The sequence below is a fragment of the Phyllostomus discolor genome, chromosome 4 (assembly GCF_004126475.2).
Source record: "Phyllostomus discolor isolate MPI-MPIP mPhyDis1 chromosome 4, mPhyDis1.pri.v3, whole genome shotgun sequence".
Lineage (NCBI taxonomy): Eukaryota > Metazoa > Chordata > Mammalia > Chiroptera > Phyllostomidae > Phyllostomus > Phyllostomus discolor.
In genome coordinates this window covers 26388175-26631967 of record NC_040906.2, presented here as the reverse complement: position 1 = coordinate 26631967, position 243793 = coordinate 26388175, and the positions used below count along the sequence as shown (strand labels likewise).

The window sequence follows — 243793 nt, the reverse complement described above, 5'->3', positions numbered from 1 at the left end:
GAGGATGGATGAGGTCAAAGATGAAGAGAAAAATGAAAAGCAATGCGGGACTTAAAGCTGCATGGAAGTTTCGTGGGCTGACAAGTCCCTCAGGCCAATGACCACAGCAAGGCCTCGGACCCCAGGCTGAGCAACTCGCGGCGGGGGCGTTGCGGAGGGCGGCGGCGGGGGCATCTCCGAGGGCGCCGGCGGGAAGACTCCAGGGCCCAGTGGAGCGTTCACTCCGGACTAACAAAGGCCACCGGGGGGATTTCCCACAACGCGCAGCCGGCGGGGGCCCAAGGGTTAACAGCGGGCCCGACTACCGCGCGCATCCCGGCCCCCACTCGGGTCGTCGCTAGGAGACGCCGGAAGTGGGGGAGGGGTGAGCGCGGGGCGGAGGGTGGGAATCTTTTTCAGCGCTCTGGGAGGAGGGAGGGAGAGGAGCGCGCGTGCGCGCGCCTGGCCAGCTGTCGCCGCGGTGACTGTCCTCGGAGTCCATCGGCTCGCGCCCCGCCCCCGTCCCTGCTGACCCCTCCCCTGTCGCGCGCGGGGGTGTTTCTCGCTCCTCCCGAGTTGCGGCCGCCGTGGCCGCTGCTCCTCCTCTCCCAAGCTTGGGTTTCCCTAGCGCTGCGGCCGCCGCTGCCTCTGCGGTCTGTATGAGGAGGAGGAGGAGGAGGATGTGAAGATGGCGGAGCTGCAGATGCTGCTCGAGGAGGAAATCCCGGGGGGGCGCCGGGCTCTCTTCGACAGCTACACGAATCTGGAACGGGTGGCGGATTACTGCGAGAACAATTACATCCAGGTGAGACGCGTCTTCTGGCCCGGGCGCGCGGGGCTTCAGGGTTGTGAGCGGCGCGTGGGACCCCCCACCGCGGGCTGGGGGGCGCGGGGTGCACGGGCTGAGGCCCGGGCGGGGACCGGCCCTGCGGCGCCCGCGATTGGGGGTGGGGCGGGGTGGGAGTTGGGGCTGGTGAGTGGATGAGAATTCTCCGGGTGGAGGAAATCGGAGGTTTAAAACATTTTTAAAAGCCGTGAATTAGGCGGTGTGTGGTGTCCCCGCCTCTTCTCCTGCCCTTGGTCGCCCCCGCTCCCGGTGCCAGTCAATGTTCTGGATGGCGGGGGAGGCGGAGAGTGGCGTTTTGTATTTGACAGAATCATGCTCCCCCGATGTGGCAGGGGTGTTGGGGAAGCATGGGTCATCCCCTTCCCCCAAGCTCTGGAGGATTTTTTTAGGTGTTGCTGCAAAGTGAAGTGTCTCAGTTTCTATTCATGTGAATGCCTCGGGAGACTGTTGTTTGAGTGTGTGGGTGTTTTTGTTTTTTTGGCTTGTGTTTTAGATTCTAACTGGGGATACATACAATAGAAGAGCAGTTGTCTCAGTTGTCTCTTTTTGGAAGTTACTGCTGTTTTCCTCTGTATGGAGAACGAAAAGCTGCATGATAATAAGCTTTCCCGTCTCCCAACCCGTTAGAATAAATGATTTATTTTCCTGTGGGAAAAACAATTGTGACTATTTTTCAGAGAACATTAGGAAATGATCCTCATGGTTTAATTTTTCCCGTGATGGTTGGTTTGGCACAGGGACTCAAAGTGGTAGTGCTGTGTATGTGTGTATGGAGGCGGGGGATATTGGATGAGGTGAGATTCAGCTGCGCCTAGGTGAAGCGAAAGATTCTGTGGGTTAAAAAATTCTTCTTTAGAAAATTACTTGAAAGAATATGTTAAAACGTACAGTTTGCAAATTCAGCGTCTTTTGTTTTCTTATGGCTGTTTCCGAATCACAGGTCCTACCTCCATTTTTTCCCTTCCCATTTGAATTCTCTTGGGATAAAGGTGGACATGGAAGTATGTTAAATTGTTCCTACACTATGGTCTTTTTTTCTCCTGCTCCCATATCCATCTCTTCAGGCACCCTTCTTAACACCAGGTATTGGGGATCGTTCTCCAGTCTTAGTTTAAACTTAAAAAAAGGAGGTGTTAAAATGTATCGGTTCATAAATTTTGTAAGGAGCAGATGGTTAATCGAGGATGGTATTGTGATATTTTACTTGGTTAGCTATACACTGAACTCTTTATTATCTTGTAGGGAATATTTGTAATGGAGAATGAACCAGATATAATCCCAGGCTTTTCTCTCCAAAGAGGCAGTTGAAAGTATTTGGCTAGTAGGAAAAGAAAGACTGTGTCTTGGGTCAAAGATTTTGTGCAAAAATATAGCTGTCCGTATTTATAGGGTGCTTTTCTCTTTCTAAAAATTTATTTATTTATCAATTGATTGATTTTAGAGAGAGGGGAAGGGAGGGAGCAAAGGAGAGAGAGAAAAGAAGGGAAGGAGGGAGGAAAGAGAAATATCGATTTGTTGTCCCACTTATTTATGTATTCATTGGTTGATTCTTGTATTTGCTGTGACGGATCCTGCAACCTTGGAGTAGGGGACGTGGCTCCAGCCAACTGAGCACCCGGTCAGGGCTGTAGGGTGCTTTTCTGATAATGAGTGGGATAGGAGAGATTGAAAGGTACACTTGCTCAATTTTCCATTAAATATATTCAAAAGTCTTTATGGCCTATGGCCTCATACTGTGTCAAGGTTTGATGATATCCATCTAGTGTCCAGAATTTCACAGTGCAGTTACTAGAAGCTGCTCTGTGAGCAAATGATAACATATACTGTGCCAATTTATGCTGTGTAATGGACTTCAGGTGGGAGGGCTGGAAGAAGCTGTGCTATCTCAGGGAGTTCACCTTCTCTAGGTGCTAAAGGACTGAAGTAGTAATTTTATTTTAAAGGCAACTAAAGGACAAAAGTAGTAATTTTATTGCCTTGTGCAGCGTATTACTAGTGAAAAGAGTTAAAGGTCAGAAGAGAAATTGAGGGTGAACAAATGATTGTGTTGCACTTACTACCAGTGAGTGAAGAAAACAGATTTGTCTCTCTTTGGAATTTTTATTGTAATTTCAAGGTATAGTACTCCTTAGATTGTAATTGTTACATAAAGGTGAAAGTACAGGTTGAGAGGTTAAAGGGATCAGTGATTGTCTTTTTATGTTTACACACTGTCTTAGCAGTGGGACTCAATTTAGTGGTGGCATTTTGAAATTCAAAGAATAAATATTGATTAATAGAAATGGATTTGGATTTTGAAATATTTCTTCAGTTTAGCATCTAAAACAGATTATATATATTTTTTACCTTAGATTATCATCAGTTTGAGGATCCACTGGGTGTATTTTTGGTGGTCTCTTCCCAGATGACAGCCCTTACATGATTTGTCTGTAGTAAAGTTGATAATTAGACCGTGGTGATAGTGATTTGTGCTGACCTAGCTGCACAGTCGGCAGGCTGTCTTTGCAATCCAAAGAATTGACCAGCAGGGGTTTTGATACTGCCTCTGGCCCTGCAATAGAGGAAAGTTAATTGGTGGGATCAGTGACCAAAAGGTCAATTTAGCCTTATTATAGCACCATGCCCTAAACACTAGCTCAAGCTAACTAACCTGATACTCAATTTTGTTGTGTGGAAATGTAATTTTTGCTTGTCAAGCAGAAAAAGGACAGATCTGTTGATCATATGTAATAAAAGGTAAGGTATTTTTTCCCCTCAGTGTTTTTTTTTTAAGAATTTATTTATTTTCAGAGAGGGGAAGGGAGGGAGGGAGAAAGAGGGAAAGGAACATCAATGTGTGGTTGCCTCTCACGCGCCCCCTACTGGGGACCTGGACCACAACCCAGGCATGTGCCCTGACTGGGAATCCAACCCATGACCCTTTGGTTTGCAGGCTGGTACTCAATCCACTGAGCCACACCAGCCAGGGCCTCAGTGTTCTTAAATAGCTGATTTTATGCATAGGAATATCCAAAAATTTAAGATAAATAGGAATATTCTAAATGTGAATTCTAATGTGAAATTGACAAAGAATGGAAAATGATTGTGCTGTCCTGAAAACATTTGCACTCTTTAAATTGCTTCTGTGTTATAAAAATATCCTTCAGATATATTATCAGCATTAGAAGTGATCAGATATTGTCTGTATGAACACCAACAAGATCTACAGGTAGAGCAGAGCAGGGTTATAAGTAGTAGTTTTCTATGTTACTAATGCAGTGAAACAGAAATTTAAAAATAATCTGTAGTAAAAGTTTAGATGATTTTTATTTTACTACTTTAACCTCTAGAAAACTTTTCTGAAATGTGATGATAGAAAGTTATAATTGCAGTTTGCTGATATTTACCATTGTTCATTATTTAGAATTGGAACAAAATTATTCAATAAAATGAATTTGCTCAGAAGAACAGAAATTATGAATTTATCTTAATATTTTATTTGAATTACTTTTCTTGCTTTTTAATAACAGGAGAGCTATTGTTAAAAGCTCTCCTTTTTTCTTTTTATCAACAAGGATACTCCACAGTTAATTAAAAATTTCATGAAATATTTATAAAGAGATAATAGAATTATGTCTTTTTCCCAGATAATTTCATAAAAAAGTAAGTACTAAAAGATACAGATATTTAAAATTCTTATTTAATAAAAGCTATAGAATACATACTTATTGAAAAATTATTAGAAAGTACAAATTGTCTAATCATTTTGAACATATATCTAGTATTTATACTTTTAAATCTTTTTGATATAAGTAACATACAGTATATCATATTTTCTTAAAAATAGGTTCATATTCTGTAGTACTTCTATACCATTCTTTAAAAAGAAACTTTTAATGGTACTAGGCTTGCCTTTGTCTTTTATGGGTGTCATAGAGTATATAGAAAGGAGGTTTGTGTTGATGTGTTTGAGTTCTGTCTGTTCTCACAAGTAGAAGAATCTTATAAGTACCTAGAATGACAAAGGAGAGAAATAATGCCCATCATTTGAGAGTAGAACCTTAAGGTCCTTCCCTGTGATTTTTGTCTTTTACTTCCACAGACAGGAGTAAACCACGTATGTGGACTGAATTAGGGAAACTTGATTTCGGTAGATTGAGGTGATTTAATTTACCAGGATTTGATCAAGGTTTATCATCCCTGACAAAACTAGTCCTGACTTCCCAGCAGAGACATTTGGTGTTTGGATTTTCAGTGAAAAAGACAAACTAGCCAATATCAAGAAATTTGACAGGGTTGGAAAATATATTAAATTACATTCTGAGCCTATTCTTTTTATAATTAAAAATCTTAAATTTAATTTTAAAAATAATTTTTGTCCCTGGCTGGTGTGGCTCAGTGGATTGAGTGCCAGCCTGTGAACCAGAGGGTTGCCAGTTCGATCCAGTCTAGGGCACATGCTTGCGTTGCAGGCCAGGACCCCAGTAGGGGGCATGTGAGAGGCAACCACACACTGATGTTTCTCTCCCTCTCTTTCTCCTTCCCTTCCCCTGTCTAAAAATAATTAAGTCAATAAATAAAGTCTTTAAAATATAAAAATAATTTCTGTAGTTTTGTCATTGTGCACTTTCTACACCTTCTCCAAGGTGCTTAATTGACCTCTTAATTCCCTTTATTGATCCAGGGACTTCAGCTGCACTTCATTTTTTGCCCTACTTTGAAACACTTGTTTAGAAATTGCCTTTTAGTCAAACAGGTCATAAACTCGTTCTTTTCTTTGTCTTCTTACTTTGGTATGATTAATGTATGAATGTGCGATAGGTTTCCTTTATTCAGGGTGGCCTATTTTCTCCCAAAGAATGGTTTATAACCAAATTGGTTTTCTCATGTGTAGGATATATATTTCAGACATTTTAAAGAATGAGATTCTTTGGTGTTATTTTCCTTTTAGAACTCAAGGAATTTTAATAGCATTTGGTGGAAGTATAAATATAATCTTTTGGTGGATGAATGGAAGTATCCTGAAAGTTATATTATACTATCCATAGACTTTTGATAGCTTATGATTGAATTTTTATGGGACTTAATAGATTGGCTTTTTGAAGTAGCATGTGGGCCAACACCTGCTACTTTGAATTTTTCATTTACTTGGTATTCCTTCTCCACATACAAAACTGGTAGAAGATAGAGTCGTATCTTAAGATTTTTGATATCCATTAGGGATATGATGTACATATAGTAGACACTACTTAAATAGTTGCTGAATGTCAGAAATACATTCTCGACTGTATTTGAGACTGTGCACTGAATTATTCTATAGACCGAGTGTAATTACCTCTAAATTTCCTTTGCAAGCTTTTCCTTTCTTATGATATAGTAAGCAACATTCATATTGCAGTCATTACTTTGCCAGGAACAGAATTTTACTCTTTATTTTTTTTATTTTTAATCCTCACCTGAAGATTTGTTTATTGATTTAAGAGAGAGAGAGAAGCATTAATTTTGCCTCCTCTATGTGCCTTGATTGGGGATCGAACCTGTATCCTTTTGGTGTATGGGATGATGTTCCAAACAACTGAGTCACCTCACCAGGGTACATTTCATCTTATCTTATCTTATCATCTTACTTTTAATGTAAGTAATAGACTTTGATATAGAAACTTTGACCACAAAATAGTTTGTTACAACACAGATTTTTTTTCTCATTTGATTTTTGTAGTCATGTTTATTGAGGTATAATACACATATAATACAGGTCACCCTTTTTAGGTTTATGAATTTTGACAAATTTATTCTGTTGTTTAACCAACAGAATAGAGAGCTTACAACAGAGAGCTTATAACCAACAGAGAGCTTACTTTAGCTCTCTAAATAGTAGACTTCCTGTTAGGGCTTGAGCAAAGGTGTTAGGTCTTGCCTTACCCCTTATCTTTGCATTGACAGTAAATATTTAACAATAGAATCATTGGGCTTACATGGGTTATAGGAAGTGCTGAACTTTTTTCCCGAAATGATGATACTATTTTATGTTCCCACCAGCAAAGTTCCAGTTGCTCTTTATCCTTGTCAGCACTTGGTTTTGTCTGGTTTTAAACTTTTAGCAATTTTGATTGATATTAGTGATCTCTCACTGGTTTTGTTTTGCATTTTCTTAATGACTAATGAATTAGAGCATCTTTTTCCATGTGTTTATTTGCCATCTCCGTATCCTCTTTGGTGAAGCTTGTTTGACCTCTTGTGCATTATTTTAAAAGATTTTATTTATTTATTTTAGACAGAGGAAGGGAGGGAGAAAGAAATGGAGAGAATTATCACTGTGTGGTTGCCACTCCCACACCCTATACTGGGGACCTCACCTGGCTGGCAACCCAGGCATGTGCCCTGACTGGGAATCAAACCGACTACACTTCGGTTTGCAAGCCAGTGCCCAATCCACTGAGCCACACCTGCCAGGGCTCCTTTGTGCATTTTTAAAAATTGTTTGCTTATTGTTGAGTTTTTAGAGTTCTTTATATATTCTAGATACAAATACTTTTTAGATATATATTTCATGAATATTTTCTCCCAGTATGTGATTTGTCTTTTCATTTTAAGATGTCTTTCACAGAACAGAAGTTTTAAATTTTGACAGAGTCTAATATATCATTTTTTTCTTTTTTTGTTCATATTTTTGGTGTTATAGCTAAGAAATATTTATCTAACCTAAAGTCACAAAGATGTTCTGTTTGTCCTTTAGACATTTTTATAGTTTTAGGCTTACAGTTAAGCCTATGATCCATTTAGAAATAATTTTTCTACATGGTGTGAGGTATGGGTGAAGGTTGTTTTTTGTTTTGTTTTGCAAGTGACTCTTTGATTGTTAAAGAACCATTTGTAGGAAAGACTCCTTCCTCGTTGAATTCCCTTGGCTGACAATCAATTGACCAATGTGTTTGGGTCTGTTTTCGTCTTTTGTTCCTTTGATGTGTATGTGTGTACTCTTGGCCCTTACCATGCTGTAGTGTTACAGTAAGTCTTGAAGTCAAAGTAGTGTGAATCTTTTACCTTGCTCTTTGTCAGAATTGTTTTGGCTATTCTAGGTCCTTTGCTTTTTTGGTATGTTTTGGTATTGGCTTGTTAATTTCTGCAGACTTGCTGGGAAATGGCATTAAATTTGTAGATCATTTGGGGACAAATTGAGATTTTCAAAATACAGAGTGTTCTAATCTATGGCTTTGATACTTCTTTCTGTTTACTTAGGTTATCTTTGATGTCTCTTGTCATCGTAGTCCTTAGAATACACACAAACTTTGCATATTTTATATTTATCCCTAATTATTTAATAATTTTTGGCACTACAGCAGTTTCCATTTGTTCATTACTAGGGTACCAAAAGGATTAACTTTTACATATTCACCCTTTAACCTGTGACCTTGCTAAATTTATGCATCAAACATAATAGTGTTTTTTGAAGATTTTTTGGGATTTTAAAAATGTAAACAATCATGTCATCAGCAAATAAACATGGTTTTATTTCATCTTTTCTAGTATTTTTTCCTTTTATTTCCCTTTGTTGCCTTATGACACCGACTAGGACCTCCAACATGATGTTGGGTAGGAGTGGTGAGAGCCTGTGTCCTTCATTTGTTCTCAGTTTTAGGAAAACAGGTAGTCTTTCACCATTGAGTATGAATTTACTGTAGGTTTTTTGTGAATGCCTTTTACTAGGTTGGGGAAGTTTTCTTTTATTCTTAGATTACTGAGAAGTTGTTTTTTTTTTTTTTTTTTAAAGATTATTTATTTATTTATTTATTTTATAGAGGGAAGGGAGGGAAAGAGACAGACAGACAGACATCAATGTGCGGTTGCTGGGGGTTATGGCCTGCAACCCAGGAATGTACCCTGGCTGGGAATCGAACCTGGGACACTTTGGTTCCCAGCCCGCGCTCAATCCACTGAGCTACGCCAGCCAGGGCTGAGAAGTTTTTTTTAAAACTATAAATGACATATTGTCATGTGTTTTTTTCCTACATCTATTGAGATGTTCATTTTATTTTTGGTGTGTTGATAAAGGTGAATGACACTGATTGCGAGATAGATTTCTAAAAAATTTGTACTTAGGAGGAAATTTGGTCAGTCAAGTAATAAGCATTTGGAGATAATAGAATTTTTTTTAAGAAATGGACTAATACTGATGTCTAGAAATTTGCTATAATAAGCATGCTTTGTCAGACAGGTGTATGCATATTGTATATTGACTGCTGTTTATGAACTTTGCTATGTGCTGTATTTGTATATGCTAAAGGACTCTTTATTAAGGTTTACCTGGCAGGAGTGTCCAGCCTGCAGCCTGCGGGCTGCATGTGGTCCAGGATGGCTATGAATGTGGCCCAACACAAAGCCGTAAATTTACTTAAAACCTTTTTTTGCTCATCTGTTTTTGTTAGGGTTTGTATGTTTAGTGTGTGGCCCAAGACAACTCTTCTTCCAGTGTGGCCCAGAAATGCCTAAAGGTTGGACATCCCTGGAGAGCATTACTATTTAAAAAAAAACCTTAAATTTCTTTTCATATTGAGATCATTAAAAAGGTTACAAAAAACCTGAAAATATGTGGGTTTTATTAAATAGTGATTTTGGTAATTAAATACTGGAATGCATTGTAAAGGTAACTAATGTTAATGGCTGTGCCTGGGAAGCTGTTTGACCTCCCTGTCTCAGTTTTCTTATCTGTAGGATGTAAATTATAATAGTTCATAGGGTAGTTTTGAAGATAAATGAGTTAATACATTTACATACAGCTAAAAGGGTACATGTTTAATCAAATCTAAGACTATTAGTTTTTTGAGATATGCCATTATTTTATGTGTCACTAAGTTAACACTATCACTTAAACACTTAAATACTGGAATTTCAGTTATGTTAAAGTATGAACTGTTCATCTCACAGTCAGTGAACCATGCTAAGTAAATGTTTGCAGTTACTGCAGTCATTATTAATGTATATGGAAAACTTAAGTGTTATTTTGTCATTTTTTACACTATTGAGATATCTTTACTTGGTCACTTTCTAATTATTTTTTGAATTTTTATTGATTTTAGAGAGAAACAGAAACATCAGTTTGTTTCACTTATTTATGCATTCATTGGTAGACTCTTTAAGAAATATTTTTTAAGTTGATTTTTGAGAGAAGAGGAGAGAGGGAGAGAAATTGTTTCACTTATTTATGCATTCATTGATTGCCTGTTGTATGTGCCCTGACCTGGGATGGAACCTGCAACCTTGGTTTATGGGCCTGACGCTGGAACCAGCTGAGCTGCCTGGCCAGGGGCTTCCTTTTTCATTTTGTTAGGATGAAATCTGGCTGTATTTGGGGTTCAAAGATGCTTGCATCTGTGGGGCTGGGATTTCTTGCATCCTAATTTCACATGTCCTATTGCACTACAAGTGTATTATGGTAGGATTTTTCTAGTTAAACAGGTTTTCATAGCTTTTATAACTAAAGTGTATTAGGTAAAACTGTAGCACAGACACACAGAATTGTATTTTAATTTTCTACAAATAGTCACATACTAATTATGGATATCCTGGGTTCAGGTTGGGCTTTATCCTAAAACTTCAGAGTGATATTTATACTTCATGCCCTCTTATGATAAATGTAAAAACCAATTTACCCAGTGTTGTTATATCCATTTTATGGTTCTGTGTTGACTTAGACCATAGGCACTATAACTTTCAGCCTTTCCAACAGTTTGCCAAGATGGAAGGACTTACATGAGGTAGGCCTTCTAGAGTTTGTATCTATCAGGGTGACAAAGTCTGCCGAGTCCAGAGGTTCAGAGATAAGTCTTCAGATCACGTGTGACCAAATATTATCATTAAGCTTATGACTACTTTAGCTCCCATTTTGAACTATACGTATAAGGAAATTATTTAAAATGCTAAGACATACCATATGATCTCACCTTTAACAGACACCTAAACAACAAAACAAACAAACAAACAAGCAAAATATAACCAAAGACACTGAGATAGAGAACAGGCTGACAGTGACCAGAGGGGAGGGAATTTCAGGGGAAAATGGCAAGGGTTTACAGGAACGAGTATAAAGGACACATGGACAAAAACTAGGCGAGGGTGGTGGAAATGGGAGGGAGGAGGGGAACACTGAGGGGGGTGGGCGGCTGGGATGGGACAGAAAACTACTGGAACAACAATTAAAATTAAAAAATAAAAAATAAGAAAATGCTAAGACATTTGTTTAAACTGACACAATATCTTTTGCATATGCAACCTTATAGTCCTGGTGTTATTTTCAAATCCAGAAGGAGATTTTGTAATAATACAAAACTCTGATGTATTTATTTCTTAATTTCTAAATATTCAAACTTATTTTCAATATTATTTTTCCATTGCTGTTGTAAAATTTAGCATCTTAAGTCAACATGACCTTATATCATTTTATTGTTCTGAAGGTTCGAAGACAAAAATGAGCCACACAACTGTGTTCTCTCTGGAACCTCTAAGGGAGAATCAGTTTCTTTGCCTCTTCCAGCTTCTACAGGCCACTCAACATTCTTTAGCTCATGATCCTCCTTCAGCTTCTAAGCCAGCAGTGGCATCGCTCTGGTCTCTTCTGTTTTCACATCTCTTTCTGTCCCTCTGCTTCTGTCATCACATTCTGTTGTCTCCTGCTTCAGTTGTCACATTGCCTTCTCTGACTCGGACTCTCTGTCTCTTACAAAGGCCCTCAGGATTATATTGGGCCCACTCAGATAATCTCCCCACCTCAGGATCTTTGTCACATCTGCAGTTTCTTTTGCCATGTAAGGTAACATATGCACAGTTTGCAGGGATTAGGATGTAATCATTTTTGAGGGTGGGGGTGGTGCTCCCTTAAGCCTACCTTTGTACCTGGGCATAGCTTTTCCTGCAGTCATTCCTGCATCAGTAAGTGTCAGCTCCAACCTCCTTGATACTTAAGCCAAAACTCTTGGAGTCATCATTAACTCCATTGGATAATAAAAGGCTTGATCTTCACATGTCTGGATCTGAGTAGTCATCACAACCCCTGCTGCCAACCTGGTCCAAGCCACCACCATCCCTCACTTAGATTATGGCAGTAACCTTTTAGCTAGTCTTAGAACAGCAACCCGAGTAATCTTTTAAAAATCTAGGTAAGTCAGATCATGTCACTCCTCTGTTCATAATATTCAGAGATTTCCCATCTCACTCAGTGTAAGAACTAGTCTTTAAAATTGCCTACAGGCTGCAAATGTTTGAGCTTCTAGTCTTGAATCATCTCCTGTTACCCTCCTTTTCTCCCCAGTGCTCACTCTACTGCAGCCACTTTTCTTGAACATACCAGGCATACTTCTGCCTTGGAAACTGGTTACTTTGCATTTACTATGCCTTCTGCCAGGAGTACTCATCCCTCAGATAGAAGTAGTTGTATGACTGAATTTTTTACCTCCTTCAGGCTTTTGCTCAAACGTCATCTTCTTGATAACTCCTTTTTGATATGTGTAAAATTATAACATGCTCCTGCCTTTTGTTCACTCTCTGTTTGTACTTTTCTTTCCAGGCTTTATTTTTCTTAACATTACTTGTAACATGACTTATTTATTTCTATGCCTGTCTGCCTCCCCTGTTATGTGAGCACCATGAGGGCAGGGAGTTTTGTCTCTTTCATTGCCAGCATCTGGAACAGTGCCTGGGACAAAATAGGCATTCAGTAAATATTTGTTAAATGAAGAAAGTAGGTCTTTCCTAGTAAGCAGTAGAAAATATCTGTTTGAGAGCTGTGAAATAGCTTTCCAAGGTTGAAGAGTGTGTAGATTTATGTATAGGTAAATGAAGTTGTTCAATACTTTCCATTAGTTCAGCATATTCGATGTAGGTGTGATGAACAATCAGCAGTGCTATTTCAGGCATGGCATGTGCTTCAGAGTAAATTCAGCAGTTCAGTTACTTTCACGTAGTACAGAGTTTATGTCTGAACTGATCTACAGCTTCTTGGGAAATAAGCAAGGGAGATATTCCTATATTTAAAAAATGAGGTAAGTAAACTCAAACTTAACCTTTGACTCTAATAAACTAAAACTCAGTTAACACAGCAATAGTGGTCTTTTCTCCCTGTGTCCTCTGTGTTTTGTTGAGTAAAACGATTGCACTTAGGACTCATGCCATTTAAAATTTTTTGGTATATATTTTTCCTTATTTATTCAAAAATTATTTATTGAGTTTTGTCAAATCAGTGGTAAGTAATTCATGGATCTGACAGTCTAGTTCTGTTAACCATTTTAACTCCTATGGTGAGCCTCTTTTGTAAATTCTGAATTAATTGGGTTTGAACTGAATATAACGTGGGACGATTTTTCTTTTGTTGTTTTTGCTGACCATTGTTTGGCTTTGTCTCTTTGTCTGTTGACAGCTTTGGATAGAGGTGAGTAGATACATTGTTAGGAACTTCCAGAAACTACAGAACAAGATTAAATAGGGAAGCCAACAAGGGAAGCCAGACTTTTCCAATATTTAGTCCCCCAAGTCTTCAGCCAGAAGATAGATCTTGAATAATGATACTTTTTCTTCTCCCTTGAAAGTTTTTATTCCAGGTATAGAAGAGCAGACCATGTTCACAGAAAGAATTTGAATTACTTATCTTTGTTTTGTTTCTGATGTTAGGGGGAAAGCTTTCAGTATTTTTACTGTTAAATACAGGCACATCTCCTTTTACTATGCTTCGCTTTCTTGTGTTTCACACATCATGTTTTTTACAAACCCTGAAGGCCAGACGCTCCGCCAGCAAGAAGTTTATGACTTGCTGTTTTGAGATACTTGCTTTGTTATGGTGGTCTGGAACCAAACCTGCAGTTATCTCCAAAGTATGCCTGAATGATGTTAGCTGTGGGTTTTGTCATAGGTGTCCTTTATCAGGTTGAGCATATTCCCTTCTGTTCTTAATTTGTGTCTTTATCATGAAAGGGTGTTGAATTTGTCAAATCACTTCTCTGTATCTGTTGAGCTGGTCATGTGTTTTTCCCCTTTATTCCATTAATATGATATATTAATAGATTGATACATTGATTTTCCTATGTTGAACCACTCGTACATTCCTGGGATAAATCCCACTTGTCATGGGTTATAATCCTTTTAATGTGATACTAGATTTGGCTTGCTAGTATTTCACTGAGGATTTTGTGGTAAGGGATATTGGTTTGTAGTTTTCTTATGTCTTTGGTTTTGGTGTTAGAGAAATGTTGGAAAGAATAGAATAGGGTGACTTGGGAAGCATTTCTTTTCAAGTTTTGTAGAAGAGTTTATGTAGAACTGGTATTATTTCTTGATTGCTGAATTTACCAGTGTTGCTATCTGAACTTAATTATTCTTTGTGAGATTGTTTTAAACAAAATTTTTAATTTCTTTAATAGACATGGCTATTCAGAATTTGTCTAAGTTATCTCATTTATTTTCAGTTTTCCTACAGTTCCATAAATGCCTCTTATTTATTTATTTACTGTTCATATTTTTTATCTTCTTTTTCTGAGATAAATCTCTTTAATATTTCATATAATAAGGGCTTGGTGATGATGAACTCTTTTAACGTGACCTTATCTGAGAAGCACTTTATCTGCCCTTTCATTCTAAATTAAAGCTTTGCTGGATAGAGCAATCTTGGATGTAGATCCTTGCCTTTCATGACTTGGAATCCTTCTTTTCATCCCCTTCTTGCCTGTAAGGTCTCTTCTGAGAAATCAGCTGACAGTCTTACGGGAACTCCTTTGAAGGTAACTGTCTCCTTTTCTCTTACTGCTCCTAAGATTCTCTCCTTATCTTTAATCTTCGCTAATGTAATGATGATGTGCCTTGGTGTGTTCTTCCTTGGGTCCAGCTTCTTTGGGACTCTCTGAGCTTCCTGGACTTCCTGGAAGTCTATTTCCCTTGCCAGATTGGGGAAGTTCTCCTTCATTATTTGTTCAAATAAGTTTTCAATTTGTTGCTCTTCCTCTTCTTCTGGCACCCCTCTGATTCGGATGTTGGAATGTTTAAAGTTGTCCTGGAGGTTCCTAAGCCTTTCCTCATTTTTTTGAATTTTTGTTTCTTCATTTTGTTCTGGTTGAATGTTTATTTCTTCATTCTGGTGCACACTGTTGATTCGAGTCCCAGTTTTCTTCCAGTTACTGTTGCTTCCCTGTATATTTTCCTTTATTTCACTTTTCATAGCCTTCACTTCTTCCTCTATTTTGTGACCATACTCAACTAATTCTGTGAGCATCCTGATTACCAGTGTTTTGAATGTGCATCTGATAGGTTGGCTATCTTTTCATCACTTAGTCCCCCTACTTGGGACCTGGCCCGCAACCCAGGCATGTGCCCAGACTGGGAATGGAACCAGCAACCTTTTGGTTCGCAGGCTGGCATTCAGTCCACTGAGCCACACCAGCCAGGGCCACAGCTTTTCACTTTTTACAACCTCTTTTTTCTCTGCGCTTCATTTTGGAGAAAGAAAGTATGTTCTTTTGTCTTCTTGTTTTTTTTTTAATTTTTTTTTATTAATTCCATTTGCTGTATTCTTTATCTCTGACATTATAGATTTCATCTCTAGGAGTTATATATGGGTCTTTTTATGTCATCTGGGACTATACTTAACTTTTTAAATACATAGAAATACTGTTATAATAACTATTTTAATGCCATTGCTAATTTTAACATTTGTATCAATTCTTCTGGGCTTCAATGAATTTTTCTCTTCATTATTGGTCATATTTTCTTCTTCCTGTATATGACTGGTAATCTTTGAATGCATACTTGTCACTGTGATTATTACTTTATTGGGTGCTGGACTTTTTTTAATATTCCTATTAATATTCTGAGGTTTGTTCTTGAATGTAATTAAGTTATTTGGAAACTGTTGGAGTCTTTTAAGGTTTGTTTGGTGGGCCAGTGGAGTGTTATTCTCCACTGATCAGAAGGTAAGACCTTTCTGTGTAATCTAACCAGTGCCCCATGAAGTGGGGAGGTTTTCCATTTCTCTGGTACAAACATGCACCATTCTCTGTCCTGTATGAGCACCAGGCACTCTTCCTTATAATCCTCTTGGGAGACTCTACATCCTTGGGTAGTTTTCTCATATGCATGCACTGATCAATACTCTGCTCAATACTAAAGGGAGACACTGCAAATCTCCGGATTTCTGTCTCTCTGCAGATTTCTGATGCTTTGGGAACTGTAATGGGCTTGGTCTTCTCAGACTTTTACCTCTGACTCCTGAACTCTAATTTCTGCCAACTGTATCATGATAATACTCTTTTTAGCAGAATTTTTTCTCCTTCCAGTCCAGGATTATTGCACTATTTGTCATGCCACTTTTAGAACAATTCCTTAGCTTTAAAAAATTTTTCATTATACTGACATTTTAAAGAGTTTATGTGTTTTATCTTTTCCTTTAAAATATTTCTTAATTTGAGTTTCTGATAGTTTCCTTATGATTATATTTAGTTTATGCAATTTTGCATATTTGGCAGGAAGTAAGTGATACATTCTTGGTGCAGTGCATCATATTAGCAGTGTGTCCCATTATTGGTGATGCGAAGTTTGACTGCTTGTTTCGAATAGTGTTTGTCATATTTCTGGTATATAAAGAACATTTCTTTTTTATGTAATGATTAATTTTCTCACATTGATTTTTATATGTGTTTATGATTTTTGCCTGAAACAGGCAAATATTGCTGTAGTGGTTGTAAAGTGATAATTTTTCTATCTCATTTCTTGATGTGCTTATTTGTTATTTGGAGGGGAAAATGAGTGGGAGATTGCATTTCTGCTCTAGCCGTGGTTTATGCTGGCCAGAATAGTGTGGAAACATTGAGTTTTCCTGTGGTAATGTAGCATTGTACAGTTACTAGCTTTGTGAGTATCGAGTGCTGAGATGTGGCACATACATTTTTTAGATGATGTACATTTACTTGGCGTGGTAGGTTCTAGGATTAGTAGTAATTATGTGGCAATTTCCTGATTACAGCATAATACAGTAGTACATTTCTCATATTAAGAGTTACAGTGGTTGCCTTATGAGTCTTCCCCACTGCTCTGATTCTGTTACTGGTGGACCAATTCTGTGATTTTGTTATGGACATGGCATTTGGAGGCGAATCTTAGAGCTTAATCCTCTAGTGTTTCCTTGGTAAATATTCAGTGCCTTGTATAAATTTTCAAAGTGAGTGTGGCACTAGTTTATTTTTTCCCAGCTTTACTGAGAGATAGATAATTGATATGTAACATTGTGTAAGTTTAAGGTTTATAACTTGACAATTTGATACATGTATGTATTGTGAAATTATTACAATAGCATTAGGTAACACCTCTATTATTTCACAAAAGATTTATTTTTTGGAGGGGGCACTGAGAACATTTAAGACACTGAGAACACAGATTTACTCTCTTAGCAACTTTCAAGTATGTACTACAGTATTTTAACTTTAGTCAACATGGTGTACCTAGATTACCAGCACTTACTTATAACTGGAAGTTTGTACTCTTTGACCAACATCTTTCCATTTCCTCCAGCCCCCTCCCCTAACCCCTGACCACCACCGTTCTGTGTTTTACAAGTTTGGCTTTTTTAGATTCCACATATAAGGGTTATCACACAGTATTTATTTTCCTGTGTCTATCTTATTTCACTTAGCATAATGCACTCCATGTTGTTGCAAATGGGAGGATTTCCTTCCTTCTCATGGCTGAGTAACAGTCTTTTGGTGTGTGTATGTGTGTACATACATGTCATATACCATTATTTTTCAGTCATCTATAGGCGGACACTGAGGTTGTTTCCATATCTTGGCTATTGTAAATAATGCAGCAGTGATTTCTTTGAAATAGGATTTTGTTTCCTTTGGATATTTATCCAGAAGTGGGATTGCTGGATTATATGGTAGTTCTGTTTTTAACTTTTTGAGGAACCTCTGTCCTGTTTTCCTCAGTGGCTATACGAATTTACATTCCCACCAACAGTGCACAAGATTTCCCTTTCTCCACAACTGCACCAACACTTGTGATTTCCTTTCTTTTTGATGATAGCCTTCTAACAGGTGATATCTCATTACAGTTTTGATTTGCACTTTCCTGATGCTTAATGATGTTGAGTACCTTTTCATGTACCTGTTGGCCATTTGTGTATCTTTGGAAAAATGTATATTTAATTCCTCTGCCCATTTTTTAATCTAGTTATTTTTATTTTGCCCTTGAGTTAGACAAGTCCCTTAAATATGGTTTACATATATTTTCTCCTATTCTGTAGGTTGTCTTTTCATTTTGTTGATGGTTTCTTTTGCTGTGTAGGTTTTTAATTTGATGTAGTCTCACTTGTTTGTTTTTGCTTTTATAGCTTGTGCTTTTGGTGTCCTGTCTAAATAGTTGTCTAGACCTACATCAAGGACTTTTTCTCCTGTGTTTTTTCCTGGGAATTTTATGGTTTCAGGTCTTATGTTTAAGTCTCTAATCTAATCCATTTTGAGTTAATTTTTGTGACTGGTATAAGATAGGGGTCCAATTTTATTCTTCTGTATGTGATTATCCAGTTTTCTCAGCATCATTATTGAAGAGACTATCTTCTCCTTATTGAGTATTCTTGGCTCCCATGTCAAATATTAGTTGAATATATGTGAAGATTTATTTATGCACTGGCTGTAATTCTATTCCATTGTGTGCCTTTTAAAATTCCATACTGTTTTAATTACGATGGCTTTGTAATGTAGCTTAAAATCATGAGGTGTGACACTGTCATCTTTGTTCTTTCTTGGATTTGCTTTTTGGGGTCTTTTATGGTTTCATGTAAATTACAGATTTTTTTTTATTTCTGTAAAAAAATGTGGCATTGTTTTTTTTTAAGATTTTATTTATTTATTTTTAGAGAGGGAATGGAGAGAGAAAGAGAGAGAGAAACATCAATGTGAGGGTGCTGGGGGTCATGGCCTGCAAGCCAGGCATGTACCCTGACTGGGAATCAAACCTGCGACACTTTGGTTTGCAGCCCACGCTCAATCCACTGAACTACGCCAGCCAGGGGCATTGTTTTTTATTATTGAATTTTAACTAGTACACCCTGGTCCACAAAGGGATTATTAGCATAGTACGTACCATTTGGCTGACTCTGTCGTGTTTTTGTCCTTGACTTTGCACATGTTATAATACTTATGTTACTGTTAAGATATTTGGGTATAGAGAGAAGCTGTGATCCTTTATGTACTACTGCTTATTTTTTTATTGATGTATAATCGACACAGTATTATGTTATTTCAGGTGTACAACATAATAACTTGATACTTATATATATTGCAAAATTATCACCACAATAAATTAATGTGTGTCACCACACATAGTTATAGAATTTTTCTTATGAGAAGAGCTTTTTAAAATTTTTATTATTTTTAAAAAATGTTATTGGTTATTGAGAAGGGGGGGGGACAGACAGACAGACATTGATTTGCTGCTCCACTCATTCACACATTCATTGGTGGATTCTCGTACATTCCCTGACCAGGGATGCAACCCACAATCTTGGTGTATCAGGACAACACTCAAACCATCTTAGATACCTGGCGAGGACCTCTTGAGATAAGAACTTTTAAGACCTACTGTTTTAGCAACTTTCATATAGGTGGTACAGTATTATTAACTGTAGTTGCCATACTGTGTATTTTTGTACATCTTCATGAGTTATATGTGCTACTGCTTACTGAAACTCCAGTATCTCATGCCTTTGAATTATACTGTCACTTGGTTTCTTTCCTCTGTAAGGCAGAGGTGTAGGAACGTAGTCAGAGGCCTCTGATGTCTTACCTAGCCCACTGGGATTTCTAACTTGAATTTTTATTTACATGTATGATCATCTGTGCTTTAACATTTTCTCATTATGCTTACTTTATTTCTATATAGAAAAATATAAATATGAAAAGGGATGTCAATCTATAAGTAGTCGTTCCAGTGTTTATAAGCGTAGTTAAAATTATTTCAGAACTGTGGAGAAAACATATAGATTCTCAAATGGCCTTATTTTGTTAGATTTCAGAGTTTAATATTTTCAGATTTTTTTCTGCTCTTAACTTTTATTAGCTTCTACTTGATGCTAAGTTTTCTTCTGGGCCCTAAATTTTTGTTTTTTCAGTTTCTTATGGGATATCTTTTCCTTCTCTGCAACCTCCATTCCCAGGTTAGGAACAATCTGCTCTTTCTGAGGAGGGTCATCTCAGGGTGGCAGGGAGAGTGCATGTATGGGTCAATTGTTCATGGCTCTGTAAGTTCCGAGATGCATCTTGGGAGCTTGTTCACTTGGATGTACTCAATGACCACAGAACGTACATCTAAACTGTTATGCTCAGTATTACTCTCTGCATTTTTAAGCATGTGCAGCAAAAATTCAGCACTCTTTTTGGGCCACTGACTCTGTGTACAGTCCCACTGTTTGGCCTGGGCTCACCTACCAAACCCCACCATTGTAATGACGGAATGGCACACGTTGCTTTTGTAAAGTGACAACCCTCAGGTACTTGGCAGCTGTTTGGATTTGCATACCCTGATGGCTCAGGCAGTTTCACAAGTGTTCTTAAAGTGAACACAAAGATTTGAACCTCTTGATTTGCATGGTTTTGTGGGAATTTTGTTTTCTGGGTTGGGACCATATTCAGAGGTCTCCTCAGGCAGCTATGGGAAGAGCAGATTTTTGTCAATCTACAAATAAAGTCAAGAATTTAGAGGTATTTTTAATTTCCTGTGTTTTGAAATGCCAAATGTTACTGTTGATTCATACTTTTCCAGATGTGCTTAAGGTTTGTTTAGAATGAATCTTACCTAGGAGCATAAAGTTAATCATCTTGTATTCCCAAGTAAAGACTGCTGTTAATATTAGTATTCAGAGAAAGGGAACTTGATCTTTAGTGATAATTAAAACAACCAGCTGTGCCAGTAACTGCTTTTACATAGTAAAACTGTATTCCAGTGAAAACAAAAGAACAATATAAGTTTTTATAATTTTCTGTTTTAATGAGAGGGGATTGCTTGTGGTAAGTTTGCTTGAAATGTAAATCTATGGACTTTTTCAAATAAAATTTCAGAATAAGTTCTTTCCCAACTGCTTAAGTCTTTGAGAAATTTAGTGTTGCTGGCTTGATCAAATCAGAGGAGTCTGCCAAATGCTATTTTTGTATTTGGCATCTTTTCCAGGTTTGTGCTAATAAAAAAAGAATACTTTGTTGTATCTTTCAGGAAAATATTTCAGTTTGTGGAAATAAGAAACTAGTAAGCATGTCTTAGACCAGTGTGTATGATACCATATTACTGGCTGAATGGAAAATATCAGCTATAAGAAGCAAAACAAAGAATTTGGAAACAGTAATCTCCTATATTTCAGGTTTACACATTATTGGAGCTGTTTAATCATAATCACAGCATATTTTTTATTTTCTTAATTCCTAAAGTCTTTGATTCCTGTCTCCTTTTTATTGTCTTAGTTTAAGTTAAATTCTTTCTTTAAAATACATTTTATTGATCTCCAAAATATATAAAGAACTTCTAAGACTCCACTCCAGGAAGACAAAAAACCCATTTCAAAAATGGGCAAAAGACTTGAACAGACACTTCTCCAAGCAGGACATACAGAGGGCCCAGAGACATATGAAAAGATTCTCAGCATCACTAGCCATCAGAGAGATGCAAATTATAACCACAATGAGACAGCACTTCACACTGGTCAGAATGGCCATCATAAACAAATCAACAAACAAGTGTCGGAGAGGATATGGAGAAAAGGCAAACCTAGTGCACTGTTGGTGGGAATGAAGACTGATATAGCCATTGTGGAAAACAGTGTGGAATTTCCTCAGAAAACTAAAAATGGAACTGCCTTTTGACCCAGCAGTTTCACTGCTGGGATTATCTCCTGAAACACCAATCTAAAAGAACCTATGCACCCCAGTGTTCATAGCAGCACAATTTACAATAGCCAAGTGCTGGAAGTAACCTAACTGCCCATCAGTAAATGAACAGATCAAAAAACCATGGTATATTTACACAATGGAATACTGTGCAGTAGAAAGAAAGAAGGAACTCCTACCATTTATGAAAGCATGGATAGAACTGGAGAACATTATGCTAAGTGAAATAAGCCAGGTGGTGAGGGACAAATACCATATGATCTCACCTTTAACTGGAACATAGTCAGCAGAAGAAAAAAGCAAGCAAAACCTAACCAGAGACATTGAAATTAAGAACAATCTGACAGTAAGCAGAGGGGAGGGGGGAGGGTATAATGGGAAGAAGGGTTTTCAGGAACAACTATAAAGGACACATGGACAAAACCAAGGGGGAGGGTGGATGCAAGGGAGGGAGGTAGGTTTGGAGGGAGTGGGGGGGCTTTGTGGGAGGAAAATGCAGACAACTGTAATTGAACAATGATAAAATAATAAAAAATAAATGTTTTATTGATTATGCTATTACAATTGTCCCATTTCCCCTCCCTTTATTCTCCTCATCTCTGCACCTCCCCTCCCATCCGCATTCCCCCTCCTTAGTTCATGTCCGTGGGTGGCACATATAAGTTCTTTGGCTTGTTTACTTCCTATACTATTCTTAACCTCCCCCTGTCTATTTTGTACTGACTATTTATACTTCTTATTCTCTGTACCTTTTCCCCCAGTCTCTCCCCTCCTCTTCCATGCTGATAATCCTGCATGTGATCTCAACATTTGTGATCCTGTTCCTGTTCTAGTTGTTTGCTTAGTTTGTTTTTGTTGTTTTTTAGGTTCAGTTGTTGATAGTTGTGAGCTTGTTGTCATTTTACTGTTCATATTTTTGATCATCTTCTTTTTCTTAGGTAAGTCCCTTTAACATTTCATATAATAAGGCCTTGGTGATGATGAAACCCTTTTACTTTATTTGGAAAGCACTTTATCTGCCCTTCCATTCTAAATGGTAACTTTGCTGGATAGAGTAATTTTGGATGTAGGTCCTTGCTTTTCATGACTTGGAATACTTCTTTCCAGCCCCTTCTTGCCTGTAAGGTTTTGTGTTTTTTTTTTTTTTTTTTTTAGAAATCAGCTGATGATAGTCTTATGGGAACTCCTTTGTAGGTAAATGTCTCCTTTTCTCTTGCTGCTTTTAAGATTCTCTCATCTTTAATCTTGGGTAATTCAATTATGATGTGTCTTGGTGTGTTCCTCCTTGGGTCCAATTTCTTTGGGACTCTCTGAGCTTCCTGGACTTCCTGGAAGTCTCTTTCCTTCGCCAGATTGGGGAAGTTTTTCATTATTTGTTCAAATAAGTTTTCAGTTTCTTGTTCTACTTCTCCTTCTGGCACCCCTATGATTTGGATGTTGGAATCTTTAAACTTGTCTCTGAGGTTACTAAGCCTCTCCTCATTTTAAAAAAATTTTTATTCTTATGTTCTGGTCAAATGTTTATTTTTTCCTTCTCCTCCAAATCGTTGATTTGAATCCCGGTTTCCTTCCCTTAACTGTTGGTTCCCTGTATATTTCCCTTTATTTCACTTTGTATAGACTTCACTTTTCCTTTATTTTGTGGCTGTTCTCAGTCATTTCTGTGAGCATCCTGATTACCAGTGTTTTGAACTCTGCATCTGAGAGGTTGTCACTTAATTCTTTTTCTGGAGTTTTGATCTGTTCTTTTATTTGGGTCATATTTCTTTCTCTTGGTGCACCTGTTAACATTGCAAGGGGCAGAGCCTTAGGCATTCAGCAGCATGGGGTAACACACGTTGCTGGGTTGTGGTGCTGTTTGTGGAGGAAGGCTCAGAGAAGAAACAGCATTGCTTCTTCAGCTCCCTCCCTCCCCTACTTTCAGTCGCTTCTGCCAAGCAAATTGGGCCCTTCTGGAGCTGTTTCCTGGGTGGGTGGGTTTGTGGTCGTTCTAGGACCCTGTGGGCCTCTTCAGTGAGCTCTCCTGTGAGGCTGGGAGTTTCTTCCACTGCCACAATCCCCACAGGTTTTTACAGCCAGGGGTTTTGAGGCTTTAGTTTCCCATGCTGGAACCCTGGGTTGTGCAGTCTCTCTCACTCCCCAGTTGGTCTTCATGGGACCACCCATCTGCCAGCCATGCCTCGCCCACCTAGTCCATGGCCTTGATGTGCATGCTCTTTGCCCAGGCTGCCCATCAGTTGGGATGAATGTTTCCTCTTTAACTTCTTGGTTGTTGGACTTCCATACAGTTTGATTTTCTGGTAGTTCTGGTGCTTTTTTGTTTTTAAATTTGTTGTCGTTTTGGTTATGTGAGGAGGCAAAAGTGTATCTGCCTACTCTTCCATCTTGGCTGGAAATCCTATTCCATAGATTCCTATGTCTGTTCTTATGTCAGTAGTGCAAAGTTTTGGTTACTGCACTTACATAGTTTTAAAATTTATATATCTTTCATCATTGTTGTTTCTCAAGATTATTTTGTCTACTCTACATTCCTGGAACTTCTGTATGAATTTTAAGATCACTTGTTAATTTCTGCCCCAAAAGCTGCTAGAATTTTGATAGGGATTGTGCTGACTCTGTATATAAACTTGGGATCCATCTGATACTAAGTTTTCTGATCCTTGAACATGGTGTGTCTTTCCGTTTAATCAGATCATCTTTAATTTCTGGTAATGATTTGTAATTTTCAGTGTAGAAGTCCTACAATTCTATTCTAAAAATGAGTCTTAAGTATTTTATTTTTGATTATATTGTGAATAGAGTTGATTTTTTAATTTAGGTTTTGGATTTTTATTACTATTTTATAAAAATACAGTTGATTTTAGCCCTGGCTGGCGTAGCTCAGTGGATTGAGGGCGGGCTGAGAACCAAAGTGTCGCAGGTTCAATTCCCAGTCAAGGATACATGCCTGGGTTGCAGGCCATGCCCCCCGGCAACCACACATTGATGTTTCTCTCTCTCTCTCTTTCTCCCTCCCTTCTCTCTCTAAAGGTAAATAAATAAAATCTAAATATATATATATATATATATATATATATATATATATATATAGTTGATTTTGTAGATTGATCCTATATGGTTACCTAAATTTATTTTTTAATTAACTAATTAATTTTTTAGAGAGAAAGGAAGGAAGGGAGAGGAACATTGATGCGAGAGAGAAACATCTATCAGAATTAATATTTCTCTGATTGATGACCTTTTGGTTTTTGGCATAATGCCCAATCAGCTGAGCCAGAACATCTGGGGCTGTTTACATAAATTTAAATTAATTGAAATTAAATTTAAAATTCAATGTAATATTTCTTCTAGCTACCTTTCACATGCTCCCTAGCTAACTGTGCTTAGTGACTGTCATGTTGAATGCCACAGATTTGACTTTTTCTAATATTGCAGTTCTATTGGATGTCCAATTAAAAAAAAAAGCCTTCCTCAAGAGTACCCCATTACTTATGTCCGGAAGCACTTTCAACTTGTATCTCTTCCTTGTGATGTTTATCTCCATATGTTCATGCTCATGTCCAAATTTTTTGGACATTTCTACTATGACAAATGGTGACTTTGTTTTCTTACACTTCTCATCTTCTCAACATAACTTTTACCAATTTTGGATTTCTTAAGTGTGTTCATTATATGTATTTAAATATTCACAAATGAAGCACCCAGTGGACTGTGATTGTACTTCTTAATCAAAGTTTTTTTCTCCTAAGAGCTAATAATTACTTCAGTATTGGCTGGTTTAATTATGTGTGTATCTGTAATAAATCTCTAAACTTTCTCTTGGATGTATAAATCTTATGTCAACATACTAAAACATATCAATAATCTATCAGTTGTCAGGAACTGTAAAGAGTCTGAGATTGAACCCTGTCTGGGACTAACAGGTTAACCCCAGTTTTATGGCTGATGTGGCAGAAGACACGAGACACCTGGCTCAGAGGTATAGGACTTTCTCACTGGAATTGTATTAGCCAGAATACCAGCATTTTCTTGCACTTTGAGTGTCCCCCAAATCCCAATTTTCAGTGTGATGTGAAAGGGTGCCAGGTGGTACTTGCATATGTATTGGGATTGGGAGGAAACCTGAATTTAGGGGACCTGTATCTTTTATTTTGGCTAGTAAGCATGCCTTCCCTTTGCTCCAGAGAGACATGGACTTTCCGTCTTCTAAGGCTGTTTTCCATGCAGATGCCCTTGAACAGATAGTCTAGCACAAGGCCACCAGTGCCTCTGCTTCCACATGTACAGAAATGCAAAACACCCACGGAGAATTGTCTCAGTATTAGTTTCTTTTCTACCTCCAGAAGAAATATTTCTTGGAGCCCTTTGCCATCTTCTCCAATCTGGATTACTAACATTTCAGTCCCACAGCACAGCTGTTAATTCAAAAATTTCCTTTGCTTTCAGTTTTCCCCTTCCCTTTGGCTCTTTGATGTAGATCCTTTCTTTCTGTTTCCCATGCTTCCTTCTTCCTTAGCTTTCTATTTTGAGGATGCACATCCTCCAGTACTTCCTGAGGAAAAAAATACATTGACAGTTTTTAAAAGTTGACCTTTTGTGTGCTGAAAATTTTATTCAACTTTTACCAGATGAATAGTTTGACTAGATATAGAGTTATAGGTTGGAAATAATTCTCTCATATTGTGAAGGTGTTCTTCAAATTTCCTCAATTTCAACTAGCTTTTGGTGTTGCTTTTGAAAAGTCAAGTGCCATTTTGATTCCAGATTCTTGGTGTGCTATTTTTTCCTCCTTTTCTTGTCTGGAAGCCTTGTAGAATCATTTACTCCTTATGATATTCTTTGCTTATGGGTCTTTTTTTCATTAATTGTACTAGTAATCATTTGATCAGTACATTTAGTGGACATTTATATTCTTTAGCTCTAGAAGATTAACTTGTATGCTTTTGTTGGTTGTTTCTGTTCTGTTTTCTCTTTCTTGTATTTTTATTAGTCAGATTTGGATCTTTTTGGATTGAGCCTCTAGAAGTTTGTTTTTTGTGTGTGTGTGCTTTTGTTTCCTTTTGAAGTGTCTATTGTTATTTTAATGGGACTGGAGGGGGTTAACCTAAGCACAGATGTGATTAATCTATGTTTTATAACATATTTTAAAATGCAGTTATTTAAAAAATTCTAATCTTTTTTTGTCAGGTAGTAGGATAGCACTACTTTGTGTTAGTAAGCACTACTGCTTACATTCTGCCTGTCTTTTGGTGGAGGAGCAGGCATCTGGAATGTTTTTAAAAGGCAAATGAGTAAAGGTGAGCTTGTCTGTTTTTAAAAAGCAAGTTTCATGCCAGATAGACTAAATTTTTTCCTAATCTAAAATCAGTACTATTGTAAAACTTGTGATTTGTCACTTTTTAGATAAGCATGTATGTAGTTCAGTCTAAAATGACCTACTTCCAAATCTGTTCCAAAAGAGAATCATGGTATTTTATAGCTGAAACTGACATCATAATCTAGTCTTTTCAAAGTAACAAGTAGTAACTGAGTCCTTGAGAGTATCTGATTTATTGACAGCCAGATAAGAGCAGAGCTTGAAGAACTCAAATGCCCTATCTTTTCTATTCTCATTATTTTCTAGAAACTCTACTTTATCTTTAGTTGTATGTTCTCCCAAAGTAGTCAGCCACAGTCTCAGCAAATAATTTTATTTTCTGAATCTCAAACAGATTAGTCTGTGATTGTTTGTCTTATACCTAAAGTAACCCTTTTTCCCCCTCTCTGGCTTTCCTCTGATGCTTTAGTTGTGGAGGCTACTATTAAGTTTATTTGCCTCAGTTGTCTGCAGTTAGCCTATACATAGCTCGTCTAGGCAGATGACATAGCACCTTGACTATTTTAAAGGTGCCATGTTATTGAGAACTGAAGCCAGTATACATTAAACTATTAGCAGGAACACTTTTAAGTGTTTTAGGATTCTTTGACTTCAAGTGACAAAAACTCAATTTGAATAAACTTAAATAACAAAAATGTGAATTTACTAGTTACTAATTAAACCATGTAAGAAAGCAGGAATGACGGGAATTGAGGACTGTCATTTCTGCTTCTTTCCGCATGCTGGCTTCATCCTTCCATATAGGCATACTCCATGCGCTGTGAGACATCCTTGAATGTGTTTCAAACCTCATATATCTGGGATAAGAGAAAAAGAAAGTTCTCTCTTCTGGAATTAGTTTGAAAAATCCAGGGAGGTTTCTGTGTCGTGGTCCTATTTCTTGAACAAACTCACTGTGGCCTAGAGTGGGCAAAAGTGTTGGAAGTGGCCTAGTTTGTAGGCCAGGTGCTGGGTATGTGGTGGGAAGAGGTGTTTATTTTCCCTTTTTAATTGAGATCAAGGAATGCTTCTCAGACAAATATGTGATCCAGTATGTCAGGTAAAATAAGGATTTTTGTAAAGATCACCATCAGTCTTTTTATATATGCCTTTATATTTCCCTCAGTTCCACATAAATTTATAATGTCTTCAGATTCTCAAGTTGATAGATGAATTTTCTTTTATTGGGGGGCATAGACAGGCCCCCCTTCCTAACCTGGGTCTTTATCCTCTATCCACTGAAAAATTTTAGAATATTGTGCCTGCAGTTTCTCTCATTTGTAGAATCTTCAAAGGTCCTAAATTATACTTTGCTTCATCTGAAAGCATTAATATTTTTCATCCATGTAGTTAAAACAACATACAACTTACATTCTAAAATATGTGTGTGTATACATCCATATATATTTTGGCAGTATCTTTTATGTACATATAAAGGTAGGTATTTAGAAATTGAAGCAATTTTATACTTAAGGCACTTGTAAGTTTGCTCTGCACTCTTTATCTTGTGTTAGGATTTAAGAAAACTTTTAAATGATTTGTATTACTGTGTAAGGTCATGAATGACAAAGGTTTTAGGTTCACAACAAAATTGAAATGAAAGTACAGAGGTTTCAACACCCCCATCAGAGTGCTACATTTATTACAACTGATGAACTACCTTGACACATCATTATCATCCAAAGTCTGTTGTTTACTTTAGGGTCCACTTTTGGCATTGTACACTCCATGGGTTTTGACAAATGTATAATGACATGTATTCATCACTAGGATATCACACAGAGTTATTTTCACTGACCTAAAAATCCTCTGTATTCCGTCTATTTATCCACGTCCGGACCAGTTTTCCACTGTCTCCATGGTCTTGCTTTTTCCAGAATGTCATGTTGTTGCGCTTACATGGTATGTAGTTTTTTTCAGATTGGCTTATTTCACTTAGTAATATTCATTTAAGGTTCCTCCATGTTTTTTCATGGCTTGATAACTCATTTCTTTTTAGTGTTGAATTGTATTCCATTGTATGATGTACAGTGTCATCTATTGAGTACATCTTGATTGTTTCCAAGTTTTGGCAATTACGAATTAAGCTACCATAAACAGTCGTGTGGATATAAATTCATAATGTTTCTGTGTCTTACTTTAATGCAGAAGCATAATGCCCCAAACACCTGCTTCATGGTGACCTGCATCAATGTTTGAAGTCTTTATACATTTTACCTGGTAGGAAAAATAAATATACATGAAGTCCACCTACTATCAGGGTCTCTCTCATATCTTTGATGCAGCAACAACCAGCCACAAGATTTCACATATACATTAGGAATAAAGGCATAATATGAAGGGATTAATATTAATATTTGCTTTTCAGACAATCTCAAGTGCTGTCAATATAAAAAAGGATACATTGAAAATAATTCTATCTGTCCCGATATTCATCCCCTTGATCCCTTGAGGCATACTAGTAAACTGTTTTAATTTTGGATTATTCTCTATAATAAATGCTCTGATTTAGAATAATGTGTACAAAGTTTTAATGAATTGCCATTTTCTACTGTGAATTTAAGAAAAGTTGTTGAGTTTTTCCAGTGGGTTCAGCTTTTTACCTGTGATGATGGAGTGCCAACTTCCCAGCTCCCTATATACACCACCAGAGACTGGAAGTCTGTAGTGTTTTTTGAAAGTATTTATCTTCAGCCAAATTTGGTTTCAACTCTGTTGTTAATTTAAGCGTTGATAAAACTGAAGTTACTGAGGATTAGAATAGAAAAGATAAGAAGCTAATATAGTGATTCTTAACTCTTTTCAAATTAAAGTGATATTATTTGATCATTTTGTTAACTGCTGCTTCTTCAGTTTTTCTCCCCCTGGAAAAACTTATTATCTAGGGTTGTTGATTCTGACTCCTGAATGTGTGGGAGAGGAAACTGGGATGTGGTGGACTTTGAATAGTTAATAACTATTCAAAGAGATGATGACAGTTGTTATAGATATGATCTGTAGTTTTAGAAAGTGGGTTTATATTCATTATCTTAGAGTTTCACAGCTACTTAGAATGATTGATACAGAGGTTTGTTTGCTCTTGAGAAATTGAGGAACTGTCTTGTCCGCTTTGACATTTTTTTATTTTTAGTTTTTTAAAGACTTTATTATTTATTCTTAGAGAAGGGAAGGGAGGGAGACTGGTAGGGAGAGAAACGTGTGTGGTTGCCCCTTGTGTCCCCCCTACTAGGGATCTGGCCTGCAACCCCAGGCATGTGCCCTGACTGGGAATCAAACCAGCAACCCCTTGTTTTGCAGGCTGTACTCAATCCACTGAGCCACACAAGCCAGGGCCAAGTTGACATGTTTTAGTAAATAGTAGAGCTGCTATTAAGAAAAAAGGTTCAGAGGCTTGTGTATGTTCTGCTGAATCATAGCTTTCTACAGAACTAGGGCAAGAAGCTGGTGTTAGCATAGCATATGTATCTTTACCATTGCTTTGAATTGTGACTTTGGAAATAATCACTTTTTACTGTGTACTCTCGGGTTTTCAAGTAGATTTTAAAGACTTGGCAATTTATGTCCCATAGTGTCATAACACTTCAAATGCTTTGAAAGAATGGGTCCTTTCATTATTTTTATTTTAATTTTTATTATGGTTTTGCCATTTTAATGTACTTTATCATTTTTTATTTATCATCGTTATCTTATTACTATTTTTTAAAGATTTTATGTATTTCTTTGGGGGGGGGAGGAAAGGGAGAAAGAGAGAGAGAGAAACTGTTGTGCAAGACAGACATCAGTTGGTTGCCTCTCTCACACCCTTAGCTAGGGACCTGGCCTGTCACCCAGGCATGTGCCCTGACTGAGAATCAAACTGGTGACCTTTTGGTTCACAGGTCTGCACTCAATCTACTGAGCCACACCAGCCAGGGCTTTATCATTGTTATTTATTTTTATTTATTTTTATTATTTTATTATTATTTTTTATTTATTTATTTTTAGAGAGGGAAGGGAGGGAGAAAGAGAGAGAGAGGGGAACATCAATGTGCGGTTGCTGGGGGCCGTGGCCTGCAACCCAAGCATGTACCCTGACTGGGAATTGAACCTGCGACACTTTGGTTCGCAGCCCGCGCTCAATCCACTGAGCTATGCCAGCCAGGGTATCATTGTTATTTAAATCAGACATTACATGAAAGCCACATTTCACATGTTAGAATGGAAGGAAAGAAGGAATTCAGGAAAATAAAAAAAGTAGGCCGGAATTGACACATTCAAATCAATGCTACCTTTCTAAACAGTGACCTTGGGAAGCTATGTAAACTAGCTGTCATTGCTCAAAAATATCCATTGGATCTTGTATTTTAAATAATGGCTTCATGATTTTATTTGCACCTGTACAGATAGATGTATTATGGAAGATGTATTTATTCAACATGAAAACATTAGTGAACTGAGTCAACAGTTTAGTTGTTGGATTTACATCATACTGATAATTAGTCTTCAGAACATTTTTAGCTGGTGTGTGTAGGTTCAATAGCAGAATTGTTTTTATGAGTATGATTATTGATTAGTTTGATAGAATGGGTTATCTTTGAATTAATGATTGTTTTTTTTCTCCTAGTCAGCAGATAAGCAGCGAGCCCTAGAAGAAACCAAAGCCTATACCACCCAGTCCTTAGCAAGTGTTGCCTATCTGATAAATACCTTGGCCAACAATGTACTGCAGATGCTGGATATCCAGGCATCCCAGCTACGAAGGATGGAATCATCAATCAATCATATTTCACAAGTGAGACAACACTATTTTCCTACATTGTTTTGAGGAAACACTTAATAAACACAGGCAATCTGTGATGCTGGCAGTCTTTATTATGTGAGTTAACTTGTGTATGAGTTGGAAAGTACAAACTCAATATTACAAAATCAGTGTTTTTTTTAATTCTGTCTTTTTGTGGGGTGATTATCTTCTTTGATTTTGATAGGGAAGTAAATTTTAATGGTTTCTATTACAACTCAGTTGTCATGTTAAAATAATCAGCTTTGAGGTTCTAGCTGGGTGGTTCACTTGTTTGGAGTGTTGTCCTATACACCAAAAGGTTGCAGGTTGGATTCCTGGTCAGGGCACATACCTAGGTTGCATGTTCCATCCCCGGTCAGGGTGCATATGGGAGGCAATCAATTGATGTTTCTCTCCCCTTCTCTAAAAATCACTAAACATATCCTTAAGTGGGGGGTTAAAAAAAATCAGCCTTGGGTTGAAAATTTTTCTTATTTCTTCTGACTTTTAGCCAATCACACTTTTTATTATCTTTTTAAAAATATAAATGAGATAGCTGTTGGTAGGATTTTTGTTTACCAGCATGGTACCATATCCTAAAATAATCAGTGACCTTATAAAATTATCTTTATATAGAACTTTAAAAAAATCAGTATTCTACTTTTTTTTTTTTTATTTTAATCATTGTTCAAGTACAGTTTTCTCCCCCCTACTCCCATTCCAGCCCACCCACCCAACCCTCCCCCCTTCCCCCCATTACCCCCCCCCCCCAGTTTTTGTCCATGTGTCCTCCAAATTTGTTCCTGTAATCCCTACCCATTCCCCCCTGAAGTTCCCTCTTCTCTCGCCTCTGGCCACTCTACTTTTTTATTGTAAAAGTCATGCTCATGAGTATAGAAAGAAAAAGAGAAATAGATGGGAAAAAACATTTCCTTACTGCTCAAGTTTTTCACTATAACTGTTTTGATAGATTTTTTCCCAATACTTTTTCTTTTAAATAGTTTTTAAAGTGTAGTTGTGATTATGTTATGTATAGAATTTTGGATTCTGGTCTTTTACAACAGACATCTTTCCGTGATTTCGTATAAGCTCTTCATAAACATTTTCAGTTGCTGCATACTGTTACACGTATATATCATAGCTTTGCTAACCATTTCTGTATTTTGGGGCCATTTAAAATAATTCTGCAATGAAAAACGAATTTATAATTGCAAAATGCACTTTTCATAACATTCAGAAAATAAAGATTTTGATCTGTCTGCTTCTCTTTCATAGGATCTTTTCAGGTTTTCTATTTTAGCACTCGTCATTTGAATAATGTGGGTAGTATTCAACACCCTTTATAATCCTCACCCAAGGATGTGTTTTTAGTGATTTTTTTTTAGAGAGAAAAGGGGTGGAGTAGGGGAAAGAAAGAGAGAGACAGACAGACGTCAATCAATTGCCTCCGGTAGGTATGTGCCCTGACCAAGAATTGAACCTGCCACCTTTTGTTGTACAGGATGGTGTTCCAAGCAACCCAGCCATCTGGCAAGGGCCAGCATCCTTTTTAGACCCAGATAATTGTAACTCTTCTGGAATAAAAAGAGTTTTAAAGTGGGCATATTATCTTTTTAAATATCTTTTAAAATACATATTTAGAGTTTAGGATGCTTCTGACATTGACTAATCCAATAAGTTTTCAAATTCTAAAGTTTAATTTCTGGAATTAAATCAACTGGAAGCCAGATAATTGGCCCTGGCTGGTGTGGTCAGTGGATTGAGTGCTGGCCTGCAAACCAAAATGTTTCCAATTCGATTCCCTGTCAGGGCACACGCCTGGGTTGCTGGCCAGGTCCCCAGTAGGGGGCACTCTAGAGCAACCACACATTGATATTTCTCTCCCTTTCATTCTCCCTCCCTTCCCCTCTCTCTAAAAATAAATAAGTAAAATCTTAAAGAAAAAAAGAGAAGCCAGATCATTGAATCTGTTACAGATTTCAGTACATTTCTGTTATTAGAAAATTCATCAGATTGATTTTAGAGGAGTTTCTTATTTAATGTTATTTAATCTTTTTTTTTTAAGATTTTATTTATTTATTTATTTTTAGAGAGGGAAGGGAGGGAGAGAGAGACAGAGGGAGAGAGAGAGAGAGAAACATCAATGTGTGGTTGCTGGGGGTTATGGCCTGCAACCCAGGCATGTACCCTGGCTGGGAATCGAACCTGGGACACTTTGGTTCCCAGCCCGCGCCCAATCCACTAAGCTATGCCAGCCAGGGCCAATGTTATTTAATCTTAAATCTGAATTTGCCACTATAGGGTTTCTTCTATCCCATATAAACTTCTATAGACATTGAGTAATTTATTGCATGTTGTATTGCTGTCACTTAAACAAAACAATATAAAACAAAACCCAAAAAAGCAGAAAACAACAACAAAGAATTGGTGAGATTTTGTTTTGTTTTTTTTAATTTGTGAATTTTAATGAGAGTCTTTTCATTTTGAAAATACCTCCTAGTGGAAATAATAAGTAGAATTTTAAATGATTAAGAATATTATTAAATGGTTTTCTGTAGGAGAGATGTTGATTGATAATTTGATATAGAATTTCAAAGTTATACTTCAGAGACTTAAGGTTTCTGCATGTTTAAAGTCAAAGGACCCCAAAAGATAGAAGGAACTGCAAATGTAGAAGATAAATAGTATATAATAGTTTCTAAAATGGAGGGACAACTTTTTATAGTTCGTAGGAGTAGGAGAGATTGTGAGGGTGGATGATGACAACAAGCAAATGACCATGAAAGATAGTCGTGTATTTTCTGATTAGAATTCTGTAGTTCTTTAGTAGAGAAATGTAGCAGCATTAAGGAGGAGGGCGAATAAGTCTACTTCAGGTTGTAATTTTGTATATCATTAAATGAGAATTTTTGTTTTGAGTATCATAAATTTATACTTAATTTATATGGTCTAATTAATACTAGCTTTTAAAGCTGTTATAAGGGAATAAATAAAGCACAATAGAGATGAATGGATAGGGATTGGTAGGTCGGAAATAACAGGGGCCTCAGAGCTGTCAGGCGTGCATGTATGTTGAAGAGTCTTCCTCTGCAGTTGAGTGTTGGGAAGGCAATATCTGAAGAAGTGAGAGATCTGTAATTGTACAACAGCTGTTAGGTTTATGCAAAACAGTATGTTGGGTGAGGGGTTGAATAGGGAAAACAAGCAGACGGAGGCTAAATTTATGAAATAAAGAGTAAATTTTTTTAAAATTATGTATTTTTAGCATTTATCCTAAGGATTGGAATTTTTCAATTATATTTAATGCACAGATAGTTGTTTTATTTTGTTTTTATTTATTTTTAAAGATTTTAAAAACGATTTTATTTATTTATTTTTAGAAAGGAAAGGGAGGGAGATAGAGAGAGAGAGAGAAACATTAATGTGTGGTTGCTGGGGGTCATGGCCTACAACCCAGGCATGTACCCTGACTGGGAATTGAACCTGTGACACTTTGGTTCGCAGCCCGTGCTCAATCCACTGAGCTATGCCAGCCAGGTATTTTTAAAGATTTTTAAAAATTTTATTTTTTATGGAGAGGGGAAGGGAGGGAGAAGGAGAGAGAAACATCAGCATGTGAGAAAAACATCGATCCGCTGCCTCTTGCACACACCCAACTGGGGAGCTGGCCTGCAACCCAGGCATATGCCCTGAATGGGAATTGAACTGGTGATGGGGACTCCCTGGTTTACAGGATGATGCCCAATCCACAAAGCCACACTAGCCAGGGCAAGTTCTTTGTTTTAAAAGTCAATTGAACATCAAAACTATTCAGTGCTTTTTAGACTGAAAGATTATTCTGTAGTTTAAGAGAAAATGTTTTCTGTTTATAAAGCAAATACTCAGTAAATACTCTAAAGCAAGGATTGGAAAACTTTTTCTGTAAAGGGACAGATAAGCCCTTCCTGGTATGGCTCAGTGGATTGGGTGTTGTCCTGCAAACCGAAAGGTCACTGGTTTTATTTCCAGTCAGGGCATGTGCCAAGGTTGTAGGCCAGGTCCCTGGCGGGGGCATGTGAGAGGCAGCTGATCCATGTTTCCAGCATTGATGTTTCTTTCCCTTTCTTTCTCCCTCTCTTCCCCTCTCTAAAATAAATAAGTTAAGATCTTAAAAAAAAAATAAAGGGACAGGTAATATTTTAGGCTTTCTGGGCCACATATGGTCTCAGTCTCATATTGTTCTTTGTATGTATATGTTTTTAAACAACTGTTTAAAAATATAAAAAACCATTCTTAGCTTGTGGTCCATATAAAAGCAGCCTTGAGCCAGATTTGGCATGTAGGCTGTAGTTTGCAGGTTCTTGCTCTAAAATACTGTTTTGTTCCCAAATGCTTGGTATTAAAATTTTATTATTATTATACTTTACTAAAAATATTATTATGTACTTAGTGGGAACCAGAAGGTTCTTAAGATACCTTGAGAGTAGTTTTTTTTTTTTTCAATTTGGGCAAAAATACTAAGTTTGGAGAGTTTGGGGAGTAGATTGAATTGAAGAAACAAAGAAGTGGAGGTTCAGTCAGGTCAAAGATAAGATAACATGCTTTTTGGAATGGTAGTAGGTATCAAGAGTTATCATAATATTTGTCTGGAAGACTGGTTCAGGACCAGTCAATATTATATATCTGAGCTATTTGATTCCTTTTCTCATCAGTATCCTTTTCCTATCTCCTGGGTTAAGAACCTTATCACATTTCAGCCTCCTAGTGCTCTAGCTCTTTGCTCCATTGTAGGGGAAGTGAACACTGAGTAGGACTGGGAGGGAGGGAGGTGGGTGATCTAGGTTTCACCTTGGTTCTTCAGCTGACTTGGGTGCCATTTGGCTTCTTTGAACTTCACTTATCTGTAAAATGATAGGACTGATGAGATGATTTCTGAGCTATCTTTATCTTGAATCTTTATTCTTCTGAGATTGCCAAAAATAATACTTGATTTGAATTTACTTTTTTTCTTTCTGTTCTGTTGGCTCCGCTCTTCACTTCAGTCTGTGCCCCCCTGACCTCAGCCGTCTGTCACTATGCTGTAACTGAACTGGTTCCCTGAGTTTGAATCTAAGGATGGGAATTTCATGACTTTATCAGCTAGGTATTAGGAAGAAATACTTCAAAAAAAACCCCAAAACAAAGTAATAGCCCATTCTCCAAATGTCAGAATTTTGAAATACAAGACAGTTGATTATGAATATTTAGTATGACATTTTTTCCCGAAAGAACAATATAGTATAAAATAGTGTACTAATTTATACCACTCTTACCATATCCATACAGAAGTACAGGTATACCTTATTTTATTGCACTTCACTTTTATTACTTAAAAAAAAAAACAAAAACAGATTGAAGGTCTGTGGCAAACTTGTATCACCCAAGTCTGTTGGTGTTATTTTTCCAGTAGGCTAAGACGATTATTAGTATTTTTTAAGTAATACAGTGTTTTTTTAACTAAGGTATGTGTATTGTTTATAGACATAATGCTGTTGCACATTTAATAGACTGCAGTATAGTATAAACATAACTTTATGCACTGGGAAACCAAAAAATTTGTGTTACTCACTTTATTGTGATACTAGCTTTTTGCAGTGTTCTGGAACTCAACCTGCAAAGTCTCTGAGGTATGCCTGTATCAGGATAGGTTCTTGATGTGGTTTCCCTTAGGTATTTTAAGGATCATAATTTTAAAGACATTCTATCTCTAGCTTTCTTGCTGTTATTTCAGTTCTTTGGAAGCATATTTTAAAAAATTAACTGAAATTTTAATCTTCAACTGAGATTAGAAGTTAAATTAACACTAAATATTTTCAAGAAAATGGAGTTATCAGAGCACACATTTAATTTTACTGAATACTTTTACAAGTATACATAACTACTTTTAGTCAGTATATCATTATGTGTAAGAATGAATGCTATTTACTGTGTCCATAAGTTTGTGTCCCTTTATGGTAAGTTTAAAAAAAGGCTTATAAAACATTCTTCAAACTAAAATTCTTAATAAACTTGTAAAATAAAAATTCTTAAAGCCAGTCCTGTCTCTTTTCTCAACTACTGAAAACAGTCAGTACTGCCTGTTCAGTTTATCATGACGCAGAAGAAGATCATGAGAGGTCAGAAGGCAGTGTGAAGAAAGGGTGGTGTTTCTCTCATGCTCCTAGATGCTGACTAGATTGGTCCAGGTGTTCAAGTAGTTAGCAGGTAGCAAACAAAGGAGATCAGAAAGAATGATTATAAAATAATAGAAGAATGGAAGTAATTCTTCTGAAGAGTTAGGTACTAAAAGTGGAAAACCTAAATCCTGAGAAACTTAACATATAAGATAATTTTTTTGTTTAAAAAAAGACTTTTTGAGATACAGATATATGTGTATATATGGATATGGAGATATATATGTATGTATACATATCCTTGTTTAAAATTTCCCAAATTAAGGAAATCCCACTAAAGGTTATCAGTTTGTAATTATGCATAGAAAGGAGGACTTATATAGTTCCTACTTAGTTTCATATGTATAGTTTATATCATTTCATAAAAAATGAATAACTGAAAATTACCCAGTTCAGTTTGTTACTGATTTGTTTTATGAAAGGAGAGTAATTTAAAGCATGCTGTAATTTGAATAATTAAATGCTCATTTGAAACATTAACTTACTAATGAAAACATTGAGCTATATTTAAAAGCAGCCAGCTCAGTTGAGTTAATCAGCTGTAACCGTTTGATTGCACATGTTTTCCCACACTGATGGGCAGCTAACTGAGGTAGTGCTATCCAGTACAGTCAGCTCTCAATTGTCTGGTAATGGGAAACAACAATGCATGGGTAAACCTAAAACAAAAGACTGTCTAGTACCTTCTTGTCATCTGCTGTGGCCTGAGCACATGCTTGGATCCAGGATGGAGGTGTACGGGTGGGTCTTAGGCTTGCAAGGGAGCTGGGAGTCAGATTATCTCAAGGTAATAAAATATATCCTGGAGGAACCTGGGTTTGGCTCTGTGTGGCTGATGTGTCATGGAGGGAGCCTGCAGCAGAGCATGCAAGACCAGCTTGGCAATAGCAGTGAGAAGGATGGAGAAGCAAATTAAGTGTGTTTGAGTAATAATGGATGTTTAAGTCCTACACAGTTGCTTAACAAGCAGCAAACAATAATAGTATTAATAGCAGTATACTTGCATTAGTTTTGATCTTCTTTGCTAACGAAACATGTTTACTTGCCATAGGTGGGTGCTATAATTGGGTCTCTTTTAAATAAAAGTAAGTTTATTATCATATAACTACAGTCATACCTTGGCAATATTGTGGTTTTGGTTCCAGACCACTGCAGTAAAGTTGGTTATATAATCTTTTCGCTGGTGCTGGAGCGTCTTGCCTTCAATATGTATAAAAAAATGCCAACACCTGTGAAACACAATAAAGCTAAGTGTAATAAACCAAATTATGCCTGTAGTAACTTTAGAAAACCAGGCTGAAAAGAAAAAAAAAAAGAAAACCAGGATGAAATTGAAATACTTTTTTTCTTATTAAAATTCTCCCGAAGTATCAATGCTGAATTTAACCTAATGCATTTTAGAATTGTAACATCAAATATTATGAAGGCAAAAACAGTGATTTCCGATAGCTATGAGTTTGATTTTGGAAAAACATAGTAACCACATTTTTGTTAAATAAACATTGTAGGAGCTCTACAAAGGTCTCTTAAAGCCGATAACTGCCCTGAGTTCATGAATGTTAAAGCTGGATTTTAGGTAAACGTTGGGGTGTTCATTATGCTACTCTGTTTAATTTGAATATGATTATTGCATTTGCCAAAAAGTCTGTATATTTTTTCCCATAAAATAAAAGACACATTTTTTATTTTCACCAATAACTTTATTGATTTGGATATTTTGAGTATGTCGGTTAGCTCCCATGTGGTATAACATCGATTGTTCTCAATTAAAGTCTCAGTTTGATCACTATCAAATTCAGCTGATCTACCCAACTGTGGAGCACAGCAAGGAATCTCCAGCATGAAAGTTTGCAAACCACTTTTGACACATTTGATCAGTCACAGAACTGCACAAATTTTTTTTCCTTGCATTTCAGTTGGTTTTTCACATTTCTTGAAATAAAAGTTAATATGCCGAAAATGTGTATTCTGTCTTCAGTATAAAATGACTACGAAAATACACCAATTTTGATAAGTTGTTTTTAAATACATGCTGATATGACAGCTGTCATAATACAGCTGAAGAAAACTATTTCAAATGAAGTTAAAGACGATTAAACACTATTGGAGCCATCTTATGGTAAAAACCAAATGAAATTTTTGGCTAACCCAGTATTTTCCACAAGAGAAGCTTTGAAAAATTTGACACAAGTGATTGCTAAAAACTTCAGAAACTTCTAGACCACACTTTCATCTTATTTATGGAATATATTTATTCTCCATTAAGTTATTATTTGGACTCCAGATAAAACCATAGCTATTTTCTAAAGATATATTTGATTCTATCCAAGAAAATCCTATAGTTTAATCCAGTGTAGTAGTGGGGTGGCAAGAATACAAATTATATTCTTTGATTTTCTTAATCATACAGTATTTTTATTACTGTATTCATTAACTTTTAAAAAGTTAATGACACCAAATATCTATACTTAGGCATTCACTAGAGGCATTAATCTTTAGTCAATGCTTGTTTAAAGTTTGGAAACAATTAGAGTAAAAAATGATAACGTAGGGGTACAGCAAATTAGTCTGTCTTCTACTTTATTGGCTCTCAGCCAGGGCAGTTTTACCTCCAGAGGAACATTTGGCAGTGTCAGCCGTTTTCCTTGTCACAGCCTGAGGCACGCGTGTGCTGCAGGTATTTACTGGGATGCTGCTTCATTCCCACCCTGCGGTGCTCAGGACAGCCCCCCGCAACGAAGAATTTATGTCCCAAAATGTCAGTAATGTCTATGTTGAGAAATCTTGCTCTAATTTTTCTAAGATGTAGTCATTCTTCTAAAGTAGACAACTAGAAACATTGTATAGCCAAACTAACATATTTTGACTTTCTATAGACATGTGTTGAGAACTATTTTAAAATATGCCTTTATTTTTTACTGAAAATTAATATAAGAAGCAACAAAGAACATTTTTCTCCTTGTAGTTCCTTCATCCATTTCCTTTTAGAGTTTAATGCTGAAAAATTTTTCAGTTTCTTGATAAAGGGGTATATTTCCTTGCAACTCATATTTCTACTTTGCCTTCTCTCCCAGGAAGCTAAGAGGCCAATTTTATGCTATTATAGTAACTATCCCTTACTTAAGATTATAGGTTTGAGATCTTTTCCTTTGCTATGTTGGTCCTCCTTTTATTCTTACTGTAAAGGTCTGTATTGTTTTGGGCTACTTGTATATTAGTGTAAACAATAAGTGGAAAGTTGCTCCCTCCTTTTAATTTTCCAGAAATTTATTAATGTTTCCAGCATGAAAATTTGAAATTAAAGTTCCAATTTGCTATAATCTTAAGAATTTTATTATAGTTGTTTGGGTTTGCATTCTTATGGTTTTATTTCTAAATAAGATAATTACATTTCTAAAAACCAAGTATAGTAGAAACAGTGTTTCAAGGACTGCATTCTGATAATCTTTTATTAATATGACAAAGACCAGTTTCATAAAAATAAGTGCATATTTTATTTGGTTTTTATTTTGAAACATACTTAAGTGTGAAATCCTCCCAGTCTATATTTTTAATGACTCAGGATGACTCATTACAAATTAATTCAGGATGAGATTTGTTTCCATTTCTCTGAAGTTAAAATAAGTAAATTCCAGTATCATTACTAATGTGCAAACTTCTTTTCTCTGTTATAGCTCCCCCAAGTCGTTGACAAAGAAAGCAGATTTCATAATTTACCCAACATGCACAGAAAAAGCTCAGGTTATTTTGTCTTAAAAAGAAATACTTAAAGTGATAAGGTTATACTACCTCAGCTAGTCTTTGATTTGATGCTTTATTTAGATATTTATTAGTTCTGAAGCTTATAGATTATATTGCTTTTAAGATCTCTTGGTTGAAATAGGCTTTGAATTTGTTTCAAGTTTCCTTCATATTTTAGGTAGTTTAGAAAGATAAGTCATCGGCTTTCAGATTTTTAAAAGTGGTATTCAATAATGTCATGATGGTTATCATCATTTCTTTCCACTTCTATGTTATTACCTGGTTCTTCTTTTAGAAGGGGAAGATTGAAGTAGGGCTGGGAAGGAATTAGCAAGTGTCTATTACTTGCTGCTTAAGGCAGGAATGGTGGGAAGAGATATGAATAGTTTTAGTAAAGTGTATTCCAAACCTTTGGATTGCAACCCACGCTAAAAATAACATTTTACATTGTACCCAGTACACAACTCTGTACATTTTTATATATGTAACAAATAAATGTTTCAAGAAACAATACTTATTACTATGTGTATTTACAGTGTGATATTTCTATTTTATTTCATTTAAGATAACTGCTGCTCACATCCTGCTAAATTGCAACCTGCAGTTTGAGAAATGCTGTTTTATTGTATTAATTGTATAAGTTTGTAGAGAAATTCATCCTCTATTAGCAAATAGAAAACTGTGAGTAAAGGCACATGTAATCTATGTGAATATTTAATATATAAAATAATGAAATATTTTAGAATCTTTGTGTCATGATAAAATACAAGCCATTTTATCTAAGTAAATTATATTTTAACCTCCCTTTTTTAAAGCGTTTACTTTCATAGATTAAAAATTAGAAATTATATCATAGGTTATTTTTCAGTGTAACCAGATTAACCCCTAGGGCTTTCTTAATCATTACATTTGGCCAACTCTTAATTATGGGGAGAAAACACAGCATGCTTTAACCCATTGGATGGCACACTTTTTCTGTAACCGCCCAGCTGATAAGTACCTGAGGCTTCGCAGGCTGTCAGGTGTCTGTTAGAACTACTCATCTGTGCCATTGTAGTGTGGGGATACATAAGCAGGTAGAATGGCGGGGTTCCAATAGCATTTTATTTGTGGAAACTGAAATTTGAATTCCATGTAATTTTTACACATAACAGCATTATTTTTCTTTCTACTTTTTCAACCATTAAAAATATAAACACAACCTTTAGCTTTTGGGTTGTGAAGAACAGGCGGTGGGCCATACTTCATCTGCCAGCCACGGTATTCCAACCCTTGTTTTAGTCTAAAACTGGAGAAAGTCGGTAATGGTCCAAAAAGGAGAAAACTGAACAGTTGTGGTTAAGAATATGAATTATGATATTAAATCTATTGAACATTTATGTCTTGACTTTTCTGGATATTAGAGCTACACATTTTTGTGTTACGTTTATATTTTTCAGACCGTTGATATTCATAAAGAGAAAGTTGCAAGAAGAGAAATTGGTATTTTGACTACCAATAAAAACACTTCAAGGACACATAAGATTATTGCTCCAGCCAACCTTGAACGACCAGTTCGTTATATTAGAAAACCTATTGACTATACAATTCTAGATGATATTGGACATGGAGTAAAGGTAAGTATAATTTTTGTCAAGTTTTTAAAAAACAATAGCCCAAATTGGAACTAACTTCTTGGAAAATTAAGCTATTATCTTTCCTTCCCTAGAGAGCCAAGTCTTGGCCCAGTTATGGTTCTGAAGATTCCCTACTGCTATAAACTAGTTTTATCTTTAGTTGCTGCTGCTTAGTGCTGTGTTCTCCAGTTTTAAATAGTTATCTTTGAATGAATTGCATTTGCTTAATTATTTATGATAACACCTCACATATATGATAAGTGTGGTATAATCTTTCTAATTCTTTAATATAACTGATTTAAAATCATTCAGTGTGTTATTAAAGTATTTATCTTAAAAATTTATCAGCCAACTTTTGGCATTAGAAAGAACATAATTAAACAAAAAGGTACTTTGATTTTTCTAAAATAATTTTAACATTTTGAGTAAGAATAGTATAGATAAAAGTAGTATGTGAATTAATATTCCTGCTGCTTTTGCATATATAGCCATTATATTTTTTTGGCTATCTTCTAAGATGCATTTGAGTGCCTGCTGTGTATACAAAATACCATGATCAAAATTTGACGGGCATATAAATTTTATTTAAATTGGTATTAGTACTTAAGAAAGTATTTGGTGTTTCAGCTGAGTATAAAGTTACTTAAATGTTTGCATTTCATCAGTGATTTTAAAGACAATGAAATGACTTATCAAATGTGACTTTGAATAAACATGCTTATAAGTGAAACTAGTTTATGCAGTTGATTTATGACTCTGTAAGCAAATTTAAATTAGAAAAAGTCCTACACTAATATGGCTAGAAATCAGTTAAATCTAACTTTAATTTAGATTTAGGTGAATGAAACTGTACAGTGTAAAGTTTTTTAAAAAAATATTTTTTCCTCAGAATTTTGATAATCACTATTATTTGGAATTTGATATTTAATTTTTTAATGAATACCTACATGCATTTTAGATTACTGTATTAAAGCATGTTGAAATAAGATGTGTAATTAGATGGATAATTAACAACTGAAATTTATTCTAACTTGGGAAACCTTTTGAAATTTATTCAAGGCTAGCAACTGCTAATAGAAAATTTTAGTGCACTGCCAGAATCTAATGACTAAAAGGCACTTAGAATGCATAAGAGGGTGTGCACACATCATCTTTGTGCTTGCCCTCTTATATAATTAAAAAAGGTGATTTTTCCACTCCAATTCTTATCTAATTCTCAAGCAAAGTGTTATTGTTTTGGGACTCTGTAGTCTTTTTCATTGTTTGAACTTTTAGTGTTTAGAGGTCACTAATTTGAAGAAATCTTTAATAAAGTTAAGTTTTTGAATAAAACAGTGTCATATAATTTCATCAAAAAACTCTTGTTCATGACACATTCTGCTTTAACCACTCTTTCTATGATCTACTGAAACATTATTTTTTAATGCTAAATGCTTAACTTGATTTTTCTTTGTTTTTTCCTTTCTCTTCACATCCTGAAGTTCCAACTAACCTTTCAATGCTTTTTTTCCTTACCTCTTTTATTTGCTCCATTTATGCATTAAGTGGTTGCTTAGATTTAAGGTAAGAGATTCCAGGGCTGGATTTCCATTCTTTGTTCTTATGTAGAATATTACATATGGGGAGTGTAGAGATATTTGGCAGTTGGCCTTTTAAAACCAAAGGATAATTCCTCTTTCTACTTATTTTTTATTTTTGTCGTGCAGCTTTGTGGTGTGTTTATGTTCCGTGAGGACAGTTATTTTGTCCGTTCACTGCCCCATCGTGTGTGCCTCGAACAGTGCCTGACTGTTCATTAGGTGCTTAGTAAATATTTATTTAATAAGTGGTTATTTTGCAATGTTGATATATTTTTCAAAGCTGAAATGTGTGTTATCCTATCATAAAATGTCATTATGAAATAAAGTTAGCTGGATTGTAAATAGAGACATTTTGTTATGGATTGGAGAGCCAACGAATGTGCTTTATTTAACCCTCCCCCTGTGTAATAGCTTTTTTATTCTATAAATGGTGTGCTTCATTATATATCTTGTGGCCATTATATCATTATCTCTTGACTCTTAATGTAAAGAAATTGAGAAGCGGAAAATATTGTTACAGGATTTTTTTTTAAGTTGCAGTATCATGTATTTTAAAATAACAAAATTAGTCTTTTTTCTTAAATTGCTATGTGAAATATGTGTTTCAGTATAAAATCACTTTAAGAGTTTTCAAACTATTATATGCAAAACATAAAAAGTGCATGATAATGTTTCACAAAATACAAGTTAAGAATTAGAGAAATATTTCCTTTTGTTATTTGTTTAAGTAACACTTTATTGTAGTATTTTGGAGGTTTAACAGTAAAAGACATTCTAGTATATTCAAGAAATCTGTCAAATAGTATGTTACTAAAATTTTCACCAAACTGACCCTGCATTTCCTTTATTTTTTCCCGCCCTTAGGTGAATTTTATAACTTCTTTTCAAATACTCAGTTGTTTGCCATGTCTTCAGTGTAGAAAGTGATAAGAAGACCGGATAACTGAGATCTGAGTTATAACTAGCTAGTAACCATGGGGTTACAGAAATTTCTGTGGTAGGGAGACATGACTAGAGAAGCCCAGGCAAATGCCCTTGTTGTGTGATTGATTCCCCCACGGGTGTCCAACCCATGGTCTGCAGGCCATATGCAGCCCAGGGTGGTTATGAATTTGACCCAACACAAAATCATACATTTACTTAAAACATTGTGAGGTTTTTTTGTGTGTGATTACATGTCGCAGTATATTTAATGTGTGGCTCAAGACAACTCTTCTTCCAGTGTGGCCCAGAGACACCAAGAGGTTGGACACCCCCAGAAGAGTGTTGGCTCAATGCCCTTGTTTTGGTGAATGAAGCATGTAGAATAGTGAGGATGTTCCTTTTGCATTAAATAGGTAGAACTAGACCCAAAACCGTGTGGCTACCTTGGCTCTTTTCCTTTAAAGCCTGTATTCAAATTATGACTATTGATGTGTTAGCCTCCAAAGTGAATGAAGTACACAGAGATTAACTGAAGGAAAAGCACAAAAATGGATCAATTCTTTTCCCTGAAAGTTTAGACCAGCTTGCCTAAGCTACTACTATTCTATGCTCATTTCCTCCAATTCCTGCTATGATTTCTTCTTGATCATCCTGGATTCAGGATCTCCATGTAGGAGATAGGCCAAAATGAGTGGGAAATGAGAGGGTCCTTGAAAGGAAGATTTTGGATAAGACTCCTTAACATCTTTGCTCTTTATACCAAATAGCTCCACTCTTGAGTACAGTGGCTCGGTACAGTGTAGGTGTTTTTACTGTACCTGAGCGGAGTGGACAGGGTGGGGAGGGTACCCTGAGTTTATCCTAGAAGCTAGACTGTGCCAATGCTCTGTCTTCCTTTCTTCCTGTTCCTATTTGTGAATATGTCCGTCTCTCTATAAACTTGAGGCACATTAATAATTTGGGGTAAACCAAAACAGAGTGAAAAAACTAGTCTGCATATAGCAAATCATTTCTCCTTTTATGCTCGAAAAAAAAAAGACTAGTGGTTTTGCAAGGGTGATTGATGGAATAATGGAATATATCAAGGTATAAAATAGAATTAAAGAAAAAAAAGTTAAAGTAGTCAGGGACTACAAGTAACAAACTAGTCCAGTAGTTTTTCAGCTGAGCTTCTTGGTGACCTGTGGATTACATCAGGTGCCCTAGAAGCCACCTGATGTTCGGTAGGACTGTTGCTACTTTGATTTCCTTCCCAGCTCTTCTTGAGCTTTGCTTTTGCTCTCATTGCTGTCAGATTTGATGCCTTTGGGACGGACACTAAACAAAGTTTGTACTTTAGGGTCAGACATGTGCGAATTGACTCAGAAGAGACCTCCATGCTTAAAAGTTGAATTTCTAACATTTTATACCTCATGTTGTGGTGTTTAATAGTTCTTTTCATCTGACATTTGGGTTGTTTTTTCTTCAGTTGATTGAGGAAAACATTGTAGAGTGTAATTGATAACACCTTTGAACACAATGTGGTGATATTTTTACAACAAGAGGCCTAAAAAGCCAAAGGATAGAATGCAATATTGGAAATGTTTTAATAGGTACCAGAGGCCATGTTAAAATGGAATGTACCTTGAAGTGGGGTTCTGTTCCCTACTTTTTATTTTTATTTTTTATTTTTTCAATATTTTATTTATTTTTAGAGAGGTGAAGGGAGGGAGAAAGGGAGAGAAACATCAATCATTTGTCTCTCAAACACCCCCAAATGGGGACCTGGCCCTCAACCCAGGCATATGCCCTGACTGGGAATTGAACCAGCGACTTTTCAGTTCACAGACCAGCACTCAGGCCATTGAGCCACACTAGGCAGGGCTACCCTTTATTTTTATAGTAAAAAGAGCTTTAAGACTCTGTTACTGATATATTTGAAATGGATTTTTCTGCTTTTGAAAGCAGTAAAGTTGTCAATGAAGCTAAACTTAAGTACTTTTTAAGTAAGTGTATTAGTTTCATCAAAAATAGTAAAGACTTATCTGTTAGTGTAGTATTTCAGTTGAACATTGCATAAGCTGATTCTACATAATTAACAAGGAGGTGGTTATGGGTTTATTTTATAATAACATGTTAAAAATATAACCCTTGAAAATTTTTCTTGGCATATTGAAGGTCTGTAACTTAACTCTATGTAAACTATGGGTTAAGTTTTTCACTTGAGTGCAGATACAACATTCATTTAGTACAACGTTTAGAAAAAAAACTCTGTATTAACAGCAACCCCTGGTAGACCTATCTGGTTTTGCCGGTTCCAGTCGTGAGCCACCAGTTCTATTTGGCAAAAGTCAGCTGTCAGAAACGATTTTTAAAGTCAGGCAGGAGTTTGTCCATCTTTACTCCTGACCTCTTACTCTCATATCTCTATCTTGGGTTATTTCTGGAGTCTTGGCACCTTAGGCTTTTTGTCTTTCTAACTTGGTTAGTACAAATTTTACCTCTCTCCTGAATTCATACTCGAATTCCTGATTTCAGCTTTACTTTCCTGTAGAGGGTCTCCTGGTCCTTTTCCTGCTAGCCATGAGCCTTGAAGTAGGAACATACATTCTCTGAGGAGAGGGACAGAGATTTCTAGGAAGCCAAAGAATTATGTCCTGGGTGGGACTAAAGGGAAACAGCACTGGACAGCGATGAAGGCCCAGAGTGCTTGACCACAGCTTCCTCCTGCCCATCTTCACCACTCCACATCCAGACACGCTCCTCTGGAGATGACTCCTCTTTAAATCCTGCTCTTTTTAATTTAGTAGTCCTGCTCAGATTTTTGCCTATGAAACCTTCTGTAGCTATTTCTCCTCACGTTGATAATTTCTTTGCGGGGGGGGATTTCTATATAATTTGTAGACAGTCCTTTTTGTTTGAAACATATGAGTTATAAATTCCAAAATATTATAAATTCTTTAGAAGCAATCATTTTATAAACCTTTGTGTTACCTCTGGTGTCCCACTTATTTTTTATAATCACTTACCCTTGTACCTAGTAGTCGGGTAGGTGGTACGTGGTGGAGAAATGAGGGATGTATCACAGGTATTATTAAAAATGTGTGTGCCACTGTTATATCACAGCAGGTCACCTGTCAGAGAGTAGGTTTGTTTTTGTTTTTGTTTTTTGTCATTGTTGTGTTTTGTTTTTGTTTTTGGTAGCAGAGGCAATGTCCTTATTGAACCTGGCTGGCCAGCTTTATAAGAAATACTGAAGTTCGCAGGGCACTTGAAAGCACTGAGATTTGTAATGAGCATTGTATTACATGTCAGGGTTCAAGGAGGTATTGAACGTACCCAAAAAGGTGAGAGCAGGGAAGGGAGGGGCACTGTAGAAAAAATAGTAAGGCATTAGAATTGGCCTGATGGTTAGTGCTAGTTGTAGAGATTTCTTTCCAAAGCCTGGGAGACGGGACCATTCTGTGATCATAAAGGAATTGCCGCTACCTCTTGTATTATATGTATTCCTTAGGCACAGGCTAGTGGGAAAGTATTTGAGCTGTGGCCGTGCATTAACCTTTATTACCTAAATGAATATTTTTTCTGTTTTGAGGGTTTCTCTCTAGTAGGGGAAAAAACCCTGGGACCTTTCTTACCATTCCTCCTTCCTTGTGCCTAATACCTCCTTTACTTAGCTCTTAGTGATGACTTTCCCCTTTATGGAACCAAAAAATACCCACATAATTAAATTATTGTAACCAGCCACCAAAGTTTCATTCTTCCAATTCCCAAATAAAACTGTGAAAATTGTAATGGGCACTCGCACTCGTGACTCAGGACCATTAACTACACATTTAAGTGCCAGATAGATAGTTCTGCTTATGTTTGCAATTTTTTAAGTTTCATGTGGAATTGCTATTATGAACTCGGTGCAGAATTATTTTGTTTTCTTTCTTCTGTGTTTGTGGTACATGTGTTCTCAGTCTTCTCCCTCCCCCACAACTCTCTGTTTCCCTTCCCTCTGTCTTCCCTCCTCCTTTCTCCCTCTCCATTCCTCTCTGTTCCTCTTTACCACGTACATAGCTTAGTTGTGTGTGTTTTGTTGCTTGTCAGGAAATAATTATTTTCCTTTATAAACTTTCTTCAAAATAGTTTTTAGTACCATGATGACTATCCAGAAAATATTTTTATAAGAATATTTTAGACTTAAAATATAGTTTCTGAACTTTGATTTTAATACAAATCCCACCTCTGATTAAAAAAAAAATAAATTTTGTTTGGAAATTATTCTTGTTCTCTTCCCTTTTCCTCAAACTAGATGGCAGGTTATAGTCTGTGTAGTATATTTATTATTTTACTTAGCATAGAAGCAGTTTACAAAAACTCTTTTTGCTTAATAGAAAGGTAGCACAGTATTAGTGAAGTTATAATTATAAATTTTTTTCAACATTCTATAGGGACTCTGGTTTCTTCAGTGATTTAAGTTACTAATCCAAACCTCATTAACCAAACAAATACAGTCATATGATGATTCTACAGATATGAAATGCAGTAAATTTTATTTATAGAAATGTCTACCATATTTTAATTTATAAATTGTGTACTTTATATTTTGAGGGCTAGATTAAAAGACTTAAAGAAGATACTGCAATTTAAACAAAAACACCTTACATACCAAAACCTTAAATCAGAGTTGGAAAGCTGTTTTCAAGTATTTTAGCTATTCCATGTATAGAATAAAATTCTCTTCTACTTTTTTTCTATTCCTGATCCTCTTTCTTCCTTTATAGCAAATGGATGTAGTTTAGTGTTTGGTTCACCTACTTTTCCTTCATCACTTGAAGTAACCTTCGGATTTATGTTGTTTAAGGTTGAGCTTAAAGGACTTTGGTTACTAATTTAAAAAATCTTCTGGTGTCATAAATTAAAATTTATTGTTTTAAAAGCATTTGGTTGTCATATTACTCCTAAAATTTTCCCCAAATGTGGATTGATTTTTTAAAAAATCTTCTGACATTTTCATTTTAAGATATGATTAGTATACCCCTCTGCTTACTAATGAGGGGGAGAGTAAGGATAAGTTAATCTTTTTTCTTACTTGATAACTAGTTTGTTTTATATTTGTTGTTAAAAAGCAACAACAAAAGGGTTACCATAAATGCTTCTCTTTAAAAATACTGACATTTCAAAGGTATGACAAAGGTAATGACATTTGTCATTAAAGATTGGTTTATCATCACACACAACTTGCTCACTGGGCTGTTCATTTGAAGAATTTGTTTCTTAATATCATTTCTTACCTATTCAGATGACGAATATTTTAGGATTTTAAAAAATTCTATATAGTTTTGATAGCCTCAGTATTCTGTATACAATTATAATTTGTTTTCTTAAAATTTTATTTTTGAAATTACATATAGAAATGTATTCTGATTTCATTGGTGTAATGTCTTGGAATTTCATTTTACAAGCATAATTTGAATACTGTAGACATTCTTATTAATCCTTTTTTTGAAGTGTTTGACACTCCAAAATATGAGGGGCTGAAAATATGATCAGGCATAAACCTACATGGTGAACATTAACTCAAACCCATTGGTAACCTCAAACAGTTTGAGATTGCATTTGAATTATATTTGTGAATGACTTCTCATAGCTCCTTAAAATATCCAGATTTTTAGGGCTTTCCGCATAAGTGCTGACATACTTCTTTTGTGGCATCCACTGTTTCCTTATCTCCCCGCTTTTCTACATTTGCACTTTCAGTTGGGGTTAGAGTAGTGAGGAGTAAGGCCCAGCTCTGATTTGGGACGGTGTCGCTTCCATCTTTCCTGTGATTGAATTAATCTTCATTTTGGGCCAGAATGGGTTTAATTCCCACTGGAACTAGGACATTGCCTGTGGTCCCTGTACTGTTCACAGGTGAATGGGATAGCTCAGCCCTAACATTCCAGTGCAGATGTTTAGGAACATGCCTTAATTTCTGGCAGTTTACAGGTAGGTGATTCCTTCATATGAGAACATTGAAGAAATCTGAATTATAAGGCTGATCTGCTGTTTAAAAAACTAAAATTTTATAGATATATCATGCAATTTAACTTCATATTCACTAGTTACAATGGAGCAACACCATAATTGCTTATTTTATTTGAGAAACATGTATTTTGTTTTGTATGATATACTTCCTCTCTAGAAAGACAAGGACTTGCTTAAGGGCATCATTGAGTCTGACTAAGTTTATTATTTAAGGTTTTTATAGTTATCCTATTTAATTTCAAATTGAATGTATTATCAAATAGTCCAACCAGTGATCTGTTGGTGTGATGGCCTAATGGCAAATAAAGTCTTTGCATACAAGTTTATAATTATTTGAAAATTCCATGTTAGGAAGAGTCCTTTGAGTACAACTGTAGAATAATATAGAGTAGATACTGCATATGAAATGCATGGCCTCTAATTTTTTTCCTATTTAAACCTTCCCCTTCTTTGTTAAATAGCATAATGTTATTTCCCCAAAGTGGCACTTTGTTTTGCTGCATACAAGTTGAGTTTTTCTTAAAAATTTTTTAGGTGAGTACCCAGAATATGAAGATGGGTGGGCTGCCGCGTACAACACCTCCAACTCAGAAACCCCCCAGCCCCCCTATGTCAGGGAAAGGGACCCTTGGGTGAGTATATAACTATGTAATAACTGGAAACTATTTCATGTAGTGTTGTTGAAAACTAAACGCTACTTATACTTAAATTATTTTTTTAATATTTGAAAAGAGAACGTTTTGTTCCTAGGATTATCTTTTTGTGTGTAATTTTCCCTTTTCCTGGGAAACATTTTTATACTTTAAAAAGATTTTGTTTAGAAATTATTTTTCTAATGAATTTTGCATTTAAGATAAAATACTAGTTCAAGTTCATGGTTTACTATAAATTGCACTCATAATTCTTATTTTCATAAAAGTTTTAGTCTTTTGTATTATAGTTGGCTATTATTTAGACTTCCTCTGAAGAGCATTGTATAGATTACAAAATTTGGTAATCTCACTTTAGAGAATATGAGCTTCAATTTGGATCTGTAGAGGTGGGTTCTGGATTTGACTTTTGGCAGAAATGGTCAATTAATAGAAAAGGTTGCCTTTTCTTCTGTAGCATCATAGTACAAAAAGTGGGTTGATCGTGGAGATTTGTGATCAGATGGGCATAATGTACCCCAGAAGCCAGATGGCCAAATTGTGGTCCAGCTCTGTTCCTGCTCTATGGTCTTACATAGTCAGCTTCTTAGCAATTCAGCTTTTTCATCTGTAAAAGGGGGTAATATCTGTCATCTATCAACTTTTCAGAGTCACTATCATCAATTGGATTTTTTAAAAAGTGTGTAAAACAAAGACAAAATGCTGTAACAACCATTGGCTTTATGATTTATGCTTAGAAATTTCTGATTGACAAACTTGTTTTTGGCCCCCTCACCAAAAAAAAAAAAAAATCTGACATAAATGAAAAGCACAAAAAAACCTAATCAAGTGCTGTGGATCAGAACAAGACAAAGATGAGTAGGGGTAAAAAGGAGGATAATGTTGGAAGAGGATAGAGTAAAGACATTGGGAAACAAAAGAATAAAAATGAATTCTAGCCAGGAATAGGATTTTATTTGGGGTGGACAAAAATATTTCTGCTTAGAGAAGAATAATTCTGGTAAATCAAATAAAATTTAAACTTCAGGGTAGAATGTAGATGACATGGTAGGGTATGATTTTGCAGTGGTAAGAGTAGACAGTCAGATTAAGAGGAAGACTTTGCCTTATTTTCCTGTAAATGTCTATTATTTGATCATGTATCGTATCTAAGAGATTCTTGGGTTTTAAATCAGGGTTGTTAGTAAGCTAACCCACTGTAGTCTCTAATAAAATAAAACTTTCTCTTACTCTCAAATTTTGAAGATTTCCTCATATGCCAGTATTTGTTTTCCTTGTGTAGTAGCAAGAGTTTTGCAGCGTCCTCAGAGTCTCTGAGCACCACATGCTGGTTGATGGTCACAGCCTGGCCTTTTTTGCAGTCTCTGCCTAGCCACCATATTTTGTTACTGTGCCCCTTGTGTTTTATCTTATATTTATCATTTCCCTCACTGTATAGTTCTCAGCCAGCAAAGGGTTTTTTTCTTGGCTCGAAACAGAACATTGAAACACAGAACATTTTTGTTGTCTGGGAGAAATTGTCTGGAAAGCAGATGTTTAGAAATTAATCAGTTTCTATTTTATGTTTTTTTTAGTATTTACAACATAATTTCAGAGATGCCAAAACTTCTTTTTAGTATTTTAAATGCAGGGTCCTGACATTCCTTCTTCCTTTGCCCAGTATCTCATCTAATGCCCCTTATTTATTCATTCATTCATTTAGTTAGTTATTTTTAAAGATTTTATTTATTTACTCTTAGAGAAAGAAAGGAAGAAAAGGAGAGAAAGATCAGTGTGCAAAAGATAACATGATCAGTTGCCTCTTGTAGACCCACTACTGGGGACCCAGCCCGCAACCTAGGCCTGTGCCTTGACTGAGAATGGAACCAGTGACCCTTCGTTAGTAGGCCAGTGCTCAGTCCACTGAGCCACACCTGCCAGGGCTATTTGTAATTATTAATGTATATATGTATTTATGCAAGGAGATTTTGAGGGTAGTAGAGTGGATGGGTCAATGCGAAGTGAGCTCACCCAAAATTGGTGAACCATAATTTGAATAACCCAGCAGAGCAGTATTTAAAGAAACCTTGGAAGCTGTGAGGGAGTGGATTATTGAGAAATTTGAAGTTAATTGAGCAACGTCATTTCAGGAGAAGAAAGCTTTTTAATTTTCACATTTTGAGATCCCAATTTTTATTCTTTTAAAAACCAGAATCTCATGTGCAAAATGTCAGTTGAGTATTTATTACTGTCATAAAGAATTTGGAAACCATGTGTTGTACACATGAAACTAATACAAAATAACATGGAATGTAAACTAATTGAAAAAATAAAAAAAAAATTTAAATTATCTAAATGTTAACACACAAAAAAAGAATTGGGAAACAATATTTCCTTTCTTACTCTTCTTGTTCTCTTCCTTTAGAAGGAAATTTTAAGGAAAAAAGAAAAATATGTTAATAAAACCTCGTTTAGAAACAGGTAGTCTTTGTCTTATTTTCCTTTTAAATGTTGAACTCTGAGGGAGAGTAAAAGGCAAGAGATCAAGGTGAAAGTAAAAGGAGGAAGTGAGGTGAGCATGGAAGATGAGATTAAGTTATTTTGTTATTTTCATGTGTAGATATAGTTTAATTTCTGTGTATTTAGTATATAGAAAAGGAATTTCAGGATTATAATTGTTATGATCATCAGTTCGGGGGTTGTGGAGCCTGTCTTTGAGTATCTTTGGTTAGGGAGAGAGGGGTGAGGAAGATAATTAGTGCATTCATGGAATGCAGTTGGGAGACTTTGATATGGTACTAAAGTAACTTGAACTCAACCAAAAAAAAAAAAAGAGTCTGGGAAACATTGGCTTACATGGTCTTAAAATCTTTATGCTCAATGAGAATGAATGAACAAAATTGCATTAGCACAGGGAAATGAGGTTGGAGACTAAAAAAAAATAACTCATCAAAACCCTAATGACAGAGAAGTGATACTTAAGGAAAGACTGAAATTGGTAGCTGGGTTATGTAAAAACACATCTTTCTATCTCTGAGTACAAATCGCATTTCACTACTGGCAACTCTTTGAATTGATTGTGCCGAAACTTGCTAATCACACGATACATACGCTCTTCTTTTTGTAGGCGGCACTCCCCCTATCGCACACTGGAGCCAGTGCGTCCTCCAGTGGTACCAAATGATTACGTACCTAGCCCAACCCGTAATATGGCTCCCTCGCAGCAGAGCCCTGTGAGGACAGCTTCTGTGAATCAAAGAAATCGAACTTACAGGTATTTTCTCTACCTCAGCGCAAAGTGTGATGGTCATAGTACCATAATTTGTTCAGATAACTTCAGTTAAATCTCTCTCATTTTCCAAGCACTAAGTTCTTTTCCTCACTCTACTCTCCCAAACCTCATCTGATTCCACCTCTCTCTCCTCCTGTTCTGATGCAACCTTGAGCAGTCAGGAAGTTGGGGGAAAAAGACATGTTCAAGTGCAAACTTCTCTGCAAAATTAATAGTTATAATTGACCTTAAAAAATTATGGGCCAGATATGGGAAATTTCAAGTTGCTTTTTGGTGGAACTTTACAGATGAAAAACTATGTGCAAGAAAACATTCATATGGGATAGTATATCAGGATAGTACAAATAAAATTAAATAATCTGTCCAGGAAAACTATGTTTTATTATAAAAGGAGTTTCTTCAGACAGGTATTAAACTAAAGTAAAAGGAAGTATTATTTTTATGTGAGCCCATCATTTATCATTTATGTTCATCAATTTTTTTCTTCTTTCTTAATTTCTTTAATAGAGGCTTATTCAAGGGTGGTCAAAACAAGTTTCTTGAAGTCAGCTTTTCCCCCTACTAATAAATTCATATTTGAAGTGGACAGCTTGAATTATTTTTATTGTAGCTATATTCATTTTGCAAAATGTTGGGAAATGCTGGAGATCTTACTGTATATAATACTCATGTTTTGGTGGTTCCTATTTCTTTAGCAGCAGTGGGAGTAGTGGAGGAAGCCACCCAAGTAGTCGGAGCAGCAGTCGTGAGAACAGTGGAAGTGGGAGTGTAGGAGTTCCCATTGCCGTTCCTACTCCCTCTCCTCCCAGTGTCTTTCCAGGTAAAACATGAATGGTGCTTCGCCTTCACTTGTCCTTTCTGAATCTGAATTCAGTTTCTGATTTAATTACAGTGGGCTTTCTTCATAATCAGGATTTATTTTCCTTTAGGACTCCATATATGTTGGGAAATCTTTATTATGCATTTGTGATTTTTAACCAACTGATTTGTAAGTTTATGCTCACACACTTCCCTGTAATTTGGTTTATGTTTTCGGTGCTGTAGCTCATATGATGCTTTGAGGTTTCAGGTACCACACTGTTATGCTATATGTTTCATTCCAGCTAGCGGCATGACAGTGCATGCCTTGGGACAGAGAGAGGACTCGGTGTGAAAATCATATGTGTAACAAAGGGTTGGACAAACGTGTTAAATGCTTAAATGTGTTAAAAGACAGTGTTAGAGTAGTTCTGACTGTTCACTTTAGTGGACTGTCAGAGCTTAATAGTCTCAGAAATGCTACCCTCTTTTCTCTGACACAGAAAAATGTACTTATTTAGTCTGAGGATACCAGAGTTAAAATTTAGTTTTAAAAGCAGGACACAAAAGACAAAGGGATAGAATATTACATATTTAATTTACTTATTCTAATAAATAGATAATACCTCTTCAAAAATCATTGAAAAGAGAAGATTTGTGTTTCGCTGAGTGGTTTTTTCTGCCTGGTAAGATATTTATGGCTGGAACATATATGCTTATTTTCTATTTGTGTAATGCAGGATGGAATGATGTTGTTTCCCACTGTTTGTTTAGTTTTGTAATTAATTAGAGAGAAACATCAATTTGTTGTTCCACTTATTTAAGCATTCATTGGTTGATTCTTGTATGACCGGGAATTGAAACCACAATCTTGGCAAATCAGGACACTCTAACAAACTGAGTACCCAGCCAAAGCCTACTTTTGTATATTATTTTAAAAATGTTATGCTAAAGATTATAATAAAAAGGGAGAACTTTTCTTACAGAATAGTGGCTTTCAGATAAAAAAAAATGCTTGTTTTTAGTGAATCAGAAAATCTCTAATTACCCTGGCATCTTGAATTACTTGCTGCACACCTAATAATCCCTTAACATAAGCTTTATTCTTTTTTTGCTTTTTACCACTCTCCTCTATTCTTTGGTTAGTGTTGAGCACTGCATATCTAACATTAACTTCTCTAATGCCTTTTCTAGTCCTGCCTACTGGGATTGCCTCGTTAATGCCGCTTCTCACTCCTCTTTCCCCTCAGCCCCTGCTGGCTCTGCTGGTACTCCTCCCCTTCCTGCTACTTCTGCATCTGCCCCTGCCCCTCTAGTTCCTGCTACTGTCCCTTCCTCCACTGCCCCTGAAGCAGCTGCTGGGGGTGCCCAGACCCTTGCTGATGGCTTCACTTCTCCAACTCCCCCTGTTGTTTCTTCCACTCCCCCTACAGGTGAGTATTGGCTTATTCCTTGGCAGGCAAAATCCAGTCATCTGGCTCTTCTATTACCTGGAACTCAGGCTTTATGATTTTTGTTCATTTGTTTGTGCTTTGTGTGTGTGTGTGTGTGTGTGTGTGTGTATGTATATATAAATATGAAGAATAATTTACTAATTGGAAAATGGCGTGTGACCAAAATAAAATATTCTGAGGAAATCAGGGTAAAGTTTCTCATACATTTTTCCAATAGAGCAACACAAATATACATCTTTTTATTGCTTGAATTTCATTTACTAGAGGTTTGTGAATTTAATGTGGCACTGTCTTTTATATGGTTTTGAAAAATTGTCATTAGAAATGTTTGTTACAGGGTAAGTTATTAATGAAAAGTCTATGACTAATTCTAAGGTATATTTTATGGGAAATATTTGATATAGCTGTTTAAAAGTATAAGTTTATTATAACAGAACCTGTTGTTTGCAATAGCAGCATTGGAAACACATGCACAATGGATTTTTAAAGCATTTCAGATTTACTTCTTATTTATGGTTGACTGAAATTATAGCCTAAAATCTTTTTTTTTTATGGGAAAGGAGAAAAGGGCTTAATTCCCACAATATATACTTGCAACGGTAATAGTGATGCTGGTTAGTAAATAAGTTATCTATTACAGAAATGTATATGTTTGGACACACATCACCTCAGCTTCACAAATATTTCACCGAATTTATATTCAGCACTGCTGCTATAACCAGATGTCTAAATGTATTAAAAGACACTTTTACTTAATAGGATTTTGGGTGGTGTTTTATGGGATAGCTTCTATAAAAGCACTTTTTAAGAAAAGCTTTCTACAGTGGGTAAATGTAAACATGGGTTGTTCTTTGATCTCCACGCAGCTCTGTTTGGCCAGACTAGTTAAATAAAGGGGTTTTGCTATGCTCCTGCGTCAGTAAAGAATACATCTTGAAGTCATTGTAAGTCCACAAAGGAAAAATCACCCCCACGTGTGAATCAGCATTTTTATAATTTAATAACAAGTGCTGGTTCATAAACACTAAATAAACATTTATTGCATGAGTGGATAATTATAGTTAGTTTTTTTAAACAAAAAGCAAGTCAGTGAATGCCTCAGTAACAATTTACGTGGACATGATCTTTTTTATACAGTCTTTGAATCACCATGTATTTTTCCTTTTTATTAAGGTATAATTTATGTACACTAACATTTACCCTTTTTAATGTGTGTTTCTTGGAGTTTTGAATTTTATGCAGTGATGTCAGGACAACTACAGTCAAGATGTGTAACAGTCTTAACATCCCCAAGCTGCCTTTGTAGGCACTCCTTCCTTTCACTCCTGGCCCCTGGAAACCCCTTAGTCTGGTTTTAGTCTTTCAAGTTTTGCCTTTGTGAGACTGTCATGCAAATGGAAGAATATGATATATAGCCTTTTGGGTCTGGCTTTTTGGCATGATGCATTGGACATTTATCTGTGTTGTTGCATGTTTCATTATTTTGTTCCTTTTTAGTATCACTGAGTAGTGTTCTGTATGGATGTACACAATTTGTTTATCACTTTCCAAGGGGAGGGACATTTGGATTATTTCCTGTATGGGGTGGTTATGACTAAACTACCATAAATATCTGCACGCAGACTTTCATGTAAGCTTAGGTTTCCATTTCAAAATTTAGATAGTTCATTGATTTTCTTTTTTGGCTTGTACTTTTGGTGTCATATTTACAAGCTCTTTGCCTTGCATATGGTCATAAAGATTTTGTCCTGTTTTCTTCTAGAAGTTATTTATTTTAGGTTTTACATTAGATCTGTGATAGTGAAATGAGTTTTGTTTTGGTTTCAACCAAATGCAAAGTAAATGCCTTATTAATGATAAGAATAGTCTCTTTGTCTCTTTTATGTAGTGTTTCTGAATCACTGAGAACTTACATGTGAGATTTTAGACTGGATCTAACTATGTAAAATGCACAATGCTGTTAGTTATTAGATGTTTTTAACTTGATCCTTGGTTTGTTTTAATTTGTTACAGAGTAATTACTAAAATGCCAATAATTTATTTGTATTTGGTGATTTACCTTTTTTTAAATCCTCACCTGAGGACACGTTTATTGACTTTAGAGAGTGGGGGAGGGAGGGAGAGAAAGAGGGAGAGCAACATAGATGTGAGAACCATCCATTGGTTGCCTCCTGCACGTGCCCTGGCCAGGCACCAACCTGAAACCCAGGCATGTGCCCTGACCAGGAATAGAAGCTGTGACCACTTGGTCTATGGGATGATGCTTCAATCAACTGAGGCACACCAGCTAGGGCTGGATCTGGTGATTTAAATGACAAGATATACCTTTTAAATGATAGTTTATGTGTTTTTATATTTTTAAGTATATTTTATTCATTTTACTATTTCAGTTGTCCCATTTTTTCCTCCCCTTTATCACCCTCTACCTTTTCCTCCATTCTCTCTCTTCCCTCTCCCCGCTGATAACCCACCACGTGGCCTCCACTTCTGTGATTCCCTTCCTATTCTAGTTGTTTGCGTAGTTTTTTGTTGTTTTTTTTGGGGGGGGTCAGCATTGATAGTTGTGAGTTTGTTGTCATTTTACTGTTCATAGTTTTTATCTTTTTCTTAGATAAATCCTTTTAACATTTCATATAATAAGGGTGTGGTGATTACGAATTCCTTTAATGTGACCTTATTAGTGAAGCACTTCACTGCCCTTCCATTCTAAATGATAGCTTTGCTGGATAGAGTAATCTTGGATGTAGGCCTTGCCTTTCATGACTTTGAATAGTCTTTCCAGCCCCTTCTTGTCTGCAAGGTTTTTTTTGAGAAATCAGCTGACAGTCTTATGGGAACTCTCTTCTTTTCTTTTTTATAATGTGCCTTGACGTGTTCCTCTGTGGGTCCAATTTCTTTTGGACTCTCTGTGCTTCTAGGACTTATATGTCTATTTCCTTTGCTAGATTGGAGAAGTTTTTCTTCATTATTTTTTCAAATAAGTTTTCAATTTCTTGCTCTTCCTCTTCTCCTTCTGGAACCCCTATGATTTGGATGTTGGAATATTTAAAGTTGTCCCTGAGATTCCTAAACCTTTCCTCATTTTTTTTTGAATTTTTGTTTCTTCTTTCTGTTCTGGTTGAATGTTTATTTCTTCCTTCTGCTCCAAATTGTTGATTTGAGTCCTGGTTTCCTTCCCTTCACTGTTGATTCCCTGTATATTTTCTTTTATTGCACTTTATATAGCCTTTATTTCTTCCTTCGTTTGGTGACCGAATTCAGTCATTTTTGTATTTTGATTACCAGTGTTTTGAACTGTGCATCTGATAGGTTGGCTATTTCCTTGTCATGTAATTCTTTTTCTGGGGTTTTGCTCTGTTCTTTTATTTTGGTCCTGTTTCTTTCTCTTGGCACGCCTGTTACATAGTAAGGGGTGGAGCCTAGGTATTCTCCAGGGTGGGGCACCTGCTTTGCTGGGTTGTGGTACTGCATGTGGGGAGGGTTCAGAGAAGGAACAATGTTGCCTGCTTGGCTCTTGCCCCTCTTTCAGTCACTTTCCCTGCTTCCCACAACTGAATTGTGCCCTTCCAGGTGCTGCCCTGTTGCTGATCCCTGGGTGGGTGGGTTTGTGTATGTTCTTGGACATGATGGGCCCCTCCAATGGACTTTTCCTGTGAGACTGGGAGTTTTTTCCACCACCCTAACCCCCACAGATTTTCATAGCCTGAGGTTTTGAGGTTTTATTCCTGGTGCTGGAACCCTGGATTGGGAGGTCTATCTTACTCCCCAGTTGTTCCTCTTGGTTTATTTGCACGTGAATGTGAGACTGCCTGGTCTGCCAGCTTTCACCTTGCCCACCCGGTCCTCTAGCCACTGCCTTGCTGTGTGTCCTCTCCGCCCCAGCTGCTTGTTTCCTCTCCTACCAGTTTGGATGAATGTTTCTTCTTTAACTCCTTGGTTGTTGGACTTCCATACAGTTCAATTTTCTGGCAGTTCAAGTTGTTTTTTGTTTTTAAATTGGTGGTTATGCTTCTTTTGGTTGTGTGAGGAAGTGAAGGGTATCATCTATCTATGCCTCTATCTTGGCCGGAGCTGTTTTTATATTTTCAACCATGATTACAGTGTCTTGACAGTGGATTATGTATAAGCTTTAATACTCCAGATTTCTATATAACAGAATTGATTTTTAGGTTTTGATATTGTCATATGTAAGAAGATAAAATAGTATGGTGGTTCTTGAGTGCCTTTATAATCTTTATATGAGTCAAGGTTTGATAAGTTTATGGAGTTCCTGAAGACCAATCTTAGTCATGTAAACCCATGACTAAAATCATGGTTTTACAATCATGAATAACATGAAGAATGTTAAAAGTTCTTTTCTTTTTTTTCCTCCTTTCACTTTCCTTCCTTTCTCTCTTGCCCTTTCTCATTTCCTTTTCCTTACTTCTTTTCACCTTATCCTACCTCCTTCCCCCCTATTTTCTTCCCCTGATACTTTTCTTTACTCCTTCTCTCCCTCTGTCTTCTTCCTCTCCTTTCCCTTCCCTCTCTTCCTCTCTCTCCTGCCTGCTGGAGTGCTTTCTTGGATGCTCTTGCAGGGGTGTCAAACCTGTAGCCCACAGACTGCATGCAGCCCAGGATGGCTGTGAATGTGGCCCAACGCGAAATCATAAATGTACTTAAAACATTATGACATTTTTTTTTGTGACTCTATGTTGCAATGTATTTAACATGTGACCCAAGACAGCTCTTCTTCCAGTGTGGCCCCGAGACACCAAGAGGTTGGACACCCCTGCCTAGTGCTTTGTCTGTCTGATTGTAACAGTAGACCCCCTGCTGAATGATTTTGAGTGGGAGTGGAATTAAGATAAAATTTAAGAATTGAATAGTTAAGAAATAGTGTCTTCAGTTGGCATTAGTTATTGAGGTACTCCCAGAGATCAAAACACAGTGATCTCTGTGTTTTGTGTATAAATGTGTACAGAATCAGGAATGATATTAAAAATAAGATATATTTTGCTTCACTTTTTGTGTCTTAGCTTTTTTTCATAATTGTAAATTTCTTGAACTCTTATTTTAAGACGAAATAACCTGGTTTTAGAGATGGATATCTTTGATCCAATAAAGATATGTTTGACTTATCTCACTTGACCTTTTGCTGGAAATATTTTTTAAATTGCTTTGCTACCTTAAGTTTATTATTATTAGCATTAATTTGGAATAAGATTGTGTATCAAACATTTTTTCTTTTACTTTCCCAAATGTCATTCTTATTTGTTTAGTTTAATTTTAGTGTTTAGTGGATTTGGAGAGCGGAGTCGGGAAGTGAGTCATAAATTTTAATTAATTGTGATGATTTGGAAAGCCTATCAAATTATTAACTTGCTAAAATTATAATATTAATTAGCAGTCTATTTAGATGTAGCTTTTTTTTTAAAGATTTTATTTATTTATTTTTAGAGAGGGAAGAGAGGGAGATAGAGAGAGAGAAACATCAATGTGCGGTTGGTGGGGGTTATAGCCTGCAACCCAGGCATATACCCTGGCTGGGAATCGAAACTGCAACACTTTGGTTCACAGCCTGTGCTCAATCCACTGAGCTATGCCAGCCAGGGCTTATATGTAGCTTTTCCAGACCTAATCATGAACCTATTTTCCTGCTTTTGTACTTCAATATAATGTCTGCTGAGCGACAATTGTCACCTTGCATCATGTTTTGCCAGATAACTAATTTGGTTAGCTAACTAAATTGTTATTTTTTATGATCTTATTAAGATTCAGGCTTGTACCTAAAGTATTTCATTGTCTGTTCTTTTCCTTTTTCAGGTCATCCTGTTCAGTTCTACAGCATGAATAGACCTGCCTCTCGCCACACTCCCCCAACAGTAGGGGGCTCATTGCCCTATAGACGCCCTCCTTCCATAACTTCACAAACAAGCCTTCAGAATCAGATGAATGGAGGACCTTTTTATAGCCAGAATCCAGGTTAGATATTTATTTGTATTCTGTGGGTGTACCTGGTTAATAACCTTTAGTGACAAAGAAAAAAAAACCTTTAATTACAAATGATTAACACATAATAGGTGGTCAGTACTATATTTTTTAATAAGTGGAGGAATGAATACAAGGTTACTAATACTGTATTTTCCAGTTCTTTTTCTTTTTTAAAAATATCAATACATTGTTTTCATATAAAGTTGTAGAATTTAATTTTCTTGAACAGAATCTTTTTGAATATGCTAGTGATTATTTGCTTTTAAAAATAGTGTATTGTGGTAAACAATATTTCCTTCCTATTTAATCAGATATACTTACTCTATGAATAGCAAATAATGACAGTTGAGTATATATGGCCAGAGTTTATAAATAGCAAAGTAAAAGGGACATTTTTGAAGTTGCTTTGTACTAGGGAGTTATACTATCTTAGTTAATTCAAATACCAAATCTATGATGGGAATACTGGGACTTGGACAGATAGATTCAGATATAACATCATCTTTCAGTTACATCATGCATACACAAAATTTAATCTGGCACATATTTAATATTATATAGTAATTTTTGATTTTCCAGAAAGGGTAAGAGAAAAGTCTTAGAATTTATGTAGATATGGTATTATTGTAGATATGGTATGCCAACTTACTATGTTGTTTTGGATTTCTGTCAAGAGGCCAGTAAGTAAGTTCCTATGTGACTGCCTCTAATATTAGGAGATAGCCCATTTTATCTTTGATATACCCTTAATTTTATGGAGTTCGAATCTGTATACTGTAGCTACTACCTTTTGGTGAAACCTCGTTTTATTCTTTAGAGTTGTTTAGAAGAAATTTGAACTCTTTTCTATCTTTTTAAGATTTTATTTATTTAGAAACAGGGAGAGGAGGGAGAAAGAGAAGGAGAGAAACATTGATGTACGAGAGATATATTGATGGGTTGCCTCTCACATGCTCCCAACTGGGGACCTGGCCTGCAACCCAGGCATGTGCCCTGACTGGGAATTGAACTGGCGACCCTTTGGTTCGCAGGCCAGCACTCAATCCACTGGACCACATCAGCCAGGGCTGAACCCTTTTCTTAAATGCAGTTTAAAGAATAGTTTTATATTTATTATCTTATTTGATTCTTATAATTATGTGATCATTTTCATCTGTATTTTACAGGTGAGGAAACTGAGGCTGAGGTGGTGGTCAAATTAGGATTTGAACTTAAGATATCTGACTCCATATTCTTTCTATTGTACTATGCTACCTACCTTCAGATTTAAAAAATATGTATTCTTCATACTCCTCATGTGTTTGTTTTGTTGGAAGGAGAATGTGTACATTGTAATGTAAAGTGCATGAGACTTTGCCATTCTTTTACACAGTTATAATTTGGGAATTGTGCTTAGTAACTATTTGTTGAATATAGAATGAGTCCTTTTTTCCTTTATTCAGATCCCTTCACTGTTTTGAGTCTCTCTTCAAATTAAATGCCGTATTTATATTCAATTCAGTGTACCCTGTCATGCCTTACTTGAAATATATTTCTTCCTGCTATCTTTGATTACACTTAGTGATGTTGGCTATGCCATTCTTTTTAACCCATTTTTAGCATAATTTTGACAAATGTGCCTGTCTTTTCATCCATTAAATCATGTTTTCTTTCTATTCAGTCATGTGTTCCAAACCCATATTTGAATAGGAGTTATTTTGTACCTAAGTGCATTTTTATTTTTAAACTTCTGTTTGTTAGATATGGATCATTTCATAGTTCTCTCTCTCTGGCCTTCTTAGAAATAGGCAGTTATTGCTTAGGACTCTTATGCCCTTATCTTTGGCAGAATTTTGGAAGAATGATGTCAGCCCAAAATGGGGTGGTTCTGGAGTGGTTCTAGGGTGGAGATGCTTCACTGTTACAGTTTGGGACCAGCTGTACATAATATATAGAACATACTGGGTTGGCCACAAAGTTCATTTAGTTTTTTCTGTAAAAAACATGTTTTCATTTTCACCAATGATTTTACTGATTAGAATATTTTGAGAGTATGCCGGCTATCTCCCACTATTGGCTTCTAGTGGGTAGAGGCCAGGGGTGCTGCTAAACATCTTCCAATGCGTAAGACAGCCCCACAGCAAAGAATTATTTGGCCAGAATGTCAGTAGTACCAAGAAACTTCACAAACCACTTTTCACGTGTTCGATCAATCACAGCACCTTTTCCATATACTGCACAAGTCTTTTTTTTGCATTTCAGTTGCATTTTTACCTTTTTTGAAATAATAAAGCAAAATACACTGGAAATGTTGCCTGTTGTCTTCCATCTTCAATATTAAAATGGCTACACCAAAAATTCACCAATTTTGATAAGTTTTCTAAACTGCATGCTGATATGACAGCTGTCACAATACAGTCTAACAAAATTGTTTCGAATGAAGTTAAAGACAACTAAGCACTCCTAGAGCCATCATACAGAAAAAACTAAGTGAACTCTTTGACTAACTCATTGTATTCAGCGATATTTCATGCTGTGTACCTGTACAAAGTATTGGTCTTATGAGAACCCTGTTAGTGGAAATTATTTGAAGGCTGTTTAAGCACATATTTAAATGTTCTAATACTTATTTCAATACTTCTTTCTTTATACATCTAATTTTAACATACTTGAAAGTATTATTGAAGTAGAAAAATATCTTACTCTTTGGAATCATTTTAATGAAAGTATGTTTCATGCTCATGAAAGTACAGTGAATTGAAATTGTGAGCCTTCAGTGTAATATGTGAAGCAATTTAGTTAGGGTTTTTTTGTTTTGTTTTGTTTTTGGATACCTCTCTGTTAAGTTCTGCTTTTCTACTCCAGGGGTTTGCTAACTGCTTGCTTACAGAATGTAACTGCAGCCCTGTTAGTTGATTAATCAGAGTGCTTGGTCTAAACTAAAAATGTTTTTTACTAAAATATGTTCTTTGAAATTTTTTTCTTCTTTTGCAAGACTTAATGCCTTGCAAATCAGTATATTAAGGCTATTAAATGTACCTTTTTAAATTTGCTTTACAGTATCATATAAGCCTCATGTATTACTCCACTGGTCTTAACTGTGGTCCCTGTTTTTTCATAAAGTGAGAAAATTTGTGCTTTTTCAAGTAGCTAATAACCTGATTTAACAAAATGACCCCAGGTGTGCTTTATGAGCATATTTTCGGCAGTTGGAGGCTTGACACGGATGTGTCCATCTGAGGAAGTGAGCTGACAGGCTGGGATTCATCTGAATGTAATTCACTGGGGTTTCCTTTAAGATGTAAATCTAACCTCACTGTTACTAGATCAGGCTTGAGTTTGAAAGGGAATTATAACATAGGAAGTAAAATGCAGAACACAGGTGTCTGGAGCCAAGGCCTAGGAGCACAGTAATGAAAGGAACACTTTGATCGGGGCATAACCGAAACCCTTTGGTTCTTATTATTTCTTAACCTAATCCAGCCAAAGAAATTGCAACATCAGTTTATCATTCATCTTGTCAACACTAAGAGGAGGGTCATCAAAATGTAGGGCTAGTCACAAGTTTTAACAGTGTTTAAATATAAATACGAAGCACCTTGGTGATAAAAAAAAGAATACACACACACAAATATACATATATAAACCTAGTTTGGTAAGTGTCTCAGTTGGGCTTCTATAACAAAGTTCCACAGACTAGATGCCTATAAACAACAGAAACATCTCACAGTTCTGGAGGCCGGAAGTCGGAGATCAGTGTGCCAACGTGGTCTGAGTTCTGGTGAGAACCCATTTCTGGGCTGCAGACTACCGTCTTCATGTTGTGGCCTCACTGGGTAGAAGAGAGAGCGAGCTCTGTAGAGTTCTTTTACAAGGGCATGGATCCCGTTCATGAGGGCCCCACCCTCATGGCCTAATCCTCTCCCCAAGGCTTTGCCTCCTATACCAGCACATTGGGAATTTCAAACATAGGAATTTTGGAAAGACACAAACATTCAGTCTATAATTGTAAAGAATCAGTTATGTGATATTTAAATACTAAGGCTTTGGTAAAAGATATCCTATACTTTATTGCTCATATTTTCTAACAACAAAAACTTAAAAAAAACCCTCTAATTCATAAAGTAGAATGTTGGTCCCAAGAACTGTGACTGTATACAGTTATATGAGATAAAGAAATTTCTGAATGTTATTTTGCACAGGGATAATGTCATGCTCTAACCTCTGAATATTATTGAAAGCAACTAAAAATAAAAAACCAGTGAAAAACAGTATTGGGTTGGTAAAATTGCAAAAGAAAAGCCATACCACATTAAAATGGTAGTTAAGTTACAGAATTACCAAAAATATCAGGAAGAATACAGATGTGGAAGGGCTTAAGCCCAGTGTGAGTAAGGAGCTGTAGTAAGAAGCTATTTTTAAATCCTCATTTTGGGCAGTCTTTGGGGTTTGTTAGAAAACGGTTGAAAACAAAAAAGCAAGATAGCAGCTGAAAGATGTAAGTACATTTTCAAATGATCAAGTAAACCAAATAGACCCTTTACACTGATTATTAAACACAAGCTATGTTGTTAAACTGTGTCTTAATTTGCTACTTTTCTTGGCATAACACGTATATGGTGATTTTTTTTTTTTTTACTTGACAAGGAGTAACAAAAATGCTCGAATTCTTTTAGCCTTTCTGAGACTATAGGACTGATAATACTGGGTAATCATATTCTTTTTTACCAAAAAAGTCCCCTTTACTGAGTATGATTAACTAATTTCACTTTTAGATACTCTTTGTTCTAAGTTGCTGTTCACATTTAAAAAATATGTCACTTTTAAAATAAATTGCTTAAATTATTTCCTTCACTGGAGTATAAAATATAAGCAACTAAATTTGAATGGGCTATCGAATATATATGGCCTCTAACAGTAATATTCTAACAATGATTAATAGTTTGAGAAGTAATATTTAGAATGTTTATTTTGTTTAATTTTCTCAGTATTTATAAAGCTGTAAAAATAAAACACAAAAGCCTCTTTTCAAAACTCTGAACTGGACATTTTAAAACACTTAAGCCTCAAAGATTATGCTACACAGGATTTTATAAATAACCAGGAAGGTCATGCTTGGAAAGACTGTGTTTTATCAGCATGAATGCATCTTCTAAGTTTGGTTTGCTTGCAGAGCCTTTTACTGTTTCTGTACCTACACGCTTCTACGTGCAGGTAAGCTGTAGTTCTAACAGCCGGTCTACTTAAGGTCTCTGTGTGAACTGCAGTCACTTGGTGAGCTTGTGTCTTCACATTAACTTTATAATTGTGTATTGTGAACATAATATTACTGAATTTAAGTCTGGAGATCTTTTAGTGGTCATAGGGAAAGGATCTTTTAATATGAGGAATCATCTTAGCTAAATGAAGTGAGAATTTATAGTTACTTCCTGTTCTTGCCTGTTCATGAGATGCCTAGGACTAAAACAATATAGCAAACAAATCTTTCATCAAAATCCTGCTTAAACACTGCTTGAATAGTTCATTCTCAACTCAACTCTGAAGAAGATAAAGCTGTTCTAAAGTAGGATGTTTTGGTTCACAGGAGTCCTGGTCAGGTGAATTCTTACTTAGATGGTCCAGAGAGAAAATGCTGTATTATCTGAATTGATGTGAACTGTCATAGAGAAGGTTTGGTGCTGGGCAGAAAAGCAGAATTTCAGGCAATCTTTGTAAACTCCATTTGGAATTTAATTTTAAACATGCCCTGGGGCTGGCTCTGAAGAAAAAAGAAAACTCATAACTTGTTTTGTTATAAAATAATTCTGTTTAAGGAAGATCTGGGGTTGCTGTAACCACGCACCATGGTGTTCAGCCGCTAGTCGCCTTGATACATGACTCGAAGATTTATATTGAAGGGAACTGGTTTTTATTAACAAGGTTCGAATTTGCGGGGGGAGGACAGAGAGCACTCCTGCTCTGAGCCCTTCTCTCCCACAAGACCCAGAACGTTTCTTGCTTCCCAAAAAGGTACAAGTCAAAACCATACCCAGAAGTTCCCCATTTCCTCATCTCTCCTTTCTAGAGCTTAAGCTGGCCGTGCAAACAGATCTTCATCCCCTCTGGAATGTGCACTCATGGGTTTCAGAGTCGCAGTCTTCCTGCAGCAGCTCTCCTTCAGGACTGCTCTGTCTCCATGTAGCAGTCCAGGACCTGTGTGCCATGCTGCACTGCATCATAGTGACCCAGAGGCTGGAGCCCACTGAGGCGTGCAGCCCAGAGTGGGACTCTGCCTCTAGGAGTGAGTGGGCTTCCAGTCATGTGGGGCCTAAGCCCCTGGTGGGCCCAGCATCCGCCCTCCCATCCTACAACTGCTCTGTCCTTGTAGGAGGCAAGGGCCAGAGACCCACAGCACCCAAGCACACGTGCAACCAAAAGTCCCAAGCCAAAGAGCCAAGAGAGAGCCCAGAGAGCAAGCTAGCTTCTCCCGATGTCCTTTTTGAAAGGTCCTCTCTCCAGGAATCCCATATGATGCAGAAGCCAATGGGAGTGTCCAGCTTTCCAACACATGAGGGCTAATGTCGGCCGTATTTGCCTTTGACCCCACTCCTGCAAGACTACTAGCAGGGAGTCTCCTCTGGCAGCCCCTTCCTGCTGGGAAGGCTTGGCTGGTTGTAGCACGTTCATTAGCAGTGTGTCTGAAGCCCTGGGCCTTCTCTGTTGACCCCTCTCTGCCTTGAAGAAGGCATGGTGCTGTTAATCTGCAGCCTTGGCAGCTCTCCCTGTGCCCCTGCCTTTCCTGGCACGGTAAGGAGAACCTCTGTGTTGGGTTTGGGACCCCTGCCCGAATGGGGCCCCTGGCTTTCCAGCGATCTCTGCCTTCTTAAAATTACCATGATTTCATATTTTCACTTTGAGAACTAGAAAAGAAATAAAACTTACTCATCTTTTTAAATAAGTAATAAACAGCCTACCTACAAAAAGACTTTATGGGGGGGGAAGTTGTCATTCAATATTATTTTTATATTAGTTTCAGGTCTACAGCATGGTGATTAGACATTTATATAATTTACAAAGTGTTCCCCCTGATAATTCAAGTGCCCACCTGGCACCATACATACTTATTACAATTATTTCAAAGAGACTTTTTTAAGTTAAGGCACCTAATCATTCATTTATTGGAGTATCAGAAGTCTTTTTTTTAAAAATTTGGATGAGAAATAATAACTGAAGTGGGAAATGTCCTACTTTTCTGTTACGGGGGAGGTTCGACCACTGCTAACAGAAGAGGAACTTTCCATCTTATTTGATAGTGAGCATTCGTGGAATTGCCACTTTTCTATTGCCATTTGCTGTCTGCTGCTGTTTCTCAGTTTGATCTACTCTGTCTGTGCTACCTTCTCTGTTCATTGAATCTTCTTAGCCCGGTTTGGGAAACAGGGCATAGTGAACATATCAACAATTATTTCAAGCTTCAGGGAGTGGGAGACAGACAACCTAAGGATTTATTACCAAGACGTATGACTTTTGGGAAAAACATAACCCAATGTATCTTTTGAAGGAAGACATCAATTTCTAGGCTTATTCTTCTGTCCATTAAATCTAGATACTCTTCAGGACTATGTACTTAACTCTTACCTGCTCATTATAGATCTCCCTGCTTTACTCACAGCACAACTGTTGCCTGTCTACTGATCACTGCTGGCTGTGTGCCTTTCAGGTTTCCTCTGCAGACTTAACTCAAACTTTCCCGTTGCCTCCCAGGTTTATGCCTAAGTCACTTTCCTGCATCCTAGTTATTGTGTCATTCTTTCCCCCTGACCTGCCATTCCCCAACCTGTTTCCTGCATTACCTGCCAAGGTTAAAGGTTGTGGTTAGTGGCACCTCCACTTTCATAGTTATGAAAACTAAAAATCTAAGAGTTATCTGTAGCTGTTGCTCTCCTTCATATATTGGCCAAATACTTAGTTACCAAGTAGTACTCTTCTCAGTTACTAAATTCTTTTCTTGCTGTTTCTACTGCCTTCATTTTTTTTGTGCTAGCCCCTGACTTAGGCTTTTTGCATACATTGTGGGGGTTTTGTCCTTTTTAATTTGTAACAACTCTGTAAAGTAGGTTGCATTATCTCTTTTTTTATATCACATTTATGGAGTAGGCACAAAGAAGTTAATTAACTTGTTCCAATGTCAAACAAAATGATGAATCAGGTTCTTTGATGGTGGCTGACTAAAAAGTCCAATCTCTTTCCACTAAGTACTCTTGCACCTAGATGTCAGATCCTTCCCTATTTACCCACCCACTCACTCACTTACTCTCTGGGTTCCGTACTTTCTCTCTCTGGGGTACCTTACGCTAGACATAGGAAACATTTCCAGTCCTGTGAGCTGGTCACCTCTGAGCCTCTCTCCTCACTCGATTCTCAGCTTGTCTTTCTCAACTCTTGCCTGTGTCGGTCAGACTCCATTTCAAGTCACGTCTGTGTGGTCTTCCTCACTGTTCCCACTCCCAGTAACACTGCCACCCGACCCCACCCCACCCCACCCCACCTCTGGGGCATTGCCACAGATCCTGCTGGGCTAATGTTACTATTTTGTTTACTATTTCCAGCTAGAATGTGACCACTTTGAGGGTAAAGACTCTTATTTATTGTTTTAGTTCTATTAGTCTTAAATATAGTTGGGAGCTAATGAAGGTGTTCTGTCTGTATAAGAAGATGCATGCCATACTTTATACCCATCCTGAAGGAAACTATAACTGTAGAGTTAATCTTTGGACATTGTTTGGCACATATCTGGCTTATTTGTATACCCACATATATTAAACGATTGTCGAAGGCTTACTAGCATGAGACACTGTAGCAGGTGTTAGAAATAGACGGAAAGACACTGTCTCTTGACACTTGAGGAGGAGAGGAGGATGATTGGAACGAGGCCAACATTTTTGTGTAGGGTCGTGGAGAACATGAACCTGCTTGAGCCCGTGCTGTGAATTGGGATTATGAAAAATTGTAGTAACACAGACTCGACTGTCAGAGAATGGTTTTGATATTGGTCTCCTAGCAGAGTGCTTGCCACTTAGTAGGAAGCCAGTAAATATTTAATTAATTAATTATTGAAGAACCAGCTAATTTGCCTGTTAATGTAATGGAAAGTCTAAATTTAGGATGTTGGGATGTAGTGTTTTTTTTCTCTTGTACTGACAAATATTTAAACTTGTAACCATCAGGGTAAAATCCAAAAACCCAAATTATTTATGATAGTCTGAAGAAATTCTTTTAGAAGATATGGTTATTGGTATGAAAAATCAATTTGACATTTTATATTAGAGAAGACCTGTTATATGATGAATGCTTCCTGTCGTAATTTTTAAAAGCTTTATTGGAACTCCTCTAATACGTTGTTTTGTGTGTAATTAATTATCCCTCAAAAGAGGATCCTTACTACATCTGGTAAATGTTTGTGCCTAGTAGTTTCCCTCCTTATATGTTTTATTGTATTATCCTTTTCTTTTAATGTAACTCGCCCTTACCCCTTATCCTCCACACCCTTTTTGTTTTTACAGTATCTCTTGCTCCTCCTCCTCCCTCCATCCTACAGGTAACTCCTCAGTTACCTTTAATGGGATTTGTGGCCAGAGTCCAAGAAAATAGTAAGTTTATGTCTTCTTTATGCTGTAGATCAGATTGTAGGTGTAAAATGTCATTAGAGGTGATTGGCTAAATAGTTGTTCTTTCACTGATACTTCAAGCATTGAACATTATGAACAAGTCTGTGTATGAACAGCTGGTAGGGATAAGATACTAAAGATGAAATTGTCTACTTTCAGATAACTTAAAATCTGGTAGTGAAGAAGAGACAAAATAACATGAGGCACATGTAAGAAAAAAAAGATCACATCTGAGGATACTTTAGTCACCAGCTGTCCCATCTCTGGGATGCTCAGACAAGTATAGTCCAGTTTCCTGTCGCTGGAATTTTGTGGCTGGGCTGAGAATCTTCCTCTGGTCCTGTGATTCCAGGTATAAAAATGTCAGGGTAGGCCGCAGGGCACCAAATTGCCACTCTGTTTCCCAAGAGGCCTCATAGGTTGGCAATGAATTCAAGTTGACCTGTGGTCTGGTGTTGAGCCGTGCAGGATCACATGACTAATTTTATTGACAAATTGAGTCTTCTCCTACAGACGTATTAAAGAAGCTCAGGAGACTGATGTCTGCATAGCAGCAGGCCTGTATCAACATTCACTGACGAATGGCTGTCACAGAGACCAGTGAGCAGTCTCTACTGTAGATGAATTCTCTTGTGAGCAGTCTACACGAGGAACTGTATCATCATCATAAAGTTGCTTGATGGGCATGGAATCTGAGCAAGGGAATTACTTTGATGAAAGGTTTAATGTTACCAGGCTGAAGTAGCCCAGTGTACACATAATAAAGATGGCCTCACCAACGGGATACAGATGTTTGCACTCTGTTGCTTAGGACTCGAGCTCCTTCGGAGATGGGCATTGCCAATATGAGAAAGTAAGCTCTGGGAAGGCAGGGATTTTTGCCTGTTTTGTTCACAGGCTGTTTCCCCAGCACTTAGGAAAGCATCCGACACATAGCAGAAACTTTTAGTCCCTCCTTTTTTGTGCTTCCCTAGCTGACTATATGCCCTCTTTTTATTGACACATTTCTTTCATGTATATTAACTGATTATAATCCAGTCTTACTGGACTGAGGGCTCAGTCCCTCTTTCAGGGGCCTTTGTATCTCTATTTGCTCATTTCTGTGTCACTTCAGTCTATATTGGAGGGTACCCCATGAGCAACTCTAATGTTTACCACAGTTTGATTGCCTTTTGGGTTATATTTTCTCATTTCTTTCCATAGTCATAAACATTTCTCACCTACAAAATGTATAAAATAAGAAACTGTATGAGGTGTGCTGTGGCTAATTTTAAAGACATAGTAGGACTTAATACATTCAAATGAATGTTGTCCTATTCAAAACATTCACCTTGGAAAGATATAACATGGGATTATCTTCATAGCTTTCAAATACATTATTTTGAAGGTACCTGTGGTAGCAGATAATCACTCTGCACTAAGATTGATGTTCTGAAGAAGTCTGGAATTATTTGGAACCAATTATACTGTGCTAAGTAGTGTAGCTATGGTCCTATAAGTCTTCTTAAAACCCTCCTCTGGCTCCCCATTGCTCCTGGGATTGAGTTCAGACTGTTGCAAGGCCCTTCCTGCTTAGTCCTTTTCAGCTCCTCATGCCTCTTTCTGCTGAATTTCAGTTAGCTCTTTGAAGGAGTCCTGCTTTCTTGCTTTGCCTTTGTTTTTTTCTTTACATCTGATATGGACTATCCACCTCCACTCCATCCCACCCCCTGGCCATTAATTTCTACTCATCTTTCAGGTTTCAGAAGCCCATGTAAGAGGTTTGGTCTACTTCTGTATTTTCCTTAATGGCTTAAAGCACCTACTGCACTTAATCAAAGGGAAAGTTTGGTTGTCCACGTCTCCAGGATTTTGCCCACTGCCCATTCCCAGTGCTGAGCATAGTGCCTAGCCAGGGTAGGCTTTCAGTCGATGTTTATTGAGTGAATAATAATGAAACATTACTTTAAAGGATGAAACATTACTTTAAAGGTAGAGTAGATAATGAACATTGGTTTTCCAGTTTCTGGTCTTCCACTTACTGTAGGCTGCTTTAATCTTGGGAAGCCAGCTTCCATATCCATAAAAATGAAGATTAAAAACACCACTTCCTACGGTAAAGATTAAATGAAATAATGTATTCTAAAGTGCTAGCTGAATAATTGGAATATTTTAAGTAAAAAATGGTAGCCTTTTGTTAGTCTTATTAAACTGGCTCTCAGGCAGCTATTAGAAAATATAAGAATGAGCAGTGGCAGCATCTTTGAATAATTTTATTACATAATTTGTCAAGGTGATTGTTTTGAAAGACAGAGTTCCTTTGGATGTATTTTTGTGGAATTGTTTAAAGGCAATCTCCTTACCTTATAAATGTAAATAGGATATATTGTTGATGCTTACTCCAACCATATGTAATTTGTCATAAAGTATATGCCAAAGTCGCATACATTTTGTTTATTAAAAACGCATCAGGACTCCAAGAACTGTTTGTTGATGGGTAAAGTTTCGATCAAGCAGACGCATTGCTGAGTGCAGAGTGGCATGGCCGCCGGGAAGAGTGCTGGGATGGGGGGAGCGCGCAGCTGGTGTGGCTGGTCCTCACCAGACAAAGCAGTCTTCTGAAATCTGTTCTATTCCATCAGTGGGGTTAGATAAAAAAATGGAAAAATAAACAAATGGCTTAGAGAATTTCATGGAAACAATACTGGTATCTGATAAATAGGAATTTGTGGACTGAGCGCTGGCCTGTGAACCAAAATATCACAGGTTTGATTCCTGATCAGGGCACATGCCTGGGTTGCAGGCTGGGTCCCTATTTGGGAGCATACGAGAGGCAACCAGTGATGTATCTCTCGCTCATCGATGTTTCTCTTCCTTTCTTTCTACCTCCCTCACCATCTCTCTTAAAAAAATAAATAAATAAATAAATAAGTAAATAAGTAAATAAATAAGTAAATTCTTAAAAAAAAGAATTTGTGCTGCCCATTAAAATTGGACAACTGATAAATACAGCATTTTTAATTCTTAAAAATAAATTTATTGGTTTTCCAGAGAGAGAAGTGGGGTGGAGAGAGAAACAGCCATTTAGTTGTTCTACTTATTTATGCATTCATTGGTTGATTCTTGTATGTGCCCTGACCAGGGATTGAACCCTCATTCTTAGCAACTCAGGATGATGCTCCAACCAACTGAGCTACCCACTTAGGGTTCATCTTTCTTTATTCAGTTTATTTTGTTGAACTGTGCTCAAGTATATACCAAGCATTTAAAAAGCTTTGAGTTCCTGAGTTTGTAGATAATATTTTAGACATTAACTTTGTTGATACTTGAGCTGTGGAAGCAGATCTCATTAAAAAGACATTTTAAATATTTTAAATAATCCTTGTATATTTACCTTAGAGAAATTCTGCATCATAAAATAGTCTGAATTAGTTGAAATTCTGTATATAAAAAAAAAAAAAAACAAAATGGAGTATCCAGATTTGTTTGTGATTTCTGCCCTGTTAATTTGGTAATATGCTAATTTTAAAAATTCATTAAGAGGAGGTAGATTTTAAAATTTGGCCATTCACTGGACTCATTCTAACTTTTTATACATCAACTATAAATATAAATATACAAATTATTAATATTTCGATAACCACTCATTGTTGGATACCATCTAAAACCAAACTATATTGATCTCTGAGGATTATAGTTTGAAGAGGATTATGTATTAGCCTAAACAGGTTTCAGAGTCTCAGTTAATAATTGTTTTGGTTAAACTTTATTCAGCATCCATAAATACTAGCCCACTGGGAAAAGAAAGTCATGGTTGGAGACTGGGAACATTATAGTTGGTAGGGGAATTCTCTTGCCCACTCATTTTTTGGAGAGATTGTTATTTTCAAGTCCAGGTTTATGGTCCATGAACATAAAAGATTAGATAGGAAATATTGAACTGTGCATTAGGTGTAGTTGTATCAGCTTGTACATTCTTAGTTTCAGATACACCACCACCACCACCACCTGTGGAAGAACCAGTCTTTGATGAATCCCCCCCTCCACCCCCTCCCCCAGAAGATTATGAAGAGGAGGAGGCTGCCGTGGTTGAGTATAGTGATCCTTATGCTGAAGAGGACCCGCCGTGGGCTCCAAGGTCTTATTTGGAGAAGGGTAAGTTTCAGAGGGATATCTGGAGGGATGGGAAGGAATCTGTACATAGAGGTGAAATTTACTGGTATTGAAGAGAATTTTGTTCACTTATTGTTTTACTGATAAGTAAAATTTTGATTTTAGTACCTGTTGTTATTTGGTTTGCAAGTTTTATGGTTTTGAAAGCCATGCTAGTAAAATTCTGTGACTTTTATTTTTTATTGATGTTTGTGTATTTTTTCTATTGAACATGGTTTTTATGAATGGTTTCTGTAAGACAAAAATAAAAGGAGGGTTTTTCTGGGATGCCTTCGGAAAAGGATGATTTTTCCAAATTATTAGTTATTCCTACCCCGATGGTTTATAAAGCATTCTTTGGTGACATCTTATATTAGAATCTTATATTAGATGTTTTAGTTTAAATATCTCCATATCAAACTTTCTTCCAAAGAATAATGGTTTCTTAGTTTCCCTACAAAGTTGTTTTGGGTGTTTCTTTAATTGAAAAATTTCTCTGAATACATTAGCTAACCACAACATGGCACTTTTGTGACACAAGCTTCCAAATCTTATCAGTGCTAATCAGCCCAGGAAAAAAGTATGTTGTCTTCCAGGAAGCTTTCTGTTAAGGAAATTAAAACTACTCATTATGTTTCAAAACCGACTCCACATTTTGAATCATCTGGGGAACTTAGGTTAAGAAATTGTGGACTGCCACTTTTGGTCAAAATAGAGCAACAATAATCAAATTTATCCTCTTTCCTAAAACAGGAATCCAGAAAGAAATACAAAAAAATAATGGTTTTGAGACATTGGACATCAGGCAGTGGTAGATGGTGGTAAAACAGGAATCCAGAAAGAAATACAAAAAAATAATGGTTTTGAGACATTGGACATCAGGCAGTGGTAGATGATGACCCCAGAGAGAAGAAACTCTGAGCCTTTGATTGTCCTGGCTTGCTACCTAGATGCAGTTTCCAGGCTGTAGTGTGAGGAAGTGGAAACCAATGGGAGAAACAGAGCCTGGGGGTTTCACTGCATAGAGGAGATAGAGGTCAGAGTTTCTGGAGGCCGCAGAGAGACGGTGGCTACACTAAGACAGAGGACAGAGCTCTGGAGATCTGTAGAAGGGTACCCTTGAGTCTTCGACTGAGATTTGTGTGTATGTGTGAATAAACTGATAGTGGAGAAAGAAAACCAGAAAGCAATAGGCAGAAAAATTACTGGAGATGACAGAGGCCTGGAATGAGTTCATGCTCCCAAACCAGTTAGAGCAGAAAAACTTGTAATGTACAAGGCATTGAGAGGAAGCCTCAAAGTTTAGTACTGGGCCACATTAGCCCTAGACTAAAGTTTGCCTGCTGCCCTAACAAATGCTTAAATGCAAAGCTCGAAAGCATCCAACTGATGCAAGTAACCTAACTGAGCTCCAGGACAAATTTAGCACTGTTCAACAAAATCCACTGCACCAAAAAGTCAGAATCACAGTGTCCAGCAGCCAGTCAAAAATTACAAGGCATGTAAAAAAGCAGGAAAATATAACTCATAAGTAAAAGAAAAGTCAGTCAATAGAAACAGATCCAGAAATGACTAAGATGGTGGAATTACCAGACAGGGGTGTTACGTAGTTGCTATAAATGCCACATTGCTTCAAGCAGGTAAAGGAAAACATGAACACCAGAGAGAATTGGAATATATATATATATATATTTAAAAGTCCACATTGAATTTCTGGAGATGAAAAATATAGTATCTCAAGTGGTACTTGGAAAGAAAAGATCAGCAACCTTGACAATATAACAGTAGAAATTGCAAATGAAGCATGGAGAAAAAACAAAAACTAAAAACAGAACAACAGATATGTGGGATAGTATCAAATAGTCTTTTTTTGTAGAAGATGTGATAGCATATAGAAAATCTTAAGGAATCTATGAAAAGCTGGTAGAACTAAAAACTGAACCTAGCAAGATTGCAGCCACAAGGTCAATGTATGAAATTAATTGCATTTTTATATACTAATGACAAGTAGTTGGAGATAGAAACTTCTAAAACAAAAACTTTTATAATAACATAAAATATGAAATTCCTAGGGATAACTTTAATGGAATATATGAATGAACTGCATGATGAAAACTAAAACATTAAGAGAAATTAATAAAGGCCTTAAATTGAGAAAGAAATTATGCTGTTCAATCATTATTAAGAGATCTGTTTTTCCCAAATACATTTATAAACTAAATGCAATCCCAATAAAAATTACAGAAGTCAATCTTAGAGAAATTGACAAGAAGTTTCTAGAAGTTATATGGAAATACAAAAGACTTATATAGTCAAAACAATTTTGAAAAGAAGTCTAATGTTGGAGGATTTCACCTGCTTGATTTCAGAGTTCTAGTGGGAAGCTGCAGTATTCAAGACAGTGTGGTGCTGATGTAAGGATAGGAATATAAATCAGTGAAATAGGATATAGAATCCAGAAGTATGACACACACAAATTGTTTGATAAAGTTGCCAAGGTAATTCGATGAGGAATAACAATGTTTTCAACAAATAGTGATGGACTGATTGGATATCCATATGCAATTTCTTATGTTCTGGGTTGGGGAAAAATATCTTGTAGAGAGCACAGAAAAAACATGAAGCTTAAAAGAAAAAAATCGATAAATTGTATTAAACTTTTCTTCAGATATTTGCAAAGTAATACATTAAGGTGAAAAATAATTTATAAGGTGAAAAATCTTTTCAGCCTACATTTTACCAAACAGATACATGAATTGCAAAAAAGCACATGAAAGATGCTCAGTATCATTAGTCATTAGGGAAATGTAAATTAAAGACACTGTGCACCGAACTCAGTACCACTACACTACACACCCTCTAGAATGGCTACAATTGAAGACACTGATAATATCAAGTGTTGGAGAAAGTGCGGTAAAACTGTAGCTCCTCTTAACACATTTCTAATAAGATTGCAACATGTTTCAGCCGCGTTGGAAAACACTTGGCAGTTTCTTATGAAGTTACACATATACCAACCTCCTGATTTGGCAGATCCTTCCTACGGTGTTTACTTAAGAGGAAAGAGGACGTGTGTTCACGCAGACCTGAATGCCCATCTGCTGTATTCATAATAGCCAAAACCTGGAAACAGCATGAGTTTTTTCACCTGGGGAATAAACTAATTCTGGGATATCCATCTATTCAGTGAAATACTATTCAGCAGTGAAAAGGAACCAAATTACTGTTATGAGCAACAATATGGAACCTGACACAAAAGTCACACTTTATGACTCCATCTCAGTGAGTCTAGATCAGTGGTTTTCAGGAACCAGTACTGGTGGGTAAGGGAGGTTACATAGGGGCATGAGGAAATTTGGGGGTGATAGCATGTTGTATGTGATCACTGGTAGTCATTATACATTTATCATGTAGACAGGTGCATATATTTGTCAAAACTCATTGAACTCAACACTTGCTTGTGTTTTGTGTCTAAATTATACCTCACTACAGTTGTATTTAAGGGGAAAGAGGAGCCCAACAAGGTAGTATACTAGGATGTGGCCTTGGGCATTGCCATGTTTTACAAACTACTTAGCTGATTTTAATGCTGTCCTAGACAAAGTGCTAACAGTTTTCAGCTGTGCAAAATTAGCCCAGTTATTACTTAAGTGAAAAGCACAGTAAGTTTTGCTTTCTAAAAATTGATTCTTCAGTGAACGTGTTATAAAAATATGGAGAGATTTGTAAGAGGAAAATAAGTTTGTTTTTAGTCCAGGTAACTTTAAAGTTTAAAAGAATATGCCTAGCCCTGGCTGGCTTAGCTCCGTGGATGGAGCCTGGGCTGCGAACCAGGCATCACAGGTTCGATTCCCAGTCAGGGCACATGCCTGGGTTGCAGGCCATAACCCCTAGCAACCTCACATTGATGTCTCTCTCCCTCCCTCTCTCTCTCTTTGCCCCCCTTCCCACTCTAAAAAAAAAAAAATAAAGAATATGCCTAAAGTGTTCCCTAAGATGTTTTTCAAGGTGTAGTTTATTTCCTTGAAGTTCAGGTCTTTCAAAACATGAAAACCAAATGAGCTCTTCCTTAATCTATCTGGCAAAACAGAAACATAACCAACTGTGTTCAGCTTGTGATTGTGTTTTTGTTTGCGTGTGTGTAAATGTTAAGGCTGTTGCCTAATGACTCATTTTGCTATCTTAGACCTTAGGACTTGGTTCTTTCTTAAAAAAGAATATTTACTTATTTTTAGAGGGGGGGAGGGGAGGGAGAAAGAGAGGGAGAGAAACATGGATGTGCAAGAGATACATCAATCTATTGCCTCTTGCATGTCCCCAGCTGGGGACCTGGCCCACAACCCAGGCATGTGCCCTGACTGGGAACTGAACTGGTGACCCTTTGGTTCACAGGCCGGCACTCAATCCACTGAGCTACACTGGCCAGGGCAGACCTTAGGACTTGGTTCTTAATCCTGCCTGCATATCAGAGTTACCTAGAGAGTGTTTATGTCTGCACCTCCAGACCTGTTAAATCAGAATCTGGATGGGGGATTGTGTCAGAATTTGTAAAAGTTCCTCAGATAGTTCCAAGATTGAAAACTACCAAAAGAGAAGGTTCATCTTAACCATTGACTACTGCCCATTCTAGTCAAGAGGAGATAATGTATATTGATTTAACTTGGGTAGAAAACATATTTTCATGTATTTATTTTGTGCCTGGCATAATATAATGTAAGACTTATTACAATATAAGACTTACCACATATGTAAGACAGTTTTCCCATCTTGCAAACTAGGAAAGCAGGTTCAAAATAATTAGTTACAGAATGTAACAGAGTATGTTAGTGTTACAGAATAGGCAGTATGTTGTAATAGGTACAAATAATAATAAAAGAAGCTAACATTTATACGGACTGTTTACCCTCTACTGTGTATTGTCTGTATATTGTCTCATTTAATAGAACAGTGCTTTGAAGTGTTGGCACTATTCTAGTTTCCACTATACCGTTGAGTAAAAAGAAATTATGTTTTGCGAACTAATAACTGGTAGAGCTGGGATTTGAATTAGGTGGTGTAACCCCAGAGCCCGAATTATTAGCCATCGCCCGAAGCTGGAGCTCTGGCCGACGTGGGGGTGACGGAGTCTCGGCTCTGCGGTTTACTAGCATTCAGTTCTGTCAAGCCACCTGTTCCTGTGTTCTTTCAGCTTGTGATGTAACTTCCTGGTAGAAATATCAACAATGTATGGTAGTTTATCAGACAACATTTCTGTCCTCACAAGATGACAGCAGCCTGTCTTGATCTCTAAAGATCAGCATGGATGCTCCACTAATAATTGTCAAAAAAATGAATAGTTGCATTAATTCTGTCTAGGGATTCCAGAAAGCGTTGCAGAGGACGTGGCATTTGTGACGTCCCCTGAATGCTGTGTGGGATTTCTCAGGCAGAGAAGAGAGCTGGGAAGGGCCATCCCGGTGTGGTAGGGGGTGGTCCTCTGAGTGAAGGGGTCTCTTGGGGCCTGGGGAGGGGTGCCATCTGCAAGGAGGGGGATTCCTGGAGGGAGAGTGGCTGGGGCGTGAATGTTGGAAGTTGTAATCAGTGATGGACAGCCTTGAAATACCATGCTGAGATGTTTGGGTCTTTTTCCTTTTTAAAAAATCTGATGGTAGGAGGAAATGGCAGATTTTAAAGCAGGTCAATGATAAGTTTCCATGTACATGCATTGTAACTTTTTAAAAGCTACCTGATAATAGTGTGGAGTACATTAAGAAGGACAATAGGAGTTGGGAAGACCAGGTTGGACACCTTTCTAAGGAAGAGGTGGGCCCCCACTGAGGCCGTGGGGCCGCAAACCTTGTTCACGGGAGTAAGCAGATGCGGCTGGGAGTGCTTGTCACAGGGCACCGTCACCCAGTGCTCTCGGCTCCTTCAGAGTTGTTTGCCAAAAGTCAAATAATGTTCTGTCTTTAAAAACGTTTTATGATATCTCCACTAAAGCCTTAATTTTTGTTAAAAGCAACGGAGTGGAGCCACTTAACTTGTAAAATACCACACCAATATTTTGAATTGTTTCTTTGGCACCCAGAGGTGGTTTGTATTTAAGACAGTGCTCCAGTGTACTTTTGTTAAGTAGGAGACTGATAAACAGGAAATGAGAACGTTTATGACCGATGCCTGACTGAAGCTATCATCTCAAACACATCAGTTTTTGGAAGCAGTATTTATAAAATTTGAGACTGTAGAAGGAGTCTCCTCCAACTCATCTGTCACTCATACTACGTGGGAAATCCTCAGGTCCCCCCAGTGGTGTCTATATTCCAGCTGAAAGACTGCTGCTCTGGCCTGGGAAGGGATCCTGATGATGACGATGATGACGACGGAGAAGCACTGGATTGGAGAGCTCTTGGGGGTGGAATAACAGTACTCAGGGTTTTTCTCTTGTGAATTGCTTTTCAATGGGTTTGCGTTTCTGTAAGCATCAAGAATGTTCTTAACTAAGAAAGATGCTAAAAAATATTAGGTTGAATAGAAATAGTAAATATCTTGTTTTACATTTATTGTTGAACTTGTTTGTCATCGAATTATGTATTTATGTATAGGGGTTTGGTTGTATTTTGAGAAATACACACTAAACTCTTCCTAGGCTTCTCTGAAGTATGTACAGGCCGCTATAGCAGCAAATATTCAGAGTTTAAGAAAGCCATTTAGTTTTACTAAAGCAGACCAGGAACAGATGCTAACCGGGGCAAGTTGCACTACATTAAAAATTCCTACTGTAATTTGTTTCTTACTTGTTGATAGGAGAATTAAAGTTGCATGAGAAATTAAGAGTCAGTATATGCTTCTCAGAATGATGGATAGTTGGAGATTGTTTTGGAGTGAAATCCGAAGTGATAAAAAATACATAAGATCTTTTTGTGAAGAAATGTAAATCTTCAAGAGGATTTGAGCAAGCTATAGGCTATGCCAAGTTAACTAAACTGTTAAGGTAGATGTAATCCCTAGGAACCAGAGATTGTCCCAGATATCTCTGAAAGGCCCCAGTTACCAAATTATTTAAGCAGTGAAAATCTCAGGAGACCTTATGGGCATCTTGGTTTTCATAACACTTTTGGTTTATTATGGGGATATGTTAAATTGGTAGCATAATACAGCATGTGTTTTGAAAGACTATGTTTAGTGGACTCCCATCATTTGCACATAAAACTTGTGGGAATTCAGCCCTGACTGGTGTGGCTCAGGGGGTTGAGTGCTGCCCTGCGAACCAGAGGGTCACCAGTTTGACTCCTGGTCAAGGCACATACCTGGGTTATAGGCTGAGTCCCCAGGTGGGGGCAGCGTTTCCCTTCCCCTCTCTCTAAAAAGTAAATAAACCCTGTGGGAATTCAACCATGACCCTACTCAGTGACTGGACATGGGCTCCAGAAAGCGAGGAGACGTAAATCTGCTCGCTGTTCCTTTGGTCCATCTCACTCTCTCACTTGCTTCTCATGGTGCATCTCAGCACACTAGTGTAATTCTAATGCTTACAGATACGTGTTTTTACACAGTGCAGCGCTTCAACACAAGCTCAGCTGAACAGTTGTCTTTCCCAGTTCTGGGATTGTGTCTCTCTTCAATGAGGTGTTTTCCCACAGGCTGTTGAAGGGTAATTTGACTGTAATTTTTCTTTGCCATTTACACGGTTTGGAACCTGACCTCCCCAAGAAGATGGAGTCCCATTGTGCAAGACTGGGTACTAGGAAAAAAGTTTTTTTAGTCTGTGCTTAGAAAGTCACTGTATTTGAATTGCTACAGAATTTCGGAAAGGATGGATATTCCTTTGGTTCTGTCTTTGTAGGAATGTTACTCTTTTCACATCCTATTTTTTTTCCCCTCTAGTTGTGGCCATTTATGATTATACAAAAGACAAGGAAGATGAGCTGTCTTTTCAGGAAGGAGCCATTATTTATGTCATCAAGAAGAACGACGATGGTTGGTATGAGGGAGTTATGAATGGAGTGACTGGGCTCTTTCCCGGGAACTATGTCGAGTCTATCATGCATTATTCCGAATAAAGCTCAGCAGGGCTGTTTCCCTCACAGAAATAGTCAGGACTTCCCAGATTATCACAAGGCCCTGGGATTCCCCTCCAGTGAAGCGAATGAAGGATACAAATGATAAAAACTACTTATGTTTTTTTTTTTACTCCGTTTATCCCCCAGTATTAAAACAAAAAAGCAAGCTGAGTGTGAACAAATGGATTTTTCTGTCATCATTTGTACTATGCTGAGCTGTCTGGATTGAAATAAAGTGACCATTTCTGAATATGTGGGAGGTATAACAGCAAAACTATGTAAAACAAATCAGGTTAAGACTGATTCAGAACAAAAATCTGGGATCTTTCTCAGGAATACTGTACACCTGTGGGATTTCTCCTCCTGCAGAATCCAGCATTGCATTGGATGTTCTTCAGTGCCTGTGCTAAAAGGGTTAGCCAGCCCTGTGGCTACTGCATCCCCTGCACTTTCTTCCACTTGTATGAGGAGGGAACCAGTATTTGAATACCATACTTAACCATTTTTAGTTGTTTCAGATGGCTCATTTCCTCTTTAACACTGTAAATCCTGCATTCTCTCGGCACTCAGGTGCACCAGAGTTAATGCTGAACTGATTTGCATCCCTTCGTGTTTCTCAGTTTGTAGATTATGATGAGCTGAGTCTCCAAACATTCTGAGGGTGGTTGAATTGCCAGTTTGAATTTAATGTGCTGCTGTTGCATGAGACTGCATTGCCGCTAATGGCCAGTGCACGCAAATGAGTGACACTCGGAAGCCTGGTTCATGTGCTGAGGTGGGCGTGCGAAGCTAGACATGAAGGTTCTTAACGTTCTGGAAGAGGTTGAACTGTAAAAATGTGCTGCCCAATAGGCATCCTAAATCCTTGCCTCAGGTGCTGGTTTGAGAAGTAGCATTTTGAAAGTCAGACCAACTATCTCTTTACTTTCACTATTTAGAAAAACATTCTTTTTGGGAAAAGTTATTTTCGTTTCTTGATAGTCACTGGGTATGAAAGGCTTGCTACTGTAATCTTGGAATGTTATTAATGGCCAGTGTTAGCTGCTGCTGAGTTGTTTACTCACTTAACTCTAGAAAAGGTAAATACTCGCCTGATTTTGTGGTTGGCTTTTGAAGTAGCTTCCCTTAGTAAGAATTTGAACCTGGTTTCTCAGACTAAGAATAGTGGGATAAGGCCAAATACTTATCCAGTTACATAGATTAAAAACTGATAGAACTTTGAAAGAAACAGTATTTTTTAATCTGCCCCATTATAGCTTCAAGTTCAGTGCAGCTGGTAGGTTGATGGCTTTAATCATTTCTGTAATCAGTGTAAGAAATACTGAAAAGAATCCAGGAGGGCTTTGCTGCTCAGCAGGTGAACACCTGGTGATGAACTAGCTCATGGTCAGGCCCAGCACTGTCCCAGCGACTTAGCCTGGAGAGAGCTCTGTCAGGTGACTTCCCTGTGCTGGGTCAAAGGGGAAAGGCAATAGCTGCCTATATAGTTGACCCTTGAACAACAGGGGTTTGAACTGCACAGGTCCACTAACACGTGGATTTTGAAATCAATCAATATACAGTCCCTCCATACCTCTGGGTTTTGCATCTGCAGATTCAACCAGTTACAATTAAAAACAGTATTTTCAATCTGCGGTTGGGAACCCAAAGATGTGGAGGACCAATTGTGTGCATTGTTTTATGCCATTTTGTATAAGGGACTGGAGCATCCAGGGATTTTGGTGTATGTGGGGATGGGGTGGGGGTAATGGGTCTGGACCAATCCCCCATGGATACAGAGGACTGACTGTAGTTGAGTTTGGAGGTCCAGTTACAGGTGGATTTTCAGTTGCACAGGTCTCAGTGCCCCTAATTCCTATGTTGTTCAAGGATCAACTGTAATTCACATGCAGGCCTTGAAGGTGAGATAGTGCAGGTAGAGGAACTTGACGAAAAATGAATGTGTGCAGTAGTGTGTGAGGGAATTCAGATGGTGAAGGCAGAAGTTAATATTCCGCTTGTGAATCTGAGCACAAAACTTCATCACCATTTATTTAACTGAAACCCAGGTACAGAGTTCCCTTATCGAGACTTTGTTGTGAAGTTGCAGTCCGCCCTCCCCTCCCCAACCCAACACACACACACACACACACACACACACACACACACACATCAGTGATTTTGCCTTTACCTTTGCCTCTGTGCTTTTGTGTCACCTCAACATCCATTATTCTGTTCTTCTTTAAAGTAAAGGCCCTGAGTGTCCTCTGAACTTTCAGCTTCATATGGACCCAACCTAGCCTATGCGTGTATAGATTAAACTCTTATTGTTGGAGTTAACTAGGAAAATTTTTAAAATTAGATGTTGCAATTATTTATTTAAATACCTTTTGCTGAGAAAGCTTACTGGATTTAACAAGGCAGAGGGATTTTGGAATCCAGCAAATAGTTCCGCAGCTCACACCGACAGCAGACGACGGTGCAGCAGGCGGCGGTGGCGGCGGCTGCCTGTTGGGCCCGTTGGACTGGGGAGTGCAGAAGACACTGCGGAAGTGCTTCGTCCTGGAAACCTGCAGCGGGGGATCCATGGGTCAGCCGATTTTTTTCTATATTATTTAGTACTAATGTGTGAACTTTTTGTTTTTAAGATACATGTTGGATTTTCCACATACTTTACATATTTGTACAGTTTTGAATTCTATATAGTCTTGGAAGGATACTATGTAATGATGGGCCAGGCCTACAGTAATTGGGGACTTTTAATGTATGTAATATTTCATAGATTGCATGCTACTAATAGTCTGTGAGGGTAGTATTTCTTGTTTTAGCGTAAGTTTCCCCCTTTATCTTTTTATAAACCAGATGAAACGGTGGGCAGTAGGAATTCCAAATGAATGTAGAAATCTTACATGCTACATAATATTGTGGCGAAGGTCATCTAAGTTTAAAATGTGCTGACCACCAAGCAACTATATTATCAGGATGAAGAGAATCTAATTGGAGAGGGATTTTTTTCCCTTCTGAAGTGTCTTTTTGACTTGCTGTTCACTCCCTATTTCCTTTAAAAAAATAAAATGTAAAAAGGAGTGACTCAAGAGTTGTTCCTTTTTTTTTGTATTACTGTTAGAAAGGCCATGATGGTATGAATGAAAATACATTTGTTGTCATTGACCTTATGGCCAAGGCAGTAAACCTGAAAGTGTCGATTTGTCAAAATCTAGACCTGAGAGATCCAGCCCACTGTGTTGGAAATACGAATATTTTCTGGCTCAATATTTTCCACCTTTTGGCTATTGGCTTTCTATCTCCCTCAGGGGCCCCTTAGGGCTGGCAGCAGTCTGCTACTTTTGCAGTGTTCCTAGAACTCACTGGGTGAGATGTTTTCTCTCTGCGTTCCCCCTCCTGCTTCTGTTTATTACCCAACTAAAATTTTGCTCCTCAGTGATTTCTGTAAAGTAGCTGCTCCTTGGCAGTCTTAGGTTGATTAAAGATGATTTACCTGAGTTTTCCAGGAGGCATCAAAGTAATGGTAGTTTGCTTTTATCCTTTTGTGTTCATTTTCTTTTAGTAGGTGACCCTTCTGCATTAGGAACTCTTTCATTTTTCTTATCATTTCTACTCAGTGGAGAGCAAGGCCACCTTTCCAGTTGAAAAGCATTTGATGGAGGAAATGACAGGTCTTTGAAAGAATGGGGATCTGAATTACTTCCCAGCTACTTTGGCCAGGAACTCTCGAGTGATGTCAAGGTGACGATTTCCCTCACGTGATTTACTTAGAGTCATAGAACTTTAGTGCTAGATGAGATTTTAGTTCAATCTCACTTTACTGATGAGGTTAGATGTTTAATTTCAGATAACAGCTAATAAATAATGGTCAAGTTTATGACTCAGTGCCACTTGGTACTCTTTCTACAACTGTCTTAATTAAATGTGCCGTATGTTTCTTTAAAATTTGTTAATACTTGATGTCCTCAGGAAGATACTTGAAAAGATATGCTATGTTTCAATAAATACCACCCGAGTATTCAAATTTGTTTAAAGGAGTATACTAAGTGCAACCTTAATTAGGAAAATCTTCATTTTAACCCTTCCAAAACTACACACAATACGAATGTTCTTTTGCATTAGGTGTATGTAACAGAAACATCATTTCAGCACTGGCAGGAGCACAGCGAACAGCCTTATTTGTGAGCCTTATAAAGCATTTCTTTTGTTACACAGGGGCATCTCATTACCTTATTGTCGCACTCATTACCTTAAGTTTCTTTTATGCTGCTCTTTGTTCCTGTTTCTCATTGAGAGTCGCACAGTTCTTTTTAAAAAACTGACAAATGAAATGACAGGGCCTAGCTTGTGTATAATAATCCTTGCTAAGTATCTTGAGGTTTTTGTTTTGTTTTTTTACAAAAACAAAACAACCCCCCCAAAAGTAAAAAACCAAAAAGCTTATTTTCACATTAAAATAAAAACATCTTTTGCAACTTCAGAATTCTATGATAAAGCAGTTTTTATCGTATTTTGTGTCCATGAATCTTTCTCCTTAACAACAAAGTGGTTTACAAAGAGAACGTAAACAATTTGTCATCTGGCCAGTTGTACTTTTTAGCTCCCAGGAGTGAGGGTTGGTGGTGTAAGCAGAAACCATGCAAGAAAACCTGAGGGAGCAGTCTGTTGCCAGTAATGTTTCTTGTGTGTGCCATTAAACCACCCCCATGAGTGGGGGAGCATTCACTTTTTAATTTTGAAATTGTATTTGGAATTGTTGCTGTGTACTAAGACCTTGACCTAAATAAAATCCCATGAAGTGTAAGTGTCTTGTGAATATATTTATGTGAGTAACCTCTTTTCTTTCTAAGGTGGTAAGTTTAAGTGTGGAAGTGAATCCTTCCCTGTTGCTCTAAATGAGGTAGCTCCTATTTATTACTTAAGTCTTAAAAATTTCAAATATTTTAAATGTTGCCTTAAGGCAGTTTTCATCTCTGTAACATTTCAAGACAGCTGTTCTAAATAGTTAGGTTTACTTGCAAAAATAGGGATAGAAGTTCTCATCACTTCCTCCAAATACATGTAATTCTTTTAATACAAAAAGGAGAGCTTACCTGTTGCTGGGTACCCCAACATTAATAGCAAAACCAGGTTCTTAATGGTGCCGGTCCACAAACAGTCAAGTAAAACCCCCATATTTAAATGAAATCTGTTCTTTTTTATTAAGGATTGGGTAAGCTGACATAGTGAAAACATATAATTGAGAAACAAATTTACACTGACTGTATGACTACTGTCCTAAGTCATTACAATAGTTCACTGACAGTAACTGGCAAGAGTAACTTGTAAAATAACTTAATCCAGCAGTAAAACAAAAAACATCGTCAGTAGTACTGAATAGATCTCTCTCATATATCTCTATCTCTCTCTATATATAGGTTTGCACAATCAGGGAGCAAGGCACATAATGAAATGAGAGCATACATTTAAGCAGAAGAAAATAATGGTGAAAGAAAAATTGTAACTTCATCTTTACCGAGCTGTGCACAATCGTTTGAATAGTGTCCTCTATTGGGTACTTTATAATGCAGTTCCTTTTGCTTTCTTTTTCATGCTTTAAAAAAGTATATTCCTACATTGTATCTATTCACGTATTTATAGCAAAGCTCTCACAGCCTACATGTCAGTGTGAGCATTGACTCAATTTTTTTGAAGAAATGGGAAGAGGGGGAGCAATCCCAGTAAAATATAATGTGCAATTTTCCTTTAAAATAGTAAACAATGTTTTTACACCATTTAACACAAGCTAATGATATTTTCTTTTACATGTACATTTCTATAAAAGTTCACTAGTGGCTGATAATAAAATTAAGCAAAATCATTTGAAACATTCCAGTTAATGCATATTTTCTAGGAGAGATTATTTACAAGTAGAGAAAAAAATATAGGAGACGGCAATCATGGAAAATGGCAGTTTTTGGTATTCGGTTACAATACATTTAAACAATGGACATTCCCAAAATGCAAAGATTTTTTCCCTTTAAGTGCTGCAAGCATATTCTGCCTAGGAGGAGGTTGAGGCTTCAACACTTAGAGCTTGGAATTAACAGCCGCCTACAATCAGCACACTCACTTCTGAACTTCGCCATCCTTTAAAAACTGTGTAGTGTTCACGTCACCCTGACTCAACTTGCTTCTCTCAGTGTCTTTGGTAGAAAGCAGCCAGTCCCCGTTTAGGTAGATGAAGCCATCTCTTGTGAGACAGCCACTTTTTCTATTTTTGCGTAAACTAGAAATACTCAACTTCCTTCTCTTTCCTTAGCACCTCAAAGTTTGCTTGTTAGATTTTTTTTTATGCTCTTCCTCCAAAAGAGTTCAAGGCACTGGGGATTGTAGCAGATCCTGTTTTCTCCTCAAAATGGTCTATTATTCAACAAGCAAAGAGCAAACCAATTGGAGATTTTGTCCTTCAGTTGTTTATCAAGTATATTGTTGGATTATTTTTATTTAGCAAGTTTATTTTACAACTAAATGCCAGGTTTCTTTTCCACATAATATAGACCTTCCACGTGTATAACAATAACAGAGCACTTGTTTAGTTTGCGGGACAGACTGGGAAGGTGTAGAAATGTTGTTCTCTTGATTTTTAAAGGAAAATAAATCTTAAAAGATAGTGGGGTATTTTATTGTTCTACTTGCATCTCTCTGTGGATCAAATCTCAACTTTATGAGTGTCAGATATTCCTGCAGGATTAGAGATACCCTGTTTTATACAAATGATGTCAAGTGTATAAAACAAAACTCAAAGTGCCAAAAGGTACTTGCAACCTACAGTGATTTTTACTAAAAAGACAGAATGCTCTTATCAAGTGTATAAACCCAAATTATTATTCCTATTTCATTTAAAGCAAGTCAGGGTCATTTAGGTTTAATTGGTCTATACTTGAATAAAATATGCGAGATTACATTAGTTATAATTTGTTAGCTCTGCAGGCATATTAAAACATTTGGTAATGTCTAAAACTAAAAAATGGTTTTGTTTAAAATTACCTTGTGTTTGTAATAACATAAAATTGCTTTTAGCAGAGGGGGAAAAGGTGACACAAGGTTCCATTGGTGACCTGATAGTCAAATCAAACCAATCCACATCATTACCTGAAAATTTTTCTCATGCTAATTTACTTTACATTCTCGACACAAGCTTATTAACTATATTTTCCCAGAATAGCAGCTTCTGAAACTTAATTGGATGCACAGCTCCTATTAACCTTGATCTGAGTTGTCACTCTACTAGAATTATTCATGATCCCCTAACTTTGTTTAAACTTTCTGGATAAACTCAGCATTATTTTCAGTGGCAATTAAACTTACAGGGAGAAGGGATTTCTAAGAGAGTTCACAGCCCTTAGCAGAAGATGCCATCAGTGGCCAGGAGCACCTTGATTTTAGAGGACTGGAAAACACCATGTCTACCTTACTTTGGAATCTTCTGATGAAAATGGTGTCCTGTAACTTTCAGGAGTCAACAATCTTTCTCATTTTAAAAAGTCTCAAATTTAAAAAATTTAAGGTAAAAACCTTAAGAATATTTACTTTTCCTAAGTGAGAATTACAGTAACTAAGGGGAAGAAAAATGCATGTATTTATTCAAGTAGTAAAAGCAAAGCTGATAAAATTTCAATAGAGAATAGCCTGACATTTATATATAATATATACCTATAAACCTGATGTAGTTGTCGCTGACCTCCCCGGTTGGTGCCAAACTTTCTTTAGGCACAGGGTGACCCAATTTAGAACTCATCTGTGGTTGAGTTAAGGGTGTCACTAGCTCTGCCAGGCACCCGTCTGCACTGCCCTGGACAGCAGGATGTGTTCCTCCACGCTGTTCATTTTTCAGTAGAGCCAGGTCAGCTGTCCAGACTGTCTTCAACTTGAAGATGCTCGGCTGAGCCAGAGCTGCTGAGCGAAGAAGGCAGTGGAAAAGGCACAGAGCTAGTGTCGTCTGGCAGTCGGCGCTTACCATGAACACACCAGGGAAAAGGAACAGTTACAAAAATAACGAGTAATCTCAAAAAAAAAAAAAACCCAAATACAAAAAAAAAAAACTCTCCCCCAAACCCCACAAAGCTACATGCCAACAAAAACCCACTAAGGAGTTAAACACTGGAGATATAATCTAAAGTATCATTCTTTTAAAAAAAATTTAGTTGTTTCACACATAAAATAAAAGTTAACAGCCTTTTCCAGAAACAGCTGTTGTCAGACAAGCCAATGGATTGGGTTAAAATGTGAGTTCCTCCTCGAACCCAGCTCACTTGGTGGTGTCCCTAGTATCACTGTGAAGGATGTCGGCTCCTTCGGGAAGCGCCAGTCCAGGGTGGCTGTCCTCAGGACTGACACAGCCAGAAGTCCCAGGAAAGCCCCCACTGAAAAAGGCTGTATCTTAGGGTTCAAATCATGGGTGAAGAAAGGTTGAGGGTGGGTGATTTAAAGCTGAAGTGAAAAAAGACCGCCATCGCAACAAAAAACCCTAGTGACAAGTGTGTCACAGGATTCATATTCTCAACTCTTCACCTCACAAATAAGGGTGATTCTTGGAATATAAAACTGTAGGCAGAGACTATGGGATTATTACTTCACTCATAATTCACACTGGAGCTTGGCAACCTGTACCCATGTGACACACATTGCTGTGCATGCTTAAATTAACAATGCAGATGTGTTAAAGGCCACCTCATAAGCATAACAATGCACACAAACCTTGTGAACAGTTGAAAAGATCCCCAAAGTATCGTTTTAAAGAAGCAGGGCTTTACAAAAATGCACAGTGGCGTATGTGTTCCTATTGCTCTGTAACCGCATGACCACACTGAACAACGTCCCTCTTCTCTACGTGACGCAACACTGTTGGAGTGGGTTACATGGGTATCCTGTGTGCACCTCACATCTCCCCCTCGGGACGGCGTCGGAGAGTTCTGAGGTCAGCGCTGGCACTCCTCCGTCACCACAGGCAGGGACTTTCATTTATCATTCTTGGGATGGCTCCTTTTCTTTTGTTTAAGAGCAGCTCTGAGACTGCATTTTATTCCTAATGGTTAATTTATCATCACATTTTTCTCAGTAATAAAGGAAAATTCAGAGAAAAAGGCATATGAATTGCAGTGTGGAGCACACTGTGCCAACACAGTGACAATTTCATGCGATGCCCAACTGCCCGTGCACAGCATGTGACGCCACTCACTGTACTTGGACTGCACCACTCCCACGGCACCCCAGGTAGCCCGGGCAGGTCCCCGCACGCAGGCTGCAACGAGCAAGGACCCCAGTGTGCTGCTGTGCCAGAACCTCATTTGTTCTCCCCCCTCCCTCTAGGACAGTCCTGCACTGAAAGGAAGTGTCTGTCTTACATGTTACAGTCCATATGCAACCTAATGACACCTGCACAGGAGCCATTCTGTTCATTTTTGTAATCACCCCGACCTTCTAGAGATGAAGACATGAAGACATTTCAGAAGGGGATTTTGCTTTTCATAATGATGCACCATATTAGACACAGGATGGGTAGGTTTGATATAGCAACTGTCTACAGATACCTAAGATCAACATCTACCTAAAGCACACACTTAAAAGAAGGTAACTGGTGACCCAAAAACAGACTGGGACTAAACATTCCAGGATATTGTGTTGGATATTCTCTTAGAGTAAGTCAAAGCAAGGACTGTGAAGCCAAGGCTGATGCAGCTCCACTAAGCCCACGGAAAGATTCCAGCAGTACTAAAAGAACTACCCAAGGTTGTAGTACTAAATTGTCCACGTGTTGTAGGCAGAGAGCTGACCTGTGGCAATGCACCCTAAATGCAGGTGCGTCACTGCAGCGGCACTCCAACTGGCACGGTTCAGTTACACTGTGTATCTACTTCAAACGCAAAACTGCGTGCAGACAGTGCCTGACATTTCCCCCACCGCACTGTTCACCCATTCCGCGAGGCTGAGAGACTTTCCTGATTAAAGTGCTCCTTTATGTATAGTAATGACATGTCAGACAGCTCTAACTTCAGCCAACTGGGGATCGAGCAAACATGAGAGCCCTACAGATACACCCAGCATTCTGGTTGACCTCTCGGACTGAGACACAGCACGTTAGACATCTACCCCTTAATATACAGCACGCAACATGCACAGAGAGGCTGCATGTGGAGACTTACAAAATACCTTCTAAATACTCGTCAGAAGTTCTGTCCAACCCACATGGCAGGTAACAGGTATCATGAGGGACGGGACACACCCCCCCTTCCGTGCCTCTTCTGCCCGAAATACACAGAATCCATGTTCAGATTAGGAGAGAAAAGGAATAAACAATCACTCCCAGCTATATATATACATACACACATACATGTATACATATATACATATACACACACAATATAACTGTACACACACACACAGCTGGACACTACCTGAATAACATACCAGAAGGCTCTGAACACCTGAATTCAGGGATGATCAGGTGAGCTGATTGAAGAACTCATTACAGATAGCACGAAAATAAAGTCCTATGGTAGCTACCAGTCTCTCGAGAGCTTGGTGTTCTGGTCTCTCTTGGGGGGAGCGGGGGGAGGTCCTCTCCGCAGTGTCACGTAGCCTGATATATGACTGCCTCCATAACCAGCTTTCTGTTGATCAGAAAGCAGTTCGGGGGGCGGTGGGGGCAACGCCATGTCATCCATGGTGGCTGTGGGTTCTGCTCTGGACATGCGGGAGGAGGAGAGCGAGCCGTGCCGGGTGATGGACTTCCGTTGCAGGGTCCTGTTGAGGTCTGCCAGGAACCCAGGCTGGACACTAAGGCTGGACTTGGGAGAGGTGGGCACTTGTGGCACAACTGTGGACGCTGCTGGCTGCTCAGAGGCCTCCGCTTGAGTGAGGCGCGTGCTGTCATTCCGTTTGGGCCGTGTGGGCGGGGGGGCCTTCTTCATGGCTGTTTTGGACCACTGCTGGGGTTGAGGACTAACAACTGCCACTTTCGGAGAAACGTTTCCCAAGAACGCTGCTGGGATCTCTATGGGGGGCGGAGGAAGCTCTATTTCAGGTGGAGGGGGTGGAAAGTCCGAGTCCGATGGAGGAGAAGGAAATTCTACCACGGAGTCCTTTCCACGGCCACTCAGGACAGACGCTTTTGCTGCCACGCCCCCCTGTTGGAGAACTCCAGGAAGGTTAACTCCAGAAAGATTGAGTTTTCCAGGTTTGGGGGGCGCTGCAGGAGGTGGTGGGGTCTCCTTGTTTGGAGACCCAGAGGGTTCGGCTGGCGGCGCGAACTTGCTGACTAGGCTGTCCACGGAGGGTCTCTTGGGCTCCGGGGGCTCTGCACAGCTGCTGGACTTGATGCTGGAGTTTCGCTGTGGGGTCGGGGGAGGTTTCTTTCCCCCAGGGCTGGATGTCTTACTTGTCTTTTTGCCTGGAGATCCACTTTTGTCAGGGGCAGGAGAAGCTGTGGGAGTAGCTGGCAGCGGTGGCGGGGCTGGGACAGGTGGTGGCGGTGGTGGTGGAGGAGGAGGAGGAGGAGGGGGAGGAGGAAACACTAGGCTGCTCTCAGGAGGAGGAGGAGGGAAATCTGGAGAAGGGACAGGGATGGAGCTGGGCTGCCACTTGGGTTTTGCTTTCACAGCAGGAGGGGACTGTGGGGCTATATTTGCTGTGACTGGCTTTAAGGGCTGTGACTCCACAGGAGGAGGGGTTGGAGGTGGGGGGAACTGGCTGGCTATCTGCTTCACCACAGAGGGCACTGGGGACAGGGGAGAGGGAGGCGGCTTTACGCTGAAACTCTGATGCTTGGGTAACGTGGGTGGGGGGACTGGACCAGGGGGAGCAGCGGGAGAGGGTGGAATGTGAGGAAAAGCCGGCTGCTTTTTTGCTGGGGGGACTGGAGGAACAGGTGTAGGTGGCACAGCCTGTGTCCCAACGGCAGGCACAGTTTTGGTGCCGGTTGGTGGCATGGTCACAAGAGGTTTGGGAGGGGCCTGGGGAGGGACGGGAGGAGGCGGTGGGGGCGTTGGAGGAGCTGCTTGAATGACATGTGGAACATGATGAATCTTCAGTGGGGGAGGAGGGGGGCTGAACTGTGGAAGGGACTGGGTGCAAGGTGCAGGTTTTAGCTGGGCCATAGCTGAGCCAGGGGTGGGGGCGGGCGGTGGGGGCGGGGGCGGGGGCACCACTCCATTGGGGGGCACAGGGACCTGAGGCTTTGCTGGCTGTGAGGTCGTGGACAGAGGCTGCTGCATCACTGAGGACGGCGGAGGCTTAAATAGGGGTCCTGAATGCTGAGAAGCGTTCTGCAGCCTGGTGATTGTGCTGTACTTGACAAACATTGTGGCTGCAGAGCCCCCAGAAGGTGCAGACTGGCTGGGCAGGGGAGGGGGAGGTGGGGGCGGAGGAGGGGGTGGAGGAGGAGGGGGTGGGGGCGGGGGCGGTAGGGGCGGCGACGGCTGGGAGGCAGTGTAGGGGTTGACTAGTTTAGGTTGTGGGGATAAAGGGGGCATAAGGGAGGTGTAGGGTCGATTCAGTGAGTCCATTCTGGCCTAGAAGGAGGATAAAAGGTAGGGGGGTGGTGGAGAGAGAACACAATAAAAACAGTTACAGAGGTAAGCTATGAGTGGCTGAAAGTCAAAAGCAAGGACTCAGGGACATGCACAGAAAGATGCAGGAGCTGGCGATCACAGTGGAGGGAAAGCTAAATGGGGACTCTGGACAGCACCGGCACAGGGGAGATTCGTTTATCTGATGCTATTTTCCAGTAGCTAGACCGCCTGATAACCTAGAAACAATACCCTGTAGCAAGAGCTGTCTGAAGGGTGATGGCCGCCCCACATGGGAGCCCTCTGTGGGAGGCCTCTGAGCCCTGGACCCCACCCACACTCTGGCAAGGGGAGATGTGGTGGCTCTTGATGCATCTGCCTCCTGCAGATGCTGTAACCGGGTGTAGGGGTGCTGGTGGGGGGCCTCCTGAGGGACCAGGAAGGCTTTTTGATGCTAGTAAGCTGCCACGTGAGAGCATGAGAGTGTTCAGCAGGCGTGCACAGTCACACAGGAATGAACGAGCTTGACACACACTCGTGTCCCTGTGAGACACTTGCATCCAACATGCACAGAAGTCCAGCAATGCAGGTAAAGGGGGGACATTCTTTACATTTGTTTTACTGGAAAATACAAAAAGAAATGCTTCATAAACATGAAAGCAAAAGGTCACAACAATATCCTACAGAAAAAGCCAAAAGAAAGCGAGAGGAAACTTTAGAAGGCTAGGGTAAAGGAAACGTATCAAGAAAGGGGAGCTAGAGTTTGCCAGCAACCTGCTGAGCACCCCCGGGTGCCGCCCGAGTCACCACATCTGGTCATGCATTGCATGGAACTACTCATGCATGAACGTGGTTCGAGTGCTTCTGAAAAGAGTAAAGGAAGAACCCTTGGCTTAATAACTTAGGGTACATCTTTCAGACCTTTTGAACATCCTATAAGGATCCAAGATAAAACCATTTGTTTCCAGTTATGAATGACATCTAATTAGCATGGAGAACTTAGGTTAGTGAACTAGAAGGCTCATTACAGGGCTGAATTCTAATGCTCATTAGGACACTAGAATGTTTCTTTAAAAACACATCAAAGTAAAAGCATTAGTCTGCAAGACTTGGTTACAGGAGTCACCCAGGTTAATGTGCTTCCATAGAACGGCCCCTGACCTTAACTTGACCCTGTCTTGGATGCTGCAGGGGTGCAGACTTTAGCTGTGCTGGCCTTCTCACTTGGCACCTGAGACTGAGGTAACAGAAGAAACACACGGGGATCAGGACTCAGACACAGTCGCTGCTGCACGGCAGGGCTCCCGCTCTCTCCGAGACTGCGACGGGACTGCTCTGTCTAACCAGAGCACCCGAACCTTGGCCTCTCATTTAAAATGCATGTAGAAAACACCATTCAAAATTTAGTAAGGTGAAGGCTTTTCTTCACCTGTCTGCATTGTGCCAACCCGATTCTCTACCACATACATTGAGTTATTAGTACCAGATGAGGGGGTTGCTCCCCCAGAAAAGGAGAGAATTATTTCCTAAAGCTTCAGCCTCTGCTAAGGGAGTTAAGCAAACGATCAGTATTTTGAGAATTTAGGTCATTAAAACCAATTTTCAAGTACTTACTCCTCAGAGACCCCCACGTTGGGTTACTCACACTCCCTCCACCCTCCTGAGGGCCAGTTAACTAGATATGCAAATCAAGTAATAAAGTAAGGAAAAATACCCACTTAATTCTCATGGATGAATGTACTTGCATAAGTGATTAAGACTAAAGTAAGAAAAAATAAAATAAAAATCACTGTTGAGTAAAAACAAAAGGGTCGGGCCAGAGGTGCCACGGGGCCCTCAGCGCTAGGCGAGCTCTCGCCTCCCCGGGGGGTGAGCGCAGCTAGGATGCACCCTCGCCCACAGGACTCCACAGGCAGTCTGGTACGGCGTTCTCCGGCCGTCTAAAGAACCTCTCCACGTTTCTGAACAGTCTGGCAATAATTACACTCGTCCTCAGTGTCACTGAAGAAGCTACTAAGCAAGGCCCAGGGATCCAAAACTTTTGGAATGTAACCTTCCACATGTGCCTTAATTTGAAAAAATTCATCAATGCTCAGAGAAATACCAAAAAGCATAGAAGAAGAGAAGATAAAGGAATGAGTCTGAATATATCAATAACAAGTAAAGAAACAGCCACCAGCAGCTTTTCTGGGGCAGAATTCGGGCACTGGCACTAAGTGGTGGTGCTCCATCCAAACTGATTAAGGAGGAAGGGAGAAAACTGTTACTTCTTAAAAATCGGAGCCACCAAAAAAGAGTTAAACTGCCGGGTTTTTTGTTTGCGCGCTTTTTGAGATCTTAGGTCACTACCGCACATTCACAAGTACTCGTGTCTGAGGAGAAGTCACAGAAAGAATAAAGAAATACAGCCAGGAAAGATCCCTGATAGAGGAACAGAAGAGCCACAAGCTCACCCCCCGGAACGCCACAGACTTTCCCTAGCAGGGCTCACAGGCGCTCACCTTGCTGGACTCTTCCAGCTGAGTGCCTCGCTTCCAGGCTTCGGAGAAGATGGAGCTCACGATGCTCTGGGAGCGGGCGTGCCCTGCCGGCTGGGTGTCAGACACTCCGCTGTCAGACTGATTCGAGTGGTTTGACTGAGACTCTGTTCAAAGTAAATGTTCAAAAACAGGATCAGGTCAGTGTTCTGACGGTATGACTATGTTCAGGCAGATCTTTTACAAAAGACCAAGTGCTACATAGAACAGCAACAAGTTACCTGGATTCACTGCACGTAAAGCACAGCCCGTTTATTCCACTAGAAAACTTCCCTTGCCTTAGGAACTACTAGTAAATCTTGATCCTTCTAAAACAGTTCACCATGAGAGACTGATAATTACAATAAAAGGTTCACATATATTATTGGTATCCTGACAATCTGTCTTGGAAGAACCCATAGCAAGTAAAAAAATTAATGAACCATCAATAAAGGAGTGAATTTTTTTCAGGTGTGTCTTTATTACATTGAGATTTGATCTTTTCATAGATCACTGCTCCGGGCCATCCCACAGAGCTCTCACGAATTCAGATACACACATGATGACGATGTCCTTCCCCGGCAATGGGCAGTCCTCAGCGTCTGACCCCCAAGTGAGAGGTGTGTTTCCTAGAGACTCAGGCACAGGCATCACAAGGCTGCTCTGTTGAGCCTGGCCGCCTGGGTAAAGGCATGAGGACAAGCCTTCAAGAGAGCAGGGAATGGCTGAGGATACAGTGTAATCTGACCCCCAGGGTGAGGGAACCAGGAAGATGACTTCACTGGACGCAGAGTCAGGTAGGACAGTCATGCAGAAGCACCTAGTTTAATGCCTGACATTTGGGGGAGGCTCAAGTGTTAAAGCTAGTCCTATCCAATCACTCTGTGAGAGATGGGTATTATTAGATTGCCCAAGATACTGTGCCCTCTAGCAAAAAAAAAAAAAAAAAAAGCTCATATACCTATTGAATATAATTTAGAAATTAGGTATGGCTCTGATTTTTAAGACATGCTGAAGTAACCAGGTGTACTAGCTAGCAGCTTATAGAGACATTCATCATATTGCCAGTAAACAGTGCTTTGTGCATTTCAGACTACCTGGGATGCTGGAAGAACTGGATCCGGACTTAATGCTGGAGCTGGATAAGGAAGTCCAATCATAAGCAGACTCTGTCCTCTTCAAGGCTTCTTGATAGTTCACGTAGAGCTGCTTCCCGTACTAAACAGAGGGCAGTAGATGATGACATCTGAGCCTCACAGGGCATGACACCAATGCGTGAGGTAGGAAAGGGTGACACATTTCTGTTTACTGATTCACAGTTTGTATTAAAATTAACACCTACAATCCTTCAAAAGTTATTGTAACACCAGTAAATTATAATCTACCCTTATTTTTCCTCATTTTTACAAAGGCAGCAGGAAGTGAACCCTTGATTGGGTTCGTTATCAATACAAAGATTTTTTTCCAGTTATTCCTCGAGCCCCTTTGATTTTATAGCTATAATGAAATTTTACTTCCAGTTCTTGGCACAAATACTTCTTCAAGTATTTTGTACAATCATCTTTAAGATGTCCTTTAAAATATATTTTTTAGGACTTGCTTTTTTTTTAGGTTCACAGCAAAATCAGGAGGAAGGGCCAGAGCCCCCGGATACACTACCAGCTTGCACACGTGCACGGCTTCCTCCGTCACCAACGCCCCCACCAGAGCGGGGCGTGTGTTGTTACAGCCAGTGAGACTGTAACATCAACACACCACCATTACTCAAAGTTCACAGTTTGTCTTAGGGTCACTCTTGGTGCTATATATTCTATGGATATGGACGAATGAATAATAACATATATCCACCATTACAGTACACAGATTATGAATATTTTCACCGCCCTAAAAATCCTGTACTCTGCTTATTCATCCTTCCCCTACCTCAAGGCCAACTTAATTTTCAAACTCTGCTATATGAGAATGATATAATATGCACTCCAAAGCCAAAAGAATCACTTTGATGTTACACAAGCTGTTGCCACCAGTATTATTCCATAAATACCAACTGTTAAAAAATGTATGCATATGACAAAAAAAAAAGACATTTAAAATTAAAATATAAGGCCTGAGAAAACTAGACACTGGCAAAATCATGAACATGAAACAACCAGAACAACTGTCATGACAATCAAAACCTTATCATTAACTACCTCATTATTCTGCTATCAAACCCAATGAAAACGTACCTTGGCGATGCGTATACCATTGACCCACTGGTGCAGGGTCCTCACGTCATCGCAACAAAGATACTTAATGTACTGAGATTTCTTCTGGATCTGTGGGTGCTGCAAGATTAAAGACGAAGTCCAATTAGGTCTGCTGGAGAACTGAAGAAAAATAAACTCTACCAAAGCCCGAACATACCCTGACAAATTACAGGCCATCAGAGTAATGGCCCAGTAATTTATCTCTCTCATATGGCCACAGGCCAAATAAAATGGCCCATAAATATATTTATAAAATAAATGAGAAAAAATATGCTGAATTTTAGTCAAGATATCCAAATTTAAAAAATACCTTCACCTATGGAAAATTCCCAAACACCCCTTCTACATTTCAAAGAAACAATGTCCACCAACAAAGTCATCAGAATTCTTAATTTATAAGACTATGAAACAAGAAAATAATGTTTGATTTCACTTTGAACCCACAGAAGAGCACTCCGAAGACTCCAAACGAGTCTTTGGGAAAGCTTCCAGCGCTCCTCTGGAGGTGACCAACTGGGTGGGGTGGACCGAGCACCAGGCACGGCACCTGGGACATGATGGGGTGCTCCCACCACTGCAGGGGCGCTCTATGTGGACTGAGCCCTGCTCCACAGGCTCCTGTACCCCCACGAGGCACAGGCCTTCCGGGGAATGAGCAGCTTATCAACTGCCTCATCTAATTTAGTTTTCACAACCCAATGTGCTTCTCAGTTGAGAGAGGGATGGGAGATGACTGACTTGACCTTGAGTAAAAAATGCAAGTGCTAGCACAGACTTAAGGTATTTATTTAAATCCTCACCTGAGGGTTTGTTTATTTATTGATTTTAGAAAGAGAGGGAGGGAGGGGAGAGGGGAAGAGAGAGACAGAAACACCAATCTGTTGCCTCCAATGCATACCCTGACCAGGACTGAACCTGCAACCTAGGTAGGTGCCCTGACCAGAAATCAACCCTGCATCCTCTCGGTGTGCAGGAAGATAAGATGCTCCAACCAACGGAAAGACCCAGCCAGGGCTAGACGTAAGGTATTTTACCTCTACTGGGCCACCACCACTAGTGCCCTCGGATGAAAAACTAAATCACAGTTGTTTTGGGTATAATGATTGTTAATTACTACTTCTCTCTTTAGTTATTCTGAAAACAATTTTTTAAAATTGCTATTACTTTACCTGAAGTGTTTAAATTTATATCCAATTGTAAGAGGCGTAAAACTTTTTTAACCATATTCGTTTGCTGTGGAAACCCATGAAATCAATAAAATAAACAATTTAAATAAGTTCTCAATGTAGCAGGAATAGGTGGCCACTATTATAAATTATGTATCTGCATTGTTAAAGATTCATTTCTCTGGGTCACAATGAGAGAAATATAAATTCATTTATTTATTCTATTCTATACATTGTTTTATAGAGCTCAGCTCCTATGATAAAACATTTAATGCAAAACCAATTTTGTTGTTGAGAGCTATAATCGGTTTTAACCATAACCCAATAATAAGGGTTAGCAAAATAATTCCGAATGATTTCTCCTGATAATATAGGCTCCACAGCCTCCTCTTGGAATATATGCCCTTGCCCTCATTAGACCACAGAATAAACCACCATAGCAGTCTTGAAAGAGCAGAGGAGGATGGACAGAGGAGTATGTATTTTTCTGTAAGAGAAAGAGGGATTTTATTGCATTCATTCATTTATTCAACAAATCCTTGTTGAGTAAGAACTATCTGCCAGATGCTTCAAGCAGTCGCTGGGATACAGTGTTAACAAAATGGAAGAGGCCACACCCAGGCTGTGCAGGAGATGAAACGGGTGACTGAGAAAGAGCCTTCTTCAGCGCTGCCCGTTTCGGCTGGAGAGCTCTTCTCCGTCTCCTGCTTCTGAGACACTGGCCACTGGACAGACTTCAGACAAACGAACAAGGGGCCACAGGACGGCTCTCAGCTCTTATCACCACGGCCCCCTTTACAGTGATTTACAAACTATTTCTGGCTGATTCCTTCCATTTTAAGGGTTACCAGGATAGGTGTTCAACTGTAGCAGTGACCCTGCCTGAGAGGGTGGGGTGGGGGGGAGATCTCTACACAAGGGAGTATTTTTAAAATTAATACAGCATCAAAGAGAAATTAACTTTTAACCTTCTATCCTCATCTCTCTAACCTGAGATTCCAAATAACACGCTGAAGAGTACTATGATACCACTATTTGAGTATTTGCAGATTCCTTGCTAGTTTAAAATTTTCATTTTAGGACCCCCAGGATTCTTTTTTCAACCTCCCACACCATAAAGACATTCATTACACAGCCTTCATTACGGTCATTCAGGCTCCGTGCCAATACCTCAGGAGAATGCCTGTTCTGCGGACACACTGTTATTTTATTAAAAGTGGCATTTATTGAGCACTCAGTATGTTCACATGTATTAACTCATTCCATCAGACCCCATGAGCTACATATTACTATTCCCACGATCTGAGGAGAAATGGAGGCACAGAGAAGTTCAGACCATTTTCGAAGCTACTGGTCAACAAGTGAAAGAACCAGGACTTGGTATGATGTGACCTCATTTCAGGGCCCGCGTTGTCAAACACTGTGTCATATTATTGCCTTGTAAGTGTGAAATCTTCTTTCAAATTTGCTGCCTCTCTTCTCTGTTTGCCAAATATTATTCCACCACTTTTAAGATCACACACGAGGCAGAACTTTTGGCCAAGATGGAGGCGTAGGTAGACACACTGTGCCTCTTCACACAACCAAAAGGACAACAATTTAGAAACAAAAAACAACCAGAACCAACAGAAAATTGAACTGTATGATGTCCGACAACCAAGGAGTTAAAGAAGAAATGTTCATCCAGACCGGTAGGAGGGGTGGAGACCGGCAGCTGGGTGGAGAGGACCCACGGCAAGGCAGCAGCTGGTGGACCTGGTGAGGTGTTGGCTGGCAGAGTGGGTGGTCCCACATTCACGCACAGATAAACTGGGAGGAACAGATGGGGAGCAGGATGGACTGCACAACCCAGAGCTCCAGTGTGGGGAAATAAAACCTCAAACCTCTGATTGAAAACACCTGTGGGGGTTGGGGCAGCAGCGGGAGAGACTCCCAGCCTCACAGGAGAGTTCGCTGGACAGAACGACAGGGTCCCAGGATGTACACAGACCCACCCACCAGGGAATCAGCACCAAAAAGGCCCACTTTGCTTGTGGGAAGCAGGGGAAGTGACTGAAATCTGACAGATGGCAGAGCAAGTGCCATTGTTCCCTCTCAGACCTGTTCCCCCCACATCCAGCATCACAACCCAGTGATGGGGGTTACCTGGCCCTGGTGAACACCTAAGGCCCCGCCCCTTACTACATAGCAGGCGTGACAAACCCCCCCAAAAAAGAAAGGCCCAAACGAAAGAACAGATCAAAGCTCCAGAAAAAAATACAACTAAAAGACGAAGAGATAGCCAACCTAGTAGATACACAGTAAAAAACACTGGTGATCAGGATGCTCATAGGATTGGTTGAATTTGGTCACATATTAGATGAAAAAATGGAGGCTACGCTAAGTGAAATAAAGGAAAATGTACAGGAAACCAATAGTGATGAAACCAGGACTCAAATCAATGGAGTGGACCAGAAGGAAGAAAGAAACATTCAACCAGAAAAGAAGGAAGGAACAAGAATTCAAAAAAATGAGGAGAGGCTTAGGAACCTCCAGGACATCTTTAAACATTCCAACATCCGAATCATAGGGGTACCAGAAGGAGAAGAGGAGGAGCAACAAGTGGAAAAGCTATTTGAACAAATAATGAAGGAGAAGTTCCCCAATCTGGTAGAGGAAACAGACTTCCAGGAAGTCCAGGAAGCTCAGAGAGTCCCAAAGAAGTTGGACCCAAGGAAGCACACACCAAGGCACATCATAATTACATTACCCAAGATTGAAAATAAGGAGAGAATCTTAGAAGCAGCAACAGAAAAGGAGACAGTAACCTACAAAGGAGTTCCCATAAGACCATCAGCTGATTTCTCAAAAGAGACCTTAACAGGCAAGAAGGGGCTGGAAAGAAGTATTCCAAGTCATGAAAGGCAAGAACCTACATCCAAGATTGCCCTATCCAGCAAAACTTTCATTTAGAATGGAAGGGCAGATAAAGTGCTTCCCAGATAAGGTCAAGTTAAAGAAGTTCATCATCACCAAGCCCTTATTTTATGAAATGTTAAAGGGAATTACCTAAGAAAAAGAAGATCAAAACTATGAACAGTAAAATGACAACAAACTCACAATCATTAACAACCACACCTAAAACAAAAATAAAAACAAACTAAGTAAACAACTAGAACAGGAAGAGAACCACAGAAATGCAGATCACATGGAGGGTTATCAACAGAAGAGTGGGAGGAGGAGAGGGGGGAAAAAGCACAGAGAATATGTAGCATAAATGGTAGGTAGAAAATAGACAGGGGGAGGGTAAGAATAGTATAGGAAATGTAGAAGCTGGGGAACTTGTATGTATGACCAATGGACATGAATTAAGGTGGCGGGATGTGGGTGGGAGGGGGTGTGCGGGGCAGAGGGGAGTGAAGGGAGGAAAATGGGACAACTGCAATAGTATAATCAACAAAATATATTAAAAAATAAATAAAATCACACACAAGATAATAACAAGTATGGAGATGTTCTTGCTAAAAATTAGAAGCTTTGCATTAAATTCTTAAACACTCCAAAAAGAATATATAATGAAATTGCCCTCCAAAACAAATGAATAGCTATACAGAAAGGTTATTATTTCATTTTTAAAATGATGTTTATTTGGAAGGCAAAAATTTTGAGAATAAAAGCATTTAAGAATATGAAGTTCTTGATGACCATTTTTAAGTATATTTTATTGATTATGCTATTACAAGGGGAGGAAAGTTGTCCCAAATTTTTCTCACCCTTGTCCCCCTCTACCCTGCACCCTCCCACCCTCCAGCATTCCTCCCAAGGCCTTAAAGGTTCATGTCCATGGGTTGTACTTGTAAGTTCTTTGGCTTTTCTATTTCTTATACTATTTTTAGCCTTCCCCCTGTCTATTTTGTGCCTACCTATTGTGCTTCTTATTCCCTGTACCTTTTCCCCCATTCTTCCCCTCCCCACTGATAACCCTCCAGGTGATCTCCATTTCTGTGATTCTGTTCCTGTTCTAGTTATTTGCTTAGTTTGTTTTTGTTTTTAGGTTCAGTTGTTGGTAGTTGTGAGTTTGTTGTCATTTTACTGTTCATAGTTTTTATCTTCTTTTTCTTAGATAAGTCCCTTTAACATTTCATATAATAAGGACGTGGTAATAATGAACTCCTTTAATTTGACCTTAACTGGGAAGTACTTTATCTGCCCTTCCATTCTAAATGAGAGCTTTGCTGGATAGAGTAATCTTGGGTTCAGGTCCTTGTCTTTCATGACCGGGAATGTCTTTCCAGCCCTTCTTGCCTGTAAGGTTTCTTTTGAGAAATCAGCTGATAGTCCTTTGTAAGTAGCTCTCCTTTCCTCTTGGTGCTTTTAAAATTCTCTCATCTTTAATCTTGGGTAACTTAGTATGATGTGTCTTGGTGTGTTTCTTCTTGGATCCAACTTCTTCGGGACTGTCTGGGCTTCCTGGACTTGCATATCTAGTTCCTTCACCAGATTGGGGAAGTTTTCCTTCATCATCTTTTCAAATAAGTTTTCAATTTCTTGGTCTTCCTCTTCTCCTGCTGGCACCCCTATAATTTGGATGTTGGAACGTTTAAAGTTGTCCCAGACAACTTGCCCTAAACCTCCCCTCATTTTTTCTTGCTTCTTGTTTCTTTGTTCTATTTCGGTTGGATATTTACTTCTTCCTTTTGTTCCAAATCTTGATTTGAGTCCCAGTTTCCTTCCCTTCACTGTTGGTTCCCTGTATATTTCCCTTTATTTTAGTTTGTATAGCTTTCATTTCTTCCCCCATTTTGCGATTGAACTCAGTCGTTTCAGTGAGCATCCTGATTTACCAGTGTTTTGAACTCTGCATGTGATAGGTTGGCTATCTCCTTGTTACTTAGTTCTTTTTCTGGAGTTTTGATCTGTTCTTTCATTTGGGCCACATTTCTTTGTCTTGGTGCATTTGTTATGTTGCAAGGGGCAGAGCCTTAGGTATTCTTCAGAGAGGGGCAACCCATTTTGCTGGGTTGTGGTGCTGTATGTTGGGGAGGGGTCAGAGAGGGAACAGTGCCACTTGCTAGCTTCTCTGTTCTCTCCCCACTTTCCATCACTTCGGACAAGCGGATTATGCCCTTTCAGGTGCTGATCCTAGGTGGGTGGGCTTGTGTATGTTCTAGGATGCTGTGAGTCTCTCCAACAGACTCTCCTGTGAGACTGGGAGCTTCTCCCACTGCCACAATCCCCAGAGGTTTTTACAGTCATGGGTTTTGAGGCTTTATTTCCCTGTGCTGGAACCCTGGGTTACCCAGTTTGTCTTGCTCCCCAGTTCTTCCTCCCATTTACCCACATGCAAATGTGGGAGATCCTGTCCATGAGCTGCTGCCTTGCCTTGCATCCTCTCCATCCCAGCTGCCCATCTCTGCCCCTCCTACCAGTCTGAATGAATGTTTCTTCTTTAACTTCTTGGTGGCTGGACTTCCATGGAGTTTAATTTTCTGGGAGTTCTGGTTGTTTTTTGTTTTTAAATTGGTTGTTGTCCTTTTGGTTGTGTGAGGAAATGAAGTGTTTCTACCTATATCTCCATCTTTGGCCAGACCATGAAATTCTGGATTAGTATTGTGCTATTAGATGACTTTTTTCTGTTTATGTCAAAAATTAGATTGAGACTGATACTTTCTAAAACTCTATGACTAAAAGCGATGCTCTAAAATCACAGTCCAAGTGCTAATGGAAAACCACTGTGTATATACTAACCATTTATTACTTTGCAAACACATACATGCTTTTAAATTAGTTCCCTCAACTAATTTGTAAGAAGTTAAAAAATAAAAATATGTAACACCACACCCATTCCAAAACTTTTGATCCTTCTAAACCTCAAAAAAAGCCCTCAGAAGAAAAATATTTTTAACCTAGGAGTTTTATGTATGCTGCAAAAGGGATTAAAGTAATACTGCAAGAAATAACAAGAGTTGGTGATGATGTGGAAAAAAGGAATCCTTATACACTGTTGGCTGGATTGTATACTGGTGTAGCCATTATGGAAAACAGTATAAGGGTTCCTTAAAAGTTTAAGGATAGAACTATCTTATGATCCAGCAATCCCTCTCATGGGTATTTCTAGAAGAGCATGAAAACACTAATTTTAAAAGATGTATGCACCCCTATGTTCACTGTAGCATTTTTTACAGTAGCCAAGATATGGAACAACCTTAGTGTTCATCGACAGATGAACGGATTTTCTAGGTCAGCACGTGATGCCCGGAACGGCAGTGGCCATCTGTGGCAGTGAAGCGAGCCAGCCTGAGAAGAAGGTGATACGCAGAAGATGGAACAGGGAATCATGGAAAGAATCTGGGTTCTCACTGACAATCTTGAGCCATTAAAAATAAACAACTCTTACTGTCCTCATGTTACGAGATCCCCAAATAACTTTCATTTATATGGGTTATGTTTACTGATAATTCACCTTGTAAGAAATTAAAACTTAGAAAAAATTAAAACACAAGAATATACAAATATACATTCCACTACCTGACAGCAAAGATATCATCACATGTCATGTAACCTCTCTGAAAACTCCATCTCACATTTGTGGAGAAGGAGAGTCTAAAAGGCAAATAGCATCTTACCACTATCTGAAGAGTGATTTTGACGTCATGGACCCCTTGAGAGGTCCCCAAAGACTCCCCAAGGATGTTGGACCTCAGTTTGAAACTGCTGAATTAAGCTAATTTCTACTGACTTTTAAAAAATTATTTGTTGCTGTAATTTAAATGATAAGATGGTATTCTCTAAGAAAGGATTACCTAATAAAGGGTTATCATTATAATACACCTAATTTTATCAAAGCAATAAAAATTCTATCCAAAAATCCTAAACAAACACTGCTGCCCCAAACCCAACTGATAATTCCCAGGAGAGCAGAAGCAGACAATGACATGAACAAGTAGGCCTAAGTAGCTACCAAGGGGTTACTATGAGGGAGGCCAGTGAGAAAGGCATAATCATCTCCGTAATTATCCTGGATTTTTTTTTAAAAGGATTTTATTTATTTTGAGAGAGAAGGGAAGGGATGGAGAAAGGGAGAGAAACACAGTGTGTGACTGGTTACCTCTCACACACCCCAACCGGGAACCTGGCCCGCAACCCAGGCCTGTGCCCTGACCAGGAATCGAACCAGCGACCTTTCAGTCTGTAGGCTGGTGCTCAATCCACTGAGCTGCACCAGCTAGGGCTAAAAGTTGTTTTTATCAGTGTCCCAACGATCACTGAAAGTTCACTAAAAACGTCAGTTCTCAAAGTACAGGTATAACTAGTGTGAGCAGCTCACATATTTGGATCAAGAAGGAACCCCCCCCCCCTAAAATCAGTTCAGACATATGCAAGTTATCAGGGTAGTATTTGGGGGTTGGGAGACAAAAACGATTTATTACTAGACCAGATGAGACCAGTCCACTTTGACCTTGGGCACAATACCCTCTGATAGTTCTGCTGAGTGACAGTACAGGAGAAAAACTAAACCACACAAAATTTCTGTGTCTCACATTTGGCTCTGATCTAAGATTTCCTAAGATAAGCCTGTTATTCAATGAAAGTCTCAATTTTATAATCCAATCTATTTTATATATTATGACTCAAAGTTTACAACCTAGCATCCACTTCTTAGCAGCATCAATCTAATAATAAAGGCTACTTAGGTAAGGGCCAGCTGTGGTATATAACACACTATTCTTTTCATTATCCTTCATCATTCCTTTAAAAATCTACAGGGGAAAAAAGCAAGAACAATATACTCACTGAAGATCCAAACTATTCTAAAATGTGTCCAATAACCCGCTCTATGTCTAACATCATATTAAAATTACTGAAAAGAGACACATGCTTACCTTTAGCACCAGACAGTAGTCTGTAGGGGCTTTGTACTTGTTCCGATAGTCCTGTCCGTAATAAACGTTCACATGGTCCAGCTGGAGAAAGCAGACCAGGTCCCGAGAGACCTACGATAAAAAACACCCAGACGGAGATTTAATGATAATGTGTAAGCAAGCAAATATCATAACTGGTAACAGTTTCCAGTAGAAAAATCAAAACTTTACCAAGTAAAAAATTACTGCTCTTTTGCAGAAGACAGTGAGATTTCCTAAAAATGTTTCTTTTTCAATCTATATCGCAACAAAAAAGGCCATCTTACTTAACTGTCTTGCCATTTACAATGAACACTGACTTGCTTGGAAAAAAGACTTGCATTTTAAAGAAACTTTAAATACAATGGGGAACCCCAAAAAAGAACAGAATTTATTTGTAAAAAAATGGTGTATTTATTCTTACATGTTTAAACTTCAGTCACTTTCAAAGTACTCTCCATTTGATGCAATATATTTACTGAGATGTTTTTCCACTGCTCAAAATAGTTTTTGAATTTGTCAGTTTTGATGCCTTTCAGTGCTTCTGCCATTTCTTTGTTTTACCTCTTCCAGGTTGGTAAAACGTTTTCCTTTTAGTTGAGGACTTTCCAAAAAGTTGAGGACTTTTTTCATCCAGGGAAACAAAAAAGCCACTTGGGGTGAGACTGCATGAATAGGGAGGGTGGGGCACAGAGGCAGTGCAGTTTTTGGTTAAAAACTGCTGTACACTCAGTGCAGTGTGGGGTGGTGTGCTTGTAAATCACCCATCAAGAAATGGGCAAACTCACTGAAAGTCTCTTCTAAAATAAAACCCACTGAAGCCAGATGCAGCTTCTCACAACAATACCAGCTGGCACACTGATACAGATGTGTTCCTAGATCACTCACCTAGTCGGGGAGGCCTGTACTACAAGTCCCCCTGAAGATAATTCCAGTTTTGGGAGGTGCCCCTTCATATGGTGTAACAGGGGTCCCAAACTCCAGGCCATGGACCAATACCAGTCTGTGGCTGTTAGGAACTATGTTGCACAGCAGGAGGTGAGCTTGAATGTAATGCAGTAGAATCCACCCTGAAACCCTCCCCCCAGTCCCTCCATCCCTGGAAAAACTGTCTTCCACAAAACCAGTCCGTGGTACCAAAAAGGCTAGGCACCGCTGGATAGTACATTATATACAATACAGTATAATAGAGCTCTTTGGAAAGAGCAAGAAAACATAGTTCAGTGTCTGTACACACATATATCAAGTATAGCATTTCTCAAATCAGGGTTTCCTCACCAGTTAAACAGGGTCAGCCTCTCAGGATGGCAATACAGACCGGAAGCAGTGATGCTGTAAGGAGCTTAAAACAGTGCTGGCCCTCAGTAAGCACAGAAGTGACAGGAACCAAGGGGGCCCTCGGAAGAAGCATATCACCCAAGCAAGGCTGAAACAGCTATAATCCCAGACAGCTATTTTCCCCAAACAACAACAAGCAAAAAACCACTCTTTTAGAAGTTCCAAAAATAATAAATAAAAGTATGGTTCAAATTTGGCAAGAGAACTGAGATGGGCCAAACTACTGACCAGAGAGAGAACATTTTCAGGTTTCTTCTTCTTTATAACATATCAGTAAGCAAAGCAATGTTCTGCGTGTCCTACAGAAGTTGAAACAAATCAAAGTCTAGATTCGCCTTGGCAACACACTCACTACAAATTAAAAGCCAGCAGAAGGGGACACACCTTTGCTTTTCCTTTAGGGACGTAGTAAATACCAGATGCTCGCAGGAGAAAATAACGCTTTTTCCAGGACTTCTTGCCATCATCTTTCAACCAAAGGACTCCTTCAATTTCTGGTACAGTTACAGAACTTCCACAAAAACATTCCTAAAATAAGAAAATACATAGGAAAGACTTATATGATCCTTGCATTCTCATAACAAAGTTGTGTTTACACCTGTGAAATGCATGACAATGTAATTAAACCAAAATGACTTTGTAAAAATAACATGCTGCTAATTTTACCTCAGTTAGAATTCTCTGTTCTAAACATAATATGGATTTATTGTGGAGCTACTATGGCAATCCCTATGAACTTTTACCTAAAAACTTTTTTGAAGAAACTAAGATGAAATGTTAATGAGTTGCATATAATAGCACTTAAATGAATTTGTAAACAGCATACTTATAATACATTTAATGAAAGTGTCAGAGCTAACATAAACACTGAACTTTGTTTTTTGTTAAATTATTAACACATTTAGATTAGTTGTCAAGCTGAGTAGGAATATACTTTAAAAGAAAGCAACATGCTAAGTGAATGATTAAACTTTCGCAATTTAAAAATTCTATCAATTTATGTGACTCTAAAACAAAGAGGGCATTTAGTTTTAAAACATTTAATATTAAACGAGCCTTAGCTGGTGTGGCTCAGTCGATTGAGTGCCGGCCTGCAAACCAGAGTTGCCAGTTCTATTCCCAATCAGGGCACATGCCTGGGTTGCAGGCCAGGTCCTCAGTAGGGGGCTGAGAGAGGCAATCACACATGGATGTTTCTCTCCCTGTCTTCCTCCCTCTTTTCCCATCTCTCTAAAAATAAATAAATAAAATCTCAAAAAAATATAAAGTGAAATAAATGTAAACAAACTAAAAATTTTGAATTCTACCTATACTTAGAAACAATTTTAACTTTAAAATAAAAAGCAATCATGTATTTGGTAAAAGAGTTTTAGAAATGTTCACTAAATATTAATATATTTTGAGCCTAAATTGTCTCTCCCCAATGTACTGAAGAATTACAAATTACAGAGGATTGTTCTTACTAATAGTGAGTTTCATATGAAAAGCTGAGTGCTGATCTTCATTGTCCTAACTGCCTTGTTGCTAAGAAAGTGATTTATTCAGATTTTCGAACATTCCCTTGTATCCGCAAAAGCTAAAAAGCCAAAAATTCAATTATATTTGAATTTGTGTTATTCCTCTTCAAAATAAGGAAACGTATGTATTTTTAGAAATGATTATGTTTTTAAAAATACAGTTATGTAAGACTAAGGCTTGAACTATTTTGTGAACAGCTAATTACATGTCCAGCACCATAAAACAGCACCGTCACAGGCTCCGCTGCCCAGCCTTTCCTCTCACCCATCAGCCCCAAACAGCTCCTGCTCCTTTCAGCACGCCAGCACACTGCACGGCAAAGGAAGTCTTTAAAAGCTTCTTCAGTGGCCTAACATTCACACAGTTGAACTCTCTCCATCAGACTACAGAAGAACATAGTGTTCTCTAGCTACAACTGCAAAAATACATATACTGCACTGACATACTTCAAAAAAATGTGCTTAATTTTTTAATATGATCAAGTGCAAGGAAAAAGAATGATGGGGGAGTGGAGAATCAAATCATACCTCCAACAGCACCTCTTTGTTCCTGTCAGCCATCTCAGCGGTTTCCTTTCTCCCCAGAAGATAGTTCTGGAAGAATGAATGAAGGAAAGTTAAAGGACACATGTGTTCTATTATTCCCTTGGCACAAGTGCACATGTGATTGCTTCTAGAGACACAGCAACTCCGCGGAGACTTCCGCCTGTGCAGAGTGAGAAGGGACACTCTATGAAAAGCCACCTGTGTGTGGGCATCACCACTGAATGGTTAGCTCTGGCCCCCCTCTCACCTCTGCCCACGTCTCTGGTAGAACCACTCTATAAACTCGTCTCCCTCAAACCCTGAGGTGACACTACGTGCAACACCTGGCTAATGTGTTTCCACGTATCTAATGAAAGCTGCACCTACAGGACGTGACAGGTTCTCAAATTATTAAGTATACAAAGAAGGCAAATTTCCTTAAAATATGCTGAGCTTAACAGATCCAAATGCAGAAAATTTAATCTATGTTCTGGCTTTTATAGAAGAAATCCAAAATTCTCTGAGACTGTCATAATCTCATTTGGGTGACTCAACTAATCTATAAAGTCTAATTATAAACCTTATGAAAAAATTTTCACAATCATCCATAAAAAAGATCCGTCGGTATTCCCAGATGGGTAATCTTCACTAAAATATCCAGTGAGGATGTTGCATGATTAAGCCACCTGAAAGATAACTATTGTGTACCTTTAACACTGTTACTATTTTTCCTCATTACTACTTTTTATACTGGGGTTGTTCTCTCACCTGATTTTTATAAAATATCTGGGCAATAGGAAGTATTAACTCAAATATTATTCTAGAATAAGCAAAGATACCAAATAAATTGAGGTAACATATACTAGAACGTGGAATGAGTTATAATCAAGGTTACTGTGATCAAAAAAATAACTTAAAAAAGAAATCAAAGAAAGTGTAAACTGGATAATGGCTGAAGTAGAAAAACTTAAACATGCAAGTACTTTTCTTTGAGGGATAAGAAACAAACCAAACAAACAGCTACTGAACACAGCTCTGTTTTAGAGAGAGCAGAAACCTGGTAACTCTTTGGAGTTACTCCTATTTCTCCACAGGCTCACCCCATCTGGCTCTGCGGGCTGGTAGCTCCTTTGAGCCTTGACACCTGGGCCCAGCAGTCCTTCCACCTCAGTAGTAGTGAGTGCTCCCAGGGGGGTTTACAACCACAGTGTTCCAGTCAGGCGGATTCCAGTCTTTTAACGCTATTAACTTAGCAGTAATAGAATAATACAAGAATAGTACTAAGAAGTACTATAACAATAAGAGGTTAAAAATCCTAACCTCACCCTGGCCGGGTGGCTCAGTTGGTTGGAGTACTGTCCTGTGGACCAAAGGGTTGCAGGTTCGATCCCTGGTCAGGGCACAATAACTAGGTTGTGGGTTTGATCCCCAGTCAGGGCACATACAGGTGGCAACCAATCAGTGTTTCTCTCTCATGTTGATGTTTCTCTTTCTCTCTTCCTCTCTCTCTAAAACCAATCAACATATCCTCAGGTGAGGATTAAAAAAAAAAATCCCAACCTCTACAAGTTATTGAGTCTTACCTGTGGGTTTTTGAAAAGTGCATATTTTTCTATACGCTCCATAAATATAAGCTTGTTTTGGCTATCTCTTGTCCAATTAAGAAGATTTTCAACCAAGTTTTCATGATCTTCAAAGATTCTCTCTGTCCCAAAATAAAATATCAATATTTTGTTAGTATTCACCAGAATGGCATCAGAGACATGAAACCTTGGAAAATAATTCACAGCAGAAATGCAAAATCTTTACTGACACCACAACCCTGGGCACTTAGAAGTTATTGGTTTTCTACCTATTTTCAAATAAGGGAACATGTCTTAACAGAGGTAAGTGACTTCAGCAAGGTCACACAGCTGCTACGCAGGAGAATCAGGACTAGAACTAGGTCTTCTGACTTCTAGGTTTCCTTCAGCTTTCAGCCTTTTCCCATTCCATCGTTTTTTGAAATTTCTTGAGAGTTGCTTATGGTTTCATACTTAATTTTTGGAATATTCCCTTTCTGCTTGAACAGAATGTATATTTTTCTGTTATTAGGTAGTATACTGAACATTCCTAGATCAAAAAAAATTACTTTTAAAATCTCCTATATCCTTTTCTGTCTGCTTGGTTGTACTTATCACTGAAAAGGTTCTACTGTGAAGGCTGACTTATGGATTTCTCCTGTAGTCATCAATTTTTGCTTTATACATTTTAATACTGTTGGCTAAAACCTAGAAGGTGGTCTCTTCTTGACGAATATGTGTGTTCTCATCTCTAGTAATGCATTTTGCTTGAAGTCTGTTTTATCTGATATTAATATAGTTAATTATCTTTCTTTTGGTTAGTGTCTTTTCACATTTTTATTTTCAACCTTTATATGTCTTTAGGTACTAGGTCTTGTCTGAATAGCAAACAACTACATTTTGTTTATTCATCCTTTCTAATAATCTTTGTTGTTTAGCTGGGTAGTTTACATGTATAATTTGTTTCCACCATCTTATTTTGGGCTCCTAGTAGTCCCTTGTTTTCTTTTATTCATTCAGCAAATTCTGAATAATCACATAGTATACTTTTTTTTAAATTTTATTTTCCAATTTAGTTTACATTTACTATTATTTTTTATTAGTTTCGGGTACACAGCATAGTGGATACACAACCAAATACTTCACAACGTGGTTCCCCTGATAATTCAAGTGCACGCCTGGCTCCGTACAGACTTATTACCGTATTAACTGACTACGTCCCCTGTGCTGTACTTCACACCCCCGTGACTCCGTATTTTGCGACTACCAATTTGTAGTTCTTAACCCCTTCGCCCTGTTTACCCCTCCCCTCTGGCAACCAATCAGTTTTATCTCTGTATCTGTGAGTTGACCTCATGCTGTACTTGAAGCACTGTGCCACATATGATTAAATAAGACACCATGGTCAATTATATATAAAAGGTAATACAGAAATATAAGTTTCAAGCTATGGCCATGGAAATACACACATTTTCTGTGTACCATGATACTACTACATTTGTGAACTAAACAAATTTTCTAATTCATTAAGAACAAATATAGATGAATATTGAAAACTTATTTTTATACATATTAATGAAGTTCTAATAACTTATGATTTAGTTTTGGGAATTGTGTACATATGTTCTGAGAGTGGGTTAATAATTAAATTTTTATTTCTCTGGAAATTGCTTTGAATATTTAAAGATAGTAAGTAACGGGAGAAATACAAACAAATATTTTAAATAAAATAGCAAGTTAAAATTGATAACGGATTCAATAAAGTCTAATAAAATAATTATTGCAAGGTTTCTGTAATCATACCACTAACACTTTTTAAGAGTCATTGATGATATAAAAAATTAGAACGTTTATAATTAGAAAACACCTTAACAAACTACATATCTTAAGAAACTAAGACTTAGTATACCTAGCTAAAAATAAGAAACCTGTGCTGTTTGTTTCCCCTGAGAGTCCTACGCTGGTATAATGACTTCAGTACAAATGGGAATGATAAACTGCGCTTTAGTTAAGTGTGCTGGTGTATGCAGTTCTTATTTGAAAGGAAATACTACTGTGTTACCTTAAAACTTTGTTCTAGCAAGATTTTATCAGAGATAAAAAAGAAAAGAAAAAGAATAAACTCATATTTTTACTCATATATCAGTGTGTTTCCTTGAGTTACATGTGATTTTTTGTTGATATTAAATATTGATGCAATATTCCATAAACTGTTCAATCATAGAACTTTCTTAGTAATCCCTAAATGTCTTCCTGTTTGGTAAAAAAGTTCATGGACTTGGGATATAATACAAAAATCTTTTATCTTACTCCTCTTTTTTTCTGTGTTTGAAATATTTGCCTCTGTTAAAAATGTCAAATATTTCACGTAAAGAAAATCTGGAGTGAACTAGAAATCTCATATTCAAAGGGGTCTCAAAATACTTGAAAAAAAGATCATGTAAAAAGCCATAGTTATAGGAGAAAAATATATATAAAATATGTCTCAAGGTGCTTTGGTCAACACAAAAACGGGAATTACACAGAAATCAAAAAGTAACTGAAGCACTGGGATTACTAACCCATCTGTAACTCAGAGATGGTTTCCACCAGCGACCAGTCTGAACTGTACCCGCAGTGGGACTTGTCCATCAGGTTGTCCAGCACTTGTCGCACGGTCTGCCTCTCGTCCACCATCATTGTTTTAGAGCTATCATCAGACATGTGGACTCTGATCACCAGCTACGACAGGCAAAAAGGAAATTAAATGCAAATAAAAAATTAGACATTTTAGAAAATTCTCCAAATATTGGGCAATGTTCTCAGTAATATTCTTAGTTAAATATAAATTAAACAACTTTATTACATAAAAAATACTTTAAAATTAGGTATCAAATAACATATCGTAATAAATTTAAGGTCTTCTTTTTTAAAAGTATAATAGCAGATAAGATTATAATAACAGTATTTTGTTTTACTCTTTTAGGATAATGTAAAACTAGAAAGTTGTATCTTTTATAATGCATTTTATCCATAAAAAAGTACATGTGAAACTATATTAGGAAGAAATACCCCTCTCCCTTTCCATATCTTAGAGATACATTATATAAACAAGGCAATTCTTTATAAATCTGTAAAACTGATAAAAAATCCCAGACCCGGAAAAAGCCCAAATACCACCTTCTTCACTTGTGCCTCTTTAATCTTCTCCAGGGCAACTCTGATCTTCTCAGCTTTCAGTTTTGCTGCTTGTTCCTCCTGTGAACAAAAGCACTTCAGATAAACTCATGCTAAAATTATGGGAATATTCCAGGAGTCTTTTTATCCTTGAGGATATTGCTAGCATTGAGTTTCAGTAAGGATATAACTGCATACATATATAGAGCGAATTTAAAAAATAATCCTATTCACAAAGAGCTCACATATTATAAAAAACACTTTTTTTTTTTACAGATGCAGACTTAAGATCTCTTTATAAGACCAGATACCATATTCTAGAGAAAAAGAAATTGGTGATTTAGTAAATTATGAGTTTGATTCTGTCAATCTGGAGCAGATGAACTTCGGGTTCTAGGGTCGGGGAAACATGAGTGTATATTTGCTTATCTGTGGGCCTGCCAATTTATTATATCTGTACAATCCCTAACTCTGAATTTACACCCCCCTTCCAAAGTATGGGCAATCTTTTGCATACTGATGTTTTGTTATGGTACACTGAAAATGTATTATCACCAAAAAAATAGTAAAAACCAAACCAAACAAACAACCCCAGCATCAGTTTGTTTACAACCACATAAAACTCCTCAATAACAAATATAGGTACAATTTCACTAATATACCAATACAAATAGAGAAGGCTGTGTTATATTCTAAGTTTTTACTCTGCTTTGGAAAACTACATAGTGTAATTAATGTCTCATGTCAATAAATTCAAATTTATTTCCATTAATCCACTGATAAATTTTTAAAAAGCCAAATATAATTTTCCAAATATTTAATTTCTAGAAACTTCTATTTTTTAACATTTGCAGAAGTAGTAATAAAATTATCAAGAACTATACTTAAATCATTTATCTATTTTCCCTAAGACATGCAGTACTATGATACCAGTACTTACTTGCACTTTCCAGCAATAGGCCATAGTACACTGCAGCATTAATCTCCGGTTGGAAAAATCATGTAAGTAAACCTTTGCCTATAAAGGATTACTTTCTAACTCTAAACTTTGATTTCTTTGGAAAATAACTAAGAAAATAGAAATTGTCATCTTGTAGATTTCTTTATTTAATATAAAACTTAAAAAAAAAAAAAGAAGACAAAAGAAAAACCTAATTATATCAGCCACTTACTTATCTGCTCTGGATTCTGATTAAACACCACAATTCATTAAAAACCTAATGCTCTCAGGGCAAATACACCAAAAACTCAATTCACTAATAACGTTATTTACTATTTTCTAAATTTGGTTGGCTCTCCTGTTTCTGAACCGCTTCTCTTGCCATTTCACATTCTCGACTGTCTCCCTTCATTTCAAGCTCAGTATTTACTACTCCGTGGAACAGAGAAGCAAACAGTGGTTAGGGAAGACAGCAGACTTGTTTGTCAGAAATCTGATCCTTTTCAATGAAAGGAGCCAGGGAATTAACATAATAACCAAGGTCTGGAAATACTATCTGTAAACCCAATTAGACAGAGAACAAAGAATTTTATTTTAACAATGGAAGGGAGTAAGATAAGACTTGATTTTTAGACTATTATAGATATATTCATTTGATTAAAAGATCACATCATCCTATTCCCCCTTTATGCAAGTACACAGTAACAGAATTATAAAATATGTTGACTGTGTATTTTAAAATAATTATTTTCCATTTATGGCAGGCTATAAAATGAGAAAACTAAACTGTCAATTTAAATCTCAGAATCTGATGAGGAAAAACTGATATATAGAATTAATGCTTTGTGTACTTGGAATATGAACATGAACTTCTAAAAGGCCAAATTCATATTTTAATTAACATGGAGAAGTAAACAAATAAAAAGATGTCCTCAAAGCCATAAAACATTTTCAGGAAAAAAATACATTCAAGAGAATGAGATGACAGGCAAGCCACAGACTAGAAAAAAATGTTTGCAAAATATTTATCAGACATTTGATAAAAGACTTACCTGAACTATATACAAAGAATTCTTAAAACCAACAAGAAAATGTACAAACCAATTTAAAAACAAGCACTAGACCTTAACAAACAATTCACCAAAGAAGATACACAGATGGCAAATAAAACTATGAAAAAAATGCTCAGAGATCATATATCATTAGGGAACTGCAATTTAAAACAATGAGATACCACTACACACCTATTAGGAGGGCCAGAATCCAAGACACTGAAAACACCAAAAACACCAAATGCTGGTGAGGTTGTAGAGCAACAGGAACTTGCATTCATTGCCGGCGGGAATGCAAAATGGTCCAGCCACTTTGGAAGACACTGGTGGTTTCTTATAAAACTAAACATGCTCTTATGATACGACCCAGCATTCACGCTCCTTAATATTTACCTAAATAAGCTGAAAACTTACCTTCTCCCCAAAACCTGCACACAGATATTTATAGCAGCCTTATTTATAAAATACCAAAACATCCATCAGTAGATGAATGGATAAACTGCACTGCATCCAGACAATGAAATATTATTCAGTGAATATTATTCATTGTAAAAAGAAATGAGCTATCAAGCTATGAAAAGACATGCAGGAAACTTAAAAGCACATTACTATGTGAAAGAAGCCGATCTGAAAAGGCTACATACTGTGATTGCAACTAAATGACATTCTTAAAAGGGCAAAACCATGACTACGGTAAAAAGATTACTGGTTGTCAGGGGCTGGGCGAGGGAGAGATGAACAGGTGGAGCCCGGAGAATTTCTGTGGGAGTGAAACTATTCTGTATGATACTGTATGGTAGATATATGTTGTTATACATTTGTCCAAAGTTGCAGAATGTACAACCAAGGGTGACCCCTAATGTCAACCAAGACACCAATGTGACACCAAGAGTGAACCCTAATGTCAACTGTGGACTCTGGGTGATAATGATGTGTTAACACAGACAAATCGATTGTAATGAATGGGCCATTCTGGGGGGATGGTGATAACAGAAGCCAGGCGTGTGTGGGGGTAGGTGGCACATGGGACATCTCTTCAGCTTCCTTTTACTGTGAACCTAAAACTGCTATAAAATATAAAGTCTATTCAAAAAAGTAGAAGAATTTAAATATTACATCTGATACTGGTTATAAATTTTATTATGACAATTTATTTTCATAACTCTTACTTTAGTATATTATTGAAAACATAATCAATGCTATCTTTGGAAGAACTGACATAAAAAAGTCGTTCAATTAGAAGATTAGCTTAACGCCCATCAGTTTCTGCCCTCAGGCTAATAGGAAAAAAGCTGACACAGTGGAAGAAAGGTTTAAAGAAACAAGAGACCCTAATAATTTTAGTTAAAAAAACAAAAAGAAACAGAAGATACATGCAACCAATGAACATACATTAAACCGATTAGGTCTCCTGCCATCCATAAGAAACCATTTTTAGGTGAAACAGTGAGGTGGGATATTTTAACATCCAAAGCCAGCAATTCTCCCATCTGCTTAAAATACTACTCTTTATATAAGTTGGTCTGCTTAAAACTGTATCAAATTCAAATTTAAGAGCTATGTGCTCTATTTCAACCTTGGCAATTTTTAGTTTATTATTCTCCAATTTATTAACAAGGATATTCTTGCTAGGAGCTTTTTAAAGAAACAATTGATAAAGATACCTCTGTTAGGGTCTGAGTGTCATCGCTAGAGCAAAGTGGAAATAAAACATTTATACCAAACTGCAAAATTCATAGTATTTTGTTCTTCTGGCGGAGAATACAAGCTCTTCCTCAGAAAGTTTGATTTTCATCTACTATATATAAGCCATAATCGTATCTTTTAACTATAACAATCTAAGAAAGGAAGAAACAGTTGTGAGCTTATAGAGTATTATGCAACATAGAAAAGAGCAATAAATCTTTGCTGATATATTTAGTTTGTACACTTAGAAGATATCTCATAGTTTATTTATAAAGGAAATGCAATTCTATGTTTAATGTCTGCAGCCCAAGTTTAATACAAAGAACAAAGCTTTATTCATCTCACGTTCTCTTCTTTCAGTTAAAGCTGACAAGCTCAGGTCTTAAATCTTCCGCCCCTCATCTTTTGACTGTCCCTTTCTTCAGGCTGTTTGTCCCACAACTATCCTACATATAAGTAAAAGATACCCCACACATATAACAACTTAACTTTCTCTCCTACCCCGCCTCTTAAAAGAGCAAGAGACAACCCATTTTCTACCTGAAAAACTCCTGTGTGGCTATCAATAATCATCAAATGCCAGGCCTCCTCAAATTTACATAAAAGACAAAAACTTGGTGAAGATCTTATGATTAAATGAAAGCCAATGCTGTGGCTACAAAATGTTAGAACATTGTCTTCAGTGTGAAAATCAGAATACTTAGAGAAAGAGTTACAGTTGCTAAGAGATGGCTAGGGAATTCCTTCAACCAGAAATTATTAAGGCTTTGTGGGTTCAGAACAAATCCAACTGAAATTAAGGGGCTAAAGAGTAATTAGTTTCTTTGGGATCTAGTTTATTTCACAGATTACAACAATAAAAAAGTTAGGTAAATTAAAAGAATTCAAAGAAAACTTGTAATTATAAGTAATTTAATATCCATGAAATGGTCTATTCAGTACAACTGCTTAGAGCCAAAATGATAGCAGTAACAACTAGTTTACTTCCCTTACAGTAATCGTGAAACTGATAGACTCTCACTGAGAAGAGAACTAACATTAACTGAACACCCAAAAACTTGTCACACACCAATTGGCATGCTACACACAGGACCTCATTTAATTTTCAATAATGTAAGGCTATGATGATTATTTCCATTGTACTGATTAACTAAGGCCCAGAAAGACTAATCTTTCTAAGACTATACAGGCTCCAAGTGACTACTTGCTCTTTCCACTACAACGTGACAGTCCCTTCTGTCCTAAGGGTTATGACACAAACTTTTGGGACAGCAGTTAATAAAAACTGCCTGTCAAACATGAAACAAGGATGACGGTGGTCAACATTACAGCAGTTCCTGGAACCCCGATGGTCACTAAACAACTGTTCTTTCATTGGACAGATGTCTGCTGAGACTGAGCAGGCTTGGGTTTGAGCGCTGGGGATACAGAGTTCCAGCTCGTACGCGTACGTTTAATAAGAGAGACAAAACAAACAAACAAGAAATACACATGTGATAAGTTAGTTAGTGATAAGGCCTATGCGGGAAAAATAAAATAAAGCAGGGTAAGAGTGACAAACGTGCACTACCAGATCAGGAGGTCAGGAAGGCCTTTAGAATGGTATCCAGAGAGTTAAGGCCACTGCATCAGCAATGTCCCTTGCCCACTGCTCTAACTGATGGCAAAACAGTCCCGTGCTGATACTAATGCCACCCCTAGAAGAAACTGGTTAGCACTATGTTTTGCAGAGTCTCCCAGCTCAGAACTCTGTGTGAAATAGTTATTTCATTAACAGTGGTCTAGTTACAACTGGATTGGTAGGAGAAACACACACACTCTCTCCCTCCCTCTTCCTCTCCCGCCCCCCCCACCCCGCTCCCCTCTCTGTTGCGCTGGCCTAAACAGAGCGCTACTGTGTTCATCCTGCTGTGTACTAACTACTGGGTGTTACACTGTTTGGAATGAAAGAGCGCTGGTCAGAGGTGTGTCAGTAACCTGGGCACAAGCTCTTTGGACAGAGAGAACCAGACTGCCAAACAGGAGATATCTGAGAGGTATAAGCTCATTTTAGCTTCAAAACAGCCAAATGCTCTGGAACAGAGGACACTGACATTGAGAGGTCCTTGTGGCTCAGGTTATCTTGGAAGTTCTGCCACTTCATCCCTGATTCCATTTCCTTCCTCGCCCTAAATGTTCAGGCTCTATGCACATTCCTGCTCAAATTTCTTATTGTATGTAAGCAGGATGTTATATAGGCAGGTGTTGATTATAAACACCAGTAACACCATCACTAGGGCAACAGAAGAAGATATGATCTGAGTAGGGAATGGCTCTGATGCTGCAGTAGGTATCACCATCTCTTGGGCAGAGGACGACGAGAAGTTACTGACTGCATTTATGCAAAACTTGCAAAGAACTACCCTCCCTGTGGTAGCAACTATTTTGTTCACTAGCATATTGGATTGTAAATGCTGTGCAGCACATAGTAGGTACTCAGTAAATATTTGTTGAATGGATAGAGTCACTATTGTCTTCAACAGTTTCCCACTGTATCTGGGGAAGAGGGGACTCCTTAGCATGCCTTGATTGATTTGGTTCCTACATACCTCTCCAAATCCAAATCAAGACACTCATATCTTCTTTCAACAATTGCGGCTCCAGCAATAGATCTTTTCTCAGCTTCTCAAACCAGGCTCTGCTCTCTCTGGTCCTATCACACAGACCGCTCCCCTCCACCCTCGAGATGGAGTCTTTTCATCCTTCAAGCTTTAGATTAAGTGTCACCCCCCTTTAGAAGGGTCTTTTCTGATTTTACCATCTAAAGGAAATACAGTCTTCCGTCATAGCATGTAACATGATTAGAATCTGTCTACATGCTTGCTGGTGTTTTCTAAATTTATCTTCATAAATAGACTGTGACCTCCTGGGGGGGCGGTGCAGGGGGCCATATGGCCATTTTACACAGTGTTATATCCCAGTAGCTAGCACAGTACATGAGTCAACAAATACTTGTTGAATGAATACATAAGCAATGGAAATGCAAAAATTACACTTAATCTGTGAGCAGTGTACAAAATGGACTGCAGGAGGGACAGGCAAAGGAAAAGAGACGAGTGTATTGGCTCTGGTGAGAGATCAGAGCCTGTTTTAGGGTGGTGGCAATGGGGATGAAACGGGAGGGTGAAAATAAATCCTGCAGACTACCACGAGAGTCACCAGAGCTTTGAGATCTTAAGTGAAAAGGCACCAAGAATAATAAAGGGCTCAGACCTGGGCAATTGGGAGAATGGCAGCTTTCCGAACAGAAACAGAAATGTCAAAAGAAAAAGATTAATATAAATTGTGAGGCCCAAAGGTAAGGAAGCTAAAGACCCGTGGGATTCAAAGTGCTGGTCATCTCCCGGGAAATGCCTGTTGGCTATCTGGAAATTTGTTGCTCTCAGGTTCAGAGTATGATCTAGAACAGAGATGTTAGTTGAAGCTGTAAGCGTGAACTCCAGCTAGCGAGAGAGTAAATAGAGCAGAGCTGAGGAAAAGGAAAGAACTTTCCTATGGTTATAAAGTACATGCCTATCATCTGCTTAGAATTCTCCATTCCCCTGACCTTTAAGCTACTTCTAACCCACTCCCAGAACTACTTTTAAGGAGCAAGAGAAAGGGTTTCACTGCTGACTCTTGGGTCTTCTTTTTGAGCTGCTTCTCATGGAGATTTTAATTTTAGATTTATCATTTTCTTTTACAAGTTTATAAGGCTAAGAAATGAAAAAAAATGTAAAAACCTTCTGATACAATAAAACTTAGCGACATTACCTATAATTAATACGCATAGTTAGAAACCAAGTCTGACACTCTGGAATTTAACATTATTTAAACAATGAAACAAAAAAGTGACTTAAAAAGAGGTAGAAAGCTATCCCCTCAGCTTCCTCATTCTGTTACCCTTAGTTAATGATGACAATGGCTAAAAGATTTAAAATTGATGTAAAATACCAGCCCAGTGAAAATCTGGCTGGTCTGATTCAAATCATTCTGAAAGCGAAGAACTGAGAAATTAAAACTCAACATTTTCTTTCAATCTGATGACGCTAATGTAAAGTAAGATTCTGTTTATATAAATGAGGTGCTGGTAATTTACACAAGAATTAGAAAACAAAGTCTGCTAAAAGCAACTCACAGCATGAATAACCACTAGTAGTAAAAGTTAAAACAATGATTTTTAGACTTCAAAGTGAAAGACAATGTTAAACTAGAAAAAGTGAAACATACTTGGGAAGACTGTTAGGTATTTATGAAAGTTAAAAGCGAGTGAAAATTTACCGAAAATATTTTCTTATCTCAATATATTCTGATAGTCATTAGAGTCAATCAATAATTACCTTCAGTAAGGGAAAAAAATACCTCTATTCAGTACAAAGGTGCTGATACAAAAAAGTACAACCTTAAAAATCTGAGAGCACATCAAAACCAGAAATTATATTCTACCTACAAGGCAATAAATATTTACATACAGGTGGAAAGAAGATGTATCACCTTGGTCAGCAAATGAGAAGGTTTTCCTGCAATGTTTCTCAGAAGAAGGGAGGTTTCCCTGTCCAGATAGGAGTGCTTGTGCAGAAAGAGAGAAAAACAAACAAACAAAAAAGGCAATAGAAGTCAATAGAGGGTTTTTCTGTGTTTAAAATACAAAGCAAGAATGATTTTTCTATTATTAATCTTGTATCTTTTCCCTAAACTCACTGAAATGTGTCCAAAAGAAAAAAAAATTAAAAAGAAAAAAAAAAAAAAGAAAGAAAGAAAAGGAGGGGGGAGTATAGACACCACTGAAGCCAACAGGCACCTCCTGGCCGGCTGCGGCTGCCCCTCACTGGGGACAATGGAGCGGACACTGCAGAGACCCCAGAGCCAGTCCGCCCTCCAGGGCAGTGTTCCCTCCAGGGCAGTGTTCCCTCCAGGGCAGTGTTCGTGAAGGCTGTGCGCACAGCACACGTACACAGGCGTTGAAGACCAACGACATATTCCTTCCTCTTGTAAAGTCTACATAAAGACCCACACGGCTTTAAATAGTGTATTTTTATGAAAACAAAATAAGACTACATCATTTCTAAAACTTCTGCAAGTATTTCTGACCAAACTTCAATGATAGCCACACTAATAGGGAACATGTCCATAAATATTTTGCCTAATGAATGTCATCTATTTTTAGTAAAATTTTATTAATTCCTTATAGTAGGATACTAACAGACTATGTTACACAGTAAAGGACTTGCATAGCAAATAGATATGAATAAAATATTAAAAGTGCTATTCCCTTAAATTGGTTAAATTAATTCAAACAATTAAGATATTTTCATTAAAATGACTGTGAATAACATAGTCCCTAACTATCCTTTTCTCCATTAATAACTTTTTAGTAACATGTTGTAAGTTTATGCAATACATTTAAACTCATGTACTATAAATTACAGCTGTTTTGATATACATGTAATTCAGACTTGCCTGGCCTAAATAATTCCAATTTTAATGCTATGCACTTACTATCATTTAAAACAATACATGGCACAGCTAAGTAGAGTTATAGAAAGTACTCTATAATGTTATATTTTATAAACCTGTGTATCAACTGTTATTCTTGAGAAATTCTTTTAACTTATGTAAACACTACAGCAGCATCCGCTATCACTAAGTACTTCGTCACAGATAATAAAACACACTACTTCAAGATTAGAAATAGTTACAAAATATAATATTAACTTAGTATTTACTCATATCTCATTATGTTGAATTAGGTTTTTCATATAGATTTCACTGCCTGTCATTTTTTAGTTTTGCTCTAATTCAGGATGAACCTTACAAGAACAACTGCCCTCACTCCTGAAAAAAAAAAAAAAAAAAGGAAGAAACCTAAGGTTAAAAAATAATGGATATAGGTGTGGTTCAGTGCATTGAGCTCAAGCCTGTGCAGCAAGAGGTTGCCAGCTCAATTCCCCATCAGGCACGTGCCTGGGTTAAGGGGCAGGTCGTGTGAGAGACGACCAATCAGTGTTTCTCTTGCACACTGATGTTTCTCTCCCTTTCTTTCTCCCTCCCTTGCCCTCTCTCTAAAAATAAAAAATGAATAAAATCTTTAAAAATATTGGATATATTCATCAAGACTAGCACTAACAAGGTCAGACAATTATCCCTAGGTCATCATTTACCTATATGGTATGATTCTCCTGAGATACAGACACTAGGTCAGCAGAAATTTCCAAAAATTTAATTTAATTTGAGGTTAAAAATCAGGACCAAGGAGAAAACTATGGGAAATGGAGAAGTCAAAGAATTTAAATGTATGACTCATGGACATGAGCTAAGGTGGGGGAATGATAGTGGGGCAGGGAGTTACAGGGCAGAGGGGAATAAAAGGGAGGAAAAAATGCGACAACAGTAATAGCATAGTCAATAAAATGTATTTTAAAAAAAGAGCAACTATAACTTTCATTGTTCTTACTCCCATTCATTTTTTTGCTATTCACATGTAACTGGGGAAAAAAGAAATCCTTATACAACTATGTAAAACACACAAAAAATAATTTACTGAAAAACTCCTATTTATCTTACTCTTTCTCAGGAAAAGATTCCCCAAATGAGTAAACATCAATATTTAGAAAATTCCATTTTAAATTTAAAATATTAATCTGCTTCAGCCTATCAGGACAAACTATTACTTGGTAAATATAATTCCAGACCTTAAATTCAAGTTTAAACTTGAATATTTGAAGACTCTAAAGTAGAAGTTATCCATTAAAAAATTTTAGAAGGTTTATATAGCTTAAAATAAAAAGGGAATATAGTCATTATTTGGAGTTGGTGACTCCAAAATATGCCACATCTAAAAAATGAGACCACTGTCCTGGATGGTGTGGCTCAGTGGACTGAATGCCAACCTATGAACCAAAAGGTCGCCAGTTCAATTCCCAGTCAGGGCACATGCCTGGGTTGCAGGCCAGGTCCCCTGTTGGGGGTGTGTGAGAGGCAACCTATTTGATGTACCTCTTGCCTATTGATGTTTCCCCCCCTCTTTTTTGCCTTCCCTTCCCCTCTCTCTGAAAATAAGTAAAATCTTAAAAAATTTTTTCAAATGAGACTACAAAAGACAGGTGGGGCCGATCATAAATTACTTTATGTTTGAGACAGTCAAATATAGCTCTTCACTAGCAGGGAAGGAGGCCAGTTCTCCATGTTCCTTCCATCTAAGCTACAAGTATTGTAGCAGAATCTATTTGAAATTCCTTTTAATAGCACTAATAAAAATTATTAGTATATTAATAAAAAGATAAAATGCAGGAATTTCATTGGGCTTCATTAATAAAGATTGTTTAAAATATTTCATATTACTGTCTTATTTAAAATATAGCACAATGAGAAATCTATATTATAAAAAATCAAATATTGAAATCTTACTATCATTACCTCATTCCAACGTCATAAGGCAGGCAATGATTTTGTCATTATACAATTATAAGCAAGGCTCAGATCACTTGCAAGAATTTGGTACTTCCCCATTTTCTTTTCTCTGAGAGTCTATAAACTATCTCAGCACAGTATCACTATACTGTAGTCAAGGTTATCTACTGCTTCCTATTACCATATGCAGGCTTGTATGCCTGCTACTACCTATCATAACACGTCTTAACTCTGGTCCACCCTACACTTCAGCTTTCTTTCTCCTGTAAAAAATTTTCTGTAAAAAAAATTTTTAAACTAAAATATATATATTATTGTACTATAAGTCAATTTTTTGTTATTTTGCCTTCATACTAGGTATAAGGACATCAAATTCATTAAAAATAGGTAAGTTACATTATCAATTTCATTTGGGGTAGTAAATATAGTGTTATGAATTATTAGTTATAAAATGGGACTGAAAGCATTGAAAACTGCTGCTTCAGCGGAAGAAACAAGTAGATGACGAAGCAAACAAATACTGCAGTAAGTGTGGGTGAGTGTAGGGTAGGGGCTGGAGGGGAGGTTGGAGAAGTGTTTTTGCCTATGCAGTGCTGATCAATGTAAATATAATATGAGCTACAAATGTAGTTAAAATGTTCTAGTAACCACATTTTTTAACAAGTAAAAAGAAAATGGTGAATTAAGTTAATACCAGTATTTTTTATTTAACTGAAAATATTTACAATATTGTAATTTCACTAAATAATCAATACAAAAAATATTAGAGATATTTTACATTCTTTTTTTAATATCAAGTCTTTGAAATCCAGTGTATATTTTATCTCTATAGCACATCTCAATTTGGATTAACCACATTTCAAGTGCTTAATAGCCACTTGTGGCTACCATACAGAACAGTGCAGCTCTGAAGCATACACTGACCAGGTATCTACTGACCAAAGGATACATTTTTTATAAAGGAAATTAGGTTTTCAGGTAAGCATCAGTGCAAGAGAATCATTCTACTTGATATCCCCATTCTGAAAAAACAGCTAAATTTGTTAACATCTTAAGAAATTTACAAAAGACTTTAGCTTCAGGATAAAAAATAAGGCATATGGTTTCAGGTACCAATACAGAGCTTCTCTGTATTACATATGCTATAACCTATATAGTTTCACCATGAATATTAATATTCAATAGTGCCATCACAGAGTTGCTCATTTGCTTTTGTTAATTTATTTTTAAGTTTGGTTTAACTTCTAATTGAGAAATTGAGGTATATGAGAGGGTTTCATCATCAAAAGTCCTAAAGAATACATTCCTCTTCATTGATATTTAAGCAGTCCTATAGACATGTTTATAGAACTTACAGGTGTGAGCTCAGCCTGTTCTTCTGTGAAGTCAATATGATGCTTGGCCTGCTTGCTGGGACATCTCAGAGAAATAGCATGCTGTGAAAAATGCAGGAAGAAGAAAATGATAGGTAAAGGAGGTGGAAAAGGGCAGTTCTCATTATCATGCAGGAAGAGAAAAGATCACTGAGATGAACAGTTGAAATAAAATGGTAATGAAAAGTTGCATGTACCTTCCATTATATTATGCAAAAATAAAAAAGGTAAGAACCAGATGATCCTGGCCTTTAATAACTTAAGGACAACCTCACTGTATTTCTGGACAGTAGAGCTCTGGGAGTGAACTATGCAGAAACCCTGTCCATTAACAGCTCATGCTCTGAACCTCAGCTGGGCCTCCACTGCTGTTCGACAGCACTCTGTACTTCCTCTTCACTCACCCTGAGCTTGTTTCAAGTAGTTTCCAAGTTCCTCAAGCTTCTAATTTCACCCTTCCACCTCTTCACATGGTCTCACTTCCCTCCATTACTAAGCAAGTCGCATCCATTTATTTTGAGGATCTTCATCACTAGTATGTCTCCAAAGGTAAGCATGTCCTAGCTCCCACTCATTTCCCCTCTCCTATCTCAGTCTCTGACACTCAGCTAGTCCAGCTTATTGGTGGCAGGGAGGACAGAAAAAAACCAAGTCTTCTGGGTACCCTCCTCTTCTTAAACTGCTATTTTCTCATTTTCACTGCCAAATTTCTTAAATTCAGCTATAGTGTACCTCCTCCATTCCCCACAATCTAGCATACACCTATTTTTCCAAAGTCTTTATCCTTGTAGTTGGGATGTATTCTGTAATTCATTTTTGAAGTCACCAATGACCTGTTAACTGAGAAGGTTTTCTGTCTTTCCCATCAGTGCCCACACCATGCTGTCCTGAAATTGCCTGTTTGCTTATCTGCATTAACACCCGCTCCTCATACAATAAATTACAACCTCATAAGGACAGTGTGTATTACCGTTAGAGCTAAGTGCTGTGCCTGGGAATATATGAATAGCTATTTTTTGGTCTTAATGCCACTGCTTGGCCAGATGAAGACTGTTTTGCTTTCCTGCCTCTACGCTGCCTCATTAAACATATTCTAGAGCACTGTGTCAATCACTATGTCACTGGGAGGACTATCAAATCTATCTATATTGCCAATATCCTCATTATTAGGAAACAAAGACTGACGTATTAATGGCTAAAGTTGCATGATACATGCATTAACTCCAAATAGTTCAGGAAAAAAATGTATGTGTAAAAAGAATAATAAAGTAAATATGGCAAAACATTAGAGATTGGTGAATCTGAGTAATGAGTTTCATGAGTTCTCTGTACTATTCTTTCATGTTTTTGTAAGTTTGACATTAGTTCAAAATAAAGTTTTTAAAAGTCTATTCTCTCTAGACTGTCACACAAGCTCACGTATTTACTGGTTAATTAAAAAAAATCTAAATCTGAAGTGTTCAAAAAGAAATGACTGCTTGTGTACCATGTTGAACAGTATGATTGAATATTGCAGCTATTAAAATTCAATACATCCTTACCCATAATAAATATATGTATGCAAAGTGACAAAAACAATAGAAAATAGTACATATGCAAACAAAGATTAAATGCTGTTACATTAAAATGAAAAGGGATTATGGAATGATAACAATTTATTTAATGTTAATTAGAGTCCATTTCCACAAAACATTTACTTTCCTACAAAAAAATTGTCTCCCCCAATCTAATTTTATCTGTTCTTCATCACTACTTTATATCTGAAAACTATGCTCAAAACACATAATAAAAATGAAATTTGTGAGTCAATTCTCCACATAAATTTTGCTCTAAACATTCTCAGTTCCAAATCTTCCATTTGTTATAAAACTATCAAGTTTTCCATCAATCTGTTAAAAAACCTCTCCACAAATCTCTGCAAAGTAACGGATCACTACTTTTTTCAACTGAATCTGAAACATGTTAAAATGAAGTATGATTTATGAGCCAGAATCTTAGGCGGGATGGGGTGGGAGGGGGAATATATGAAAAAAGCATTGATCTGAACATAGGAGCCAAACCATAAATCAAGAAAGAACTTTGTACCAAAGTCGTGGTTACAAATTAAGCACTTCCTTTTGATAGCTAATGCCTTAGATAACAACTGGAAGTACAGGTTTGTGAACACACATTGGTGTTTCAATAAAGCATATCTATGTTTCTCTTTTATTGACATGTGTATGAGCCTTCCACAAATATTAAAAAAAGAAAAAAAGGAAGCATAGCATGGCAGTTGAGGATGTTGACCCTGGGGCTGGAGTGCTAGGGTTTAAGCCCCAGCTTGGCTATTTCCTCGCAATGTGACTCTGCGCTTATTATTTAACCTGTTTCCTCAAATGTAAAAGGGGGTTATAATAGCATTTATCTCCAAAGGTTGCCAGAAATAGAATTCTGTTAGAATTAGATTTCAGCCCTCATCTGAATTTTATAAGCTTCAATTCATTCAGATGAGAGGATAGCTTAGAGATGTTAAATTTTAACTATATTCAGGGATATACTCAATACCACCACAAGATGGAGATGTTACTGTATAAATCTTTTTGCCTTTTTTCCCCTCCCGCCCATTTCCATTCTGTCTCTAAGGCCTGGATCTGAGAGTGCTGGCCAGTCTAGCTTTGTCTCGATTCTCCTTCAGTTCTGTGATGAAGCAGCATGGTATCGCAGCATGAGCTCTACAATCAGAATGTCTGGGTTCAAATCCTGGGTAAAGTTTAGTCACTCCCTGCCTTAGTTCCTCCCCTGTAGAACAGGAGCAATGTTTTTACCTTACTATTTCTCAAGGTCCCAGGCCGACTGTGTTAAGACATGCACAGCACAGTGCTCGCCACAGAATAAACACTCAACAGAGTAGCTGCTGTTGTCTCCCCCCGTCTCTTCACTGCTCTCCTTTTACTGGCCATTTCATAGCCAGTGCTTATTTGAGGGTTTTTAAAACTATTTCTTTTATATTTTACAGCCCCTATTAATTTTAAAAACAGATATACTTCTATTCTTGTTTTAAGAAAAAGTCTTTTACTAGTCCTTCACAACATAACATATAAAACAAAAAAGAAAAAAAAAACAGCCCTAAAACTAAATAAAGATGCCTTTTTACCTCTTCAGAGAAGAAAAACCGCAGATTTCTAAGAAATACACACAGAAAGAAATTCAGAGCATTTATGCCAGAGTTGATTGGGATAATCAATGGGTTTGAAACAGGTTACTGAGTGGGAACTAGACATTTCCCTTGGCTTTTGCCAAATCTATGGCTGTTCTTCCCCTCGGCACCCATTCTTTACACTGTTAACCTCACCAGGTTACTCCAGCAAAGTCTAGAATTAAAACACCAAGTTGGAACGAGTAAATACATTTCTGTGAGATGTAGCAACTTAGCCATTAGAATTTTAAGAGAAATGTAGCTGCAACAAGTGAAAAATCAATCAATAGTCCCCATCTTTTAGATATGTAGGTCTCAAAGTTTTAGGAAGCCCCGTGCTCCCCCCTACCCAGTTAATACTCCAGATGTTCAACAGATTGTTTGCTAAGGATAACTCAATGGACTTCAATGCCAGTGGGGGTTTCCCCACTGCTACAAATACGACTGCTCTTTTCTTCCCAATACCTCAAAATTTCCAAGCACATTAAATCTTAAAATAGTTCTGAAAAGTGAAGGAAGTGAGGGAATTACTTTGAAGCTATGATGCTTTGTGTTGCATATTATGAATTATAATAGTATATCCATGAAAGATTTCACTTAATAATAGTGCCTATACATGTGAAGAGAACAATAACATTCAAAAGTTTGAGGAGTTCAGATTTTTCCATTATTATATATATAATACAATCATCAAATATTCTTAAGATTAGGCAAAAACATTCTAAATCTGCCATAAACTACAGTGGCAGCTTTTAAAATCACTGTCATTTAAACATACCTTTTCATGTATAAAATTCCAAATTCAGAGGAATTATTAAATTTAAATCCTACCAGAACATAAATATAAAGGTATATTTAAGCATTAACTTTTACCAGTAGACACTATCTTATATAAAATTTATAACACGCAATTGCTATTTAAATTTGCAAACTGCTATCTTACTCTTAAATAAGACAGCAGTTTGTTTCAATTGTTTTAATCAGTTAATGTGAAAATACCACAAAGATGACAGAAAATTATCTGCAACATTTATTGCACAATGGCTAAGATTTAAAGAGCCCTTATTAGAATTTATTTCAAGCACAACAAATTTTAATTGAAAAAATTAGTAAATAAACATCACTGATGGGGAGCGTAAGAATACTGACTGAAATTACTCTGTAACTCATTTTCATGTTTATCCATGTAAAATACTTTCATGCTAAAACATTCTTTAACATTCTGGAAATAAAGGTTTTAACAATCAGCTTCAATTTATTTGTAAGATATTGATAAAAACTGAAAGGCAAATGTTTAGTTTTGAAATTCAAATAGGGATTTCTCAGTTATTCAACCTGCTTAATCTCTTCTTTGGAATAAAGCCCCTACACCAAAGGGATGATGGGAGGCTTACGTGAGATGACATGTGAAGTGCCTGTGAACACAGTATTTCAGTAAGAGTCGGGAAACAGAAACTTGGAGCAAAGAAACATGCTCTCCCTTGTGAGAGCCTGTACGGTGCCTATCTACCCCTGCTGGCTCTGAGAGACCAAGGAGGCAGAAAGAAAAGCCACAGTATTATTCACTTTTAGACGGGCAGTATCCGTGTCTCCGTGTTTCCAATATGAAAGATAAAACCAATCTCAAACTGATTTTTCTAACTGCTTTTTGTGTCACTAAACCTCAGCTGCAAGTAACTTCTGTCTTGGGTTTTCTTAAAACAGTTGGGTGTAGTTACGACTCTGAAGAACCCAGTTGTGAAAAACAAGATTCACTTTTCAGGGTTTTCATATGGAACTTCTTTTGTGGTACTCCATCTCCCATCTTCCAAGAAAGTAACTGCTGATAATTTAAGACTGCAGACTTCCAGACACGATGGATTTAATACATGCATATTTGTTCATTCAAATATCTGAGTGCTTCTTATAAACCAAGTAATGTTCTAGGTGCTAAGGATATATCAGTAATCAAAATTTTAAAAAAAATCCCTCTCCTCATGGAGCTTATATTTAAGTGAAAGGAGACAGATGAGGAGAATAAAAAAAGTAAAATATATAGTATGTTAAATGCTGATAAAATAAAGAGAATATAAAAGAGAAAAGAGAGATAAAAAGTAATCACAAGGCAGAAGAAGAGGAGTTCAACTAGGGTGATGAAGGAAAGTGATATTTGAGCAAATCCTTGAAAGGTTTCTCAAAGGGGAGGGTGTTCCAGCAGAGGACAAGTGAAAAGCCTCTGAGGTGGTCTGACTTCCGGCAAAGAACCACCAGGAGGCAGTAGGGTTGGCAGAGTCAAGAGGTAGGGAAGAAAGGAAATAGGGGCAGAGGGAACAGGAAAGCAGATCCGGTAAGGCCCTGTAGGCCACTGTAGGGATTTTAGCTTTATATTGACAGATTTGAAAAGAGGAGGAGCAAGAGATGAGTTAGTTGTTTTTTTTTTAAAGATTTTATTTATTTACTTTTAGAGAGGGAAGGGAGGGAGAAAGAGAGAGAGAGAGAGAAACATCAATGTGCGGTTGCTGGGGGCCGTGGTCTGCAACCCAGGCATGTGCCCTGACTGGGAGTCGAACCCGCGACACTTTGGTTCGCAGCCTGCGCTCAATCCACTGAGCTATGCCAGCCAGGGCGATGAGTTAGCTTTTAATAGGATGATTCTGACTGTTGTGTGGACAACAGACTGTTGGGGGAAGGTGAAGACAGGAGGCCAATGAGAGGCTTTTGCAAAAATCTATGTCAAAATAATGCTGGCTTGGCCCTGGCTGGTGTGGCTCAGTTAGTTGGGCATCACACCACAAAGTGAAGGTCACCGTTTTGGTTTCTGGTCAGGGCACAAAGATTGCAGGTTCGGTCCCTGGACAGGGCGTGTACAGGAGGCAATTGAGTAATGCTTCTCTCCCTCTCTCTACCATCCCCTCTTAAAAAATAAATACATAAAATCTTTTTTAAAAAAGATAATGCTGGCTTGGTAGAATGGATGGAGTTATAAACAATCAAATTCTGGTCATATTTTGAAGGTAAAGGCAACAGAATTTGCTGCTGGATTGAAAGGTGGGGAGGTAAAAAGAAAAACAGAAGTAGATAAAAATGTGAAAGATTTTGCCTGATGAACTAGAAGGATGAAAGAGCCATTAACTGAGATGGAGAAGATTGTGGAAGAAGTTTGAGAGAAAAGCTCAGAACTTCAGTTATACACTAGTTAAATTTGAGCTACGTATTAAAAACCCAAACAGAGGTAAGTATCAATACTGTGTATGGGCCTGAAGTTCAGGGGACACACTGGATAAAGATCCTGTATTTCACTGAATCTAAGATGATTTAATGTTGTGCTTGCTTGACCTTTGTCAGAAACTGTCAACAGAAGGCTTCATAAAACAAAGGACAACTGCCACTTTGCTGACAGTGAGTGTGATAGAAGCCACCTGATTTTAGAACACGGTTTCTCAACCTTGGCACTATTTTGGGTCAGATAATTCTTTGTTGTGGGGGCTCTCATGTGCATTGTAGGATTTCAGCAGTAGGCCTGGCCTCTACGCACTATATCCCAGTAGCCCCCTTGTATCACTGACAATGAAAAATGTCTCCAGACATTGCTGAATGTCCCCTGGGGGGCAAAATAGCTCCCAGTTGAGAACCATTATTTTAGAGAGGTGATAATGTAAGGGGCAAAGTGTGTCTTAAATAAACATAGGATATTAAGACTTGGGAGTTGTCACTGCATAAGACCACAAAAGGAGTGGCTACAGACAGAAAGGCAATCTGAGAACTGCACCTTGAGCACTTCAGGTGAAGAAACTGTAGACATGAGAAGGAAACTGTGAGTGGACAATGAGGTAGCTCCACAACCTCCCCAAATCCTACTAAAAAAGATGAAAATAAAGGGTTTTTTTTTTTGGTGTGGTTTGTTTGCTTGTTTTTAAGACAAACTTGCAAGAAGACATGACAAAAGTTTGGAAGCTAGAATTCCAAATGGCTGAGTGCTAACCAACTCAGCAGGCCTAAGAAAAGCTGAATACTAAGCTAGCGCTGGAGAAAAGCAGAGGAGCACCCCAGTTTATATTATGCAACCTCAAAAGTCTCCAGGAGCAGCAGAAGTGAAGGTGGGACTAAAAGTAGGAGGATTGGTTGAAGGCATATTTAAGGTTCTCTCCTTTATTTGCCAACCAGCAGCAGCCTCAGGTTTAGACTGATATTCACTGACAAGACCCCGTAGACCACAGCCTGGCACCGGGTTCCCTTAGTTCCACTGAAAGTCAAAGACGGCACATCAGCATGACACATGCTATCTTCAGAAGATTATCTATACAGCCTAACTGGTCTTTTGTGGACCAACCATTGTTGAGAGAAAGAGATCACGTGGGTAAATACAGAAATTACCTGCCTTAGAAAAACTTCCTGCTCCACAGGAACCAGTAAGTACATTATCACAGCTAATGAGTGTAGGTTCCAGGGCCCCTCAAGAGATGTGTTTGTGCTAACTTAACAGAGTCACATACTATGCACCAGGAAGTCAAGGTCTGTGTCTTTGCATCGGCTTCTAAAGTCCACTCACCATCTTCCTGATCCATATGCACTCACCAATCAGGGGTTAATTTACCACACACAATATTACCAGAAAACATTCCACATTTATGAGCTAAGTTTCTAGTAAATAAATTCCAGGAGAAAGAAAATCTAAGGTCATTTCTCATGATAAAAGGGCTCAGACCTGCTATTAACTCTGTCTCTAAAGCAGTAATTCTCAAGTGGGGGCAAACTGGCCTTTCAGGGGACATGTTGTGTCTGCAGGCGTGTCTGGTTGTCGCACTGGATGGGGGGTGTGCACTACTGGCACCAAGTGGACAGATGACAGGGATGCTGCTACACATCCTACCATGTTTAGCTCCTCACAACAAACAATTGTTGAGTCCTTGTCAATAAACTCGTGGTTGAGAAGCCCTAATCTAGAACAATTAAATAGAAGATCACACGCTGAACACTGAGGACCACCCCACATCACAAGCCGCCTTTCCCAAACGGGCTGCTGAAGTGCCAGGAGCCAGGCATCCGCCCTGCACACAGGGGGACTGGAAGAACCTGCTTTGGAGAAGTTTACCCATCTGAGAGGAAAAAAACTAACCATTATCCTAAAGACTCCAAAAGACAAAAAAGAAAAATTAAGATGAAATTAATAGAGATTTAATCAAGTGGGGGGAAGTCTGGAGTTGAAATAGTGATAAACACAAAAAAAAGAGATACATATTACAATCTAAAGAAAATCATTAATTCCAGGAAAAGCAAAATATAATGTCCCATAAAGGAAACGTAATAAAAATATAGAGAGTTTAGTAGTAAACTGCAAGTATATGGTCATGATAATATAAACACTGAACAGCAGTAACTGAACAAAATATACTGGGAGGATGGGGTGAAAAAGAGAGCAGAAATGGAGGGAGTGGTCTAAAGAGATTTTCTCCTAATCTTCCAGAGTGAGACGTCAGTAGATAATACATGGTGATACATCTACACATAGTGATATAAGTATGTATTTAATGATCTGGCACATAAATACCCTAAGAACCAGTTAAAAGAGCAGAAAGTACTTACCTCTGGGAACAGAAAATGTGTGTGTGTGTGTGTAGGTAGTAGCATTTTTTGTAACAAGTCTTATAAACCATTAGAGTCTTTAAGCTCCATGCATGCAAAACTAGTATGTTTTTAAAAATTGTATATGAGTATAGGGACAATTTGATATATGGGTTTGGGACCCAGCATGCCTCTCTCAGTTTTTGTGATTTAAATCAGAATAAGCTACATCCAGAAAAAGGTATATTGAAGCAAGTTCCAGGTGAACCACTTTTCTACTCATCTGGGCAAAGCAAAAGAACAGGCTAAATAGAGAAAACCTTAACTCCTCTCCTTGCTTTATTCCTGGTTTACTCACCAAACCTTGTATTAAAGCCTTGTGTTACACATAATACCACTAAACATTGATATGTTGCCTCTCACAGACTTCCTGACCCAGGCTCAAACCCACAACCTCTAGGCATGTCCCCTGACCACAGTCAAACCCACTAACTTTTGGTGCACAGGACAATGCTCCAACCAACTGAGCCACACTGGCCAGGGCATTTTTCTTGTTCTTTTACTGTTTGAACTTTTATAACAGAGATATGTTACAGATGGAAACACATACACAGATCCTGAATGAGTAATCTGTCCCCATGCATCTTGACCCAATTAAAAGTAATCTAATTGGAAGGACGGTATACATACAAAAACCAGAGAAACTAAGAAAGCATATCCCTAATAAAATAATGCTCATATCCCTACAGATAAATCTAAAAGACATAAATGACGCATGCTATTCAATAGCTGGTGCTAAATGTAATCCCCAGGTAGAGTAAGATAGAAATCAGTTGTCAAATTCTCTACAGAATATATACCACTTAGATAAGTTTCATTTTGAATAAATGAAAATTTATTGTTAGATTGATAGTCTGGTTTCTCTAGAAGCAATAAGATTCAAGTTTCTCTCCAAACCACCACGATTCATGCTTTCTTTGTATTCCACGTTATCTAATATAGAACAAGCTAGGCAAATGGAATTTACATACAATTACTGAGTGATAAAAAGTAATCTAATAAATTAAATCAATAATGTCAATAGGTATAAATTTTAAATTTCTGTGCAATTCCTTAAATAATGTTTTATAAGATTTTTCCTTTTGGTTTTTCATAAATAAATCATTTTACCCTATAGTAGAGGGTACTGTAAATACAAATTGAATGGAAAACTGGCTTTATTTTGTTCCTACTGATTTTCTTCTTTCCTGTTGGTACTCTCTAACAAGATTATCTTATCCGTCATGAAAAAAGTCAATAAAGAATTCACCTTCCAGAGGTGGAGAGGGTATAGAAGGGATAAATGGTGATGAAAGACTTGACTTGGGGTGGTAAAAACACAATACATTGTCCAGATGATGTGCTGTGGAATTGTGCCCCTGAAACTGATATAATTTTGTTAACTAGTGTCACCCCAATAAATTCAATAAAAAAATAAGTAAAAAAGAATTCACCTTCACTAAGTCAACTTTTTCTAAATTTATTTGATCACAAAGCCATTTCTTACCCTTCTCCCATCACATTCAGAAAAACTTCTTCTTTAAAAATCTCTTCAGCCCTGGCAGGCATAGCTCAGTGGATTGAGCATGGGTTATGAACAAAAGGGTCACTGGTTTGATTCCCAGTCAGGGCACATGCCTGGGTTGCAGGCCAGGTCCCCAACAGGGGATGTGCAAGAGGCAACCACACATTGATATTTCTCTCCCTCTCTTTCTCCTTCCCTTCCCCTGCTCTAAAAATAAATGAAACCTTAAAAAAAATAAAGCTGACATCCCATCTTAAAAAAACAAACAGTTCATACGTATCACTGCTGACTCTCTGAACCACTGTATAATGAAGGTAGACCATGTACTATTAGCTCCCTCTTATTTATGAGAAACTGATGTTCACAGAGGCTGAATAAACTCACTTAGATCCTATGGGTAGTGAGTGGCAAAGACAACACTCGGAATGAAATTTTCTGATTCCAAGCCCAGTGGCTCTTTCCACTACACCACACTGATTCTTTGATAATAAAGTAAACCCCCAAAACTAGAATCTTAGAAGACTACAATGGGAATGAATCTTTAAGTTGTTATTTTATAATAAACATATACTAAACAATTATTATCAGCTTACTAGTCATACTATGCAAAATGTCAAATAAACCATATTTGAATTTCTGATTAATGTGAAGCAACTAACATTAACTCAAAGTAGTCACAGGAATAAATGTGAAGACACTAAATCTTTTTTTTACTTTATTTTTATTGCTTAACATTACTGCAGATGTTCCCATAGTCCCCCTCCTTACCCACAACCTCCCTAAACTCCCCCTTCCCTCTGGCCATCACCACACTATTGTCTGTGCTTATGAGTTATGTATATGAGGTCCATCTGGAAAAGGTCCAGCCATTGTTAATATAATGAGAACAGTTCGCACAATAGCGATGTAAGCTGGCAGGCAAGGAGAGTGGACTGGAATGTGCATTCATTAACAAGGACAACTTCACTGTACTTAGTGGGGGCAGTTTCACGCTATTGAGCGAAAATGTGTACTGTGTGGCCATTGCATTCAAAATGACTGAGTGGGTAGAGCAAGGAATCTGCATCAAATTTTGCGTTAATATTCCTCCATGGAAAATATTTGGATGATTCTGAAGGCCAAAGCTATGCACAACTGGCGAATGGTACTTTATCCTGACAACACGCCCACTCACGTGTCCCAACTCCTGCAGAGTTTTTTGGTGAAACATCAAATTACCTGGGTGACTCAGCCCTGCATCTAGCCTAGATTTGGTGTCCTATGACTTCCAGTTTTTCCCAAAACTAAAATCACCTTTGAAAGGGAAGAGATTACAGACCATTGATGAAATCAGAAAAATACAATGGGGCAGCTGATGGTGACTGGGAGAACTGTGTGAGGTTCCAAGGTGCCTACTTTGAAGGAGACTGAGGAGTCATTGTCTTGTGTACATTGTCTCTTCTATCTTCAACAAGTATCTTTTATTTTTCATGTTACATGGCTGGATACCTTCTGGATAGACCTTGTATTTGTTCTTTGGCTAATCCCCTCACCTTCTTTCATTCAGCCTCCTCGTACCCCTCCCCTGACAGCTTTGTGTGTTTCCTGTATCCATGCCTCTGTTTCTATTTTACTCCTCATTTTATTTTGTTCATTAGATTCCACATATAAATGAGATCATTTGGTATTTGTCTTTCACTGACTGGCTTATCTCACTTAGCATAATAATCTCCAGGTCCATCCATACTGTTGCAAATGGTAAGGTCCTTTTTATGGCTATGTAGTATTCCATTGTGTCAATGTACCACAGCTTTTTTATCCACTCATTGTTTGATGGACACTTGGGCTGCTTCCATATCTTGGAGATTGTAAATAATGCTGTAGTGACCATAGGGGTGGCTTATGTTCTTTCAAATTAGTGTTTTGGGTTTCTTTGGATAAATTTCCAGAAGTAGGATCACTGGGTCAAAAGGCAGATCTATTTTTAATTTTTTGAGGTATTTCCATACTGTGTTCTATAGTGGTTGTACCAATCTACATTCCCGCCAATAGTGCAAAGGGTCTCCCTTTCTCCACATCCTCCACAGCACTTGTTTGTTGATTTATTGATGATAGCCATTCTGACAGGTGTGAGGTGGTATCTCATTGTGGTTTTAATATGCATTGCTCTGATGATTAGGGATGTTGAGCATCTTTTCATATGACTATTGTTGTATGTCCTCTTTGGAGAAGTATCTATTTTGGTCCTTTCTCCATTTTATAATTGAATTGTGTACTTGGTGTTAAGTTGTGTATGTTCCTTATACATTTTGGAAATTAACCCCTCATCAGATGTATAATTGGCAAAAATGTTCTCCCATTCAATGGGTTCCCTTGTCATTTTGCTGATGGTTTCTTTTGCTTTGTAGAAACCTTTTATTTTGATGCAGTCCCATTTGTTTAATTTTTTGCTTTGTTTCCCTTGCCCTAAGAGTTATATGGGCAAAAATACTGCTACAAAAGATGTCTGATATTTTACTGTCTATGTTTTCTTCTAGGATTTTTATTGTTTCACAACTTACATTTAGTCTTTTACCCATTTTGAATTTATTCTTGTGTATGATGTAACTCAGTGGTCTAGTTTCATTTTTTTGCAAGTACCTTCCAATTTTCCCAACATCATTTATTGAAGAGACTGTCTTTACTCTATTGTATGCTCGTGCCTCCTTTGTCAAATATTAATTGACCATTAAAGGCAGAGGTTTGTTTGAGTGTTCTCTGTTCTATATGCCTGTTCCTATGCCAGTACCTGGTTGTTTAGATTACAATGGCCTTGCAGTATAGTATGTTATCAGGTATTGTGAGACCTCCAACTGTGTTTGTTCTTCTTTCTCAAGATTGCCGAAACTATTTAGACTCATTTTTTGGTTCCACATAAAATTTTGGAATATTTGCTCTAGATCTGTGAAATACGATACCAGTATTTTAGTAGGCATTGCTTTGGGTAGTATGGACATATTAATGATGTTAGTTCTTCCTATCCATGAACATAGTATATGTTTCCACTTATTTGTAGCTTCCTCAATTTCCTTCTTCAATGTCCTTTACTTTTCCAGGTCCAAGTCTTTCACATCCTTGGTTAAATTTATTCCTAGGTATATTTTTTGTTGTTGCAATAGTAAATGGAATAATTTCTTAGTTTTTCCTTCTGATAACTAATTATTGGTATATACAAATATTATTAATTTATGAGTATTAATTTGTATCCTGCTAATTTGCTGAATTCATTTATTAAACTAACAGTTTTTTGGTGGAGTCTTTAGGGTTTTCTACGTATAATATCATGTCATCTGCAAACAATTAGTTTTACTTCCTCCTTTCCAATTTGGATGCCTTTTATTCCTTCCTCTTGTCTGGCTGCTATGGCTAGGACTTTCAGTACTGTGTTGAATAAAAGTAGTGAAAGCAGACATCCTTGTCTTGTTCCTGATCTTAAGGGAAACACTTGTTTTTGCCCAGTGAGAATGAAGCTGGCTATAGGTTTTTCATATACAGCCTGCATCATGTTGAATACCTCTATTCCCACTTTGCAGGGTTTTTTTAAAATCATAAATGGGTGCTATATTTTATTGAATGCTTTTTCTGCATCTGTCAATATGAACATGTGATTTTTAGCTTTCATTCTGTTTATGTAATATATCACATTTATTAATTTGCAAATATTGCAACAACCTTGTATCCCCAGGATAAATCCCACTTGATCATGATTTATGATCTTATTAATATACTGCAGAATCTGGTTTGCTAATATTTTGTTGAGGATTTAAGCATCTATGTTTATCAGGCATATTGGCCTATAATTTTCTTTCTCTGTAGTGTCTTTTATGCTTTTGGAATTAGGATAATGCTGGCCTTTTAAAAGAGAATGGAAGTCTTCCCTTGTATTTTCTGGAATAACTTGAGAAGGGTAAGCACAGTTCTTATGTGAATATATGGTAAAATTCTTCTGTGAAGTCATCTGATCTAAGAGTTTTGTTTGCTGAAAGAGTTTTGATTACTGCTTCAATTTTATTAGCTGTAATCAGTCTATTCAGGTCTGATTCTTCCTGATAGTTTTGGAAGTTTGTATGTTTCTAGAAATGTATCTGTTTTGCCCAGGTTGTCCAATTTGTTGGCACATAGTTGTTTATATTATTTTCTTATAATTCTTTGCTTTGTATTTCTGTGATATCAGTTGTTACTATTCCTCATTTATTTCTGATTTTGTTTATTTGGGTCCTTTCTCTCTTTTTTACTTGATGAGTCTGGTTAAAGGTTCATCAATCTTGTTTATCTTTCCAAAGAACCAGCTCTTTGTTTCATTGATTTTTTGGTATTGTGTTTTTAGTCTCTATGTCATTTATTTCCATCCTTCTACCTACTCTGGGCTTTATTTGTTGTTCTTTGTTCTTTAGGTGTAGCGTTAGATTGTCTGTTTGATATTTTTCTGCTTCTTGAGGTACACCTGTGTGTTTGTTTTCATGTTTCCAGGTACTTTTTCATCTCTTCCTTGATCTCACTGATAATCCATTATTGTTTGATTACATGTTATTTAGCCTTTATCTGTTTGATCGTTTTTGAGTTTTTATTATTGTTGATTTCTAGTTTCATGCTATCATGATCCAAGAAGATGCTGGATATGATTTTAATCTTGAATTTGTTAAGACTTCTTTGTATCCTAACATGTGGTCTATCTTTGAAAAGTTCCATGTGCAGTTGAGAAGAATGCATATTCTACTGTTTTGAGATGAAATGTTCTATAAATATTAATTAAATCCATCTGATTTAATTAGCTCTACTGGCTGGCTGGTATTAGTTGCAGCATCATCCTCTTCACCAAGAGGCTGAGGGTTTGATTCCCATTCAAAGAATATGCCTAGGTTGTGGGTTCAATCTCGGTAAGGAGTGTGTATGGGAAGTGGCTGATCAATGTTTCTCTCTCTCTTCTTTCCTATTCCTATACAAATCAATGAATCTACTTTTTTTACAAACCCATCTGCTCTATTGTGTTGTTTAAGTTCACTGTGTCCTTGTTGATTTTTTTGTCTGGAAAATCTATCCATTGATGATAGTGGGGTGTTAAAATCCCCTACTATGATTGCATTGCTATCAATCTCTCCCTTAAAGTCCACCAAGATTTTATGTATTTATGTGCTCCTACATAGGGTGCATGTATGTTGAAAAGGATTATATCTTCTTGTTGGATTGATCCCTTTAATATATGTAGTGACCCTCGTCTCTTGTTACAGCCGTTGTTTTAAAGACTATTTTGTCAAATATAAGTATTGCCATGCCAGCTTGTTTTCTGGTTTCCATTTGCATGGAATATTTTTTCCATTCCTTCACTTTCAGCCTGTGTGAATCTTATGTTCTGAGGTGGGTCTCTTGTAGACAGCATATAAATGTGGGTCATGTTTTCTTATCCATTCAGCTATCCTGTATCTTTTGATTGGAACATTAATCCATTTACATTTAAGGTTATTACTGATACTTATTTATTGCCATTTTTTTCTGGGTTGGTGACAATAAAGTCCTTTAGCTGTTTGTTGTTTTTGTTGTTGTTGTTGTTGTTTTTGGTGGGGTTGGGGTCTCGGAAGCTATTTCACCTTCAGTTTTAAATGACAGCCTTGCTGGATAGAGTAGTCTTGGTTGCAGTTCTTCGGTTTTTCATCTCTTTGAATACTTCATGCCGACCTCTTCTGGCCTGAAGTGTTTCTGTTGAGAAATCAGCGGACTTCCTTATGAGAACTCTCTTAGGTAACTGTCTCCTCTGCTGCTTTTAAAACTGTCTTTAACCTTTGCCATTTGATTGTGATGTTTCTTGCTGTGGATTTCTTTGGGTTCATACTTAATTGGGACTCTCTGTGCTTCCTGAACTTTGTAACTTTATCCTTCACCAGGTTAGGGAAGTTTCCAGTCATTATTTCCTCAAACAGATTCTCTATCCCTTGCTCACTGCCTTCTCTTTCTGGTACCCCAATGATGCAGATGTTATGTTTGACGCTGTCCCAGAAATCCTCAGACTTTCCTCACTTCTCTTGATCCTCTTTTCTTTTTGATGCTCTATTTGGTTACTTACTGTTACTTTGTCCTCTAATTCACTGATTTGACTCTTAGCTTCACATAACCTGCCATAAATTCCTTTCAGTGTATTCTTCATTTCAGGTATTGTATTCTTGATTTCTGACTGGTTCTTTTTTATGGTTTTTATGGCCTTTCTTTTTTAAATCCTCACCCAAGGATGTTTTTATTTATTTTTGAGAGAGGAAGGGGGCAGAAGAGAGAAACACTGATGTGAGGAAATAATATCAATCAGTTGCCTCCTGTACACACCCCAACTGGGGATCAAACCTGCAATGTTTTGGTGTAAGCACGACACTCCAACAAACTGAGCCACCCAGACAGGGTGAGTTCTATGTCCTTTTAATGCTATCTCTTTGTTTAAGTTCTCACTGAGATCATCCATTCTTCCCCTAAGATCCTTGAGGAGCTTTACAACCATTAACTTTAAACTCTGCATCTAGTGTTTGGGTTGTTTCCACTTCATCCATTTCTTTTAATTCTTTTTCTGAGGATATCTCTTGGGTTTTTTTGTTTATTTGTTTGGGACATTTTTCATTGCCTCCCCATTTCTGTGTTAGGTAGATGTACTGTGTCTCCCAAACTTGTTTTCACAATTTTATGCTGAAGGTGTCTTTTTGGGCTCAGAGGCACAGTCTTCCAGATCACCTGAGCTCCATGCTGCAGGAGTACTTCTTGTGGGTTATGTGCACCCCTGTTGTAGTTGAGTCTTGAATGCTGTTGGCTCTTTTGTAGATCGATTTAACCCTTCAGGCTGGGAAACTGTAATGTTAAATCTTGACTACCATGTGTGAGAGGCTGCACAAGGGCTGCCCCTTGAGGCAGTGTTGTTCCTGGCTGGGTCTGGTGCCTGCAGGAGTCCTCCTTTGGGTGGGCCAGTAGTGTGGCTAGTTGCATCGAGCTCTGGTGTGGTCTGAAGCCCCACCACTGGTTTTGTTGGTTTGGGTCCAGCTGGGTCGAGTTCAGATACATGTTGTTGTCATATGTTGTGTGTAACTGGCCTTGGGCTACCTATGTGTAGCTACCACATGGTTCACTATTTGTGTCTGTGTCTCCAGGACATGGATGTGCATGTGAGGGGCCAATCTATGTAAAAGAGTCAGCTCCTCCCTGTTTATAGCTGGGGGAAGCTCCGTAAAAGGACCAAGGTGCCCTGAGGCCTTGCCTTCACCTTTCATCTACTCTGCCTTCTTCTGAGGCTGTCTGGTCTTCCTCCAGAGCCTCCCTAAGAGAGACTGTAGGATGAGCCCAGAATAGCCAAGATTGGGCTTGTGGGGCCCCCTACTTTGGGATCCAGCAGTCAGGCACTCAATTAAGGGAAGGTAGCCCCTGCTTCAAAGCCAAACCCCTTAGTCTCCCCAGAGTCTCCAACTCTAGTTCCCCCTAAAAGTTCCCCCATCTAGTACCCCTAGGGGGCCTGCTGCAGATTCAGGGTCAGTACAGCCAGCTATCCCCTATGCAAGAGCAAGCTCAGCCCCCAATGGGATAGATCAAAAGAGTCTCCCATTGGGGATGATGCCAACCCAACCCACAGGACGCTAAGCACTTTGTCCCAGTCCCAAACAATAGCCTCTGAGAGTCTCACACTCTGAATGTCCCTGCTCTGAGCTGCTCTCCCTTCTTACCCTTGGAATTGTACCCAGCAGGGGTATCTGGGACTTGGCAAGGCTGATCAAAACAATCTCCCACTGGGGTGGTACCCATGAGTCTGTAGGAGGAAATGGGCACTTCTTTTCCTTCACAGGGTAGTGCGGACTGAACTCGCAGGGGAGTTTGGATTTGCATCCCCACAGTGTAGCCACACAGCACAGCACTTGTTCATCTGGCTGGCAGACCGAAGCCTCCCTGGGGACACAGTCCAAAAATCCTAGCCCTGGGCAGCTGGGCAGGGCCAAAAGTCTCAGCTCCACACATACGCTCCAAACCCAGCAGGATGGGCTGAAAGTCCCAGCCCTGCACAGCTCTTCTGCGCCACTGGGGCAGCCTGAATCTTTTCTTAATCATCCCTGTGACACTGCCATAGCTGGTAATATATTATTTTTGTGGTGATTTTCAAACTTTGCTCAGAGGTATCCTTGATAAATTTTAAATGCAGAAAAAAATAAAGTTATTTAAAACTACATTTAAAAAATATCATTTCCTATTTTAATACTAAAATACCAGGAAAAAAAAAATCAATGTACTTACCTCAGTAATTGGCTGCCCCTGATGTGTCAAATCCAGTTCTTGAGGGCGTGTTACTTTATCAATATCCAAAGAGTCCATGCTGGAAGCTGCAGAAGTGACGCTGGAGCGAGAGGAGTTACTAATAGAGTGTACTTCAGCATCACTCACTGTGCCTGCCGATGCTGTTCTTCTGTGCTGATTAGTTACTGAGGGCTTAGTATCTTCTAGTACAGACTGCTGAGCAGCCTCATCCATGCTCAAGGAGGCCTGCTCTAACTGGGCAGTAATGTCATCCAGGGAGTAGTTGGCGTGTGATGGTTTTGTTATCCTATTAGACGAAGACAGTCCTTTCAAGGTGCCATGTTTTGATATATGTCGGCTAGGAGGTACTTTCTGAGTGGCTTTTGTTTCTGTGATTTGACGCTTACTATTTCCTGCACCGATACTGCTGAGCTCCTGCTCTATAGAGCAAAGATCGGCCATTAGAGCATCCAGATCCACAGTTTCTCCCTGATTCAGAGCTTCTGCAATGAACAACATAGATGATGTTTCCATGACAACTGAACCAGAATGTATACCTTCTATTATAAATCAGTTAATGAATTCAGGGGAAGAAACAAAAACAGTCATCCTATTGGGCCTAAAGCTTCTCAAGAATAATATTTCTAAGTTTTTGTTTGTTTTATATTCCAAGAGAAATCTTAGAAGCAAACACTCCCATCTTTTAAGATTTATAGTAATCAGAAGAGAAAAATACTAGAAAAATTATACACTGTCCCTACTTTTAACCACATCCCCAATGCAATTTTTTACCAGAGGGTAATTCAAAGCCAAACCCCTTAGTCTCCGCCAGAGGGTCTAAGTTGTTAATATGATCAGTGCCCTGGTAGAGATGTTACCTAGAGTTGAGGGCATAAAGAGAAATGTAAAGCCTAAAAAAATTACAGATTGGAATATCAGTTTCAAATACTATAAAGTTAACTAGGTAGAGGACATTGATAAAGGCCAGATGGGCCGATTATAAAATTACTAACAAGTAACTGTCGCTGGACTTTATTACTTTTTGTGGGGTTCCACCTGAGTCTATACTTTGTCAATTACTAATAACTCAACTAGAACACTATTTTGGCTATGTTCTAGTTTGTTTTTTTCTGTGATCATTTGTACTAATAAAAAACACATAAATAAATATAAGAACTCAGTTATGTATATCATTTTTATATTGAAATATTTGGAATTGTAGCTGCATTATTCTACATTATATAACTTAGTATACAATTTTACATTTTACTTCCAATTACATCTTACCATTCAAGTTGTATATGGAGAAGCGGTAAGAAAAATTGGCCATGTTTGTTTCCTGGCGAAGAGGAGATCTTTTTACTGGTTCCACGGGCTTGTCAGAATCCAAACTCTTTAAAGAAGAAAGTTTTGTAAGTCATTATTCATTCATGCCTCAATTATATAAAAAGTTAGTTTGTTTTATGATTAATTGTTATAGAATAGCCAATAAAACCTTAGTTTTTCTAGGTAACAGACTTAAGTATAATTGGTTTTCACATTATTTTGGTGATAGTATATATTTTTATTTTTTACATAATAATCTTACTAAGGCACTTGAGACTGTCAATAGTTCACAGTAAATATCTTTCCAAGTACATCAAATATAGGCACAATTCATTTTACATCAATTTACTAGGTATATAAATAAACTAGGTATATAAATATGAGCGTGGTAAGATAAATAGGAAGAAAGGTGCAAATAATTCTGTTATCCCATCCAGCACAGCATCATTCTTGGCATGAAGTACCCTGAAATAAGGTACAATTCTGGACTCAAAAGTAGTGAGACCCAAGATCTTGATGGAATGGCTACAATTTTAAACAATAATGGAATATCAATGTTCTTTTCAAGTTCTATGAGGGCACACTGTAACTCAGCTACACTGTTTGTGCTAAGTGTGGAATTACATTGCACTTCAGGGTAGGGTATCTAGTAAGTTATCCCACCATGTTTTAAAATGACACTTTTTCTAAAATAAGGACGGTAAGATGTTTACAACAGAGAAATTCGGGGTAAGGACCACTAGTTATTTAGTTTTTATTTAAATAATTTTCAAATATTGAAATTAGTCTTTCAAAACTTTAATTTTTATCTATAATTATCAAATAGAGTTCAAATAAAAAAGAATATTAGGTAGTAGAATCACGGAATTAGATTAGAATGTTATCATCTTTATTTATTTATCTCAAGATAAAATAAATCCATTCAGCAAGTGTCCATCCAGTTTTTAAAACTATATCATATAAAGGAGATTTATGACCATTTTAGTGCCTTAGTTCAAAATTTCACATGGCAGTCAGGAAATTCTCCTTTAACCTCAAACCTAAGTCTTTTGCTGCAATTTAATAGCCTCCTTTTCTCAGTGGAAATAAAGACTAATAGGTAGATAATGTTTTCTGTAAAGTTACTTGAATATAATTGAGGACATATTAAAAGTCAGTCTACTTACCAGATACTTACAATTATTTGCTATGTTCATGGTGCTGGGGCAACAAGGGAAAGAACAAGAAACACTCCTTGATACAAAGAAACTGGTAACCTAGTAGGATGGTTCTTAATTTTTTGGAGGGTGGGGATTAGGATTTCACTGAGAATTTGAAAAAAGCTATGCACCTTCCAGAAAAAAATGCAAATACACACTCAATTTTACACATAATTTTAGGAGAGTCACCAACCACTTAAAACTTAAACCTGATTTAATATAAAAGTGAAAATTTATTAACATTCCATGTGTGATATAGGTGCACAGATGACACTTTTTAGTGAACTAAAGTAATAAACAAAAAACTTGGGGTTTTAAATCACTAACTTAGTAAAATTTCTGAAAATTCCCCAAGTGTTAAAAAGCAATTTGTCAGCAGTGAGCCACATTCACAGTTTTTAAAAACCCTCTCTCTAAAGACAGATTTGTATAACAAAAAGAACAGTTGTAGCATTAGTTTAGGAGCTAACTTTTTCGGTGAGTCACTCTTCATATTTAGATGTCAGGGGATTTAAAATATGAAGAAGAAAAAAAGGTACTGGGCCAGCAGAAACGCCATCTGCAGTGGAGCAGCATGGAGTACCACACCTAGAGCGGCTAGAGTGATACCTACCTGTCCTTTCTCTTCTTGGCCCCCTTCCCAGGTATGACCATTTAAACCATGCAGCCGAGGAAACCCCACACATGCCAGCTGACCCTCACATACATTCCTTCATGCGTTATTTTCTATTTCCTCTATTTTACTTCCTCTTTCCTTTTTCTCCTCAGCACAGAATTGCATATCCTAGTCATCATCTCTAGGCCAAAATAATCTTTTGTAAAAAATTAAGAATTAAACTGATATGGTTTCACAATTATAAATATAAGACCTTTCTCTCAATTAAGTAATGTTATTTCTCCTGATTAGAGATGAAAGGAATGATTCTTATGAGATTTTAGTGGGATTGAAAGCATTCTCCTCAAAATTCAGCAATAACAGATTATGGCCAGAAACATGTCTGCTTTTCAAAATGATCTAAGAATTATGTGAAGAGTGCATCAGCTAATTACAGACAATTATAGGAAGAAACAAACCAGTACTTTAAGTTTATACCTTACCATCTTTTCTACTAATTAAGGAATGGCATATTTAAGAAATTTTACACCAAAGTTGTTCCCAGAGATATTAATGAATGAAAATAACTTTTGTTCTACCATTCTCATTGCCATAAAGTTAAAGTTGTTTTAATAAATATAACCATTTTCATGTATTAAACATAATGTATTAACTGGGATAGTAACAATGTACCCTTTATTCTAAAAGTGACCCAGTTTAGAGGTAAGATTGCTCTTTAAAAACAAACAAACAAGCCCCAAGATACAATAAAACCAAATGAGAAAGCTTTGCCACTGCTTTAAAATGCAGCTGGGAATCGAATTTTGTCAGCATACTAGAATCATGTAATAGAACATATTTGCAGGTAAAGATATTATTTATGTTGTGAAATGTTTTCAAATTAAGTTGTGCAATAGGATTTGCTAAAATGTAGACTTTAAAATTTTAGGCTTTAAAACATTTTAGCCAGCAATCTCAATTTATGAAACAGGTTTTAATTAATCCCTATAGATGAACAGAACCTCTGTCACAAGTATTTTTTTTTAACTCCTTCAAATAACCAGAGAATATCTTGTCTTATAGCACTATTCATTTACTTTTTAATGCTTTGGACATTTTTCCCTTTACTGAAGTATTTAAAAATGTAACCTATATCCATATCCTCCTGAATACACCATAAACTTCTAGCACATGGTGATAACTTAGAATTCTCAACCAGTTTTTCAAGCACCATTTCTAACCTGAGTGAGTTTGTCTAGCTCCCCCAGCCAGGCTCCAAACATTTTGTCCAGGTCTTGGTCTTCTTTGTCACTGTCCTCTTCGGCACCATGGTCGATCTCTTCATCTGATAGCTGCTCCATCTGAAACATATTTGTGTAGAATAGACAGTTACAGGTTAATCTTGAGAAAGTATGCAGTGTATGTTCTGATACATAATGCAACTCTCTGGAGTCAAATCTTCAAAACTACAGAGTTTATATTATAAAAGAAAATTAGAAGTCATTCTGGAGTCAGGGTTAACGAGTGAGAAGAAATGAACAATTAAATGTCAGATTTTTAGAAAACTGTGAAAGAGTGAACTGTATTAGGTTATGACCAGAATCACAAGTAGAAATAATATAAAAATTGCAGATTACTCCCATTAATTAGAGGATATGAGGGAACAGTTCTCTCCACTAATAGATTGTAAAACACCCCAAATGCCACAGAGAAACAGTTCCAGAAGACTTTAGTGCAGCAAGTTACTTTTTTTGTAAAAATCTGTTTAAATACAAGTATTTATCTTGCAAAAACTTAGTCCAACAAGCATTTCAGAGGAAAGACAAAACAAAAATTTTAATCTAATTTAGTTTGTTGAATTAGTTCCTCCTATCCTAGTCTCACTTTCTACCCCATCTATCTTTTACCTTATTTCCCCAATTGTTTCTGCAAAATCCAAGGGACTAGAATTGAAATAGAAAACTAGAATTAAGTTAGCATGCAAAATTTCCCACATGTAGTGACTTCTTAAGTATACAGTCTCTTGAACAAAAAGGTATTTTGCTTATTCCCATTGATAAAACAATGTGACAGCCCTGGCTGGTGTTGCTCAGTGGGTTGAGTGCTTGGCCTGCGAACCTAAAGGTTGCCAGTTCATTTCTGAGTCAGGGTTTGGGTTGTGGGCCAGGTTCCCTGGTTGAGGGGCATGCAAGAGGCAGCTGATTGATGTTTCCCTCCCTTCGTTTCTCCCTCCCTCCCCCTTTCTAAGAAAGAAATAAAATCGCTAAAAAAATAAAATGATGTGGTATCTGACATGGAACTTGCATATTATTTTGTGAAGGGACAAAAAGTTTACACAAAACAAAATAAAATCAATGACTGACCAGACACATAAAATCCTTAAAGTAAAACTGATCTAATTAAAAAATATTTCAATATTAAAGCTCAGAAAACTCTTCAATAAAGCTTAGTTTTGTTTAAAACAACATACTCTATATATTCAAAATTCATCTGATGACAAATCTTTTTCCTTCAACTTGGAGTAATACATATAAACTTTCCTAGGGACACAATGAATATCATCATTTTACATTCTGTATTCTTGACTCACATTTCTGAAACACATATTTTGCTCTACTGGATCTAGGAAATATTTGGGATACAACCTGTCAAATGGTTTTAAAAATTCTTCAGAAATTAAAAATATTCTTAATCTAAGAATTTGTACTATCTTACACCTCCCAAAGAAGCAATCAACAAAATTACCTCTGTGATCCTTAAATGTGGTTATGAATATGGAAAGCTAATTAGCTAAAGAGATGTCATGAAGTTAAAATTTAATCTTTATTTTGCTATATAAAAATTTGCAGAAAGGGTCAAATAATGTTGAAAAAGTCAAACTGAAATTAGTTCTAACCACGTTAAAAATCAGACCATATCTCATTTAAATCACTGAAGGGAAATTATTATGCTTAATAACTACAAAGCATAACAGCTTATCAATATCTGTAATAGAAACCAATTGTTCTAATTTCTTAATGTTACTACTCTAAGCATTTATAAATCAAGGCATTCTACCTTGACAAATGAAAATGAATCCACTGATCTTCCAATTCATAAATGTGGCTCTTAAAGATATTTGGTTTTGAAATTCACTTGTGTTAATACTATTTCTAAGATTTTTATTCACTACTGAATTATTCACAGATTGATCTCAATTTGTATCATTCTTCATTAAATTACTCATCAAAGACATAAAACATTAGTGCAAAGTAAAACCTCATGTGATCAGGTGACTTATTCATATAACAAATGCTAGTTTGAGAACATCTAGGAGTAGTAACGCTGTTTTCGTAATGAGGGCCAACAAGCAACAGAACTAGGAAGAATAATGGTCAACTTCCTCTTCCTCCTTAATTTTCAAAACCAAACACATTGGAATAACCCAGAAACTAAAATATTAGGAGGAATTCGGCTTTGGGATGATACTTATGTCTGCACTTCCCTTCTGAACACACGCTGTAACTGCCCGTAAGGAAGATGCTATTTAAAAAAAAAAAAAAAAAAAGGAAACAATAGGAATATAATTTCACAGAGCAAACACAACACAGTTCAAAATGAACTTCAGTATTTTAACTTACCACAGAACCAAATAGAACTACACATTCCACATCAAAGTCTGGTGTGTTTCTTATCATAACTCACACCTAATAATTACTTACATTTAAAAATCTTTTTATTTTCATTAATAGTTTCGTTTATCTAGACTACTACAGACTCAAGTAGAATTATGGAACAGGTAAATTCTGAGGCAACTATCCAACTTTTACCATTTACATAACTTGTCAATTTCAGTATTTCTTGAATTCCTATTACCACTTGGGTTACTTTTATAAAAATTAACTTCAGACATTTATTCAGAGACTTTTCCAATGAAAATTTAGGTTCTGCAACATTTAAGGATTTATACTCTGAAACAGCCCTCTCCATTCCGTAGAAGCTGGCATTGATCTTTATTCTCTTACCTCCACTATGGCATCATTTCTGTTTATTACACACACTAAATGCAGAACCCCCAGAAGGCTTTTTTATGGTTTCTGCACTGTCTCAAGTCAGCAACTCTAGTGAGGAAATTCATTCTTTGTTCTATATTAAGGCCTGTCTCCAATTAAATCACAATTCTAAACCTGAATTTCCCAACATAATGCCCTTAATGGAAATGATGGCAGCATAAAATGCAAATGAAATAATACAACAGTCAGTCAGCTGTCACTCCAAACAAAGGGGAGAATAAGTAAAAGAAAATAGAGCTTATAAATTTTGTTTTTAAAATAATTTGGATTTAAATGAATAGCTTCTAATATGATGCTTTTCCTTAATGGTATACAAATAGGTCTGAGGAAACTATAATTGTATTAGAATAAATATTATTGTTCTGTGATTATTAGATTAGGTACTTTGGGAGAATATATTAAAATTTTACTTAAATTCTGTGTTCCATTACACCTATTTCCTGAAAGAATAAATGTAACCTAGCATAAATGAAAAGGTTTATGCTCCCCAAGGTGCAGACATATTGAATACAGATTAAAGTCCAAAATTGCTGGCAGGTCAGCAAGGCCCTGTGCAATCCTGGCCTCAGGGACCTCTCTGACCTCTCCTCCTACCACTCTCCACTACAGCCACACTGGGTGTGGATTCTGTTCTGAAGATGTCTGGCAAACATCCAACTGGAAAAAAATGAGGAAGAGTTAAGCTAATGAGGAGGGTTTAGTTAGCCTAAATATTATTTCAAAACCATGTTTTTTAATAGAAATTCATAGATTATAGTAATAATGACTTAACTAATAATGTAAACTAATTTACATTTATTTTACTCATGAAGTAAAAATAGAAATAATGGGAAATACAACTGTTGCTTATATGTTGGTTGGTTTCATTTCACAAATAGTGAATAATCATGCTTCATTTACTATTAGTTAAAGCTAATAATATTAGTAAGCTCCACTACACAAAATGAAACCATCCATTTAGTATGCCTTAGTATGAAACAATAATATTCCCACTAAATTCTCCATGAAGTTAATTATTCAAGCATATTTTCCTTACTAACCTTCCTCTTGGAAGATATTTTTGTTTACCATTCAATTTCCCTACTGTGAGATGGAATAAAATAATGATCTTCATCAAGAATGCTGGGCTTAGATTAGGGTTTAAAAATTTGAATAAGAGCATTGCAAACAAGAGTGAGATTTAAAAGTCAAGGACTAAGGGGGGACCTAGTTATATGGAACCATGAAAACTAAGCCCCACCTCCAGCCCCAATACAATTGGATTCTTAAACAGAAATGAAAAGGGCTACTTTACTCAAAGGACATGGTGCCTGTATAAGAGTTACTAGAGAAGACTACTGTATATATTAGGTAGAGATATTATGGATGGGGAAACTGAAGTCCTGGGAGGAAATAAGCTTACATAGATCAAATACTTGGGGAGTGGCAAGAACATGGTGTTATAGCTGGGGGTGTATAGCTAGGGTACCTCTTTTTGTCCCTTTAATAAGTCAAAAATGACTGTTTTGTAAAAATAAGTACTCTATACCTAAAACCATGTGAAAACTCCCAGAATACAGGAAGAGTGCTACTACAGCAAATCTCTAAGTCTAGCATGCTCAATGTTCCCAAGAGGCAAGAAAAGATTTAATTGTGTATTTACTATATATCTACTATGTGCCAGACACTGGAAGAACAGAAATGAACATGACAGCCTGTGTCCTGAAGGAATATAATCTAGTAAGGAAAACAATGATGAAACACTGTGTTAAGTGCTATGATACAGGTATGTTACATAAGTGTAGTGTAACTCAACTTGAGAAGGAAAGAGGAAAGGTGTGATGTTTCAGGTAAGATCTGAAGAATGTGCAAAGCAAGTAAGAGGAAGGGTGTTTTAGGCAGAGGGCCCAGCATGTGCAAGGATATAAAAGTGTGAGAAAGTAAGACAAATGAGAACACTTAAGTTGCTTAACATTTCTGAAGCACAGGTTGTATGGTGATATTATTACATGCCATCAAATGGGTTCTGACTCCTGGCAATCCTGTGAAGGAGTGAGCTGTCTCACTGTAGGATTTTTAGGTAAGAAAGGTAAGATTGAGGGAAAAAAGCAGCAGTGATTTACCACTGCCTTCTGCTGCAGGGTGTGGGTCCAACCCACATGTGCCGGGGTCCATGGTGTCTTAAGTCACCAAAAGCCTGTAAAGTGTAAGCACCTCTGCAAGGTTGTGTGGTGTAGACTTGTGGAAAATGCGGCTGGAGAGAAGGTAGGGGCAAAATCATAAGCCATAGCAAGGAATTTGGCCATGATACTGCCAGCAATGATTTTCTAATTGTGGTCTGCTAATGACTTGCATCAAAATTACCTGGGGTGCTTCTTTAAATGGTCTACCAAAGACCTACTCAATACTAATTTCCAGGGAGTGGGACATTTTTACCAAGTTCCCACAGGTATTTCCTATATGCTCTCTAACTCTGAAGACTGCTGTAGCGTGTTCTGTTCCAATTGCTGGGAGGACTTGCCAGACAAAAGTAATGGAGTTTCGCATAACCACAATTTGGTTAAAGGCAGAACCTAGAAGGAGTACTGCCTAAGACCATAAAGAAATTAGGCAGCATCAGGATTCCCTAATTACCACACCACAATTACTCCTCCTCCATTACCATAATTCCATGCCTCTGTGAGTTAATCATTTAGAAATGTTGTAGTTCCTTACATCCAGTTATGTTTCAGTAGCTCTGTCACACACGTACAAAAAACGTTTTTTTTAAACACTTCCTATGCTGCTCTAATTCCATAAATAATCCCAAAGAAAAACAGGCACTAGAGAAGGGGGGCTGTGAAGACTCCCAGGTTCAAGGAGCACCTCCGACTGTGCAAGATAAAACTCTTGCAAAATAAAAGCAAGAGGAAGGAAACCTAAATCAGAAGGTGGGAGGGGGGAAGAGTATGGGGGGAAAAAAACTCTGTTAAATTTAGTAAGGCTCAAAAGAGGAAGAGGACCCATCAAAAGGAAGAGGGAGGAAGTCAGGGCCCAGAAGGAAAAGGAGAGAAATGGACACAACATAATGTAAAACGAAGTGACCGCTGTAGGGGATGAAGGGCCATTACCTGCTCATCTGAATAAGGCACCAGAAGTGTGTTTCTCTGTTAACCTACAACACAGGACCTTTAGTTCTCCTGTGAACTAAATGGTATCATTTGTAAACTGACTAAATGGGAACTGGGGATTTAATAAACCAATTGAACTTAGACGAGCTCTTTACAGACTCAGATATTAATATCAACTACATGGCACAAGTGGCAACATTTCCCTTAGGTTTTACCTTTTATTTTGCGGAATAATCTTTTTTTAAAGACACTGCTAAATGTTTTATTTTTTTGAAAGTCATCAGCGGTACAAATTCTTTTCCTTTTGAATTCTTATACTATTTAGTTCAGTAAATTCTTCTCCATCCAGCAATCAATATTTATGTGAATTTTTAGATTATTCATTCTTTTATGTAATTAAGTACTCTACTTAAGTAGCTTAGTTTGACACATAATGTTGAGTGTGAGAACCTAAACTGAATTTTCCCCAAATTTAAAATATTACATCTTTGGTACATTTCTTTTATTTATAGATCTGTTCTATGCATACATCAGGGTTTTTTTTTTTTTTTTTTTTTTTGAGGATCCTCTTCTAGTGCGTGCCTATTCTTTAAAAAACAAAATAAAACAAAAAACATCACTTTATGGCTTCTACCATTAATTCATAAAGCAGATGAGTTAAAGTAAAAAATGTCAAAATTGGCTTTTTATACATACATCACTAAAGTTTTCTCTCCAGGTTTGTGGCCCTCACAAGAAAAGGCCCAAGTTCTACTTAGGGTTTAATACTTCAAAATACTTTGCCTACGAACAGCATTACACTAAGTAATATGAAGGATACAAAGGAAGCAAAAAATACCTTCCATGATTTCAAAGGATATTAACCCTAACTGTGTAAACACAGTAAATACAGAAGTATCTTGATTAACAAATTCTGTAAGAACAAAGTTCCTTCCTTTCGTAGGCCTGAACAAGAAGCAAATTTAAAGGAAGCCATGACCTCCTAAGGATTGAAAGGGACTAGGAAGGAGGCAATGTACTGTGTTATTCAAAGGCTTCACAGTAGCAAGCACAGTAAATTTGGCTATAAGGGAATTTGCATGAACTAAATTTCTTTCTTTTTTACTTATCAATGAATGCTTTTTTAAAAAATTTAAAAAAACTTTAAAAAATAATTTTTAAAAAATATTTTATTTATTTATTTTTTAGAGAGGGAAGGGAGGGAGATAGAGAGAGAGAGAAACATCAATGTGCGGTTGCTGGGGGTTATGGCCTGCAACCCAGGAATGTACCCTGGCTGGGAATCGAACCTGGGACACTTTGGTTCCCAGTCTGCACTCAATCCACTGAGCTACGCCAGCCAGGGCGTAAAAAAAAAATAATTTTATTGTGTTTTCCCCCCATTACCATTTAGTCCCCCTTATACCTCCTTCCCACTGCAATCACCATACTGGTGTCCATGTCCATGAGTCCTTTTTCCTTTTTGCTCAATCACGCCACTCCCTAACCTCCCCCGCCCCTTAGCTGTCATGTTGCTGCTGTCATGGTGCTCTTGTAAAGTTTCCACATGGAACTGTACCTCCCTAATAAAAGGCTCCTTACCCACAGGACATAGAAATACTAATGGAGGTGATTCACACCCTTATGCCTTCTCCTGTATGAATGTTTTTGACAACGCAGGATATAACTAACATATCCTCATGTATATTAACTGCGAGGTAACTAAAGATCAAATAAGGATGTATAAAAACTGTTTTAACAGTTGAAAGATTGTTAGGTATTATGATGCCTAAGCGCTATAAATCAAATTAAAGGTAATTCTGTTAATATAATGTTTTATTTATCAAGTACTTAAATGCACCCCCTAGTAAAGGAATTCCTTTTACAGAATGATGAATCATATTTATTCCTTTATTTACACCTGATTTCTATAACATCGAATATTCTTAATCTACTAAACCTCAAACAGGAACTCCTTAACTAAAGTGCAAAAAAAGCCAATCTTAGTTCAATGCTCTAAAGAAACTTTTAACGCTCCTATAAATAAGGTCTAATAATCAATTTTATCATTAGTAATTACACAGTACACCATAAACCATAATCTGAAATCACTGAGCAACTAAAAAATAAACAAAAAATAATTGTAAAATTCCTTTGTTTTTACTCTAGCCTTCCAAGTTCATTTCAAAAACTAGGAGAGTAAATTTTTTTTAAGCCATCCAGGTGTGTGGTGGTTTGTTACAGCAGTTCTAGGAAATTAATATGGTCACTGTATCTGCAGAAACGGAGCTTCCATGACTGCTTCCAGAGATGCTCATCTTGCTCATTCTGCTCTACACTTGGGACCTTTCCTGCTGTACTTACCTAAGTATGCAGTTAACATCTTTGGAAGCAGTGGATATTGTACATGCTCTGACTTGACTCTCTTAGGTACGAGAACTTGTCTTGAAATTCTTGAAAGCCTCATTAGGCAGACAAGTGACTACTGTTTTTCTTCACTTTTGCCCTATTCCCCTACAAGACAGCCAAGTGCATGGCAGGAAATACAGCCCCTCATGGCAGCTCATGCTTTGGGGAGGGTGGGGGCAGTAGGGGAGTGCCAGACAACTGCAGCCTGTGCCGTAGAAGCTATTTGAAGTACATTTTTAATCATCAGTATGAACTCAAGGTTTCAAACAGAGGTAAAGCGAAGGGTAGAAATAAAGATAAATGAGTATGTGTGTGTGTGTTTGTAGGTTATGGCCACTGAAAGGGCCTCATAGCAATGACACCCTAATAGCAATTAGCAAGGCTAGTGCCCAGTTTTTGCTTTCTGGTGACATATTCTACCTAAAAAGTAACAATGATCATCAGAGTAATAATTTCAAGGCTGTGGTAGGTGAAAAAAACAAACAAACAAGATAAACCCCTACAACATCATCTTGTGCCAGAAAGCACTCACTAAAGACTGTCATAAGGACATAGGAGCTATGCTTGAAGGGGGGTCCCAGGAACCTAAACTGGGACAATTTGAGCATCAAAATAACTTATGATATAAGCACACTCTAACCCACTGAATAAAATAAGAGCCCACTAATTCATACTGATATAAATAAATACATGAGGAAGAAAGCTCTTCCTTACAGTTCTTCCTTAAGCTCTTCCTTAAGCTCTTCCTTATCAACAAATTAATATAGAAGGAATGACAGATGATCACCATTTTGCAACCACTGCAGTAGCAACTGGTTCAGATAAGAATCATCAATAAATGCTAAAATTAGTGAGTGAAAATTTGATGAGACTATTTATGTATTCTTAAAATATCTCCCCATAAAGTATTGAGGGACACTGCCTTAACCACTTGATCAAAGTTAGTATTATCAATACTGGGACAAACCAACATCATACGCTCTCTGTAATGATACGCTGAGAAGACATTATCATTTTGTGGTATTCCTGACAAAGAATGCCTGACCTGTATCAAATCACAAGAAACATTTTGTAAAACAATTGGCCTATAAAATTAAAAAATGTAAAGGTCAAGAATACAAAGGTGGGCTGAAGATACATTCTAGATTAGAAGACACCTAAGAGACATGACAAATAAATGCAATGGTTGGTCCTGAACAGGAGAAAATATGTAAGTATATAAAGGACCATATTGGAACAACTGACAAAAGTTGAGTATGGATTGTGGATTAGTTCATAATATTATATCAATATTACACCTTCTGATTTTGATAATAGTACTGCAGGTATGTAACAGAACTTCTTTGCTATTAGGAAACAAACATTAAATAACTTAGCCATAAAGGGCACAATGCCTGCAACTATTTTCAAATGGCTCAGAAAAAAAAGATGTGTGTATACATGTACGAAGGAGGAACCACAAAACCCCTGCAATTTATTAAAAACTGTGTATTATTCTTACATGTTTGAACTTCAGTCACCTTCAAAGTACTCTCCATTTGATGCAATATACCTAGCAAGACATTTTTTTCCACTGCTCAAAACAGTTTTTGAACTCATTGATTTTGATGCCTTTTAGTGCTTCTGCCTTTTTTTTTTGTTTGTTTCTACTCTTCCACATCAGCAAAACATTTCCCTTTGAGGATTTTTTTTTTTCTTAACCCAGGGAAACAAACAAACAAACAGTCACTTGGGGTGAGATTGGTGAACAAAGAGGGTAGGACACAGTGGTCATGCTGTTTGGTCAAAAACTGCTGAACACTCAAGTGTGCTGTGAACAGGTGCACTCATAAATCACCAATCACTAAATGGGCAAACACACTGAAAGAGTCTTCCAAAAAAAAAAATCCACTGAAGCCGAACACAGCCTCTCACAACGATGCCAGCTGGTACACTGATACAGATGGGTTTCTAGAACACTGATCTATCAGGGGAAGCCTGTACTATCAGGCGCCTGCCCTCCAGAAGATAATTCCAGTTTTTTTGCAGTTCCCCTCATATATTAGTGTGTGCATATATGTAGACAGGGAGGGAGGAATGATATTTAGGCAAGATGTAAACAATAGGTGATTCTAGGTAAAGGGAATATGGGAGTTCATTGTACATTTCTTACAACTTTTCAGAATTCTTGAAATTATAACAGAAGAAATTAAGGAAAAGAGAAGGAAAGGAATAAAGGGAAGAAAAAGAAAAAAAAAAACAGTCTCTGCCTTCAGGAAGTTGTACTGTAGTTAGGGACACAGAGTATGACAACTAATAGAGCATTTAAAATTCAGAAATAAACTTAAGGAAAAAATCATATAGGTTGAAAAACATTTTTAATAAATTAAATAATGCACTTTACCTTAAGGACCCTGAAACATATGGTATATTTCTCCATTACATGATTCTTATTATGAATGCATGTGTTACCTTTCCTAAATTGCATTTACCTGGCTTATAGTTAACTTTTTCAGCCATCATAAAATTAGTTTTACTTAATGCAAATAAAAGCTGAACATCTTAAAAAAGTAATTACTTATCAGATAATTCTTTCACAGAGGCAAAAGACAATCATTCCTAACCTTAGGGTGAAAAAAAAAAAAACAACTAATTTAAAATTAAGTAGGTTAATCTCACAAGTACGTTGGGAAGAAATCAAAATGCAGTTCTAAACAAAGATTAGTATTTAATCAAATAATAAGGCTTTGGGGTTTCTAAGGATGCTTTGATTTTTAAAAATTTGTTACCAAATGTGAGAACAAAGGGAATTAAATAGTAAAACACTTGTACTCCACATTATTCATAACATATTCCCTGATTTCTTGCCAACCATCTATAGATTTGGAAAGGAAGTGTCCTAGCTGACCAAACATCCCCGTCCAACAAAGCTGAGATGTCTGCTTTCTGTTTCATCTATCTTGTAAATGTAAAATCCTAGGAAAGGCATTTACAACACATTACTGACAGATGATACATTCAGTACAGTGCCATATACAATCAACCAATCCACATGGCTAAACTGTAATTATCATAGAGCAATTTATCAGTTTCAGTACCAGGAAGCTCAACTGTTTTTCTGACCCCTTATTTTGTTTTTCAATTTGATGACTACTATCTTGGTCCAGACCCATACTGTATCATCATACTCAAGATTATTCTAGCAACCTCCTGACACTCTTCTTGAATCTATCACAGTCAGCCTAATCTTCCTTAAAAGCGCTTCATGTCATGATTCTGCTTAAACACCCAAAAGGGTTCCTTATGAATTAAGTATAAACTCTTTATCAAATGATTTCAGAACCTCTCTGACATGGCCTCAACCTAAATTTTCAACCCTATTTTCTACTCTTCACTCAACAAAACTAATTATTATACTCAGAAAGAAGCCATGTTTTTTTAAAAAATTTATTTATTGATGAGAGAGAGAGAGAGAGAAACAGATGTGTTGCTCCACTTACTTAGGCATTCACTGGTTGCTCTTTTTATGTGCCCTGACTGAAGACTGAACCTGCAACGTTGGCATATTGGAACAATGCTCTAACCAACTGAGCTACCTGGCCAGGACCAAGCCATGCTTTCTTTTTCTTTCTTCTTCTTCTTTTTTTAAGTATACTTTATTGGTTATGCTATTACAGTGTTCCCAATTTTCCCCCTTTATCCCCACTCTGCCCTGCACCCTCCAACCCTCCAGCATTCCCCCCTTAGTTAATGTCCATGGGTTGTACATATAAGTTCTTTGAATTCTGTTTCCTATACCATCCTTGACCTCTCCCGTCTATTTTATGCCTACCAATTATGCTTTTTATTCCCTGTACCTTTTCACCCCATCCTCCCTTCCCTCTCCCCACTGAAAACTCTCCATGGGATATCCATTTCTCTGATTCTGTTTCTGTTCTAGTCGTTTGCTTAGTTTTTGTTTTCTTTTTAGGTTCAGTTGTTGATAGTTTTGAGTTTGTTGTCATTTTACTGTTTGTAATTTTGCTCTTCTTCTTTTTCCTAGATAAATCCCTTTAACATTTCATATAAAAGGGCTTGGTGATGATGAACTCCTTTAACTTGACCTTGTCTGGGAAGTACTTTATCTGCCCTTCCATTCTAAATGGTAGCTTTGCTGGACAGAGTAATCTTGGATGTAGGTCCTTGCCTTTCATGATTTTAAATACTTCTTTCTGACCTCTTCTTGCCTGTAAGATTTCTTTTGAGAAATCAGCTAATAGTATTGGGAACTCCTTTGTAGGTAACTCTCTACTTTCCTCTTGATGCTCTTAAGATTCTCTCTTTATCTTTAATTTTGGATAACTTAATGATGATGTGTCTTGGTGGGTTCCTTTTTGGGTCCAACTTGTTTGGGATTCTCTGGGCTTCTTGGACTTCCTAGAAGTCTATTTCCTTTGCCAGATTGGGGAAGTTTTCCTTCATTATTTGTTCAAATAAGTTTTCAATTTCTTGCTCTTGTTCTTCTCCTTCTGGCACCCCTATGATTCGGATATTAGAATGTTTATAGCTGTCCCTGAGGTTCCTAAGCCTCTCATTTTTTTTTTTTGAATTCTTGTTTCTTCATTCTGTTCCGATTGGATGTTTATTTCTTCCTTCTGTTCCAAATCATTGCTTTGAATCCTGGTTTCCTTCCTGTCACTGTTGGTTCCCTGAATATTTTGCTTTATTTCACTTTGGATATACTTCATTTGTTCTTTCATTTTTCAACCAAGTTCAGTCAGTTCTGTGAGCATTTTGATTACCAGGGCTTTGAACTCTCCATCAGATAGGTTGGCTATCTCCTTACTGCTTAGCTCTCTTTCTGGAGTTTTGTTCTGTTCTTTCATCTGGGCCATACTTCTTTGCCTTGGTGCACCTGTTAAGTTGTAAGGGGGCAGGGCCTTAGGTATTTTCCAGGGCAGGGCAACCCTTTTTGCTGCATTGTGGCACTGTCTGTGGGGCAGGGGTCAGAAAGGGAACAATGCAGCTTGGTTGGCTCAGCTCTAGCCCACTTTCCAACGAACTCTCGTGTGAGACTGGAAGTTTCTCCTATTGAGGCAACCCGCACTGTAGTCCACAGTCAACTCTGAGTCTGTTTCCCATTCAGCCAGCCCTGCCATGCAGTCTCGCCGCCTTGCCGTGGGTTCTCTCAGCCAGCCCCACCTTGCTGTGCAGTCTGGTCCACTTCCTGGCCATGGGTTCCCTCAGCCAGCCCCGTCAGCGGTCTAGTCTGCTGCCTCATCTCCAGTTCTCTCCATTCACCCGTCTTACCAGTCTAGTTGTTCTGTTTCTTTAATTCCTTGGTTGTTGGAGTTCCATGAAGCTTGATTTTCTGGCACTTCTGGTTGTTTATTGATTTTAGACTGGTTGTTATCCTCCTTCTGGCTGTGGAAGGAAGTGAAGGGTTCGTACCTACGCCTCCATCTTGCCCGGAATCCCCATGCTTTCTTAACTAGGCCTTTGTTCATGTTTTCAACCTAAGCGCAACATCTTAGCCTGTTAAAAATGTGACAGATTACATTTCTCTCCTTTGCTAACACCCCACTGCAATGACAGTAAACAATTACAAAAGGTAATAAACTCATAAAGGCAGCGAGAGTGAAGATAGCAAAGGGATCAAAACACCAGAGATTTTGGTAAATTTCTGGAAGAAAAAGGTAGAATTATATAACTAGATGAACCAGAGAAGGACCTATAGCTCAATGCAAGCATTTTTCATTCCGCATTTATTCAACAAATATGTAGTAAGCACATACTACATGCCAAACAAGAGAGAAAAACATTAAATAAAACCAAAACAAATCAGACCCAAGACAAGTGCAGTGATAATTAAATGAGGATTGTGTGGAAAGTGACAAAGTAGCTGCTTTATACTTGATGAACAGAGACGGTCTGAGTAGTAATATTTATTTATTTATTTACTTATTTCTATTTTATTTATTTTTAGAGAGGGGGAAAGGGAGAAAGAGAGGAAGAGAAACATCGATGTGTGAGATACATCAATTGGCTGCTTCTTGCACACCCACAACTGGGGACCCAGCCCACAACCCAGGCATGTGACCTGACTGGGAATCGAACTGTCGCCTTTCAGTTTTCAGACTGGCACTTAATCCATTAGGCTACACTAGCCAGGCCATGAGTAGTAATATTTAAAGGGAGATATGAATGATGAGAAAAAATCAGACATGCAAAGATCAGAGAGAACACTCCAGGTAGAGGATACAAGTGTGGTATGTTGTGGAATAGAAAGATTAGTCTGATGAGAAGTGAGAGCAAGATCATGCAAAGATTTGTAAAGCAAGAAAAGGAGCCTGGATTTTATTCTAAGGAAGCCTTCTGAGGGCAATGGGAAGTTATCCCTCACAAAAGGGTGTAGGGAAGGTGGGAACCATTCTGCAAGGAGACAGACAGTAGTCCGAAAAGGAACAGAGGTGGGAAAGAGGAGGTTCAGCAGGACAGCAACCAGCATCACCCACAGGCGCATGCAGAAAGTATTTTTGGCATTTGCTTCCAAGGTTAAGGAAAGTTTAAAAAATAAAAATAAAAAAACAACTCTGTTAAGCCTGTTAAGCTTGGTAGCACATTTAAATGCCTTCTGTGGTATGATGTCCAATATAAATGCCACTGGTAGACAGATGTAAACAATAGGGAGTAGAAGAGCCCGAGAACTAGAGGGCAAAACCTCAGCTAAAAACATTCAAATTTTTAAAGTTTATTCTGGAATTAGACAGTGGTGAAGTTGCACAACCTGATGAATATATTAAAACCCACTGAATTTTACATGTTAAAAGTGTGAAAGTTATGTATGTGTATTGTGTCTCAATTTTTAAAAACAAAAAAAAATTTAAGCACTGTGCTAGTTAAAAACAAAAAGGTTACATACTACTTCCTGAGAGGCCCATGAACTTTGAACCTCTCTTTGGCATTTATAGCTAATCAGCTTTGTATTACGTGGTTATTTGTGTACTTGCCTTATCACCCTCCACACCCAACTAGGTAACAGGCTTCTGGAAAGAGACATGGTTCTCATTTTCACCCCAGAGCAACTAAAAAATAATCATATTCCTTCTTCTAAATTTCAGTTTTTATGCATTCATTGGTTGATTCTAATATGTGTTCTAACAGGTGATAAAACCCATGACCTTGGTCTATCGAGACAGTTCTCTAATCAACTGAGCTGCTCAGAAAGGTGGATATGTATTTTGAATACAAAGAGGGGAGAGAAATTTCAAAACATTAGTGAATAAACGGGAGGGGAGAGGTGGTAGTTAGTGTATGTGGCGTGAACCGAAGGCTTGAAATCTTACTGCAACTCCAAGAACCACTCCCAGTTAGAACCACCTAAGCTGGGTAGATGACCAGAACCATACCAGATATTAATAAAATGACTGTTGCTGTCTTGGGCAACTACGTTCCGGGGTGATCCATTACACAGCAACAGATAATGCAACACAATGCTACTCCTTATCAAACACACATGGAAGGGGGAGACTAGACTACAGTTCTGACAGCTGTACAGGACAAAAAGGGTGGCAGGTCCGAAGCACTGACTGGGGAAAGCAGCTACAGATGAGGTACAGAGGCTGTAAGATAGTAAAATACCATATACATCATGTGATCTGTTCCTTGTAAACCCTCGAACTGTCAATAAAGTCACTAAATTTATGAGACCCTTGGTTCATAAAAAATAGAACTTTGTGCCTATATGGTTTAGGGGAAAGGACAAAGGAACAGAGAGAGATGAGACTGTGAACAAGTTGACTCAGAAATCATGGAGAGGAAACTGGACACCCACAGACAAAATACAACTAGATTATGCAGAGGGGCTCCACATGAATTCTTAGGTTAAAAAGTTAGCTTCCCTTTCCAATTAAAAATAAATCCAGAGTTGGGTTTCTCTATAATAAAAATAACACTTTAGGATGGCTGTTACCTGCATGCTTCTCTAAAAAGACCACTAAGACTAAAGCTATACCACTATAGCAGAATTCTAGGTTTAAAGAGAATTAACTTTTAAATTAACTTTTTTGTACTAAAAAAGTTATTTTTCACTTAAGAAGATTACTACTTAACAAGAAATAATACTGTTCATCTAATAAATATTTAATGAAATACTATCGTGATTGAGCACTAAACTGATAAGCACAAGGGAATACACCCTATAAAGAGCAGATAAAACTGTCCTCAGGCAGTTTTATCAAAATCTCTAACAAGAGAACATAACTTTTATACCTTTATACTTATACTCTTTATTTATAAAATTAATGTACCTACATGTTAAAATATTTTGAATCTAATGTGTTTTCCATCTCTCTCACACACAGAGGTCAGAGGTTTAAAGAAGACAAATTTTGTAAAGATGATACATTTCCAGACTAAATAGTCTCTTATAGCATAAGCACTCATCAAATTGCCACTGTTAAAATAAAGTATATTTTTATTTGACTACACATGATTACAAAAATTAAATGCTCCCCAAATATGCTCACAGGAAATAAAATCAGTTACAGATTTTGTTTGCCAAATAATCATCTAAATCAGTGATTTTCAACCTTATTTATTTCATGGCACACATAAACTAATTATCAAAATCCTGCAACGCACCAAAAAATTTTTTTTGCCAACTGGCAAAAAAAAGTAGGTATAACTTTGATAATAATAGTAATTACCTACGCCTTAAAAAAAAAAATCAGTGCTAATACTTGTATATAAGGATTTCTGGTACCAAGAATTAACCTTTCAGGTACAACCTTATTATGCAACGTGACCAACAAGATGCAACTCTATCATATGACCTATATATTTATGGTTCAAGACAGGGCATTCGCACCAGATGGCTATTGCTGTGTTGGCTATGTCATTTTCTCATTTGACAACCTAAGGGATGTTAGTGCCCCTGACTAAACAGTCAGTTACTGCATGTTTTAAAGATTCTTGCCACACACTGGCTGAAACTTGCTGATGTAAATTACCTACACAGATACCACAAAATAAGAGTTAATGCGTTTTAGGCAATTCTATGATACCAAAATTCTTTAAAAGCTTTAATTTGTAATTGGAAATATTTCTTAATGGACATTTGAAAGAATACAGGTTTCACTGATTAAAAAGTTTTTACTGAATATGCTACAGAACCTCATACTCCTTACCCTAATAACTATATTTCTAAACTACGTACTAAAGAAAAAAAATCCATTTCACCCTGATTAAGATAGCAAAAATAAAAATAGTAAGCGTGATAAAACCAAGGCTGGGGAGGATGTGGAGTAATGTTCACTGGTGGTAGGGACATACATAACTCATCACTTTGGAGACCCATTTGGAGATTACATAGCTTATGATCCCACAATACCACCATCTAGTGCCCAGGTACTTAAGAGACAGGCACCAGGAGAAATATAAAAGTATGTTCATTGTGGCATCCTATCCACCTCTCAAAAGGGAAATAGAAAAACTGCCCTATTTGTATAAAAAGAATGACCTAGATCTACAAGAACCAGTATAAATAATGTCAAATCATATGGCTGAGGTACAAATGTAAAGTTTAAAAGAACAATGGCTATACAATAGTTCATCTTTTATATAAAATTCAAAAGTACGAATAGCAGTAAGTAAAATTACCTGGGGGAGGACTTTTGTTGTCCCTTACTTCTTCGACAAATTATTTGAAGCAAAATGTAAACAACTGACTCCCACAGGTAATGAGTATGTAGATGTCTATCATGTTTTGTACTTTAAAATTTTTCAAAATTAAAAACAAATTTATTTTAAAAATAAATTCAAAGTATGGACAAAGTCTATAAACAAGTATGCTCATCAAAGCCAAACATTAAAAAAAAAACTGGGAGGGGGAAGACAACTAAATATCCTACAAGAAAAACTATATAAATTTGAGTGTGTTATGGCCATCCTGGATTATAATGCATTTAATGCAAACAAAAATGCTAGTGATGTAAGTTTAAATGAGCTAAATTGTGCATACAGTTATGAGTTACATAAATACATATATACACACATAAGAAAATATACCAAAAAGTTTAACTGCAATGATCTGTGGATGATAGGACTTTACTTTTATTCATTTCTAAGGGTTGCACATTTCCATTAATATTAATGAAATGGTTGAAGGGGAAAGAAGGCAAACTATGAAAAGCAAATTCAAATTCCTCTGGTAAAAATTTAACCCTGATTAAACTGATAAGATTCTGTTTTACTTCTGATTCTAAAAATACTGGACAATGTTAATCAAGTTAAGCCTCTTGAAATATTAATATCCACAACCCGACAAGGCAAAAGAATTATGTCAATAACTATACAGTTATAAACTTCTGCCTTCGTGTTTATAAAGATATGTTTCAGGCTCCTCTGTTTCTAAGGGACCCTCTGTCACATCGGAATAGAGGGTCCCTTCATCCATGCATTAGATAAGGATATCACATGGAAAAACATACCAAATCATAATTTATAGTATAAAAATGAGGATGTATAAATGATTTGGCTCTAAGAAATGATACAAATAGGACAGCATGCAGTGTTTATTAAATACGGTCTATGACAACTGAAAAATATAAAATATTGCAGAGAGAAATTAGAGACCTAAATAAATGGACAGGTATATCGCGTGACTGGATGAGAAGATGCAGTAATGTTATGTTGAATCTCCCCATTTCGAAGTAGGTATTCAGTGGAATTACAACAAATATCCCAATATTTGATTCTCAAATTAATATGGAAAAGCAAATGACCTGGCGAACAGCCAAAGCAATCTGTAAAAATAATGTGGGTTTACACTACCTGACTTCAAGATTCAGCATAGGACTAAGTAATCAAGACAATGTAGTACTGACAAAAGAACTGAGAATTACATCAATGTAACGGAATGAAGAGTCTAGAAACAGACCCACACTTATACTGTCAAATGACTTTCAGCAGCATTGTCAAAGTCAAAAAGGTAAGGAAGAAAGAGATTTTTTACCAGCTCTATTGAGGTATAATTGACAAATAAAAATAGAAAGCACTTTATCAAATGACTGAAACAAATAGATATAAGCATGGGGAAGGGGGCTTCCACAACACACCATGAATGGAAATTAATTCAAAATGGATCACAGACTGAAATGTAAAAGCTAAAATGATAAAGCTCCTAGGAGAAAACATAGAGAGATGTCTTTGCAACTTTGATGTAGGCCAAGATTTATCAGGACACAGAAAACAATCAGTATCAAAGGAAATACTGATCACTTTGATGAAGTCCAATAACTTCTGCTATTTGAAATACACCATTAAAAAAATAAACAGGCAAGCCACAGACTAAGAGAAAATATTCACAATTATTATCAGATAAATGACTTGTATTTAGAATATATAAAGAATTACTACAACTAAATTTTACAAAAAGATAACCCAATTTTTAAAAATATTCAGCCAAATATATTTTTATTATTAATTTTAGAGAGAGGAAGGAAGAGAGACAAAAACATTGACGTGAGAGAGACAAACCAAATGATTGCCTCCCATATTCATCCTGACCAGGGACCTAAGATGCAACCTACATAAGTGCCCTGACTGGGAATTGAACCCAGAACCTTTTGGTGTTCAGGATGACACTCCAACCAACTGAGCCACCCAGCCAGGGCAGCAAGCCAATTTTAAAATAGGCAAAAGACTCAGTCACCTCCCAAATGGCTAATAAAAACAGAAGTGGCTTAAAATTATTAGTAATCAGCATAGTAAAGCTACAGCGAGATACCACTCCATATCCATTATAGTGGCTAGAATGAAAAAGAGTGATAATACCAAGTTTTAGGATATAGAGCTATTAGAATTGTCATTTAATGCTGTTGAATATAAAAATGATACAACTTTGGAAAAGTTTACCCATTTTGTAAAAAATTAAAAATACACCTGCCCTATATAACCCAGCATGTCCTCATCAGTATTTACCCACCAGAAATGAAAACATATGTCCATGAAGAGATTTATACACAAATCTCATAGCAGCTTTATTTATAAAAGCCAGAAATGAAAACAGCCCAAATATCTATAAACAGGTGAATGGATAAACAAAATGTGGTATATACACATAATGGAATACCATTCAGCACGAAGAGAAACTAATCCAATCAACAGGGAACAATCTAAAAATCATTCTTCTGCAGACTAGACAAAGAGAATGAGCTAGAGAGAACACTGTCTGATTGATTCTATATATAAAATTCTAGAAAGTGCAAACTGATCTATAGTGACAGACTGCCCAGAGATGGATATGGAGGCCAGCATGACTTGCAAATGGGTATGAGGAAACTCTGGGGAAGGATGGAAATAAGGGGGAACATCTACCTAGGACCCAGCAATTCTTTCTTCTCCAAGAGAAGAAAGTAAACATCTATCCACAGAAAGACTTATACACAAATACTCTAACAGTTTTCTTCATAATAGTATCAAACTGGAAATAGCCCAGGTGCCCATCAACAGGAAAGTGGATAAACAATCTGTAGTATATTCAACACACATATTCATACTATTCTTACCCTCCCCCTGTCCATTTCCTACCTATAATCTATGCTACTTATTCATGTGTGTTGAATATATTGGATACTATTGAATACTGAATATTATTCCACAATAAACAGAAAAAACCACTGATACATTTAAAAACATGCTGAGTACCAAGTCAGAGACCAATGAGTATACACGTGTGATCCAACTAATACAAAGTTTTATTTACTTTTTTAATATATTTTATTGATTATTCTATTACAGTTGTCTCGTTCCCCCCCTTCACTCCTCTCCACCCTGTACACCCTCTCCCACCCACTTCCCTCTCTTTAGTTCATGTCCATGTGTCATAAGTTCTTCAGCTTCTACATTTCTCATACTATTCTTACCCTCCCCCTGTCTATTTCCTACCTATAATCTACGCTACTTATTCTCTGTACCTTTTCCCCCTCTCTCCTCCTCCCACTCCCCTGTTGCTAACCCTCCATGTGATCTCCATTTCTGTGGTTCTGTTCCTGTTCTAATTGTTTGCTTAGTTTCTTTTGGTTTTGCTTTAGGTGTAGTTGTTAATAATTGTGAGTTTGCCGTCCTTTTACTATACATGTTTTTTTAAATCTTCTTTTCTTAGATAAGTCCCTTTAACATTTCATAAAATAAGGGCTTGGTGATGATGAACTCCTTTAACTTGACCTTATCTGAGAAGCACTTTATCTGCCCTTCCATTCTAAATGAAAGCTTTGCTAGATAGAGTAATCTGGGATATAGGTCCTTGTCTTTCATGACTTGGAATACTTCTTTCCAGCCCCTTCTTGCCTGTAAGGTCCCTTTTGAGAAATCAGCTGACAGTCTGATGGGAACTCCTTTGTAGATTACTGTCCCCTTATCTCTTGCTGCTTCTAGGATTCTGTCCTTCATTTTACCTTGGCTAATGTAATTATGATGTGCCTTGGTGTGTTTCTTCTTGGGTCCAATTCTTTGGGACTCTCTGAGCTTCCTGGACTTCCTGGAAGTCTATTTCCTTTGTCAGAATGGGGAAGTTCTCCTTTATTATTTGTTCAAATACGTTTTCAATCTGTTGCTCTACCTCTCCCCCTTCTCGTACCCCTATAATTTGGATGTTGGAACGTTTAAAGATGTCCTGGAGGTTCCTAAGCTTCTCCTTGTTTTTCTGAATTCTTATTTCTCCATTCTTTCCTGTTTGGTTGTTTCTTTCTTCCTTCTGGTCCACTCTATTGTTTTGAGTCCCAGTTTCCTTCCCATCACTATTAGTTCCCTATGTATTTTCCTTCATCTCTTTTATGGTAACCTGCATTTGTTCTCTAATTTGTGACCAAAATCAACCAATTCTGTGAGCTTCCTGATCACCAGTGTTTTGAACTGTGCATCTGCTAGGTTAGCTATCTCTTGGTCACTCAAAAGGATGAGTTCTGGGGCACTGATTTGTTCTTCTGTTTGAGCCATCTCTCTCTCTCTCTCTCTCTCTCTTTTTTTTTTTTGGTCTGGTCGCTCCTGTTACGTTGAGGGATGGGGCCTTAGGTGTTCACCAGGGCTGGGCACCCCAGTAGCTAGATTGTGACGTTGTATGTGAGGGCGGGTTCGAGAGGGAACAATGGCGGTAGCTCTGATCTCCATGGGATCTTAGTCCCTTCCCTGGGATCCTGGGTTGCAGGCTCTGCCCTGCTCCACAATCGCCACCTCACTGGGTCTGCCAGCTACCGCTTGCGTTCTCAGGGTCCACCGCTGTGATTTTGCGCTCCCGGTTGCCTTAAGCGCCCGTTCTCCCTGTTCTCTGTGTGCCATGACCCGCCCCCGGTTGCTTGTCTCTGCCCCTCTGACCAGTCTGGACAAAAGGGTCTATTTCAACTTCTTGGCTGTCTGACTTCCATTCAGATAAATTTTCTGTCAGTTCTGGGCATTGTTCTGCCTCTAAATTGTTGTTGTAATCTTGGTTATGCGTGGAGGTACGGTGTGTCCGCCTATGCCTCCATCTTGCCGGAAGTTTCTAATACAAAGTTTTAGAACAAGCAAAACTTACATGTGGTTTAGCAACTGCGCTCGCAATTGCCCTGAGGACAGGAAGGAGAGAGGGAAGAGGAAGTAAAGGGTAGTCAAGAATAATGTTTTATATCTTTCTAGGGGTATCAACGGAAAAATGTTCACTATGGACAGGAAAAAATTATAAACCCATCAACACTACTGAATTACTAAATTAAATGTTAAATGAGTACTTTTAATTTACCTTGAATAATTACTGAAAGCATGATATAAAATCCAAATGTAAGTTTCTAAAATAAGCAAATAATTTCAATTGTGATGAAAAATAAATTTTATTAAGGTCTTACTTTGCAGAAATGTACCTGGTTTTCTTTTACAAACATTACTTGCCAAGTAGGATGAGAATCTGAATGTTTTTTCCCCAAGTGCTTTATTTTCAATAAGGCTTCATATAAAAATAGTATACACTATGAAATGGAACTTAACATGAAAAGCTCATTATTAACAACAGCAATTTGATAAAGCTTGTACAGTGGTTTCCAAAATGGAGGTGACCATACCCCAGGAGGTATGAAGGAACTACCAAGGTATAAGAACATGTTAGTTCTCTTTATATTTAATCTTTATCTTAATACACACATGCATTTAATGTAATATAAAGTGACACTAGCATCTTCATTATGGACACCTGTCACACATCAGGTGTGACCTGATGTGTAACCTAAGTATTCTGGTACTAACTGATGCTAAGTATTCTAAGAGTAAAAGCATTTTGCTAGATTCTTTTTCAATCATGAAATAAAGTACTCATCTTTTAATAAGCTGGTACAGGAGACTGGTGTTCCACAGAACATACATTCTCAGTAAAAATAAATAAATTTCCTTATTAGGAACAATACTCTATGGAAAAACTGTATTCTATAATCCTTCATGAAGCAGCTGCTTCTGATCTCTACAAAAGAAAGTTGGGGGTGAGGGAAGTGAGGTTTAATTTCAAAAGCAACTACTGCAGCAAAGAGAAGTTGAAGCAAAAAGAGTGCCAAGCATTGCAGGATGTTATTGATGTGGTTGTGGAATGACCATGTGTGTTGTACCAAATAGGTTTATTGGTTATCTCGTGGCAAAGTACTGCATTTAAAAAGTGCTGCCAAATTTCAAGGTGAGTTAAACACTTATTTTTCACAAAAAGAAGGTTCTAAATTTGCGATTTTTGGTGATAAATAACTGTTGGCAATATGCTACCTAAAAAATCTACTGCAAACTACAACTTTCCTTATTAACCCATGTAAAAATCACAAATAAGGAGAGAGTAAAAGAAGCTTTATGCTAAGAAATGCTTGCCCTCCCTCCACACAAAAAACTAACCATGTATACTCATGCAGTACTATGGCTTTCAATGTGTTAAAATTTTATATACATGTACAGGAGGGTGCCAAGACCGTTCAATGGGGAAAGTACAGTCCTTTCAACAAATGGTGTTGGGAAAACTGGATATTCACAAGCAAAAGGATCAAGCTGGACCCTTCATATGCAAATATAATTCAAATGCATCAAACACTGCAGGGCTAAAACTACTGGGTTGGCTAAAAGGTCTGTTTAGTTTTTTTCTGTATAATAAAAGACACATTTTTCATTTTCACCAATAACTTTATGGATTTGGATATTTTGAGTATGTTGGCTAGCTCCTGTGTAGTAGAACACTGATTGTTCTCAACTAATGTCCTGATCGCTATGAACTTCAACTGGTCTACTGGACTGTGGAGCATCCGTCAGAGAGAAATCTCCGGCATGAAATTAAGCAAACCACTTTTACCATTTTTGAGCAGTCACAGCACCTTCTCTATACACTGCACAAATCTTTTTTGGCATTTCAGTTGTTTTTACCTTTCTTAAAATAATAAAGCATGATAAGCCAAAAATGTTGGGTATTTTCTTCCATCTTCAATATTAAAATGGCTACACAAAAATTCACCAATTTTGATAAGTTTTTTAAAAATGCACACTGATATGACAGCTTCACAATATAATCAAACAAAATTATTTCGAATGAGATTTAAAGATAACTAAGAGCTACTAGAACCATCCTATGGAAAAAAATCAAATGAACTTTTTTTAAAAAAGATTTTATTTATTTTAGAGATGGGGAAGGGAGGGAGAAAGAGAGGGAGTGAAATATCAATGTATAGTTGCCTCTAGCACACCCCATACTGGGGATATGGCCTGCAACCCAGGTATGTGCCCTGACTGGGAATCAAACTGCTGATGTTCACAGGCCTACACCAGCCAGGGCTCAAATGAACTTTTTAGCCAACCCAACAGAAAACTCTTATGATTGAAAACACAGAGGAGAAGTTTCATGACACTGGATTTGGCAATGACTTCTTAGACATGACACCAAAGGGACAAGCAACAAGAGACAAAAATAAAGTGGACTTCATTAAAATAAAATGAAAAACTTTGAGTATCAAAGGATGCTATCCACAGAGTGAGAAGGTAACCCACAGAATGGGAGCAAATGTTTGTAAATTATGGATCTGACATGAGATTAACATTCAGAATATATAAAGAATTCTTAGCCCTGGCTGGCGTAGCTCAGTGGATTGAGCGCGGGCTGGGAACCAAAGTGTCCCAGGTTCGATTCCCAGCCAGGGTACATTCCTGGGTTGCAGGCCATAACCCCCAGCAACCGCACATTGATGTCTATGTGTGTGTGTCTCTCTCTCTCCGCCCCCCGTTCCCTCCCTAAAAATAAATAAATAAAATCTTTAAAACTCAACAATAAAAAACAAACTAACCAATTTAAAAAATGGGCAAAGGGCTTGAATAGACATTTTGCAAAGGTACACGAATGGCCAATAAGGACATGAAAAGATGTTCAACATCATTAATTATTAGAAAAATGTAAACCAAAACCACAATGACACACTTCCCACTCATTAGGATGGCTGTGATTAAAACAAAACAAAACAAAAAACCCTTATGCCCAGAAAACATCAGGTGTTGGTGAGGATGCGGAAAAATTGGAACCCTTTTTCACTGCTGATGGGAATGTAAAATACTACTGCTGCTGTAGAAAAAGTATGGCAGTTTCTAAAAAAAAAAAAAAAAAAAATCAAACAATTATCACATGATCCAGCCATTCCACCTCTGGGTATATACCCAAAAGAACTGAAATCAGAAGCTCAAACAGATGTGTACATACCAGTGTGTTCAGAGCAGGGTTACTGACAATAGCTAAAAGGTGGAAACAAGCAAATGTCCACTTACAGATGAATAAACAAAAAGGGGTACATACATACAATGCAATATTATTCAGCCTTAAAAAGGAATGAAATTCTGATTCATGCTACAACATGGATGAAACTTGAAGACATTATGCTATGTGAAATAAGGCAGATACAACAACAACAAAACAAATATTGCATGACTCGACTTAAGTAGTACCTAGAGTAGTTAAAATCACAGAAACAGAAAGCAGAAAAGTGGTTACCAGGAGCTGTAAGGGGAAAGCAGGTGGAGAATTGCTAGTTAATGAGTAGAACTTCAGTTTGGGATGATGAAAAATTCTGGAAAGGGATCATGATGATGGTTACACAACCTCGTGAATATACTTAATATCACTTAGCTGTACATTTAAAAATGGTTAGAATGACAAATATTATGTTGGGTAAATGGTAAATATTATATCTTACCACAATAAAAAATACTTGTGTGTTATTTTATTATGGTGGCAGTGTAGAAATATGGTTAAAAATACAAGCTCAAGAATTATGCTATAAAGCTCTACCACTCTGTAGTATTCTTTGCCTGTTTTCTTAGATATTAACAGAACTTAGTATTATTGCAAGAATTAAGTAAATTAATACATGTAAAGCACTTAAAATAGTGCATGTCATATAATAGAGACTTTTTTATTATTATGGGTTGTTTAAAGCACATTTTTAAATGAGATTTAAGTCAAACACCTGCAGAACTTCTGAAGGTCCTCAAAATTCCAGAGTTCAGTAAAACACACTGAAAACCAGTGATCTAATCCAACAATCTGCAACTGGTGTGCCACAAGAATTTTTAACTACGCAATATCTGACTATTTATTTAATCAGGGGCACTGACCTCTTTTTCCTTAGACTGACAAATAAAAAACCGACAACAGCCAACGCAACAACAGCCATCTGGTGTGACTGAATCAAAATTACACCAACTTTTTTGTCAGATCAGCAAAAATTGGCATTTTGGGTGTGCCACAGAATTCTAGTAATTAGTTTGTATGTGCCATGAGATGAAAAAGGTTGAAAATCACTGAAGTAATGAACCCATATTCCTCATTTTATAGGTAAAGAAATTGAGAGTCACATATCTTGTTTCACTAATATTGATTTTCCTAAAATAAGAGGTGGGGTTAATAATACCAATGCTAACATTCAACTACTTGAGAATGGAGGCAAAGCCATGAGATTCGTGTCTAAGTCTATGAATAGCCTGAGAGTCACCCACCGCACTAATCTGATAAATAACTACCCATGACTGGGAACCAAAGGTAGCAAAACCAAAAGAAAGCCATTTTAATTATCTTCAAAGACAAAAGTTAAAAACACCCCTGTGGAAAATTAAGTGTTAAAATATTTGTGAAAAACATGATATGAATTAAGAGTTTGAGACACACCCAACATGTGCCTACTACTCCACTCCCTTCGGCCAGTTACTTAATATACAGTCTTGGTGAGATCTTTGTATCTGAAAAACCAGATGCTTTTTTCTACCAAATAGAGGACTTATCTACAAATAACTCCTTATTAAATCCAAACAGAAGATAGTAGTAATCCAAGTAACACAAAATGTCTAATCCAAAAAAAATCATGTGCTAAGCTTTGTAGACATCTCTCTGTACTTCAACTGAATAGGCTAGATCTGGTTTCTGGGAAATTCACAACACAAAAAGCAAAATAACAGAGACGATCTTTGAAGGTCAGACTCAACAAGAGCTAAAAACCTTTGGCGTGTCTGTTTTGCCCTCCCCTCATTGCTCTTCCTCCACAGATCGGCTCTCAAGAAGAGCACCACCTCTGCTCGGAATGTCCTCCCCCTCCAAAGCTACACCAGCTGAAATCCTACCCATCCTTGAAGGTTCCACTCCAATGCCGCAGTTTCCATCAATTTCCCCCCAGCGCTGCCAATCTTGAACTAAGTTTTTTCCTCTACACTCCCCTACTTCGCACCTCTACTTCAACATTTTATTATATAATTCATTGCATTACAATTACTTAACGTTTACTTCTTCCCTCTCCTTCCCCTAAGAAAATCCCAAGGGCAGTGGGTGAGGGAAGAAAGGAATGAACATTCGTTAAAACCTCAGTGCCAGGCAAGGTGCTAGGCACTTTGCACACGTTATCTGGTTTAATCTGTTAGACGACCATCTGGGGAGGGGAGCAGGTGGTGCTGTTCCCACATTACCGATGGAGAGTTCAATAGCTCATCCGACGTCACACTGCTAAACCAATTACAGGGCTCCGTGGAACCGCTGGCTTCCCGGCTTCAAAGAGCTCCTTCCACCACCACTGTGAGCGGCAGGTCTGGCTCACTTGTGTCCCCCTCCTTGCCTAACAGACAGTGGGTATTTCACAAATATTTGCTGAATTTAATGTCCCCATGGACTCGGTCCCACCCGTTTCATAACCTGATTCCGCCCCACCCCTGACCCGTCACCTTTACTGTTTGTTCCTTTACAGTGGACTTGACACACACAGACAGCTCTCCGCATTTCCACAGAGAAATGCTGCAGACATCAACCCTCCCTGGGAGGCACAGTGAAGACCTTCCAGTTCTCCCCGACTGTTCTTCCCACAGAATGTAAGAATTGCACACACCACACACATCTGATATAACGCCTATAGCTTCCAAAAAGCTCTTAATTCATCCTGAACCACGTCGTCGTGCTTCCAAGCAATAAGGCTTATGCGGCTCCCAGCTCCCACTGTGGGGACACCCTAAGATACTGTCTGAATGAGAAGATCACATCTTTCAAACCGTCTTAGAAGGAAGGCATCCCAATGGGATCACACTGCCTCCCTCTCCCCCCACCCCCACCCATGAATTGCAGTTTGGATTTCCGGCGGGAATACACACAGAAGGATGAAATGGGGCTCAAAAGCAACGGAGCAATTACTTCTCAGCCTGCTTAATTAGAAAGAAGACATAGAAGGTGCCCCACCTTTCTAAGTCTCTGCACTGAACTCCAATGCGAAAGACGGAGTGAGGGGGGGCGCCCAACCTGAGGAACCCCAGACACCGAATCACTGCCTTCTGCAGCCGGTCGGGGGAGAGTCCTTCCCTCCCCGCGGTCCCGGGCCACCAGCTCCCCGTGCCGCTCGGAGGAGCCCAGCCGCACCCTCCAAGGCGGCCCTAAACCTCATTGTCTCCCTCTGCCGCGGCCCCCAGGGGCGCAGGGTGCTGCCCAGGCCCCGCCGACTCCCGTCCACCGGTCAGCGGGCTGCCCTCGCCGGACGAGGTCCCACCAGCCCCGGCCGCGACCCCGCCCCAGGCTCGGCGATCCGCACCGCGCCCGGATGGCGGGGCCGGGCGCCGGGAAAATGGAGACGGGAGCGGCGGCAGTGCCTCGCAGCCCCGCGCCCGGCGGGTTCCCAGCGCCGGCCGCGAGGGTGAGGCTGGACACTCACCGCTCCAGCCGCTCGGTCCTCCGCTGGCCCCGGCTACTGTAGCGGCCCCGGGCCGGGCAGCCGCCGCTCGCGCTCTCCCAGCCGCCGCCGCCACCGCCTCGTCCCCAGGCGCGGCGCTCCTTCCCGAGACGCGCCGTGAGCGCCCGCAGCTCCCGCGCCGCGCGCTCCGCGACTGACTGACCGACGGACCGGGCGGCGGCGGCGGCGGGGCGGGAGCGCGCGTCGGGCGGGGCGGCCGCAGAGCCCAGCCGCGGCGGATCCGAGTGCGGCCGCGTCCGGCGGAGACCCAGAAGGCGGGGCTGCGGGCCGGGCGGCCCACAGGCTGACCGACTCGTGCCCGGCCGCTCGCGGCCCCCACCCGCCGCCAACCACTCACTTCCGGCGCAGGCGGCAGCGCCCTCCCCTGCCGAGCCCCGGCCCACTGCCCGCGCCCCCTGCCCGCGCCCCGAGCCCCGCCTGCTCACCTTCCCCGCGGGCGCCGGACCGCACCCAGTCCGGGCGGTCCTCCCTGCTCCGCCTTTCCTCCCTGCTTCCCTCGGAGTCACCTCGGGAACCTGTGAATCAGAGAATGAATGAGTGAGGACGGAAAATCCCGGCACTGTCCCACCCCCTAATCGCCTTCCCTCGGAAGCAGGCCCAGCGGCCTCTGTCCGAGGACCCTGGGACGCGCCGAGGCTTTGAGCCGCAAGTCCCGGACCTACAGGCGTGCACCTTTATGCAGGAGGGTTGTAGGACTCCAGCAGCACAGCAGATGTTGTCTTAGGCACCTAAAGGACCACTGTCATTGCAGTCTGTGAGGCCTTTTACATTTTTTTAAGGAAATCCCATTTTGGCCAACAACTGTCTGCAGTTGCATGCACTATATTGGGAAGCTTTTAAAAATTGGACATGTCCATTATCTTGAAGTACTTTTAAACTTTGACATTTGCTTATCTTGCTTTCTTAATAGCTGGCACCTCCTTACTGAAATTCTTTAGAAGTAAGGTGTTGGCCCGTTTCCTTATCTCAAAGCTCTAAATTACTCGTTACTGCTTATTTTGATCCAGGCTTGACTTGTAAAAATTAATTTATATCTTTATTTTGACCTTATTCTAAAGTTGATTAAGGGAAGAAAAATAGAATTAAATCATGTTTGTGCCACTACATGCAAAGCAAGTTTGTTGACAGCATTAAAGCAGTTGAAAAGTCCGGAGTGTGACCTGGAATTAATTTTAGTAAATACTTCTTTTTCACGTTTTCCCATTTGCTTGCTAAGTAAAAGTACCTGTATCTTGAATTTTCCCAAATAAAGAATTGAATGTGCGTTTCTGAGATCTTGGTTCTCTTTGTACGAACCAGGGTGTTCATTTCTCTGTCCTGGGGCCAAATCTTGGTTTTGCAAATTACATTGCTTCTTTCTGATATTCTTGAGGACTTTCAAATGGTTTTGCCCTTTTTTTTTGCACAATATGTTCCAAATTGGTACACAGTCTATTTCAAAATGTATTTAGAGCCACACATACAGTCATGAGATACATTTCACACTTGAGCTATCTATCTGTACTTAAGAAACAGCCACTTTTGCATAAATCAAGTAGGTGCTTCAATATTTTTGTGCAGAATAATGTTATTTCTTCTATATGAAGGTGGTGCTGTTGACCCATTACTATGGCCTCTGTTCCTTTCTTGTGGAATTCATCATTCATTACTTCTAACTATAATTATTTCAGTAAGTTGTCATCTTCCCCAATAAATGTAATACAACAATATATTCATCCTTATAGCTTCCATAAATAGTACCATAAGGTATTATTTATTATTGTACCTTGCTCAATAAATATCTTAAAATTAATAAATGAAACTATTTTCATAAGTGATAATTTATACACATCTGTCTAGAGCCTTTTACCCCATTTCCTTTATGACCAGATTTGTTGAGATTAGACACACTTGGGTGCCAAACCTAACAAAGCCCTATTGTCATCAAATGCTATTACTAGACTGTGATACTACTGTACAAAGAAGAAAATTTGACTTCATTGAAATCTCCTTTAAAAATAGACCAATGATTTTTAGATAGCTCTTAGCCAACCTTCTCTCCTCTCAGTGATTAAGTTGGCCGAAACTAATTAGAAAAGGAAACAAAGTAACTTGCAGTCATTGAGAAAGTACTTAAGCATTTTCTCATCAGTTCCTTTACATCATGAAATTATTTATTCATTCCACAAGGATTTATTGAGCTCAAGCTAAGGCCTAGAAATACAAAGACAAGAAAGATATGGGAGGTGATTCCTGCCCTCAAAAAGCATATGGCCTAGTGGATAAAGGAGACAAGGAAGTCACTATTAGAATATGGAGTCCAGTCCAAAAGCAATTAGAAATGCTTTTTCTAATTGAACATCTCACAAGATATGTTTTCCACAGAATACACTGAGAAATGCTGACCTGAGGCAGATTTTTGGTTTATAGAGGAGAAAACTACAGCCCCTGGAGATGAAGTGACTTGCCTAAAGTTAAAAAGCTACTGCTACTGGAAGATCATGGACTAGAACCTATAAATTCAGACCCTGTTCACACGCTCTTTCCACTACATAATGATTTATGAGCTACAAACTCGTTCTAGCTCCATCAGTAATCATGGGGAGAAAAAAATTTTTTAAAGAATTATGGGATATATTTTTTAAATGAAGTTTCAAATCAGTAACTTTTGAAGCTATGCTAATTTTTAATGATTACTATTTACATGAGAAGATTTGTACATTAATAACTTAGTATGATCTTTTGATAATTGAACAGGATCCTTGTAAAATTAAATTAACAGGCTGAGGCATCCATCTAGTCACCTAGCCCTGAGGTAGCTTTAAACAAAACACACTTTCATGAATGGATAGAAACATTAAAACTCTTCTCAGAAATTTTAGTGTTGATTTTTCCCTGTTCATACTAAATGAGAAAACAGGTTCTAAAATGTGCTGAGACTATGAAAATCCACACCAGGTTTTGAGTTCATCTCTGCTACAAGTTCCCAGATTTTGAATACTCCAACAGCTAAAGGATGGGAAGGTTTCATATCCTAAATTCATAGTTCTATTCCCCAGAGGAGAAATTTTTAGTACTTCCTATTTTTAGAAAAATGAGACAAATTGTTTGTTCCCAAGAGACTTCTTAGGATTACACTATAGCTTTCATTTTAAGATAGCTTCTATTCACATTACCTTTGAAACTAGTTATCACTGTCTTAATTTATGGCTCAGTTATTTATAAAATATTTGTTTCATTTCTAAATGCTATATTCCTTTTCAGCAAGCAGACCAAGGATCACTACATGTAATATAAACATGTAGAATGAATAAAGAATTATTAACTTAGAAAGAATCAGTAGTGCTTTAACCCATGTGACTCAGTTGCTTGGGTATTGTTCTATGAAGCGAAAGGTCACTGGTTCAATTCCCGGTCAGGGCATATGCCTGGGTTGTGGGTTCAGTCCAAGTCTGGGTGATTGGTGTCTCTAATTTTTAAAAATGACCCCACCCATTTATCAACATAAATGATACCCATTTATCAAGGAGGGGAACACACCCTCATGTCCTGCAGGTGGAAGTATAAATCATGGAGGAGAGTTTAGCAATAGACATTAAACCTTAAAAATATGCATTTCTTTGATTAAGCAATTTCTCTTCTATGAATTTATTTCAAGGAATAAGAATAAAGCATTAGCTAGGATATTGTGGGATGATGGTAAATAATTAGAAATCCCCTAAATATACTGTGATGGGATTAAGAAAATGATAATTTCTAGAGAATAATTTTTTGATATGAAAAGATGTTCATAATATGTTAACCAATAAAAAATTATAAATATGCCCTGCCTGGTGTGGCTCACTTGCTTGGGTGTCATCCCACAAAGCAAAAGGTCACCAGTTCAATTCCTGGTCAGGGCACATGCCTAGGTTCTGGTTCTTCCAGGGTGGGGCGTGTGTAGGAGAGGCAGCCAATCGATGTTTCTCTCTGACATCTATGTTTCTCACCCTCTTTATCTCTCTCCCTTCCCCTCTCTCTAAAGATCAGTAAATAATATCTTTAAAAAATTATAACTATGCACAATATGAACTCATGAAAAAACTTGATATAGGAAAATCTAGAAAGAAATACAAGAATACAAAAAATGTCTGTTGCAGAGTGGTGTGATTATGGTACATTCTTTAATTTTTTTATTTTTAAATGATGATTTTGTATTTTTTAATTGGCAATTAAATTTAATGAACTAAATCAATATTTATGTAGTTAAATAAGCAAAATGTTGAGGAAAACAACACACAAAGCATTCATTATTTAATTAAAATATTAAGTTAATTTTAATTGAAAAAGGGACCTCTGCATTTAAGAAACTGTTGATGACAGAGGAACATGAAACAACCGGAGAACAATAAAGTACTCGGCTCTGATACAAAGTGAATGCAGTACGAGTTAAGAGAAGAGAGAAATTGACTACGGTTGGGGCCGGTTAGGATGACTTCATGAAAGAAATGAGACTCAGCTGGCACTTAGCATCTGAATGCCGTGGAGAGAAATAGAGTTAGGTGCAGTGATACAAGGTGAGGCGAGGGCCTGGTATGACCCATGCCACACACACCTCACCCCTCCCAGTCGAATTTTAACTACAGAACACTAGATCTTTGACTAAAAAGGCATTTCTGCTTCTTTCACACACGTGGGATTGCATGCTGTGTGGACTGTAAATATGTAGTAAATAGAGTATTACATATTCTTTGTAATATATATACTTTTAAGTTATAGTAGATGATTTATTGAGTAAGCTTTTGGGGGGGCATTTTTTAAAAAATCTGTAGAACTGGACATTTCCAGATATTGACTTAGAACAAACACTGACTGTTATGCAAGAGCAGTTATCACAACCTTGTGAGTGTTCTGACGTTCACAATCACACCATGAAGGAATATAGCCAATCAGAACTCAGCAATCCTCTGCATACATATTACAGAGTGTTACTTTTAAGGCTGCTTTTGAACTCAATAACTGAACTACTAATAGTGATATTAGCTATACCTATTAAGTGAACAAACAAGTGACTTATGTTCAGTGCCAAATAATAAACTAAAAAGGTTATGCCCATTTCAAAAATGTCTGTAATGGGAAAGGACAGGACAGAACGTGAACTTTCATCAAGTATTCCTTCAGAGAGGGGTATTGCCAGGCGTAGAAGGGATGGCATAGCAAATGTACCAAGCAGAAAGTAGCAGGCTACTTTTAGTAAACAATGGATAAAATGGTTTTACTAGAGCTCAAGAGGTCTGTTGAGGACTAGTGAGCTGAACAACAAAAAGAAAAGGTTATGAAGGCCATTGGAGACCAAGCTGTAGGTTTGGGAAGCAATGCAGCAGAATATATGATGAAGTTCATTCTTGAATGCACCAGCCATTTCCCCAACTCTGAGTCCTTTGCAATTACCATTCCTTCTGTCTAGAATGTCCTTTGCCCTTCTCTGTCTGGCCTGCTCCTATACATTACAGTTCAACTGTCTCCTCTTTTGTCCCCAGTTTCCCTGGATAAAGTTATTTGCTGCACCTATGTGCTCTCCCCAACTTTGCACATTGGTATTATAACTTTGTGTGTGCGTGTCTGACTCCTCCATGTGTGGTGTTTTGTACATATCAAAGTTCAGTGATATTTGCCAAATTAAAGGATGATAAGAGACAAAATTGAGAAACATCTGGCAACCTTTTGAAGAATAGGCCAGAGTAAGGGAAGTAACTGGAAGGCTGGTTCTGTTAATCCAGGAATGAAGTGATAAGAAAGGAGGGGAACTAAAACACATTTGGAAAAACTGGTGGCGTAGGCAACAAACTGGACAAAGGCAGGAAGGAGAGAAAGTCCGAGATGACTCCAGGGTTCCAAGGCAGAACGAATGCTGAAAGCAGAAGACTGATGTCACTGCTAAATCAACAGACAGATGCTGAGTGCCCCTCACATTCAAGACACTGTGCTGAATCATGGGGAGTCCCGAGATATTTATGTTTTCTCACAGTTCTGGAGGAGGCTAGAGGTCCAGGAGGCTGAGTGGTAGGTGTCAGGAGGCTTGATTTCTTATGAGACCCTTCCTTGTCTTGCAGATGGTCGCCTCTTTGTTGTGTCTTCACATGGTCATTTCTCTCTGTGTCCTAATTCCCTCTTCCTATAAGGACACCATTGATATTGGATTCAGGCCCACCCTAACAATCCCATTTAAGTTAACTGCCTCTTTAAAGACCCTACCCCGCAAACTGACTGTTGACAATGGGAAAGAACAGGTAAGAGCATGCACTTCCATCAAGTATTGCTTTAGTGGAGGGATGGTTAGGGCTTCAACATAGGAATTTGTCAGGAGGGGGTATAATTCAGTCCATAACAGCTGCCTAATAAATATTTGTTGAATTGAAGGGACATCACCCAAGTTCAAAGGTGTAAATATGCACCTGGTGGCCATAAAGATGACACAGCAAATAAAGACTGGAAACACACACGCACACACACACACATACAGGGTCCTGCACAAATAATGCCCCCTTTTTATTACAAAATCTTTTATTACAAAATCATAAGCATGTGATTCTGTAACATAACAGTATCACACTCAAGCATACCATATCACATTTTAAGTGAAATGTTCAAATTAAAACTATAAATTATTACACCTATCTTATTACCCTGCCAGGGTAATAAGCAGGCCTAACTTCTGCCAGACCCTGTATATTATATATATAAAACAAATTATTTATTGGTATTACAATACATGATATATTCAATGACATATACATTACATGATATGTTTAATGTACTGTCCCTTATCAGCCACATATAATTCAATGCACTGTGCAAAATTGCAATGAATGTGGTGCATTAAGGCAGTCTTTCCATTGACTTCTGCACAGCCATCTGTGATTCTTTGCTTCAGAGGATTTGTGTCTCAGATTTTCATTGAATAAACATGAATCTCTTTAGCATACCCCAGAAGAATAGTAATCAAGTCAATTTATAAAAAAATAAAATATAATCTAGATTTCCAGGCTTTATGGTCCAAATGTATATATGCAATGTATAGGTAAAATGTGCTTTGTGAGAACAATTAGAACTTTCAAAGTCCATTATTTTACCAAAAACAATTTTAGATTCTCCTATTATATATATATATTTTTCAAAATTTGCAGTTCATCTAGGGAATTGATGAAAGAATTAAGAAACGATTCTCTCCCTTTGCTGCCTCATGGTCATTTGTAGGATTCTTTGAACTGATTGCGAAAAGTCATTAGAAAAATATGTCATGGAAAAACAAACAAAGTAAACAGATGAATTGCTGATCACTGGAACTTTTGTTCAGTTATGTGCTTTGAGACAAGGCTGTGCCAAAAACATGACATCACCAAAGTGCTGTCGCTGAGTCCCATCAGTCATGCTCTTCAAATGCCCCTTATTGTCACTTCTTCACTGCGCTCTCTCTGCTACCACTGATCTCAAGATCTTCATCATCTCAGACAAGGGATTTGCAAAAGCCTGGGGGCTTAGCTCCTGCTAGCCTCTCTCTTCTCCCTTTGACACACCCTACAAAATATTCCTAGCCAACTTCTGGTACTACCAGGACCACTTTCACCATATCATTTTTCTGTTTAAAACAAAACAAAAAATTACTATGTTTTTATTTTGAAAAATACACGTTATAAAATATTAAGTACAGTACGATCCTGATTTTGTTGAAAAAAAAAAAAAAGCAAACCCAAACCCTCAGACATACACATACATTCCTTGCATTAGCTTCCTGTTGCTGCTGTAACAAATTAGTGTAAACTCAGTTAATTAAAACAACACAAAGTTATGCTGTGGCTGGGTGGCTCAGTTGGTTGGAGCATTGTCCCATACAGCAAAAGGCTACTGTTTCAGTTCCCAGTCAGTGCACATACTTGGGTTGTGGGTTTGATCCCTGGTGGGGGTACATGCGGGAGGCAACTGATCAATGTTTCTCACATCAGTATTTCTCTCTCTCTCTCTCTTTCTCCACCCCCCCTTCCTCTTTCACTAAAATCAACAAACATATCCTTGGGTGAGGATTGGAAAAAACAAACAAACAAACACATAGTTGTTATCAAATAGTTCTGAAGGTCATAAATCCAAAATCAGTGCCAGCTGACTGAAATCAAGGTGTCGGCAGAGCTGCATTCCTTCTGGAAGCTCTGGAGAGGATCTGTTTTTATCCTTTTCCAGCTTCTCGTGATTGCCAGCATTCTTGGGCTCGCGGCCCCATCCTCCATCTTCAAAGCCAGCAGCATGGCACCTCCCAATGTCTCTCATTGACTCTCACCCTCTTGTCTACCTCCTGTAGGCACCATTGTGATTATATTGGACACACCCAGATAAATAAGAAGGACCTTTCCATCTCAAATGCCTTAACTTAATTACAACTTCAAATGACTTTTGTTGTATGAAGTAACACATTCGCAGTTCCAGAAATTAGGATATAGATATCTTTATGTCCTGATGTGTGAAAAACTGAAAGAAAATAACATGCCAAAATATTAACAGGTTGATTATCTCTAGATTAAGAGCTTTAGGCAATTTTAATTTTTACTTCTTTGTGTTTAACCAATATTCCTAGTTTTCAAAATAATTTTGCATTATTTTTTATTCATAAAGAATGACAATAATACAGAATCAATAAATGTCACTGTAGAGGACATTTGCTATTTCCTCTGCCCTGTTCTCTTCTCTTCTGGAGACTGTACGTTTCCTCTGGAATTGTTCCTCCTGATCCAGCCTCCAGCTCATCCATGTGGTTCTAAGGGCTGCTGCTATTCATGGTACCTCTTTACTCTGGTTATAGGTGAGAGCATGCATTCCCCACTGGGGTAACCAGAAACATTCCCAGCATTTTGTTCATTCTTTTTTTTTTTAACTAGAATTAGGAGAAAGACTCAATTCTTCTCTGATGGGATACTCAGGAAAAGATAAAACAGAAAATATTGGTGACTATGGTTCTAATATCATAGAAAATATGAAAGCAAAGTACAGACTGAAAAAAAAACAGAGGGGCAGATTCCTAGCGGTATTTGCATCCTTGGTTGTTGTTGTCTGAGAACCAGCTAGCTATTTTTCTTTCTTTCCCTAGGTTGGGATACATAAACCGAAAGATTACTCTTTCTGCTCAAACTGGCTATTTCTATCATCTGCAGTAAGAGGCTGGTGAAAATAGTTAGGAATGTTTTAAAGCCTGCAATGATGCCCTGTTGTCTGTTACTGTCTCAAATTAGCTCCTCTAACTGGCTTCAAAGCTTTTCTCAACCCCCGCCTTCTCTGCTCCCACTTCTCAACATTGTTTCACTCTGGCTGCCTTTTCATCTTTCCTTCCTTGCTGTGTGGCATTTGCTTTTGTGGCTTTGCTCTTTCTTGCTGTTCTCACGGTCTGAACTATCTTCACCTCCCCTCCCTGCCCATCCAAGTCCTGTCCCACCTTCCCAGCCCCCTCCAGGACACTCCCTGAACCCCCCCCCCCCCCCCCCCCCCCACCAAATCAGCAAGGGAAGGCTCCCTTCTCTGAATGTTTGTCATCTGCAAGGTCTGCCTATTCCAAACAAGTATGTCCACTTCTTTATGGTTTGGGTCACTCCCAATAAATGATAAACCTCACAAGGAAAAAACCCATACCGTGTTTTACAAATTGTGCTCATAGAGGTAGTTGTTCAAGCTGATTGATTAAATTATATGTTAAGCAGAAACTCAGATATTTTAAGGTAGAGTCCTCCTTGGAAGAAAACACGGTGGCCACTTTGGGTGATTACAAGTTAAAAATGGCCTGGTACACTGGAGGACAGTTCCGCGATGCTACGTTGTCATTCTTATGCTGCATGTTTTCTCATCATTTCCATAAAGATAATTTAAGAATAGAGAGTAAGACCTGATGGGAAAAGGTGAAGAAGCCAGAATCATTTATCCATGAGGCAAAAAAAAAAAAAAAGTATACCTATCAACCATCTTAACATCTGTGAAAATTTGTTATATAGAAGATAGGGTTCTTTCACCCTAGAAATTAAGATTGAGGTCAGAAATAAGCATATAATCACATAATGAAATTTTAGTGTACTTAAGATAGATTTTTTATCATAAGGGTATCAAGGAATGAAATGAATTTGGAACTTTGTAGAATGTATATCTACAGTAGTTCTTAAAAGAAAGAAAAACAACTTTTGAGAATGTCTTATGGGTGTTTCTACCTAAAGGCAAGGAGTTGAATAAAACTACCACAAAAACTTACTAACTGTAAGGGTCTGTTATAAAAATTTTATGCAGAGAAGAAAAATATTTTAAGTGACATTTAAATATTATAGCTATCTATACAGGTGCTTCTATTGCTTTCTCCATGAAAGAAGAATGTCTTGTTCTAAATACATACAGGAATAAAATAAAAACCTTTGTCTGACTTATTCATCTGCTCCCTTCCAAGGGAAAACTTAACTGTGTTCAGATATAACACTATTTCTGCCTTTGAAGTTATTTCTGCTTTTTTTTTTTTTGCCTCGAGTGAATGTGTAAATTTAAAGACCAAGTCAGGTACTAAAACCACTAAAAAAAAATGTTCCCTACCTGGAGAATGACACCTTTCTCCCAGTAATTCCAACCTCAGCACAAAACAGAGCCCGATTCTGTACAGTACTGTCCACCAGGACCAACAGAGCACCAACGACATGCCTATCACCAGGCTAGACAGTGATTCCAGGGGGAGGGGGAGCAGGGGGTACTTGTGGCACTTTAGGGCAGTAAAACTATTCTGTGTGATACAGTAGCGATGGAGACGTACCATTATATATGGGTTTGTCAAAACCCATAAGGTAGATCTAGAACACAAAGAGTCAACCCTAAGGTAAACTATGGACTTCAGTTAATAATAATGTATCAATACTGCCTTATTAATGATAACAAATGTAACACTAATACAAAATGTTACTAATAGGGGAAACTTTAGGGTATGGTGGTAGTATAGGGGATGTATGGAAACTTTGTACTTTCTATTCAATTTTTCTGGAAACCTAAAACTGCTCTAAAAAATTTTAAGAAAGTGTCTCCAAACACATGAATTAGTCCTTAACTAGGCAAAAGAAATTAAGCATAAAACAGCTATAGTGCTACCTTTTGTTAAGAATATTACATATAATGAATATCTACCTATAATAGACTATCTCCCCAATTTTTTTTAAATACCCAGGAGAGCCCTGTTGCTCTAATGATCAGAGTCCCATTGAAAATAAATTAAATTTGAAGCCATGATTTTTTGTGTGTGGCTTTGCTTACTCACTATGGGCTAATATTAAGGATAATATGTAATTGTCCTCCATAAAAAATAGAAAGTACTTGTGACAAACTTTCCCCTTTCCTTTCTACCTCAGCAATAACTTCAGTATCCATTTTAACCACTTTTTTTTAGGGGGGAGAAACATATTGGTATTAATGCTGGCTCATCCTGGATAGGAACTAGTTACTATTTTTATTAATGGTTCTTGTTATTATACTGTATTTTAGAACTTGAACAAATAATGGAGATACCAATGCTTTAGAAAGAATAATTCCTTCCAAAGCCCCTTCTCTGATGGGCTGTGCAGCCTGGCGCAGAAGCTGGGCACTGAGTGTCCTTACGATACTAAAGGCACAGGAATATGCTCAGGAAATGAACGTTGTGTGTGAGCTCAGGGAAAGAGTGAATGGGAGGAATGAAATGATGGCTTAAATGAACAGGGAGGTTTGAGCAGTGATAGGACTGTCTATTTGAATGTACACTGGTAAACCAAATGCTTCCTATGTATTTCAAGATCACATTCTCAGATGAACACTGCTAGTTCTTATGTGTGGTTCCCTGCAGGAAACAAAACTGGAATTTTACCTAAAGGATATCAGTTGTTGGTGGAAGGGACTACTACTCTTTTTTCAGTACAGGAAGGAGGTAGATCTTCCTTTCTGTGTTTTTTTTTTTAGCATCTACATTCAGTTGTTCTATCAGTCTCAATCCTCCAACTCTAATAAGCAAAACACCTCGTATTTCCTGTTTTCTTGAATTAATTTTGACGTGGAGTCTCCCCATCTACAAGGTAGACCAGAAACTCAACCTCAGTCATTCCTGGGGCTCCCCTCCCCTGTTGTCCACACCCCACGTCGGGGAAGTACAGAGACTTCGGTAGCCTCCAGGCACTGGGGAGGTCCCTTGAGTCATCCACCCACCCTGGGTTTTGTGGAGGCGCCCACTGCCTCCGTTCTCCGAGCCCCTCAGGTCCAGACCCCTGCTGCTTTCATGCACCCGGTGGGCACAGAAGTCTTCCTGAGCTGGAAATGCTGGGCCAGTCCGCAGGGTCACTGCCAGGAAAGGGAGGGCAGGAGAACGCGAAGTGCACAGACATCTCTCATGTTCTTCACAGCGCACCCTTTTCCCGCAGAGGCCAACCGAGTTCTCTTTTCCCTTCAGGGAATCCAGCAGAGACTTCTGGGTGTGGGGGTGGTTTAGGCCTTTGGAATACAAACCAAGAAGGGAAGTATCTTTGCAGTCAACTTCTGCTTTCCTCCTGTGACGTGTTAATAGTCCGAGGCAAAGCCTGAGGACTATTAAACCACAGGAGGTGCCCAGAGATAGGGATCTCCAAAGCTTCATCCTCCCACACAGCCCGATTGCCCAAGCTTGTGCAGCTGAGTGAGAATCTTTGGCCGGAAGCCTTATTGCAAAAGAACTCATGGACACGGACAACAGGGTGGCGACTGTGGGGGTATGAGAGGCATAGGTATAAAGGGGATAACTGATAATGGAAAAAATACAATAAATTTTTTTACCATATGAGTATTAAATATTAAAAAGCAAACAAACAAAAAACAAAAGGGTCAATCACTAGTAAGCTACTTGATACCTAACTTCTACAAATTCAGACAGAAATTCTGACTGAGAAGAAAAAAATCAAAGATCAGGGACATGAGGAAAATGGGCACATGGAATTATTTCCATAGTTCCCATTTATTAATATGAGATTAATTCTGGAAGATAAAATGTTAGAAGTATAAGCACCTATAATATGGGTCAATAAATAAAGTTAGAAAATTCCTCTAGTGACTCTATCTTTTGAGAGTCTGATTCTCCCTTCAAAAATGTTGATGAGAATGTAACTTACACCATTACAGTTAAGTTCTGAGAAGACTCACACTAGAAGATTCATAGCAAATTCCTGCATGTACTTGTCTAACTCATTCACCGAATTTTTTTCACTAAAATAACCTGGTAAACAGCAAGGTGAGTCACTACCAGCAGTTTCTTCAGTGACATATGGTATTTGTAATTTTGTAATGACCTTTGTTGTAAAACTGTTGTTTTTTTGTCCCTAGAAGCACCCAAATTGACAAAGGGAAGCACAGGACTTTCCACGTAGTCGGAAGAGTTTGTATTCTCTGTTCCTCTGCTTCAGTCTTGGATACGTGTATGCATGTGATAGTAATGCTAAGTAACAGTTATAATTAGAATATCATGGTTCTGTAGGATGAGTAATAGCTATACATATTAACAGAGCTTCTTTGCTGTTACCACAACAAATAATGGGAAACCACAAGGGCCTCTTATGCATTTCTCTCTTTGAAGGTTTGTCCATGTAGAGTATTTGTCAAAACTCTAAGTGAAAAAAAAGTTTTCCCTAAATAGTTTTATCATCTTTTAAATTTATATTTTATGCTTTTATTGGTGTAACAAAAACTTCCTTTCATTTAAATGTTAACCAGAGGGATCGTGGCCTTTAAATATCAGTGCATGTTTTCCTGCTCCTTCGTTAGATCGTATTTCCTGAAACTTATTCTGGAAGAGAAGATACGTACATCTGCCACCGATTATCCATGTCTATATATCACGGTTCATAACATCAGGGACGTTAAAACTGCATGCATGGAAGGCCAACAAAAAAACTTATTAGCTTCAGTGTAATGTGAGGATGTGTGCTTGATTCTTTCCTTAAGTTTCCAAGAAAGGGCAGAAAAATATTTCTCCACCAGCATTCTCTAAGCAGCATAGCAACCGAAGAACGAATTGTCCGGATGTAAATTTTCATCACGTAGAAACGTGTACTCAGAGTGTCACACAGGACAAAGAATGCTTGTGGATGGTTTCCTCGAGATTTCTGACTTTGCCCAACTGTCTCTCACTCTACTCTGTGTCTATCAGCTAGACACAGACATTCATCATTCATTAAAAAATAAACACATTTTTGAGGGCTTATCACGAATCACATATATTCCCAGAAACATAAGAGTGAAGGCAGTCCGAGATTGAAATGCTGAATTGCCTCTGAGGGTGAGTATGCAGGCTCAGCCCTACTGACTGGTTTGGCTTAAAGGGTGGGGGTGGGAGTGTCCAAGTTTCAGACCATGCACCTGGCAGAGAGTGGTGCTTTGAAGATGAAGCCCACTAAAGTGATAGAAAGCTGTTCAGTCAGTCTCCTGAGAGTAAACAGCCATGCAGTCACGTCAGAGCAATGAGTAGAAAACTGTGGGCCGGTAGTCAGTAGAAAGGACTGGAAGTGGGTAGCACTGTGCTGGTTGTGGGTCTGGGCTTCAGAGCACTGTTTTAGTTCCAAGAAGAACAAGAGCAAGAAGGATCCTAAGCCCAGAATAACTATTGTGGGAACTACAAAACATACCATTGCTCGTTACCCAAAATCATCCCCAGCTCCCCTCCCTGGCAGTCAGGGGTGGCCATGTAATCCAATTCTAACATTAAGGGATGTCTGTTGGGAGTAAGGAGCAGACTTTTGGGAAATATTTTGCTTTGCTGATAAATAGGGATAAATATTATAGGCAAGAATCTTTTCTCTTCTTTTTTGTTTTTCAACCTTGAATATGATCATGCTGCATGCTACCTCAGTATGCAGGGATCAAAGGCAACACGCTAAGGGTGGTACAACAAGAAAAGAAAATAAGGCTGGGTCCTTGACATAGTGCGGCCCTATCCCAGCCCTAAACACCCTGCCTCCAGATTTCTTGTAAAAAAGAGAGAGAGAGAGAGAGAGAGAGAGAGAGAGAGAGAGAGAGAGAGAAAAGAAGAAAAGAAAAGAAAAGAAAGAAAAGAAAAGAAAAGAAAAGAAAGAAAAGAAAGAAAAGAAAAGAAAAGATGGTAAAATCACTTTTGGGATTTCTGTTGCTTATAGTCAAATACATCCCTAATGGAAAAAAAAACACCAGGATAGAAGCTTCATGAAAACAAGGGTAGAGGTGAGAGTTTAGCTACTGAAGTGGGAGGAAGAAATGGGAGATAGCTTATAGGGAACTAGGTCAGAACTCAGGGCTTAGAACCAGGGAATGTGTCCAGACAGAGCATGGCTGGCAGGTTGATTTTTTCAGGCTTCTTAAAATCCCTGTGTCCAGAAGCAGGATTGGACTCAGAACCTAAAATACAAAGGATTTAGTTTAGGGCATAGAGAGTTTTGGGGCCAGAGAAGTCAGAAAAGTATCAAAGACTATGTCTTCATTGTCAAATTCCTCTTGAAATTTCATCCCATTGTTTAATTTAAAAGCTCCAAGATAATGTTCACAAAACCAAAAAAGGAAACACTGTTTTTTTTTGGAATTCTTGGAAAGTCTTGGTTTATTTTCCCATTGATAAGTTGATTAAAATGATTGATCCAAATTACAAAGATGAGAGTCATGAGATCCAAAACCTATGGAGCCCATGTTGCAGGACTAACTCCCGTGAAGACTTTTTTTTCAGTCTAAAAAACTATAATAATACTATAAATGTAATATTAATTAGCAAATAAAATGAATCACATTTAATTTGCTTAAATCTTTTATTACTAAGAAGTAGAAAACAACATAGAAGATATAACAGGTAAAAAATGAAGCTGTCATCTGAATATTTAATTAAATTCTAATTGGAATTACAGAAAACATTCTGGGAATCCACAATCTATACCCGGGAGTCTTGGGAAGAAGAAGGGAAGGGGTGTTTCAGGGGTTGACAGGTAAGGGCACAGCTGAGCTGGAGGGAGTAGGGAGAAGTACTAGGAGGCAGAGGGGCCCTGAGGACAGATTGGGCTCCATCCTGGCCATTAGTGGTAAAAAATGAGATTCTTTCTCCTATGACCCTATTATGTGCTGGGAATAGAACTCTGGGAGCCAGAGTCTGGCATCCTTCCCCAGAAGAGCAGAAAGTCATTCAAGGGTTAAGGAAGTAGTCATTGCTGTCATCTCCCTATTCTCTGACTGGCAAGAAAGTAGCTAGGATAATGTGCCAGGCATAGTTTTGCAGACTGGAACAGAGCAGTAACATCTAAGGGCGAGGACAGGCATGAGGTGAGGCAGCTAGAGGCAAAAAGTCTACCTGAAGTCAGGCCATGTATGGGTTGGATATGGTAGTGGCTTTATTGTTTAACCGTGGGTTGAGGCAGATGTATGCTCACTCACTGGCTATGTCTGATATCCAAGTTCCAGGCCCACCTGGTCTATAGCTCTGGTCTATAGAGTTTCATGCCAAACCCAGAAAGCATTTGATCCACTGAATAGCTGGATGTGAATTGTCTTAACAAAATATAAGGTCCTACTGAGGTCTCATTCCCAGAAAGCCTGACCGTGTTGATTTTGCACCTATACAGAGATGTTTTGCTGTTCAATAGGCTTTACTCTTTGATTTCAGACTTGTTTCCTAGGATTGTTTTGTTTCCCCAAGAGCTTTTTAGCCAATTGACCACATGGTTGACCCCTCCAAGACATCTGAGCAGGGATATGAATAAACAGGAGGCCTCAGTTTCTGGCCCGATTTGGGGCCACATAGAAGTGACCCCTTTGTTGGGGCCATTGAGTAACATAGTTGAGGAGACCTGTGCTCTTCCTATCAGGGGAATCCTTCTGAGTCAAAAACTGTTGTTTATTCAAGGCCAGGAAAAAGGACACAACCCAAAAAAGACTCTTCCCACTTAACAGACAGAAAAATAAGTAATTCTTTCAGACTGAGCATACTGTAGGGGTGTCTAAACTTTTGGAATCTTTGGGCCACACTGTAAGAAGAAGAATCATCTTGGGCCACACATTAAATATGCAAACACTAATAACAACTGATGAACAAAAAAGTTTTTAAATAAGTTTATGATTTTGTGTTGGGCCACATTCAGACCTATCCTAGGCCACATGTGGCCCATGAGCTGCAGGTTAGATACCCTTGGCAGGGGACTCAGAGTGTCCTTAACTCCACAAAGACCTCTTTATCTGCTTGTCTATGCCTGAAATTCCTCTTCCTTACAACTCCTTCCATGGGCAATTAGAGATTAAACAAAAACAAAAACAAAAACAAATGCCTAGTTGAAGAGATTCATTGACAGAAACTCATTCATAGCAGGTTAATAGGCCAGTTAATCAATAAACCTAAGAGACTGATTTAGGGATAGCTACTGGGTCCTTGAAGTGGGGGAGGAGGTGGAGAGAGGCCTGCATAGAGCAGAGAGATTCAGATGAGTCTTTTTAAAAAGGCAGCGATGGGGATTCTAAAGGCAAATGTCATTTATTCCACACAAGACTATTGCTTTTGAGTTGCACAATGCACACTTCTCATTATGTACGAGATTATGTGTGTGTGTGATTTAATTGTGTCCAACTCTCCCAGAAAGCAGTTTCATTCCAGATGGAATAGTTCCAGGTTCCCACAGTAAGCTATTATTTAATCATTGGTGGTTATTATTTCTAATCATTGCAATAATGATGATAATGCAAAAGTACGTATGACCACATAAGATGTGCAAATTCAGATGATTCATCCAAATTGTCGTCTCAATCTCTTTTTAAAAGAAGAAGTTGAAACCCTATTATCCCTCCACATATTTGTGATGCTCTTTCCCCTTTACTTTTTACTTCTTAGTCACTTCTAATGCCAACTCAGGAGTTTTTCTTTTCCGTTTTAACCCCTGACTAAATGATTTTTAAAATATTGTTTAAAGTGTTTTTTAAAAACACTTTATCGGAAAATTATTTCATTATGAGTCTGCATTATGAATTCAAAATGAAAGTTAAGAGCAGAAGTTTGAACAGGTGAGTGTTCCATATGAATTAAGTTGGAATTTGACATTTTTCCTGCTATACATTCAACATGTGCTGTGGGCATGGTATATAATAGTTAGTTTTTATATCTAGAAAAAATATTGGAGGCCATTTTGTCAACATTGTTTCTTGATGTTTTAGAGTCTAGAAATGAATTCTGTGATTCTTGAATAATTTTAAATTCCATTTGAAAGTGTGATATTTGGAAATTAAGGATGTAACAAAAGTAAACAAAATTTATTTAAAAAAGAATCTTAAAATAATTTTACAGTATTTTTGCAAAATACACTTATGGTACTGAAGAGAGAGAAAATTTAATTTTATGAAAAGTCTGAATTAAGAATAAATATGTTTTTAAAAACTGTTTTCAAGTGCTGTGGCAGAGGTGAGGAACGCGGCTGCTGAGCCAGGGTCTAGATTTCCCAGCCTCGCTGGCGTGTGGGTGTGGCCACATGAGAGTCCTGGCCAAAGGAATGTGAGCAGGAGTGTCCTTCGCCACTTCTCAGCTAGGTCTCTTAAGAAGCAGGTATGCCTTTCTACCTGCAATTTCTTCCATTTCCTCTACTGCCTCCTCCACCTGGCTGGAGGAACATGACAATGGGGGCCTAATTGAGGTGGAACTACAGATGAACTGAACCTGGGTTCTTAAGTCGCTACCTGCAAGAAAGCTGCCTGCCAACCAGAAGCACCATGTGAGCAAGAAAGGGGCCTCAAAATGTGTAATATCTGTGAGACATTAGAAATTTATTCATTACAGCTGCTAGTGTTACCCCAGCAATGCAAGTACCTTTGTGACTCTAGTTTACTGGAGATTTTTGATAAGAGATTCTGCTGTAGTACTTACTTTAATGAAGGGATGAGACTCACTTGCAATCAATAGACCATTTGGACACAGATTTTATTTTAAATTATGATAAAAACACATAACATGCATTTACCCTCTTAATAATTTTGAAGTGTACGTTAGTGTATTGTTGGCTATATACACACTGTTGAACATTAGATCTCTAGGGCTTTTTTCATCTTTTGACTGAAAATCTATACTCATTAAACAACAAGACACATATTTTTAAAGTCTTTAATAGTAACTTATGTTCTTAAGGAGATAAACTGTTTTTTAAATAAAATTTATAAAACTGAAAGAGAAACTATGTCTAGAAGTCTCTTCTACATGAAGAATGGAAAAAGCAAGGTAAGCAATTTAATAAATAAGGGCAGGAAAAAAGGGATGACATTTAATTTTTTTAATTGTATTTTTTCCATTACCATTTAACCCTCTTATACTTCCCTCCCCCTGCAATCACCACGCTGTTGTCCATGTCCATGAGTCCTTTTTCCTTTTTGATCCATCCTTCCACCATGTAAAATCCGCCTACACCAATAGCTGTCATCATGTTCTCTATCTATCAGTCTACCTTTATTTTGTTTGTTAGTTCAGTTGGTTCATTAGATTCCACATATAAGTGAAATCATATGGTGTTTGTCTTTCTCTGACTGGCTTATTTCACTTAGCATAATGTTCTCCAGGTCCATCCATGCTGCCACAAAAGATAAAATTGCTTCAAAAAGAATAAAATACCTAGGAATAATTCTAACCAAGGATGTAAAAGACATGTACTCAGAAAATTATAAAACACTGAAGAAAGAAATTGAAGAAGATATAGATAAGTGGAAGCACATACTGTGTTCATGGAAGGAAGAATTAACATCATTAAATGTCCATGCTACTCAAAGCAATCTATAGATTCAATGTAATTCCTATGTTGTATTTCACAGAACTAGAACAAATATTTCAAAAATTTATTTGGAACCACAAAAGGCCCAGCATAACAACAGCAATCCTGAAAAAGAAAAACAAATTTGTAGGAATCATGCTACCTAATATCAAACTATACTGTGAGGCTATAGTAATTGAAACAGCATAGTACTGGCATAAAAACAGACACATAGATCAATGGAACAGAATAAAGAGCTCACACCTTTATACTCAATTAATATTTGACAGAGGAAGCAAGCACATACAGTGTGCTAAAGATAGTTTATTCAGTAAGTGGTGTTAGGAACACTGGACAGATACTTGCAGAAAAATGAAACTAGATCATCTTCTTACACCTCACACAACAATAAATTCAAAATGGATTAAAGACTTAAATATTAAACCCAAAACCATAAAAATCCTAGAAGAAAATAAGCAGTAAAATCTCAGACAATGTTTGTAGCAAATGTTTTATCTGATACATCTCCCCAGGCAAGGGAAACAAAAGAAAAAATAAACAAATGGGACTACATCAAACTAAAATGTTTTTATACAAGAAAGGAAACCATCAACAAAATAAAAAGACGACCCATGAAGTGGGAGAACGTATTCACCAATACATCTGATAAGGGGTTAATATCCAACATTTATAAAGAATTTCACAACTCAACACCAAAAAAACAAATAACCCAATTAAAAAACAGGCAAAGGACATGAATAGATATTTCCTCAAAGAGGACATACAGATGGCCAAAATAAATAGACATATGAAAAGATGCTCAATGTCACTAATCATCAGAGAAATGCAAATTAAAACCACAATGAGATATCTCCTCACACCTGTCAGAATGACTATCATCAATAAATCAACAAACAACAAGTGCTGGCGTGTATGTGGAGAAAGGGAACCCTTTCATACTGTTGGTGGGAGTGCAGATTGGTGCAAACACTGTGAAAAGCAGTATGGAAATACCTAAAAAAATTAAAAATGGATCTACCTTATGACCCAGCAATCCCACTTCTGGGAATATATCTGAAGGAACCCAAAACACTAATTATAAAGAATATATGCTCCCCCATGTTCACTGCAGCATTATTTACAATCACCAAGATATGGAAGCAGCCCACGGGTCTGCCAGTCAGTGAGTAGATAAAACAGCTATGGGACATTTACACAGTGGGATACTACTCAGCCACAGACTGTTTTCTTGAAGTCTTAATTTCTGAACAAGCATAACATAACATTTAATATTGGCTACCCCTTGCTACGTGCCAGGGACTCCTCTGAGTGTTTTTTGTATATATCCCAATTTAACAAAAACATGTGCAAGCCTCCTACTGAAGAAAAAATAAAACTGCCATGAGAGGCAGAACTCCTTTTTATTATCAAATCTAGAAATGGTTATCAGATATTTTATATTAATAAATCTGAAGTAATGAAGTTTAATATAAAGAAGGATATTGAAAATAATTACTTGATGTTCCTGATATTTCTGATGTTTTACTGCTTGTGGTGGTAACTGTGCCAATTTTTCTTACTGAGATGCTTTTCTTAGTTAAGGCTGTCACAGTGCATTAATGTTTCTGCCCTAGACTCAGGCATCTATTAAAAGACTTGGGGAACAGAATGATTATAACCTGAGATCAATCTTTGTCCAGAAAGAACACCAAAGCCTTCCCAATGGATCTTCCACTAGAATTAGGAGTTTAATCCTCTGCCACTCTCTAGAGTGGCAAATCAACACAGAAAAATACCAGGCTTACCCCTACCTGTGAGGAGTGAATTATTATGATTATTGGAAGCACACTCCAAATAATACAAAAATGCTTATTTTAAAGGCACCATGACTACTGTTCAACTTGGTTACATTTTCCATTTCAGTTCTGTGGATTTGGGAACCTTAAACTCCCCAGTTTAAATTTAGACCAAGCTCCCATATCAAATTCCCACACTCCCTCTTTATTTTAAACTCCCAGAATAATGCTCTCTTTAAACTTTTGCTCTCCTTCCTGTTTATCTGCTTTCAGTTTTTCTTATATCCTAATCCACTTTATAAGATCTGTTCAAGCTTCTAGCAAGGCTAATGCTTTCGCCTCCTCCTGGCTCAAAGCAATCTCCTCCCTTTTGGTTTCAACTGCTGGGATCCTGAAGTCTTCACTCAGAGGCTCAGTCCTACACTTTTGTTTGGGAACAACTGTGGGTCAGGTCTGGGTCAGTTTAAAGAGCCCTAGATCAGTATCTGGACAACTCAGCCTCAAGCCAGCCTGTCTGCTGATGCCATTTGAACATTCTCCTTGTATTTATTCAACACTAACCCACCACCATTCATCCCCTACCATGTGCTAGGCATTGTGTGAAGCACTGAAGACTCAGCACATACTGAGACATAGTCCTTATCTTGAGGGTCTTGCAGTTGAGAAGTATAGACAGACGAGTTCACCCACAATCACAGCAGAGCGGTAAGTGTTGTGACAGTCATGTGAAGGACGCTGTGGGAGCGCTGAGGAGAGGCACAAACTTGCGAGGGTGGGGTGGGTATGGATGGGAGAGGCAGAAAAGGCTTCCTGGAAGAGCTGATTTCTATACAAAGATCTGAAGGATAAATAGGAGTTACTTAAACACGTAGGGCAGAAGGGTATGTGTGTGTGTGTGTGTGTGTGTGTGTATGAGAGAGAGAGAGAGGCGGGTGTTGGAGGAAGAGCAGAACAGAACATGTTCCAGGAACTCTAAGCAGCTCTGTCTGGCAGTATAACATAGTAGTTAAGATCATGATCTCAAAGCCAGGCCACATGGGTTGAATTCTAGCTGCTTCTATGTGACCTTGGTCAAGATAACCTCTTTTTGCCTCAATTTCCTCATCTGTAAAATAGGAATAGTAATAGAACCTGCCTTATAGAGTTATTGTGAGGAATAATAAACCATATATATAAGTGCTTAGAATGGTGCCTGGTATATAACATAATGAAAAGGGCTTGTTATTATTTAGCTATAGTATCAAATTAAAGATGGGGAGTGGCCAAAGAAAACTCTCGTGTGCCATGGTAAGAAGTTTGGACTTAACAAACATTCATTGAATCCCCATTGCTTTCAGGGTAAATAGGGAAATTGTGTGTCCAGTTGCTGCTTTGAATAGATTGCCTGCTGGTTTGTAGACATCTGCTGGGAGGGGTCCAGGTAGGAGGAAATTCTGTTCTGCCCAAAGTCCTTGCTGGCAAGGACTTCTTGTTCCATTCGTTGCTCCACTGAGTGGCTACTGGGAAAGGTGATACCTAGGGATGCAGGATGGGCTGGGAAAATGATGAGATTATGAATGGCCTTTGAGTTGCTCATGGAAGCAAGTGTAAATGTCTCCTAAGGAGCTGGATATTTAGTTCTGAAGACAAGATTTGGAAGTAGTCAGCGTTAAGAGGACACTTGAAGACCTAAAGTAGAGTTAAGATTATCTGGAGAGGCTGAGTGGTTGGAGAAAAAAAGAGGTTCCAAAAACCCTGAGAAAGTCCATCATTGAAGAGACAGGAAGAATAAGAGCCCTTGAAGAATACTGAGAAGCAATAACTGGAGAGGCAGGAGAAAATCCAGCAGTCAGCCAAAGGGGAAATCACGTCAGAAAGCAGGAGTGATCAACACTGTCAAATGCTACTAAGAAAGCGCATGCAATAGGAACACAAAACAGTCCATCTGTTGTAGGGAGGACTTTGGCAAGACAAGTTTTAGTGGCATGTTTGCTAGATACCAGGTTGTAATAGGCTGAGGGGTGAATCAGAGGTGAGGACTGGAGGAGCCTGAATAGGACTCAGGAGGGAAGGTTCAAGACGACAGTGAGTTCAGGAGGCCAGTGAATTCAGGAATCTTGGAGATGGAAAGGAAGAGATGGAGAGTAGTAGGAAAAGTCACCTGTGGAGTTCAAGAGTGAACTGTTTAAATGCTGGTGGTAAAGAGCCAGTAGAGAGAGAAGGTAAAAAGGGTATAACTGCAGAGAAAACAAGTGTCTCTAAAGTGGGTCAGGGAAGGGCGAAGGGGTGTTTACCTTGGATAGGAGGAGGTACCCTTCTTGCATTGGGGCAGAAGGGAAAGAAACAGAGATGGGTATGAATTCAGGAATAGGGGAGACTGAAACAGAAGGAATTCTTGTCTAAGGGTCACCACTGTCTTGGGAAATAGGGAACTCAGTCTTCAGTTCAAAGGGAGGGGGGCCAGGGATGGGGTAGGAGGTTTGAGGAGAGTGAGGAAAATGCGAAAGAGTGAGAGGGTTCCCTGGAAGAAACTGTAGGTATGGTTGATGTCCCAGTTTTTATCTGGAGACCACGTAATGTTCCCAGTGGTTTAACGCAATAGAAGGTTTATTTCATGCTTGTATAACATTTGTGAAAGGTGCGCAGGTGAAGCCCATACATTTTAACAACATCCAGTATACACAGCCCTGTCTTTTCCTCCAGCAATCCTCAGTAGCTAGAACAGGAGCAGAGAAAACAGGACTGGGGTTTTATTAGGTAGGTGAAATGGAAAGGCAGCTGAGGGAGAGAATTTCAGGGATTGGCCGAAGTAATGAACTATGGATGAAAATATAAAAGGCAGATTGAAGGAGAGATTACATGGCAGGGAGGGGTCATGAAACCAAACAAGGATGCTAGTGCCTCGTAATGATGTCTCCTCAAATAGTATACAACCTGCACAAGTCTTTTGTCGAAACCCTTTGGGATAGGCAAGGTGAGATTAGCGATCCACAAGATCTGTAAAACAAGGGAAAGAGGAATTTAGATTTACAGGAAGGGGCTAATCATGACCTAGACTGACTATCTGCTAAGGGGACACAATATGGATTAATTAGCACCCAAGTCCTTATTGTGTATTGGAAATAGACAATACACAATATTGTATGGCTCTGTGTGCCCTAGGCCCTAGGGGTAGGGGTGGGATAAAGGGAGGCCTTCCAGATTTTGGTGTCAGCAGCAGGGCTGCCTCTTTGTTAATTGTATTATGTTTATGGTATAATATAATATATACACAATAATTACAGTCATTAGGTCCCTGACTTGCTGCCTTTTGCCCACATTCTTCACTGGGGACCGACCCTTCCTGAAGTTAGAGTTCTACCTTACTCACTAGGGTTCTTAGGCCTGAATTCCTGGCCTTCAGCTCCAACCACACAGCGGAGATTGGTATCTGCTGAGCCCTCTGTTTCTGATGATCCTCTACCTCCATCCCAGCTTCTGGCGAGCTCCTGAATTCCTCAGATGCCTGAGTTCTTATTTTCTGAGCCTTACCTGCACTTACGTGGAAACTTCCAGACATTGATCCCTTCTTTGTCTGGGCTTCTGTCCAGCATGGATCGGTCTCAGAGCTCCCAGGCCACAGGAGTGTCTCTGATGGCTCACTGCATCCTAGATTCGTCAGCTCTTTGGGTCTTGTCCATCTCACACCAACTGACCTTCAGTTGTATTGCTCTTAAGTTTTTCAAAATATTGCTGCTGTGCCTAAAATATTTTTTCCTCTTCTGTGATATCCTTCCGCCACTACTATCTTTCAGGTTTTTATTTTAAAGGATTGTTTTTGGAACCGTGGGACACTGGTATGGGGAAGGAAGTTAAAATAATTCTGTAAAAAGAAAGAAGGGTGATTTCTGCAGGCAAATGTTTAGGAAATACTTGGTTAAATAAATTTGAACAAGATTCTTTACCATAGGACTTTCCACAAACTCTAGTAAGCTTATATGCATTGTAAATTCTCTAGAAAGGTCTATAATAAACAATTCCCAAATCTACTTGCCAGTAGAAACCACTTTTATCATATATTTCTTATTATTTTTAAACAACTTGGAAAGCACTGTTTTAAAGCAACAGAAGAGGCACTATTTATAAATTATGTATTTATTCAATTAAGTTTCATTAATCCAAATAAAAAATTACAGAGAGCCTGCAATCTCAGACATGGTGTAATATACTACAGGCACTACAGTAATTAGCTTTTGAGGAACTCACAAACAGATATAAGCATGGTCATGTCCTCTGGAACTCATACTTCTTATCGATAACTGATCTTAAGCATGTTTTACCACTGTTAGAACAAGACAACAGGCCCAAAATGTAGTCAGTTACGTTAGGCCCCACATCACCAAAATAAGACAACTACAGTGTTGGCTGTCCCAGAAGCAGATTCTTAGACTAGTCAGTCAGGAATCTTCTGATCAACACTACTTAGGTACTCTGCCTGACGGACCCCTTGTATGCCCTTAAAGAAAAGCAACCTTGCAATAACCAACCAGCTTTTTTGCTAGTTATAACTTCCTTGTTTCTGATCACTCCTGCCTGTAAACGTCTTTCATTTTGTACAGCTCCTTGGACCTCCTTTCTATCTTCTAGATGTGATGATGCCTGATCCAAATGGATTCTTATTCAAACAAACTCAACATTTTTAACATGTGTCAGTTTATCATTTAACATCACTGACCGACCTCATGCAAAATTTGATATTTCTAGCAGTTTGAAGCAGTTGGTATAGAAAGAACAATGGATTTAGAGGAAGGTCTGTTTTAAGTAATACTCTCTTGGAGTTGGTTTTCTCATCTGTAAAATGGGAATAATTACCTATCTGGTGGGATTGTGGTTAGAATTAAATGAGATAAATATATATGAAAGTTATTTGCAAATGTAATTTTTATTTTAGAAGGGATAACTTACTGAGTGGAAGAAAACCATGATGGCATCATTAAATTATAGTCAGAGTTTCAAGGTTTTTTTTTCTTTTTTTTAGACAACCCTCCTTCCTAGGCAAGAAGCAATACTATTGATTCAAATTCAAATCACAAAACAATCTCACATTTTTCAAATTTAACTTTCCAGGAGGTTATAGGGCACTTTTGAGCTCTCCCTCCAAAAGAGCATTGTAATTATTACATCTGCAACCCAAACTTTGGGGTAGTGGTGGCTAGTTTCTTTCTAACTAAGATATGCATTTAATTGTGTAGGAAGTATATTAAAGAAGCAAAGAATTTTCAGTGCTTATTTTGAGAAAATGCTATTTGCAAAAAGCAGGTCTTTTTAAAAAATATGTATGGGACACGAAAATGTTTACTAGAAGCAATTTAATTGCCCTGTGTGAGGAAAATGGTCAGAAGAATGTAACCCTGTGAACTGATGAATCTGTGTTTCATGGGAAGGGAATTCACACATTGTGCTGAGAAGGCAGTATTCTTAGCTGTTCTGTGTTTTTTAGACCCAGAAGATATGCTAGGGTCTACTAGGGGACTTGCCCTGTGAAAGTGCTCTGTTTAAATCATTAGTCAACAAATTTCAACACAATGGAGCTGTAAAAACAGTTTAAAAAGACCTAGAAAGGTTCTTAGCTATTTTGCCTTCTGAAAGAAATGGCTTGTTATATGGAAAAATATCTAGTTCCTGTGTTTTTTTTTTTTAATTACAAATTAAACCATGTGGGTTTTCATTTAAGTCCAGGGACTTTATTAAAATGGAAAGACATGAAAGAGTTGCCCAAGGTAAAAGTCATATCGCCACTGATTCGTTGCAATTAGCTAATTTGACTAACTCTTTTTCCACTGAAGAAAGAGAAAGCTCTCTGTGAGTTTTAAAGGAACTGAGTGATCATTTTTTAACACATGAAGAGTCTTGGGTAATCTGTGCTGATTCAGACTTGTGGAAATTTGCATATTTATAATACCTCACTCTGAGGCATCCTTGCTTATTGCACATAGGAAAGAGAATTGCTTTAGGTATGCTTTTGTCTGACTTATTGAGAGTCAACCATATCTTGTATATATAATTCTAATTACAGTAAAGAACAATGTCAATATTTAGTCATCTTTCCTATTTGCAAGTAAAAGAACTCTGAATCCTTTATTTGAAAAAAAACAAAACAAAACTTTTCCTTGCTCTGCTTAAAATGCCAATATGCAATGCTTGTTTCTTTCTGGCAGTTTTCTCTTGCAACATTTTTCTAATCCTCAGAATATAAAATTACATCTTTGGGGATGAAAATACTTCTTTTATTTATTTTCCAAATAATGAAACCAATTCAGAAAAATAGCATTGGCACTAGCTGGAAACCCCACTAGTTATGAAATCATACATAATTTGTACAACCTTGAAGACTGGAACTGTTTATGGAAACTCATGCCATCATACCCTTCAATTCAAATTCAAGTTTGTTAACATCACTGCTGGCTGTGTAATCTCATATGCAGGCAATAAATAAATAAATAAATAAATAAAAGGAAGCACTGGTGAAAGACACCAGCGCTGCCTATAATTCCCATTATTTGAAATTGACTCTTTGAAGCAAAATATTATATTCCATGAATGGAGGATTAAAATTTAGAAGCCCCTGGATGAAATGCAACGTTGGACCATTGCCTGTGATAAGCACCTTGGGAATAAGCAATTCATTCATTTTGGAACGAGAGGCTGGTAAGAGGACTAATTTGCTCAAAGTCACATAGATAGTTACGAGCAGAGTGGTAACTAGAGTTTTGGTGTCCTTAGTGCCCTGGCCAGTGTTCTACTGTAACACTGGTCTTCTGTTTACATTGGTAGACTGAATAAATTGTTCAGCTCCACAATTTGTATCAGCTCTATGAATGTCTACAAAATGTTTACAACTCTCCTGAGGAAGAGAAGGCAGAATGAGGTTGAACTGGCCAAACGGAGCAATGATAGTCTTGTCCTTGACATTTCTGTCTCCGCAAAGCCAGAGAACTTGGAGGCCAAGTCCTGAAGCAGCGTTCTGATTCTTGCTCAGCTGTGTGGTTCTAGCTTGAGTTGTTGTCTCAGGTGAATAGTGGTTTCCAATTAGAGAGCCAGGGCCCAGTGGTCATATTCGTCTCCCTCTGATCCCCACCTATCCTGGCTTATATTCAGCTTTTAAACTTTTTTTTTTTTGCATAGCTGTGAACCCACTCCTTAATAACAGTCTACTCCTCAGTTTGAGCATGAAATAGCCAAAAATACCTCAATTCCTTCTGCTCTATTGAGTGCTAAGTCTCTGATTTACTCCTGCCTTTTTTTTTTCTGAGTGGTCAAAATGGCCCTATGAAGAGAATGCATTGAGTTTACTGAGGCTGATTCTAATGGACTCCTTTCAATGGTAGAGGCAGTTTATTTAGCCTCCCCCTCCCCCTTAAAAAACTAGCTTCTTACAAAATGCAGATACTGTGTCTGATTTTTGAGAATCATTAGGCAAATGTGCATTGAACATTTTTTTCTCACACTTCATCTCATGCTCAGAGAAAGGCCAAGTCTGTCACTCTTGTTTTCCTTTGTGTCCCCTCACGATGTGCTCCATGGGAAGAGAAACCAGCCAGAAAGTGCACTGGAATGGAGCTGTTGCTCCTGATCAGAGTGGCAATGGGATACAACCCATTTGCCGAGTTTGGAGAACTTCAGACCCAAGCTTCTTCCATCTTTCATTCTTCCTTTTCTTTCTTTCTTTCTTTCTTTCTTTCTTTCTTTCTTTCTTTCTTTCTTTCTTTTCTTTTCTTTCTTTTCTTCTTTCTTTCTTTCTTTCTTTCTTTCTTCTTTCTTTCTTTCTTCCTTCCTTCCTTCCTTCCTTCTTTCCTTCCTTCTTCTTCCTTTCTTTCTTCCTTTCCTCCCTCCCTCCCTTCTTTCCCTCCTTCCCTCCTTCCCCTCCTTCCTCCTTCCTTCCTTCGGCTTCCTTCCTCTCTCTTTCAAAAAGTAATGTGAACAAAGCAAATAATACAAATAAAGAAAGAGGATCTACAAGGATGCTTCCATACACCTTTCCAGAAGACTTCAATGCATATAAACATGTGCACACAGCTTTCTCTCCACCTTTCTTTTTCTCTTTTTATCCCTCTCTCCTCCCTCTCTGTCCCTCCTTCCCTTCCCTCATTCCCTCCCTCCCTTCCTTTCCTCCTGATGAAAAACAAGGAGAAAGGCCTTTTGAATCTCTCACCAGAATCTGTTTTTATTTATTTATATTTACTTTTACAGATTTATTAAGATACAATTGACATGTAACATTGTGTAAGTTCAAAGTGTAAAGCATAATTTGATGTATGTATACATTGTGAAGTGATGACCACAATAAGGTTAATTAACACATCCATCGCATCCCAAAGTTTCAAATTTATTTTGTGTGTCTGGTGATCACTTTTAAAATTTTGCTCTCTCATTCTCTCCTTGATTTTTCATAAATGAGCTCATACTATTCATCCTCTTCTGCTTTCTCTTCTATAGTCATATGATAGGTACTTCATTGTTTGGGTATCCTGTAATTGATTGAATCAGACCCCAACTGATGAACATTTGAACTCTACTTTTGGATTTATTAGACGGATAAGTTAGAGAGCATAGACAAAGAACCTTCGCTTTTTAGAAAGTCCACTTTATGAAATTAAGTTAGAGTAGAATGCATGTCTTTTTCAGAGCAGAGAACGCTTATTTGTTTCCTGATAAATAAGTACAGTTTCTGTAGGCAAAACTTTCCTCTGCTGTGAAGTCTACATGGTACCTGGTAGGGTTGCTTGTATTACCTGTGCTTGGAGTTTGTTAACATGATAATTACTGTGTTTTGTTTTAGAGGAAAGGAGTGATCAAGCTGCAGGATGGTGGGAGTGGGCCAAGAGTCAACACTTGGCTGTTGAACTAGCTCCATACTCATGAATTTCAAGGACAGTAACTACCGTTATCATCCAAATATCTGGTTTCAAGCTGGCAGGTATACATACCAACAAGAAGTGCGATAAATCTCAAAACGCAGAAGTTTAAAACACAAAATATAAAAAAAGGTCCATGTCAGAAAGTGAAAAATTAACTATTATTATTATTGGTACCGTGATGCCCCAACTGAAATGAAATGATACACATCTCATCGTTATGAATTTATATACTGAAAATAATTGAGAATAGGTCCTTGCAGTGTTGTTCCTCAGGATGAGCAAAACTACAATTTTATGCAAGATAATTCTCTATTTTTAAGCGCCTCTTCTGTAATTCTAGGAAGATGTGATTTGCGGTGCAGTGAGCAATACCAATTACCACGTTTGTCTTGTGGGCTACAGCTAATGCTCATCTTCACCTTCCTCCTCACTAAGACATGCAGCAGACATCAATCATCATTACTGCACAGCCTGTCTGCATCCTTAATTAGGCTGACACACAGGAGAGCTTAGTGGCAGACTATGCAATATTAAGCATTTAAAACAATTGTTTGGGGTAAGAAGCAATCTTAAATAAATTGCACAATAGCTTGTGTTACTGTGAGCCCAGGATTCTAAAAGTCTTAGAGAGCTGAAATCATTTTTCTGGTAAAATTTCAAGAATCTAATTGGACATATCCTGCTTGTCTAAGCAATTTCCAATGATGTTTTTGAATACAAATAAGGATATTTGGGGGGTTATCACTCATATTTTTATGGTAGCTTTCCAGGTTAATTTACCTTGCTGTGATTGCTTCATGCTGTTTCTTAGGCTGTTTATTTGGCATCTGTGCAATATGCTGTTGATGGTTCCAGCACAATGAGAGATTATTACTGGATGGGAAAACACCATGATTTATGTCTTATCATTGACCTGCTGCTCTGTCATTGCGTCATATCACCATGATTCATCTCGGCTATTATTGAGCAAGAGAATGGTGGAAGTTATTCTGATTTTTAAGAAATAAAGTCATTTAAAACTGCAGCAGAAAAGGGGTAGGTAGCTAACATTTACTGAGTACCTACTGTGGTCCAGGCAGTACTTGAAAAGCAGTTTCTTGTTTTATTTTCACAATTCATCTGTGAGGTGTTTATTATCTCTATTTTACAAAGGAAAAAAACTTAAATTCAGATTATGTAAATGCTTGATGTCATGCAGCTCAGGAGCAGTGGAGCCACGATAAGAATGCAAACTAGCCCAACTGCTATAATTCAGTGTCTTCAAACAATACTATTATCTTATATGTGTACAGAGCTCTAGAGTTTGCAAAGCACTTTCCCATATGTTGTCACCTTAATTGTCCCAACAGCTCTGTGAGGTATATACTAGTACAACGTTTTACATGTTTTTACATATATGCCTTTGTATTATAGAACAGAGTTTGCCCAACCGGCACTGGGTGAGCCGAACACTGAAAAATGAGAATTGCAGTGGAGAAATTATGAATGGCACCACCTAAGAGAATGGGAGGTTAATGCTTAAAGCCCGAACTCTCTGATAGTATGTAGGTTACAGATTGCACAGGGCAGAATCACAACACATGGTAGGCTAGGGCTTCCAGGTTGTGCTAGAAGCTGATTGGTAGGAGGTGAGGTAAGGGTGATAAATCATTTCTTTAGGCCTTAAGGACAACTCTGAGGTCTTTTCCCAGCATCCATCTGTCTGTTATCATGGGAAAGTAGTCATCCACCTTAGGGCTCAGGAATCAAAACATAACTCAGGTCATGATGTTATCTTTAGCTTGCCAGAGGTATGGGGCTGCGTGAACATTAGTCAGCTACAGGCTGTTGTTTTCTGCTGCCTTGAGGGTTGCTGATTATTTGAGGGAAAGGCTAGGTCTCTAGAGGATACACACACACACACACACACACACACACATACATATACATATATGTAGGGAAAGAGAGAGAGGAAGAGAGAGAGAGAAATATAATTTTGAGAGATAGGATTTAAAACTAAATTTAATCAGTCATAAGGACCCTTGATTTTAATTGTATGAATTATATGAATGTAATTATCATATGTAGTATTAATTACAATATAATATAATGTTATTATTATTACATTTCACAGAGGAGGAAAATGAAGTTCAAGGAAGCTATGACTTGCCCAAGGTCAAACATAATAAATAGCAGGGCTATCAGTTGGAGACTTATGAATATAAGATAATCAGTTTTTCCATGACACTACTAAGCCTTGGGGCAAACCAATTTTTATTTAGAAAAAGGCATATTGTTTTGCACTATGTGGTGTGTTTATCTATAACTCTATGTATCTACATATTCCATGTACTTGGAAAAATAATTTGTGAAAATCACAGCTTAATACACAGATGTGGTTAAACAATTAAAACCCAAGTGAAAAAGACCAAGTAGTGAATTGGTGAATTAGAAAACCTAGGCTAAGAATACACATTTGCAGTTGCACATAAAAGTAGTAGAAGTTAGGCCTGGGGTCTTAAACAAATGGGGGCATCTTCCTATGGGAGCATTAATGATGTAATTAGAAGTTTTTCTGTCTTGTTTAATAAAGGACTCTCTTGCCCAAGCAGACAACTCATTAAAAAGTTTGGAGTGGGGAGGAAGTTGGGGGAGCAGGAGGAATCTTTCTCTACTTTTTTCTTAGTTACACTTTCTAACTCCCTTTTATTTGAGTCCTCTCCCCCTCCTAAAGATGTTTACTTAATAATATAATTGGCACCAAGATATGAATGACTGCTATGCTTACCTCTTCAAAGAGAAATCTGTTAACACAGTTGAACCTCCAAGTGGTAAAATGGTAGCATGTCCCTGAGAGGTTCTTTCTGTTGCTCTATGATTATTTCAGGCTGCCGCATCCCTAAGCTTGCCTAAATTCACTCAAAACACTCAACGTGCTTTCTGCAACACATATTTACTGGGAACAGTTTGTGACAAACACTGTGCCAAATGCTGAGGAATATGTTAGTGAGAAAACAGACGTACTCTCTTACAGAATATAATCTCCCGGAAGAGAAACACAATAATACACAGAATTAGCATTGTTTTATACCGGTCACAATCCCCTTCCCACTTTGGCAAATGACTGTATACTCCCTTGGACTTGGTAAAAACAGAGAACTAATAGCATGTAGATAGGTCATGGGTTAGCAGATGGAATAATTAAAACCATGATGAGTACTGATGATACTATATTGCAGCATCCCTCCCTTCCTCCTTTCTCCCCTTCCTCTCTTTTCCCCCCTCACTTTTTTTCTCTTATTAACACTAAAATTATTCTTGAAAATGGAGATGGACTTACAGGAATCAGGCTCCAGGGAGGGCCTTCATTTTGGGTCTACCACACAGCATAGACCTTGCCCATTTTCCAGCTGTGGGTCTCCGAGGTTCATTTGCTCCGCCTGTTAAGTGAGCATAGTTAATAGCTATCTTGTGCACATAATTGGTGCTCAATAAATGGAGCCTTATAATCACTACTATTTAGATGAAGAACTCTTCATTAAATACTGTAATTTATTACCTTTTAACACTGGAGGTGTTTTCTTAAGGCATTATTTGTAGAAAGATAATGTTTATATAAACAATTCTGAACATTTCCCATTATAATGTATTACTTGCAGGACTTTTATTTAGTATATTCATAGCGTAGGTAGGTGTCTTAGGTTATATTAGGTGAGCTAAGCAGTTGGAAACTCAGAAGATATTTGTAACACATATAATACTTGCAAAATATACATTTACATGACACAGGAAATGGGGTCTACTTTTTTATCTTTGGTTCTTGATCATTTTTTCCCCTCATGACACAATATAATGTGACTAAATGATGTAGCTTAGCTATGCCCTCTCAAGAACCCTGTGAAGTCCACTGTGTTGTCTTAATGGCCCCAAGTCCAAGTGCAGGTTCCAAGTGCCTCTATACCTGGTTTGGAGAGAATTTGTTGAGATGCAAAATAATCATGTTGGAGGCCCTAATTCATAAAACTTTTGGCATGCTTTAGAAAAACAGAGAAATCCTATAGTACTCAAACCAAATTAAACTGTATAACAGGAAACAACTAAAACATGTGGACCATTCCCCAGCAGCGACACAGTGAGGTATGTTTGAAGGTTTGGCTGAGTCCAATTTGGCCCTCAGATCCAATGTTTTGGCTCCCATATAGTTAATTTTCATTAGAAGGAAGTATTAATTGAATACTATTTTTTAAAAGGCAATATACATAGAACAAGAAAAGATTTCAAATGACTTTTCTGTTTGCCTTTTATAGTTCTTTTGGGAAATATGGTTAGTGTGAATATGTCTAAGCATAAACATTCTGTCTTTTTTCTGTTCCCAGTGAGATTATACATTTGCTCCTATTACACTGCTGTTGTTCACAATAAGCTTAGGAGAACTCTCAGGGCTTCTCACATCTTCTTTGAAATGTCCCCTGTTGTGAAAAATATTCACCTTTCAAAAATGGATGTGATTTTTAAAAAATTACCAATGTTCATTTGGAGCCAGGTCTGGGTAATTAAGCTGCATAATTCCACTTGAGGTTAAAACAAACAAAAAAGTGATAAATATGCTAAAATCTGGTAAAAGGTTCTGATAAATATGCCATATAAATTGACTTTAATGGGGCTGGGTGGAAAAAAAGTAAAGGGATTAAGTAGAATCAGTCAATCAATCAACCAAAAACAACTAAGAAAAACCTGATAGACACAGGTAACATTATGGTGATTACCAGAGGGAAAGGGAAGTAGAAGGAGGCAAAAGAGGGTATAGAGGGGATAGATGGTGAACAAAATTATAAAACAGAAAAACAAGTCAAAATAAGAGTTCTAAAATAACTTCAGGCAATGCCAACATCATTGGAATTACATTGCCTTCCAATCTCTTTTAAAAATCTAACTTCTGACTTTTTTATGAAATTTAGTCTTGTGACTTATTAGTAATATTCATGCCAATGTGCTGACTCAGAAGGAAATTCCAAGAACTCAGGAACTGTGCTTTCAACAATTAAGGTACATTTTTACTCAAGCACTTAGTGTGATGCCAAGCATTCTGTGGCAAATGAATAAACAGTAGACAATGATGACTGCCTTTGATATCAATGGACTCGATAATGTAAGAAGACTTGGCAAGACATTAGTGACCGTGAGTTGGCTGTTTCAGGATTGCTGACATTGCTTTAGACTAGAAAAAGTAAAATTGTCACTTACAGATAGTTTTTTGCTTTTTTTCATGGCAATTTATAAAACATGTGTCTCATGCTTGCTTCTAATGCAGCTTATGGATATTTTATAGTGAACTCATTTTATGCTGAAGAATAACAATTAAAAATAGATAAGCTTGGTACAGAGCAGACACGGAGTGGCTTATTTTCAGGAAAGAAAGTCAGGAGAGGCCCTGCTAATCATATCAATGATGTTAACCCCAAGGGAGGACCCAGAGATTGTGAGTCTACAAAGCACAGTCAAGCCACTGACAGTTTTTTTTTTTTTTATGGAGATAATTCATTTAATTCAACTGTAAGAGAAAGTATTTTCTTTTTAAAAAATTCTTTCCATTTTTATTTTATTTTATTTTTTAAATTTTATTTTAATCATTGTTCAAGTACAGCTTTCTCCCTTTTACTCCCATTCCAGCCCACCTACCCAACCCTCCCTACTTCCCTCCTATTACCACCCACCCCTAGTTTTTGACCATGTGTCTTTTCAATTTGTTCCTGTAAACCCTACCCATTCTCCCCTGATATTCCCTCTTCTCTCCTCTCTGGATAGTTTTCCATTCTCATTAATACCTTGGGAAACATTTGTTCTTTTATTCCAAGGTATATTAATGGATGTGTGCAAGCAAAAATTGCAACATATGCTCTAAATATACCAAAAAACTTTTCTTGTGGATTTTTTCCTGAGGGGGTTTACATGTTAGTAGGGGAAATTAAGATGAAAAGAAATAGTTTTTAAGAAAAGCAAAGTAGGAAGTGATGGAATTGCTTGAGAGGCACAGATACAGTAAAATTGGTTGGAAGAAGGCAAGTCAAAGAATGTCCTATGGAGGAAGGAACGTTTGCACTGAGATTTCGCAGTGAGTCAGAAAATAGCACATCAAACACACAGAAGCAGAAATTCTTGAGGTGTTGTGGGGGAAGAATGAGTTGTTCAGTTGGCTGGAATGTAGAAGTGTGAAGTAGGAGGGGTTGGAAATTGGTAGGAGAAATAGATGTGACTTAGACTGTAGGGAGGGGGGAGGAGTAAATAGGTCCCTCACTCGCTTCGAAGTTTGCTTCATTAAAAACGTCCTGGCAGCGCAGTTTTCCAGTGAGCTCTATTTCAGCCAAGGTTAAACAGTGGCTCCTTCCCAAACATGGCTGGAGATGTTGTCCACCACTACTAGATGTGAACCAAACTTGAGTTCTGAATGTGTCTTTAACTCTGTGGTTGTGGCATTCCTAATCGATTTAGAAAATTAAACTTCTTACACTTGACTGGCATTGGTGTGCATGTGTTAGCTTTACACTGTCCGCTAGCTGGACATTAAACAAAATTAACTGTCAAGCTGGATAAAGTGTTCTTAAAATGCAGGTTCAGGCATTAATTGCCTATTTTATTTCTTTCTAAAAAATGATGAACCTGGGAAAATCCTTAGCACAGAGGTAGGACTCTATTTACATACCTGTTTATAGCCCTTTAAGTAAGAAGAGGACAGTGGAATGATTTGTTCCAACTTTCTTAAACTTCTGTGTCAGAATGCAGGTTGGGGCAAGCTTCTTTTTAATTCCCCAGGCTATATAAACCCAACATCTTCTCTCTTCCTATTGGTGGACTTAAAGCCATGTATTTGGCATTGGAATGTAGGCCAGGATATCAGAAAGCTTGACTGTGCTACCTTCCATTATCCTGCTTATTCTGATATCAAACAAAACAAAAATCAACCCCTAAAACTAAAACTCGTGACTGTGCTCAGTTAACAGCAAACCCAGAGTCCGTGAAGAGATCAGCAAAAGTAGGAGCATGGGCCTCATTACAACACTGAGTCACCCTCAGAGGTGCATGCTTTCACTGAATTAAACTTGCAATGTTTTGAGCAGTCTCATACCAAGTGTGGGAGTAATAACAGAAGAAGCAAATTACAGGGAACCGGAGAAGGGATTCCACTACTGAGGAAGCAAACCTAAAGAATAGCCTTTCATGTGAGATGTGAGTTTGGTTCCCCACACATTTCAGTGTCCCTTCCAAATACAGAATTTTTTTTCATGTAGAAGCAATGACTGAAAACATGGACTGCACACCATAGATTCAGTACAGCAAGAAGTCTGAAGGTTGTGGTATTACTTAGAGTGTTTCTCTGATAGTTTTTCTCGCAGTACTGAGATTCAGCATAATTTCAGGTCAGTGCAGTTGACTGTAGATGACAAAGGACAGTGGGAGAAGTGAATAAAATATATCAATGAATGCTCAATTTTACCTTTTCAACCAAATACACCTACGTGTGCCAGACTCTGTGCTAGACTGTTCAGGGTGTACAAAGTTGAGGCAAGCACGGCCTTTTATTCAAGGAGCTTATATCTAGTGGGGAACATGAGATAAATGTACAGTTGACTAAGTTACAAGGGAGGATATGTTAAATGAATGCCATAAGTGAGCTTACAAGCAATATAGCATGATGGTTTGGAGCAGAAGAATGTCCAAGAAAAGTTAAATGGGGGCAAAAGGCATGAATCTCCAAAAACCTGGGTGTCTCGGATTATAGTGACCCCATTCATAGGAATATGGAAACCAAAAGGAGGAACAGGTTTGCTTATGAATGTGTTGATTTTGGGGAAGCAATGAAACATGGGTACCTTGGAGATGGTTAGAAGCCTTTCTAAAGAGAATTTGAGAGCAGAGATGTGAATGGACATGTGGGGATAAGAGTGCAAGTTATGGAGGGAATAAGATCACCAAGGACAAACAGGGAGAAAAAAGAAAAGCACTGGGGACTTTTAGGGAAAACCTGATTTTTAAAGGACAGAAGAAAGAAAAGGAAGTATTAGGATATTGAGGAAATGGTCTGAGTAGGAGGAGAACCTGGAGAATGCAGTGTGATGGAATTGAAGAGATTATTTCAGGAAGAACTTGAGCAACACTAAAGATGGCAATTGAGGGCTCAAGGAGGATGTAGACAGAAGAAGAAATGGTATTTAGTGATTAGAAGTGATTAATGCCTTTAAGAGAGAGGCTTCAGTAGAATTACAGGAGCAGAAGTCAGATTAATTACTATGATATGCTGAAATATACAAAACAAATTATATAAAGATCGCACATTTTCATGTTAGAACAACTACTCTGCCCTTTAATGTTAAAGAATTAATGCAATATCTGGAGGAAAATATCTGAGTCTTTCTCACACATGCCAGTGTAAACCCTTTGTGGGGATAACTGAGTGGCTTGTCTCCCATAGTATTCACAACTGTTAATACTGCAAATGGAATCTTCAAATAGCTAGGCATTGCAGTGGGGCTGTCTGGAGTAGGTGATGGAAACTAGCAATAGGATTCCACTTTAAAGGGTTTTAGTATGCGAAGTCACTTTAGTCATTGATTTTTGTGTCGGAGTGCTGATTTCTCTCCTGACTTCTGTGCTTCTCTGTGGACCCATGACGTTTTCTTTAACAGTGTTTTCAGTAGTGGCAGACTAAACAATGGGATTATGGTTACGAACCTCCCTTTTTCCTTCTTCAGTAGGGTTAACCAGCTGATGATTATGGCAACAACAATAAGACTGAAACAACAATATCTTTTACTTCTATATTGCTTTCTACCTCTCCAACCCTATTCCATACATGCTCCCGCTGACCTTGAATCAGTTAGGGGGAGATAAACAGAGGTCTTTGGGCTGGGAATAAAGGATGGAAGGGGAAATTTTTTTTTAATTGACTCTTTCCAGGACTATTGTAAACTCTATGTCCTTTTTTAAGGCTATTTTTACCTCTAGTTAAATTAAAGATCTGCAGATAGACAACATTTCTATGCCATTATTTTTAAAAGTTCATGTGCTCATAAACATTGGGTAATTAGCTATAAACAATGCAAACATTGTTGAAATACAAGTAGGTAATTTTTTTTGATTTATTGAAATTTAATATTGAACATGGAATGTCCCAACACTAGAAGCGGGTAGAGTAGGCAATTTGTCTTGATCTTATTCCTGAAAAGTCTTCCCCCTTTCCATTTGACAGTCCTATGAAAGCCATTACAGTGAACATATAATAATAGTTGGAGTTATTTAGAGTTAAAGAAAGAATATTTAGGGTTTGGAGATAAAAGGGGGAAGTTTCAGAGAAGGAGAATCATTCATTCATGCGTTCTTTAATTCATACAACATTTATTGGTATCACTCTGTGCCAGGTGTCATGCTAGGTCTGTGATTCTTTTCAGAGGAATAATTTTCCCTGAAATCCTTGAAACCACCCTCATGTTGGAGAAGAGTTTGCTGGATGCTGGTGGCTGAAAGAGTGGAGAAAAAAGGGGAAGGCTGATGGTGAAATTCCTGAACAAGATGAGGAGTAGGCTGCCACCACCAACTTCTTTTCTTTTCCTCATACATCTCTGAACCTCAGGAAGAGACACTGGTTGCAGAAGGAGGATTGGAGAGCTGTGAGGTAAAGCTTTGAGTTGAAACACGGCTGGGCTACAGCAAATGGTTGAGGAACTGTTCTCTGGTTATTCTGCACCACTAAGACTTCATGATAGGTTTGAAGAGAGAAAGTCAAGTGTAGCATCTAATTTGAAACAATGAGAAAATTTAAGAATGAATCAAGACATCTTTTCTATCATAATCCTTTAGTGAGTATTGATGTTATTTTAAAAAATCAAAGTACGTCTGGACTGGAGGGTCACGTTTCAACTAGTGTGTTGATTTACTTCTTACTCAAGAGAGAACATTTGCCACTTGGATCGGCAACCCCAGTTTATGTGGAGTCAGATTTCCCCTTCTCCCTCAAAGCTCTTATCTAAGAATTGTCCAGAGTGGAATGAAGGGTGACAAGTTTATAGCCCACAAGGAGCAGTGTGTCTCTGGGCTATAAAAACATCAACCGTCCACCCAGCTATTTAGTGGGGATTCCCTGGAAAATCTCTGGCTTCTAATAAACACTAAAAATATGTGAATGGGAACATTAGAGTTGGAAAGCTGTCTGTAGGACAAGAAAGTACACCGATGACAGAACACACGTGTGTATATCCTGTGAGTTGGGAGAAGTGTGTTGACCGTGTTGACAGCTGACAGAGTCAAGGATGTAATATCTTTGAGAAACTGCTTTGAAGTTGGGTATATATTTCTCTATCATAAAGTGAGGGGCATTGGTAGTAGTGATTGTCAATTCTGTACTGATAAGAAAGACATAACTTCTATAGAGTTTCCACTTTGGCTGGCTCCACTCTTGGCTGATGAAGCAAGCTAGAATGACTCGTTCTTCTGGCACTTATCTGAGCCAGTCTGCACAGGTCTCTGATTGCCGTGAATCAGCCCGTGTGAGGTTCCACGGGTAGTAAGGAACCAGAAATACTGGTTTCAACCAACTCCTAAGGACTCCAAGGACTGGTGTTGCTAACAGCAGCTTCAAATTCTTTCTGGGAAGAGATGGAGTTTATAAATAAATAGAAAACAAACACAACTGATGCTAACTGAAATTTGTGGTGTTGGTTTGATGCGGTAGACATGTTCAACCTAGCCAGAGAGAGAAAGCTGGAGTCTATAAATACATGTGGTCAGTGTCCAACATGGTCTAAAAGAATTATTTACGCTGCTGAAAATAACCATGTGATTAATACAAAGATTATTATAGTGCTCTGCAAATGAGATTATAAAGTGATAGTGAGTGAAGAAGAGTGTGAGGCAAGAAAAAAAATAGAACATGCTAATACCAGTCATTAGAGTATTACTCATTGTATATGCCTCCAAATTCTGTTTTTAATTGTAAACAATGTAGCAGTAATTATAAAATTACTTCTTCATTTTCCTCCTCTGCTTATAACTAAATGTTCCCTTTAAAAAAAATAGCAAAGTTGGGTGGAGGAGACCGAAGGGGGAAAAATTGGGACAACTGTAATAGAATAGCAATAAAAAATGATTTAATAAAGAAAAGCAAAGCTTTTTACAATGAATCTCCCTGAAGTTAAAAAAGAACAGAAGCAGTAGCAGCTGAGTAAAAGACTTTTTTTACGTATCATGTAATCCTCAGTTACAAGATTATATAACAAAGGTGTACATATTTGTGTTTCTACCGCAGTTGACAGCCATGGGTGTCTGAAGTTGGTGCTGTTTATTTTCCAGAGTGATACAGCAGAAGCTGCAGTTCCGTGCATGCCCCATGCCCCCTCAGTTTCTGAGATTAGAGAGACAAAAGCTGACCTGTGGGGACAGCGGGTTTTCTGGAGGCACAGGCAGCTGCTGGTAGCAGCCAGCACGTAAGCCAGTCTGGCAGCACTGAGGGCAGTGTTGACGTTCGCCCTCAGCCTTTGAACCTCTCACATCAGGGCAAACGGAAGCAGATGCTGCCAAAGGGTCTTCTCATTCTTAACTGCACACATCCGAGGGTAAAGCCAGAGGTTCCCCCGCTCATTTTCATCCCAGCAGCCTTCTTCCCGAATCATTAATTGTCTAGATCTTGGGTAATCACAAAAATTAACCCCTGTAAGGCACCTGGATCCCACTTTATTTTTAAACATAAGTCAATAAGCTCCTCTCAAAGACTGTTGCCCTCCCTTTTATGGTGTAGAAACACGGAGACTTAAGTGGGTGATTTTTATCTTTTTGTGCAGTATAGTCTGTTCTATGTCTAGAATAGATCCATATAAGTATTAGATATTGTTTTGCCATTCCCAATACATCTAATACTATTACTGTAATTGGCCCCGTCATTTCAGAATTTAAAACAGCAAATACACAAGAACTGTCTGACTTCTGGAAAACTAGAAAAAAGAGAAAAGTTCAAATCCAAGTAGAGTGATTCAAACCACCCATATATTAGCCTAGGCCTCACTGCATACACTGACTTTACCCTGCGTTCCATAAAGCTTTCAACTATCTGGGACGTCATACAGATGTCTTGTTTTGGCTCACCCAATTTCAGACTTAGCTATGGATACTCACAAATGTGTTCTTTAAAAATTTAGCCCACATTACTGCTTGCCTCCGAGTATTTCAGCAGTCCTGTTGTAGTCTTTGTTACAACTAGAGAGCGAGACTAATCTGGCAGTGGAAGCCAATGGCTGGGAAGCAGCTCAACCAGGGCCCTTTCCCTGGTCTTGCCAAGACTGAGGAACACAGACGGATGATGAATTTCCTCTGGGGAGTGTCACAGAAAAGCAGGCAGAGTTTGCAAGCTGGCCAGGAGGGGCTATTTAAGTGGAGATATTAAACATAGTCACCGTTTAAGTAATTCTGATTTTTTAAAAAAAATGTGCTCTTACAAAACTATTAAATCTTTACGGACTCCAATAGAAAATTCGATGTGTTTCCCAAATTGTGCATTTGCCATTTGAATAGGGCTGGATGGCCTCCTCCCTGAATTTCAGAAGTGCTAGAAAAACAAGCAATGTCTGGCTGGGTGATTTTCCACATTCGTCCTGTTTAAAGGAAGAAGCTTGTTCTACCATAAACAGTTATGGGAACTGTTTGCTTTGGATGGGCTTGGTCCTCATGGGCTGAGGAGGGCCTTCTTAATTTGGTTTCTTGCCAAGGTGAAAATTTGATGCCAAAGGCTTCCTAGTTGTGTAAAGAAATCCTCAAATTTAAATAAGTTGAGTCTAAAGAAGTGTGTTGGGGAGCTGAGATAGAAGTAGTAGCTTGAAGAAACAGTCCCTTCAAATAGTAGTTTGGGCTAACCTAGCAGGAAGCAAAATTTATTCTCCTATCTTGAATTAAATATTTCTTGGATCTGTTTTTGCCCCACCAATGATTAGGGAAAACTCTATCCTAAGACTATACTGTACATCTATGGAAGCCTTTACACTCTTTACACTCTTTACATTTATTAGATCTAGAGCATAAACATTCTGGGTTACTTAGCGTAGTCTTGAGCTCCAAATGGGTGTACAGAGATGAATTGGGTATGGCTGCTAGAAGTCAGTTTTACATTCTAGTCATTCCATTACTTGCTCTATTCGGAGTGGATGATCCCAATGGAGTTGTCTTTCTAGGCACAGGCTCTAGAGACAAATTGCCTTCAGTGTGAACCCTGCTTCTACTGACATTTGACGTGTGACCTTGGACAAATTGCCGAAGTTTGCCATGCTTCTTTTTCTGCCTCAGTAAACGGGGAGTGTCACGAGGTCTCAGTGAACACTTAGAATAAAACTTAGCACCAAGTAAGTGCTCAATAAATATTAGCTACTTTTATTTTCTTCTTCTCTTGAAGTTACAAGTGCCAAAGGATTACTGATTCACTGGCTAGCTCAATGTTTCCAGTTGAAGGGAATTATAGAGAAATGAGAAATACGTGGGTGTGCCATCTGTCTACTGTAACTCCTGTGTGTACCCACACTTGTGCACAAAAGCATAATCGGTCCATTGAATGCTTGAACATTTATAAAGACGTCACTTGTAAGTGACCTTTCTGGCTTTTATGCAGTTAGGTGGATCACTTCTGTTTTTAATATTGTTCAGTTCTTCACTGGTTGAATTCAAACTGTGCTTATTATAGCCGGCTCTTACCCAGAGGTTGCTATGTCTAATCCTGTAAGATCATTGACAATGATCTATGGTAATAGTCATTTCCACACAAAAATTGTGGTTGACCAAATCCATATATTCTATCAGGTGTGGGGCAGAACCTCTAAAATACCAGATAGCAAGTGGGATGTGGGACATTTACAAGTAGCAGATTATTGTATAACTATTTCCTGTGTCCCAGCCTCCTATGACCTCAGCTGCTTTTTTAAGTGACTGACCCACAGCTCCTGTTATGAGCCATATCCCCACACCTCCCCCCATGCAGCTTCATTAGCCACTCTCGTTTTGGATCCTGGCTGCCTTCTGTCACACAGTCTTGCAGACCATATTAACCACAACCAGAATTGTGTTGTTCCCTCTGTCCCTGGTGTTTGTGTTTGATATGCCAGGCCCATAATCATTTGTTCATTTATTTATTCATTTATTTAGCCATTCAACAGGATTTTACTGATGCTCACTATGTACTAGTTACTTCACTAGGCACTGGAGATGCAAAGATGACCCAAATTTTTTACCACAGAGACCACATCTTAGGCTTTAGAGGAAGAGAAACACAGATAGATCATGACACAGGTAGCAAATGTTATCAGGTAATGGTTAGAAACATGGACTTTGAGCCTGAGTGCTTGAGTTCTTGTTCTGCTACTTCTTATCTGAGTGACCTTGGACAAGTTAGTTAACTTCTCTATGTCTAGTTTTATTATTTGTGAAATTGGTAGCATCATTGCATTAACCTCATAGGGTTGTCATTGGAATTAATGTTCATGAAATATGTAGGAGAATGCATAAATACAAGTAAGTGCTATATAAGTCTCTTCAATAAGTATGCAAAAATAGAGATATACACGGGGTATTGTAGGAATACTTAGTTACATTAGGAACACCAAAAATTTTTTTCCACTCTGCCTTGTCCCAGGTTTCTGGGCCTCTTCCCCTTCAGGATAACAGAAAACACACACACACACACACACACATACAGGCCAGAGTTTGATTATCAAGCATCAGGGTAACTCTTAGAGCAGGTCAGCTTGTTTGGATCTTGTACTTTATTTATAGAAATAAGACTTTTGCCTTGCTCCTCAGACCAAACATTTATCTTGTATCTTTGGTGTAGTGACTGTATCTTTGACTTATTTCTCTACATCCTTAGTTTCTGCCTTAATTTGTAGTGAAGCCTTCAGTTCCTCTGGAGCAGAGGCTCTGCCTTGACCTTGTCAGTCTGCCCTTGAATGCCATTCTCCAAGCATGGTTCCACCTACCTGCTGCCAGACCTTGTTGTTGCATCTCTGAATAATACCCGCTCTAGGACTCTCCATTGTTATGTCAGCGGCTCACTTGCCTACTCTACTGTGTGGACACCGTGCCCTACCCACAAAGCCGATCTCTCCTAAGTGCCTGATTCCTTACCATCTCCTTAGCCTTCAGAGGCACGTGTCTAGTCTCTGGTCTTTCCATCTCACTGAAAGGCTCTTCTAGTAGTGCTTAATCTTCCTACTGGCAGAAAGAAGGTGGCAAGGAAGAAGGGCTGAGCCATACATTCTCTGTGTTGCTCATGAAGTGACCTATGTAGTTTAGTTGGTGGTTCAAAGGGATTTGGGGTGTGTGTGTATTAGAGGGAGCTATAATAAGTGATTGGGCATAGGCAAAGGTGTACTTAGGAGGGTGTCTGTGTATAAAGTTTGCTACTTGGAGACTTTTTCTTCTTGATGGAAATTTCTTTACCAATTTATCTTCTTGAGTAACCAGCCTTGTTCAGTGTAGTCATGGAGGTTGTCCCAGAACTCCTACATTAATGAAGTCACAGTGCTGCCGTTCTGATTTTTTACTTCGTTTTTTTTCTACACATTTTTCATTTTTAGTGTTTACATGTAGGTTAAATATTCCAGGAAGCCTTGGTTTTCCCCTCTGTTTTCTTTCTCATTCCCATTTTTGGCTTCCTTTGAGTTTTCCTAAACTTGAGTATCATTTAAATGTCAGCCCCAAGAATTTCTTTTTCCATGGACTCACTTCTGTTGACTAGGGTCACTTTCTTGAATAAGAACATCTAATCATCTCCATTAAGATAATAACCTCAAAGCATTACTGACTATGTTGTTGTGAGTCAACATTGGAAGGGAAATAAAAGGCATGGTATAATTCCCACTTTTAATGACATAACCTAATTTTCATTAGGCCCCATGTAGCCGTCTAATTTCCATTAGGCACCTGCTGATTTCTTTAGTCCCGTGCACAGAAGACAATCTTATTTTCCCTTCAGTCAGTCTTATTTGGTATTTAGATTTAATTGAAAACTTAATTATAAGTGCTAGAAGTTATCTGCAGAGTATTTCTCATTTGTGAGTTATTTTATTATCCATTTTATGGTATGCATTTATTTTCTTTTCTTCCTCTTTTAAATTATATTTTATTTATTACGTTGTTACAGTTGTCCTGATTTTTTCCCACTTTGTTCCCCTCCACCCACCACCCCTGACTCCTTCAGGCAATGCCTCCACTGTTGTTCATGTCCATGGGTCATGCGTATAAGTTCTGTGGCTACTCCATTTCCTATGCTGTACTTTACATCCCCATGGCTATTCTGCAACTACTTATTTGTACTTCTTAATCCCCTCACCTCCTCACCCATTGGTCCACACCCCCTCCCACCTGGCAACCCTCAAAATGCTCTTTGTATCCATGATTCTGTCTCTGTTCTTCTTGTTTGCTTAGTTTGTTTTTTAGGTTGAATTGTTGGTAGATACGTAGTTTTGCAATTTTATTGTTCATAGTTTTGATCTTTTTCTTTTTCTGAAGTAAGTCCCTTTAACATTTCATATAATAATGGTCTGGTGATGATGAACTCTTTTAGTTTTTTCTTGTCTGGGAAGCACTTTATCTGCCCTTCCATTCTAACTGATAGCTTTGCTGGATAATCTAGGTGGTAGGTCTTGCTTTTCATGACTTTGAATACTTCTTGCCAGTCCCTTCTAGCCTGCAAAGTTTCTTTTGAGAAATTTGCTGACAGTCTTATGGGAACTTGCCTGTAGGTAACTAACTGCTTTTCTCTTGCTGCTTTTAAAATTCTTTCTTTATCTTTAATCTTTAATTATAATATGTCTTGGAGTGGGCTTCTTTGCATCCATCTTGTTTGGGACTCTCTGTGCTTCCTGGACTTGCATGTCTATTTGTTTCACCAAATTAGGGAAATTTTCTTTCATTATTTTTTTCCTAATAGATATCCAATGTATAGTTCTTTTTCTTCTTCTGACACCCCTATGATGTGAATGTTGGACCTCTGGAAGTTGTCCCAGAGGCTGCTTCCTTATAATTTTGGATTCTTTTTCCTTCTTGTTGTTCTGATTGGTTGTTTTTTGCTTCTTTATGCCCCAAATCTTTGATCTGATTTTTAGCTTCATCCACTCTTCTGTTGTTTCCCTGTAGATTGTTCTCTATTTCAATGAGCATAATCTTTGTTTCTGACTGGATATTTTCTATGCTTCTGAGGCCCTCACAAAGTTCCTTGAGCATCCTTATAAACAGTGTTTTGAACTCTGCATCTGACAGATTGCTTGTCTCCATTTAGTTTCGTTCTTTTTCTGGAGTTTTGATCTGTTCTTTCATTTGGGCTTTGTTTCTTTGTCTCCTTTTTTAGGCACCCTCCCTGTGTTTGTTTCTATGTATTAGGTAGAGCTGCTTTGACTCCATGTCTTGGTAGTGTGGCCTAATGTAGTAGATGTCTGTAGGGTCCAGTGGCTCAGTTTCCCCTATCACCCAAACTGGGTATTCAAGGGGTGCCCTTTGTGTGGACTGAATATACTCTCCTCTTATAGTTGAGCTTTGGTTGCTGTTGGCAGATCAATGGGAGGGATTTACCCAGGCCAGTCAGCTGCAAGTATTGGCTATGGCCACTTACCACCAACCTCCACCCTTCATGGAGGATCAGCTGTGCAGGGGAAGAGTGGTGGTGCTCCTATGTGGTCTGTAGCTGTCCCCTGGGAGCCCTAGCCCTGAGTTTCCCGGGTGGTACAGGCCAACATCAGCTACCACCAGTGCTTTGCCCAGGTCTACCCTGCTTGAGCTATAAAGGAATCTGAAATGGCTGCTACTTGTGCTGGGTTTAGAGAGTTCCAGGTGAAGACACGCTGTGAATCTAGGCTGGCTGCTGCTAGTGCCAAGTCTGTGGTTCACTGAGGCCAGGGATTGCTTTTTTGATAGGATTTAGGAAGTTGTGAAGCAAGAGCCAAGACCAGCCATTCATATGGAAAAGCTGCTTGGGTGGGCCTGTAAATTGGGTGGGGCTGAGTCCCTGGAGATCTCTAAGGTGGGTCAAACAGTGTTAGCCAGTTTGATGGAGTCTCAGCTATGGCACCAGCTTGCTGACTCTGTGGTTCTGTCAGGGGAAGGCCCAGAAAAAGGACAGTGGCTTCTGTTCACCTTGATGCCAGACATCTCTGTCTCCCCCAGCATGCCACTGGTACCTTCCAAGCTGCCACCCTGGAGCCAGAGCCCAGAAGGAGTCTGAATGGGTGAGTCCACGTGTGAGGTCTTTAAGGGGAATGGCTTGGGGCTCCAGCAGTTTCTTCCATGGACCCAATCCCCACTGGTTTTTGCATCCAGAAGTTGTCAGGACTTACCTTCCTGGCACTGGAACCCTGGGTTTGGGAGCCTGGTGTGGGGCTAGGACTCCTTGCTCCTGAGATATCCCTCCTGAATTTTTATCCACCACATGTGAATGTGGGGCCAGTCCATCCCATGTCTGTGCCCCTCCTACCTGTCTGGATGGGATGTGGTTTCTATAATTCCATAGTTGTCAGACTTCCATTCAACTCGATTTTTGATTGTTTCCAGTGATAGTTGTTCTATATTTTAGTTGTATTTAGTTTTGATGTGGTTGAGTGAAGAGGTGAGCTATGTCTGCCTTTGCCTCCATCTTAACTGGAAGTCTATCTTTATTTTCGTGATTGAAGTAATTTTTATTTTAATAGCACCTGACATTTACAGGGTTTTAAAGCACATTCACATATGTCTCCACATTAATTCTTACAACTGTGCTGTGAGGTAGGCAGAAGTGTTATTGTTCCTATTCTATAGATGCAGAAATAATGGCACAGAGAGATTGTAGGTTTTTAAGTAAAAAGTGCATGGAGGGGGGAGGTTTGTGCACTGGAGGGAGAGCCTGAAGATCCAGCACTGCTTGCAGCTCTGGCACTACCTGTGTGCCTGCAGACCTCTGCTTCTTCACCTGAAAAGTGAGGGGCTTAGATTTGATGCTCCATACCCTTTCTCCTGGTTGTAAGTCTGGATGGCGTTGTGTAAACACGTATACTCATATTTACCATTCCTACTCAACCTCTGACAAGTGAGGAATACAGACACACACACACCCACCCACCTACCCACCCAAGTACTTCTGTGCACCAGGAGTTGTGAAGGGTGCTAGCTGAGAGAACAAGGAGAATGGCGATATAGGAAGAGATGACTCATTCTAGAAAAATATGATATTCATTTTAAGGAGAGTAGGTGGCAAGTCCTGGTTAGGAGAGTGTGTAATCCAGTTCAGTGCAAATCTGAAGGAATTAGAGAATGGGAGAAGTTGAGGATGTATGTCCCTTTAGCAGAGAAACAAACTGGGTATCAATGACAAAGTGTCACTGCGTGGTTAGTAGAAACATGGTAACCATTAGAATTTTTTAAAAAGACAGTTTTTAAGAACAGATTCAGGTTCACAGCAAAACTGAGAGAAGTGTAGAGATTCACTTTACACCAGAGCATCAGACTCATTTTCACTGGGGGCCATGTCAGCCTTACAGTTGCCTCCAAAGGGCCGAATGTAATTTTGACTCCTTAACAGTTAAGGAGTAGTTACCTGTGTTCAGTCCTAAAATTACATTCCACCCTTTGAAGGCCACTGCGAGGCTGATGTGGCCCCTGGTGAAAATGAGTGTGACATCCCTGCCTTACACCCTCTACCCTACACATGCATAGCCTCACTCAGTATCAAGGTAACTACTAGAATTTCGAGTAAACAAACAAAACCACCAAGCCTCAAAGTATGACTACTTCTAGAAATGCAAAACTGTGCAAGCCCTTTTGAAAAAAAAAATGGGTTTATTATGCTTTGTGTGAGAATCTTGCAGTAACATTTTGAGAAGGCTTCTTCCTCTTCTTCTCATTGTATTAGTTACAATGTCATGGCACTAATAGTCAAAAAGGGTATGACAGAGTATCTGTTTTGTAACACATAATCTTGTAGGAATTCAATTCCAGTGCTTACATGGTGGTGGTGGTGGTGGTGGTGGTGGTGGTGGTGGTGGTGGTGGTGGTGGTGGTGGTAGTGGTGGTGGTGGTAGTGGTGGTGGTGGTAGTGGTGGTGTGTGTGTGTGTTGTGTGTTTGACTGTGTGTTGTTGCATTTTCATAGCTTAGACATTTCTTCTGATTACATGATGTAAGTCATTGGTATCTCCTAGAGCCATCATTGTCTTGAGCACCAGTAATTGCTGACAGAAGCTTGGCAGCACCATTAGAACATCCCTCAACTGAATTCGAAGAGAGGCAAGCTCAGTGTGGGCAAGGAGCCCGCCTATGTTAATTATCCTTCTAACCTGAGCACTCCCTAATAGAAGCCTCTCAGTAAAACTGTGGTTGAATAAAACAATTCCTCCTAAAACTATGATAACAATGCGTGTAATCATTGACAATGGAAACAGTTGCACGATCCATTAGGTGAACAAAACAAAAACAACCTCTTTGTGTGATGTTAAGCTACCAGCGCTTCATGTAGTCCATTTAGCAAGATACTGAGTGAGTATCATTCCTTTATTTCTGAGACCTCAAAGCAGTAGAGTGACCCCGGTTTTTGAATAAACAATGATAGTTTTCGAGGTTGTGTAGGCAGGGATTTCTACTTCTCTTGAAGAATGTGGAAAGTGAATAGCCCATGTGAAGGTTTGCGGGGACACAGTTGTGTACATGTCTGTTACTCTCAGAGCCTGGAAGTAGAATCCAGTGTAAAATCACTCGATGGGACTTGCCTGTGGTCTCAGGTTGAGATGCCAAAGCAGAAACAGCAGGGAACAAGTGCCTTCATATCTGACACACTTGTCAGAGGAGCTAGACCAGCACAGGGGCTTGCTGAAAGTGCCCTGACTATTTCTGTCACCTGTTGTTCATCACCCGCCTCCAACAAGAGTTTTTGGGAGAATTGATTTAAATAGCAACTTTATTGAGATATAATTTACATACCATAAAATCGGCCCTTTTAAAATATACCATTCAATTGTTTTCAGTACACCTACAGAATTATATACCCACCATCTATTTTTAGAACATTTTAACTGTACCCCCAAAATACCCATACTCATGAATTGTCATTTCCCATCTCTCCTTCTCCTGGCCCCTGGCACTCATCAATCTGCTTTCTGTCTCTATGGATTTGCCTATTCTGGACATTTTCATTTAAGTGGATTCACAATATACGTGGCCTTTTTTTTTTTGGTCTGGCTTCTTTTACTTAGCATAATGTTTTAAGGCTATCCATATTGTAGCATGTTTCAGAACTCCACTCCTTTTTCATGGCTGCATAATACCCCACCATATGTATATCCATACATATCCATTGTATATAGTTTTGTTTATCCATTCATCTGTTGAACATTGGGTTGTTTCCACTTCTGGGCTACTATGAATAATGCTACATGAATGTTCATGTTCATGGTTTTGTGCGGTCTTGGGAGAATTTGGCCTCTGTTCCCTGGAGTTTGTGAGCACAGAGTATGGAGTCTGCTCCTTGTCTGTACACAAGGCTGGCTGGAACTGCCCCTTGTAGCAAAAAGAAGAGAAGAGGCTGTAGTCGGGGTATCCTGCAATTCCATGATAAGCAAGATAAGGGTTGTGTTTTATGAGGACGAAGCAGACACTGTGGGACGTGTAGCTATCTTGAAAAGACCCTGTGATTACCGTCTGAGCAGGAGCTATGGGGGAATCCCTAGTGGTCAGCAGGGGAAGATATCATCCAGGTGAGGGAAGAGGACAGTATTGGAAATCTCCAGTAGGGGTTGGGGATTTTCCTAATGAACACCCAAGTTCCCCACAGCCGAGAATCAGCCGGAATTCATCCTCCTAGAGGATACCACCCACTCAATAATGATGACCTTTCTGCTTCTTTACTTCTCCTTCCTCCTCCACACCCCAGCTGGAGAGGAACAACTGACAAGATCGGGTGTGGTTGGAACAGGACCGTGACCCACTTCCCTATGGCAGGTTACTGGAACCTATGAAGACCTGACCTGGAATGTAGGGGAGGCAGATGTGAAGAAGAGAAAAGAGCTTAGCTCGGCTATTAGAGAAGATTGAACCAGTATGATACACTGCTACCAAAGTAAAAAGCAATGGGAGTAGTTATCGAGTTTGCTCGAGATATTGTCTGGGGTCAGGAATAGGAGACCTGACAGCCAGGCTGAAGCTCCATCGTGGAAGAAAAATGAGATAAAGCTACTTCCTGGTTGTGCTCTACAGAGTCCAGCCTGATTAATAAACATGCTTTTGTTAGAGTAAAATGATCTCTGAATTCGTGCTGCTTAGGACCTCTTTGGGATTACTGTAGAGATGCTTCACTGTAGTGGGTGGTGATCTCCACTAGTGGGCTGTCCATCAGAGGGTCTTGGGCAGGTAGATGATCAGGCTACCCCATGGGCAGGTAGATCATCTACCCCATGGGCAGGTAGATGATCAGGGTGACCAGTTAAGAATAACCTGTTTCCAGTGACAGCAATGGCCACATGACCCGAGCAGTGGCAAGCAGAGTCCTCGGAGGAATGTTGTAAATCTTTCTCTTCCTGAGATCCTCAACCGTAAACATCACCCAAACCTGTTTTTCCAGGGTCATCCCTCCCTCCATGTGGACAGAGCTTGCTGGAGAATGAAGCCAGGCCAGAGAGGAGTGAGTTGAGAGACAGAGTCCATCTGACTCATGATTACATTGTTGAAAAAAATTCCTTAAAAATCATTGGACCATTGGTATATGAGTTAATTGTACTCCTCAGTCCTTGGCATACATCACTATCGGTCTGCAAAAGATGCCCCTCATTTTAAACTTATTGTTCACCCTCATCCCCCATCCCTTCTCCCATACTCTTCCCACTGCAGGTACTTACTTAAATGCATTTACATATTTTCAAAAGTGCATGCACATGAAAGAACATATATTGGCATGGTTTTATGTGTTTGTTTTAAATATAAACAAATGGCATTGTATTACAGACTTTACTAAGGTTTTTCCTTCTTTCTGTTTTTAACCCAATCCTGTATTTTTAGTTAGAACCGACTAGGTTAGTCTTCCGGGTCGACTAAAGCTCCCTGCTTCTGTACAGTGCTGCCAGTAGCATCTTCATAAACACTCGGAGTGTACCCAGGGGTGGGATTGCTGAAAACAACTTCTGGACGTTTCAGTTATTACACAAATCAATAAATTATCTTTTTTTTTGCTTAAGCTACTTGGCGATGGGTTTGTGTCACTTGCAACTGAAGGACGCCTTCTTAATCCTTGCCTGTTGGAGGTAAGGGGCATCTTGCCCCCATCCACCTGGCCTCCCTCCTCTAATTCCCTTCGCAGAGGCCACAGGTAATGGAGCATTTCTGGTGTCCCTTCAGCTTTCTCCATCCATGCTTTCAGACTCAGCCATTGGCTTCTCCTTTGGAAAAAAATCTCATCAACCCTGTTTTACATGATGGATAATGTGAATCTGTAGGTGTTACTTTATTGAAAAAGTGTTTTAATTAAAAAAATCCGTGTTCAATGCTTAGAACATAGAAAAATAGTTTCAAACTTTGGAACTGCAATTATGTTTGTGACTCTCCAGAAACGGAAATGTCTGTTAATGTTAAAAATACTTCACTAGATCAATCATTTTAATACTAAAATCTTATTAAAACAATCTTTTCTCACCACAGGAATGCTAGTTATGAGACTTTGATTAGGGAGATTTTCTTTTGCAGTACATAGATCTTTCCTGAAGTGCTTTTGTTTACTGAACACTTTGGGGCTTCTCAGAAGTCTTTCTGTCACACACTGTTGCAGAAACTCCCATTCAAGGCACGAAGGTCGGCTGAGGTCGCTGAAGAATAATGAAACAGCATTTTATTTCTTGACAGTGAGCTGATACCAATGCGATGGGATTAAATAGAGATCAACTCAACGGAAATAACTGTAAAATCATTTATCGTCATCCTAACATTAAGTGAATTCAGGAAGGTTAGACCTGGTTTGGCAGCAGTGCATGTGAAAAAGACGTAGGGGTGTTAGGGGGCCTTAACCTGATGTGTGTCTGAAGAGACTGTCAGAAGCACCAGTGCAATCTGAAGCAGAGGTAGTCAAACTGCTGTGTTGTGTTCTGCCTGGGAAGCAGGGGAAACATCATGCCCTTCTCCTTTGCTGGTTTTTACCATCTCTGGGGTATTATTCTGAGCACCAATCTTAAAAGAGACAATGACAAATTGAAAGCTTATAGATGAGAACATTGGGCATGGAAAAGTAATCTAGAAACTATCACACCAGCAGGCACAAAATACAGGCTGGGGAAAAGTAGGTTTACATTTGTCCATATGGAAAATAATACAACAATTAATAAAAAATAACACAAGAATAAACTGTGTTTCGCATGCTCACAACTGTAAACCTCATTTTGCTCTGTCCTGTATTTGGAGGACTTTCGCGTGAATAATGGTGACACCCTACATTAAATATCGCACCTCATGATTTTCACAGCTCTTTTCCATTTTTATTATTTAACTCGATACTTCCATAAGCCTTGTGAGGTAGAACAGGCAGACACTGCTCTTGCTGTATAAGTGAGGAAACGGAGGCTCAGAGAGGGCGACTCAATTTTGCTCAACAGAGCATGGCACTTGAATGGAGATGCTGGGGTGATTATAAATCATGTTCTCGATGTACATTTAGTGCTCTTTCAATTACCTTAAATAATTGAAGATGTAAGGCTTCCACATTCTATGCACTTGTGGAAGGCAAACCTAGGACAAATGGGTATCAGTGAACCAGAAAGCAATAAATACAATATAAAGAAGATTTTTTAAAACCACTAAGAACTTTCCAACAATGAAAGGGGTGGTCCTCCCCGCCCTCTAAAGTTATGGACTCTATCACAGGCATGCTTCCAGTGGTGATTAAATAACAGTCCTCCAGTGATATTGTAGAAAAGATCCCTGGATGGAAAAAGGCATTGGACAATCTCCTTTGTTTCCATAACTGTCACTTTGTTTGTATTGGATTGGGAAGAAGACAAACATATAAATATTCTGACAACTGCTTTGTTTTCATCTGTCAGTTTGCTAACTAGAGCTGAGGTCTGAAAACAAAATTCCACTTGAAAAATTTTATTTAGGCTGGTGACAGATAAATGACTCATTGATATATTTATGTCAGTCTTATTTCTGTTTATCCATGGATCACAAGTACATTGGTGTTGATGTCTCCTACACTTCAGCCATTTCCCTCAACACCAGTGACACATGGAGTTGAAAGAATATGAGAATAATCCTGAAAAATCAGGCCCTGCAAACTGAATTGCCTGGGCTGAGGGATAGGGCCCAGTCACCCCAGAGGCTCACAAAGTCCTTGTTTCTGCAGCCTCAAGTGTCTTTATTTTTACTGTGTGTCTGCAGCTCATGTCATGATCGAGGTTAGTAACTATGGAGACTGGAGTGATTTATTTACCACTGAGGAGGTTTAGCACTGACTGAATCAGAACAGGCTTCCTCATGCAAACACAGTGTCTGCTCATCCTTTATGAAGAAGATCTGTGCAAAAAAAGACAGATTAGTGGAGCTGAGAAATCTGAGGGGATATTTTTTACATGAAGGCACGTAAGAGCAAAGGGGAGAAAGGGCTTGAAGGAGTGTGAGGACTGACATTCCTTCTCACCTCCACGTCTCTGCTTGTCCGGTGTTCTCCTCTGGAATGTCCTCTGTCATCCAGAGTGCTGACCTTCCCCTAGGGTACCCCACCAGTCCAAAGCCCACCCTCTCTGCACAGCCTCCCCAATAAAACTAACTAGCATTTATTTCTCCCCATTCTGACCGGCTATGGCAGACCATGCTTGTACTATGCCTGTTGGCAATGGATTGCATTGGACTGAACATTTTTATTATTGTTCCTAGGGCTATCCCACGTGTCCCACATGCATTTTGTGTTCTGCTCAAGAGCATCTGGACAACAGGTTGAGCAGGGGCTGAACGCCAGCCGATGTTCCTTTCTCCATGCCAACAGCCCATCTAGGGGAGCGAGTGACTTTTCAGATTTTCACAAGACATCGAACGGACTAGTGGTGGCTCTGACTGTTCCGAAGTATTACCCTTGTATTTGCCATATCTCCCCGATGTGTTTTTATCCCCCCTGCCTGCCAGGGGGGGTCTGTCAGATCTTTGTATGCATTCCCCACAGGGCCTAGCTTTAGATAAATGCTCTTTTGCAGAAACAGGCCTTAACTGAGGAAATGAAGCACAGAGAAGATGGTCTACAAGAGACACAAGGGAGAAGGAAAAGAAAGGGAAAGCAAATAGTTTGCAAATGCAGAGAACGTTTCTCGATCCTGCTTTTTCCCTTGTGCTTCAAGGGCACATTAGTTTTCCATGGTGTTTCTGACTCCCAGTCTCTCGCCCTGTCTAGTGGCTATGAACACATGAACGAGGGCTCTGAGAGTGTCAGGGCTCTGTTAGCCGCCTCCAGGTCCCGCTAATTGCCAGAGCTGGGCTGCCAAGGATGTGTGTGCGTGGGGGCCGGGGGGGGGGGGGGGGGGGGGGGGGGGAGGAGGGTGGTGGTGCGTGGGGGCTGTGGTGGGAGGGTTGGCTGTCGGATCTGAGTGATGAGGCCAGGGCTCCTTGGAGATTTGGAGTTACAAAAGGGAAGTCACAGAGATCTGCAGAAGATGACCCGACATACCTCACTGAATCCTGAGGGGGAAACCCTAAGAAAATCCTTCCTGTTGCAAACGACGTCTCTTTTCACTTTGCAAAGCGAAGTTGCCCTTTGTCATCCCTCAGGCACAGCTACCTCTTCTGCAAACCAGGTTCTCCAGGGGGACTTACCAGCGACTCCCATGGCAGAGTCAGGCCTGGCTGACCTCCTTACATTTAATTTCACTCTTTTCAGTATCCATATGAGTTGTGCACGTGACTTAAGAAGAAATCACAGATGGCTTTGTTTCTTCCCCCAAACTTCCCTTACCTCAAACCCCAAACCAAAAATACTGTCAACTCACCGCTCTGAGGAAGCTGCTGGAGGAGCTAGAGCACGCCTGAGGAGGGACTGGGGCCGAACACCAGCTGCAAAAAGAGAAAGAACTTACTAAAAATATGAAAATCTAAGATTTGCTTTATTTTTTTAGGCAGCAGGAAAACTAGATTCATTTATTACAGGCAAGACTCATCAGCTGGGATGGGTTTCGAGTGATCAGAGGAAGCCAAAAAAAGCTGCTGTCATGGTGAGGACTAATGGAGTCCCTCCCTCTCTGACACAAGCACAGACCTCATTAGCTAATGTCTTTCACATCTGGGTAGAAGTAGCACAAATAAGGCCATGGGGGGATGCAGCACCAGCAGCCTGGATTTTTACTAAACAGTAAAAAAAAAAAAAAAAAAAAAAGAATAAAGCATAGCATGAAATCCCTGCATATTCAAGTAGACCCTTTTTGTTTAAATGTGCCCTGATATCCATAAACAACAACAATGAAAATCGCTGGAAGTAGATGTTGCAAAAACTGTCCAATGTTTATTCATTAGCATCAACCTAAGACTTTTGCTCTGTGGTATTCTTACCAGTGAGATGATGAGAGCTGGGTGGGTTCTTGTCCTCTTGAAGGAAAGATTTCAGTCAAAAGACAAAGTGCAGCAAAGCAAGCAAGAATGTATTGGCTACAGCAAGAGCATTCTCAGGACAGTGAAACAAGGGAGGGCTTGGCATAGGGGCAGCAGCCGGAGAGCCTAGGCTGGGCTGCTCCAGCTCACCAGGAAGTCAGAGGAAAAAGGGCCTTCGAGACAGGTTCAGGGGTTCAGCATGTGGACTCCAGTGCCAGCGTGTCTGTTTGGGCATCCTGCCTGTACTGCTTCCTGGCTGTGCCAGTTACTCACCCTCTCTGTTTTTCCGTTTTCTCAGCTGTAAAGTGGGGAGGAAAACTGCCAACTACTTTGTAGGGTTATTGTAGAATTAAATGAAGTAAGTAAGGCCCTAGAACACTGCCAGGTTCAGTGAGCCCCATAAAAAGTGTTAATTCTTTTCATTGTTCTGCAAAGAGAACTTTGTTCACTTACCTTCTCCCCACTCCCTACCCCCAGTCTTAGAATCCTCATACTGTGTAGTTCATCCTTTCTTTTCAAATTCGAGCTACTAGAGAAGCCTCAGTTCAAAAAATCCCGTTCTCCGTCTCCTAGAGGACCTCAGCAGGAACACATCCAAGTTGAGAAAGAGGTAGCAGCAGAAACCTTAGCTGTGCAAGAGCCCTGATAGTTTCTGCCAGCCCTCCCTGTCCCTTGGCTTAGCCCTGGG

The 243793-nt window shown here is 38.3% G+C and overlaps 2 protein-coding genes and 1 long non-coding RNA gene across 55 annotated transcripts; 2 read left to right on the top strand and 1 right to left on the bottom strand.

Moving 5' to 3' along the window:
• Window positions 1–355: 355 nt before the first annotated feature.
• ABI2 (abl interactor 2) lies at window positions 356–90606 on the top strand. 50 transcript variants are annotated; one of them, XM_036023029.1, is made up of 14 exons: window positions 31765–31838; window positions 33212–33227; window positions 38330–38350; window positions 43014–43055; window positions 43198–43374; window positions 44920–44937; window positions 52410–52507; window positions 55632–55778; window positions 56492–56616; window positions 57845–58027; window positions 63854–64012; window positions 73543–73629; window positions 77608–77781; window positions 85642–85959. In XM_036023029.1, exons 1-14 carry the CDS (start codon window positions 31765–31767, stop codon window positions 85815–85817), a joined length of 1497 nt encoding a protein of 498 aa, XP_035878922.1. In that variant the 3' UTR covers window positions 85818–85959. The 50 variants fall into 50 exon arrangements, with proteins under 50 accessions (XP_028364510.1, XP_035878919.1, XP_035878907.1 ...); XM_036023026.1 differs by lacking the exons at window positions 33212–33227; window positions 38330–38350; window positions 43014–43055 and adding exons at window positions 438–784; window positions 85965–90606 and having other exon boundaries at window positions 31671–31838; window positions 56495–56616; window positions 85642–85738; XM_036023025.1 differs by lacking the exons at window positions 33212–33227; window positions 38330–38350; window positions 43014–43055 and adding exons at window positions 440–784; window positions 85965–90215 and having other exon boundaries at window positions 31671–31838; window positions 85642–85738.
• Window positions 90607–90996: 390 nt separating this feature from the next.
• RAPH1 (Ras association (RalGDS/AF-6) and pleckstrin homology domains 1) lies at window positions 90997–185422 on the bottom strand. 4 transcript variants are annotated; one of them, XM_036023001.1, is made up of 16 exons: window positions 185097–185422; window positions 155645–155764; window positions 152571–152676; window positions 151284–151786; window positions 132721–132801; window positions 128450–128524; window positions 120263–120340; window positions 119665–119824; window positions 117125–117246; window positions 115545–115610; window positions 113884–114027; window positions 112144–112254; window positions 103095–103193; window positions 101964–102084; window positions 100852–100994; window positions 90997–98353 (listed from the first exon to the last, which is right to left on the bottom strand). In XM_036023001.1, exons 2-16 carry the CDS (start codon window positions 155762–155764, stop codon window positions 96344–96346), a joined length of 3939 nt encoding a protein of 1312 aa, XP_035878894.1. In that variant the 5' UTR covers window positions 185097–185422; the 3' UTR covers window positions 90997–96343. The 4 variants fall into 4 exon arrangements, with proteins under 4 accessions (XP_035878894.1, XP_035878895.1, XP_028365735.1 ...); XM_028509936.2 differs by lacking the exon at window positions 90997–98353 and adding an exon at window positions 98726–99587 and having other exon boundaries at window positions 185097–185409; XM_036023002.1 differs by lacking the exon at window positions 128450–128524 and having other exon boundaries at window positions 185097–185421.
• Window positions 183323–204640, top strand: LOC118500020. Its single transcript, XR_004902545.1, has 3 exons — window positions 183323–183333; window positions 197007–197012; window positions 203544–204640. It is a non-coding gene; the product is annotated as an uncharacterized LOC118500020 (long non-coding RNA).
• The last annotated feature ends 39153 nt before the right edge of the window (window positions 204641–243793 follow it).

Excerpts from the sequence above, each read along its gene's own strand:
- RAPH1 (XM_036023001.1), bottom strand. The coding sequence starts at position 155,764 with ATGGAGCAGCTATCAGATGAAGAGATCGACCATGGTGCCGAAGAGGAC. Across the intron at positions 152,677-155,644 it reads AGCTAGACAAACTCACTCAG|AGTTTGGATTCTGACAAGCC; the intron begins GTTAGAAATGGT and ends TCTTCTTTAAAG. Across the intron at positions 98,354-100,851 it reads AGCTGGAAGAGTCCAGCAAG|GCCAGAATGGACTCACTGAA; the intron begins GTGAGCGCCTGT and ends TCCTCCTTCTAG.
- ABI2 (XM_036023025.1), top strand. The coding sequence starts at position 668 with ATGGCGGAGCTGCAGATGCTGCTCGAGGAGGAAATCCCGGGGGGGCGC. Across the intron at positions 55,779-56,491 it reads CAAAGAAATCGAACTTACAG|CAGCAGTGGGAGTAGTGGAG; the intron begins GTATTTTCTCTA and ends CTATTTCTTTAG. Across the intron at positions 73,630-77,607 it reads GGCCAGAGTCCAAGAAAATA|TTTCAGATACACCACCACCA; the intron begins GTAAGTTTATGT and ends GTACATTCTTAG.